This window comes from Dermacentor albipictus, chromosome 3 (genome assembly GCF_038994185.2).
Source record: "Dermacentor albipictus isolate Rhodes 1998 colony chromosome 3, USDA_Dalb.pri_finalv2, whole genome shotgun sequence".
NCBI classification, from domain to species: domain Eukaryota; kingdom Metazoa; phylum Arthropoda; class Arachnida; order Ixodida; family Ixodidae; genus Dermacentor; species Dermacentor albipictus.
The window spans coordinates 117,709,965-117,998,322 of record NC_091823.1 but is presented as its reverse complement, the minus strand read 5'-3'; the positions used below and the strand labels follow the sequence as shown (position 1 = coordinate 117,998,322).

At 45.4% G+C, this 288,358-nt stretch overlaps 2 protein-coding genes and 4 long non-coding RNA genes across 9 annotated transcripts in view; 3 read left to right on the top strand and 3 right to left on the bottom strand.

Moving 5' to 3' along the window:
* LOC135915611 (uncharacterized) overlaps positions 1-13,814 on the bottom strand; it is a 16,883-nt gene extending 3,069 nt beyond the window's left edge. Inside the window, exons 1-2 of the long non-coding RNA XR_010568685.2 lie at positions 13,685-13,814; positions 9,411-9,536 (exon numbers count right to left, since the gene is read on the bottom strand). This is a non-coding gene — a long non-coding RNA (uncharacterized lncRNA). The remainder of the gene's footprint in view (positions 1-9,410; positions 9,537-13,684) is intronic.
* A 22,915-nt stretch (positions 13,815-36,729) lies between these two features.
* LOC135915612 (uncharacterized) lies at positions 36,730-48,245 on the bottom strand. The gene is made up of 4 exons (XR_010568686.2): positions 48,118-48,245; positions 40,199-40,315; positions 39,865-39,984; positions 36,730-37,004 (listed from the first exon to the last, which is right to left on the bottom strand). It is a non-coding gene; the product is annotated as an uncharacterized lncRNA (long non-coding RNA).
* A 22,586-nt stretch (positions 48,246-70,831) lies between these two features.
* On the top strand, positions 70,832-84,699 carry LOC135897716 (uncharacterized). Its single transcript, XR_010563125.1, has 3 exons — positions 70,832-70,963; positions 75,665-75,784; positions 84,376-84,699. It is a non-coding gene; the product is annotated as an uncharacterized lncRNA (long non-coding RNA).
* A 49,945-nt stretch (positions 84,700-134,644) lies between these two features.
* Positions 134,645-267,083, top strand: LOC135915616 (uncharacterized). 3 transcript variants are annotated; one of them, XM_070536684.1, is made up of 5 exons: positions 134,645-134,799; positions 146,239-146,364; positions 259,141-259,229; positions 259,768-259,811; positions 266,800-267,083. In XM_070536684.1, the coding sequence occupies exons 3-5, from the start codon at positions 259,150-259,152 to the stop codon at positions 267,039-267,041; spliced, it is 366 nt and encodes a 121-aa protein (XP_070392785.1). In that variant the 5' UTR covers positions 134,645-134,799; positions 146,239-146,364; positions 259,141-259,149; the 3' UTR covers positions 267,042-267,083. The 3 variants fall into 3 exon arrangements, with proteins under 3 accessions (XP_070392785.1, XP_070392783.1, XP_070392784.1); XM_070536682.1 differs by lacking the exon at positions 134,645-134,799 and adding an exon at positions 137,753-137,874; XM_070536683.1 differs by lacking the exon at positions 134,645-134,799 and adding an exon at positions 141,315-141,786.
* LOC135914105 (uncharacterized) lies at positions 190,619-200,678 on the bottom strand. 2 transcript variants are annotated; one of them, XR_010568205.2, is made up of 5 exons: positions 200,249-200,678; positions 199,438-199,528; positions 196,502-196,687; positions 194,525-194,686; positions 190,619-190,724 (listed from the first exon to the last, which is right to left on the bottom strand). It is a non-coding gene; the product is annotated as an uncharacterized lncRNA (long non-coding RNA). The 2 variants fall into 2 exon arrangements; XR_010568206.2 differs by having other exon boundaries at positions 190,619-190,721.
* LOC135897713 (uncharacterized) lies at positions 245,776-255,030 on the top strand. The gene is made up of 5 exons (XM_065426426.2): positions 245,776-245,880; positions 248,182-248,231; positions 249,266-249,334; positions 250,393-250,473; positions 252,892-255,030. The coding sequence occupies exons 2-5, from the start codon at positions 248,228-248,230 to the stop codon at positions 253,245-253,247; spliced, it is 510 nt and encodes a 169-aa protein (XP_065282498.1). The 5' UTR covers positions 245,776-245,880; positions 248,182-248,227; the 3' UTR covers positions 253,248-255,030.
* Positions 267,084-288,358: the final 21,275 nt, after the last annotated feature.

The following is a 288,358-nucleotide window of genomic DNA, read 5'->3' as shown; positions in this document are numbered from 1 at the left end:
CAGAAAAAGTGCCGTTCACTGCCACGGTACGTCTCTTGCCTCTCCTCTCGCGACCAACTAGTGGAGATGCTGGATAGCCCGACATCCTAGGCAAACTGCTCCCGAAGCTGTAGAGGCCACTACCTTCCCAACCCCAAGTCGCCCGAGGAAGCCGTCACCTGCAAGGAGTGCCACCTGAGTTCAACCTGCTGGCAAGTCCATCGACAAGAATGTCCACCAGTGCCGCATGTCAGACACAGGAAACCCAAGCTGCTCCTGACCCTCGAATTGCTCACACGCCAGGAGCGCCACGATCTTTCCACGCGACGCATTAGAGGACGTTGAAGATTAGTTGGACGGCTTCGAACTAGTCACCCGCATCAATGACTAGGACTACACCAAGAAAAACCAGCATGTCTACTTTTCAACGAGGATTGAGCGCGCATATGGTTCGTGAACCACAAATCTTCGCTGACGAAATTAGAGGCCGAACGACAGCGTTGGCATGTTCGTCGAAGAAATGTCTCAGCTGTTTCGGAGTGCAGATGCGTCCATGTCCGAGCAGAAGGTGCGGCTGCCGGCCTTGTGCGTAATCCTCCTGCCCCTGTAGCAGAGTTCCTTCCTGAGGCAACAAGCACCAAGGTCATTCACGTCGTCTTCTGCATCCAACTAGTCCGAAAATGGGCTTCCGATATGATCGTAATAATTATGGTAGTACAGAACAGGGGCCCTATAACGTAAAACTATTCCAATGTGTTTCTATTCCAATCTCCTGACGTCAAATTTGCGTAAGCACCAACGCAAGCACCGGGCGGTCACCCACAGGGTTGTCTGAAGAGACCAATCAAACGCTCTCCTCGTTCATAGGAGGTCACTTTTGTTTGCTTGAAAAACGAATAACGTTGCCTACACTGAGCGGCTTGTCGTATCTAATTGGCTGACAAGAGGCGAGGAGAACGCTCAAGTGGAGAGGGATTCGATAGGACCAAGCCACTGCACTGAAAGTCGATGACCGGATGAAGAGGGTGGTGCCGGCGTCTACTATTGGTCGGCTTTCCCTTACTTAGCTTGCGGTGGCTGGTCGAAAATCGCGGCGGCATGCAACGGAAGCTCAAGAATGACGCTAAAACGGACCCTCAGCAAAGAAGAGTTGACAGAATGAGGGGGTAAACGTGTCGAAAGTGCTCGAAAACGTTACACGGCCACGCAAGAAGTTTTATTATACGCAAATACCCCCATGCTCTCCGGCAGGTGCGAGTAGCCAGCGTCTGAGCGATCGGCGGCAGCCATCTTCTATTCCTTTCGGAACGGGGCAGCCTGCGGCTATTCCGAAGAAAATTCAGTTTTGTTCGGCATATTAATGCAACTTTATCGCGTACACGTCAATTTGACGCGGTGAGTTCTTGCGGTTTTGTGACGTCACGTGACAGGCAAGTGAAGTGGGTGCAGCCCGAAAACTTTTTGCCAATAGCCGAGGGCTAATGGCGAAAAGGGGTCGAATCAGAAATAACTGTTTTTCTTTTTTCTGTCAAACCATGCATAATCAGTGTGTGCACATCATATCAGATGGGGACGTATCGCGGTTTTCGTGACGTTGCGTGACAGACAGGTGAAGTGGGGGTGGTCGAAAAAAGTTTTTGACCAATCGTGGAGGGCTGATAGCAGAATTGGAATAGAAAAGTTTGGAATAGTTTTACGTTATAGCGCCCCAGGTAAGACATCGTGGGTACTAAGGCTTCCTCCGAAATACTTGCACGATTTTTGGCACAGGCTTACGGCAGGAGCACCGTGAAGAATCTGCTGGGATCACTCTCTTGTTGACATCATTTAGGCTTTGCAAAACTACATATGGACTAAAATAGTGGCGTAAGAGTTCTTCGAAGTGACCTAGTTGACGTTTGGGGCTCCACAACGATACAAAATACGACTAAGCGCATTTAGTGAAGGATGGCACACCGCATTTACACGATCCTAGATCTTAAAAAAGTGGAAATTATTTTCACCATTGTCCAAAAATAAACTTCGAATTAGCTCGAGCCAGGCAAGTACTTGATCATCATCATTATCATCATCATCATCACCATCATCATCATTATCATCATTATCGTCATCCTGTTTTATGTCCACTGCAGGACAAGGCCTCTCTCTGTGCTTTGCAATAACCCCTGTCCTGCGCCAGCCGATTCCAAGTAGCGCCCACGAATTTCCTAATTTCATTACTCCACTTTGTCTTCTGCCGTCCTCGACTGCATTTCCCTTCTCTTGGTACCCATTCTGTAACACTAATGGTCCAACGGTTACCTAACCGGCGCATTACATGACCTGCCCAGCTCCAGTTTTTTCTCTTAATGTCAATTAGAATATCGGCTATACTTATTTGTTCTCTGATCAAAACCGCTCTCTTTCTGTCTAAGCACTGCGGATGCATCAAGTCGGTGCTTTCTGTCTGAGCCTATGTTCATATAATGTGCTTGTTTTGTAATGTCTACCGCGCATATTTTAACGTGGAAAACAGGTTGCGCCTCCACAAGCGTTTACAATAAAGCGTCCAACTACTGCCTAGCTCTGAACTCCCAGTTTAGGATTCACGTGCGACAATTTTAGAAGAAACTCGGGATAATTAAGTCCTTAAGGTTGCATTCTGCCAACAAAGAGATAACACCGCCAAGTAAAAGTCTAGTTATACAAAGCGTGCCATCCGGACCAGCGCTTGCTGGACAGAAGCCCATGCTCGGCCAAACTATTAGGGGTTACGGAGCTGAATACTTTTAGCCACGTGGCACCATAGATGTATGGCATGCCAATTGCATTCATCTTGCAGCAATGCATTTAGAAATCCCGGCTGGTAAATCTGCAGACGTTTGGCTAAATGGAAAGAATCAATTTTTGCGATCAAAATGAATTATGGGGAGCTTAACGTGCGTATACTAACAGGCTGGCTCAATGTTTGCTTTAGAAGATGTAGTCTGTCAGATTGAAATGCTTCCTACGTGTATTAAAATGGAACCCACAAAGCAAACGGTATCCCCCGTACGTTGCATAGCATGGACCACTAAAGCAGTGGAAATATTTCAACGCGACAGCGTTAAGGAGCTCGTGTCGCAAAAAGGCGGTGTCATAGGCGTTGGCCGTGAGCGAGAAATCCCGGTAAGCAATTAATAAATAAAAAAAAACAACTTGCAAGATGGGCTGGGTGGAAATCAAACCAGGGTCTCCGGAGTGTGAGACGGAGCCGCTACTACTCAGCCACGAGTTCGGTAGTTCAAAGCTGGACAAAGCGCCCCTAGTGAATGCGGTGTTGCCTTAGAAACGTGCCGTAGAAAGTTATACTGCGGTGTACATTGGTAATTTTGAGCATGTAAATTACAGGAGCCGCACTTACACGAGTAGCGAAGTACGTTTCCGCTACATTTCTTCTGCGCACTGCGCACGCGCACAACCCCCTCCTTGCAATGTACGGCGCTGCCCGACACGTGGCGCGCCACTCGCCCCATGTTCGCGTCCGCCTTCATGGCGTGTCGCCGCCCGGCTGTCCGCGCCGATCACGACGTTTGGCTCGCATAGGCCGTTTTGAGCGGGCGGTGCGAACGGGGTGCGACAACGCTATCGCGTTCCATTCTTGAAAGTGAAGCTTAAGGGTCCTCTAATTTTTTTATAATTTTAGGAGGTTCAATATTCAGCTGACAACTCACTATGTCACAGATACATTTCATTTGGTTTGTACAGCTGCAGCCATAGGTGAGTGTGCTGTTTGGTAATACCAGAGTTGGTCACGCAAACGATTACGTTAATAACTATAGATAAGGGCGGAGGGACGGGTATGGCAAGTCTCACTGGTGTGCCTATGCATTCAGTTTAAACTTAAAAGAATTGCTTGAACATGCTCTAGAATTGTCTCTGCAGATGGATTACTTGACCGGACTGACATATAAGAAGCCGATTAAGACACCAAGGAAAGCATAGGGGAAATTACTTATACTTATATCGGAATTAAAGAAATAGAAAATAATGGAAATGAAAGTGGATGAAAAATGGTCAGTGACCCTAGTCCTTTGCATAAGTGTCTCTGAGTGGCACTCCCACCTCGGTGTTCGTGTCGTTTAGGTTAAGCGAACGAACGACTTTACCCTGGCACGATATGCGGGCTAGGGCGAGGGATGGCAAAGAGGAAGCGCCGCGCACACCACCTGGCGGGGCGCATCCGCCTAACCAGTGGGTCAGGAAGCGCACCTTAGGCATTCTATCCGGTGCTGACGTCACAGCAAGCAAAGAGCGCGCGCGCGCAGCTGTTGCGAATGAGCGAGCGAGCAGGTGCTTGCCGAGAGAGAAGAGAGAGAGCAGGGAGTCACGCCACATCCGCTCTGCTACGCAGATGTTCAGCCTGTGCCAGGCAACTGTTTTCCATTAATTAGCTGGTGAATATCACGCCACTTTCTTGTGTGTGACACAAAAGCCATTAGTGACGTGATTACTTCAGCTTTCTACTTAGGGGTTTCCAGGAATTTAGACAAGGTCGTGCTCCCGTGGAGGGTCTCTAAAGTCTACAATTCTGTGCTTCGGTGTGTAGTAATCAGTGATTTCTGAATAATTATGATTCTTCCAGACTTTTCAGTATCTCAGAGAGAGATACAAAGGGAAGGAAAGACAGGGAGGTTAGCCAGTGTAAGTGCCGGCTGGCGACCCTGTGCTGTGGAAAGGGGTAATGGGAAAAAAGTAAAAGAAGACAAATAAGGTGAGAAAAATTCACACAATAATGCGATGTGGCGCACTACAGCACCAAAGAGCTTCGGTGGCACAATTCACAAGCACTTAGAAATTTGAGCAGAGCCCTTAAGGCTTTGAGTCACTCAATTTTTAACTAAACGTATGCTCTGGTATGATATCTATAATAAAATCTGTGAATTTTGTACGATGCTCTTTCTTGTCTATTGTTTTCTAATTTATTTTGGACTTCATCCCCAGTCATCTCAGGCTGTGAACCGGAAGTGCTGTACGAGAAAAAAGAGAGTCACTCGGTGCTCGCGCCACTAAAAACAACTAGCCTTGTGGGGGATACGAACCCACGTCTTCGCTGTAGGCGTGTGATGCCCTTACGAATTCAGCTACTACGGCGGCGTTTTAACATCGACGTTCTGACGTATTTATGTTTTACTACTAGAATTAACATTGGGAGTGTTATTTTTGCAGCAGGCGTCACGTGTACGTGATCTTTTTCGGTCGAGGCAACAGGTAAAAAAAAACACACATGCTCGCTGAAGGCATCACTGTTACCGGGTGCGAAGACGTGGGTTCGTATCCCACCTGCGGCCAGTTGTGTATAAATAACAAGAATTAGGTAAGAGTTTCACGATTTGTACAAACACAAGGATGCTAAAATGCGACTGTCTTCAAATTCAGCACCCGCACCCGAACTGCTCCGCCCGGCCATCACTGGTGGTATTGACGCTTTTCTTGACTATCCCGTAGGCCCTGCCATGTTTGATCACATGGTGACGAGTCCCTTACTCAACTACCTGCATTGCCTCCGTGTTTACAATGGGTGTGTATAACACCGGTGCGGCTTAGCAAACTTCTGTTTCAAGCAATATCGTAGACGATGACAGGGTGAAAGACGTAAAGCTTTGGCCACATTTTCAGAGAACATGCAATAGCACTTTGGAAGCTGTATAAGATACGCCCAAACGGCGCCAGCAGCTTATATGGTGCTTGCTTTAAAAGCAAGGCTAAATATGCATTCCTAGCTACCCAAAGTTTGCGCACAGTAATTGAATCAGGATTACTGTGCTTTGCTTTTCGTTCTTTATTTGACAAATATTTTGAAGCAGCGGCATGTTACGTTACTGACTAAGTAAATTTCCTTAGTGCGGTCACTATCTGATTATGTTGTGCCTATTCGCTCGCGCGTTTGATCAGTTTCAATTTATTTGTTCTTGCTGCGCGCGAAGCTTAAAACGTAGCTGTTTTGTAGATTGCAATACCTTGTAGCAAAGATGTATTATCGCTGGTGACTCGCTTACTCTCGTGAACCATGACAAAACATTCAGTTTTGACCTTCCATGCGTTATCAGTGGAGTCCATCGTTTATTGTGCCTATATGGTGCTCATATATTCAAATTTGTGCCCTTTCACATATTGACACTTTGGCGATTAAGTTGACGTAAGATTCCGTGCCAGTTGGCGTAGATCTGTGTTGATAATGTGCGCGAAATGTACTATCACAGGAAGCGGCCGCTAATCCTTTTGTCATTGTTTAACGAGTGGCGCTCACTTTTGCCCATTCTCCGGGGCAGAGGCACTTTCTTTGAATGTTCGCGACAAATCACTGGCGGATGAGCAAAATTCTGTATCCTTGAAGAAAAGCATAGATCTCGAAGCGCCGGTAACACGTACGGACAGTTGCAGCAACGGTACGCGATCATGGCTACAGAGATTCATTAATATGTCAGCCACTATTTTTTCAGCCAACTGCTGCACATGTCTTCAATCCACAAGGTTCAATCCGGCATGATTGGAGCATAGTGCGCTAGCGAAAACTCAGTTGCATTTCCGACAGCTGATCGCACAGAAGCAAGGTGGAAGCGGTGATGGTTTCCTATTCGTGCGTTGTCACTGAGGCGGCGTGCGGCGTGTCGTCGAAAGCGCCATCTCGTTTCTCTACAACAAACTGCTCCACGAAAAAGGTCAATATGAGCAGTGCGGAGATGTGCAAGTTTTATGGACTTCCGGAAGTACGCTGGGTGTTAGTGATTTGTAGAAAAGAATTCATGCAGGCTTCAGTCTGTGGATGGAGACGCGAACGCCCTTGCCTTTGTTGCGCATGTTGAAACATCCCTCGCCACGAAGGATAACACGTTTGGTTCCTGTGTAAGGGGATCGGAAAGAAGCACGGATCGGGTCATTGCGGAGAACGCCATGGGTTCATGTTGCGAGCTCTTTCCAACCTATGATTTTGGGTGGAATGATGCGCTGGTGGCAACGGATGGAGGTGTGGTGGAGCGCTGGAGCGCGGCCGCGAAATGATTGGGATTTGGAGCGGCGCGTCGATGCCGAGAGGAATTCCCCGGGAAGGCAATGGGGCTTCTGGTAGACGAGGTCTGCAGGCGTCACTCGAACGTTTGGCTTGTTAATGGTGCAGACACCTTGGGCGCCTACTTAGAAAGCCGCAAGGAAGGTTGAGTTGGGGTGGCACATGATTGCTGCTTTGAACTACCTTGTGCAAGCGTTCGATCATCCCGTTGACACAAGGGTGGCAACTGGTGTCTTCAGTCGCTAAAGAACCGGTGGATATCATAAGGATCCTGAAGAGTCGGGATTCTTACTGCCGTGCTTGACCGGTTCTAAGGCGACAAGGTTTGTCGAAACAGGGTATCCTACCGGCGAAAAAAGTCGGCGCGATGACCTCGGCGCCGATCCTCTTGTAGAGTCACAATTCAGACCGTCTAGTGAAGCATCAGGGATAAGACGCATCAGGTGGAAAGGTACCAATTATGCGTGGGCATGTAGGGAGCGCTCTGAAGGCTAGGCGAGTGCTCCTATTGGCGCACTGACGTGCGGGTAATTTCGGGACGTTGTCACTGAATGCGCGTTCACGTTTGACCTTCCCGCTGCATGAAAGGCAAACGTAGCGGTCAGCCACGAGGTGCATGCAGGCGTGGAAGCCAGGAAGGTGGAGGTTGCGCAAGTGATTAAAGAGGTTAAGGTGATGCGATGAGGGCACGAAAGGCGTGGGTTGTCTTGGGGATAATCACAGTAGATGCTGGTCTTTGACTAAGAGGCACGATGTCCTGTAGCTTGAACGAAGAGTTGCCCTTGGGGAGTCATTGGAGTCCGTCGCTGTATGTATAAGCTTCGGCTAGGAGATTATTAGTCACGTGCTGAGAATTGCTGTGGGAACGTGAGAATATGTCGGCAAGTACAATATTCTTTCGACTGAAATTCTCGATGTCCAACGTAAACAAGCTGTTAAACGACAGATGGTGCTGCTGGGACAGCGGAACTTTATTGATACATTGAGGTAAAGTGGCTGCAACGAAAAATGCTTCCTCTAGATATCTTATTTAGGTTACAATCACCCAAGTGTACTCATCCAGTGTTTCAAAGGCTGACTACAAAATTACGAACTCTTGTTGACTGCTAAGGCTGATGATTTCCATTTAGTCTTCTTACACCTAATTACAATTACATTGAGGTACACGTGATAGTTATGCGGAAACCCACAAGGTGGAGACAAGTAAACCTCTTGGCGTCAAACTCCTGCCTTACCCGCCGCGGTTGCTCAGTTGCTATGGTGTTAGGCTTCTGAGCACAAGGTCGCGGGATCGAATCCCCGCCACCGCGGCCGTATTTCGATGGGGGCGAAATGCGAAAACACCCGTGTACTTAGATTTAGGTGCACGTTAAAGAACCCCAGGTGGTCGAAACTTCCGGAGTACTCCACTACGTCGTGCCTCATAATCAGGAAGTGGTTTTGGCACCTAAAATCCCATAATATTATTATTATCAAACCCTTGCCTTTGTTTCGAGTTGTTGGCATATTCGACTTCGCCCAGTCAGCTGGTTAGGCACGTTAGCTCAGATGGTAGAGTGGCTGCTCCCGAAAGGTGGTGGTCCCGTGTTCGAGTTCCGGACTAAAACGAATTTTTCTTCAGCTGCGAGGCTTTTCTTTCGAGGAATCCGTGGAGGTTTTCTTTGTACCAATTGCTACAATTGGGTGGATGTCACATTTTCCTTTAATTATGTTTTGGTTGTTCGCGTACCTAATAATTTTTAACCTTAATTGAAGCTACCATATCGGGGCCTCACATGCAATATTACCGTCCCAGTAGAAAGTTACGATTCACGACGCACATTGTTTTAAGTTGGTGCTTATACTTTAATAAATAATGCGGTGCACTTTAACCTGTTGAATGCGTGCTCGACTTGGTACCATTCGAGCATATAGCTTCCTGGCTTAACCTCTAGTTAAAAGATTGACAATGCTGATTGTCAGTCTTTCAATCCGAATTTGGATACGGCGTGGCATCACGCCGTATCCAAATTCGGGACATGCACGACCTCTCACGTTAACGTGCGCCTAAATGTCATGATTAAAAACATCAAACAGTGCTCCCAACCACCGTACTTGTTTTATTAAAGTTATTCTGGCCTAGATAAATCTTGAACAATCTCAGCCAGCACTTGCGGTGCCTACATTTATCTACATTCTCGGCGCAAAGGTAGTACAAATAGCTGGCATTCTGTAAACTGAGTGTGCAACAGCCACTAGGAAAGGATTTTTACATTTTTGACTGCTTTATTACAGAGTAGTTGGCTATTACTCTATAGCCACAGCTTTCCAGTGGTACTGGCAAATCAGGTACTAATGCTGACTGCATATAAAAACTCAAAAATAAGCTTCATTTGATTGTGGCAAACATGAAGATGATACTTACGAACTTCACAGCAAATCTTTCTGGTTCCTCTGCAAGACTGCGTATTTTTTTGCCCTTCGGACGGACACTGTCTTTTAGCTACACATTTGAAACCTTCACTGCAGGATTTCTTCGAATCACTGCGAGCTGAATAAAGGGAAAAGACAATAGTTAGAGCTCTCCATAAAATAGCGCTCATGATGAAGGTACCGATGTGCCAAGACTTATCTTGAGCCCACTGCGTCCACGATTTTGGCAATCTGAATGCTCTCTCTAGCATTTCGCACAAACGGGCTGAACAAAGGTGCATAACAACAACAAACAAAGCGGATGAGTTTTTGTACATGCTCACGGGCCAGAGATTCCTCTTCAGGTTTATTTCTGGTTCGTGAAAACAAAAACTGCAATTCGAGAACTCGTTTAGCACGGCGCACTTGAACCGCGGCCTGCCACGTTATCCCACGACTCGGTGCGCACACGCTAGGAAAACCTATTCCGCGTAGACGTTTATAAATAAATATAACTCAAAGATGAAGTCAGTGGGTACACGTGGCAAATGGATCGTCCCTTTTAGTAACACATCATTGCAAGCATAAAAAATATGTTGTTCTATAGCTCGATAAAGCATGCACTAAAGCTAATAGACTTGTATGGCTCTTTCGCAAGTTTTCACGCTTAGTTGGTGGAGGTCTGATGTTGGTACTTTACTGCCCATAGAAAGGCGCCGGTGCGAAGGGTGCGTGTGCTCGCGCGACCGAGATGCACGGTGCGTTGCATGAAGAATGCCAGCTATTACAGCTGTTTGAGAAGCATGTGCGGTCCACCTATGCTACTGCGACATATGGGCTGGTTAACGGCTTCGTTCTCTACAGAATTGCGCAATAAAAACAACAACAAAAGGTACCGAACTATTTACACTGCAACGAATACACGGTCTCAATCGCTCTATATGTAAATAAAACGCATAACATTCTATAGGCGTTTGGCAATTAGTTTACATTGATGATCATTGTCGTTCTTTTCAGCGAAAAAATTTTTACCTCCGACTGTAGTTTGAAATGACTTGATTTATATGCTACAAATGGAACGTGCACAGTGCTCAGATATTGAAGCACAATACCATAGGAGCGTGTGGCTGCCTTGAACTGTTCGCGCCGATGGTGGGTGTCGGCAACGCCGAGCTGATATGGAAACACGATCGTCACATCTTCTATACTAGGACTAGGAGGAAAGTTTCTGTAACGCCCAAGATTTTCTAGGAATCCGCATTAGTTTTCTTGGCATCTGAGCGGTAATACCGCATGATTGACAATGTTTTTATCTTATTGACAAGTGCACGTTATCGAAATAATTTGTTTGGCAACTAAACGACGACTGAATAAGCGCATAAAGACAAGGTGCACGTATGACTTCTGCCAGGAGAAGAATAGTGATTATACGTGCATTCGCAAAGCGCGATACATACATATATATATATATATATATATATATATATATATATATATATATATATATATATATATATGTATATATGTATATATATATATATATATATTAGGGGAGGCACATATTTGAAGTTAAGAATGTGAATCGCACATGATACATTTGAGCGAAAATGAACTTGCACGTACCTAGGCAAACATTTCGCAATAACCGACTGATACCCTATTGCTACTGTGCTCCGTCTGCTAAACAAGTCACTGCTAATCATGGCAAGTGAAACAACGAGAAAGGATCTTTAAGCAATGCAGAAACAAAATGATTCGTGGCAGCAGTGTTTCCGGTTGTGCAAGATAGCAGACTGGAAAACAAGTGATTCGTCCATCTAGTTTGTAATTTAGTGTTCCTTGCAGTGACATCATAGTAGCTGTTTTTGGTTTTATTTTAGAACAAGTGTGTTTTTCCTGGAACGAGTCCTTTTACATGTGGCTACGCCAAGCAAGTTCTTCAGCAGTTTTCTTTTTGACAACTTTTCGCCTTTTTTACCAACGAATTATTTACTATATTGAGAAATCTTGTTGTACGACATGTATACATCGTTGGAAAGCTTGTTTGCAACAAAGCACTGAAGTTTCTACGAGGCAATTGGTGTACTTTTTTTATGGACAATTAGTGATCTTTTTCTTAAAACTGATGCTAATTGTGCGTCATAGTATGCGGCGTGTTTTCACTAGACAGTACAAGCGTGGGGCCCTATTAATGACAAAAAAAAACACTCCTGCTACAAATATGTGTGTCTGCGAATGACAACTAGATATTATAATATAATATAAGAATAATCTTTATTTCTTTCTTTCGTCAGAATACAGAATGAAAGTGGATGTAAGGGTAAAAGCCGCATGCAGCGGCTTGAAAAAACCCCATTACGCCCCACATGACAGTATGACGAGGAAACAGCTTAGTCATGACAAACGCAGAGAAGTACGGGCAACATTGGAATACATTGCGAAATTTGGAAATGTTCAGGGGCAAAAATACAGTAGGGATCAGTAAGAATATATGCGTACCAAATTGAGAACAGCCTGAGTGCATTTGTTAATATTGTGTGATGTAAGAAACAATAGCGCGACATCCAAAAAACAATGAAACACCATACATTAGTGCAGGAGCGGCAAAACGCTAATTAACTTGTTTTTTGATATTTCTTCCAGTAAGATGGTATTCCGTTCAAGTGTGTTAAGGTAACAGGGAAGTTTATAGGCGCTTGATTGAAATCGGTACACAGTCCGACAAAACGGTGTAGACCAAGCGGTGCAACGGCGTACATTGTGCATGGGCACATGGCTTGGAAGGTTGAATAGTGTCAACATATCTGCGTCGTTTGTTCTAATAGCATTCTTGTACATTTTCGTGTTCCTTGCATACTATTCGTATTCGGCTCGCAGTCAAAAAATGTAATATTCTGCCACCTCTAAAATATGCTTAGCATTTTAAACCTCTCGTGTCAAGCCAAAGTATCGTATGTCCATTTCATGACATTGGAAAGAGATAGCTACACACCTAGAAAGACTTGGTTATGGAGGGGTACTCTAGAGCGAAACTTAGCCGCGACCATAGGTTGGCATTCGCGGTGCCTGAAAAACCTATCTCAACTGTACAATGTGCCACGGCCAGCTAAACTACAGTGAATTTACTTCCCCACATCCCTCAACCCCCTCAAAAAGTTTTAATCAAAGGCCTTCAACGTTTTGATGGAGCTTGTTTGCATTACTCCCTCGAAGCTCGAAACACAGATTTTTTTGTTGCATCAGCAATCGAGAAGCATTTAGTTCTCTGCAATCCACAGTACCTTTTCTTCACCGGCTAAAATACTGCTTGCTGAGGCTTTCGAAATCTATACAGAGTAGCCGACAGTCGCGAAGCCTGCAGGGCTGAAAAAGAAACACTAATAGCTAACCTCAAAGTGCGCTATAGCACACATAATAAAGCATCTGGAACTGAACTGCACAGTGCCGTAGTAGAATGAGTTTTGTCTGCAGTGGCGACGGTAAGCCCACTTTTGTTCTTCGCTACAGCATGAGAATGAAGTTTTGGATATGTGGCCTGACGACAATGTGATAAAAATGAGGAATTGACCCTTATAGAAAAGAGCCCAAAAGAACCGCGGAAGCACACGGCAAACTAATTTTAGCCTTTTTGTGTCGATTGCTGCAATTTAGGTTGCGATGTGGTTTCGAATAAGTGTCCTTTTTCCTTACTCTATGTTGAATAGCAAAATAACTGGATAGCACAATAGCTTGTAACAAAGAAAATGAAAACAAACAGGTCGTTTAGGACATCTTCACACATCCCTAGTAATGTCCAAAGTTCGCCAGCAAGGCTTTGTAGAAGTCATAAATACAAAGTCCTCGACTGTTCATTTATCATTTCAGTCATCGATTTGTGCAATGTAGTAGAAACAGCTATCCGAGGGATACAATATTACTTGTGCATGAGTGCAGCTGACTTACTTCTGTAGAAGCATGTGGGGTTTTAAGCATAATCACACCACATAATCGTGTTCGCGCTATGATGCTTTTCCTATCCCTCAGTACCCGTGCTTCATGGGCCATGCCTACATGGCTCTTATTGTCTTCTACAACGTGGTAAATACGTCTGTAATATTGTAATAACCGTGTCAAAGAAAGGTATTTCGCAAAAAAAAGACAATGCATTGAAAAGCTCAGTAGCAGGACTGCTTGGGCATTTGAACTCATCGGCATGATCGCTATCATTTCTTCTCACCCCAGAAGCATATTGCTCCAAAAATAACCGTAGTATGACACGAAATGCAGAGTCGAGCAGCTACGACATACCGATTATAAGCAGTAAGCAGAAAGCGAGCAGAAGAGCATTAGTTCTCATGATGACGTAGACTGTTTCGTTTCGTTGCCTCTCTGTTTGAGCACACGTGCAGCAGGACCAACATGGTCTAGTGGATCGCCTGGCGAGTGCGTGGCTTTATTTCATGATAAAGACATTTAGGAGGGCAGAGGAGAATCTCAAATGGCAGCTACTCATATACTGTCGTTGTTGACATGGAAGTTTCTTCCGTGCATATTTGGGGGCCATGCGATGCTATTTTATTGAACTATTCCTTATCTCTGCTACAGTTATGCATCTGCCCTACTCAAAGCTCCTAGACAGATTTGTGGTATTATCTGTTGTAATGTTATTATATATATTCGTTTTTTTTCCGCATATGCTAAATATGTCAAAAACATCGTGCCGCACGTAAAAAAACGAAAGCAGGTGCAGAGACAAAAGGGCGACAGAAAAGGTAGAGCGCTGGTCTTCAACTACAGCAACCTTTAAAAAAGTAACAGCATGTCATGTGGTCACATGCGCTGGTCTTCAACTCCAGTAATCTTTAACAGAACAGCACGTCATGTGGTTACAGAAAATGCCACATCTTGGCGCATGTATACAAATGAGGGTTAGAAAGTTGGGACAACTTGATTCGTGCCACCGTCAATTCCACCGAGCATAAAACCACTTGTTGGGATAATCAAGTTCGTTTTTTTTACCAAAGCAATACAACGGTCGCTCAGGCACTTGCCTGTCTCAATTTATATACAAAGTGCTTTTAGTAATAATGTGCATTTCTTCCGCTTTCTATATTAAGAGAAAACGTGTAGTGTCAAATAAGGGCGTGCAAAGGCACATTCTGCGGTGGTTAGCAAGAAGGACTGATCAAGTCGAAGCTTTTACAAGGACGCATTTGTCCCTCAACCTGTCGTTAACAGGTCGAGGGAGCAGCGTGCGCAGGTAGAGTCTTTGGTGGGATCAGACCGTCCTAACCCCTGCAGAATATTACAGATAACCACTGCCGAAAACTATGGCCTATTGGCTACTGTGCGCGAAAACTGAATGCAGAATGCTTAAGTGACTTGGATTTAAATCCTAGTGGCGATTTCTTTCTATTTTTTCCCACTGTTGCAGTGGCAAAGCTAGGGCTGACATCATGGCCTCATGAAAACATACATGATGAAAGTAACGGAAGAGATGGACCCACAGGGCAAACCCAACATTGAGCGTTTAACTGCTGTAGCCGTAAAATGTGGTATTAAGTTTATGAACCAATGTAGGTTACGCCATAAGCTGCAGGCTGCTGCTGGGTGCCTAATAGCAACATTTGAAGTATTGACAAATAGGTTTGCAAGTACACGGCGCGGAAGATTGTAGTAACACGTAGTTGGCGGTCTGCATAGGTCGACACACTATCGCGGTCACAATGTATCTTGCGCGTTTGTGAGTTTCTATTGGAGTGTTAGATAAACACTTTGTTTGGTGTTGCAGCCTAGAACGCTCCGAAGAATGATTGGCCGTCAATGCAGCCTAATGATACAGACAGGGCTGTCGTACACGTCACTGAAGCGTTATGTTTAGCCGCAAGAACCTCCCGCATAAATGCTCCACAAATTTTAGCGAAACATTTATAAAACCGATTTGATGCGTGCGACGATAAATGCACGAGCGAGGGTAGCGCATATGCTGGCGTAAGCAGCGCGAAGTATAAGCAGCGCGAATGGTAAGCAATGGTTAGTGCGTTTCACTGAAAGAATAACGGTTTATCTGCGACAGAACGGCGCCGTGTTCTTTTCTTTCTTTTTTGACACCGCAGCTGTATAGGGTTAGCCGATTCGCCTGTCAGTCCGTCTGTTGTCTGTACGCCGAAAGCACTCCCGGTGCAACCCCATGCGTATGCGCGAAAAAGAAAGAGAGAAAGTGAAGCGTGCGATTGGCAGCGCCAGTAATGATATCGTCGCTCTCCGTCGCAGCTGAACGCGTGAGCAGCAGTTTCTCCCCGGCTCCAAATGGATTGGCCACACGTCATACGTATTCCTGAGGAGCAGGCAGTTTTCAATCAGTGATGCCGCGAGCAGAATCGGGAATGAGCTTGTCTACGCCGTGCCGATGCTGCAGCCGGGGCACAAGAACAGGCTTGTGCAGCCGAGTGCAAGCACCAACTGCGTAGCGAGGATTCGGCAGCCTACCAAGCTGTCGTTTAATGGGACGTTGGTTTTAACACAGTGATAAACACCAGTGTCGCATGTTTCAGCTTCACTGGCTAACCCTCTGTATGGAGTCCTTGGGCGGCGATTTTTTTTGTCGTAGATGTGAATGCTGATACTATCGCTGAGCTTCAGTGAGCTCGCGTCATTACATTAGCCTTCATCCCTCGTTATGAAGAGCCAAGCTCAAGACCGCCTGAATAACGCCCGAAATTTCCTGACAAACGATACAAAGTGAAGCCATAGTCTATAATACCATAAATTTAAAGTGAAGACTGCGAACGAATTAGAAACAGGTTGTCAATCTGCTTGAAGAAGGCCAAATGCCACAATCTCTCGAGATGAATGAATTTTCATTGCATCCAGAAGTCTGCTGCAAATGTCAATAAAAACCTCTTCGGCGGCACATTGGGCTCGTCATTCGTTCTTTTGTCGGAGACGTCAATAGTGGAGCTTTCATATGGTCACTCAATGATTCTCAGGAGTCTGTGATTTTTCCCGGGAAAATGCAGCTGAGAGTTTCCAAACAGAGAACACTTATTGCCGAAAATATTCTATGGTCACGCGACACCACCAAGCAGTTTATTAATTATTTATTTATTATTTATTTACTTCAGTATGATGTTAATTCCGTGGGTGGGATTATTACAGGAGTGGTGTACAATACAGACATTATACAGGTACGAACATTGTACTAGATATATAAATAGAAAATAGAGTCGGTTTAAAATTAACGGCACACAAAACTTTTGTCACATTGGAAAAAGCACACGCACTACACATTTCTCCATTTCCTCTACACCTTTTCTACTGTTGGCTGGCAGACATTAAATTGGTAAGACCCGTTCCATTCCATGATTACTTGAAGGGGAAAAAAACGAAACGCCTTGTTATTACACAAATATTACTTGTACATTGTGTCATGCTTCTGGCATACTTTCATTTTTTCTTTTACGTTAACGAAAGCTGCTGTGATGGTTATAAAGTGAGCATTCAGCAATTGACAAAAAAATTACAAACAATGTATCTTTGCTTTTTCGTGCAGTGTAGATGGACCCGCACGATGCAGAAGCTCAGTAGAAGAATCGGTTCGCTGTAGCGGTTAAAGATGAGTGTGGCCATCACCAGGAAAAGTGTCCGCTGGGCATGTCAATGATATGTTGTTAAACGGTGTTAATCAAAATTACTGTAGCCCTTCGGCAGCTCCTCAACAAGTTCGGATATATTACCACGACCGCGTTTTCATTACTGTGACAGACGATCATTCCCTGCGCTGGTTCCTTAACTGCAAGTCTCATCTGGATGATTAGTGTGATGGGACTAGAGCCTTCATGATTATGACTTCTCTGTAGCTTATCATAGGGGCAGTTGCCACATGGACACTTGATTGCTTAACTCGGCTTCTTTCTCTGACTATGAGCGCCGATGGTGATAATTTACAAGGCAATTAGCTTCAGCCTACTCACCTTTTCCTGGTTATGCCACCATCAAGTACGAATGGCCGCACGATTCTTCCCGAAGGTTGCCATTTTGCGCAGCCTGCAAATCAGCATTGGCGACAACACTTTTTAGTCGTGATGGTTGACTTTGCTATAAGTATTATTTAGGCCACGGTGTTCCACTGCTCCTCATTCAACCAAAGTGCATGCACCCTGCAGAACTTCTGATCCCGCGCGACAATTTCACATTTTGTCACCTCGGATGTGCTCAAACGCTTCGTCGTCTTCGCTAACACTCACAGTGGCAAAAAAAAAAAACACACGTTGCTTGCAGCGATGACTGCCAGCGCTGCAGTCAACCAACCATGGCTCCAGCGAGTTTTCTGCGAGTGATAATGCCGCAGGCTTGGTCTTTCAAAAATACAGGTAATGGCTTTCTTGGTCCTTTTCACAAGTCAACTGTGGCCACCACTCAATTATCGCATGCGCCGAATATCTCAAATCTTATACTGAAGCAACGGCGCTTGGTTCGATAACGGCAAGTGACCTCTAATTTTTACTAAATGCCATTATCTTCATCATAGCGTTCCTTGAGCATTCATAGGTGATCGTGGTCGGCAGTTCACCAGTGACTTCGTGGAAGGATTCCCGCGTCTCTGCGTATTCCATGCCCTATTAACATCAAACAAACGACTTGGCGTAATCGGCAAATTGCACATTCACCAACATGCTACCTGTACGATGCTTCAGACCAGAACAACTGGGATGCTGTATTACCTGTTATTAGGTTTGCCTACAACACTGCACAATATGATGTCATTGCATATCCACCTTTCTTCAAACAGTGCGCTCTCTACCCCGGCTTTTTCGAAAACTATCCTTAATTCACCATACGAAGATTTTTCTGTCATACTAATATTACGTCAAGCGTCAGCCCGTTGACCCTTCTGGCTGAGAACTCTCTTAACACATGCTCATTCTAAAGTAAACTACCATGCAAGCTGTTTGCGGGTAAACGTTGTCCCAGATTACCTCGTGCTGCTGCAGACACCAATGCTCAAAAAGGGACTTTACCTAAAATCTGACTCTTTTTTTCTTTGTTTTCCTCAATGAGCATAATTCATCGTTTCCATCCTCGTGATATGGTTGCGTGAACATTTTACACAATGAATCCGCTTGTTTTGGTCTTTGCATTTAGCCATAGTTGGTGAACGGTGTTCATGATCACACATTAGTGCATGAGATTACGCAAGGCATGAAGCTTTCCTTGGCATAGCTTCCAACATGCGCATTGGATCTTCAGTATTTCACTTAGATCTATTGGTTCAGGCTCATTTTCTAGAACTGCGCCTCACGTACCACGTGAACTAGCTTGTTACAGACTGGAGCTGTAGCTCAAGATTGTCAGAGAGCTCGAATGATGAACTTGCGCGTTCAGCTCTGCACACTACTAAGCGATTTTCCGAGTAAACTAGGATTTCGTCAAAAAGTTTGCCTAATGCTTTTTAGCGTTTTCTGTGGGGCAGAGTACGCAATTTGTGTCATCGCATATATTTATTTAGTTCGAAGGTCACTCACAGTGGCTCCTACGCATAGCAACAGTATACAGTGGTTGCGTACTTTAAGGATCGTCGCTGCTATCTTTGACTGATCAGTACTAAAGAGATCCATGTGACTGTTCGCACGGTCGCCCATTATACTCGCACGGTTCGTGCAAATAAAGCAGCAACATTACATTTCTCAGCTGTGATTTAAGCCGCAAACAAAAAGCTAATATTCTTTGAAAGATGAGGCAAACTGTGATTTTGCGCTAAAGCAGGCAGTGTAGAAATAATCTGTTTATTTATTTATTTAAAGATACCTTGCAGGCCCCTAGAGGCATTGTGTAAAGGGGAGGGTACACTAAAAATTGTACTATAGTAAGAACACATATGTGAATATATATACAAAATATGGAGTGTAAGGAATGCGCTAACATACAGCAATGTGTTTTAAAGTTGTACAAAGGAGAAAGCGCATGCTTTTGAAGGCAAGAGTTCAGTGAACAAGAAACTTTCAGGAAGCAAAATATAATCAATAGAATTACAGAGCGAGCGGGACACAGTTGGCTATAACAAAACAGTATTTAAGGGATAATAGCACTATTATAACGGGAAACTGAAGAAAAAATAACTCGTTAAGGTAAGTAGAGTTTGCAAAATGCGTTGTTATGGATGCAGGAAATTTTCCTCGTCATTCTCATAAGCGGTGGCGTTAGGAAGATTTCTCTCTAGGGAAATGGCTCTTGGAAGAGCGGAATAGTTAAATGAGTTAGTCTTTCCGTAGATGCGCATGGAATCGAACTGATTGTATAGCCGGCGCAACGTGTAACGAGGAGTTTCAAGAGGCAGAACTGGTGGAGCTGTATTATGGACATATTTATGAAATAACTACAACAGGGCTATATGACAACGATCATGCAAGGGGTGTAGTGAGAGGTCAAGCTTAATTTGTGTTACGCCTTTGTTACAGTCAAAACAGCCTGAAATACAACGGGCAGCCCTATTCTGAATAGAATCGAGTTTTTCGATCAAGTATTTTTGATGGGGAAACCAGACTGATGTGGCGCATTCAAGCTGAGTTCGAACGAATGTTAGATAAGCTAGTCTACCAACGTTTTTATTAGAATAATCCGACTCGCGTCTTATGTATACTAATGATACCGAAACTCTGCCGCTTATGTATGGAATGTGTGTTGACCTCGAAAGAGTCGTTAGGTGAACACCAAGATATTTATATTGAGTGTCATGCAAAACAGTGATGTTGCTTATGTGATAAGGAAACGTAGATTTAGTATGCTTGCGGCTAAAAGAGATAATTTTACAGTTAGAAACGTTAAGCTTCATTAGCCAAGTGTTACACCAAAGAGAAATACGTTCTAGATCTGTTTGGAAAATTCTATTGTCATCGGCACATTTGATGCAACGACAAAGAATGCAGTTGTCTGCAAAAATTCGCATGGTTAAGTCATTAATGCATATTAGAAATACTAATGGCCGAAGAAGCGCAAGAACGCTGCCCTGTGGTACACCAGAAGTAACATGCGAAAGAGGAGAGGAAAAATTAACTGCTGTGAACTACTGATGATTACAAAGGGAATTGCGAATCCATGTTAGTGTAAGAGAACTTAATTTAAGAGCAGATAATTTCAAAATCAAAGGGCAATGTGCAATGAGGTTAAACGCTTTTCAAAAGTCTAGCGAAGCACAATCAGTTTGTAGATCCTATTCCATATTAGTATGCAAATCAGTGGTTAATTCTAATATTTGCGTTACACAAGAGAATTTTCTCCGAATTCCGCATTGGTTAGAAAAGAAAAAATTGTTGGCTTCCGGGTGACTGTAAACACTTCATGCAATTACATGCTCTAGCATTTTGCAGCATATAAATGTATATGATATTGGACGTTAGTGTTCCGCTGCGTGTTTATTACCTGACTTAAATATGGGTATGAAAATTTTAGAATGAATGTCGTCAACGCCATAGGATGCAGTTAGCTTGAGGTTATTTATCAGACATGCGACATCTATAACTCTTATTTCAATTGGTGACTGTATGGGTAGTTTAGCTCCGATGCATCCGACAGATGAGGCTGAACTTCTGTGGCGAATATAGAAGAAAAATAAGTATTTAAAGTAAAAGCACAATGATTATCTGGAATGGGAGCGTTATCATTGTCGTGCAAAGAAATGTTAGTGTGGTCCTGATCTGGGCTTATAATGTGCCAGAACATTCTGGGATTGGATTTTAGAAGAGATGGTAAGTCATGAATGAAGCATATATCTTGAGCTGAAGACATCTCGAGCTTTCCTTGTGCGTGTCCCAAGCTGCTTGCGTGCGCAAGCGCTAAGCACGTTCGTATTGGCGCTTTTTCCTCTTTCTCTGTAAGAGTAGGGATGTGGGGAACCGTGGGTTAGATTTATCATTGGTTATCTTAATTAGAGGAACGCACTAGTTATCCAAGGCAGACATCTCATTTCTGAAGAATGCATAAATGAATGAATGAAAAACTTTATTTTCACAAAGGACGTATCCCGGCATAGATGGAGCCCCCAGTCCAGGGCCCCTGTGGCGTTTGCCATCTTACTAGCTCTGTCAATCAGCGTGAGCTGTTTTTCAGGCTTTGAGCAGGACAGCGCAGCCTCCCACTGCTCCGGTGCTGGTGTTTTGTGTACTGGCACGACCTTTGGTTTTTGGCAGGCCCATGTGCCCTGGTAAAGCGTTGCGTGTTCCCCGCAGAGCGGGCATTTATTGTCATATGTTGCCGGATAGATTTTGCTTAATTGACTGAGATTGGGGTGTTTATTAGTCTGCAGTGGTTTCCAGGCAACCAACTGCTCCCTATTAAGGTCTTTGTGGGGAGGGGGTAGATCCTCCTTAGGGCTCTTTGGTGTTCTAAAATTCCTGAATAGTATCGAATTCACCCCACCGACCGCCTGTGAAATCAAGGTAACATGTGGGAAAAGAATAATAATTCCGAATTCATAACGTTGTAAGTGGCTTTATTACAAGCGCGATTTTTTTAGTAGCGAAACCTGTAAAAAATGAGGGTACGTTGAGAGTTACTCGGAGTAAGGGAAGTGTCTCAGGTGCTGTTGTGAGGATTAAATCGAAGATATTATTGCCCCGTGTAGGCTGCGTAACAACTTGAAACAGGTTAACATCTAAGATTAAATTAATAAGTTATGTCGAAGTATTTACAGGATGAAGATAAGTTAACCCAGCCGATCAGAGGAAAATTGGAGTCTCCTAGCAGATAGATGGCATCAAACGGGTGAGGTTTCGTCACTGATTCTATATATATATGTTGCTGCGCAAGTCATTATTAATGAATAAGTAGAATAAGTAGAATATGTAAGTCGCAAACACACACCTATAAATACTCGCGAGGATGAGACATGCATGCAAACAAGATTATTTCTAGATTAGAGTATGAGTTAGTTACATACGACGGAAATGTTTTATTTATTGCTGGAAAGATGCAACAGCCTCTTTTATCTTTTCGGTCATATCTGTGAATGCTGTAGTTGTGAACAGATTCAAATATTTCTTTATAAGTGATACGTAGATACAACTCAGATTCATTTCATGCTAGCATGTCAGACTTCCTATCTTCAAGGAAGGAAGAAAGCTGGTCGCGTTTACGCACAAGGCTTCGAATGCTGGTGAACGATGATCATACCGAAGGAAAGGCATGATAGGAGTTAGACCGATTATGGCCTTTTGGACACACGCTACCCCTGAGCGATCTAGTGGATGGAATGACAGGGTTAGTAGTGATATGAAAGGTCTATGTCTTGTTGTCAATGGGCAGCCTGTCAACTGTTACTTAGAATTGTTTTTCTGTGTCATCGCGAATGCAGTTAGCTGTCTTCTCGCCTGCCGTACAGCTTGGGAGAAATCTTCATCGATAGCAAATGACGATCCTTTGACTTTGCGCGCTGATATCAGAATGTTTTCTTCGTCCTTAAAAAAGGTTAATTTTGCTATTATTGGCCTGCGTTTATTGTCATTGTACCCTCCTATTCTATGAACGCGTTAAAATTGGTTATTTGTTACAGTAACTTGGAGCTTCTCTGAGCAGAACTCTATTATTATTTCTTCGGATACAACTCAATCTTCGTTAGGGGCGTCATGAATTCCAAAGAAACAGAAGGTTAGAGCTTCGCATCCAATTTTCAGCTCTGACAATTAGAAGAAAAGTTACACAAATGGTCAGTAACACTGCGCAAGTTATTTGTAGTTGTGACAGCATCGGATGTTTGCTGTTTGGATATGTTGCATGTTTCCAAACTTGCAACTCATAGGAGCTTAATTTCATTCACGGCGGCTGCGCACCTCCCCTTGCTCAATATCAATTTGGCAAGTACATAAGCCTGCGCCGCCTCAAGTTTAGACAGTTTTGCTATGGCTGAGGCAAGGGCCTCTGTTTTGCTCATGGGACCTGAATTACTTCCCACATCGCCAGGAATCATAAGCAGTAGACTAGACACGAAAGAGCACAAGCTACTTAATACAGACAAACATCGGTTCAATGGATCAAATAATGGTGGTGCGCACGACACCGCGATTAAACAGTAATTACTAGACCTAATAGAAGGTGCTGCTTCCAGGTAAAAACCTGTAATAACAACGGTGGTAAGTGCGGCATCCTTGCTGCGGTGTCGAGCCCCAAGAGACGACTCGCGCTTTTGTACTGTTGGGACGGTTCTAGGCGAGGCAAAGCCGCGCTCAGGGTGCCGGCCCAAAAAGACGGTTTCTTCCAGAAACGACTCCAGGCAATCGGTAGTTGATTTAGCCCAAGAGGCGGTGATGGAAAACTGCTGGAATGAGCGAAACGGCTCCGCATGAGGCGGACCAGGCGAAGACATAAAGTTGTCGCAGGAATGGATCCGGGAGGAACTGTGCGTCAATGGGCACACCGAGGAAGACCATTCTGGAGAGGCGTCATCAGGAAACAATTGGCTAGAACTGAGCGGCCCGTAGCACATCGCCTAGGTAACCACTGCGCGTAACAACAATGGTGGCACGCACGGCATCCTTGCTGCGGTATCGAGCCCTGGTTCACTCCTGGTTGCACTCACTGGTGAACATTCTGAAGGGCAATTAAAGGTCTCATAAAAGAATGGCGGCCCTCAAACTAGAAAAGAGAAGAGACAGAGGCATCGTCTAAAATTTATAGTATGATATCTATATTTAATTTTTCATGTGAGAAAGAAGGACTTACAGAATGAGCTCTTCAATATTGATAAAGAAACATAAAGTGAACATCAAAAACAGACCACAATTCAATGGAGCGTATTGCTTGACTACTTGATGTGCGGTGTGTCTCAATTGCCTTAACGTCAACTCGCAGATCATACATATATACTAGTGGGTATATTCAAGGACACTGAAGAATACATGTTGTACGCTCATAAGTGATGCAACAATATTTCCTACTGAATAGCAAATACACCCTATCGGCATCATTATTTCATAAGTTGACTCGACTTTCTTGAATATTCTTTTTCTGTGAGCATAACTGAAGTTGTTTACACCAAAGTCAGGACTCACTGACATGTATCTCTTTCGTCATCTTTGAATTACCGCGTTATTTACATAACAAAGGTTGCTTTAATAACATATTGCTAACACAACGCGCGTTGTCGACAAGCTCAGCGAGGGTCATGCAATTTCACAGGCATTGACCCAATGTGTTTGACATTGCTTAAATATGAAGTGGCAAATTATGTTCTTTAGTCGTCGCCATTTGCTGCTTATGTCAGAAAAGTTCACAATGCGTGCGTGTAAAAAGGTTACGGTTTGCTGAAGACGCTATGTTGTTGACAACTTAGCGTAGAACAACTGACCCCTATGGAAAAATCCGTGCCCAAAAGTCACACAACGAAGTAACGCCTCGCATATCCTAAATGTGCGCAGATATTTTGCGGAGGTCGTTGAATGACCATATCTGCAGCCTCGTTGCTTTTATTTTCTAGAACATGCACTAGTCGAATGAGCTTCCTTAGACTATCGATATGCAACAATGCCATAAATGATTCATGCGGCTACCACGCTCTGCTGAAAATTATAAAGCAATGGACATAATGTATAATAACTACTTGCGAAAGCAGCTTAACTTTGATGGTAGCCCTGAAGGAAAGCTTCAGGTATAGGTAGTTCAACTCATCATCATTTATTGGACCCTTAAGGACCCTTTACAGGGTATTACATAAGGGGGGGGGAGTCATAGATATACATAAGTCAAAGATGTTACATCAAGAATGAATTGAAATAACGCAGGTTAAGTAATGCAGCAAAACAAAATGGGAGTACAGGCAACTTCAAATGCAACAACACTTGGCCCAGAAGTAAAAACCTTACCGCTTTTTATTCCCTTTATGACTAAATTTAGAATTTTCCACTTGTGTGTGTTTCAATTTTTTCCAACACTCTTACCTTTATCTAAGTTTGAAAATATTATTTAGCCGTAAGTGATGGGTGATGTCACTGCGGATAAGAAAAAAATCCAGATATTTCTTTCAGCCACGTCAGTTTGTGAACATGACACGATCCCGTTAAATTTCTATCGCCCAAAAAATATTCATACCGTGTGATTTATTGAAGTGCAAAGAGATTTTCAAAAATAATAATTTACTGATGCGATGAAGCTTTCCCCACAATTCTGCCTTCAGCGTTGCGAACATTATATTGACAACGAGCCCTCTCATCCTGGCAATTAGTTAAATTGGTAATGAACTTTTCAGGTAAAGGTTTTAGGGCCTTTTTCAATGGTCAAATTGCAGTGGAGTGCTGCACGAGGCAAGGTAAACTTAGGTGATTTTTTAAACACATCTTATTGTACAAACATTCGTCGTAAAAAATGGACGTTTTTTTTTCGCTCAGATCCAAAACAGGTGGAATGGCACAGCAAGACTAGCCACATTATTGCCGACACTGTCCTGAGGCAGAGAAGTTAATGGTGAAGGGCCGCTGAAGCTTTCATTACGTCACCGCAAGCTGGAACTGCAAATGAAGGTTGGTCGCCAAAAGATGAGCGAAGCAAGATAACGTGTTAAGACACGCGCAAGGGAAGCGACAGTTTTGACGTTAGCCTCTCTCTGAAGTTTACGTGAGCGCTGCTTTTGAAGTTCTTTGGGCATCCAGTTTCAGAATCGAAGGAAAAAAATTTAACTTTTCGGCGATGAGTACTCTGTCAACAGAGATCTTTCAAAATTATGCTGTGTCCTTCGCGAAATGCTCTCCTGCTATACTGCCTTGACAACATTGAGGTTAACACCAACAATCGAATACGTATGCAACTAAATTTAGTTTTGCACCGCAGCTATATAGGTATGGGTTCTGTGCATTTTTGTTCTACGTGAACAAAAGCTATCATCATCAATGACTCGTACGTCCGTAAGCATTGATGCTCCCGTAAGCAAGCAAAAAATGCAGTGGCTCCTAGCCCCGCAAGGCAGAGTCTACAAGTACTCAGCAAAGTGAAGCGGAGAGTGCTTATATTCTTCTAATCATGCATGCAACATAGAGAACAACATGTCAAAAACTATCATCATCAATGCCTCATAAACCTGGGAGCAAGCAAAATATGCAATGACTCATAGTCCCGTAAGGTTCGTGGCTACTCACTTTCCGCGAATTAGCTGTGATGACACTACCCTTATTGTCGTTGTCCGTGGTTACAATGTGGATGTGTTGGTACCGAAAAGTGAGTGGTTTATGCTTTCCGTGTTGCAAACATATCCCTTGCGATGCCACACCCATGCGGCCCAACCGACAACCCAGCGGCGTACATGCATTGATTTGATATTAGCGAAGAATGATTGCAGTTTCGAGTGAAATAATGACCACCGATCAAGACAATAAATGAGTGTACCTTTTGTCACAATGACCACACATCAAAACAATAAATTAGTTCGTACCTTTGTTCAAAGTTATGTGTCACCACCGTGTCGTGAGGCAAACAGCTTGGCTGGTCAACCCCCTTCACAGAGTGGAACGGCTGATGATTTTTTTTAATCGAACGAACTGCGATGGCTACTGAGCCAGCTAGTGTCAGTCACACTAAAATGACTAACAGGGACAGAAGCATCCTCGTACCTACTAAATCTTATTGACAACATCTGCTAGAATAAAATACATGGCCCTCTAGATTCATAGTTATTGTAGCTAGCGCTCTAATTTCGGTATTCATACTGATTGCAAGGCTTTCGCTTCGAAATATTGTGTTTGGTCAATCGGTGAATTTATTCACTGATGCGGACGAGGGATATAAACGAGTGCTACAGTTAAGCGCTCTCGCCAGAGTGCACAACTCCATATATGAGCGAAAAGAAACACGGCCAACACGTATGGCTGCTTTTTGCTTACCACTTACAAGTATCATTTACAGTTACCACAGAATACCCCGAATCTACAGACAATAACAGAACTTAGATCAAGTATTTGTTTAAATTATAGAGGCACTGTATCAGGCGAAATAAGGCTCGAGTCTCAGACGACGTATGCCGACTCGTAATTTCAATTCATTCGGACATCTTTGCGCAAAGCAATATTGGGTGTGGAATTTCTGTTATACATTTCTCAGGCACTTCAGTGTCACAGCATATGTGTTTCCTATGGTAAACTATCCAAATATAGGTACGCTGCACTCATAACATGCCAGACAAAGCGTACAGGATATATTTTCTAGTACTCCATTCAGGTTCGAGTCTGCGCGACACACCAGATGTGCTAAAGTGAATGCTTGAGCAGCTCTTTCTAGCTCGCAGACGTGACCTCTACGTTTCTTGTTTAGGATTTTTCCAGGGAGCTGCATCATTTTTTTGTCATTTAAGATATGCGTAGTAACGGCGGCCCAAACCAAGAAAAAAGAATGCGGTGTCGCGGGAAGGAGAAGGCAGGCGGAGGCTCTTTCACACTAGGCTCTATCCAGGTGAAGTTATAACTATATTAGAAGTTATCTAAGCTATACTTAATTCCAGTCCACCTAATGGCACCAAGCCTTGATCTTTCCAGCTGGCTACAAAGTTATCGCGACGAGGCCCTGCAAGCCTTAGTTCGGCCCCGTAATGGCTACTACTGTGCTGGGTCAAAACACTTGCCACATGAATGCATAGGCGGCCTCGAAAAGGAAGGCAAAATGAAAGTGTGCGATAGTAACCAACGTTTTGCAGTAACCTCGCTGTGGCGCATGACCACGACAGTGATTACGTGTCAAAGGAAGTCAACTGAAAGCCTAGGATTAAATCCCAAAAACAGTGAGGGATACAAAAATACTTTGCCAAGAAGAAGAAGAAGAAGAAGAAAATACTTTATTAAAGAATAGTCCGGCAGTTCTGCTGTGGTTTGCCAAGAAGGGGAGATTCTTTATGAGCTCCATTTCATTTCCATTATTTTTACACGTCAGAGTCATCAGAGAAAGGGCCACTTGCGAGAACGCATTTCTATGCGTACAGCAAAAATAAAGTTTGAACGGGAACATTAAGCGACACTGAGAGTATGCCCTCGCTGAAACACCACGCACTTTCCAGCCTAGGCCCGCGCCCAATGAAGTTCCGTAAAACGGTGTTTGTTAACCTTGCTCTACTGTTTCATGTTTTCAGCCACGCAATTGCTTGAATAATAGGCGTTTCTTTCGAAAATGAGGTAGTTAGAAGGCACACCTAAAGGAATGTTCATTCAGAAACCCTCGAAGATGATAGTCTAAGTGTGCGAATTTCATCTCGTTAGCTTTTTTATCTCGCTCGATTATTCGTGGATGACTGAAATGCAATGTATCTACTAGCAAGCGTCTGAAGAGATTATTAAAAATTTAATGATCTTTCTGTGATATATACGTGAAGCCGGTATATACTGCTTTGGACAAGAGAAAGCAAGAGCTTTTGTGGAGCAATTCTTGGTGTAAACTTATTCATACGTATACGTTTTGATAGCAGCTATCTAACTGGGATCACAGCCGATTTAGCACACTACACCGAAAGGGTCAATAATTAAATGCTTCTGGAAGATGTTAACGCTGAAGTGGAAGATGGTTCTTGACGTCCTGCTTCGTGCTGTTCCTCATCTTTCGTTCTTATCTCATGCTTTCTCATCCAGTAGTAGCTATTTTTGATCCATCTTGTCAATATAACGTTGCTGAGATTTTTCGGCAGCTAGAGCCCGAGTATACGTCACCGCGATGGTCGACGTGCTACCCCAAGCTGAGCACAAATATGTGCTCAATCGCAAATTGTAAAGAACAGAAATCGCAAATCCCGGTACACAGTGTCTCCTTCTGCCTGTACTTTGGCAAGTGAGTGTCATACCAATGTGAACCAATACTGGAGACCGTGTATGCCGCATATAGTGGCGCAAGCAACCGAAGTCTCGGAACGCGGAGTACAAATTTTATATATTCGTGACTCCTTCTATAGGGTGTGGCTACATTCCTTAAATGCTAATCGCATTGCCGTCGACATACATCCTCTAGTGATTTCTGCCTAAGCTCTTTATTGATTTTGATCAATACGACGTTATTGGAGGAATATAACTAAAAGAAATCTCCTCTTGTCTAGTTATTCAGGCCTTGTACGTCAGGCGGAGGCTTGAATAGTTCACTTGTAACTGACATAAGGAGGTAGTTAAGTGACAAGTAGTTGTTCTGCAAGATGATCATGCTATAACTGAATAGGGCTGACAGAAAAGGCTGAAGGGACCAAGTAGTAAAATATGCGTTAAAGAAACTGAATGACACGCACATGAGCAGTAACGACAACATGAAAAAGGTGGTTGTGTCGTATCTGAAAAAGCTATCACACGTACTAAAGAAACTTGGACGAAAAGGTGAAGTAGACGTAGTATTTTCTGCACCGTAGAAATCGCTCGGCTTATGCAATGCTACATATCCGGTCCACGATAAACGCGCACCTTGTAAAAAGAACCCTTGGCCCCCTATAGCGTCATGCGTAAAGAATGGTGTTTATTGCATTCCGCTATCGTGGCGGGAAGGTTCACATCGGGCAGCCTGGGAGATGCCTGAACAGAAAATAACCAAAAATTGAACGTATACCGGCGTGGTGATGTTTCTGTGTATTGCGGTGATTGTTGGTACAAACCCTTGTTCAAGAAGGGATCTACCCGCCGTGGTTGTTCTGTGGCTATGATATTGGGCTGCTGAGCACGAGGGCGCGGGATCGAACCCCGCCACGGCGGCCGCATTTCGATGGGGCCGAAATGCGATAACACCCGTGCACATAGACTTAGGTGCACGTTAAAGAACCCCAGGGGGTTGCAATTTCTGGAGTCCTCCACTACGGCATGCCTCATAGTGAGAAAGTGGTTTTGGCACGGAAAACATCATTATAATTAAATTTCAGATGACATCTGTTTTCTATAGAAATGTAGATAAAGCTACGCGAGAAGTTGTTGAAGTTGTTTTGATAGCGAGCACCGCCGAAAGCTCCATTAGTTCCCCTTAAGTTGGCCTGACTACGAGTGAAGTTGCTCTCCTGGAAGTGGCTGGTTTTCATGTGCGATGATTGGGGGCCGCTTCAGTGCGAAGGCCTACGAATACGGTGGTTCTCTGAAAATAAACACTCAGTTGAAAGTTAATGCTCGTGATGTTGCCTCGCTGTTGCCAATCTGTTCCAGCGCTATGAACCCTACTGCCGTATCTGACCGACGAACCAAAGAACCATACTTCTATTCTTTAAGCTTCTTACAGGTATTGGTGAGATTATGTATATTTGTCTTTCTGACAATAAACAATGGTTGCCATAGTCTGGACTCGTATCATGGTTCATTCTCTTGTACGCATGTTCAGGTGACCGATCTTCGTGAAACTAGCATGCTGATTGCAACTGCTGTACGGGAGAGACGCCTGGCCAATTTGACCGCCATTTCAGCAATGGCTTCACTGACGTCAAAAGTGACCCCGATGCTCGTCAACATTATCGACATAGGCGCATTTCTTACATGACCTTCTCTCCTATGGGCTGCGTCCTATCTCTGAACTGTCAGTACGCATCCTCCTGTGATTTCCGTTTTTTTCATTATTTAATTTTGACCGCTCGAAATGCTTTGCAAAACATTCACAAAGACATGTAAAGAAGATGTTAGTTTTTACAGGGAAAAACCGCAACCTCTTTATGAAGCACGCCATAAGCCCGCACTTCTTTTGAGCACCCGGGTTGTTGAACGTGCACCGAAATCCTATCACACAGATGCTGTGCATTTCATTCGCATCAAAATGTGGCCACGGTGGCCGTGATCTTAGCCGTGCGCTCGGGCTCGGCACTTGAATGTCATAGCGACTAAGCTACGAAGGTGCTTTGAAGATCCATAATTATTCACAAAGGTGTCTGCAGAGATTCAGTCAGCATGTGTTTTTTGTTTCTTTTGACTGGATTGCAGCGCATTTACTGATTGTTTCAGAAAGAAAATCATTCACATGTGCCCGCGAACACTATCTGCGTAAATTGGCAGCTCGTCCCACGCTTGTTTTTCGATAATAATAGTTTAAAAACATCCAGTTGTCGAAGTACGTAGAAGGGGTGACTAGCTATGCACAAAACGCAAATGAACAGCTCAAACAGCAAAACGTCAACGCAAGCTTGTCTCGTCAGGACGAGTGCATTAAAAGGACTATCGCCTTAGCAAGGAGTTGCGCATCTAGTCAAAATGCAATATTAGAAAGCAACGGTTCAATAGAGAATATGCTGAAAGTCAAGCGAGAAATAGCATAACCAGTTAGCACAAGCAGATAGCTGCTTCTGCGCTTGGTGCTTCGATCTGGGTGCTAAACTGTCGGCGCATCTAAACCTTGTGTTCGCTAAGCCTTGACTACTGTGTATTGCGCACTGGGGTAACGCTAACCAATAGAAAGTCAAGCAAGCACGGCGAAAGAATATTTGGCCCATGATAGACAAGGCGCAAATATGGGTAGCTACACTTAAACATTCGCGAGACTGCGTAGCCTCGGGAAGCCTTCAACTTCTCCGAATTTCCTATTGATCAGCTACTTTTACGTTTGGCTTTATGCATCATCCAGACACCGCAAGAGAATACGATCAACCTCTGCACAATGTTAAAAAAAAAGAACAGGTAGGTGCATTCTGTTCACATTAAAATATCTCGTAAGCACTAGTGCTAAAAACCATTGGCCCATTAACGACAGTTATGTCAGGACCCATCCTCAAACACTACTTCGCTTACTACCATGGCGTGATGGCCGGAACGATAATGATTAAACAAATTAGGCATTCGCCATTCGCGTTGAGTCATCAGTGATGTGTGGGCGGATATAGCGGCGCAGCCGTGGTGCCTTCCTACGTCGTTGGTTGGCTGTGCTAACAACAGTGAAGATTTATTGGGTGCTGAAAAAATACTCGTACAGGTTTTATGCTTTAATCCACATGCGAATATGCGTTTTCATAATAAGTAAACGAAATGTTCGTTTAAAGCTTTTGCTTATGTTTTAATGCAGTAGCAGGCGTCGCATAAGTACTCTGTTGTAGGGGGTGAATGACTTCTGAAAGACTTCCACAGGGATAAAATGTCCGCCCTCAAAAGCGGAAGTTGGCGCCGGTGAACTGTGTAATTGTGGCTGCCTAGCCGGGAGCATGGACCGTATTTTACGCGGACTGTCCGTGGTAGCTGGCATGACGGGCCTGAGCCTTTGGACTGCTCAAAACCCTTTGCAAAGCACCTGTTAATGTTGCCGCAACCCTTAGGTGATTCCGCAAGCTAGCCGTAAAGAATGTTACTTTTATTGGGAAAACCATTATACGGACACTGTCGGCGCATTTCTGCGTCGGCGTCCGCGTTGCCACGAGGGTCTGTGTAAAGTTCAAGGGCCATAAAACCATCGCCGTATGCTGTACGTGCGAGCGAACACGTGTGAAGGTGAGCCGGCGCTGGTGGCACAATCTCACGCACGCATGGGGGGGGGGGGGGGTTCTCAGTGGCTATGGTGTTAGGCTGCTGAGCACGAGGTCACGGGATCGAATCCCGGCCACGGCGGTCGCACTTAGATGGGGGCGAAATGCGAAAACACCCGTGTACTTAGATTTAGGTGCACGTTAAAGAACCCCAGGTGGTCGAAATTTCCGGAGTCCTCCACTACGGCGTGCCTCATAATCAGAAAGTGGTTTTGGCACGCAAAACCCCACAATTTTTAATTAAGGGGGGGGGGGAGGAAGCACGCCGGGTGAGGACGGAGAAGCGTGGGGTCGTTCTATTCCGGCGGCTGCTGCGTATGCGTGCCCGCGTGCGGTCGCGCGGGCCCCATCTTGACAGTGATCTTCGATTTGTATATACTATAAGTGCGCCGGAAAGTCATAGCTTCGTGTGCCGCTTAGTTAGCGGTAAAGCGAGAGGCAGCGCGAAGATGACTTCGATCGCGACTGCGTTTGCTCTGCGTCACGCCAGCGTTTCCACAGCGAGTGTCAGCGCTTACAGAGTGAGATGCCGTTATGTGTGCCTGTGCGCGCGGGACATGGTACTTGTTAATTTCGTTATTAAGCGAATGCTTACGAGGCTATACGGCTGATAAAGCTATTATCCTTATTTGGCATGGCATATCGTCCCTCGGAAGTACGCTACGGCCGAGGATGCTCGCCTATCTAGAAATGACGTGCGACGTGCAAAGCTGGGGCAGCAAGGCGTTCGGCTGCGTGTGATGCTTTCCCCAGCTGACAGAATGCAACGTAAAGCCCAAGAAAAACGTCGTTGGCACGTGTCTTACCCCGCTATACGAGCGCGCGAAGCCGCAGCTAAACATCGAAAACAAGCTGAAGAAGCCGAACGACCAAATCATAAACGCGAGGATCCGCGGTACCAAATTAGAGAGGAGGCGGAACTTGGGAGGCAACGGCTTTCCACAGGCTTACTTCACACTGCGGCTCGGTATGTCTCGCAAGAAGTCTGACTCCTCCAACACAATAACCTAATGCATGACCAAGCGTACAAGAGGCTTTCGCCTTCAGGTGTTAAAGCAGAGTAACATGCTGCCGAACTTTTACCGCGTAAACATTATCTGGAGAGCTCCCCAGCTCTGTCACGCGAAAAGTGCAGAAAGATGCGTGCACAGAGAGGAGTAATTTGCAAAGCTAAGACATTTACTCTTTATGATAGTGGAAATGTAGATGATTGGTAGCTTGGAAGCAATCGGGAACAATTTAAAGCAAAATTAAAATAAAAAAGAATACCCATAGAGATACACAGGGGTCCTGAGAAAATGCATGAGAAGGCTTATAGTAGCGGTGGGCCAAATGAAATTTGGGTGTGGGCAAACTTTAAATGTAGGGGGCGGCAGCTTAAATTATGGGGGTTGGGCCAACTTGAAATTTGTACATGGTCTTAATTATCATTGGGGTTGGGCCAACCTGAAATTTGAACGTGGGCCAACTGAAATTTGGATTTGGGCCAAGTTGAAATCTGGGGTGGGCAAACTGGAAATTGGGGTGGGCCAACTGAAACTTGGGTATGCGCGAAGGTGAAATCCGGCATTGGCCAAACCTAAATCTTGGGGCAGGTTAAATTGAAGATTGAGGGATTTTGAGACAGTTTAAAAAAAAAACAGCAAAAACGAATTTACAGCCGAGCCAAACAATGCTTACGTATTAGTAGACAATTCTCGAAATTTGTGTAGATTTTTGTTTAAAAACTACCATGCTCAAAAACTTACAAGACTTAAGAAAGTTATTAATGATAAAGTCACACATGCAAATAAACGAACGCTCATGGATGGCTATTGTGCAGAACATGTTGCTGAGAGGGCAAGCGAATCAATATCGACTGATGGGGTACAGACATAAAGTTACAGCATGAACTTTGGAGAATGTAGATAAAAAGTGGTGTTTAGAGATCTGATGTGAAGGTATACCTTGCTTCTCAAAAAAAGATTGCAAAATATATTGCGGCAGCATCGTTCTCTTTCTATCAGCAGAATACCTGCGTTTAATCGCAAAAAATAGGAACCGCGAAAACACACGCTCTATTTACCAATGGACACAGAAGGAAAATGTATATTTTGTCACATTAGCATGCTTGTGCAGGGAAATCTTACAGCATATAGCCTCGACCGCATTAGAACCATTCAAGCTCAGTCGCAGCGCTAACGGTATTCCAGCTCACTTATTATTTTTTATTCGATTAACTGCACAGGGGCCTCGTTTCCAAGTTGATACGCATTAAACAGATAGAGACATATCAACATCCTGCCAATTCAACTCGACACCATGGGAGTTGAGTTCTGACATAACTGTATGAAGCGGGCAGAGAAACGACAGTGCGTGTAAATTTCGTTCACGGTATACCCATGCGGCGCAAAAGTATGTTTCCTAGTCGCCAGAAGGCATAATACAAAGGCATAAAATTCTCCGAAATAGCATCCGCAGCACCACTTACAAGAGCAGATATACCGCGACGCGCTTTATTCAGCAGCTAGACCTTGCGTTTTCGACTAGTTCAAATCGGCAAACACGGCATAGAGGGAGCTGTTGACCGGCATTTCTGCAGTGGTGCTTGGGGGCTACTGTATGCAGGCGATAATGAATATGACTGCAGGGTGGCACTGTGACAATGTTGTCTTCATTCTGGTACAAGTTACTTACCACTAACTTTAACAAAATTGTACGCTGGAGGAATATCTGATGGTTAGTTTAGGTGACGATAAAGACAAGAAATATAGCTACCCAGCTTCTTCGTTTTCGAGAATTTACTACAGCTATGATAAAGTTGTGCGTCTTACAAATAGCCAACAGGAACACATTGCAAATTTTAAAGCGAATAATAGTAATGTAATACGCTTGCTATGTCTGTGGTATTCAGAGGGAGATACTAAGCAAGATATACGAAATGTCGAGAAGACATTTGCTGTAGAATGCGCCTGCTGTGAATAATATTAAATATACGTAACGTGAGCCAACAGTCTTACCTTTATGACACAACACAAAAGTATTGGCAGAGAGAAACGGCCCACCCAGGCACAAAAGATGGCGCAAAACGCCCATGTGAGCCCACACGCCTCCGCAGCCCATCTGCTGCTCTGCAAAGCTATTATCGGAATACTCTATATTTCTACTAGCAGGGACAGCGACTGCCCATTTTCGCGCGCCAACATTCCCTCGTCTACACGAACCAAAAGTGCTTCACGATTATTTCCTGGCATGTTGGTAGGCGTCCACAGGAAATAGAGTACCAGGCTTGAGTACATGCGTACAAGTGGCCGTAATTCCATCTCACCACGTATGTGCTGAATAGTTCAACATGCGAGGTTCTTTTCTTTATGTTTCTTAGTGCGCGGATGTTTTCTTCGTCAGCGCAAACGCTCAGACGCGACTATCTGTGCTTGTGTTATCTTTTCCTTTCGTTCACAATGACTGCGCAGTTTCGCAGCTAATTTTTAACGGCAGGAGCGGTATGACGCTTGAGGACACGAAAAGGGCACCGACGCAAGCAAGTTGGAAACTGATGGCAGTGCCCGCCACTGAAGTGCGCTTTGTATCCAGCATTCAATCCTCTCGTGTCTCTCCACTGTAAACATATCGGTACCACTTTATTGCTTTCTGACAGACTGCTACATTTACAAGCTTTATTAGTCGTCAACCAAAAGACAAAATTAACTCTTTGGTGCAAGATATATAGCAACATCGCAAGCGGAGCTGGTATCGAAAGTGAGTGTAAACCGCACGTGTTCATTATTAAAGAGGGAATGTCATTGCGGAGAGCCTTTTCAGCAATGCTGGTGACATGTTAGAGCGAGCAGCTCACCGCTCTAATAAAGTCAGTGTTGTACAGCAACAAGCAGTAAATTTCTACATACAAGCAATTCGTATGGTTCTGCACGCCAAAAAGTAATGGACAAAGAGAGGGTTCTTTATTTTATTTTTTTATTTTGCAAGCATCTGTTTTCGTCGATAAGAAATTATAGAAAACTGATATCGAGCAATATGTCGTGCCTGAATCGACATTCCATGGCTACATTCTTGTATTTTCAGCAGTAAGGACAGTACGATGATGAGCCTATTCGGCTAGTTGACCCGATATGCAGCACTTTTTATTTCTTCCACACTTTTTGCTCGTGTGTTTCAAGCTGTTGCAGGTGTAGTTCATGGAATGACACTTGCCTCCAAATGCCTCGCAGGAATTTTTCTTTTCTGAGTGTACGAAAAAAAGTATACAAGTGCATGAGAATTAGCGTCGTTGTGTTCCCCTTTTTTGTTAGTAATTTTTAGACAAGAATGTCGCACTGCACAATATATACCCTGGTGCCTGTCATAATTCCGTATTACCGGATGTTTCTTAGATGTTTCAGACATCGATGTTGTTACAATACAGAGGGTGCCTGCTGTCTAGGCACTGCGCCCACCTGTTCACCACTGTCGGAGAGAACACCCTAAAACTGTGGCAAGTAAAAGGCAGCACAGGTACAGCAAAAGTGCTGTACGGATAGTGTTTGGTGTTATGTGTCAAACTTGACAAAAGGTGCAAGGTAAAACGCCGGCTAACACGAAGCTGAGGCTTAGGAACTCCACCATTTTATTTGATATACGTACTTCTTAAAGTCTGGCCAAAAATTCATCCGTATAATTAAACCGCGTCTTTTCATGAGATGTACCACTTGTTTACCTGAGAAAGCATATTGCGGGCCCGGATGTCAAGGACGGGCCAGACGCGCAATTTGAAAAGCTTCAGTGTCCTAAATTCATTTCCTTAACTCATTCGAAAGGAAGCTGAATGTACCGACAATACACGTATGCAGTGTTTTAACATGTAATATGTCTGGCTGTACAAAAATTAGGTAACCTTTTTACACGAAAGTGACTGGCAATTCTACAGAACTTCTTAAAGACTAGACGCAATTTTCAATGAAACCCTTTATGTTTCCTTGAAATATTTTCAAATACACAGAGAATAAGCATATTCATCCAAAGAAGAACAAACATTTAGTGCGAAAGCTTTTGAGGAATATTTGGACAGCACCAGGAAAAATATTAGAGGCTAGCTACGTCCAAAGCTATCAATGGCACAGCTGCGAATCTCGCAAAGGCAGCTCTTGTGGGAGAGAAACACATGTGTACGTTGTATTCGCTCAACATTACCTGCGTGATACCACAGCATCCGGCATTTTGCATTACTATACTTCTTTTAATATCATTTCAAAAAATAAAAACAAGCAAAAAAATATGTAGAATATTTTTACTCGCCTTCTGGTAATTCTCTAATCTAGGTAATGACGCTTGATGCCAGCCATTAGGCGATGGTCACGGACAGTTACGACAAAAATCACCACGCTAAGCTCAAACTCAGGAAACGAAATTTTCACAGAGACACTTTAGTCCAGTTAGATGTGCCCATGAACGTTAATTGCGTGCTTTCATGGCTTTCTAAAAAAAAAAAGCTAGATCACTCATGATCTGATCTAAAGGGAGGGATTTATTGGAAATGCAAAAAATTATTGTGGCAATGAGAGCCAAATTTCGAAATTATTGTCCATGGACAATAGGGAACCAAATTGAGGATGTATGTTTCAACTGTAAAGTGAAATTTGCTAAATTATGGTTTTCGGCATCTTTAGAAGCACTAAACCAAACGCTTATAAAGTTAACCCGCTCGCCTTAGAGGATATAAAGCTACAAAGATTTCACTATTAAAGGTAGTGGGACCCTTATGAGGAAAACAGCTAATTTGAATGCGCACTATGAAAAATTAAACGTCATTCTGGCAATATTAATGACGCTGTAGTCGGGTCAGTTGTTTCACCATGTGTTCATGAAGCGTCCCTCACTGCACGGTCAAGAGTGTCAAGTGGCGCTTCCGAAATACCATTTTGCTAATCTAAGAGCCACACTCACGTGAGACACCGCGGCGCAACCCCCCCTCCCCTCCCCCCGCTTCTTCGCCTCCACTACCTGTTTCAAGTTCGAACATTTGTAAAAATATTCTCTCACTGTCAGGCATGTAGCAACGGGCTGGTTCATTTCCACAAGTCGCGGTTAGGTGCTACTAGCTATCGTGCCGACTATGACATTATCAAACCATGCCTGCACACACCTCCAACACTGCAACTTTGGTCGCCGCCTTATACGAAGCGAGGTGGCGTGCTCGTAGTATCTAGCCGACGAGTGCGGCCCGCGGCAAGCTATAGAAGGGACTTGGTCCGTATTGTCCATGTGAAATTAGTCTATATCCGCGATCGGGCGTGAATATCATGTGCCTGAAGTGCACGGGCGGCTAGATGCGCGAAGCCTAGTTCGCGTGAGCGGATGCTTGGCCGGCAACAACCGGCTGCCTTTAGTCCTTGTTTAGACGGAATGGCATAAGCTAACTTGCGGGTATCCAGTAAATAAAGCTCCAGGCTTGTTGCCCGTGTCGCCGAACAGCTACTGTCGCGGAGCTGGGGTTGCGGGTGCGATTTCAGGACTTTGCGGTGACCCGCGATGCACATCGGGCTGCGCGATGAGTTTACGCGACACGTTCCCGTGGCGTCGACCGTCAAAAAAAAATTAGAAACGTATTTACTGGAATAAAGCACTGAGCAAGTGTCTCTAAACAAACTTGCTGCTGTGCGGACTCTCTCAAAAACAACAAAGTTAATTTTACCTTCAGTGTTTGTTCATTCAGTCAACCCGACTATTGGGACATTTTGGGGACTGCCTATGTGTGGGATTTCAGTCGGCGAGGATACAGTTGTTCATAGTAGGCCGCCAATTACCGTGTTCTTTTTGGAGGCAGTCTGACCCTAACTGAGGTTTCAGAGAGTGGCTATAAAGATGCCGCTTACAAGCGCCGTGCCTAGTAAGAAATACAAGTTCAGGCCTTAAAGAAGTATATACGATATTTACTTAACTATAGCTCTCCTAATTTTTACCCCTTATGCAAGGCAACTCATGTCCTAAAGTGCAAAGCAAGCTTAAAAAGCTCGGAACAACTTTTGTATTTCTGGTTTGTAGCTATAGATACCGCTTGTAGCAAAACTATGAAGTGCCCTAGAAAGATGACAGAGATGACACTTACGTTTCTTGCAGCAAACACCTTTAAAACACCTGCCACGAATCTTCCCATTCAAAAGCTTGCATATTTTTCTTGCCATACACGTGGTGCCTTGAGTTGTGCATTGTTTCGCACTGACGTGAGCTGCATCAAAAGTAGTTGTAAAATGTCTTGAAAACTCTATCAGCTTGAGATTCAAGAAAATACGTACTGCACAACTATGATAATGACAGTTTCATGAACAAGCTATACATTATTCATTCAAGTTTCGGATCATGTAGACTCCTTTATGAAGGCAGAAATAGGATAATGATTGTTTTCAAATTGCCAAAAAAGAAGCGAGGACAGAGTCACCTACTTCTGTCGCAACAGACGCCTCGAAAGCAGGGGCCTCGATTTGTGCCACCAAGAAGGGCACACACATCCTTAGCAAGGCATGTGGTCCTTGGTCGACTGCATTCTTCTATACTGTTAGCTGTAGGCAAACATAAAGATAAGGTCACAACTTATCTTTTGAGCAGTCAACAATATGTGATATTACTCAAATGAAAAGAAAATAGTTGTGTTCTTACGTGCGAAACAAGTCTCTAGGCTTCGTTATTTGCATACACTTATATTAAAAGATATAGGAGTTAAGTACCTACTTCGCCAAAGAAAACAAAAAAAAGTACGGCATTTACTTGTTAATCTCTTTCAACATAACGAACCGAGTTTTTCTTTACCAATAATAACATCTACAAAGGCTGTCTTAACATTTTTGCATATATATATATAAAGTCGAGCAAATGTATGCTTTGAAAAAAAAAAGATCCTTTAATGTGATTGAAGTGCGTTAATTTATTGAACTAGATTAATTGACTTTGTGACAATTATTTTTTAACACAAAAACGCTAACAGCTTCATTTAAGCGAGTTAGTTCATCTTGAACTAGCAAATAACTACGACAGGAGAAGTGCTCGTCCTGTCGCGTTTCTTGTTTTTACTTGTTCAGGTGTTCCTCCCTTCGCGCTGATATATGTTGCACAAAAGCGTACGCATGCCTTAAAGGAGTTTTCCTGCAAAACATGTCTGTACGATGCGAGTATAGCGCTTCCATGTCGGGCGCTGAAGGCTGATAGGTGTTATGATTCTGTGCTGACAACTCATATTAAAGAGAGTTTTCTGTTAAGAAGGTAAGCACTGTCGAATTTCTACCACATATATAGGCGCACTGCCAACAAAAGACAAAAGCAAACATATATATAAATTTTTCAAGTTGATGAGCCGAGTGTCTATATTATATATGTCTATTTTTACTACTTGTTGTGAGTGCTGATTTTCACAAGAACAGGAGGAGGACTAAATGAAACTCGGCATTCTGTCGAGAGCCGTTCGCTGCCTTTGGAAGGTAATTCCGTCGCAATCTCTGTGAAATACATATATATGTTTTATTAGAACAATTATATGGCCATTTGATGTGCGCTGGCGCCATGGATCCTATCCAGTGACATCAGGAGGTAATTTTTAAACCTGTCAGCAAAATGAGTGGCCGTTTAGCGTTTCATGCGAGAGTAACATGTTCGAATTCTTTCGCACCCCTTCGAGGTCCCGACAGGCCGCCATTGGAATATGAACCTGACAACGTTTAACGCTTGAACGTTATCTATTAAGGCGAGTCTAGCAGTGCTATTGGAGGAATTAGAAGGCAGTAAATGGGATATAATTGGGCTCAGTGAAGTTAGGAGGCCAAAAGAAGCATATGCAGTGCTAAAAAGTGAGCACGTCTTGAGCTACCGAGGCTTAGCGGAGAGGCGAGAACTATGAGTCGGATTCCTGATTAAGAAGAATATAGCTGGTAACATACACGAATTCTATAGCATTAATGAGAGGGTGGCAGGTCTTGTTGTGAAACTTAATCAGAGGTACAAAGTGAAGGTTTTACAGGTCTACGCCCCTACATCAAGTCATGATGACCAGGAAGTCGAAAGCTTCTATGAAGACGTGGAATCGGCCATGGGTAGAGTGAAAACAAAATACACTATACTGATGGGCGACTTCAATGCCAAGGTAAGCAAGAAGCAGGCTGGAGACAACGCAGTGGGGGAATACAGCATAGGCACTAGGAATAGCAGGGGGAGTTATTAGTAGAGTTTGCGGAATAGAAAAATATGCGGTTGATGAATACCTTCTTCCGCAAGCGGGATAGGTGAAAGTGGACGTGGAGGAGCCCGAACGGCGAGACTAGAAATTAAATAGACTTCATACTCTGCGATAACCATGGCATCATACAACATTTGGACGTGCTCAGCAAGGTGCGCTGCAGTGACCATAGAATGGTAAGAACTCGAATTAACCTAGACCTGAGGAGGAAACGGAAGAAACTGGTACATAAGAAGCCGATCAATGAGTTAGCGGTTAGAGGGAAAATAGAGGAATTCCGGATCAAACTACAGAACAGCTATTCGGCTTTAACTCAGGAAGAGGACCATATTGTTGAAGCCATTAACGACAATCTTGTGGGCATCATTAAGGAGTGTGCAATAGAAGTCGGTGGTAACTCCGTTAGACAGGATACCAGTAAGCTATCGCAGGAGAAGAAAAATCTGATCAAGAAACGCCAATGTATGAAAGCCTATAACCCTACAGCAAGAATAGAACTGGCAGAACTTTCGAAGTTAATCAACAAACGCAAGACAGCTGACATAAGGAAGTATAATATGGATAGAATTGAACATGCTCCCGGGAACGGAGGAAGCCTAAAAGCGAAGAAGAAACTAGGAATTGGCAAGAATCAGATGTATTACTAATATGGATGAGATAGTTCAAGTGGTTGAGGAGTTCTATAGATATTTCTACAGTACCAGTGGCACCCACGACAATTATGGAAGAGAGAATAGTATGGAGAAACTCGAAATCCCACAGGTAACGCCGGAATAAGTAAAGAAAGCCTTGGGAGCTATGCAAAGGGGGAAGGCAGCTGAGGAGGATCAGGTAACAGCAGATTTGTTGAAGGATGGTGGGGAGATTGTTCTAGAGAAACTGGCCACCCTATATACGCAATGCCTCATGACCTCGAGCGTACTGGAATCTTGGAAGAATGCTAACATAATCCTAATCCATAAGAAAGGGGACGCCAAAGACTTGACAAATTACAGACCGATCAGCTTACTGTCAGTTGCCTACAAGCTACTTGCTAATGTAAACGAAAATAAAATCAGGAACACTTTAGAATTCTGTGAAGCAAAGGACCAGGCCGAATTCCGTAAAGGCTACTCAACAATAGACAATATTTACACTATCAACCAGGTGATAGAGAAATGTGCAGAATATAACCAACCTTTATGTATAGCTTTCATTAATTACGAGAAAGCGTTTGATTCTGTCGAAACCTCAGCAGTCATGGAGGCATTACGGAATCAGGGTGCAGACGAGCCGTACGTAAAAATACTGAAAGATATCTATATCCGCTCCACAGCCACCGTAGTCCTCCACATAGAAAGCAACAAAATCCCAATAAAGAAAGGCGTCAGGCAGGGAGATACGATCTCTCCAATGCTGTTCACAGCGTGTTTACAGGAGGTATTCAGAGACCTGGATTGGCGAGAATTGGGGATAAATGTTAACGGAGCATACTTTAGTAACTTGCGATTCGCTGATGATATTGGCTTGCTAAGTAACTCAGGGGACCAGTTGCAATGCATGCTCACAAACCTGGAGAGGCAAAGCAGAAGAGCGGGCCTAAAAATTATTCTACAGTAAACTAAAGTTTAACAGTCTCGGAAGAGAACAGCAATTCACAATAGGCAGCGAGGCGATGGAAGTGGTAAGGGAATACATCTACTTAGGGCAGGAAGTGACGGGGGATCCGGATCAGGAGGCGGAAATAATCAGAAGAATAAGAATTGGCTGGGGTGCGTTGGGGAGGCATTCTCAGATCGTGAACAGCAGGTTTTCATTATCCGTCAAGAAAAAAGTGTATCATAGCTGTGTCTTACTCGTACTCACCTACGGGGCAGAAGCCTGGAGGCTTACGAAAAGGGTTCTACTTCAATTGAGGAAGACGCAACAAGCTATGGAAAGAATGATGAGTGTAACGTTAAGGGATAAGAAAAGAGCAGATTGGGTGAGGGAACAAACAGGAGTTGATGACATCTTAGTTAAAATCAAGAAAAAGAAATGGGCATGGGCATGACATGTAATGAGGAGGGACGATAACCGATGGTCATTAAGGGTTACGGACTAGATTCCAAGGAAAGGGAAGCGTAGCAGGGGGCGGCAGAAAGTTAGGTGGGCGAATGAGAATAAGAAGTTTGGAGGGACGGCATGGCCACAATTAGTACATGACCGGGGTTATTGGAGAAGTATGGGAGAGGCCTGTGCCCTGCAGTGGGCGTCACCAGGCTGATGATGATGATGAGATCCCCAATTCATGATGCAAATCTTGCTGACAAGATTGTAAATTGTTGCTCCGGAGTGCATTCGACACACGTCGGGCCTCGTCGAGAAGCGATGTGCAACTATATACAACAAGTGCAACATATATATACATACATATATATATATATATATATATATATATATATATATATATATATATATATATATATATATATAGTTTTACACTATTCTCATTCAGTACGGATGCCTGCACTAATGGAGAGAGAGAGAGAGAAGGGAAGACGGAAAGGCAGGGAGGTTAACCAGACAGTCCAGTTTGCTACCCTACACGTGGGGAGGGGAATGGGGAGTGAAAGAGGAAGAGAGAGAACTTAAGTGTAGGATGTCTATAGTCGGGCACTCAAGTCTGTTGCCTTCAGGTAGCGAAAAAGCGTGGTGCTTGAAGAAGCCTCCTGTGCACTAATGGAAGTATTGCGCGTTCAAGGCGTGCAAGAATAGTTGAATATATTAGCCAGATTCATAACTGTATCCGAGCTACCCCATATTTGCAGAAGGAAAGTGGAAAAAATATTAGAAGAGAACACTCAGGTACGCAAGACTGGATCTCTGCAATGGTGTTCACTGCACTTACTTACATACTGGTCGGCAATGTGAACGAGGACACAAGCACAGTCGCATTTTGTATTAGGCAAAATGAACTAATTCCTATATGTTGAAGTTACAGTAATTCTTTACCGCATACCTAGACTTATTTAAGGTAATCGAAAGGAAAGTCCTATGTATGAGCATCAATTGGGAACATCTCAGCGAGCTGCGGTTTGCATGTGACGTTTGTTTAAAGAAACGCTGAAGGTGACTGTCAAGAAATTATTGAGAATCTTAGCCGACAAAGTGCGTTTTATAGGTTTGAATATTGTAATATTATCAGCGCTGAAAACACCAGGCAAGAACTCGAGATTTCTTATTTGGCACTGAGCTTTTTCAGATAGTGGAAGGGTTTCATCTCAGCGGATTGTTACTAGTGACACAGATCATAAGAAAGAAATGTAGACATGAATCAAAATGGATTCGAGGTAGTGCCAAATTATGACCAGCAACTTACCGGTATCGTTCAAAAGATCTCTGCACAATTACCGCTTCTACCGCTAATAACATATAGTTAGAAACTCTGAAGCTATTGGTTTGGGGAGAACTTGATAGGAAATCTCAAATCTCTTAGGACATGTGCTGCATGCCCAATTTAGTCTGCGAATGCGTACCCGGCAGCGCCTTCGGCGATAAAACTAACTGTCGCCAGTGTTTCCATAGTAAACTGCGTCTTCCTAGCACCAATGTTGAGCGCAAACCCAAGCTCATAACTGTCGATTCTTGTTAATCTCCCACAAGTTTACCACCGTCCGCCTGACACTTTTTAAATCCGGCGTCTTCTACTTTGCTGCTTGTGGCTACGTCAAACCTACCGCGTCGAATCACGTTGCTTTCTATAGATATTGCACATTGATCATATGTACTGGACTGTCATATGACAAAACACTCACTGATTATGAGACACGTCGTAGTGGGCAACTCTGGATCAATTGCGACCACCCCGGACTCTTTGCCGTGCACCCAATTCAAGGTGAATGACCTTTATTTGCATTTCGCCTTCATGGAAATGAGGCAGCCGTGGTTGGGATTTCATCCCGCCACGTGCGCATTCTTCTTCCAAGCCTTCACGGCTGCCTATGACGCAAACTGTATCAGCGTGGTGGGAGAAATTTTATTGATGAGAACTGATGGACGAGCACGTACAGCTGATTTCATGGCTGAGTAAAAATCTTTCAAATTAAGGTATAGGGCTTTACTTGCCAATATTACTATCTAATTATGAGGCACGCTGTAGCGGAGGGCTCTGGTAATTTGGACCCCTGGGGTTCCTTAACGTGCACCTAAATCTAAGTACACGGGCGTTTTCGTATTTCGCCCCCATCTAAGTACGGCCGCCGCGGTCGGGATTCAAACCCGCGACCTCGTGCTTAGCAGCCCAACACCATAGCCACTAAGCAACCACGGCGGGGAGTAAAAAAATTATGCGTGGCTTTGCTATCGCAAACACGAGAGACCAGCAGAGCTGGGGAAAGGCATGTAAAGTAGTGCTGAACCGAGCACAAAACACACGAACGCCGGCAACGCGTCCCTAGGGCGTCAGATGCGTCTACTACATTGTCCGCGATTTGTGGGGCCAACGCCGTAGTAGACGTGACAGTTTTCTCCATTCCGCACGGTGCGGTGCGCGCGGAGGATATTGAGGCACCATATTAGCCGCTGAAGAAGAACGCCCCCTCCTCCCTCGCCTGACTCCCCTGCCGTGCGCGCCACAGGAGAGGGCACGCAAATAGGCCGCGTTCTTTGCTCGCGTGCACGCGGCCCCTTCTCTCCCCCTAAGCTCCACCCACCCTCGCCGTGTTGCTATGCTGCGCGATGCTATCTTTATATTCTGCTTTCACTCTCTCAGCTCTCTCTCTCCCCCAGATCGGTGGAGCTGCGCACGTCAAGCGAAACCGAGCGAGGTTCTAACAGCTCCACCGTAAAAGCTCTGTACCACGAGAAGCAAAACCTCTTGACATCCAGCTAAGGAAATCCGCCTCAAGAAAATGGGCGGTTCGTTTTTGCATTCCGTCTGGGGAACGGATAAAACTAAATGTAGTTTTGAGAATTGCGTGCATGGCAAGCACACGAGTAGATGTGCGTCTGCTTCAGGCAATATGTTATCCATTGTTGAACACTTGGAATGGTGCGTTGGACGTAGTGCATTAAGAGCACTAAGGTATGTGCGCGTCAGACAAACTACGAAGCAAACGTGTGTGTATTTATTGATGAAAATCGGTGCACAGAATACCACTACCCTCCGCGGTTGCTCAGTGGCTATGGTGTTAGGCTGCTGAGCACGAGGTCGCGGGATCGAATCCCGGCCACGGCGGCCGCAGTTCGATGGGGGCGAAATGCGAAAACGCCCGTGTACTTAGATTTAGGTGCACGTCAAAGAACCCCAGGTGGTCGAAATTTCCGGAGTTCTCCACTACAGCGTGCCTCATAATCAGAAAGTGGTTTTGGCACGTAAAACCCCATAATTTTTTTTAACAGAATACCACTGTTGAACCGTGCGTGCTCAGTGCAAAAAAATGGAGCTTGTACTTAAACATGCCAAGCCAAATAGAAAGCGCAGGCGCACAACAGAATTTCTCATAATTTACGCGACAAACCCATTATCTTATTATGAGACATGCGTAATAGTGGACTAAGGATTATTTTTGACCATTTGGGGTTCTTTAAGGTAGATTGCGAGCACGCTGCATAGGCGTTTTTACATTTCGCCCTAACTAAAATTTGGCTTTGCGAATTTGATTACGCGACCATGTCGGTAGTAGCGCAACGTCGTAGCCACTAAGCCACCACAGCAGGCGGACATGAGAAAAACGTCCCTACTGGCATAGGATGAAATCTGCGAATTAATTCCTGTTTGTTTTAAGTGCGCCTATTTTTTGATAGGCACGCCTCTACAATGTAATAACAAATGGTAGGAGTTTAAATAAATTAACTCGTGTCAGCTTTACAACAAGTCGTCAAATTAAATACGTGAACGCAGTAAGCCTTACTTCGGCTATCTAAGTGCTGTTGAAGCACTGACATTGTGGATGCTCACTAAGTTATCGAAATACTACAATAAGAGCACGATGCATTAACTTACAGCGCGCTGTTATTACGTCCGAGCTTACTGATAGATATTTTGTCCTATCGCAATTGCACCGAAACCGTACTGATCATGCCTCAAAATTTATGAGAAACTTGTTGTTCAGGGATTGATACTAGACCAAGCTGCTCTCTTTCAAATCAAAGGCTCTGGTCAGCGTTACAACTTACCAATTACGACAAGACCATATAAGATCAATAGAGAGAGCATAGTGCGCATAGTGATGCAGATGGCTGCCTTCCGTAGTCACTTGCCGTAAGTGCAATCTGCTATCGGGATTTCTAAGTGGGGTGGCATGAGTGCAACCTATTTGTAATGTGTGCAAAGCGGTCATGTTCTTCTTATGATACTTGATCTATGTAAAAACCACTGCACTGCAGCTGCAACTTATCACTGATCAAGGAAAGCTCGAGCTGACATTATCGGCAGATTGTTGCTCTTCTCACAAGGGCGCTTCGTTTCTCGCTCCTAAATTCCGAATATGTCATTCAGATGTACCATTTGGCGAGACAACTTTAAAGTATCGTTGGTGGTCGAAGTCAAACGTATTTTGCCTAAATGTGATCCAGAACATCTGAAGTGCAGTAGTTTGCAGACCGTGCTAGATACTTTTCTATGCAGCGTCACTTACACCGTGACTGCGCCATCTCTAAAATATTACAGCCATTTAATATATCGAACAAAGTATCCCAATAAGTTCACCAGACGTTCAGAGCAGAATATACATGCAAGTTTAGAGCGAATAGCGCTCTTTTGCTTCTTTGCAGTTCTTAATGTTCGGTCATTGGTTGTAAGTGGCCGACATTTTACCGCCAAAAAAAAAAAATCGCACGTGCTTCACAAGAAACAATACAGTTCCGTGGCGCATTCGTCGCCAAAACTCATCACGTCCAAAAACTTCCGATGCCAACACAGACTTAGTGTTTCTTTGTTTTTTCCTTCAGTGACATGTAAATTAATGAAACTACATGGTTGCATTAAGAACAGGTAAACAATACCTGGCAAAGCAATTTTGCTGGTGGCATGCTTTCCTTATAAATAAGCCGCGCGCTTGACAGTGTCTCGCCCATGGGTAATCTGCGACCACTGAAGTTACGTGCAGCACCAGTGCTAGTGAGAAACTTCACCGCTGGCATTCAGCTGCATGCTTCAAGAGGTTAGTTGGGCGCGTTATCTTGAACTTACTGAAAACGCATGAGGAATTACTGTTTTATGCTGATTAAAGTATAAACCCCATATAAGCGATCTTGAGAGCGACAGCTACATGCGATGCGATGGAGACGGCAGTTGCGTTCGCTCGTCGCCTACAAATCGTACTCTTTGCGAGCGACGATATTCAGCAACCTCTCCCTGGTGTTGCCGGTATGAGGGCTGCAAATACTCGTCGAAACTAGCAGGACGTGTGCTTTAGTAGCTTAAGTTGACGTATTTTACTGTAAAAAGCAGCATAAAACATTTCGGGAGGTTTTGCAGTAGATCCCCATCTTTGCACGTATTAAAATTCAATCCTTTGCTCGTTCCGCGCGACAATCGGTAGTATTTGAGCGATGTACATCCAGTTCCGGCTTCGCGCTATTCTCTAGTGGCTGATTTCATATCTGGACGACGAGCTACAATATCTAGATTTCCGGAACAGAGCGATCTGTTAAAGCGGCGGCCCGTTTTGTTGCTCGAAGCCGTTGCTCATCGCCGTCACGCAATAAATCGCTCTCATGGGGTTTATCCCTAAGACCGAACTGTTTTTGCTCATGTATTGAAATAGTGTGATTATATGTCTGATTTTTTTGTCTCCTGTTGCGGTTTTCGAGCAAGGTGCGAATCTGAAAGGGTGCTTTTGTCCACGAACTCAGCGAATTGTGAGGCGACGAGTATAACGGCTGCTCTGTGGAAATACAATTACAGGGGCACTTTGCATATGCCTATTGTTTTGGAGATGCCTGTGCATTTGTTAATATGAGTTGGTGTTTCAGAGTTATGTCATATGAACAACTAAATCACCCTTCCTCGGGGGGCACAAGCGTTATGTGTGCATCTTGCTACCGCATGGCACATCAAAATGCGTTTATCGCTTTAATATTTTTAATGGAGAAATAAAATATCAAAATAAAACGTTGCTTTAATTCCGTGTTACCAGTCATCTGTCGTACACAAAACAAACAGTTGGTCTAACTCTAGTCTAACTGCAACTTCTACATGCCTTCAAGGATGTTGAATTCTAGATTTCGAACTGCAGCAGTAGTTGAGCATGACCTTGCTGCGGTAAAACTAGGGAAAGTATGGAGCATGTTCATAAGAATGTGATGACGTCTACCATATGGTCGATTTAGGCGCGACTGGCCTCCTTGAAGCCCTTGGGTTCAGCGAGAGCAGTGGAAAAGTAAACATGTCCACAATAGGCATTAGTAAGAGGCGATTGGAGGATTAGTGGAAGAAAACTAGGGAAACGACAAAAAACGGAGACGTACAAAAGCAAAGTTCGCAATAGGGGATCAGAAAATTTGGTTGTGGGAGTTCATAGTTTCTTTTTTTTGTCTTTTTTATGGTTAAACCTAGGTGGGACATTAGGCGCGATAATAGAAAGAGCTCCAAAGTTCCAAAGGGAACGCTCATAACATACTTCCATCCTTCGCTGATGAGCAGTGGAGCCGCCGATTCACTCGATGGAGCCTGTACCAGCATAATCGGCAGCGCTAAGAGAGGTTACCGAGCAAATCACGTCAAGCCTTACGTGGAGTGTGCCACCAAGTTGATTTATGAAATCCCCTGTCTTGTAGAAAGTTCTACTTCAAACTGGCCGATGCGTCTACAATCGAATGAGTGAACACGCGAGTAACTTGAGAAGGTCTTGAGTGCGCATCTTTCAGCGAACTATGAAGCGATATTGTCAATCAAAATTTTGTGACGTGAAGATACTTGGAAGAAGTAAAGTAAAAATGGCACATGAGCTATTGGCATTCCTTCACATGAAAGCAGAGAGTGGTGCCTGCATAAATCAGGTTAGACATGTGTTGTTTTGTACAACCATGAGCATACTTTCTTTAGGTGTTTTGAATGACATTTCTAGTTCGGATAATCTCTCTCTATCGGTAGTCTGCCCGAGTTGGCTCCTGCACCTGCGCATTGGGAATGGTGTATATACTGTATCCCGCTGTCTTTCGAATAAACTTCTTAGTATAACCTGGAATGTGTGCCTGTGTGTCTTTACTGCAAATGCGTTTTCGTACTGCAATATCTTGTTTAGCGAACACGAAATGACCCAACAACAAGTCATACTGTAGAATGTCGATCAAAGCGTTGTGGAATGCTCCATACAGTGGAGTGATTCAGAATGGAAGTAGAAAAACAGTAGCCACCAAACGATGTGCGCACACGGAGACCTTTGGCGAAACTTCGCGAAAGCTCGAACATCTGTCGAGCCGTGAAAAATACCTGACGTCTGCAAAATTTCCTTCAACATTTCATTGCTTGAGAAAGTACAAGTGTTCGCGCCATACACGCTTCTTAACATGCTTGGGCACTATGTAGGCGCGTAGCTTGACAATATTTTTTTTCAATAAGGAACAGTGGACTTAAGAAATGTGTTCATTCTTAGATGTTTGCATAGAACTCTCACTTGTTCGATGTGCTGCAACTGTTGTAGAACAGATTCCCTCAGTATGAGGGGTCCTTATCACACCTGCTGACGTACACTTCCTCGCACGTTCTTTCAGCGCGATTTTAATTCTGCCAAGCTCCGAATGCAATATAGCTGTTAAAATTTTTTCAACAATTTTTTGCGTACTTCAGGTGCTCCTACATTTACTGACCACGGAACAATCCTCAGTGCCTCGCACAATAATGGTACCAAGATGGCAATGTTTTCTTTTTTGACAATGAAAAAACTAACTCGTACAAGCTTGATCATTTATAGCAACTTGCAGACTATTGACGCTCATCCGCTTGATAAGCTGCCGGCGACGGGCGCAAGGAATCGATCCACTTTGCTTCATGCTAGCTTTTTCTTGAGACACCTTGGTAGAGCTCAAAGCTGTAAAGGCACTATTGTCTTTCTTGAGGGCGACTGGCCTATGTGAACGCCTTTGACTTGCTCAGGCCCTCCGCGTGCGTGTGAGACTTCAGCGCTGCTTTTCTCCACCATCCCTGTCTCTCTCTTTCTCATTTTTCCTATTCCCTCCTTCTCGTCCCCCAGAGTAGTCTCGCAACCCAGACGCATTTATGGTTAACATCCCGGCCTTCTCTCTTTATTTCCTCCTCCTCCTTGGTGGACCTAATATTGCAACAGGTTGACCACAGAGACCAAGGGTACCTTGAAGAAGATTGCTTCAGTCTTGTTCGCGTTGATCAGTCAATCAGCTTTGGATCGAAGAATGCATATCCTGGTGCTCAAATGTTAAAATCGTCTCTGTCATGCACTGTGGGCACCCCAGCGTTTTTATACAGCCCACTGCAAAATTATAACACGAAACATGCATTGCTAAATGATGCGCACAAACCACGCTTTTAAATTGCTTGCATCTGTCGCACATCAGCCCGGTTATGTATAGAGATGCTTTACTTGCAGCGAAAGGCCTTTCAGGTTATATCCATGCTTTCGTTTGATGGGCAACACTTCTTTGACTTTACAGCGTTGTAGTACATTCCATAAAGTCAACTACGTCTCGTCGAGCATCCTTTCGCAGAGCTTGGGAGTAACGGCACTGAGTGGAACGTGGTCGCCGAGCGCTGTGTTTTAGTGCACAGTCAATAAAAAAAAAAGCTTAGCCGTGAAGCTTTGCATAGGCATAGTTCAATATAAAAAGGAAAACAAAAGCTTAACGGTGAAGCTTTACAAAGCCATAGTTAAATGGTTGTCCAAAAGGGTGCGATAATTCAAATTCCCACTCCAAGCTTCCCACTATATACTTAAACGTAGCAATGACTGCAAGGTCCACTCACGGGCGGCGTCGTCAGACAGGCCAATTTACCAGCGATTGCAGTGGCGAAGAAACAGTTTGCGACGGGTTCGCTGACATGCAGCAGTATGATTCTTATCGGGGAAAGTGGGGATACATTAATGCATACGTTTTATTCAACAATTCGAGCAATACGCAGAGGTCCGCTTGCTGTTTTATATTTTATAACCAAATTATCATTATTGTTGTGAGCGAAAGAAAACGATGCCTTCGACGACGGAGTTCGCACAGGCTACTTCACCATTGGACTACGCGTGGGCGCGATCTCACGAGTTCCCGACGGCCCTGTGTTACTCCGAACATATTTCGTAGCACGATTTGGCTAACTGTGGCGAGCGCCTGTTGAAATGCTTCGTGGCAATACATGGGCCGAGACAGTGGAGTATAAAGAGAGCAGGCAGAAGTACTGGACACCAGTGATCAATCCTCCACGGAACGCGGCCGTCCGTGGAGCAGCAGGCCGACCGTTATGCGTTCACCAGTACGAGTATTGCGGCTCGGAGTGTGGCCAGGCCTTGTTGTGCAACTCCTTGCCGCCAGCATTGCTGATCGCGGACGTCTCTCCGGCCAGCTGTTTAGTGGAGTACCGATCGTGTCCTGTCTAATGACCGCTTATGCGCCGAGCTCTGCAGCTTGAGTGCACTCTATGCGCTGGGCAGGCTGACCATTCTTGCAAAGTACACTGGGGTTCGGATGCCGGCTGACTGCTCAGCGGTCGTCTCTGGTTTGTCAACAGCCATCATTTCCTCACCAACCAACATCGAGGCGTGTTCTACGTCGTGATTTCATTGCCCCTAACCCCAGCAAGCTCTCGTCTCCTTTCCACCTACGATGAACTGCTTAGAACTGTTTGTTTCTCGGACTCACGTCAACGTATTTTTCTTCCTGCCGATTATCTGCGTCATCTCATGTGCCTCAAAGTTCCGTGTGACTGTAGTTGGGTTTTCGTAGTTTTGATAAATGCAGTTGGATTTTCAACATGAGTTCGACTACTTTTCTTTTCCTCATCGCTAGGTGCGCCGGACTGTTGCGACGAAAGTAATATCTTTACAATTGTTGTTATTACAGACGTGTTGGTGCCTCTCCGTCCGTTTCTCTTTCAAATATGGCTTTCCTGAGAATTGGCGTTGCAACCGTCCTGAAAAAAGCACTATTGCGAACAATGAAAGGAAGGAGGAGGGAAAAGGAACAAAAGAAACAAGCCGCATAAGGAACACTGTTCTGCTTTGCCGGTTCTGACTCACGCAGTGTTTTCCACCTGCGTATATTCTGTTTCTTAGAATGTAAAAATGAAAATGCTTAAGCAGGTATATTCATAGAACTTTGGTGCTGTAAAATTCATTGTTTGGCAATAACATTCGACCCGGTCACACTCCTGTGTTCTAGCAGTGGACGTTCGCTAGCGTCCATAAAGCGTCGGTTAAGAAAGAGAAAGAATTACACGAGAAAGTTGGTTCTTTAGTTAGCATTGATAGCTTCCAGGCAGGAAATACAGAAAAAAAATGTTGGCTCTTCCATACTCGAGAGCAAATGTAAGAATTAAATGGCTACCGCCATAGAAAATTGGCTGGAGATGATCCTAGCCACAATATTGAAATAGGTGTAGTGCATGTTCGCAAAGGCACGCTACGCCATACCACACCGCGCTGCATTATACTGTGCATATATCCGTATGTGCGCAATTGTTTCGTGTCACAGACCATCACAGGAAGAAAATATGCCTGGCTCTTCTATCGCAAACGCCAGAGACCAGCAGAGCTGGATGAAGGTCAGCAAAGGATTCCCGAGCCACACGCAAGACATACGAGTGCCGGCAACATGCCGCTACGACGTCCGCCATTCACGTGGCCAACGCCGTAGTAGACGCCGCCGTTGTCTCTACTCGCCGCTATGTACGGAGCGGTGGACAAGGAAGACATCGAGGCATCCTAGAATTTTCTCAGTGGACTACTAACTTGCTTCAGGATGCTTCGTCTGCTACCTCCACCGTCCCCACCCCTCCTCACTCCTACACGGCTGATAGCCGCCTCCTGTATCTCTGGAAGGCGTATCCCTCCCTGCACCGCCGCTGGCTTTCCCAGAAACACAACTGCTCGCTGCGCCTCCGCCTTGCTCGCCTGGCAATGGACAGCAGTGGGGCCAGACCTGCGAGCGCATGGCCGGTAACCTCGGGCTGAGGGATACGTGGGTTCTCCTACGTGTCCTCCTTGACCCGTCGCATTCCAAGGCCACGCACCGCAAGGACCTGACACGCCTCCTTCACTCATCTCCAGTCTCTGATTCCGACTTTCTTCTTGCTCTTCGTGATCGCTATCTCTGCACCGACCCCCCTTCCTCTTTCCCTTCCCACACCGGTAACCCTAATTCTGGGCTCGACGCAGATATCACCCTGGACGAGGTCCGTGCCGCGCTGCATAAGGTCTGCACCACCTGCACACCGGGGGCTGACCAAATCTCTAACAAGGCCCTCCATAATCTGGACACCCCATCCCTCGAGGCCATCACTGACCTCTTTAACAAACATTGGCATGAAAACACTCAGCCTTCCAAGTGGACCCACGCTAAGGTAACTTTCATCCCTAAACCGGGGAAACTAATAGACATCCAAAATCTCCGCCCTATTTCCCTGACCTCTTGTCTCGGTAAGCTCTTGGAGCACGTTGTTCTCGACCGCTTGCAGAACTTTCTAGAAGACAACCACCACTTCCCCGATTTGATGTTTGGCTTTCGCCCTTCCCTTTCTACCCATGACGTCATGCTCCAGCTCTCCGAAGAAGTTCTTCACCCTCTTGATGCCATGCGCACTCGTGCGGTCTTGGCACTGGACATGACGAAAGGATTTGACAAAGCCCTCCATTCCACCCTTCTAGATGCTCTTTCCACCCTTAACATGGGTCCTCGTATCCACAGTTATATCACGGCTTTTCTTGCCCGTCGCACTGCTGAGATGTTATTCGGCCCTCTGACTTCTCCAAATGTCACTCTTGGAAATCAGGGCACCCCCCAGGGATCCATCCTCTCCCCATTTCTCTTCAACATCACTCTTTTCCCCATGGCAAGCGCTCTCGCTGCCATTCCCAACCTGTCCCATGCTTTCTACGCCGATGATATCACCCTCTGGGTAACCACGGGAATATTGGAGAGATGGAGGCCGTCCTCCAGGCGGGCGCGGACGTGGTTGCCGGTCATGCTCGCGCAGTCGGGCTGGCCTGCTCCCCGTCAAAGTCGGAGTTTCTACTCCTCTTGGCTGGAGGCACGCCCCCCACCTCTTCCCCACCCTTAGCATCATTATTGACACTCACCCCGTCCCTTCAGTCTCCTGCCTCCGCATTCTGGATCTCTTTCTCCAATCCAACGGCAAACACACAGCCATCCTTTCGCGCCTAACTACCACCGTCCACCAGACCATCAGACTTAATCGACGTGTCGCTAACCGGCACCACGGCATGCGTGAGCACGACCTCCGTCGTCTTGTCCAGGCCTTCGTTCTCAGCCGCTTTGTCTACTCCCTCTCCTATCTCTTTCTCTCTCGCGCTGAGGAAGACAAGGTGAACTGACGTTCCGCCAAGCCTACAAGCCGGCCCTTGCGCTCCCCACCTATACCCCCACTTCTCGTCTGCTGGCAGTGGGCACTCACAATACTCTTTCAGAGCTTGTGGAGGCCCATCGCACGGCACAACTCAACCGCCTTTCTCGCACCCCATCTGGTAGAGCCCTTCTCTCTTCCCTCCGCTTGACCCCTGCGTCACCTGCCTGTATAACCCACACCTGCCTGTATACCCTCCTCTGTATCTTCCATGCTCACTGTAAACGCTCTTCCCAAGAACATGCACCCTGAGCATTACGCCGCCCGCCGCTCTGCCCCTGCCTCTACCCTCTGGCGCCAGTACGGTACACAGTCTAACGCTGTGTATGTCGATGCGGCGCCATACAATTCCCACCCTGCCTACGCCCTTGCCGCCACTTCCCATACACTTTCTCCCCTAACCGCTGCCACTACACCAGCCCCCACCTCCACTGCCGCAGAGGAAGCAGCAATTGCGCTCGCGATTGCCACAACCCCGGCCCATTTCATATTCAGTGACTCCAAAGCTGCAGTCTACAACTTAGGGAAGGCTCGCATCTCCTCCACCGCGCTCAGCATCCTCGAGCGCTCCCCTCCCCCTTCTCGTCGTATCCAGCTTCACTGGGTTCCGGCTCACGTGGGGCACCCTGGCAACGAGCCGCCAAATTCCATCGCTCGCGAGGTGACTGACCGAGCTGGCCCTCTCCACTCCTGGATGGACACGCGTGACTCCCTCCTCACCTTTCATGACATCACCCCTCATTACGCAACTCTCGCCTATCCCTCCCTCCCCCTCACAAATCCCTGTCTAAGCTCCAACAGAGCACGTGGCACCATATTCAGGCCCACACTTTCCTCTCTCCTGCCCGACTTGCCCTTATTCACCCCGGTGCCTTCTCATCCGAATGCACGCTCTGTAGACACCCACGAGCAGACTATGCTCATATTCTGTATTCATGCCCTAAACACTCACCCCCTGCCTCTTGGCATGTATCTAGTCCGCAGCTGTGGGAGGCTGCTTTGCCAGCTCGGAGCCGAATGTCCAGTTACGGCTAAAGGCAGCGGAAGCGGAAGTCACCGCCAGGCAGAGGAAGTCGCTGCCAGGCATGATCTGGTGGCCACGACCGGCAGCCTGAAGGCCACCACGGAACTGCGCCATCTGAATTTACTTTTCTTTTTGGCCTTCACTAAATATTAGGGGTGTGCGAATATTCGAAATTTCGAATACGAATCGAATATTTTCCTTATTCGAAGCGTATTCGATTCGAGAAATGCATATTCGTAAATTCCCGAATATTCGAGGACGGCCGAATAATGGTCGAAACGGCGAAATTCGGACAGACTGTGAATAATTTAGCAATTAACGAATTATATGCTTGCTCCACATTCTCCTAAAAACATGTTTATTCACTGAGAGCTTCACATGATCCGCTCATTATCTGTATGCTCTGCATCAAGATGGCAAGTTGGGCCAGTTGGTTGGGATTCACAGTAAGGTTCGTTACAGCGCAACACAAAACAAGGACAAAAGAAGGTACCAAACAACGACACAGCGTTACAGCACTGTGATCTTAAGTGCTGTAACGAACCTTACTATGAATGTGTACGCTCTGTTCCAGTCTATCTGCATCAGGTCCGTGAGACATGATCAATTTTTCTTTTACCAAGCTGTATTCCAGGGCTCTTTCCTAACAATATGTGATGTACTTTCGGGCTTTGTAAGTATGCACAATAAAATATGCACCTAGAAAATGTTACCTGGATAAATGTTGTCACTGTGCATAGAGAGCCCTTACTTTGTGAACATGTTGAGCAGTTAATTTTCCTTCGCGATAATCTGTAACAAGCGTTATCTGACAGAGCATTACCTGACATTACCTGAGTGCATTACCTATAATGAGTGCCTCTTTAACCTGAAGCAGCCTCGTAAAATGCAATATTATTTTAAAAGCGTAATAAAGCTATTGTTACCTCGTCTTGCAATTTTTTTAATACTACACTTATATTCGATATTCGATTCGATATTCGAAGACAGTTTTTCGCCTTATTCGTATTCGATTCGTATTCGAAAATTTCAATATTCGCACACCCCTACTAAATATAGTTTCTACCACAATCAGCTAGCAGCCACCGGAGAAAAACGCCTCTCTTGCTCGTCTGACTCCCCTGACTCGCACGCTACAGGAGAGGGAACGCATCGGAGGGGTGTTGCTCTCTCGCGTGCTCCTTCTCCACCGCTAGGCTCCACCCACCCTCACTACATCGCTATGCTGCGCGATGTTATTTTAGAGCACAGCTCTTAAGCCCGTTCCCACATTTCTCGTCGCCGTCTGCCTCACCGTAACCAAAGTCAACATCCGCGTGCTGCTCTGGGGGCGCGGGCTCGTGTTGCCACCTCTGGTGCGCGGCCCAATCTTGCTCTCCCACTGTCCTCCAAAGCCGGATCACGTGTTCTTGACTGTCCTCTTGCTCCCTTCCTCCGCGGAGCGCGATTGCGGTGACCAGGGGTAGCCCACTCTCAAGTTCAAGAAATGGCTACAGAGGGCGAAAAAATCGACCGCGCTCTGCTGCTAATAAAACCAATATAGTAGAAAAACTTAACGATGCATGCCTTAGTTCCCATATCTCCCGCCAGAGGCGTCGTAATAATCGCAATTTTATCATACAAACTTTCTCCTGCAATTATCGAAGCATTCTTATTACATAAAATACCACAACTTGATCATTTCTAATTGGATATTGTACTCATTGTTGTTAAGTGTATTCTTTTGATCATTATGAATGTAAAGAGTGTTCAGCATCATTGACCTTCCACGTGTATCTGGCCTAGACTTAAAATGTTTACCGGTATTTTCGAGTGCACGGCGGCACGCATTCATTCATTCGTACACTTAGGCTGGTTGCCTCTCTGTTGCTAAAGGTATTTCAGTGTGTTTCGATGTCTCGCGTTATTTAACTTTAGGGGAAGTGACGTGTTTGCAAGCGGACATGTAAGCCTGAAAGCTAGGCTTCGGTCGAGAGCCATTCGGAACACGTCTGCATGGCAACGGGAGCTGGATTATGCTGCGGCTGACAACGGCAATAACGGTGAGTCATTTAACACCGCTGCCGAAATCGTTATATATTGTTCGTCTCATTACCTTCCACGCGGAGACAAGTTAACGAACTAGATCCTGCATCACATATGGTCAGTCTGGAACCTCCATTGCTTTTCCTAATAAACATTTAGTTGCGAGGCCGTCGTTACACATGCTCAATTAGGAAAGAAAGAGACAGCGATATCGGGACGCGCATCACATGTTACATCATACTTCAGCCGTGGCCATTGGTCACTGAGTAGCCTTATCAATATATATATATATATATATATATATATATATATATATATATATATATATATATATATATATATATATATATATATATATATATATATATATATTATTATTACGGAAGAAGGAAGAGGATAGAGAAAGAAGATCGGAGACGCTGGCTGCTGTGTGTTGTTGGTGGTCAGCCATCTTAACTTTTATGACATCCTGTATATATATTGAAAATATAGTTTTTCGAGACTGGCAACATCCCTGTAACATATTGGTGAGAGGTGCGGGGTACCACGGCTGGAAACGGAGCTCCGCAGTGGACGTGGCATTACCGTCTGCACCATGAATGACGGTGAGCATGCGGGATCAACGTCGTTGCCGCCCCCAACTTCACCGTCGCCAACTACCTCGCTGTCACCTTCGGTTGTCGTTGTGCAACCCAAGGATCCTGGAACTTTCTCCGGGACATGGCACCGATGTGGAAGAGTGGGTGGCCATGTACGAAAGCGCGAGTGGAATCAACAGATGGGACCCTACGCTTATGATAGCTAACTTGTTGTTGTGCTTAAGAGGCACGGCAAAGGTGTGGTACGAAAACCACGAAGAGGAGCTGACCAGCTGGGACCATTGCAAACACAAATTGACAGAGTTGTTTGGCAAACCAACCGGCCGTAAAATTGACGCAAAGCATGAATTGACCTCCCGGGTCCAATCGCCCACGGAGACCTGTCGCATATATCCAGGACGTGCTGGAACTGTGTCGTAAAGCCGATCACGACAGGACAGAAGCTGAAAATGTCGGGCACGTGCTTAAGGGAATTGCTGACGACGTGTTTAATCTGCTCATGTGCAAGAGCTGCTTTACAGTTGACGCAATCATTAAAGAGTGCCAACATTTCGAGAAGGCCTAAAGCTCACGCGTAGGTAGTGGCCGCGGATACGGATCATGAGACTGAAATAATCAGAAGAATAAAAATGGGCTGGGGTGCATTTGAGAGGGATTCTCGAATCATGAACAGCAGGTTGCCATTTTCCCTCAAGAGAAATGTGTATAAGAGCTGTAACCAGTACTCACGTACGGGGCAGAAACCTGGAGGCTTACGAAAAGGGTTGTACTTAAATTGAAGACGACGCAACGAGCTATGGAAAAAAAATGATGGGTGTAACGTTAAGGGATAAGAAAAGAGCAGATTGGGTGAGGGAACAAACGCGAGTTAATGACATCTTAGTTGAAATCAAGAAAAAAATATGGGCATGGGTAGGACATGCAATGGGGAGGGAAGATAACCGATGGTCGTTAAGGGTCACGGACTGGATTCCAAGGGAAGGGAAGCGCAGCAGGGGGCGGCAGAAAGTTAGGTGGGCGGATGAGATTAAGAAGTTTGCAGGGACAACACGGCGATGATTAGGACATGACTGGGTTAGTTGGAGAAGTATGCGAGAGGCATTTGCCCTGCAGTGGGCGTAACCAGGCTGATGATGATGATGATGATGACGATGATGATGATGATGAACCTGTGTTGAAATGAACCTTGTTGCAAGGCTCGTCTCTGCCGAACAACTATCCGCGAAGCGGTGGAGCGTGTCAGCCTGGTCACGCAGCGGGACGCCATCTCTTGAAGTGGCGCTCAACCAGCGCTGCTGAACTCAGGCCGCTGGTATTGAAATGAGCACAGGCATCCTCGTCTCAGCACCAAAAGATTAAGGTCACTTGCATGGTGCCCTACATTTGCTTTTTGAACTTCACTATTTCAAATGACAAACTAACTTCAGCGTACTAGAAGTTACACGTGAGTGATATTGTGAACAAATATTAAGAAGTTATAGGAAGCAATATTTTTATAACTTGTTTGAGCCGCAACAAGCCTATGAAATGCGGTCTTGTACCAAACGTTGGGTGCCAGATACTGTATTTTTAAATGTTCACACTGGTTGCCCTCATGATATCGTTTTGTCCTCAGAAGGATGCCCATATAATCTAGTTTCGTTCTCGGCCCGTTTTCCACTTGAGTGCCCGCATAACGGCTGTGAAATTTGGCCCGAAGTGCCTTGTAGGATGCTGACAACGGTAGATGAAAGCATTTTACGCTTAAAACGTAAAATGAAGAAAAATATGTTAGGTGTTGTGAAGAATATGTTTATTTAGGTCAATTACTCACAGGGGATCCTGATAATGAGAAGGAATAAACTTGGGTTGTAGTTCATAGGGTAGACATTGCATGATCCTTACTGGACGCTAACCACTATCACTGAAAAGCAATGTGTACAATAAATGGATTCCACCGGTGCTAGCATATAGGACAGGAACTTTGAGGTTGACGATGAAGATCGCGAACAAGTTAAGGATCACGCAAAGAGCGATGGAGCGAAGAATGCAAGCGGTCGCATTTATAGTCAGGAAGAGAGCGGAGTGGATTAGAGAGAAAACGGGGATAGCTAATATTCTAATTGGCGTAAACCGATAAAAAAGATGCTGTTCAAGCCATGTAATACGTAGGATTACATGGTGGACCACTTACAGAATGTGTGCGAATAAAAGGGAAGTACAGTAGCAGACGGCAGAAAACTAGGTGGAGTGATGAAATTAGGAAATTCGCAGACGCAAGTTGGAATCAGCTGGCACAGGACAGAGCTAACTGGCGATCGCTGGCTAAAATAGGCTGATGATGACGATAATGAAGAATATCAGCAGTCACATCGTAGAGCTCACTTATTAAGCTCTTCTGTATAATATAATATTACTCTATGTCACATGACACAGAGTAATGGCCATGGTGCGGGTGAGTAAAAGTTTGTGCGGTAGGTCAGCATGCGAAGGAGAAAGCAACAGAGGGTGGAAATGCACAACACAATGGAGCCTAGTCAAGGTTAAGCGCGGGCAGAACAGCAGTACGGAAATATATTCAGTTGCTCCTAAGAGCGTAGTCAGCGTGATGGAGTGTCGCTATTGCTTAAAAAGAACTGTAGTACAGGCTATCGGTCGAAGAGCACATGCGCTGCTTCCCGCAGGCTCGTTTTCAAATCCACATCTGCAGGCGTACAAGCTGCGCCCACTCAAACTGCTAAACAATGTTCAATAGGAATTTGTTTTCTTGCCGTGAAGTGTTTTTACGATATAGCACCTTATAGGCTTTCGCCAAGATGACGGCAGGAAATCTTGCAATACACGTTCAGTAATAATAGTAGGAATTTGTTCGCGTAAATGTTTTCTTGGTTCATTTGCCAGAAATGTGTGAGCGACTGACGTATTATTTTCGTGATCCTTCCATTTCTTCTAGCAACGCACAAGGCTCACAAAAAATAAAAACGAAATGGAGTTTCTGAGGCTAAATAAACTTACTACCTGTGTTGCCAGACGAGGGTCTGCGAGAATATGCTTAGGCCATGCAGGAACTCTTTCTGCCAGTGCCTCCGAGACCAGAATGGTCTTCCATGTTTTGCGATGGTACCACCCTCACTTCGGGGCATATCTGTTTAGACATTCATTTTACTTCGTTGAGGAACTTCCAGGCTTCCCCTACCAAATCACGCGGACACTCTTATATAGGAGCAACGCTACGCTCCGCCACCACCTGCCCACGTTGCCCTCGAGCCAGCCTGTGCCTCAATGAAGACAAATACTGGGAGAGTGCCGTTTTACTATCCCGCGCCGCCTACTTCTGTGGCGGGCGGTAAGGACACTGACATTCTGTTTGCCACATAGAATGCACCAGATATTCTAGCGCTTATTCTGTAGTATCTATTAAGGTACATGTTTTAGGTACGGAGGTATCCGCGCTTGTACACACTGGTGACATCATCTCTGTCATTGAAGATGACATTTCTTTCACTTGTGCCAAACGCGTAAAGTACAACGCACGTAATGTAATACGCACTTGAGAGCTGCTAACGGAACGTTAATAACAACACGAGCTGCGATGCGTCTCAACTCTCTCATGAGCAAGAGATGTCGACAGCGTTTTATTTATGCCAACTATCCATGCTACTGGAGCGGGACTTCATCGTCCGTGAAAACATAGTCTTGGATTTGCAAACGACGGTTTCCGAGTTACTAGCACTTTTGACTTGTGTCACCTTGCTCCGGCTTCTCTTTCTGTGTATAGCGCCCAACCCAGTCACGTGCCTCTTTAACTCTGCTTTGCCACCTAAGATACTGGAAACTGTCAAGAAGTGCACTTTTGAGGATGTGCATAAATAGCAGGTCGTACGCACGCTGGAGCCGTTCGCAGACATGTTCACGTAAAAGCCCGGCTGCCTTCCTTTTCTGCGTCGCCGCATCAATACAGGAAAGGCACAACATTGGAGCTGCAATACAAGGCCACTGAGTTTCCACAAGCGGGCGCTCCTGGACGCTGCCTGCAGTAGCAATTGACACCAGTATGGTGAGGCCGTCCCCAAAGCATTTGAGATTCTCCTCTTGTTAAAACGCCTAAAAAATATGGCACAGCTCACCTACACGTAGACTATTGAAGCCTAAACGATGCACTGTTCGGGATGCTTACCCCTTTTCCTCAACTGAGTCAATTCAAGTCTTGGAAGTGCAAGAGTGTTCACTACACTTGATCGCCCTTGGAAATTCCTGCAAATTGAAATGGAACTACCTTACATCCACAGAACAGCGTTAATTTACTGTAAAGGACTCATCGAACTAGCCCGCATGCCATTTGATTTGAAAAAGGGGCCTCGTTCTTTCCAACGCCTAATGGATATTGTTCTCGATGAAGTGCGGTACAGATTCGCAATGTCATACATGGATGATGTCATTTTTTCGCACAATATTGAGGAACACATAAAACACCTTGCCATCGTTCTTCAGAAAATGCAATAAGCGGGGCTTACCGTGAATCCCAGAAAAATCCAATTATTGTGCTAAAGAGCATATTCGCCCAGTTTTATTGTTAACCACAGTCAGCTTCGTCCTACAGACGCGAAGCGTCGCACCATTGCAGAATACTCTTGTCCACGCGACTTCGAGAGCTTGCAGCGCTTTCTGGGAATGATTGCGTTATTCCGTTCTTTCATATCACGCTGCGCAGAGCTCATGGTTCCACTTATTCAGCTAGCCTGCAAAGTCGTAAAATGGAGTTGGGGTGAATCTCAGCACTACGCGTTTAGAACACTGACCTGTGCAATAGCTGAGACCGCGGGTGTAAAACTCTCCTACTTAAACAAGTCGCTTGTGCTACAAACAGACCCTAGCGACTACGGTCTAGGCGTTGTTTTCCTACAGGAATTCGAGGGTTACTTGCGGCTAGTTGGGTTTGCAAGTCACAATGTAACATTCGTAAATAAAAAGTTGCGCTGTAACTGAGCTCGAATGTCTGCCATTGTCTTCGCGCTAAAAAATGTGTCGTGTACTTGGATGGTGCCTCTATTACTGTCCAAACAGAGCATATGACGCTTGCTTGGCTGCAGCGCATACAGAATCCAGCAGGTCGTTTTGCTCGCTGTATATTAACGTTGCAAAATGTTGTGATGGAGGCGAGATGTAGGCGAAAAATATATTTAAATGTACTTATAAACAAAGCTAGGGGAACGTAAGACATCTGATCCTGCCCACAAGCAAGCGACCTGTTCGTCGATTTCATCGCTCTGGCAAACTCCGCGTTCTTCCCTGTCTCCGTAAGATCACCCTCCGATGGCGAAAGCGCTGTGCTGGCGCTGGCTGAGAAGGTGAGGAGCTAGCAGGGCAATAGGCTGTCAGCCGGGAGATGTGAACAGCATCATTTGGTAGCGAGGTGGCGGAAGAGGGCCCAGGGGTATAATTTCGTAATGGACGTCGCCGAGTTGATGCAGCACCTTGTACGGCCCGGTGTAACGTGGCAGGAGCTTCTCTTATAGGCCAACGTCGGCCGCATGGCGACTGTAGGAGGACCACAGAGCCAGGCGTGAAGTGCATACTTTTGTGTCGGCTGTCATAACGAGACTTTTCGGAGTCTTGCGAAGCAAAGAGTCGGTCCTGGGCAAGTTGACGAGCTAATATTTTCTCCCTAGGAAACCCCTAAAACGGTTTAAAAACAGAAGTAATATTTACTCCAATTTGAACATTTGAAAACTGCTTCATTAAATGAAGAAATACTCATTCCATTTAGTACACTTAAAAACACTTTCGAAAAAGGAAGTAATATCCACTTCAGTTGGACCATAATGCCAAACTGCTGAGAGAGATGAACTAACATTTACTCATATTTGAACACCATCACAGCTCCTGTGAGAGATAGGGTTAAATAAATCACCATATGCATGGAGTATAATAAACTCTCATTCGGGAATACGCTAGGTGACCAGCTATTTACTACCATCTGGGATTATATATGTTTAATGTGCGCCATCGCACGTTTCCGGAATCATCTTTACGATCACGCTCATTAAGACGCATTTTCTCTCAATGGGGCATATGTTGTTTTCGCATTATTATACATTTTTCCTTTCTTTGGGGGGGGGGGGAGGTATGCTTAGAGTCGTAGTCAGCAAACAAACGTGTGGTAACGAAATGGAAAACGTAGTCTACGGTGACCACATTTTAGCATAGGTATCGTATTTCATTCACCAATTTTCTTAGCCCTGTACGCATCGCGCGCGTTGATGGACACGCCACTGGTAGATTGTTATGCGTAAATTGCTTCTTTACGAGCGCCTTGCTAAGTGCACTAGGCAGAGTCAGCCATCCATGAGCATTTCTGCGTCGCTTCTGGTGCGTCTGTTTTTGATTCATGTTTTGGGGGTCTAATAAGGAACAGCCGTCATATACTATAATGGCCGAAGTTTCAAGGCATACTAAAGAACACTTTTGTAGTGGCACCCACAAAAATTGACTAGCTACACGATTCTGCTCGTTCCACACGAAGACTCATGGGCGGGGGCGAAGGCAACAAGTCACAGTTTCTATTCGGAAGGAAACTTCCCGTTCTCGCGCTTTCTTTATGTTATCTCGGTGTTGCACTCGATGATGCTCACATGGGTAATCGACGAAGCTGACCACGACGAAACCATGCTTTGGCGTGCTTTGTCTGCCGTGCAGCGTGCGGGTTAAATGCATTGCGCATATGTTATAAATGCCACTAGCGCCACTTGCCGCTTTTTACCGTGTTCTAATTAGGGTGCACAGCTGCACTAGTGCACCGCAATATGTGCTAAAGCTACAGCGGTGACTGTATCTCCAAATATCTCGGTTTCAATTCCAGCAAGAAAGCATGCGGCAGATAAGTGGCCGCTTATCATTGCCGGTGCGCTAAGGTTAGGAGACCGAACTACATATGCGACAGACAATGAAAGCAGACCGCCCAGCTCCGCTGAACCAATGCGCTGCGCGGGTGCAGCAAGGGCCGAGCTCATTTTTCGCTTGCATATACGCACGTTGACATCCGAATGTTTGACATCCGAACTTTCACGAAGGGAAATAGTTCGCCTAGGGTAGGCCTTGGTGATTGGACTACAGTTTAGGAGCACCAGAATGATGGTTCCGAAAGGGTTCAAGATGAGGAACACCGCATGCACTGATTGGCCGAATTACAATAGGAAGGAGGCGCTGGCAAGCATTCGGCACAGACACTGATGGGAGGTGTATACAGTGTGATCCAGATCGACGAGTGCCTTATGAGGGTGAAATGCAAATCGCACCACGGTTACCTTCTTGCTGGCTATAACGTTCCTTTCAGGCCCTGTAAGGAACATACGGTGACCCATTGGACAGGGACCCTTAGATTTTCGTCATTATATGCTTGCTCAAGCTGCTCGATCTGTAAAGCAGACACCCGGATACACTCGGACCCCTTATCACCAAAGATGTCATGCATCAACTTTGTAGACCCTGTAACAAGGATCAACGTGCAGCTCATGGACCGCGAGTGGCAGAAGCCGAAGCACCGACTCGTTCGGAGCGTCAACAAAACATCGACGGCGCAGCTACACTCGCACTTTTCCTGGGATCTGGAGGATGTCCGTCAACGGCTAGCCTCGATCACAGACTACTTCTTTCATCTAATGGAGGCAATCGTTCGCCGATACCTCTTCTATGATGACGTGCACCTGCTTGACAGCACCTGATGTCGAACTTCTTCTTCATCGTCTTTTTTTCTTTCTTTTTCAAACTTGGCTGTCTTCAGAGCAATTCCAATCTTGTGTCGTCCGAGTTGCGAATCTTGTGTCGTCCGAAACGCGGTCCAAGAGCATTCGCTCTTTCAGAATTATGCAGCTGCGATGACTGAAACCTCCGACAGGGCTAAAATTTCAGCCCTTGGTGAGAGACTGAGAAAATGCTCCTAAGAAAAATTTTCTGTTTGGTGCCTTTCGCCTTGCGGCAATGGAAAAAAAGAAGTTTCGCGGAATGTACATGTTCACTTACTGGGGTTAAATTTCAGGCAAGTATAATGGAACTTATTATTTACAAAAGGAGCGTGTAGCAATGTGTAGCACTGAGCAGCCCTAACCAAGCGTGAGCTCTTGTCTCAAGGGGAGCCGGCTGCAATGCCAAAGCATGGGCCTTGCTCATTTATTAACCCGAGTGGAAAAAGCGACGTTCGGGCAATCTTCATTCCACATGGACAAAGAAAATACAGTGACATTTACCGAAACTCTGTATTACACTCCAATTTCATTATTATACAACGGCAGTGTCAAGGAACCAACAGCATCTGTACAGGCGTGACATATCTACGAATGTCGCTGATTGTGATTTTCGTTGTATGTGCAAAGCACTTGGCCTTTCTAGGAACTGATATGGCTGGGTGCAGCTTTCAGGTCAACATTTCAGGCGTGGGGATGAGTGTATACCAAGAAAAGGAGCGAAGAAAACATGTTTATCTGCCTATTGATGCAAGTATTCCGATTCATGTCTTAATTAGTTCAGACAGGCTCCACAGGTCTCTCAATATAGTTCTTTTCCCTAGGTCCCTACACAAAGAAATTCGACGACATTGTCCCGGCAAATCAGAGGGGACAAACTATTCACAGCACTCCGCCCATCGTGGCATCACCATGCAGGACTCCGCCTCCGACGTCGCAACTTCGGTCCCGCACATGGCGCTACCAGGAGGTGGTCGGGAAATGGGGGCCGACACTGTTTTGACGGAAGTCAGAAGTTGGCTCCTTACTGTAATTAGTGGGCTCTTCATGACGGTCAGCTATACCAACGTCGTTACCGCTTGCACAGTACGTAGCAGTTGCTGTCACCTCGAAGGAAGCTTCTTTGTTGAGCATGAATAGTCAGCGCCGGGCCTCGCCACCGTCTTGGCGGGCACTGCGGAAGTGGTAGGAAACGCACTAAGAATGCCTTTGCTGTTTTGAGACGCTACAGAACACAGTCACACAGGTACAAGTGGCGTATGTAACGCTGACAACTAATCTTTTGAAATGGAATCACTGTTGACTCGCCTATCTTATGGCCGGTGGTGTACCACATGTTTGATTGAGATTTCCAATAATACTCCCTTATGTCCCGCCGAAATGAAATGGGAAGTGCAGCTTGAACGACACAGTGCATCTACATTTCAATTGCCAAGGATGATGCAAGCACCGCAGTAGTTGTCGAAATAGGCTTTTTCTGGGGGGGGGGGGGGAGATATGTGTGCCACGTTTCTTTGGCAGGCACACCCATTCGTTCGGTGGTGACATACTGTCTAATATTGACCATCGCTGAAACAAATTCAGCAAACAAAATGAGAATGATAAAGCGGGTGGTTTGGAGTAGACTCACAAATTATTGAGCACAGGTACCGGAACTGTCAAGAAGTAAAACAGCTGGCAACAAACTATCCCCAAGAAGATTAGCTCGTACGAAAAAGCCACGGGCATTCTAAACGAACCGGGATGAAATTTTAGAAGTATGGAGGCCTTGATGCTCCTTCAGCATACTTGATTCGTACCGCCAGCGACATATTCAGCCAGAAGCAGCCACCGGTAGTAGGGATCTCAATTAGAGACTAATTTTGATTTGAGCTAATTGCCCTGCACATTGCAGAAACAGACAACGTTTGTTGAGGTGTACTTTTGGAATTTCTGCGAAACTCAATGCGTAGAAGCACTACTTCACGAGGAAAAAAGAGCAACATGCTACCATGGGAGCTACACTTGGAATGGAATTATGATGATCGTATTGACTGAGGGCTGCCCTGTAAAGAACGTATTAGGTATCTACATCGGTGGCCTTGGGAAAGTTTTTTTGTTAGTCAGAAAAACACTTTAACATGTAGGCCGTCTTCAGTGGTAATCAAAATGGTGCTTAAATTTATTTATTTTCAGTGAAGCATACGCAGAATATTAGCACATGTGCTAAATACAGCCAGAGAGCGTGTATGAACATGTGCACGAACTGATGTATTTGACCACGAGAAGTACAATGCACTTTTACACATTATCTTTTAGACATCATGTTGACTACTAAGGGTTTGTAGGCTTTACTTGCAGCTAACGCATGCGCCCTGTCGTGATATAGGGATCTTTATTATTGCGCTAATACTTTTTTGATCTTCAAGAACAATCCTTTACATTGTTTCGTTTTTCAACAGGTGATTACTGTAGTGAGTCATTTAGCGTTGCGGTGGCACACACTCGAAATGTCAGCTTCAAGGGAAGTTGTAAACAACACCTAAATATCACAGCAACAATCTTCGTTTGTTGCAGGTAATTCATTTATGTGGCTGGCTGCTGTACTGCTATACCTATGCTATATTTTATGATCCTCTAACAGAAAGGCAATGCTCATGTGCTGGTGTAACTATACTAATTTTCAAGTTCTGACTGAAACAGGCATGTACCACAGTATCATAGAGATGTTTATAATACATACGTATGTACTTTTTAGGTCATGCCCGAAAATCTTTTGATGTCGCAGCATATTAATGTAGTTACAACGCATCTATGAACAAGGGAACACGTCAGTGCCAGGAAAAAAACACGTTACCATCCTAAAACGGTGAATGCAGCCAGGTGCGTAGATACCGAAAGGCAATATTCAGCCCACCAGCTGGTTTGCGTGCATTGTTATGGCAATGTAATACGTTACAAGTGTGTGAAGTGTTTGCTGCGAAGAGGATAAAAACAGCTCGAACATTTTCGTTGCAAATTCAAAAATCGTCTGGCGTTATCCACGAGACTTTCGATATGAAGCAGGATCAGCCCAACCATTATTTTTACAGAGCAGTATTAGCAGCCTCTTGCATAGTTTCGGTCGTTATTGGTAAGTATGTTATTGGTATGTTTTAATAACTTCTAAATATTTGAGCGAATATTTCTTTTTTCGTTTGTTTGAGTAGACTGGTATCCATACAAATATATATTGCGTGTTTTCACAATAAGATTTCACGGTCATTTTCACGATGATTGAACACAACGAAAAGTAATTACGCGAGAGAATAGCATTTGCTTCGCTTCGGAAAACTCTGTTGACGCTATTAGCTAGACATAAGTCCGTGATGTAAGTGTGCTAAAATTATCTTCTTCTACAAGCCATGTTTTAGGCAATAAAAAATCCTGACTCGGAGATTACCACAGTCGTTGAAAAGAAAAGTGCACAAATATTGTATTACACCTGTGCAAACCTATGGGGTAGAAACTTGGAGGTTAATAAAGGAGCTCGAGTACAAGCTACTGACCGGCGCAAAAAATGACGGAACGAAAAATGGTAGGCGTACCTTTAAAAGACAAGAAGAGAGTGGTCTGGATCAGTGAGCTAACGGTTATAGCCGATATTCTAGTAGACATTAGGAGAAAAAAATTCAGTAGTACAGGCTACGTAATGCGCAGGGCAGACCATCCGTAGAGCAATAAATAATAGGTGCCAATGTAACTGCAGCACAGTCGACGATGGCAGAAAGTTAGGTATAATGAAGAAATGAGGATATTTGCAGGTGCAAGTTGTAATCACCAAGTGCAAGACAGTGGCACTCAAAAAAAGTTATTGCTGGGCAAGTTGGTTCATGCTTAACAACTGAATACTGGTATGCGCACTTCCAAAACGGGACAAAAGAAGGACACAGAAGCACTGGACAAGCGCTTGTCCTGTGCTTCTGTCTCTCCTCTGTCACGCCTTGGACCTCTGCGCTTACCAATATTCAGTTGTTAAACAAGGGTACTTGGAGAACCTTCTTCCTGCAGTAGACTTAGACAGCCTGTTAATAAGGATGATCATGATTGTTGGTCTGTCAGTTATGAACCCGTTTCTATTTGAGTTGTGTGAATATTATCTTTCTAATATACGTCGAATAGTAATTTTCAGTATTGAATATCGAATGGCATGTGGAATATTCAAACGCCGACGCATATATTCGCAGCTGGAATATTTAGTTCGCTATGATTAGGTACCACGCTTGTGCGCTCTAGCCAAGATAAGACAGCTAATTATAAATAATAATCAAGGACTCTCATAAACTGAAGATCACTAAAGGTCTGCATAAACAGGTTCTCAAAATATTTAGAGCTTGGATATGGTGTAACGAGCTTGGTGTAACGTGCCACTGGGAGACGACGCTTACAGCAGCATAGTCAGTGCAGGAAAGAACCAAGGTTTATTGAGAGCGTGGCTTATAAAGACATGAATGCAGCGCGCTGTACACACTGCGCATCACCGATGCGCATCCGCGCTGATATAATCAGCACACGTGTCCGGTACATCCTCCTTCGGGTAAGAAAAAAAGACTTAGATACATATACACATTTGGCAAATACACATTTATGACATATACACATTTATGAGACTTGCTGAAAATGTTCATCATAATGAAGCTTCTGGGGAGGCCGGACGACACGAGTCGACCTTCTAGTAGCATGCGTCGGTTGGATGCTAGGTGAAAGATAGTCATCACTTGCTGGCAGCATTGATCCTACGGCTGTTTCTAGAGATGACGCCTCGGAGGCTTGCACTGTTGGTTCAGCTGGTGCTGCAGGCGCCGGCGCACGGGAGTTTTCACATGGTGGATTCTCCTCGCAGTCGTCATCACTTTCTCCGCTATACTGTTCACTCGTCCTAAGTAGATATCGGTGGTTGCGCCGCAGAACACGGTGATCTTGCGTTCGCACTAAATAGGAACGTGGAGCAGTTTAACCAACGACCTACGCTTTTGGGGACCACACAGTCGCATCCTGAAGCCTCACCTTCGTGCCTCTGCGCAGTATTAGCAAAGGCTTCCCGGCCTTGGCTTGGTGGTGCTTCCTCACCCGGGTACGGGACACCCCACCGAAGTCAGGAAGGTTAGAACGAAGTCGCCTTCTTTGCACAAGCTCACTCGGAGGATGCCCATCTTCCAGCGGTGTTGAGCGATAGGCTAGTAAGCCCAGGCAGGAGTCCTCCCTCGCCTCTCGAGTCTTTTTCAGGCTGCGCTTTACGATTTGCACACCTTTCTCAGCCGAGCCGTCCGACTGCGGATAATGGGGGCTGGAGGTTACATGGTTGAAGTCGTATGTTTTGGCAAATCTGGCAAATTCGTGGCTTGAAAACTGGGGTCCGTTATCCGTGCAAACATTTACAGGTACGCCGTGCCTGGCGAACATAGCGCTAAGGTCTGCGATCGTAGTTGCTGCAGTTGTGTCGTCAAGTTTCTGAACCTCAGGGAAATTTGAAAAGGCGTCGTAAGCAACCACGTACGAATTTCCAACATAAGAAAAGATATCTACGCCGACCCTATACCAAGCACATTTTGGAACTGGCCGCATTAGACGTGGTTCATGCGGTTGCCTGTAGGCGCACTTTCGGCAGGTTGCGCAGCTTTTTACTAGCGCAGGGATGTCGCCATTCAGACCGGGCCAAAATGCAAGAGGTCGGGCCCTCTCTTTGCACTTTTGCAACCCGAGGTGGCGAGCATATATCTTTTCAGGATGCTTTGTCGCATACTCTTCGGTATTACATCTTTCGAGCCCTTCAGCACTATTCCATTAATGACTGACAGTTCTTTCGCAGATGACTTGAGTTTCCCGTTCACCGACTGCCTGCTTGTTAAGCTCTTCCTCACGGCCTGTAGGTATACGTCACGAGACGTTTCTTGCTGCAGTAACCGCTGCGTTTCGGAAGTGACCATGTAGCACAAGGACTGCACCGCATGGATCTCCACGTCGTCTGTGGTACCAGAGGTAGTGCCAAATTGATCTTTGTCCTGGTCAGCCGTTGAGTGTGGTAGCATGTCAGAAGAACCAGCGGCTTACCGGGAATGTACGGCAACACGAAGTTGTATTTTAGTAGCTGCAATAAGAATCTTTGCACTCGTGGTGGCATGACGGCGATTTTTATTTGCGCGATCGCTATAAGCGGCTTACGGTCTGTTTCCATAAGCCCTTTTCTTCCCTACACAAACTCGTGAAACCTTTCACAGCCAAAACAAATTCCTAGTGCCTACTTTTCAATTTGTGCATCGCTTTGCTCGGTTCGGGTTAAAACACGAGATGCATATGCTACCGGTCACCATTCACTATTGTAGCCTTGCAATAATGCTACACCGACACCTTCCTTTCATGCGTCGCACGTTATTTTAGTTTCTCGTTGCGGATGAAAGATTGCAAGCAGGGGGGGCGGTAGTCAAAACTTGCGTTAAGATTTGCGACTCTTGCGTGTGGTTTGCTGTGCATTGGAACTCTGCACGGGACTTGATAAGCTCTCGTAAAAGCGTCGTTCGCTCGGACAACCTTGGGATGATATTGCTGAAATAGTTAAGCACTCCCAGCATCCGCTAGACGTCAGTCTTGAACGTTGGTGTCGGCATTTTCGCCAAGCTTTCGATAAGCCTTCGGTCAGGCGATAATGCCCTTTGGGCTTATGACGTCACCAAGGAATTTGACTGATTGCACACCGAACTTGCATTTCTGCGTGTTGAAAATTAAATCATCCTTTGTCGGCAGCATTAAGCACTTCCGTGAACCGTTCATCGTGTTCTTTCTTACTGGAACCCCAAACTAAAATGTCGTCAATGTGTACTAGCACACCAGGAAGGTCCTGATACTTGACTCATGGTTTGTTGAAATACCTCCGGTGCGGATGAAATGCCGAAGGGCATTTTTATAACGTTAAAATGTCGCTGCATTTTATAACGTTGCAATGCATTTCATGTTGAAGTTTATTCATCAAAGAAAACGAAAAGCGTAAATATTGCCCTAGATTTGATATCTTCTAATGTTGCTTGTTATATTGTGCCCCTTTAGGCAGTACTGGAAGCTACGAGAGCAAAGATGTAAACTTTTCTCTAATAAATGTATGCAAAGTAGGGCTGTGTGGCCAATTCGGAGCCTTGTAATTCTTGCATGCATGTAATGATGACAATGATTTCAATTACGCTAGGCAGAAGTTTAAACTTGATAAGTGATTGATAAGTTCATGTCGAGCGCTGTAAAGTATAAATGAATACAAAGCAGGGGTACCCCAGCTTAGAGAAACATAATAAAAATTGGAATATAAAAAAAAGCTGTTATCCGGAATGCCTGTGAAGCAGCGTAAATAACCATTTGCCAGCGCTGTAGGTGTGTTGTATATTACTGTAGGTTGTAAAGCAGCTTAGAACAGTTTTCTTACAGTTGTTTTAATGCTTTCTGCGCGCATCTGTTGAAAAAAAAAGCGGTTTTTTACAGGAAGGACTTAGGAGTGTTTCTGTCAGTCATATAACATTAAACAGGTGTAAACAATAAACATGCAGAATTGATGGCAACGATCTGTGCTTTGTCATATTTAAATAAAATGTAGACGGGATCTTTAAGACCAATAGTGCTTACTCCTAAGCTGTGCATGAGCATCTCGCCGAATAATGTAGTGGCCTGAAGAGTAAATAATAAGAAAAAGAGTGCGGCTGCGAAATTTCTGTGTTGAATCCCTGTTCAGGCACTGCCCCATCCCCATTAAAAGTGCACGGTAAGCTTACATCATCCTTTGGAGTAATCCTTCCTGCAACTAAATTATTTGCAGCGCGGAAACCTTCAGTGTGTGACCAAAAAGGTTATGGGTGCGTGTATCACACAAACTGCCCGAAGACGCTTTACCTACCCTATCCTGGTTGCTCTGGTTTTAAATCCTGCTGCAAAATAGGTAAGAACCGTGAATAGTGCTCTATTTACTAGAATTACCACTAGATGCTGAATTACGTCTGGTTGGCTCTATCTGGTAAATGTTAACATGCCTTATTTATTATTTATTTGTCAAAAGTGAATTTGTAGTAAATATTGCAAACTCAATAATAATGACACGTCTGCTTTATCTTTCTCGGCAGACCGCCCTTAATCGGCTAACAAATGTTAAATGTCATCGCTCTGCGCAGGAAGCGCCTGCATGTATCGGAAGTTTCTGGATGTGTTATCGCTGTCTGTTGTCACGGCACCTGGTGCGATGTAATTTTATGCGCGACGCCAATTCAGTAGTACTTTCTGGAAGACAGATGGGCACCAGCGATTACTCTTGAACCTTCGCTGACTACTGTATAAAAGACGGCGCGCTTCACCCGCAGAATCAGATTTCGGTGATCGCCGACTGTGTTCGCCACTATCGTTGTGCTTTTAGTGCAGCCACTTTTCGTGGTCGCAAAAGCTGCGCCTACACCTTAGCTAGGGATTTTTTTAGGGAGGGATTCTGTGTGGACCGGGGCTGTCATTTGGAAATATTCACTATTGATTTCAAGGAAAACGATAATAATAATAATATTTGGGGTTTTACGTGCCAAAACCACTTTCTGATTATGAGGCACGCCGTAGTGGAGGACTCCGGAAATTTTGACCACCTGGGGTTCTTTAACGTGCACCTAAATCTAAGCACACGGGTGTTTTCGCATTTCGCCCCCATCGAAATGCGGCCGCCGTGGCCGGGATTCGATCCGGCGACCTCGTGCTCAGCAGCCCAACACCATAGCCACTGAGCAACCACGGCGGGTGAGGAAAACGAGGTCAGCGCTAAGACATAATTGTATAAGCCTATTATATATTTTTCAATACACAGGTAATAGCATACGCGTGAGTTGTGCGAAATGTGTTATCACTGGTGTGGTAATACTGGGGGGTGTCAGAATCCCCTTACCGTTTCCCTGGTTATGGCCTTGAATTGGGCATGTGGGCTGCTAGGAATGTAAGACCGCATTTACCAGACTCTGCTAAATTTTGCACGGCAGTTAAGAATATTTGAGATCAATGGTACCTTTTGTATAAAATTCTATGTGTACACAACGAGTGCACAAAAATTTAAGGGCGCTATGAAAAAAAGCAAGCATTCATGCAACGATCGAGGGACTGGAGAATGATGGGTGTTCAACATTGAAATATAGGCAAGACATTATGGATTGCAGAGAGAACCACTGTAAGCGATGATATGCGTAAATAAGCTTCATTAAAAACTACGGAATGAGTGCATAGTGCTATTGCTAAAACATGTCACAGGTGATCTAACATACCGTCATTATGTTACCAAACAAAGATAAACAAACCTGACGATGCCGGGAGGTACGTGTGTTCAAGAGATAAAAGACTGTGAACGCTGCCACCATACAATTCCGTCTGAAAACATAGGACCGGGTCAATTGGGGAGCTTAGCTTATAGGTTCAATTACGTAAGCTAATATTCAATATTGGTTGTAACCTTCCAAGATAAAAATGAAAACTGAAAAACTCAAGGATAGAGTACTGCTACAGACACGACGTTCGTTCTTGTCGCTTATTTTTTCGGCTACATGTTATTCATTTCTCTCACCCCCCCCCCCCCAAAAAAAAAAAAAACTTTGACTTATGCTTCTTCGCAGGGCAAAAGAGGTACTGATTCAGTCTTCCCTGTTCTTTAATTTTTTTGTTTAACAATCCTGGCGTTCGCATAAAATCAGTTACGATCGAAGCACTTTCAACACAACTTCTGCAGGCTTCGGTGACGCCTGTCACCGGCAAAATGATGCCGAGAGTGAGTGGGGCTATACTAATCCAGGTGCCACAAAATTAAGAAGGCTCACAAAACTTCAACAAGACACTCGCTCACCATATCAGGAATTGGGCTCCATGGTGCAGTATTCGGTCACCCCCTCCCAGATGGCTTACTCAATTACCCAATGGCCCTCAGTCCCCATCAGCTACGGAGCACCTGACCAAGGCGGTGGTCAGACCTATAACGCCGCAGAGGGTGCTAAGAATGCCGCCAATAGAAACTGACCCTTGCAACGTTTAACACCCGAACCCTATCTAGTGAGGCTAGATTAGCAGGACAATGAAGAATTATCAGACTTTGTTTGGGATCTCATCGGCCTCAGCGTGATTAGAAGAACTAGTGAGGCTTATGCATTGCTGAATAACGGACATGTCCTCTGCTATAGAGGTTTCCTAGATAAGAAATACGTGGTAGGATACTTAATCCATGAAGACATAGCGCGCAACATTGACGCATTCTACAGCAATAATAAGAGGTAGCTTGTCGTAATGAAACTTAATAAGAGGTACACATTAAAGGTAGTAAAAGGATACGCTCCAACATCCAGTCATGTTGATGGGGAAGTAGATCCGCTTAATGAAGATGTTGAATTAGCGATCAGAAAAGTGCAAACTCAGTATACTGTAGTATTTGGCGGCTTCTCTGCAAAAGGGGGAAAAAGCAGGCTGGTGAACAAGCAATTGGCAACTACGGCGTCGATTGTAAGACAGCTAGAGGAGAGATGCTGGTTGAATTTGCAAAAAAAGCATAAGGTTCAAATAATGAACACCATTTTTAGGAAGCATAGCAACAAAAAGTGGACCTGGGAAAGCCCTAATGGCGAAACAAGAAATGAAATTGACTTCATACTTTCTGCTGATCCCAGCATAGTGCAGGATCTAGAAGTGATAGGTATAGGGTAAAGGTGTAGTAGTAACAGGTTAGTGAGGGCTACAATTCACCTTAATTTGAAGAGAGAAAGAGCAAAATTGGTCAACAAGAAACAGATCAACCTAGTGGCAGTAAGGGTAAAAGCATACGAGTTCAGGCTGGTACTTGCAAACAAATATACAGCCTCGGAACAGAGAGATGCTGATGACATAGAGCTAATGGATGAAACTGTAACTAGGTTGGCTACAGAGGCAGCAATAGAAATTGGAGGCATGGCGCCGAGGCAACCAGTAGACAAGATCTCCCAAGTAACAAAGGACCCTATAAAGAAACCATAAAAAATGAAAGTGTTCAACACAAGAGATAGGATAAAATTCGCGGAACTGTCAAAACTGACCAACAAGGCGAATATAACGGATATTCGAAACTATAACGTAAGAAAGACTGAAGAAGCCGTAAAAAATTGACGCAGCATGAAATCCGCGAGACAGAAACCGAGCATAGGACAAACCAAGATGTATGCACTGAACTATAAGCAGGGTAATATCATAAGCAATCTCGAAGATATAGTAAAGAAGGGGAAGAATTCTATACTTACTTGTACAGCACCCAGAGGAGTCAGGATACCTCCATTAGACATCCCACGAGCCATGGCTTCAGAGGTAGCGCAGTTCTTCATCCGCCACATCGTGCTGCGTCATGGTGCTTTCTCCACTGTCATAACAAAGTGACAGCACTCCTTCATCCTCATCATCATCTGCCTAGTTACGCCCACTACAGGGCAAAGGCCTCTTCCATACTTCTCCAACAACCTCGGTCATGCACTAATTGTGGCCATGCCGTCCCTGCAAACTTCTTAATCTCATCCACCCACCTAACTTTCTGCCGCCCCCTGCTACGCTTCCCTTCCCTTGGGATCCAGTCCGTAACCCTTAATGACCATCGGTTATCTTCCCTCCTCATTACATGTCCTGCCCATGCCCATTTTTTTCTTGATTTCATCTAAGATGCCATTAACTCGCGTTTCTTCCCTCACCCAATCTTTTCTTATCCCTTAACGTTACACCCATCATTGTTCTTTCCATAGCTCGTTGCGTCGTCATCAATTTAAGCAGAACCCTTTTCGTATGCCTCCAGGTTTCTGCGCCGTAGGTGAGTACTGGTAAAACACAGCTATTATACACAGTGAGTGACAGCACTCACTGCCCAGCTTATGGATGAAGTTTTTGAATTAGGGAACACCAGGCATCCACCAATGACCACGTATCCCCCACAGACCAATAGACTTACGGAGTGACTCAATATGATGATGGCAGACATGATTTACATGTACATCGATGTCCAACAGAAAACATGCGATCGGATCTTGCCTTACGTGGCCTTCGCGTATAACACCGCCGTGCAAGAGACGACGCGACTCAAACCATTTCGCCTTCTCTGTCGTTGCGAAGTCTGGACGATACTGGATGGTATGCTGCCGTGTCAAAACAGGGACCACTTGACAACTGACGCCAATGAATTTTCTGAGCGTGCGAGGAGTCTCGGCAGCTCACGCGGCTGCACATCGATCAGCAGGAGCAGACTGATGCACAACGCTACAACATCCACCACAGGAGCGTGTCCTACAACCCCAGAGACCAACTTTGAGTGAGGGCCCCTATTCGCCGCCGTGGCCTCTGTGGAAAATTACTGAGCCGGCATTTTGGTCCGTATAAAGTACTACGATGCGTCAGTGACGTTAACTACGAAGTGGTCGCGGACACAAAATCACAGACACGGACCGGGACACAAAGACAACCGAGCTCGGATATAGTTCATGCTTTGCGCATGAAGCCGTACACTGCGTGTTCGTAATTTTCTTTCTTCCATTCACCCTTCTTTGTTTCTGTTTTTTCATCTATCTTCGTGAGCTTGCCTGTGTTCATTGACTGTGTCAGCGGCACGTTTATGTAGCGAGAGCTACATTGTCCGTATTCTCGCCGTTTCACTGTGGCCGGTGGCCACACCGCGAGCTGGGCCATTGCCTAGCAATCGTCGCAGCTGGCAGTGCCGGTCAGCGCGCCATCTGGGATGATGTCAGAGGAGGCGCCGCTGAAACCGTGTTCCAACAACAGAGGAGGAGTCGGCGTTGCATGCATTGGAATCTCCAACCATCACAATCCCTGGCTTTAGCATGGTGACTCATGCCACTCCTGTCGAAGGTAACAAGAATGCCGGAGTCTGCGTCTACGTTAAAGAAGGAATTGCCGCCACTCCGTTGCCTACCGTGGCAGTTGCCAACGGTGAAGCATGTACCGTCCGGCTGGTAGAAACCTGTCTGGCCTTTGAAGCGCTGTACTTATCACCAAGCAACTCCATCCAGGAAACCATTGAAGTAGTGGCCACCTGTATGGCCAAGCGTGGAATTGCCGCGGAACTGTTTGTCGGGGCAGGAGACTTTAACCGGACCCCAGACTCGCCTAACGTTCCACTTAAAAATAAGTTCAACCAGAATCTGGCCAGTGGCTCTGACTACACAATGAGGAACCACGATCTACCTGGTTTACCAGAGACAAACTTCGGCATCAAAGTACTATGTCGGAACCATTCAGGCGGCTGCTTGCTACTTCACCGCCCATTGGAGCAAGTCTTTGTTTCAATTATGAAACAAGATGAAGAATGTGAAAATAAATGCCTTACACTCTAAAAATATCTAGTCTTTAATGTAACCATAACTCAACGAGAGGTAACAACCAAACCTAAACACTCACACGTACGAAGCTGAACGATAAAGATGTAACCGTAGCGAGTACCAAGCTAAACAATAAGATTAACCGTACCTCTCGCTACGCACACAAAGGCATAACTGAGTTAAGCCAAGCAAATTTTTGTTTTCATATTTTCGCGCTGCCTGCATTCTGTTATTGTTTTCCTTTGTTTGTTTTGTTTTCATTGCTTACGTCTATTTTGCAGCATCCAGACGACGCTTTCGTTCGGAAGTGGTGATAATGCCGCATGTAGGTAGTGGGTCGAGGGCAAGAGTGGGTCGAGCCCAAAAGAACAAAGAAGATAGCGCACCTTGCCTGCACACGTGCCACAGGCTACAACAACAACAACGCTCGTTTACACTATCTTCTTTATACCTTTGTCATCTAGCCATTGTCATCACGCTGCCTTTTCACAGTGGTCATTACTTTAATGCTGGCATCCTATTTTCCTCACTCCGACATCGTCATACCATTTTAGTCATCGCGTCATTTCTTGCTGGTAATTCCATCGTAATCATGTTACTGTCATGAAATCGTGATAATGCTGCCGCTGTTATGTCGTGGCTGTCATCGCGTCCTCCTCAAATAAGCGATGTATTGTATCCTTTGTCATCCCGTCGTTGTCATACCATCTTGGTCATGCCTCCATCGTCATTGCCGCTCCATTCTGTTTTGTCATACCATCATGGTCGTGCCATCACCGTCACTCCAGCTTCAGCATCCAGTTCTCCTCCTGCCGTCATCGCCATGTCATTGTCAAAGAGGATGCATGATACAGTCATCATCACGCATTTCTAATCATACATCATGCCGCTGTCATACGACGGTCATCATGCATTTGTTGTCATGACACCATCGGGATGCCGTCGCCTTCCGTCGTCATCATTTTAGCCACGGAACTGGTCGCTCGAGGCACTTTGCGTCTATTCGCGGGCTTCCGTCACGCTTGAAAAAACGCTTTTATTAGCACGCACTGAGCAACGGAAAGCTCTATCGAAAATTTTAAGCATGAAATGCTTTTAGCTCCCATTGTCGGCGACCTTCAAGTGGCCTTGAGCCAAAAGCCGGAGCCGTTATCCAGGCATTCAGACGAGAACACCTGGACCAGTCGCCAGAAAAAAAAGCGAGATCATCTGTGCAATCACTGAGAACAGGGAGTCTCTGGCCCCGAACCCTTTGTACAGGACCGCATTGCATACGCCAGTCACGTGCTAAACAAATTACCAAAAAAAATATTGCTTCCAAATTCTTCCTAAAGTTTGTTCACAATATCACTCAAGCATTAATTTCTAGTACACTGATGTTTTATGTGTCATTTTCAATAGCGACGTTCGAAAGGCACATACAGGGCACCATAAACTTCACTCTCATAGTTTGGCGCTGAGACAGAGTTGCCGGTGCTTTTTGGAAGGCCAGCGGTCCGTAAGTTCCGCGACGTTGTTTATGCGTCGTCAGGAGAGACGGCGCCACGCTGCATGGCGCGTCCTTCAGGCTCATTTCTTTTTGCAGCTGGGCAAATCCCTCTGCTTACCTGGCGTCTTTCGCTGCGTGTCGCTGATTGTCGTGCTTTCAACCGGTTTTCTTTTTCTAGCTTGGAAGCGCGTACATTGACCAGTGCACACTATGGTGTTGTGCGGTGTGGTGGGGTGTGCGTTGAGAAAATGCACTACACCCATTTTAATATAGTGGCTAGTATAATATCTAATCAATTTGATTTGCGGGTTACCATTTCATGCTTACATCGACTCCCGATTACCGGAGAGCCAGCATGTTTTATGCGAAGCATATTACGAGGGCTCAACCCAGCTCCTCAGGCGCGGCGGTGACCATGAAATCACGTGACACCGTGACGTCACGACAGAGGAGAAGTGGCTTTGGCTCAACTCTTGCAAGACGGGCTGGGTGGGAATCGAACCAGGGTCTCCGGAGTGTGGGACGGAGACGCTACCACTGAGCCACGAGTACAACGCTTCAAAGCGGTACAAAAGCGCCTCTAGTGAATGCGGTGTTGCCTTAGAAACGCGCTGTTTCTAAGGCGTGCGTCTCTTGCTCAGGCGCACATTTCGTTGCCGCGCCGAACGCTGCTTTGCTCGACGCTCACCGCGTCCAATGCGGGGCGCGTAGTCGCTGCCCCGTAGCCCATTGTCTTACACCCCTTGGCGGGTCGACGGGAACGCTGTCGCGTTCCACTCTTGAAGGCGAAGAAGTAATGCATGAGTTGTTTCTTCGTCTAGCCGAACCAAATATAGCCAAGCAACAGCAGTTCACCAGGCTAAACAGTGGTTCAACAACTAAAATAAAGGCTAGTATGCTTCGCATCCTGGGCTTAACCTTACCTAAGCCACAGCCATTTTTTTATGGTGCTTTGCAATTTTCTCGTTGACAAATTTTTATGCTAAGTATATTATTTGAGAAGTTGATTATTTAATAAGACTAAATATGTGACTAGGTGGAATGTAGAAATAATCTGAGTATATACTAGCGAAGACAAACATTACCTTGGTCTTGTTCAGCTACGTGACACTTGCATATACTTAAATCTTAGTTGGGACACCTGAATGTTCAGACGAAGTTGTCCTGTAGATATACGATTCCGTCGAGCAACAAAGACATGTTAAAGGAGTTTTTGATCGGCTGAAATGTTTCTGCAAGAAATGTTGCCCTGTATCTCATAGCAGAGAGCAATTATTCACATTGTGCAAGAAGCAATCGGTAACAGTTAGTCCAGCAGATTATTTATTACTTCATGGATCATTCGTGACGATGTGGTACTGTTTATCAAAAAAAGTTATATGACTTCACAGAATGCGGCTGCCATTTTGCCGGTATCGCAAGATGGCGGAATTCCGTCTTATGCTCATGTGCATGTCCATCGTCACAGCCAGACCCCCCCCCCCCCCCCCCCGAGTTTACTGCTTCATTCCTTTATTAACAATCCTTATTATTTTTTTAATAATCCCCATCACTGCCATAACTGTGTCCATGAAACAAATATGTGTAGAAGATCAACTATATTGCTTTTATTTGGCCATGATGTCGTAGAAGTACTGCCTACCCAATGGTGTGGTGAGCTCCGGCCAATTGTTTCTTTATTTCTTCCCAACGCAGATAAGCTGAAAAAGTGCTACTACAAGGGAGGTTTCTGCAAGGCAAATTGTGATGGAGATGTGAACGAATACGGGCAGTGTTCCCGGGGGAAGAAGTGCTGCTTACCATGACAGCTCTACCGCGCCGACTTTTGATTCGCGGTTCTTGTGTTGCCTACATATTCAGTATAACTAAATGTGAACCTTGCCTTTCATATGAGCACTAACTTTCCTGCGCACCCTTGAGATCATACATATGACACCGTACTTAAAACCGATGTATATTTGAAAAAAAAAAAGATGTTCGCACACAATTTCTTTTGCTACTGTCATTAAACTACCTCGTTGTCTGTCTGTGTGCATCACTATGTGCTCTGCTTCCCGGTTTGGTTGTTCACGATTCAGTTCGGGTGCCTTTTACTATAGGTAATTACTAATAACTCGCCGTCTTTCGCTTCCCTTTATCCATAGAAACCTACAGCATGGTGTCGCTTGGTTTAAAAAGTGTGACTCGAGGTGTCACAACTGGGCAGCGTACAATGGGTTAACAGCAAGGTGCCGACTACGACTTTCACTTAACAGTGCTGTATTATATGCGGAGGTGATACTTTGTGTTCAAATTTTCCTAACGTGCAGGGTTTGCTTGCCTATGCGTGTTCGTACAGAAGGCAAAGTTGTTGGAGAAAGAGAATGTATTCTGTGCTGAGTAATAGTCCATCTTTCTTCCCTATTGCAATATCAATATTCGTGAATTTCAGTCAATGAGCTAAGTAAAATAAGAACTAAATGAAGAAAACTAAAACCTACCAAGCAGTAACAGTATCCATCGGTAGATAGATCCTTTCAGACTGTGCACCCGGTAGTTTAGCGTCGCGCACGCATACGCTGATGGGTATGGCGTAGCGTTCCAGACAGGAAAGTAGCGCGCGCAGCACGCTGAAGAAAGCTAGTGTACAAGAAGTCGATGGCGATTACCGATGACGAACATGAAACAGCGTAAACATTCCTTGAATTTCAAATTAAAATTGGAGTTCATTGTCAAACAACACAGGATAAATGTTTACAGAAATATTTGGACCACTGGCCTAGACGGCCAGTTATCAATCCAGTCTAATGAGCGAATTTATATAGATAGGCTTATAACCAAGGTGTAGCCTAGAGGTACGACATAGGTGTGAATAAACATAACAGCGTAGGTCTCTTTAAACAGAGAAAATAGAAACCACGATCAATACAATTCGAGATCTGTAAAAATACATGCCGTGATATATGCGTGGAAAAGAACAATAGAAATGACTAACAAGACAATGCAAACTATAAAGAGAAACTACAATGCGCCATACACATTCGAAACCACGAACCTTCCCAGTATGAAAGTATTACTGCGCTAGAAATAGGGTTTGAAGGACGTAGACTTAGCATTCCGAATGAAATTTCAGTTGGTACATGACTCAATTAAGATATGTGCTTCAGAAGAGAACTTGCAGATGCGAACAAGTTTAATTTCTACGTGAAGGGAGTTCCAAATTTTACTACCAATAGATTTAAATAATCTTTCGCTGTATCCTTTCCCACAGGTAGTCAGATTAACGTTGTCCTTGACTGCCGGCAGTCAAGGTGCAGCGTTGGCGTAGAGGTAGAACATCCGCCTCGCGTGTAAGAGGACCGTGGTTCGAATCCCAGTGCCACGCGATTTTCCGCCAGATTAAAAAAAAGTCCACGTGTTGATAAAATTGCATAAACTGGCCTGGAGTGTGGCCGGATCCCGGTGAGCAAAACCGGTAACGCACTCCCTTACCAGAGCAGGATTGGCCGCCCTGGTGCAGTACTTGGCCACAACCTCCTATATGAACACAACAATCAAACCCTGGCCCTCAGTCCCCAGCAGCTGCGAAACAACTGACCACGGTGGCGGTCAGACCTGCGACGCAGCAGAGGGTACTAAGAATCCCTGGTTCCGGACAGGCCGTCACTGGAAACTGCACCTGGCAACGTTTAACGCTAGAACGTCATCTAGTGAGGCGAGTCTGGCAGTGCTATTGGAGGAATTAGAGGGCAGTAAATGGGACATAATAGGGCTCAGTTAAGTTAGGAAGACGAAAGAAGCATATGCAGTGCTGAAAAGCGGGCATGTCCTGTGCTACCAGGGCTTAGTGGAGAGACGAGGACCAGGAGTGGGATTCCTGATTAATAAGGATATAGCTGGTAACATACAGGAATTCTATAGTGCCGGACGTACCCAAAGGAGCCCGGTGTTAGCCTTATTCACACGCAGCCGCAGGGCAAAAAGCTGCGTGAAGCTTGGCACGCGAAACTTAGAACCGGCCGACAGGCATCGGCTACAACTCGGGTATGGAGCAAACAGCGAGGAAGATTTCTGCTACGGCGCCGGGACGGCGATATTGTGTGAATAGCAGAAAACACTCACTGTGTCGCGCGCTCGTGCTCACTGCCCGGCTATATGAGTATGGTTTGGTCTATGAACTTCATGCTAGATACTGGCAAGTTCACTGGAATGGAAAGGGAACGGTAAGAAGCACTTAAAAAAGGCACGGCATAGGGTCTTGTTTGCGTTATGAATTAATGCACTGGATTACGAAAAAGAAGCAGCGGGGGAGCGCACGCTGAGATGACCGATACGCATACAGTTCGACACAACTTGAGAAATATAATAGAAACATCCAAGAATTTAGAAGAAAAAGATTGAATCGTCGCGATGGCACATCACAGTAGCCGTAGGCGTTGAAGTCTCTTTAATGACGTTACTTTTGAACAGTTCTGATGGGGTCGGCACAACAATGGTTGCTTGTGTACTGTCAAACACTCATATTCTGTGGCCTAAAGCTGACGGTCCGGTGCGAAAATGCGCACGTCGTGAAAGCGAAACACTGTGCTTCAATATGCATGCGGACGTGCAGTCGGTCACTGCGAACCCGTGCGATCCCTGCAATAAGGGTTCATTATATACTGCTTCATTTCGTTACACAGACAGCCCACTATAGCAACATATTTCACGTAGTTTGCTCTCAGCGTTTGCCTAGCTTTAACGCAAGAAGCCGGTTCGGGAGACTCCAGCGCGGCGTCCACGCGCAGTGGCGTTCACTGTGCGTATTCGGTAGAGAGATAGTGTCTGTAAAATATTCTGTGCTTTCAGTTTGCCCAAGGTCATTATTTAGACAGCCAGAAACTTCCCTCGTTTTGAGAGTACTGACAGAAATGTCCAGGAGGGCTGCTGCGCGGTGTTTTTATTGAGCGCCATAAGGCAAACCTACTAGGAGCGCACCACGTTGTCCCTCATACTACGCAAGGGAGGTGCTTCCGACAGCTGGCGACTCCTAAGTCCTCGCCCTCAATAAGCAAATCAATCCATTCTTTCCGGTAGCCTCGAGTAGCTAAAGTGATCGGTGGGTAGCGATCTTCTATGCCTGCCGGAACAGGGCAATCATCGACTGTTCTGGAAATAAGCTCTCTTTTGTTCGACACAATAATAGCACTTTTACTGCATACACGTTGATTCGGCGTGGTGAGCTTTAGCTGTTTTGCGGTGCCACATTACAGGCAGGAGAAGTCGGCGCAGCCTGAGAACATTCGACCAATGGCCGAAGCCGAATGGCGTGAAAAGCGTAGAATTAGAAATATGTATTTTCCTTTTCTTCCGTCCAGTCCTGCTTAGTAAGTCACAGCAGATGAGGATGCTCACGGCTTTTGCAAGGTCGCATGACAGTCTGGCAAGTGGGGGTGGCCGCAAAAATGTTTGAAGAATCGTGGGAGGCTGATAGCAGACATGAAAAAAAAAACTGTTTCGAATAGCTTTGAATTATAACGCCTCAAGACCACCGAGCCGTACTAAGTGCGGTGATCACTCGCCGTCATTCCAGACAGCAACGCTTTGAAAATGCTGTGCATAACTTGGCATTAGCCCAACTCCAGCGAGTTTGTCGAAGTACGCAATTTTACCCAATTTTATGAGATTGTGACGAGCAGCAGTGTCACCATTTAGTCAGTCTTTTAAACTGGTCGCTTCCTTTCGCTCTTTTCCGCACTTTAATGCTTGATATCAGTTTCTGACCGCGTACGTCATCTTGATGAAGACGTTCACATTTGCCTATGAGCGGAAAACAAGTTCCAGCTTGATGAGCGGCGTATGCACAGCGCGTCTTTAAAGAAAATCACAGGACTGCATGGCACACGCAGCGCACTCACAACGTAAGGTGGAGGAGCGGCTGAATAGGTACTCCAGTTTCCGCTGTTTTCATTAGAGGGTCGTCGCGATGAAACCTCTTTGTGGCGTTTTCAGGAGAACCCGGAAGCGACGGTCCGCCCGAAAGCGACGGTGAGCTGCGGCTCGCGCTGCGCAGCGGTTGCTGATCCCCACGTTGCCTGGTTTCAGCCGCACGCGTAGCTCTACGATTCACCATTTCAACAGCGTTGCGTCCCTTGGGAGGAGACGCCATAACGTGTACCCATGAGTAAACGCAGCTATCCAGACTACGCGGCGCACCTTCCCCTTGACCCGTGGCACGCTACGGTGCTGTTGTTATTGTTGATGATGAGCGATTGGCATTCGCTTTGAAACGGGGTGGGGACAAATAGTCACGTAGCCTGCTTGAGTTAACACAGGTGCAGCTACATGCAGCATGCAACTACTACATACAAGTGTTACGTGTTGGGACATTTGGTGGAATACAACGCAACTGTGATACAAATTTTAACGTATCGGCGATACGCAGCGTGGATGTCACATCGCGTGAAAAATGGCACAAAACGATATTGCTGTTGCTGACGATGATTCATTGGATTCCTTTGAAACGAAAAGGTGAAAAACATTTACCTAGCTCGTTTGGTTCCATCAAATATGCTATACATGAATTTTGTTCTAGCATTTTCATAAACACCTTCTTAATCTTCTTTTTCTTTCCGAAAACTTCCACCTTGTGCCACTTCCTACGCAACTGGTGCATGGCGTGCCACCTGGTGTAATAAAATGCAACTGCAATACAAAGTGCGCGCGTATTAACGCTACGCGGCGTGCGTCTCTTATCGCGAAGCAAGTGGCGATTACGATTCTAATGATGATGATAATTATTGGCATACCCTTTTAAATGAGGCGCTGACAAACTGTCCTACCATGCCTGATTTAATCAGGTGTGCGATACATGCTTTCCATTAAAGCAATTTTCATATATCTTCATAGTCTGCTTTTTGTTCCTCAAAACTTCGCTATCTACCTTTTACTGCTTTGTATGCAAGTGTAACACATCGGGACGCCTGGTAGAATAAAATGCAACTGCAATGTACGTAAATTTTGTACATATTGATGATACGCCGCGCAGATGTCACATCGAAAGACAAGTAGCAGGATACGATGCTAATGATGATGATTATTTATTGGTATCTTCATTCAAATGAGGTGCTGACATGCTCACCTAGCGGGATTGATCTAATCGGGCATAGATGCTTTTTTTCTAGCATTTTTGTACACATTTTCCTAATCCTTTCTTTGTTCCTCAACCATTCTCTTGCTAATTTCTACCGCTACACTGTAAAATATTTCCGGCACTATACGGAGGATTTCCGTAATTGTACAGAGGAATTGGAGGTAAAAATACGGAAAGTATGTCGCATTTCAAAAATACGGAAAAAGCTGTCATTAACATGTGGAAATGCTTCCCGTTCTAACTTTTACGGACATTTCCCTGTAATAATACAGTGGCTACACTCTTCTGCACGAAACAGTCAGAATTCCGTATTTTTGTTATGCGAACTGCCATATTTTTGCGAGAAAAACTGTGACCCCATCTGAATGAGTGCTTGTACTCGCAAAATTGTGTTGATTGTGTGCGATTGGTGCGGACCATAAAATAAGGAAAATGGTGAAAAGCCAGTGGTGTTCTGAATGGCAGTATTCTGGGTGTAGGTTGTGAAAGGACGAATGGCATCCCAATTTGTGTGGTCGGAGGTTACATACATTGCAAGCATGTCGCCAAGCCTACGGTTAAAGCATTCTGTGCGGCCATTGGTCTGCGGATAGTAACAAGTATTTGTGCGGTGCGCAACCCGGCACACTTTGGGGGTGGCTTCGACGACTTTCGACAGGAAGACACGTCCTCAATCGCTGAGCAACGCGTGTGGTGCACTATGACGCAGTGTGAATCAATGAAGCAGAAAGGAGGCAACATCGCACGCTGAAGCCGCAGGGAGAGCGGCAGTTTCGGTGTGTTGCGATGCGTATCGCGGTGTATCGCTGGCCACGATGGCCCAGCGGTTACCAGCAGATCTCAGGGAAAGTGGGAACTCCTGTTTGCGCTGGACAAGCACAGTGCCGCGGCCAACACCACCGGCACCAATGTGCACCTCGGTAAGGGATGTAGGGTCATAATGGTAAAAAATTGGCAAAGGACGGAGGTTTGTGAAGGCCTCGTCGCACTCGGAGGACCAGGAGGTGAGAGGCCCATTGCTTCTAAAAGCTCGTCAGGGACGATATCATGATGGCAAAATTCGGAATGAAGCATCGGAACTAGGCACAAAGACTGATGAAACTGCGCAATAATTTGACTGGCGTTTCCTTACGGAATTCAGCGACAGCCCAAAATTTGGCTGGATTAGAGAGAATTCCATCCTTTGATACGAGGTAACCTAGAATTGTGAACTGGTGAACAGCAAATCGGCACTTCTTGAGGTTTAGTTGTAGCCCTGCGTTTGTTAAATACTTTAAAACAGACTGGATCTATTGAAGGTGCGTCGTGAGTCAGGAGCAAAAACAACAATGTCGTAAAGATAGCTCAAGCCCGTATGCATCTTCAATCCACGCAGAACGTCGTCTTAGAGTGCATCAGCATATCTTTAAACTCTGAGTAATGTTCGATGAAGCTGCAGGTATAAGAAAGACTGAGCGTGAAAGAGAGAAAGTTGTTTTCCAAGACGTGCATCAACTTTTCACACCAAGCATTGCGGAACCATACATGCCTCTACCTTGAAGTCGTATACATACATATGTGTGTGTGTATGCGTGTGTGTGTGTGTGCTCGCAGGGTATTTTACGTAACTTAAAATGTCAATGGGAAAATTGTAAAGCGACATGAAAAACTCCCGATACAGCTTTCAGTTGCTCAATACGTGCCATATAAAAGTACGTTTCCGAGCGTGAAAGAAACCCGCGAATACACGCAGAGTGCCTCGAGTGGCCCGTCGCGCGACAATTTTGCGTGGATTTGCGGGCTACTTTCACGCTCGGAAAAACACTTTCATGTAGCACGCGTTGAGCAACAGAAATCTGTATCGGAAGTTTTTTCAGGTTGCTCAACAATTTTTCTCATTGGCACTTTTATCCTATATTATTTGAAAAGTCGGACAATTATTGAATAATAATTATCCCAATAGGCAGAATGAAAATAAATCATTGGACTATCACCAAGCGACGGCAAACAAGATTACCTTGGTTCTATCCAGCTACATTGCATTCCCATATTTTAAACTCTGGCTGAAGTTAGCTGGGACACCCGGCATAGCAAACGTGTGTGAATGAGAGTTGTTCAAGAAGCGCATCAGCTTTTCAAATAAAACCGTACGGTAGCCATAGTTGCCTCTATCATGAAGCCAAATATATATATATATATATATATATATATATATATATATATATATATATATATATATATATATATATATATATTGTGACGTAGCAGTCGTCACTACGTTTATTCCGACTCGAAGATACGGCGAAGCGATCACGCCCACAGCACGGATCACACTCGAGAGCCAGCCCCACATGATGATGATCATGTACAGATGACAAAGAATAGCTTATATCTTGCTACACTAATGTCCCCTCGCGCGAGAGCGGCCATCCTGGCCGCAATTCAAAGGGGCGGCGAACGCCTCGTGAAAGGCTTCATACGGGACACGTGGACAACCTCAGCAGCGCGGCAGCGGTGGTCACTTGGAACAATAACTGGTACCACGCGATAGTTAACCGGGGAAGTCTGCTCCAAGATTTTGTAGGGGCCGATGAACCGAAGTTGAAACTTGTCACACAAGCCAGGAGTACGAACTGGTGTCCGGAGTAGCACTTCGTCGCCAGGGTGGAAGCACACGACTCGATGAGAGGCGTCGTAATGCTGCTTGCGGTCCTGTTGCTGTGCTTCGGTGTTGATGCGGGCGAGCTGGCGACAACGCAGAATGCGGGACACATATTCTTCACAGGAGGATGGACATTGGTTAACAGTTGGCGCGAAGAAAGAGACGTCAAGACAGGAACTGGGCGAACGACCATAGACAAGGTAGAATGGCGAGTAACCGGTCGTGCGTTGAACGGCGGTATTATACGCAAAAGTCACGAATGGCAAAATTGCGTCCCAGTTTCTGTGATCCGGTTCGATTTACATGGCTAGTATGTCTGACAGCGTGCGATGAAATCGCTCTGTGAGGCCGTTAGTTTGCGGATGGTAACTGGAGGTAGTCTTGTGGGTGGTTCCGGAGGCTCTGAGTACTTCGTCTACTAGTTGCGAGAGGAATGCTTTGCCACGGTCGCTCAAGAGGACGCGAGGAGCACCGTGGCGCAGTATTAAGGATTGAAGTATGAATGCAGCAACTTCAGAGGCTGAGGCAGAGCTCACACAAGTTGTTTCGGCGTAGCGTGTCAAGTGATCAACGGCTGTCACAATCCATCGTTTACCGGTGGGAGTCACAGGAAGAGGACCATACAGGTCAATGCCAACGATTTCAAATGGTTGCGACGGACAAGGAACCGGTTGCAGTTGTCCGCTTGGAGCTGATGTAGGGAGCTTTCGACGCTGACATAGGGCGCAGGAAGCGACATACCTCGCTACACTGGCGGACAATCCAGGCCAGTAGAAGCGACCTTTGATGCGGTCATAGGTTTTCTGGAAACCAAGGTGACCAGCAGTCATGTCGTCGTGAGAAGCCTGCAGGACATGAGCACGTAGAGAGCGTGGCAGGACAGGAACCCAGCGCTGACCGTCAGGGTGAAAGACATGACGGTACAGGACGCGGTTGGCAATCTTAAATTGCGTCAGCTGTCGACGAAGGCGGGCGTTAGGTGGGCGCGAAGCTCCTTGAAGGTGGTCTATGATGCGCCGACAGTAAGAGTCCGCCAATTGATGAGATTGGAAGAATCCGTTGTCGTGTTTAGGCATCTCGTCTACAGTGGCCAACAAGAAAGCATGTGAAGAGGGGTCATGCGAAAGCTTGTCACAGATAGTAATTGGAGGGCTACTGCATGGTGTCGGAGGAAGCGGACAGCGAGAAAGCGCGTCTGCATCCTGGTGTTTTTTTCCGCACTTCTAGGTAATAGTAAAGTCGTATTCTTCTAGACGAAGGATCCACCGACCAAGCCGTCCAGACAAGTTTTTCAGCGTCGAAAGCCAGCACAATGCATGATGGTCTGTAACGATGGTGAAATGGCGGCAGTGAAGATAAGGTCGAAACTTCTGTACAGGCCAAACGATAGCTAGGCATTCCTGCTCCGTGATGGTGTAATTCCTTTCGGCGTTTGTCAGAACGCGACTTGCGTATGCGACGACCCTCTCCCCTAAAGTGTCGTCTCGCTGTAGGAGAATGCCACCAATGCCATGACCACTAGCATCCGTATGCAGGAGGGTAGGAGCAGCTTCATCAAAATGGCGTAGTACTGGTTCCGATATGAGAGCGCGTTTCAGATGGGCGAACGCAGATTCACATTCGGGAGACGACACAAAGGGAACATTAGAACCCAGTAATTTGTGCAGAGGTGACGCTATTGAGGCGAAGCCTCGTATGAATCGGCGAAAATAGGAGGCGAGGCCTAGGAAACTGCGCAAATCTTTGGTCTTTTCGGGACGAGGGAAGTGCCGTACTGCCGAAACCTTGTCAGGATCAGGACGAATGCCATCTTTGCTCACAATGTGACCTAGTACCTTGATCGTCTTGCTCGCTAAATGGCATTTCTTGGTGTTTAGCTGAAGTCCAGCATTGGCAAGGCATGTGAGAACTTCATCCAGACGTTGCAGGTGCTGAGAGAAAGTTGACGAGAAAACAACAATATCATCCAGATAGCACAGGCAAGTCTTCCACTTCAGGCCACGAAGAACGGTGTCAATCATGCGCTCGAACGTTGCGGGTGCATTGCAGAGGCCGAATGGCATGACATTAAACTCGTAGAGCCCATCTGGTGTTGAAAACGCTGTTTTCTCTTTATCGTCCTCATGCATAGGTATCTGCCAGTAGCCGGAACGTAGATCGATGCTGGAGCAGTACTCGGCACCTTGCAGGGAATCCAAGGCATCGTCTATTCGCGGCATAGGGTATACATCCTTGCGTGTGATCTTGTTAAGTGCGCGGTAGTCGACACAAAATCGAACAGAGCCGTCTTTCTTCCGAACCAAAACAACGGGGGAAGACCAAGGGCTAGCAGAAGGGCGTATTATATTCCGTTGGAGCATGTCGGTGACGTTCTCGTCAATGACTTTCCTCTCGGCTAGCGATACGCGATATGGTCTACGGCGCACGATGGATGTACCATCGGTCTCTATCCGATGCGTCGTAATCGAAGTCTTTCCCAAAGAAGCTGAATGCACGTCAAACGAAGTTTCGTGTTTCTGGAGCAAAGCAAGCAATTGTTGTGACTGCGAAGGTGTCAGGTCTGAACTGATGGCAGCTGCAAGAGCTGAAGGAGATGCGGTCCGTCCGGTACAAGGAACTTCAGAGGAAGCTGGTTTAAATGAAACAACAGATATAGACTCCGATTCGGTGGCGGAAGCCAATGTAGTGCCTTTAGGGATGAGAATTTTTTCGGATGTCGGGTTTGTAGCGTAGAGAAGTGCAAAGCCATGATAAAACCTAACCAGCCGTGATGCAAAGGTAATCCCTCTTGCGAGACAGCGTGCAGATGGTAATACGAGCACGTCGCCGCAGTCAATCACATGAGACGTGATAGTCACAATGCTTTGATGGCGAGGAGGTAGCGCGGTATCTTCTGCAGCAAGAAAGTGAAGTCGTGCGTCGTCTGCATGTAGTGAATATGTCGTGTCGGTCATGTGGAGAACGCGTTGCCCACAGCAGATGGAGGCGGAGGCCGTAGAAAGAAAATCCCATCCCAATATGAGCTGCTGGGCACACGAACTCAGCACGGCAAATTGTACGTAATGCAGAAGTCCATCGATAGAAATACGAGCTGTGCACATGGCGATAGGTCGAATGGCAGCCCCTTGAGCAGCGAGTAGCGTAGGTCCATCATAGGGGGTCGTAACTTTCCGAAGTCGCGAACACAATTCACAGTGAATGACTGAAACACTAGCACCAGTGTCTATTAAAGCTTCTACTTGTACACCTTCGATTACAACTAATATCACATTGCACGGACGCGATGGAGGAATTTCTGTCCTATCGTTCGATGCAGCTTTTCCTCCAAAAGCTGCATACTTTAGTTTTCCGGATGACGAGCGGCGAATTGAGAAGCAGGTCTCAGTGGGGACGTAGAGCGGCGAAGGGGGGACGGCGAGCGGCGTCTCGCAGGACGGTACGGCTGAGCCGCGTCGGATGCTACAGTAGGCGATGGAGAGCGTCCGCGCGGTGGACCATAAGGACGGCGTTGGTCATGGAAGCTCCCTAGACGTTGAAAAGTAGCTCCGGGCGAAAAGTCATCCCGTTCGTATACGTCATATCCGCGACGCTCGTCTTGCTGGCGCTTGCGGCAAAAACGTGCTATGTGGCCACGATAGCCGCAGTAGTAGCAGATGGGACGAGGAGGACGCCACTGCGGATAGCTGGATTGGGTAGGTGCGCTGGTAGTCATGGACGCGATGGGGGCCGGTGTTGGTTTTGGAAGCATCGGTGGAACGATGACTGGAGTAGCTGCGGCTACTTGTGCGTACGTGGATGGGGCCCTAGGGATTAGAGGGTCCGTGTATGCTGCACCAGCCATGGACGCCAGTTCCTCCTTGATAACGTCTCGCAGATTGGTATCGGAGGCATGACAAGGCATAGGCCCTGCGGCTAAGCCAAGATACTGGAGCTCTTCTCGAATTATTGCGGGTATCATTGCTCGTAAAGTAGGGTCGTTGGCAGTAGTGTTCGCAGTGGTGTCTGGCTGCAACCGTACTGATTCGAGTTCGTCAAGGCGCTGGCAAGTAGCGACGATATCAGCAACGGTAGCGGGGTTCTGGATGGCTAAAGCATTGAAAGCAATAGCTCCGATGCCTTTGAGGGTGTGGCGAACCCTGTCTGATTCGGTCATAGCCGGGTTCACACGTCGACAAAGAGCAAGCACATCCTCGATGTACGACGTATAAGATTCACCGGTTTGTTGCTTGCGAGTGTCGAGCGTCTTTTTTTGCGAGGGCGGAACGAACAGCCGGTGTGCCGAAGATTTGGCGGAGCTGCTGTTTAAAAGCGCCCCAGTTCGTGAAATCAACCTCATGGTTGAAAAACCAAGTCTTCGCTACTCCGGGCAGATAAAAGGCGACGTGACGTAGCTTGGACGCCTCGTCCCAACGGTTAGCCGAACTCACGCGGTCGTAGTCGTCCAGCCAATCCTCGACGTCTTCCCCGCGAAGTCCAGCAAACAGATGGGGATCACGCTGGTGTCCACTGACAACCCAACACGGGGAGGCTGGGGTAGCCGAGGCCGAGATGGTGGAAGTAGAAGTGCCTGTTTGCTCGTCCTGCGACATGGTGGCGGACAGCTGGCACAATCGGCGACCAGATCGAAGCTCCAGGAGGTTGAGCGGGGAGTCAGAGGACGGAGGACCGAAAAGCACACTCCACCACTTGTGACGTAGCAGTTGTCACTACGTTTATTCCGACTCGAAGATACGGCGAAGCGATCACGCCCACAGCACGGATCACACTCGAGAGCCAGCCCCACAAGTGATGATGAAGAAGAACCCCAGATGAGCCCCACATGATGATGATCATGTACAGATGACAAAGAATAGGTTATATCTCGCTACAGTATATATACCTGAAATACGTTCAAGGCGTTTCACGCAAAAACAAACCACATACGTCTCTACTGAGTGGACAGGGGGCGACAACCAGTAACGTGAATGGGGCACATCCCCTCACCCCCTTCAGAGAGTGGGCAAGGGGCCAAGTTACGTAATTTGCACTATAGGCGTATCTACATGGCAGGCAGGGGTCACTGTCCCCCAGCCCACTAGGTAGATACGTCTGTGGTTCAAAGAACGTGGAACGAAAGGAAGCAGTAAAGAATGGACGCAGCATGAGATGAACGAGAAGAGAACTTGACATAGCACAAGGCAAGATATATCCACTGAAAGATAAGCAGGGTACTGTCGTCAGCAATTTAGATGATATAGTAGAAGCAGCGGAAGAATTCTATGCTCACCTGTACAGTAAACAGAGCAGCAACGCTACCTTCATTCGAAGTAGTGATGAACAAGATACACAGGCTCCTTCTGTAGCTAACGATGAAGTTAGAAGGGCCTTGCAAGACACCGACTGGGGAAAAGAGGCAGGAGAAGATAGAATAACAGTCTATTTATTCAGATGGAAGAGATATCGTTCTTGAAAAACTTGCGGCCCTTTATACGCAATGCATCATGGCTTCAAGTATACCAGAGAACTGGAACAATACAAATATAATACTAATCCATAAGAATGGAGACGTTAAAGAAGTGAATAACTATATGCCTGTTAGCTTGATTTCAGTATTGTATAAACTATTCACCAAGATAATTTCTAACAGAATCAGGGCAGGAATTCACTCAACAAAGAGAACAGACTGTTTTCATGAAGCGATATTCCACAATGGACTACATTCAAGTCGATAATCAGATAACTGAGAAATACGTGGAGTACAATGAACCTCTCTATACGTCTTTCATAGATTAAGAAAAAAGATTTGATTCAGTCGAGATACCAGCAGTCACATAGGTATTGCGTAATCAAGGAGTGCAATCAAGGAGTTCTATATCTGTGGAAACATCTACAAAAATTCCTTTGCTACCTTGGTACTCCACAAGAAAAGTAGAAACTTACCTCTGAAAAAGGAGATCAGGCAAGGAAACACAATATCTCTACTGCTAGTCACTGCATTCTTAGAAGTATTTAAGCTATCAGAAGGGGAAGGTTTAGAAATGAGGACCAACGGCCAATATTTCAGCAACTTTCGGTTTGCAGATGGCATTGTCCTGTTGAGCAACACTAGTGTCGAATTACAAGTGATTGAGGACCTTAACCGAGAAAGTGTAAAACTGGGATTGAAGTCTAATATGTAGAATACAAAAATAATGTTCAATAGCCTGGCAAGGAAAGAAGAATTCCGAATCGCCAGTCAGCCTCTAGAGTTTGTACAGGAGTCTGTTTTTATTTGAATTACTCACAGGCAGCCATTATCATAAGAAGGAAATGTACAGAAAAATAAAGACAGGTTGGAATTTATACAGCAGCCATCACCAAATCCTGACTGGGAGCTTGCCACTGTCGATGAAAAGAAAAGTTTGCAATCATTGCATTCTACCGGTGCTAACATATGGGGCGGAGAGGGAGGTTAACAAAGAATCTTCAGAGCGAGTTAAGGACCGCGCAAAGAGCGATGGAACCAAAATGCTATGCGTAAAGTTAAGAGACAGAAAGAGAGTGGTGCGGATTAGAGAGCAAACATGGATAGACGATGTTCTCGTTGACATTAACAGGAAACGACGGAGGTGGGCAGGCCATGTAATGCGTAGAGTAGACAGGCGGTGGACCGTAATGGGCGCCACAGGGAAAGAAGCGCAGTCAAGAACAACAGAAAGCTAGGTAGGGTGATGAAATTAAGAAAGCTGCAGGCGCAAGTTGCAGTCAGGTAGCGCAAGACAGGGGTAACTGGAGATCGCAGGGAGATGCCTTCGTCCTGCAGTGGACATAAAAATAAGCTGATGATGATGACGATCGAATGATAAAGCCAGGTAAGGCAGACATGCCGTCTTCTCAAGGCGGCATCGCGATCGAAAGCAGTGCGATATGAAAAAAACAGTGCTGGACGTCGTAACTCCGGCAAGCAACTTGGGCCAAATTTCAAAATCAACGCGGCGACATTTGGAAAGAAAATGTATTCAAATTTATTCGGTGGGAAGATGTGGCTGCTATATCGCCTGATGGTGCGGTGCTGTCGGTAGTAAGTTCACGCCGGTTTTAAGATCAATAGATCAGACGGCACAACTCGAGGTTCTTTTTTTTGTGAATAATTTTGATGACATATTGTAAGAAGACCCTCTGACTGCTTGGAAATGAGGCAACCCGTGTTGTGCCTGAGAAGCGACTGAAAGGCAGAACAATGCCACTTCAAACCAGATAGCAAGAACACGCTCTATAACTCGCCACTAGTATAACTGCTGGTGCGCTTTGGGCCCGTGTCAGTAAAAGCATCGAACTCATGGCTCAGTGGTAGCGTCTCGGTCTCACACTCCGGAGACCCTGGTTCGATTCCCACCCTGCCCATCTTGCAAGTTGTTTTTTATTCATGAAGTGCCTGCTGGGATTTATCGCTCACGGCCAACGCCACCGACGCCGACGACACCGGCTTTTCTGCGACACTAGCTCCTTAACGCTGTCGCGTTAAAATGCAGTGTCGATGCCAAAGCGCCAAATGCCCATCGAGCGAGAAAGGCGGCGTCTGGCATCTGTAGTAGCCTGATACTCATTGGCTCCGACACCACGGCACGAGCGCGCCTCGACGAAGCAGATCGTTCGAAACTGAACACCAGCGCGTCTAAAAGTCGCGACTTTCTCCTCCGCTTTCGCCCCTCCTCGTTTCTCCTCTCTTCCACGCTCTTTCCTCAATCGTGGCGCCGGCTACTATGCTTTAGCATAGCAGATGACCTTTCTCGGAGTGAATGCACGCCTTGCCACAGCAAGGCGGTGCCATTTAATCGTCCGCGTTGGCTTTTTAGCTCCGAGTAACTTCATGTACAGCATAGAATTTCTATAAGGACGGCTATAGAAATTCAGTAACTGCAGCTTTTTTCATGTTTTGAGAACAATTTTAAAAAAGTATCTAAATGAGCGCTAACCCCGTCCCGTGACGACTCCGAATGTATCGCGTACGCACAGTTAGGTACGCAACATTCGTCAAGCACATGTCGCAAGATATTGTTGCTAATGGTTGAAAAACGACACGGTTTACGATCGTGCGTGCGACCTTGTATGAGCATTCATATCTCGACGTTTATAAATCTGTAGAACCAGCTTCCTGACAGAGTACTTGCTATACCTGATTATGCTTATTTGTGCAGTGCTCTTGAACAATACATATTGATGCATTGAATGCTTACAAACTCGAATTATCACGAAAGAAGGTTGTTTTACAATTTTGCTCTTTGCTTTCGATTGGTGTTAGATTTTGCATAAGCATGCCCCCCTATACAATAGTATTTGGAAGTTTAGGTTTCAATAAATGTTGATGAACTAAATCTAAGAGCAAGAGCTTTTTTTTTACCTATGACTCCCATCGAAATGTGACTTCCATGGCTGGCAAATCAACCCCTCGCCTTGTGTTAGCCGCAGAATGATATAGCGAGAGCGACAGGTGAAGCATATTTTTGTCTATAGATTTTTTTTCTTGCCTGTATGTAAGTGACATTTGGAATAAGCTTGTCATTGCAAAAAAGCTGTTTATTGTTCTTGATTGAATAAACCATATATTGTGCATAGTGGAATTGGAGAGATTTGTTCGAAAATCTCCGGGTGATATGTTCTTGGAAGTAGCATGGTATTTAATTACTTATGTGGTAATCACAGCGGATACGGTTATTTAAGTTTACACACTAATATATGTGATCACAAACTTATTAGAAACATCTAAGGCATGAATGTTTCTGCACACTTGATCAGCTGTCCACGTGCAAGAAGTGCTTGTATTTCAAAGATTTTAAGTTTCAAAGGAAGGGACGCACTGGCTTACTTCACTCCACATTTCTGATTTACTTTTCTTTAACGTCTCCTTTTCTACTGTTTTATCCCCACAAGAACAGGCTGTTTGCCTGTTTTTCGCATTGTTGCACGAGTTTTACATGACGCTGCAGGAGGGTACGTTGTCACTCTGCCACTTTAGCAAGCGAATAATTTACTTAATTTAATAGCTGTAGAGTTAATTACCTTTCAAAGCAATTGTTGATACAGGTGCAGTAAGGACGCAAAGTTCGCAACATATTCAATGTTTTTTTTTTTTAGTTTCTGTGCAAGAAAAACATTTCTCGAGAGTACAGATGCAACTTAACGCACTTGTAAAATTCGAATACAAATGAACTACACTGTTTATTCGAGCCACGGATGCAATGGTATCGTAGAAAATTCCTTACGATAGCCTACACTTTTGCTCTGTGAAATTTAATAACTTACGTACGATAACCTTTCAAGATGCATCGGGAAATTCACGCTTGAAAACCGACAAGAAAATGTAACTGAACGGTACAGCGTTCAGCACAACGTTGAAACTGCAGTTACTTTGCTGTCTTGTCATTTGCTCTCTTGTCATTGGGCTTGTGATGGCACAGAGAATTGGGAACAGGTGGCGCCACGTCATGGGTGTATAAAATGAGCGCGTTCATGACATTCGGAAGTCTTCAAACGGTATAATGCTTTCTCATTGCCACACGTAAGCCATCCTAAGTGTCTAAGTCGAATAGTTTCCCCACTGTGACATTCCTAATGCCAACGTGTTATAAAAGAAAAAAAGATTTTCTACCGCTGATGCACCGTTTTAATCTTTACTTCGCTCGAACACTCACTCCCTCCTGCCAAAAATCACTGGTACACTAAATCTACCCAACAATTGCCAATGATAACACTCAAAGCACAACACCTTAAAGCCCTCCGTCGCTTCTGGAGGGTCGTCTCCAATATGCTACAGTAAATACATCATGCCCGAAGTGACTTTAACGGGAGTGGCAACGGCACTTCTGTTGGGATGTGTCAAGCACGAGGTACAGACTCCGACTTCCTTGAAACGCCAAAAAGGCGTCCACCACACCAACCTTCACTCCTTTCCACCTCTGTGACATTGGCGGAGGGTTGGAAGGGCGCAGTCAATTTGGCGGAAGCGTCTCTCGAATGGGTAGAAGTAAGGGGTTAGGACAGAGCTTAGGTGACAGCCGAGGGAGGCATTGTGTGCATCTGAAGAAACATGGTGTGACGCAAAAGAAGGGTGCGGCCGCATGCACAGGTCGGCATGCCGACTGCCTCTCGAATCTTTCTGTAGGTGACGCCTCCACACCTGAGAACTAGAACAGCCGAGCCGGTACCACATCTCGGCAGACGTTTCGGTACAACTGGGAGCCAGGACTGGCCAAACCGGAAGAAAACACCGTCCCATACACATTCCTTGTATTATAAGATGCGAAGACGACACTGACCAGAGCCAGTCACGAACCTAGCATAGCGCTTTGCCACGCGCTTGCGTGTTGTAGCTCAAACTGAGCGCGATGGTACCTGTGGCCTGAAGAACACGCGCAATCTTTCAGTGCAATTTAGCAGCAGCGTCAAGAGATTTTACAAAATAAATATGTGCTGCTTTTCTGTAGTTATTCTTCGGTTAGGCGAATTAACTTGAATGAAGCATTATTTTATCTCTCTGTAGTTGAACTAGAACCGGGCAGTTCTTGGTGAATGGCAAGAGACACAGGAAGAATGAAAAAAAATGAGATGAGTCACCTTCGCTATACGTGTAACATTTTACAGCTGTTGCTCTGTTAGAAACATCCCGATATTTGCTTCTTGTACGTCATAGTTATAACCGTTTTGCGATTGTACCGTGCTCACCAGTGCTATGAGCAACCCCTCACGTATATGGACAGGTGCTGGGAGGCGAGGGGTGCTCTCCTTTGCCGATGGTTAAAGTAGTCCAGGTTGATCTCCACGTTTACTGCATGGTGCGCAACCGCTATTGTGGTTATGGTCAGTTAAGTACAAGCAATATCCGCAGCTGTAATGGCTGGAGCGAATATTATACTGCTCATGGTTTGAAGGTGTTTGCTTCGCGCACAGATTGAAATGCTTATTTGAGTGAATATTGAGTGCTTAACGAATTGGCATCAGGACTGGTTACCATCGTTGTGCTCACTACTACTTGCTTACCCTTAGCATATTAGGCATCGACAATGTCGAGAAGTAATATAATCTTGACCATTCTTGGTGCACGATTATATATATCTTCTGTAGGCAACATGTGGAGCCATACTTTGCCATTTATGTTTAAGTATCAACAACTTTGCTACTGCATTGACAGTTTACGGAGGCTCATTTAGGTAGAGGGAAGTTTCTAGATGCATATCTAATGGGAATAAAGTAGGTTTGCTTTTTTGATCGAGTAGGTCGTTATAAGCCATATTTCGGAATCTATGTGAAGCGATGCTTTTGCAAAGGAGCAATGAAGTGCTATAAATTTCACCATTTGATTTCTGCGTCTTTGACGTAATGAAAACTGGTGCGCCCTTATGCGCTCGCGTACCTGTGCTAGGCAATGAAGCATTTATTATACAGACTTGTGCAATTGTGTTTTTTTTTAATTTGTAATATTAGGTGTACTGGCAGATTCGTGGCCAGTTCCCGTTGTGGGTATGTGCCATAATGTGAAAATCTTAATGCACAAAGTATGCATGGCGTTGTTACGATATGTAACTCCCCCTTTTTCACCAATTCTCGGTTTTGGCCATGTGCCATTCTAGTGCACGCATCTTGGTTGATCAAAGATGTGGGTATGAGTCCTAGTGTGGGAAAACAATTATTCAACCCGCGGTCATTATCCCCAAATTAGTTGGCGTCGGCACGATATATACCACCCGCTTTTGCACCAACTGCCCTTGTGGGTATCTACCATGGTACGAAACTTATCATCAAATTCAACAAACGAGCATCCTTCTTTACTGATCCTCAATCGTGGGTACATGTCATCGTTGTAGGTATGGGGCATAGTATCGGAATCGTAAACATCAACACCGGCAATCGTCGAAGACTGCTACTTGGCTTTATCACGAGATAAGTGTGTATTTGCACGTGCGGTAGTGGCGTAATAGCCAACCTGGTAGTTTCATCCCATAATGCTGCACATCCTTGCTTGGGGGGTTTTATTTATAGGTTCTTTCGCTCTGCAACTCCTCTTGGATCAGTTTTCTACTGATCACCCCTATACAGTGTTGAGAATCAACTGTATAAAGATTTAGGGCCAAACAATGAAATTTTTCTTACCTCAGTAAGGAAGCGTTCATTGCGGTGAGGCCACCTTATGTCACTCTGAAAGCTTCCTTACTGAGGGACCCTCGGTGAAGGCTTCCTTGATGCTTCCTCAGCGTAAGGGAGCTCCGAAGCTACCTTCATGCGTCCTCACGCCGCTCCTGGTCCCGAACGAACGCTTCACCTCACTGCTTAGCTACGTGACGCTTACTTGCGCATGCGCGCTGTCGCCCACCTGTGGAGAAGCGCGAGCTCTGTACGTCGTGCCAAGCACCTTCGTTTAAGTTACGCGTGTGGCATGATAGCGCTGCTAGGCATTGCTAGGCGTTGCACTACACCGGCGTGCCAGCGTTGCTGGAGCACATCAAGTTTCGCACTGTTATGTGGTACTTTTTTGCGTTTAGTGAACAAAACTAGAAGAAAGCGTCCACGCATCTCTCTATATTAGCTCTTCAATTTAAAAATTGTGCGACGATACAACATTTCTTTATTGAATAATGGTGTTAGCGTAAAGCTTTTAAGCCATAATCTTGAACCCAGGCATGCGGCAACCGCTCCTTACGTGAGGACGGCCGAAGGGAGCTTTCAGAGTACGCTTGCTTCCTCCATCGGTCCTTCGCTGTAAGGAGGCCTCACGTAAGGTTAGGAAGCGCTCGAAGGAAAGGAACGTTTAATTCTTTGGGCCTTAATGGCTACGATACTCACACCTCCACTTAACCACTTTACGTTCTCTCCCCTGAAAGGTGCCATTATGAGCATGTACAAAAACATTTTAGAGCGTTAGAACTCTTCCGGTAGTTCATGTACTTTCCGCGTGTTATGTATATCTTTGTATGGACGTCTCTATGTTTTCCTGTCCATTTGGGTTCCTAGGTGGCCTGTGTTCACGTGGCTAACCTGGTGACGTAACAGGGTTTGAAACCAACGAGCGGACAAATTTGGATCACGGAGTATGTGCTAATGTGTAGATACATGCGGCTCTTCACGAGACCTTTTACTTCCGACATGGGTCGACAGAAAAGGTTGTGGTCATTTGTTGACATCTGCGTGATAAATTTAGCGATGTGAAGCCCCACAATGCAGCTTGAATTGATTAGGTACTCGCGAAGTTGGGCGTTTGGAGGCGACGAAAAAACGTTCGATGTCTTGGAGAATAGTTCGGCAGTATGGGTTGCTACGTTGGGGGGACACGAGGACAGATGGACTGTCGGTTCTGAACCAATCGAGGGTTGCGATGGGTAAAGCCCATGAAGAGGACTAGGGACGCACGCTATTGCACGGGTAGGCGATGAAGAATCATCATGATTCGGAAGAGGGTTGCAAGATAGAGCATTGGCGTCTTGATGCTTCTTTCCAGCCCTGTAGGTGACATCGAAATCGCACTCCTGTAGGCGAAGCACCCAGCGACCCAGGCGACTTGATAAATTCTTTAGCGATGAAAGCCAGCATGCGCGTATGTTCGGTAACGACTGTGATATGGAGGCTGTGAAGATATAGGCGAAATTTTTGAACTGCCCAAACAACCGCAAGACACTCCTGCTCAGTTATGGTGTAATTCTTCTCTTCAGTGGTTAGTCTACGACTAGCCTAACCAATTACTCGTTCCCGGAAGGTGTTGTCACGTTGCAGGTGAATGGCACCGAGACCATGTTTGCTGGTTTCAGTATGAAGGATGGTGGGCGCCCGCGGATCGAAGTGGCACAGTGCTGGGTCCGACGTCAGGGCACGATTCAGAGCCAAGAAAGCACGTTCACATTCGTCCGACCAAAGAATTACTACTGGCGAGGAGTTGATGGTTCGGGGACCCAAGCGAAGCGAAGTTGCGTATTAAGCGCTGGAATTAAGAAGCAAGTCCTAGTAAACTGTGCAGGTCTTTTTGACGCAGCGGAGGGCAAAATGCTAGGACGGCATCAAGCTTCTCACAGTCCGGTCGAATACCTTATTTGCTGACTTTGTGTACCAGAAATTCGGGGGTCTTGCTAATGAAACTGCATTTTTATGTGTTGAGCGGCGGGCCAGCGTTTTCAAGACATGCAAGGACTTCACGAAGACGTTGAAAATGTTCTGGGAACGTGCTTGAAAACACCACAGTGTCGTCGAGATGGCACAGACACGTTTCCTATTTGAAAACACGCAAGACATTATTCATCATGTGTTCGAAGGTGGCAGGCGCATTGCAATGTTCAAAAGACATCACATTAAACACGTAGAGCCGATCAGGGTAGCAAACGCCGTTTTTTCTATGTCAGATTCGGACATCGGTATTTTCCAGTAGCCTGATCTAAGGTAAAGGCTAGAAAAGTGTACGGCACCGTATAGAGAATCTGGTGCATCGTCGACCCGTGGCAGGGGGTAAACATCTTTGGGCGTGATTGTGTTGAGCGCACGCTTACCGACGCAAAAACGCACTGAGCTGCATATCTTCTGCACTAAAACTAGGGAGGTCGAGGGACTCGAGGAGGCACGTATGATGTATCCTCTAAGCATGTCTGATACATTTTCCTCGATGATCTTGAGCTCTGTAAGGGACACGCGTTATCGGCGCCGCTCAACAATGCGGGAGCCATCAGTCTGCATCCGGTGAGTAGCGACGGTAGTCATACCGAGGACGGGCGAATTTACTTCGAACAAGGAACGCTGTTTGTTCAGTAGTGCGAGGAGATCCTGACTCTGGGCAAGCGTTAGGTCAAAGCTCATGGTTACCATCAGTGGTGTTCAAAAGGCATTACTTGGCGGCGATCTTGATTCGCGTGGGACTGTCGAAAGGGTCACAATAGCAGCAGGATCAGTGTCGGCAACGCAAGTGACAGTTGGTCCACGAGGACAAAGTTGGGGGTTGGGAGTTTGGCTTAGGCTATAAGCAAGGCAGACCCATGAGAGAAGCGAATAAGAGCAGTGGTAATCAGAATCCCTCGAGATAGGGTATGGCCACAGGGCAGAATGAGTACGTCGCCATTCACAATGTTGCCAGGTGTTGACACTTATAAATCTCTTCTCTAGATGGCCAAAGAACGTAATCAGAGCAGGTGACGAGACGAATGTGTTCCTCCTGGTTAGGAAGAGTATTGCCGGTGGCGTCGAGTTGTATGAGGCGCTGACGACAAGAGACAGAAGCGGACGCGAAAGATAAGAAGTCCTACGCGAAGATGAGTTCATGGGTACACTGATGAAATACTGAAAAAACAATGTGGTGGGGAATTGAACAAGTTGGACTCTCGCTGCGGAGGAATTGTAGGCTGTCCAGTGGATGCAGTTTCCCCTCCTAAAACTGCATCGGGGAGTTTTTCGAGAGGGCGTTAGTGACATGAAAATCGCGTCACAGAGGCGCCAACGAACAACGACGTGGAGAAGGCGACGTGCAGCGAGATTCATGAGAATTCAGGGTAGTGTAGGAAGGAGAAGCTGACCAGTTATAAGGGGAGTGGGAAGACGTACGCTGATAGCCCAATGCTTGATGGACACATGTGCGTTCCTGGGGAGCATATATAGCCACGTTGCGCATCCTGTTTACGCCTTCGATAAAATAGGCAGATCTTCCCTCAATAACCACAGTAGTAGTACAACAGTAGTAACAACAGTAGTACCCGCACTGGCAGTGACAACGAAGACACTGGAGGGTGGCCTCCTGGGGAGGTATTCTGTAAGAGTCCACCTAGTAGACTGTCCATTCCGGCCTTTCGTCATTGGTTAGGGCCGCTCGTCTCCTCCTCGCTCTTACAGCTGCATCCAATCAGCAGCGGCCGAAATGTACAGCCCGCTAGGCGGACTCTGAGAGAATAGCCCCCCTCCTGGTGTAGGCGTAGGGGTGGTGATGGCTGGAAAGAGCGCTGCAGTGTCGGCGAAAGTTGGTACCTGTTGAGTGCAGGGGCCGTCGGAGCATGGCAGACGCGATTCGGACGTGATCACTTGCCGAATGATGTCGCGCAAGCTGGTCGGTGGAGACGGCAAAGTAAATATACCTGGTAGCGAAGTTGCCCAGGAGCTTTAAAGTGCTGTTGGCCTGACCTGTGAGACGATTTGGGGACGTAGCATTACAGCTCCTTGCGTCAATGAAAAGACCCAGAATTTTAATTGTGTCTACTCTCTGGGTATGACCCATCCCGTGTTGTCTGTGATTTTAATTGCCATAATTTCTAAAGGCACAAGGGTTCTCACACCTTGTCTCCCCTGTCTAAAGAGCAGCAGCTCATATTTATAAGGTGATAGCCTTTGTCCGGCGCCCTTAAGGAAGGATTCTGTGGTGTCTACGGAATCCTGTAGTGTCTTCTCTAGTCCTTCGACTGACCCCCTGAGGACCCACACTGTGATATCGTCAGCGTATATGACGTGCTCCAAGCTCGGGATTTTGGACAATTCCTCCGAGAGCCTGTGCATGGCAATGTTAAAGAGGACTAGGGTAAATACTGAACTTTGTGGTGTGCCGCTGCTGGCTAAATTGTATGGAACGCCCGTGACTATCCCGAGCTTCACCCGAGCTGTCCCATTAGCTAGAAAGGACCTCACATAATTGTAAAAATTGCTCCCCACGTTCAAAGTTGAGATTTCATGTAGGATATGTTTATGTGCCGCCGTATCAAATGCTTTGATAAGATCCAGACCCAGGAGGCCTTTTGCGTCCCTGCTAGGGTCGTCAATATTAGCATGTTTGATCATGAGCATGGCGTCCTGTGTGGATGATGCCTTCCGAAAGCCTATGAGATTGTGCCTGAAAAGCTTCTCGTTTACTATGTGTTGTATTATCCTGTTACGAATAGCATATTGTTCCGCTACCTTGCCAATACAGGATGTAAGTGATAAGGGCCTGAGGTTTTCCTTTCTTAGTGGTTTGCCGAGTTTCGGTATAAACGTTACCCTGGCCTACCTCCATTCTGGTGGGACGGTGCCGGATCTCCAGTGACTAATAATTTTATCGTTATTATGTCCATGACATTATCGTGCAGGTTTCGCAAAAGTTTATTTGTGTTTGCATCCGGACCCGGGGCAGATCTCGCATTTAAATTAAAGAGTACAGGGTCGTCCGCTGTTAGAATGGCGCTCCGGGCTGCCGGCGCTCCTCGGGGCGCCTCTGTCGGGCGCCGGAGAAACTATTGCGCAGGTGCTGTGAGAGCAGCAGGCGGGGCTTCGCGCGTCGTCTGCTGCAGTGCTCCCTGTATTGCGGTGAAGTGGACTTGATATTTGCACTGCCTCCGCAGAACGCCGATTGGAGAAACGTTTCTGAATAAATAAAAGACTTCTGAGAAGCCTATCAGCTGCTTTTATCCCGTTGCAGCAACCGTAGCAAAGTTTCCTGCGTGCGTGGTGAAGTTGAAACACACAAATAAGCATACCGGAGAGCAAATACGCGCCGCATAATATTCGAAGCTTTATACTACTGCTGCAGCATTACGATCCGTCAATATTTGAAATTTTTGGCGTGTTGCTGACTAGCTGGTAATAAGTGTTAGCAGACGACTGCTATTGTCTGCTGATATCTCGGCGCAATGAAAATTAATCGGAGCGGAGTAGCAATAGTGCAGGTGGAGATACATTTTCAGTCTCCTATTTTACCTTCCCGCAGATAGATGTGGACGGCCAGGTAGACTCATCAGCGTTCGAAAACAACCCCTAAGGTTTACCAGGACTTCAGTCTTCAGCTTTGCATGGCTTTAAGTAGTTACTGAGAGGATATTTATTAAGGCGATTGCGTTTAATTGTTCCTGCTAGCGTCCGTCCGTCACATTTTAGGTCACGTGGCCTTAATATCACGTGACATCACGCTGCAGCGCGTCGTGATGTCACAAGATCCCTCTGCCACGCTTTCGCCAGCTGCTCTTCTCATCTGTCCCGAAATGAATTCAAGCGCGGCAAATTCAACTCAGTGGAATGAGTCGCAAACGGCTTTCGCCTTCCCGCAGTTAATAAACATCTACGTGCCTCCCGCAGTTAATAAACATCTAAGTGCCTCCAACGAATTTTACAGTTCACAGGTGGCCGTAGGAAAATATACCATACTGTGTTCCCGCTAAGTTCCAAGTATGTGGCTGGCGTATTGAAAGCAGGACATCTTGATTTAGGTATGTGGGCAATTTAATCAGCCGCCTTTCAATCTGCCGCTAACATTTTGATCAGGGCTTTCGGATGAGCACTAAAAGCACAACCTTTCCTTCGGTTTATCGTGACACTGCAACTTCCCGGTTGCGAAATTTCTATGACGAAGTTTATCCAAACACGTAAACCTTCAAGTCACCCAACTTTCTGCCACCGAGTGCAACTGCTTTCGCGAGTCATTCGGCGATTAAGACTACAAGAACGTTGCCGTATCACCACTGCGGCCCGAAATGTGATTCCCGCCTGTCTAGACCGATAGCGCCGGCGCGTATTCTCGCTTCAATGTTTTCTGCTTGCGAGCCGCACTAAACCGAAATGTCGAGAGTGCCGGAGGAAGAAAGACTTGTAGATTTCTGTGTCAGAGAATTCTCACTCGATAAAGAATACTCAGAGATGTGTAGTACTGGATCTACACTCTTAAAACCGTTGCACCCTTTGGGGTGTATATTTGTCCCACAACAATAATCGTCATCTGCCTTGCTTGCGTTTCCTTTCTTGAAAACTCGGCGGTCGCTACTTTCCTCTCGAGAATGCTGTGTCACACTGATAACACGCATGCCGTTCGTGACTGGGAAGTACCGGGCTCGCTGCGTTAAAGAAAGGAAACGCGGGCAAGACAGATGACGATTATTGTTGTGGGACAAGATAAGCCCTAAAGGGTGTATATTTTTCTAAGAGTGTACGACTACTCTGCAACGAGTCTTCGACTCAGCTCAACAACGACCCTTCCGCAACATTTTAAAAATTCGATCCTATTGTATGGGCAGCTAATATTCACCATTGGTAAACGAGTGGTCTCATCTTGTGTGATCTCGGGGGACTGAATGTCGGCGCTGAATAGGCATGAAAAACTGCGGAGATATTGTCTGAGTCTAATATGAAAACTGTAGCAAGGTACTCGCGCAATTGCTAAATCAAAAAAGAGGCAAAGGTAAATACCAGTATGCTTTACTTCGCAGATATGCACAAAGAGCAACAACATAAGAAGCTTATTCAGAACATGAAAACGAAAGAAGTTCCCGAATACAGTTCTCTTGTTAGCTCAGAAGAAAAGGGAATGGCAAAAAGAGAACAACATAAATAAGGCAGTCTGGAACCGACGGTCAAGCGAGGCGCGCAACCTTGCAGCGCGTCTCGACGCAAGCGCGACGCTAAGTCGTACCCTCCATGGCCTAGCAGCGCGTAACATCACCGCCGGCATCTACGACAGCTCTCATCCGGCCAAGAAGGGAGTTGTAGAGCGACGTGCAGAGGTCAACGTTGGCCCTTAATGTTTCCCAATGCTCTTGGACTGCTCTCCACAATTGGTCTGCCGACAAACCATGCAGGTTTTGACACGACAACGCAACTTTAAGGTTCCCCCACAGCTTCTCGATGATGTTGAGGTCTGGTGATTGTGGAGGCCAATGCATGACGGCAATTCCCCGGTTCTGCAAATACGAGGCAACCCTCTTGGATGTGTGTATTGGGGAGCGGTCGTGTTGAAGAACGAAGTCCATGTCGGGGAACGGGCCGTCTAACAGAAATGGCAAGGCCACATCATCCAGTATAGAGCAGTAGCCCTCCGATGTGAATCGTCCGGGTATTCGGACTAGAGATCCAGGGCCATCCTTTGTCATGGCGCGCCATACAGTCACAAAACTCCTTCCGCTTGCGGCAACTCATTGTATGAATTCCGGCATACACCTGCAAGAAAGATGGAGTGCAGGTACTATAGTTTTGTTTGCTTTGTTGCCGTGAAGTAAACACTGTGTTCTAGTGTCGTAGAAGAAGTAATTGTCTTTTGTTACAGCGCACTTGTTTCATGTAATAGCATGCAAATTTGTTATATGCATACGTATGTTATGAGAATTATACACCAGCCATCCGAAACCAATTTTCAAGGAAGGGAGTTTCTGAAGGCATACTATGTATTAATTTTTTTGTGTCTGCAAACGGATCTTGCATTCCTACCAGCTAAGACAATTGCCACAAGCAACTGGAAAAAATTATGGCTTGGCTGCTTTTTTAGCGACAACGTCCTTGCGTCAATCGGCTGCGCTGCCAAGTGGCTGAGAAACAATGAAAAAGAAATTGAGAATTGACGTGCATTTAAACAGTTATTTTATTGAAAGTGTCATTAGGAAACTTGGCAAAGATGAATTCTGAATGCTGCCTACACGCTTTAACCTGCACATCTGCATTTTTGACCTGTAGTTTAGCGTGAGCACCTTGTTCAAGGAAAAGTATTGCCCTCTAAGCAGTGCACAATGCACAATACAAATTTTTTTACATTGCCCGCAATCAACGCTTCTTGATAAGAATTCAAAATCAGAACGGGTTTCGCGCAACCGTATTAAAGCTTTAATTATATATTCAAGCTTGTTTTTACTAGCTTTGTACACATACACCTAAGGCGGACACATCGATCAGTCTTTGCCCGATGCGGTTAGAAAAAATGAGCTGCGGCGCATTTGAAAACTATATTACGCGAAGTATACACATCCATCAGAACGCTAAACTGCAAGCATAATAATGCTCCTAATACGTTTTTGAAAGTTTCCACCCATTAATTTATAAGAAAGGTTTAGGAACAAAGCCACTTACCTCGTGTTGATGGGGCGCCAGACTCGAGCTCATTGGTCTCATGTAGTAGAAAAAGTAGACTCGTCTGTGACGACGACGTTCTTCCACTTCTCAACCGACCAGTCCGCATGGTGTTGGTCAAACTGCAGGCGTTTCGCCTTGTTTTGAGCACGCAGCAGCGGCTTCTGTGCAGCAGTTCTGCTCTTAAGGCCACCTTCGTAAAGGCGGCGCTTGATTGTAGTGACAGAAACATGTTTCAAGCCCAGCTCCACTTGCAGCTCCCGTGCAGACGTCTTTGGGTTATCCACCACAGCAGCTACTAGCTGTCTATCTTTTTGATATGTTGTCAATCTGTGACGAGGCTGCCAAGGGGCATCCTGAAGCCTGCCTTCATTCCGGTATGTATAATTTATTTTATTCATAGTGTGAGTTGCACTATTGCTTTCTGCTGCAATTCGTTTCTGCGAATAGCCCCTCACTTAACTCCACAATTAGCCGCCATTCATCCTCGGGCACTCTCGACATTTCGGTTTAGTGCGGCCCACAAGCAGAAAACATTGAAGCGACCAGATGCACCTGCGCTCTCGGTCTAGACAGGCGGGAATCACATTTTGGGCCGCAGTGGTGATACGGCAACGTTCTTGTAATCTTAATCGCCGAATGACTCGCGAAAGCAGTTGCACTCGGCGGCAGATAGTTGGGTGACTCGATGGTTTACGTCTATAGATAAACTTCGTCCTAGAAATTTCGCAAACGGGAAGTTGCAGTGTCACTGTAAACCGAAGAAAAGTTATGCTTTTAGCGCTCATCCGAAAGCCCTGATGGAATTGTTAGAGTCAGATTGAAAGGCGGCTGACTAAATTGTCCACATACCCGATTCAAGATTTCCTGCTTTCAATACGCAGCCACATACTTGGAACTTAGCGGGCACACAGTACGGCATATTTCCCTACGGCCACCTGTGAACTGTAAAATTCGTTGGAGGCACTTAGATGTTTATTAACTGCGGGAAGGCGAAAGCCGTTTGCGGCTAATTCCACTGAGTTGAATTTGCCACGCTTGAATTCATTTCGGGACAGATGAGAAGAGCAGATGGTGCAAGCGTGGCAGAGGTACCATGTGACATCACGACTCGCTGCACCGTGATGTCACGTGACCTTGTGATGTCAAGTGATATTGAGGCAACGTGACCTAAAATGTAATGGAAGGACGCTAGTAGGAACAATTAAACGCTATCGCCTTAAAAAATATCCTCTCAGCAAATGCTTGAAGCCATGCAAAGCTGAAGACTGAGGTCCTAGTAAACCTTAGGGATTGTTTTCATACGCTGATGAGTCTACCTGGCCGTCTACCTCCATCTGTTGGAAGGTAAAATAGGAGACTGAAAGTGTAGCTCCACCTCCACTATTACTATTCCGCTCCGATTAATTTTTGTTGCCCCGAGATTTCAGCAGACAACTGCAATCGTCTGCTAACACTTATTACCAGCTACTCAGCAAGATGCCAAAAATTTAAAATATTGACGGATCGCAGTGCTGCCGCAGTAGTATAAAGCTTCGAATATTATGCGGCGCGCATTTTCTCTCCGCTATGCTCATTTGTGTGTTTCAACTTCACCGCGCACGCAGGAAACTTTGCTACGGTTGCTGCAACGGGATAAAAGCAGCTGATAGGCTTCTCAGAAGTCTTTTATTTATTCAGAAACGTTTCTCCGATCGGCGTTCTGCGGAGGCAGTGCAAATTGGAAGCCCACTTCACCGCAATACAGGGAGCACTGCAGCAGACGACGCGCGAAGCCGCGCCTGCTTCTCTCACTGTACCTGCGCAATAGTTTCTCCGGCGCGCGACAGAGGCGCCCCGCGGAGCCCCGGCATGGTGAGCTTCTAATATGGTGGTGATGCTGGAATACGCTGGAATATGGTGAGATTCTAAGTGTAATAACGACAGAAATACGGAAAGAGAAACAACATGTTCGTTGGGAAGGAAAAAAGAAACCGAAAAGCTTGTGGAACAAAGATATTGAGAAGCGATCGCCGAACGACAGAAAGCATCTCGAGAGCACAGGCAGGCAAAGAAGGCGCAGTTGCCACAGGATGAAGTAACCAGTAAATGGGAAATATACCGGGAGAAAAAGTCTATTGTTCAAATACTGATGCAAGCAAAATTAAACGGTGAAAGTGAACGTTGGTTGTCAGAAATACGTGAGAAAAAGAAGGCCGCACATAGAATATTTTGGAACCACATAAGATTATTAGGCAGGAAGTCAACAACAATACAACAACATATCCTAGACGAAGATGAAAACAGACTGGAAGGAGAAGCGGCAATAAATCACATCCGAAAAGCAACAGCCGAATCTTTCCAAGGCAATGACGAGGTTGTACTTAATGAAAAAAAGAGCATGAAAGAGACCCATGTGGAAAAGGAGCTGGTGCTGACAAATTTAAACTGGAAGAAAGCGGAAGAGAAAAGTCCTAAGCGCACAGCCTCAGGGCTAGACGAGGTTCACGTTAGGCTGATAAATGAACTAGGACCAAAAAATAAGGAAGCTCTGGTGAAAGCAGTGGAAAAAACTTTAAAATATAGACGGATATCCAAAAGTTGGCGACAAAGTAGAATGAATTTAATTGATAAAACTAAGGGGGAGAAAGACAGAATTCACTCGTATAGACCGTTGACCATTACATCGGTAATATGCAGGCTAGCAATGCAGGTAATCCAATTAAAGCTTCAAGCATGGGCAGATAATAGTGGCATTTTGGGAGAGCTTCCGAATGGCTTCAGAATAGGTAGGCGTTTGGATGATAACTTGTTTGTACTTACTCAGTATATTGAAATATCAAAAGCAGAAAGCAGACCGTTGTATGTGGCCTTCTTAGACCTTACAGGAGCCTACGACACCGTAGACCGTAGCATTTTGTGGGATATTCTGGAAGGGGAAGGCTTAGGTAACGACTTGAGAGAGATTTACCTAAAAAATATCGTTTGCATTGAATGGGAAGGGATGAGGAGCGAGGAGAACGTTCATATCAACAAGGGACTGAGGCAGGGGTGCCCTTTATCCCCGCTGCTGTTTATGATGTACATAGTGAGGATGGAGAGGGCGCTAGAAGGAAGTAACAGCGGGTTTAATCTCTCATACAAACAGGCGGGTACAGTAATAGAGCAGCAACTCCCAAGTTTATTTTATGCGGACGACATTGTGTTGCTAACTAACAAGCAAAGTGATTTGCAGCGTCTGGCTAATATCTGTGGGCAGGAAGGCAACAATTTAGGTTTGAAATTTAGTGTTAGAAAATCGGGTGTTACGGTATTCAATCAAAACAGTGAACAGACAGTGGAGATACAAAGCCAAGAAATACCTTGGGTAACAGAATATAAATACTGTGGTATATGGATAAACGAAGGCAGTGGATACATGGAAACACAGGAAAAAACCATAACAGTAAAGGGGAAGAGAAATGCAGCCATAATGAAGCACAGAGCGCTATGGGGATACAATAGCCACGAGGTCCTCCGAGGTATGTGGATAGGTGTAATGGTTCCAGGACTTACTTTTGGAAATGCGGTTGTTTGCTATAAATCAGGGGTGCAATCAGGACTCGATGGGAACCAAAGGTCAGTGGGTCGCCTCGCCCTGGGCGTTCATGGGAAGACTACAAATGAAGCTGTGCAGGGTGATATGGGCTGGACTAGTTTTGAAGTGACGGAAGCTCGCAGTAAAATTGAGTATGAAGAACGGCGGAGGAATATGGAAGAAAGTAAATGGGCTGGGGAGAGTGTTCAGGTATCTGTACAGGAAAAACATTGATTCACAGTGGAGAAAAGAACTAGGAAGCTTACCAGCAAGTACGCGGCCTGTAGGGTTGACAACACAGCAACAAAGAAGGGCGAGCGGAAAGTCAGAGAGGCTGAATTAACCTCATGGGTGGCGGCAATGGAAAAGAAACCTGCCATGAGTAACTACTTAAGAGGAAAAAACGAAATCAGGAAAGAAACCATTCATGATAACTCGAACGGAAGCTCATTGCATTTCGAAGCGAGATCGGAATGCCTTAGAACACGCACCTATAAAGCGAGATATAAGAAGGAAGAAGGAGCATGTGCTTGATGCGGTAAAGCTAGGGAAACTACGGAGCATGCTTGCTCATTAGGTGCTCATTAATGCAGCGGCCAGTCTGGCCAACGACATGATGAGGAAATTTTATAATCTACTCCAACAGCACAGCCTGCAAACTTGGCATGTTACTTTTCGCAATGCTGTTTCTTAGTCCTTCCTGACACGCTTCTACAGAACTTCGACAGCTTGAGAGGTGAAGAGAAAACAAGTGCAACATGGTATCTGGTTGCCATGTACTTCCACTCATAAACTATCCAATAATGTTGCCGTTGCTCAGCACAGTCATGTCCTATTCTTTGTGTTTATTAGAACATACCATATAGGGTTATCAAGCGGTGGTTTGTTACCATGGCCATATACCAGCTGTAAAAGCCAAATTTTACAGGCGAGCTCTTTACGAAAAGTTACACAAAGGTTTTCGTATGGTGGTGGGCAGTCACATTGTCGATATCAGCTTGTAAGTGCAATACAACATGGTGTGGAACACTCAATTTGCTTTGAAATGCAATGATCAATTACTATAAAGAAAAGGTACCATGCGTATATCTCATTTAAAAAGAAAACAAATAATATCCTCATGTTTTTAACCAGTAATTCATAATTTATGTTCTTCGCATTGTGTTATTTTGGCTTTACGGTGGATGAGACCAAGAAGTTTGTAATAAAAAAGTAATAAGGTGTTAATGCAATGGAGACTACGTGGGAGCCATCACTAACAACAACGAGCCACAGCCTCTCTCTATCGCTACCTGAATTGAGACGTTCATTAACAAAAGCCAGCCAAGACTGCAGTCATAGGCGGCAGCAACTGCTCTTGCATTCAAGCATAGTTGTGGCTGGCTGTTCTTAATTATGGCTTGTACGCAGGCTGTGTTCGAGGGAGCCCGTGGCTGACCATTCTTAGTGAGTGCTCCCATTCAATATGGGCTGTGCTGCTGTTATGCAGGCTGCTTGGGAGCTATCACTAACAACAACGAGTCACAGCCTCTCTCTATCGCAACCTGAATTGAGACTGTCATTAACAAAAGCCAGCGGAGACTGCACTTATAGGCGGCAGAAACTGCTCTTGCATTCGAGCATAGTTGTGGCTGGCTGTTCTTAATGATGGCTTTCACGCAGGCTGTATCCGAGAGAGCCAATGGCTGACCGTTCTTAGTGACGCCTCCCATGAAAGAAGTGCTCCGTTGCTCTAATGCAGGCTGCATTGGAGCCATCACTAATATAACGAGACACAGCCTCTCTCTATCACAACCTGAATTGAGACTGTCATTAACAAAAACCAGCCAAGACTGATCTTAAGGCGGGAGCAACTGCTCTCGTATTCGAGGATTGTTGTGGCTGGCTGTCTTAATGGCTTTCACGCAGGCTGTGTTCTAGTGAGCCCATGGCTGACCGTTGTTAGCGACGGCTCCTGCAGGGTCTGTTCTGAAAGTAGTAGAACTCATCGTTTTTTAAAGATTTATTCATGAGAATAGGTCAAACGTTTAGAATTTCTCAGAGTAGCACCCTTCCGCATGTACCCACTGCTGCCAACGCGATTTTCAGTTTTCGTACGCCTCCAGGAACGCCTGGACCGGAATGCTGTTAAGCTCCCTCGTCACGGCCTGTTGAACCGCCTCTACTTATTCGTGATGCCTCCCCTTCGGCGTCGATATTATTTCCGGGAAAAGAAAAATGCCTGGTGGGGCCAAGTCGGGGATGTGCTCTTGCATTCGAGCATAGTTGTGACTGGCTGTTCTTAATGATGGCTTTCACGCAGGCTATGTTGGAGTGAGCCCATGGTTGACCGTTGTTAGTGACAGCTCCCACGTAAGATGTGTTGCTTGCAAAGCAGCTACTAATAACATGATACTGCAATGTTACTCTACAAAAAGACCTGCTTACAGTGACTGGTGATTACTTGCATATAGCTACACTATATACAGCTTCTGTGGGGAGAAGTTCATTCATGTTTCACATATTATACCGAAAAAACGTTCTGTACGCGTATTATTAGAATATGTAGAATGCAAATGTATTTCTGCCATTTTGGCACCAAATATTCTGGCGCTTATGATTTTGATGCGTGCACAATGAATAGCAGTCTTCAATTCAAACAGTTAGTAGTCATCATCATCATCAGCCTGGTTACGCCCACTGCAGGGCAAAGGCCTCTCCCATATTTCTCCAACAACCCCGGTCATGTACTAATTGTGGCCATGCCGTCCCTGCAAACTTGTTAATCTCATCCGCCCACCTAACTTTCTGCCGCCCCCTGCTGCGCTTCCCTTCCCTTGGAATCCAGTCCGTAACCCTTAATGACCATCGGTTATCTTCCCTCCTCATTACATGTCCTGCCCATGCCCATTTCTTCTTCTTGATTTCAACTAAGATGTCATTAACTCGCGTTTGTTCCCTCACCCAATCTGCTCTTTTCTTATCCCTTAACGTTACACCTATCATTCTTCTTTCCATAGCTCGTTGCGTCGTCCTCAATTTGAGTAGAACCCTTTTCGTAAGCCTCCAGGTTTCTGCCCCGTAGGTGAGCACTGGTAAGACACAGCTATTATACACTTTTCTCTTGAGGGATAATGACAACCTGCTGTTCATGATCTGAGAATGCCTGCCAAACGCACCCCAGCCCATTCTTATTCTTCTGATTATTTCTGTCTCATGATCCGGATCCGCAGTCACTACCTGCCCTAAGTAGATGTATTCCCTTACGACTTCCAGTGCCTCGCTGCCTATTGTAAATTGCTGCTTTCTTCCGAGACTGTTAAGCATTACTTTAGTTTTCTGCAGATTAATTTTTAGACCCACTCTTCTGCTTTGCCTTTCCAGGTCAGTGAGCATGCATTGCACTTGGTCCCCTGAGTTACTAAGCAAGGCAATATCATCAGCGAATCTCAAGTTACTAAGGTATTCTCCATTAACTTTTATCCCCAATTCTTCCCAATCCAGGTCTCTGAATACCTCCTGTAAACAGGCTGTGAATAGCATTGGAGAGATCGTATCTCCCTGCCTGACGCCTTTCTTTATTGGGATTTTGTTGCTTTCTTTATCGAGGACTACGGTGCCTGTGGAGCCGCTATAGATATCTTTCAGTATTTTTACATACGGCTCGTCTACACCCTGATTCCGCAATGCCTCCATGACTGCTGATGTTTCGAGGGAATCAAACGCTTTCTCGTAATGAATGAAAGCTATATATAAGGGTTGGTTATATTCCGCACATTTCTATATCACCTGATTGATAGTGTGAATATGGTCTATGGTTGAGTAGCCTTTACGGAATCCTGCCTGGTCCTTTGCTTGACAGAAGTCTAAGGTGTTCCAGATTCTATTTGCGATTACCATAGTAAATAGATTGTAGGCAACTGACAGTAAGCTGATCGGTCTATAATTTTTAAGTCTTTGGCGTCCCCTTTCTTATGGAACAGGATTATGTTAGCGTTCTTCCAAGATTCCGGTACGCTCGAGGTCATGAGGCATTGCGTATACAGGGTGGCCAGTTTCTCTAGAACAATCTGCCCACCATCCTTCAACAAATCTGCTGTTACCTGATCCTCCCCAGCTGCCTTACCCCTTTGCATATCTCCCAAGGCTTTCTTTACTTCTTCCGGCGTTACCTGTGGGATTTCGACTTCCTATAGACTATTTTCTCTTCCATTATTGTCGTCGGTGCCACTGGTACTGTATAAATCTCTATAGAACTCCTCAGCCACTTGAACTATTTCATCCATATTAGTAATGATATTGCCGGCTTTGTCTCTTAACGCATACATCTGATTCTTGCCAATTCCTAGTTTCTTCTTGACTGTTTTTAGGCTTCCTCCGTTCCTGATGGCATGTTAAATTCTATCCATATTATGCTTCCTTATGTCAGCTGTCTTACGCTTGTTGATTAACTTCGAAAGTTCTGCCAGTTCTATTCTAGCTGTAGAGTTAGAGGCTTTCATACATTGGCGTTTCTTGATCAGATCTTTCCTCTCCAGCGATAGTTTACTAGTGTCCTGCCTAACGGAGTTACCACCGACTTCCATTGCACACTCCTTAATGATGCCCACAAGATTTTCGTTCATTGCTTCAACACTAAGGTCTTCTTCCTGAGTTAAACCCGAATACCTGTTCTGTAGCTTGATCTGGAATTCCTCTATTTATCCTCTTACCGCTAACTCATTAATCGGCTTCTTATGTGCCAGTTTCTTCCGTTCCCTCCTCAGGTCTAGGCTAATTCGAGTTCTTACCATCCTGTGGTCACTGCAGCGCACCTTGCCGAGCACGTCCACATCTTGTATGATGCCAGGGTTAGCGCAGAGTATGAAGTCTATTTCATTTCTAGTCTCGCCGTTCGGGCTCTTCCACGTCCACTTTCGGCTATACCGCTCGCGGAAGAAGGTATTCATTATCCTCATATTATTCTGTTCCGCAAACTCTACTAATAACTCTCCCCTGCTATTCGTAATGTCTATTCCATATTCCCCCACTGCCTTGTCTCCAGCCTGCTTCTTGCCTACCTTGGCATTAAAGTCGCCCATTAGTATAGTGTATTTGGTTTTCACTCTACCCATCGCCGATTCCACGTCTTCATAAAAGCTTTCGACTTCATGGTCATCATGACTGCATGTAGGGGCATAGACTTGTACAATCTTCATTTTGTACCTCTTATTAGGTTCACAACAATACCTGCCACTCTCTCGTTTATGCTATAGAATTCCTGTATGTTACCAGCTATATTCTTATTAATCAGGAATCTCCGCCTAGTTCTCTTCTCTCCGCTAAACCCCGGTAGCACAGGACGTGCCCGCTTTTTAGCACTGTGTATGCTTCTTTTGGCCTCCTAACTTCACTGAGCCCTATTATATCCCATTTACTACCCTCTAATTCCTCCAATAGCACTGCTAGACTCGCCTCTCTAGATGAGGAAAAAAAAGGAAGCCAGTGATTCTTAGCACCCTCTGCTGCGTCGCAGGTCTGACCGCCGGCGTGGTCAGTTGCTTCACAGCTGCTGGGGACTGAGGGGCCGGGGTTTGATTGTGTTGTTCATAGTGGCCTCGAGCTCCACCACTGGAAAAGCTGGCGCCACCGTCGGCGTGACGTGCTAGGAGGGATCACGTGGACACAGCGGCCGCGTCGGCTGCTTCGGGCGCGCCGAAGCGAGCTGAAAACGAGTTTAAATTCCCTCGTACGCTGTGGTTTTCATTTAGTGGCGAAATTTTCCCGCTTCGAGTGTCTCCTTTACAACGCTTGAAAGCACTACAATAGGTAGTGGCTGCCTTTGAAGGCGCGCAACATGGTAGGCTACTGCTCGGTGCCGCAGGGCCGGACGCACGTGACGGAGTCCGGTGTCGGCCTTATTCACACGTAGCCGCAGGACAAGAAGCTGTGTGAAGCTTGGCTCGCGAAACATAAAACCGGCAGTCATCGGCTACAACTCGGGTATGCAGCAAGCACAGACGCGAGGAAGATTTCTGCTACGGCGCCCGGTCTGCGATGTTCTCAAAACGCGCACTGAGACGCTCGCCTGAGTCCGCTGCCCGACTAATGTCATGACGGTTTGGTCTATGAACTTGTCGATACTATAGAGACTGTAAAGTTCAGTGGAGTGGAAAGGCAGCGGTGAGAAGCACATTTAAAGAATGCATAGCATATAGTCATGTTTGTGTTATGAATTAATGCACTGGATTACAAAAAAGGAGCAGCGGGAAATTGCACGCTGAGAACGCCGATAAACATACAGTGCGACGCAACTCGAAAAATAGTATTGAAAGGTCAAAGAATTTAGAAGAAAAAAAAGATTGCATCGTCGCGACGGCACATCACAGTCCCCGTAGGCGCCGAAGTCTCTACAATGAAATTATTTTTGAACAGCTCTGATAGCGCCCACGCAACAATGGTTGCCTGTATACTGTCAAATGCTCATATTCTGCGGCCTAAAGCTCATGGCAGGGTGCGAAAACGCGCGCGCGGAGAAAGCGAAACAGTGCGCGGACAAGCATGCAGACGCGCAGTCGGTCGCTGCGAATCTGCGCGATCGCTGCATTGAGGCTTCATTCTATTACGCTCCATTTAGTTATACAAACACTATAAGAACATATTTCACATAGTTTGCTCTCGGCGTTTACCTACCTTTCACGCAAGAAGCCGGTTCGGGAGACTCCATCGCGGTGACCGCGCGCAGTGGCGTTCACTGTACGTATTCGGTAAAGAGATAGCGGCTGTAAACGATTGTGTGCTTTCAGCTTGCCCAAGATTATTATTTAGACAGTAAGAAACTTCTCTCGTTTCGAAAGTACTTACAGAAATGTCCGGGAGAGCTCGCGCGTGGTGTTTTCACTGAGCGCTGACAGGAAAACCTATGAGGAGCGCGTCACGTGATCCCTCATACTACGGCATCGAGGCGCTTCCGATAGAGGGCGACTCCGTAACTCCTCGCCGCCAATAGGAGGTTTTGGCCAAGTACTGCACCAGGGTGGCCAATCCTGCTCTGGTGAGGGAGTGCGTTACCGGTTCTGGTCACCGGGATCAGGCCACACTCCAGGCCTGTTTTATGCAATTTTATCAACACGCGGATTTTTTTTTAAATTCGGTGGAAAATTGCCGGCACCGGGATTCGAACCACGGACCTCTTGCACGCGAGGCGGATGTTCTACCTCTACGCCATCGCTGCATCCTCAGTACCTGTTTGTTATTTAGGCGAACGTTGAGTACTCTGAAATACGCGATCTCGCATGCAAGCTGTGTTGGCGCAACGGCGATCCCAGTTACCGTTGTTTTCGAATCCGGGACGACGTTCGCGTATTAGAAATACAAGTTTAGCGCACCGCCGTATTTTCGCCACGCCCACATTCAGAATGCAGTGAATAACGTGCCGTAAAGCAACGTGAAAAGCTATCGTCGCTCCGACAGTGACGGCAATATAGACACTGCAACTGTCACGGCAAACTTCATACCACTTGACCACGAACGCAGATGTTTGTGCGTTATTGCGCGAAGCAAGCTTCTCGATATATTTGTTGAGCAAGTCGCTGTTTTTATACGCTGTACATTCCTAATTCGGCAACACGTAGGTCAAGAAAGGGAAGAAAAAGAAAGCATATCGGCCATGCGAATATTGAGGCGATAGTCCAAAAGTTATTACTCACTTGCTCTCATCAAGTTGTTGAGCAGGCTCACGAAGGTAGCAATGGTAGTTACCTGCACATGAAACAATCCTTATATGCGAGTCACTGCCACGGCATCTGCCAGATGTGCTTCGTTCTACAAAAGACTGCACTACACGCCACCCATGGCCACGTGTTCTCGTCACAATATCCATGTCCACGTAGAAATTCACTTGCAGATACTCCAGGTGGCTTCACATTTGAAAATTTTATAGCGAGTGCCTTAATAAGCGTGTAATTCGACAATAATAATAACAAATGGACTAAGTCACTCAGTAAGCTGACCGCCATGTTGACAGTGCAGACTATGGTGCAGACGGCTGGGGATCATTCTCTCCGCTCATTGGCCCGCGCATTGGATCGCACGCTGGCACCTGACAGAAATTATCTGTCCGGGGTGGTCCGGACCACGAACCGTCTGGACAATGAAATTACGGATGACGACCGTCCGACGCGAAGCCTGACGCTGGTTCTTTACCGAGTATACAGTTGCCGCATACGTGCAACACCTGTGTGGAAGACCGCCGCAGAGGGTTGAATGGGCGTATTTTTAAGCTCCCATTATAATCTGCGTGCGCTCCGTTCCTTAGACACACCCGTTTCACTATTCCGATACTCCGATTCCTGGGGACCCGAAAAAATGAAGGTTTTAGCCCATTTTACCACTTTTCGTGGAGGCATGCATTTCGGGCTCGGGAGGTAAAAGGGGATGTCAGCTGCTAAAACGCCCATATATGGGCTAATTTCTGTTTACGGTGTAGTAGCCAGTTCTAACTGCATTCTGCTTTCCGCCAGGGAGGTATGTTAAGTGTAGAAAATGTTTCCAAAAACTAGACTTCACCTTCGAATAAAACAGAGTAACGCGAAAATTTTCAACTGCTATCATAAACACATCGGGGCCAGAAATTTCCATCTCGCTATATGTTTCATCTCTCGCGTTGATGCCGTTTTCAGACATATCGCCGATCCGTGATTCCGACATTCCGAGGGCGCTGCTGGTTCTTTATTCTGTGGCCGTTTCCTCTCATTGCAAAATATGGCGTTTTGGAAGGAGAAGTTTAGGAATCCCCCGTTGCACTTATTGATCACTACATGCATGCGTAGATGCGCGAATAGCAGGGTTGCTTTTGTTTGTTTTGTGATGCTTCATTGCTCCCCTCACCATGTGACATGATTCTATGCCTGAGAATAGGAAAAAGATTAAACAAAGCAACACAAAATCTCAAACGAAGGTGGATTTGTGCTTGAAAAAAATATTTATTCCTATTTATATAACGCGCTGACCTCGCCGAGAAAGAACAGTGGTGGCGGCTCAGCAAGGACAGTCGGTGGCGGCGCCAGGGGCACGCCGACGCCTCGGCGCGCTCCTCTAGCGCTCACCCGTGTTCTTTATTCTATGGTGTTGCTCCGTTGGTTTCGAACCGTGTGAACGACGTCGTGTGGGCAGGTTTCCATTAGTCTCCGCGCTTTGTTGCGCTGTGTTATCTGGACCGTGCTCTCCCGGATGTTGCTGCGGCCAGGTGGGACAAGAGGAACTAAAGCTCGTGAAATGAACGCGCATGGAACTCTCTACACAATGTACCAGCACGGAAATCGCAACGAACGAAGGTCTATCCATGGGAAATTTTTCTGTCTCCGGTGGAATCATGCTAACGTGCCATCGCAGGTCAAAACCAATGGGTTTCAGAAGCTGTACAATGAACGCCTTGCAGATCACTGATTATTGCTTTAGACAGCGCATGGTGCATTTGTGGCACGTAGAACGTACGTTATTCAAGAATGCATAATCGTGGTTTTAGAACTTCCTCTTCAGGCACAACTTATTTTTCTGCATATTAAAACACCTGTTGCTCAACTGTTGCTTGTTTGCCGCAGTACTCACGAGAGGACGTACTCATTTAACCAGCATTGCCATTTGTTGGACCTGTTGGTAAACTTAATTCGAAAACATATTTAGCGCCAGCCGACAAGGGCAGAAAGGAGACGACACCACAGTGCGATACACCACAATAGCGTATTGTGGTGTCGTCTCTTTTCTATATCCTTGTCAGCTGGCACTAAATTTGCTTTCGAAGTCTTTTAATGAGAGCGCCTTGGAGAGTCATATACACCTGGAGAGGTGCACCACATTACATGTGCTGATAGAGCCTTACGCGGAAGTCGTGTGTTTTTCTGCCCTTCACCTCGACACTTTCACAAGCTGCACGCCTGCTTACCCACGTGTAGTGTTTTACGACCTAGGTTAGCACATCGATGTCTACAGTAGCGCTGAAAGCGCGCATTCACGCAACAGCGCACCATACAGGGAAGCACACGTGTCAAACAATTGTGTGTGTGTGTGTTTGTGTGAAACTAAATAAAGCGAGTACTGTAAAGAGCACGACGATTTCTCAAGCAACAGCGAGAATATGTGTTTGTGCTCATGAACTCCAGATGAATTGCAAATAGGTCTGCGTGTCCAGTGATTCTTGCATAGCATTTATAATGCGTACGTGTTTTTCTTTTTTTTCTTATCGCGAGACGTCTAGCTCTCAAGCCCGTCTTAGAACTACAGGAAGACCAGGCAAGCAGAGAAAAGCAAGTAGAAAGGTGCGATAAAGCTGGCCTTTTTTAAAAAAGGCGTAAGAACTAGTCAGCGGCCTGTACCGGTGGTACATGAGAACGGTTAAGTTTCTTGGGCTGATAAAACATGCCTATATTTCTATAAAGGTGGTAAAAGCAGCGGATTCGATTTGGCACTATGAAACATCGTTCCAGCGTACAAAGGAACACCGACCACAAGAGAAGGACAACAGGACCGCCGGTTGAGCTTGTTTCTATTTGACGGCCCAATTTCCGAAGTTCATTATAACTTCTTTCAAAATGTCTTGAACAACGGTAATGCGATGAAAGACCGCGATTGCATCCTTTTGTTTAGCATTGCTGCGAGGTGTGCGCGTGCGAGCAGCCCGGTTGCGCGCAGCCCGGCTTGGCTTCGCGATAAATGTAAAGGGAGGAGTACCGACTTGACATGATTGCGGAGCAACACCAACTTCCGGCTTGAATTAGCTTCACAAAGAGTGTTCTCAGGGCCCCTCCTCAGTTTTTTTTTTTTTGCCTTCCTCCATGACCGCTTCACAAAAAGTAACGTCAGGGCTCCTTCTCAGATTTGCCTTCCTCCATGACGGAGAACGAGAGTTATCGCTTGGCGCCGTTGCCAGAAGTGACATCATGGCGTCCCGCAGGCGTGTAAGCCAATAGTGTGGCGCTGCGTTTGCTTCCGCTGTACCTTCCGGATACTCCAAATACGCTTCCCGGTCAATGTTACGGTTATCTAAGCTGCAGTTGTCGGGAAGCATGAAATGCAGTAAGGGTCTTCCAAAGGTATCGCGTTCCACTCATGCGCCCCCTTCGGTGCATGCTGCTTTCGTGACTTTATCTGGGCGCCCTTGCGCGCTCGTGCTTACTGGAGTTTCAGCTCCTAAATATTCTTCCTCGGTCCCATCTCACAACTGTCTTGCAGCTGTACAGAAGGTACGAGGCGTACACAGGCAAAGTCGTTGCGCAGCGGTGTATAGTTGCGGGCGTAAATGGCCGATTATTGGCTGCACTAGGGTTTCATTTTTGCTGGCTACATGATACGGTACGGCGATACATGACGTGTCATTGCCACTGCGTATATCCGTCATATACCGAGAATTACCGTAGCAGTTACCGCCGCCAACAGTAATAGTCACCTTAACCGTGATCAACCATAGCAACGTGGTAGCGCCCTTACAGCACCGACTACCCGCTTCGACCTCCGCCCTATCAGCAAAAAACAAGTGGTGAAATCCCTGTATTCAGAAATGCACCCTAACTGAAAGCGCAAGTTTGATTTGATCTAAAGGACGCCTGTCATGAGTGCGCCAAAGAAAACGCTATGACCGTCGTGGGCGCATTCACGTCAGGGGGATATAATGCGCGGGCTTCAAGTTATGATGCATTTCTGAACAAGGGGCTAAGTCTCACCTCAAGCTAAGGTCAAAGCATTAGGCATGTTTTGCCGTAATTATTGAGATTGGCTGCTTGTTTTCACGCTGCTATAGCTACAGAACGGCGCCGACCCGCAAAACTGGTTTGATTTCTAGTTAGCAGATGGCGCCACACCATTAACACTGATAATGCGTTGACGATGCGCAACGCTATAAAGGCCTAATTGTTCACTGCATCATTCATTTACTGCCCCGCTCTAGAGTGGTATGTACGTGATGACGGCAGCTATCAAACGCCAAGTAGACGCCGAGCAGACGCCTCGCCACTGGTGAACATTTATGAGGTCCTTCGTCCTTGCTACTTCCTAAGGAGGCTGCACATTAACTGCAGGTAAAGCATACAGCTGAAGCGAAGTTGCGCTGTCGCGTCCATATGAACGAAGCTTATGGTTATAGCGTCGAAAATGCTTTTCATCAGCCCACCAACCATGCACCACATACCGACAGGATGGCAAGCAGACGCCAAGCAGATGACGCGGCGCGAATGAACACATATCGAGGGGCATTCATCCTGCCTATTGGTTAGGAACTCGTACAGATTCCACAATACTGCAAGGAACTACTGAGATAGAGTATACAAAAATTGGGCATCCACGTCATCCCGGTTGTGGCCGCGCCTTCCTGTCAGAACTGCGCCGAGTACTGCAGCTTGTCGCACGCCGCTACCTTTTTGCGGTGTGAGCTATGTTGCTTTCTATAAATACTTAGTTTAATTAAGTAAATAGCTTGATAACATAGTTCTGTCACCATCTCCCAGGATGGACTGTATGTTAATATGTTAAGATATTAATCTTTCCGGACGATTTCCTCCGGCAACGAAAAAATATCACTACACTATTTTACTCTCTTTCCATCACTTCACATCATTTCACTCATTTTTTTCTGCTTCATGATGATGACAAAATGTGTTTATTGAGAGATGACTCGAAGGCCTGTAATGGGGAATAGGAGGAGGAGGGGGAGACGTATTCAGAGCAGTCCTAGGAGCTGCGCGTCCTTGGCGAAAGCCAAGAGGGAGTCCAGAATGACCCTGTCGGAATCCATGGAGCCAGTTGCCGGTCTAATCCACTCCCCGTAGGATGACATGCGCATCGCCCTCAGGTGGTGGTCCGGCTGCTGAGCGGTCGCTGGCGCTCTCAAAAGAGATGGGCTGCGGGTGGCCGCATGGCCATGTCAGAGTCAAGGCATCTGTGTGGCGCCTGGGGTGCTTGTTTCGCGGAGGCTGTGGGAGGGCCAGGTCCCTGCGATGGAAGGGAGTTCGGAGACGGAGATGTAGGGTGTCTTTCCTGGCGTGGCCGGTACTGCCGCCACCACTCCTGTACATCCGATGTGCGAACGAAGCCGGAATACAGCCTCTGCAGCAGCACCTGCCCCAACCTGGGAAGACCCGCGGGAAGTGGGTCTGGGCAACCCAACCTAGAAAAATATGTAAGGCCTCTGCACGCCGGTGTGGCGTCACGCTAGTCGGATGGGCCGGACAGTCGACGCCGTCGGCGTCTCCGCGCCTAGGTTCGTTGCGCTTGCAGGGTGTCGCTTTGCGAGTCGCGGATACTATGGCATGGGAAAATTAGTGCTGTCTTTAAAGTGACAGCAACCTATAAATGCATAGCCTTCGGTTCCAAAGCAAGACACGTATAGCTGACGCAAAAAAATGGGGAGCCGCCGGTTCACCGCAGGCAATACCACCATAGAAAGGAACATTCTTTCATACCCTCCTTAGATTACTTGACTGGCGACATTGTTTTTTGCGGGTATCGCATCCTGAACTGCCTTATTGTCCTTGTGATGTTTGGTCGGGGCTAAGACAAGCAAACTGCATGCCGCTTAGTCACTTCAGCCTTAGACGGAAAGAAAGAAAGGGGAAAAGTGTATATTGAAGACACATAATGTACTTTATTCACAAATGTTAAGAACTGCATTCAGAAACAAATTTTTTATATCTTACATATACAATTATCATATTTACTCCTGCATTGCGTAAAACAGACTTCGCTAGACGCACCAATATCGAAGTTCATTTTATTGTGAAAATTTTATCATTATAGAGTCACGCACAACTAATTGTCAAATAGAATAAGCTTCCGTCTTTGTTGTACCATTTCGTGTGTTTATTTCCACCCGCCTTGTTTGCAGGCCATTTTGGTCTTCATAAGATGCTGAGTTAATGGAGAAAAGTAAGTAAAAAACGAGAGGCCTACTCTCAGTCCTGAAGGAAAAAATGCAATTAATGGGGTGCCGTAGCATGGCGAGTTCCAATCATAAATAGGTAGCACAATACCATAAAACGCCAACACTTGAATTGGCCAAAATGCAGGGTTTAAATTTTAATAATGTAGGCAAACAAATCCTAGCTACGCCACAGGTTCCTTTTTACAAGGGTTCTGTCAACTCAAACATACGTGGATCATCAACAAAACACAGCTTCATGAATAAAAAATAAATAATGAGAAACATATATCAGGCCTTCAAGGTCTCCGATTGTAGATCGTTCTTGGCGTTGCATAATTTACCATTTTTTGTGCGGCACAAGTTGTTCAGCAGTGTATTCGCTGCAGCACTTACATGCTCCATTACCTCCTGTGCAGGATGACCGAAATCACACACATCTACACCCTCAAAGTCATGAAGGGTAGCGAACACAAGGCCGACAAGAGTATCTTTGTGCCTAGCAAGGCTGCAAAATTCTACGGAATATTCTGGTGTCCTGAGCTTATCCAATATAATTTCAGTAAAGAGTACAGCATTAACTACAACTGCTCGTGGAAACTTCATGCCCCCCTCGTCATCTTCGTGATTAATGCATTGTCAAGATTATCTAGATCGACGTCTTGCATCACAAGACTTTCGCTGCAAGATACGCATGTCAACTTTTTTTAGAGCTGCATGGGCACAATAGCCGGCAAGATAGGTTAGTGCCGGTAGCTTTAACGTTTTTTTCTCAATGTCAGAGTCGGTCACAGTGACGTGAAAATGGCCGTTTCCTAAATTTACACTTGTCTCCAACGTGCCCGCGCTCGGTGGTGGTATCATGTCCAAATCTGGCAGGTCCAGAACCTTCTGCAAACGCAATTTGTTTTCAGATTCATATATCTGCCTTATAGACACGTGGTAATTGGCACCAGACAATTGCCGGTACTTTCCGAACCGATCCTCCAAGCTATCAGTTTTAAATGTTCCCAACAGAACATACTCGAAATCAAGCTCTTCGAGACAGTATATGGTAAGTTCGTGCAAGGCGTGGGTAGTGTGGCTGAAAGCTGTGTGCGTTTCACGTGTCAGGCGGCCATTGTAATGTTTGAGGCTTCCCCAGTGATGAAGTCATTGAACTATTCTCTCTAAAAATTGTAGTTGAGGATATGACGATGAAACTATTGGACCTTGCAATTGATCTCGCAACCGCTGTCCTTTTCTTGACCTTATGACGTTAACAATGTTCCACCAAGTCAAAATGGTGTCGACATATTGAGATGTTTCCTTTGCATGCTAGAACGTGGCGATTCTGAGAGAAGCAACAGTAGATGAGTTAAAAAGGCCAGTTTAACGTTCTCCCGTTCCATGTTCGAGGAGTTCAGTGCCTTCAAAGTGAGCGTTGGCGCTAGCTTCAAGAGCTCATGCTTTTCAGCTTCGTGCAACTGGCATAATACCTTGAAAGATTCTGTAAGTATCTTTGGTACAGCCTCATCACTCTTCGGTTCAGGAAAGTACATTAATTTGCCAATGTTTCTTTGATTCAGCGAGTTATTTCTTGTACACTTTAGTATGCGAACTGGGTCCACCACGAAAAACAGGGTTCGTGATGGGTCAGCAGGATGCTGGTAAACAATGCTGACACTTGCGGTCTTAGCTAAGTGGGACATGACTTTTTTGTTTATGGAGTGATTGTCCGAGATCACTGCGATTATTCTAAAACCAGATGCCTCTAGATCAAGAACAATCTTCCGAAGGAAGTCATTCAGTGCCTTAGCATCGATTTCCGCCACAGGAAGAACGTGTGCAACATCCTTGTTTGAAGAAAGCAGGCTCTGTATTATAAATACGTGGGCAGTTTTTGCTGCAGTCGATGGATTTACCGCAGCACCAGTAACAAAGCCAGCCTTGTGATCAAAAAATGATTGAAGGTGAACCTCATCAATCATTAACGTTACAGTCTTTTCATGCTCTTTATATGTGCTTACAATACGCTTTGCATAGGAAAGAAAGCTACATTCTTGCTGCTCCGTTTCAGGGCTTACATGGTACGATGAACGCAGTCTTCTGATCGTACTAGGATGCGGCATCTTATGCTTCATCGAACTTCTCAAGAATCTGTATGCATGAGGTGAAATTGTGAACAAAAGGCTAGGAAAAAACAATAAATCGGGGGGGGGGATATCGGCCAGAATGATACAAAACAAGATCAACTTGACTCTTCAAGAATTTAAGCACTTCCATATATCATTCTTGCAACTCGCATGCGAAAAGTTTTCCACATACTTCATCTAGCAATGTCGAAATAAATGTCAGTAGATGACGGGCCTTTTCAGAACGCTCATTGCTGATATCGTTATGTGTCTGTTCGATCCCGTGTAACACACTTTTCAAATCTCTCAAGTCGCGCAGCTTTTCAGGAACTAACACATCACCACACTTCCTCACACCCGTTTCACCAAAAAATACTTCGACGCGCAGGTCTGTCGACACGATCACCTAAGTTCGGACTGCAGGAGCAGATTGAAGTGACAAGCCCAAAAACAAAACCTTGGAGCCGTTGTTCAGAACTGCCCAGAAGTCCGAACTCTGAAACTTGGCAAGGTCTTCAGCAAGTCCGCAAAGCTACCAACCACATTTTTCGCGTCCTCTTCTGCTTGGGTTTGCTGAGAAAGCATTATTGCTCTTTGCAAATATGCGGCTTCCAAGCACGCTTTTTCACACCCGGTGCTTCTCTAACGCATGCTTGCGGGCGCTATGAATAGGCAGGGTAATTGGGAAACAAGCTCGGAACTGCAGTTTTCTTCAGATGAGTGATTTTCATGGCAACTTCGACCCCTTTTCCTTTCTTGACATCCGTGTAAGATGTCGTCTTCAAGTAATCCGATGGCAAGAAATAATTTTCACAGAGCTGAAATAAAAAAAAAGCCGTTACAGGTATGAAGCTTGATGAACATGTTGAATTTACAAGCGCGTCGACAGGCGAAGAAACCCATCTATTGTGCACGCGTGCATGGATGCATTGCGCACTACGCTGACGAAACCTATTCGTCTGGAAACCCAGAAAAACAACAGAGAGAAGAACTGCTTACCGCTGTGTACTTTGTTGGCGAGAAGTCTGCTCACGTCCATGCTTCCCGAGTAGCTCGGTCAGATGGGAAGTGGTGCACTCGGACACGTGGTCATCCGTCATAATTGGACTTGCAGTTTGGTGCGCAACAACAGCCAGACATCGTTGCGCTTCCGTGTACGACGAACCATGCACAATCGAAGAAAAGCAATCGCATTTACGGTGCAGCATGCCCCCACCAAAATCACCAAGAAAAAGCTCCACGCGTTGCCGCTCTAGCGTTGCAGTCACGGAGAAAATTTGTTTTCAGAACGCGCGCCGCGTTGTGAAAACGCAGCGTTCCCTCATCCACCACTACCATACGACTCTCGTGACGTATTGACAAGGAGAGGAGGTGATGCGGTGGCCTTACATTTTTTCTAGCTGGCGTTGGTCTGGGTCTGAGGACACACATGCGTGGAATTCCCTCTTGCGTAGGTTGGCTTTCTACTTCATAAATATAGAAAACTGGAATGTTTACCTCTCCCTCCTCTCCCCACTGCTCCCACCAAAGCATTATAACTTGTCCTCGAATTTCGATTCAGTTTGCCATATATTTCAAATTTCCACTTATTTATTTTCTTCATTTCTTTACTGGACGTTCCTTTATTTTCCTTATTATTTTCCTTTAACTTCTGATTTTATCGCTCTCGTAATACTCACTGATAGCGACAATTAAAGGGAATCAGTGATAAATGCTTTAAATTTTAAGCTTGCTACCGATCAGACAGTTAGTTCGCCACTAACTTTATTGAAGTCCTAAGGAGTTTCAATCCGTTGGAGATCCCACGCGGGGAACCCCTCTGGCAGAAACCGTAGACGACGCCCAAGTCGGGACGGGAAAGTGGTGACGCTCCGCCAGTTCTTGGGCCCTCTGGACGGCCTTGAGTTGGATATGCGATAAGTAGCAATTTCGGCCGCGTTCATCATCATCATTAAAACGAGAAGATCACGAGCCTCGTGGGCATGTGCCCTCGTGTGCAGAAGATGAAAATTCAACGCTGAGAATGGCTGCCCCGTAGGCCCTTTGTCCCGGTCCCCTGGACACCTCAAAGTAAGTGCAATGCCACTCATTTGCCGCCATCTTGTTTGTAGTAAAGTTCCTAGATTTTCAGCTCTTGTTTAAGTAGCGACATCGCCTCTCACACGCAGCCAGCGTCGGCCGCCGTGTTGTTCCGAACTTCCTGAAGCGGCGTGCCCGCGTAGATCGCACCCGACCGTCAACGGCTGCTGATGCACCGCATGAGTCAAATATAATTTTCAGTCATGGTGCCAGACAGTCAAATATCAACCCAAAAGCGGCTTAGTACTGCACTGGTGAGGCCGAACGCGAAATTTCTCGCCACATTTGTGAGCCGTACTTACTGGGCCTCTTCAATTTTCGGAGTTCTTGCAGCCCGCTGGCAGCCAGATGACAGCCAGCTAGTTCCGGTCTTGATAGGAAGTCACACGGCCTGGAATTCCAAGACAACGCGACGCTGCCTGCAGTTGGCAAAATCGAGTGCCAGGACAGCTACCAAAATGCAAACATGTTACCAGCGTGGCCGCTCCCGGCGAGGCCTGCGCGCGCTCGGCGTAGTCAGCCCATTTATGCGTTGCCAGATTGAAAATATACAGTTGCATTTAGGGATACGATAACTTTCGCGAGATTTCGCGCCAGTCGGCACAATATGCGCACTGGGCCTACCTCCCCTTGCACAGTGCAACAGACGGCCTCCAACGCGTCCGATGCCAACACGCAAAATCGCGCGTAAGGGATTGTATCCCCGAAAGCGATCGCTCAAGTATCCCCGCTCGCAGCGATCACGTCGCCCACCAGCCGCATTGATGAGTTGGCGCTGTGTCATCACTTGACTAGACATGCAAAAGGAGAATATCGGGCTTCATACGCTTAAAATTTTGTGCCGACCTGCTTGGGCTTCGATTTGAGAACGTTTGTTTCGGCTGATGGTGCTTATCATTTTGGCCCTATGGAGCTGGAGATGAGCTGCCGCATGAACATGCACGTCGCCTCTGTGACCAGCAAAATGTTTCACACAAAAAACAATATTGGTCGCGATCATGAGAGCAATGAGCTAATGTACATGTGTCTAATTTACTACGTGTGCCTATTAATCAACCAGCGCATTCTTAACATCAACGGCTATCACATCTAAAACATCGATTTCGAGCTGCAGCCCAAGCATAGGGCTGAGAGAAGGAACGAACAAGGGCTATCTGCAACGTCTTCGCTAACTGCAGAAAAAAAAATGGCTGTGGCTTAGGTAAGGTTAAGCCTAGGATGCGAAGCATACTAGCCTTTATTTTAGTTGTTGAACCACTGTTTAGCTTGGTGAACTGCTGTTGCTTGGCTATATTATACGAAGAAACAACTCATGCGTTACTCTGCTTTGCCTTGGACGCCCCGCATTGGACGCGGTGAGCGTCGAGCAACGCAGCGTTCGGCGCGGCAACGAAATGTGCGCCTGAGCAAGCGACGCACGCCTGAGCCTTAGAAACGGCTCGTTTCTAAGGCAACACCGCATTCACTAGAGGCGCTTTTGTACCGCTTTGAAGCATCGTACTCGTGGCTCAGTGGTAGCGTCTCTGTCTCACACTTCGGAGACCCTGGTTCGATTCCAACCCAGCCCATCTTGCAAGAGTTGAGCCAAAGCCACTTCTCCTCTGTCGTGACGTCACGGTGTCACGTGGTATTCAAGGCGACACCGCCGCGCCTGAGGAGCTGGGTTGAGCTCTCGTAATATGCTTCGCATAAAATATCGCCGCATACATACGCGACATGTGTGAAAAGGAAAACCGCCAGAGAAATATGAACACAAACGGTACCGCAGTGTGAATGAGCGTCTAGAACTTGCGTGGAACGCGATGCAGATAACATGCGCGAATGAGAGCACGGAGTAGTTAACACCACCGCGAAGAAGCCTTCGTGGGACACACGTGCACTTATAGACACACAAAATCTTCAAACAGTTCACCACCACTCGTATCGCGATGCGGAACGTTGCGTTAGAACCTAAGAAGTTGACGCCTGAATGCTAGAAGGAAATTCGTCTCAGCACAGCTTACGGAGACGCCAGCCGCGTTGTATTGTGGCCTCGAGAAACGTCTGGCCGCGTTTCTACTGTCACGCCGTCACAGAGAATTCTTCGCAAAATGAAAAGACAAAAAGGTAAACGCGCACAGAAGCATGGCTCGCTGCGTGCAAGTTACTGTCCCCGCTCTACCTTGCACGACTGCGGGGAGAAACAGCATTATGAAGAACATGGCTGCCAGAAATAAACGCCGCCCAATGTGATTAATCGGCGGTGCTTCATAGCTTGTCATTACGTAAGGCGTGGTCACGGTAGGCACAGAAACTTCATGGGGTCAAATATAGCTGCAGTAAAGATGAAGGCTTACGTAGGCTTCGTTGTAGTCTGGCACATCGAATCACTATTAAAGAGCAGGGACTCTGAAGGAAAACATTTACTGCTTTTAATGTCATAGACTGCTGCCAAGTACCACTGAAGCGTCAGTTTTACGGAGAAGAACGCATTCGTCAAAGAATACGGCACGAAATCGGAACAGAATTGGTGCCGCGAGTGTGAAAGCACTGAACTGTGTCCGAACTAAAGAAGAACGGCAGATTGAGTGAATTGGTGGTTTTCCATATCATTTAAAAAACAGCGCTACCGACACACACACAAAAAAAGAAACGAGATGGCGACACATACGGGATGTGTTCCAATCTCTTTTCTGTGTCAGTAGCGCTCTTCTTTTATTAATATGGGTCCTAACGTTGTTCTAAGTTTAATTTATAATTGCTAAATTTAGCACGGCGTCACAGAAACGCGGCCGACGTGCGACCCATAACGACAGGCCTCATGACTGCAGGCATGAAGCGCCTAAGTGACGCCGAAAGACGTGTTTTTTGCCGCAAGGTAAAACACGCACAAGAGCAAGACACTGTTGTGTTTTCAGCACGTGCCAAATTCCGTGAGGTCAATCTCACCGCTTCCTAGCACTGTTGTGAAGTCGGGGGTCCGTGCGGCCAAGAAAGTTTCCATCGATGGTGCCATGCCAGGTGCCGGGAGAATAGGCTCCGAGCGACGTTCAAGAGAATGAAGAAAAAGAAATATATTCGAAAAAGGTACATGGCTGAAATTTACAAAACAGCTCCAACTATCGGAGCACACTATGGTAGCGTCTTATGCTATCTTCGGCTGGTCGCTTCCATCCCCCGAAGCAGAGTCGGGCAGATCCGGCGTTCCCCGAGCTCAGAGGTAGAGGACGAGCGCGCAAGCCAAACGTGCGAGTCGCTCTCGGAGGAGGCAATGGCAGATGCTAAACCACGTGACTACTACCAACGTCCGATGTTTCGCTTATCGAAAGCTCCCGGCGCTGCCGGGAAAACCGGCAGACGCGTCGGCGGGACGAGCGTTCGTCGCAGTGGCCTAGGTTGCCTAGGTTACGGTGGGCCGTCGCCAACAGCAGCGATGCGGCTCTGCGATGACGTTTCAATTTCGACGACTGCTCCGACGACAGGGCTCGGAGCACCTCAGAGCGCTCGAAGGTGGAGGAGAGCAATCGAGAAGAACCAGCCGAACGCAGGGCGGGCACCCTCTTTCAACGAGCCGAAGACAACGCCGCTCGCGAGAGCGCTCCAGAGCGCTCAGAATCGACCAGTCGAAGATGGCACTAGTATGTCCGACACTGTTTCCGAGCGTCATCCTCCTCTCCACAGCCGGCCGAATCCGCTTTTTATGCTCTGCGCCGTCATTGTTGATGGTTTCTACCAATCCGGCGTCAGGAGACCAATTCCAACGTCGGGGAACCGATGGTATCTAGGAACCGGTTGCGCTTTTCGTACGAAGGCAGCCCAGTAGGAAACGCGCGCACAACACTGGGCAGAAACAGGGGAAGGGGGGGGGGGGTACGCACGCTGACTCTGATCCCCGGCTTGTTCGGGACAATGTGTGCTGCTGATAGGTGTGAAGAAACGTAGCATGAGGCGTGACAATTGTACCTAAATGGGGCGGCTTCCCCCTCTCTGAAGGACCGCCGAGCACGACAGCACCCCCGCCACCAGATGGTGCATCGGCAGATCGAGGCACGCATTACTGGAGGACACTGGAAATTTTGACCACCTGCGGCTCTTTAACGGGCACCAAAATTTAAGTACACAGGTGTTTTCGTATTTCGCCCCCATCGAAACGCGGCCGCCGTGGCCGGTATTTAAGCCCGCGACCTCGTGCTCAGCAGCCCAACACCATAGCCATTGAGCACTCACGGCGGGTATGATTCTTATAAGAATATTAATCACGGAAAAACGTGGTTTGCACATGCAGGCCTTGCAGTGTGCTGGCAAATGTGCTACGGCATCTTTCATTAGATTTAGTTCGTGTTCGTTAGCTCGCTCGTTTATGCAGCGTCCAGGCGGCTTGCTTTTTCGTCCCTCAAAATGAGGCCGTAAACGCAGGATGAATTGCCAGCCTCCCTTTTCCCTCACTCTCGCCGGCACATTCTCTTCCTGTGATAGTCTGACTGTGTGTCTGCGTGTGTGTAATTTTGTGAGGAAAAGTGAAAAAATAAGTGCAGGGCCGTAATTGAACCTTGGGCGAGATCACCTCAACAGCACTGCACGAGGAAGGGGAATGGAGAGTAAAAGGAGGGAGACAGAGAGAGCCGAGCGGGGTTGGTGGAAGAAAATGGGAAGTAATACTTGTTGGAAGGGGAGTCGCTCAGCGTGTAGCAACAGAGGGACCAGACTCTGACACGTTTACACAACAACGCGAAAGAGGTTATAGCTAGGTGTGGCGTTACCACCCACGAAAAGAGAGGACTGCTGTATAGACACTACCGAGATCGTAGGGGCCGTATCCTCGTTCAGTTAATCGTTCCGGAGAGGTATCAGGTGTATCTCCTGAATTTGTGTCACGGAAGTGGCTGGTCGGGCCATTAGGAATCAACAAAACGAAGGCGAAGCTCTTGTTAGAATATAACTGGCCAGGAGGCTTTAAGTATGTGGAAAATTATGTAACGTCCTGTGACGCGTGTCATCAAGTTGGGAAGCCGGGAGATGCAAGGCAAGGCACCATTAAAGTTAGTTCCCTGAATCACGGAGCCATTCCGTCAGTTGCTGATCGACACAGTCTGTTCTTTGCCGCCGAGCCGATCAGGGTGCAAGCACCTTTTGATCTTGCTCTGTACCACGGCGAAGTTTTCTGAAGCGATTCCTTTGAAGGAACTGAGCTCCACCGAGAAAGTCGACCCTTTATTGTCGGCGTTTGCGTGAATCTGTTTTCCTGTAGACATTCTCGCTGACTAGGGGATGGTATTTACAAGTGGTTTTACCACGACGTTCCTAGAAAGGTGTGGTGCACGGTTGATACGCAGCTCCGTGTACCATCTAAAATAAAACAGCGTTGCGAAGACGCACTCGGTGCTTAAGAGAGTGCTACGTGCGCTGTACCATGACCACAAAGCAGACTGGGAAGACTGTTGACCCGCAACCCTGTTCGCGTTGAGAACTGTCTCACATAAGGCAACGGGGTTCACTCCTTCCTAGCTGGTGTACGGTCGGACGATCCGTTCCCCCATCAGAGTGTTAAGAGAAATGTGGGAAGGAACAGGTGAAAGCTAGATGGTGGTGGAGGCCCCTAGACGCAGGTGAAAGTACAGAGCTGCTTTCCCTTTCTGTTACTTCCACTGACTACCTTTCTCCGCTACGCGAGTTTTATACCAAGATCATTTGAATTGGCACCTCTGCTGTCATGCTATTTTCTTTTTCCTCCCCGATCCGAGGTTCTACTAGGGAAGGCGCTTCTTCGCGTTCCACCACCGCTGCGCTGGGGTGCTCGGTCAGTTGAGCGGCGATTTGGCATGCTTGCGAGCGGGTTAATAGTTGCACCCTTGCTTCCCCGAACTCCTTACTGCGATCCAGTAACAAACGCTTCGAATAGTTTGAAAAGAGATACGGGTAGTCCATTGGTAGCGCCTTCGAAACGCCTGCCTCTGTCTCTAATTCTCCGAAAGGACCGGAAATTGTCACTCGGTCTATTGGCAGACACACGCTGTGTTCTTATAGCACTGACTTGATCCAAATTACCTTCCCTGTATAGTCACTGGCGTTTACAAAAGAAGGGTGATCTAGGTCCATGAATGGTCCACTGTACCTTAATACGTTACACATTTTACCGCTAATCCGTAGCTGCTAGAGGTGTGGATGGAGAAGCTTCAAGCTTTCGTCGCTTCCGCCCACGTAGGAAAGTACTACCGGCATTTTTTTGCCATCCGAGGCGTAGTGACTGTGATGTGTGGTGCGCGACATGGTGCGGTGGTCGGGACGGACAGGAGCAGACGACAAGGAGTGCGCACGCCCAGGCGATTTCCGTGCTGGAAGGAGAAAAACAACAACGCCGAGGAGCGTCCGGCACGTGAACGCGCGGCGCAAGAAAAGCAACTGACAGAAGAAAAGCCAACCAATTAAGAAAATCCAAGGAGCGTCAACCAACCAATGAGAAAAAGACGAATCGGCCAGAGAGAAGAAGAAGCGCGGTGCGCTGGCAGAACGGGGAGACGCAGGGGGAGACGCCGGGAGAGTTCCAGGAAGCGACGCCAGGAGAAGGTCGGCCACCGGACCGGGAGTCGGGTTCCGGACCTGAGCCACCAGGACTTCACCCGACCGGGGCCTCCTGCTAGCCCGTTCCTGTGCGTCGCCCGCCTACCTGAGCGTGCCGCCAGCTGCTCAAGGCCGGTGAGCTTCTGCGCCCGTGGGCAGGACGAGACCAGTCGGGCTACGGACCCGAGTTCTACGCCAGCTGCCCGGCCAGAACGCCGCCCCCGTCTGTCGAGCCGCCTGCTGCCCGAGGCCGGCGTTCGAGCTTCTGTGCCCGTGAGCACGACGAAAGCAGTCGGGCTACGGGCTCGAGCTCTAAACCTAGCTGCCCGGCCAGAACGCCGCCGCCGTCTGCTCGTGCCGCCAAGCCACCTGCTTTACCTCTCCATGCCAGAGCTGGCGCGCTGCGGTCGCCCGGTCAACCAACTTGCACAACGACCTTTGGTGAGACCGGCGAAACTCCTTTCGTCAGCTTGTCGCCGCGTCGAGACTGTTATGTGTCTCTGCCGTCATGGCAAGCCCGGACTCACGCACTAGTTATCCACATACTAGCCCCAAATGTGTGTCTTACTGCCGTGATGCCTATTTGAGCGTTTATTTTATTCTGTCTATTTCTTTCTATCATTTCTTTTAGGCTTCTAGTTTGATTACAAGTCTTTGTATGTGGTTTTTTCAAACCAACGGCTTTGTCCTCAATTGGGTTCTCAGAGGCTCCACCTAACAGAACCGTTAAAGCCTTTGAGTACACGAACCTTGCATCACAGTGACCTAGGCCCTGGCACTGATAACATCGGGCCAGTCGCCTCTTCTCGAACTCTCGAGTATCAACGCTCTTTGTCCCCTCCTCGGCAGGGCTGGTAACTCCTTTATCGTTGCTCCCTTCCTTAGTTTTTTCATCGACCCGGCTACCTCGGTGGCTTTTACCTGTGTCCGTATGTTGTGGCAGGTATACCTTCTCAGATTATCCCTACCATTTGAACGCTCGTCGTCGATAATGAGTTTCCGTCGCATAGCTTACTCCTCAGCTAGCCGAGCAGCCTTATCTACCGTGTCTGTGCCATCTCTATCCTGCACCCAAAACTTCACTGATTGTGGAACGCTGCAGTAGAATTGTTCGAGACAAATACCCTCTATAATTTTGTGTCGACTTTCGTAGACTTCGGTACTCTTAAGGTATTCAACAAGGTTTGTTTTCAAACCGTATGCAAACTCTGAGTATCCTTCTTCGCTCTTTTTGCTCGCTTCTCTGAATCGTCGCCTGAATACTTCTGGGGAATTACGGTTCCTTCTCAACAGCGCTGCTTCTACTTTCCCGTAGTCTTCCGCGTCAGTCGCCGTTAATCTTGAGATTGCGTTGGCTGCCGCACAAAGCAACAAATTCAGCAATCGCTGTAACCAGGTGCCCTGAGCGAAATTACACCTTTCACAAGTTCTCTCGAAACGAACCTAGAATAAGGCAATGTGTTCTCCAATCTCGCACGGTTTTATCCACTGTCCATCCGACATGGCTCGACTTTGATTGATCTGCTACGGGTGTCCCCTTCGCTGCCCGCCACTGGACGCGATTTCTGAAGTTAAACCTGTGGCTCTGCCATCTCTTTCTCGTGCTTTTCCTGTTCTCGCTTGCTTAAGCTCACTCTCACGTTCTTGACGCTTAGGCTCCCGTGTTGCGTGTATCAGCTCCCAAGCAATCTTAACGCTCTCATCATCATTGCCACTACCTTGAATTGCCTTTTGGTAGCTGGCTTTTTCATCTTTTCGTCCGCCTCAAGTCCCAACTCGTCGCACAATAACAAGTCTGACCTCGTCAACCTTTTAAGATCTGTGGCAGCTGCTCCGACTGGTCGTTAGAACTGTTCCCCCTAAATAATTTGTGCAAACACTAATTATGCAACAAATTCTCGATTCTTAGAACCACCAAAATAAACACGCAAAATTTGAAGTCTGGCGAATAAAAAGAAAAAAGCACGCGCTCAATCACGTATGCAGCACCATGCAATTTGCTTCAGGACTCCCTGGGTCGAACGCTCTTTCATCTTCGCTGTTCCCAGTTCCTGAGGGCTTCTTTGGACGAAGGTTAATCCTTATCGCTGCCACCAGTTATTATATCTTGCCGTTGTGCAGGAGTTGGCCGACGTTCAGGAGAATTTTGAGAAATAAAGGTTTTTTACATTATTTACAATAACAACAAAAAAAAATGAACAGTCGTAAAGGCATCGACAGCCGGCAGCAAATAGGACGCTGCGGCCCGTGGCAAGAAGAACGAAAAAACACTCCTCCCGGTCTCTCGCTTTTAGCCTCTTTGGTCTCTCGGGGTCACGTCATTTTCGGCCAGTCGTCGAGCCAGCTCAGATGTCATAATTTTCCTCCATTGGTAGACGCCCGTGCAAGCGCCGTCACGTTCGGCCAGTTGGGTGCTCCAAGGGCTCCATTGTCCGATGGTTGACTTGCCTTCGGCGTCGCCTCCTCGCCTGGAAGCCCTCAGCTGGGGGAGACGGGTTGTTCTCGAACGACCTTCCAGAGCCGCAAAGCAGCTTTGCTCGGGACCAAGATCAACTTCCTGGAACCGCGCCAGCCTCCTGGTGCACTTTCGGGAAGAGTCAAGCGCGGAGGGGGGAGGGGGACAGACAGTAGCTCGTCGTGCGGCGCATGAGGTGGGAGTCACCAAACTGTCTGACCGGTCCGGTAACGTGGTAAACGCGTCCCGGCGTACCATAATTGGAATGCGACGGCGATTGGATGTTGTCGGGGAACATGAGTGATGCCAGGAAAAGCGTCCGTATCCAACACTGCGTATAAGGCCGTGACGGGCCTCACAAAGGTGGAGAAGATGGGCGTCCACCGCCGGCGCATCCTCTGATTGCTTTAAGGCTTAGGTATGAAGCTGAGTGCGATGATGAATTGTTTGCATCCAAGTGTCATAGTCGGTAGGAGGGGAAACGTTGGCTAAGTTGGCTGACTCAGTAAGTGAATGAAGGCGGACAGATCGTCTTCAGTTGGGAGCCAGGAGGGTAATCTTGATAAGCGTATGATCGCTACTGAACATGTCGTGCGTATTGGTGCACGTGGTCTTGGTCCGTGTGACCTTTGAGCAGGATGAGATCTGGTGTAGTGTCTCATTGCGCAGAGTTTCCGTCACGGGTGGGTGAGTCTGGGTCGCTAAAAAGGGCGAGTCGTTCTTGCTGGACATATCCAGCTTTTCTGTACACGTACCAACTAGCGCCCCAAGCGGGCCCGGCACAAAGCTAGTGCGTTTGCAATAGAACGAGTGGGTTTTTCGCAAATAACAAAAGCTGCAGATCGATTATTGAAAAAGGCAGATGACAGACGTGTTCTCGAAGACAATCCACACGGGCCAAATGCAGTGATCACGCTATGGCACGTACGAATATTGTTCACATAGCTGTTAAATATTTACCAGTGCAAGCCTATGGAAAAGACGAAAATTTGTAGTCGATTTTTGAGGCAAGAACGATGTCTGTAATAAAACTACGACGTCAATAGTAATACCCAGCGCAGCGTATGTAGTCCCGGAGACTCAGGTTTCGATTAACCCCTAACTCGACTTTCCACACGTGGCGCAACAGTGTTGCCAAAAGCGATTTTTGCAACACTGTCGTGAAAATTTACGTGGTATCTATAAAAACATGAGCGGACCATTCAACGAAGCCTTGGAAGCCGTGGCCGAGTTTCAGAATCACGCGCACCTATAGTCCCGCGTCACGGCGGCTGCGGTTCGATTCCCGGTTCACACATTTTTAAGGCCGCATAGGACCTAGTTCTGTAGTCTCTCACTAGATGGCAGAAACACAAAACCCAAGATTTGCTTTCGGTTCTGGTTTTCCAATGGTGCTCGTGAAACATTACCTTTTCTATTTTTCCGTCGTAAAACGTAGCAGTGTCGTGTTCATTTGTTAAGTCATCGCTTTTATGAAGATTTTATTCATTGGACATCATAACTAGAAGCTAGCGCATGGCTTTGTGTTATGCAAGAAAAGCTTTCGTGCTTTGTAGCGTGGAACCTGGGAGAACAAAATGGCTATTCTTATTGCGTTCTTCTAGAAGGTCAGTTTTCTTCGACTTTCGGCTGTCCTTAACGGCACACACACTGAGCGAATCAGGTTCACCTGGGCCACAATGCCACCCGGTGGCCAGTGCCATTCCTATGCAACATTCGTGCGGAACAAAGGGTCTGCTGGGCTGAGTCTCTGCCCGAGTGTTATTTCTGAAGATTCATCCGAATAAGAAATGCACCAACTAGGAGAAGATGTGCAGGGTCTGGATTAATAGCTACTGTTAATGTGTTCCCTACAGCCAAGTGGTATGAATCCGTAGGTGTGGCCGCACAAAAACCACTTGGATAAATGTCCCGTGCGGTGTCTGCGCCTGTCGCTCTACAGAGAAGCCTTGGCTAGCCATCAGCATTTAGGATCAACATATGATGTCCCTCGTTCGGTGCATTTGCTTTTAATGCGTAGCATTCCTTGGCGAGTACCCCAGTATTTTGGAAGCAAGATCGTGCAAAATCGTGTCTGTAATGCCAAAAAGCTTGACGCATTTCCCATATAAATACATAGGTCTTCATAAAAAGGGTTGGGGTGGCCAACTTGAAATTGGAAGTGGCATCAGCGTAAATTTGGGCGTGATACAGGGATGGGCCAAGCTGAATCGGGTAGTGATATGGGAGTGGCCCAACCTAAATTTGGGGTGAAGTAGTAGTGAGCCATGTTAATTTGAGGCTGATATGGGGGTGGCCCAAACTAAATTTGAGGTAATATAGGGGTGCTTAAGCCTACGTTTGGGGGAATATGGTGGGTGGGCCAGCCTGGATTAACTTCACAGCGGCGACGACTTACATGCTGAAACGCTGAGCGCTTGTCTGCCTTCTTGCTGCAGATTGCCTGCTGTACAAGGTGCATCTTCTGCGACGCCACGTAGTGCCGACGCCAGTCGGCGAAAAGCGTGCACCTAGGCTGGCGGGTGCTGCAAGCTCACCTTGGTACCTGTAGGCAGGACTATCAGGTGAGCCAATCAACTGCAGCATGGGAAACAGCGTCAAGCATCAAAACCTACAAAAACGAGTGCTCCGCGGCAATTCACTTCACTTGGCAGCGGCGATGACGTAGCTGCTGAAACGCTTAGCGCTCGTCTGCCTTTTTGCAACAGGTTTGTGTTTTCAGCCCATCACTGCTATTGCGCACAGTTCTACCGTCGCCGCTACCAGGCATTGTTTTCTTTGCATTGTTTATATACCTTTCTCTGTGTCGCGGATTGTTTCTGTTGATACAGCAGGACAAGAGAAGTGGCTAAACTGAAAGACGAAATAAAAGCTGAACTTGTTCAGCTTAACCAGGAGCTCAAAGATCAACTAAGGCAGTGTTGCGAGACAATGGAAAAAGACATGCGCAATGGGATCCGAAAAGTGCAGGTAGAACACAAAAATCGTTTTCAAAGCTAGGAGTTTGGTCACGCGCCAGTTGAAGAACCGAAAGCAAAATTAAGAGCTGAAGAATGCGCAAGACAAAAGCAAGAAAATGAAAATAAAGTACTTCAAGAAAAATGCCAGGTGCTCGAATACAGGACTCGAGAGCTTGAAAAGAGGTTTGTGTGCTCAGAACAGTACTTAAGAAATAAGAATCTTGAGATACAAGGTATTGTTACGTCTGACAATAAAATTGTGCCTAGCATTGTTCGAAAAATTGGGGAAGCCATCAAAGAAGAAATTATAGACACTGGCATTGAAGTATGCCATCGTATTCCTACTCGAGATACCGAAAAATTGAACATTATTGTGCAGTTTAAATCCCGCACCCAGCGTGACGGAGCGCTGTAGAATGCAAGGAAAGCGCGTCTTGTAAACAAAGACATTGGTATTGATAACTCCCAAGGTTTTCGCGAGACAGTCTGATGACACGCCAATGGCAAGGATAGAGCATGACGAAGATCTTTCTAAGATATGCTAAATGTCGCGTTACATGCCTGCACCTTCTGTTCAAATGGAATATCTTGATTCTGTATTACCACAAAATGTTCATCTACCACATAATACACATACCTCTGTTTTGAATACCAATTCCCGTTCCACTGTTCGCAAGGGCGAGGGCATTACTTGCTTCCTCAACGAATTTTCGTTTCAATTTGACGTCATAATGAAATCTGAAACTTGGTTTCAAAGCAGCTACAATGTTGTTCAACTGGAAGGCTATACCTCATTTTACATGAAGCTTCAGAATAGGCGAGGAAGCGGTGTCACCCTTTATGCTAAAAATAATTGTGATTATGAAATGCTGCCAGAATTTTCGTTCATAAGTCATGAATGCGAAATGCTAACTGTCAAAAACCCAAAGTCCCAGGGTTTATTCTGGAACATTCGACGACCGCTGTATAAAAGCGGACGCGCTTGACCCGATGATCAGATTTTCGACGATCGCCGACCATGTTCGCCGCTATCGTTGTACTATAAGTGTAGCCTGTTTTTGTGGACACAGGGTCGCCCAATAAAAGTTAGTTTTGTCTTTCACAGTATTTGTACTGTGTTCTTCAACGTCCCACCACGGGATAATATATCCAATTACGCACTGGATTTGTTTAGTCAGGCTGTAATTACGGACGGCTGAAATTTCGTGTTAAGAAAAAGAATGTAAGCGAAGCATTGAAGGAGTTTCTTCAAGCTTTTTTGCGCATTTGCACTGCGCATTTTCCTTTCAGACAGGTCAAACGTTCAAAAAAGATACGAAAACCGTGCATCACCAACGAGCACGTCAAGCTGATAAAAAGCTAAAACCACCTTTATCATACTTTCCTTCACTCGAGATCAGAACTTAAAGTTCAGAAATTTAAGAGGGAAAGAAATAGATAGAATAAAGTACTAAGGCAAGCGAAAATAGATGACTATCAACGTTTTTTCTGAAATTAACAATAAGCGTCCGGATGCGCTTTGGAAAGTAATAGATAGCGTCTTAGGTCATGAAACTAAAAGCAAAATACCCAAATTGATAACTGATAACAATCGTAACCTCAGCGGTAAAGCGCTTGCTGACCACTTTAATAGTCATTTTGTGAACCCAGCCGTAACGTACAGCCATGACCCCCCGAGTTTCTTATTCACTAATAATAGTATTCCTAATACTATACTTATGCAACCAACAAATAAACATGAGGTGTTTACAACAATAATGAATTTAAATAACAGCAAAGAATTAGATATCGATAATTTACAAATCAAGCCACTAAAATACGTTATGGAACACTTGCCCTACGCTCGTGCGTTGGTTCACATATTCAATTTATCAATACAGTTGGCTAGTTTCCCAGGTCTTATGAAACGAGCTAGAATATCGGTGTTATTCAAACACGGTGATGTAAATAAAGTCTCCAATTACCGGCCAATATCAATTCTACCAATTTCTTCCAATGCACGAGAAAAAATTATTTCTACACGCCTAACAAAATTTCTCCACAAGCACGACGTTATACCAAATTCGGAATTTGGCTTTAGGAAAGGAGGATCTATCGACACAACTCTTTTATCTTTGAAAGAAAATATTGTGTTAGCAATTGACGAAGGGAATTTCGCCCTCGGGATTGTCATCGACTTCAGCAAGGCGTTTGATAGCCTCAATCATTACGTTCTTATATCTAAACTTTCACTGTATTGAGTTCGCGGCGGTCCCCTCACCTTGATGAGGTCATACTTGGAAAATAGGGTTCAATGTGTACGTATCGATAATGTCTAATCTTCTTTCTTGTCAATTTAAAACGGGATGCCAGAAGGAAGTGTTTTGGGCCCACTGTTGTTTAACTTATATGTTAATGACTTAGTAAATATTGATGCTACAGTTGATTTCTTTATATATGCAGATGATAGTACTTTAGTCTCCACTGGAAAGAGTGCGAACGAACTAATTATTAGATGTAATGCGCTGCTACGTAATCTGTCTGAGTGGTCACAGTTAAATGGAATCAGAATTTATCGTGCTAAGACGAAAGCTGTTCTTTTAGAGGAAGAAATATAATTTTTGAACAGCAACATTCAATAACTTACTTAGATAACAATATTGAGCTAGTTAACTATCATAAAATACTTGGTATAACCTTTTCCTGTCATCTAAATTGAGATGCTCATTTTAGTCAACTTCGCAGGAAATTTTCCGCAGTAGCTGGGTGCTGGCTCGCTGTAGAGTTCTCTTGCCGGTAAAAACCAGGTTGCAAATTTGTCATGCATTGTTTACCTCCCAATTTAAATATTGTAATCTAGTATGGGGGACCACAACACTAACAAACATGAAAATAATTACATCACAAAAGGCACCCCTCCGGCACATTGCCAGTACCAATCCCCTATCGAGGAGAAAAACTTTGTCAGAGAAATACCGAGTTATATCGGTAGACCGTTATTACGAATATCGCGTTTTACATACGTTTTATTTTGAAAAGGAAGAATTGAGGAATTGGCTTACATCCATAGTGGCCTTGCAGCGCCAAAAATTACCAGTACATCTAAGAAACCTTGATCTTTGGTATGTACCACGTTTCCGCACTGAATACAAATTACAATCTATTAAGCACAATTTACCGAAAATCCTTAATAATTACACTGACACTTCTAATTTTTCTGGCAGTGAATTGAAGATGTGTTTTGTTCACATGTAAACATAAATATTTCATGTATAATGACTCTGATTAAGTGGTGCCCTTTGATGATTCTTTTCTTAAACTTATCAAATATCCTTGAATGTTTGTTCGTGTATCTCAAGATAATTATCCTGTCAATGGGCATATATTTAATTATGTTACAATTGTTTTTGTTTTATGTTTGATGTTATATGGTTCATGTTTTAAAGTACTCTTTGTTATCGCCCTGCCATGTACAACGCCTCTTGGGTCCAGTCAAGCTGCTTATGGCAACCTTTAGCCCAGGAGGACATTTCTAGTGGTTACTAGAGGAATTAACTAAGTTGAACTTGGGTTCTTCAGGATTTGGGGATGATATGAAGGAGGGAGAACCTAAATTTGGGGGTGATATGGGGGGTGGGCCACCCTAACCATAGGGGTGATATGGGGCTGAGCCAAGGTGAATCAGGGGTAAATTGGGGCTGGGCTAACCTAAATTTGGGAGTGATTTGCGGTGGGCGATCCTATATTTGAGGTGATAGAGGGGTGGGCCAGCGTTAGTTTGGGGCTGGTATGGGGGTGGGCCAACCTAGATTTGCAGGTGATATTGGAGTGGGCCAATCTAAACTTGGTGGTTTGTGGAGGCGGGCCACTCTGTATTTGGGGGTGATATGGGGTTGGTCCTACCTAAATATGGGGTCAATGTCGGGTTAGGCCAATATGAATTTCGGGGCGATATGTGGGTGGGCCAGCCAATATTGTGGCATGTGTCAAATCGAAATTTGGGGGCGATTTATTGAAATTCGTGGGTGGACCAACATCAAAATTAGGGGTGGCCCAAATGAAATTTGTGACTGGGCCAACTTGAAGTTTAAGGCTGGGCGAAATGAAAATCGGGCGTGGCCGTCTTTAAATTTGAGGCTGGGCTAATTTAAATTTGAGGGTGTCCCAACCTGAATTTTGAGGGTGGGCCTAATTAATGTTTGCGGGTGGGCTAATTAAAGTTTGGGGGCCTGTTTACGAATAGTTAGACAACACCAGTGGTGTTTCTGCATCCTTTTCATCATAGCAAAGTACGTCTATTATTGTTAGCCAATACCCCACGAGGTGAGCTACCACTCGAGCCTTTTTAGCCCTCTGGGCTAATAATGCCACAGGAGTGCTCTCATCGTGACGACTGCGACGTTCAATGTGGAAATCCACAAGAACGTATCGCAGACCGAACTGACCATTTTCACACCAATGTCATCGCTAACACTACTCGCTCGTGCTAGACGCAACACAAGCTTACAACGATCATATTTCAACTTTCAATCGCACACTAGTCGACACGCTTTCAGTGCACAATTTCGCAAATCATCTGTATAGGAACCTTGCTGGATGTTTTACTGTTATGTTGCGTCGTTTTTCAGGAAGGCCTTCTCCGCCAAAGAGAATACATTTTTGAGATTGAGGAGGCAAGCTAGTATATTACTCATACGAAGCAAATGTATGAACAGCTACAGTGATGTTTTTTTTAAAATATTTAAGTAAATAAGATTTCAGATGGTATTGTTTCGACCGGGCATGACAACGATTTCTTCCCGCCTGTCACAGTGCTTTGACCGAAAACCTAATCATTTTGCTCAAACGTGTTCCCCAATACTACATGGGCTGAATGTACAAAAAAGCGGTGCGTGGTCACAGCTTCAAAGCCAGTCTATTTTGCGTACTGTTGTTGATATTGTAGTAATGTGGAGTTTTCCTCTTCATATGAACACAAAAGAAAAAAAAATATTACAGATAGTAGCTAAGCGCAAAGTACCCTGGAAGATATGAAACCAGCAATTATTTTTAATTTGCGGGTTGGTCTTCTCCTCTGGTAGATCGCTGTCCAATCACTTCAACGAACTTTGTTTGGGTGCAACTACAGCAAACACAAACATGCTATCATTTCATTGCCAGGACCTTTATGCCCTCCACACACACAAGAAGGACACCAGATAACTGACACAATCAGTTTATAAACTGATATTGCTGAGCTAATTTCAGTGTAGCGAGGTGTCTGCGAACGGAGCATTTTCTTAGTATCAGTCCAGTGTTAACAATGAGAAGCAGTTCGGTCGACCTTACCGATGAGGGTCTACTAGCCATTGTAGCGCTTTAATGTGGGACAAATGAAATGCTAAAAACTTGGTGTGCTTTGCCCTTTCCGCAGGTCGTCTATCCATTTTGTTATGGTAACTTTTAACGTTGTGTCCATCAGGCCTCCTCCTCATCTTTAGCTTCACCATCGCGAGAGCGGAGAGAGAAAGGAAGGTTTCTTCACAATCAGCCCCAGCGGGATTTCACGACTCGTAACTGCTGCAATTTGTGTTCAGTGGCTGGGCATTTTAACCATATCCTCAGTTTCACAATCGCTAGAGCGCGCCAAAAAAGGAGAGCTTTGGTCGCTACCCCTACCACAGATTTATTTCAATGCAGATATAGGTACGGGCAGCGGCTGGGCATGCTAACTGCTGCGCTACCACCTGCCGCCGCCACCTTCGATTTTCCATGCATACCTGCTTGTTGTTTTCATCGCAAACGCATGCAGTACAAACGTGGATAAGAAAAAAAAAATCTCAGTGCCATTCCACTCTGTGAAGAAAGATAACCACCAAAGCTGTGTATGTGGGCCCCTTAATGGCGAACTGCACCTACGCCGCGGGTCGCCCCACCATTGCACTATCTTCGGTATCGGCCCACGTATGGGGAGTGCTTAACGCCTGCTTCACCGCCGCCGCGGGTCGGGTCGGTATTGCACTATCTTAGTGATCGGCTTACGCATAGAGAGTGCCTAACGCCTGCTTCGCCGCCACGGGTCGGGTCGGTATTGCACTATCTTCAGGATCGGCCCACGCATGGGAAGTGCTTAACGCCTGCTTCACCGCCGCTGCGGGTCGGGCTGGTATTGACTATCTTTGGGATTGGCCCACATATGGGGAGTTCTTAACACCTGCTACACCACCGGTGTGGGTCGGGTCAGTTTCGCACAATCTTCGGGATCGGCCCACGCATGTGGAGTGCTTAATGCCTGCTTCACCACCGCCGCTGGTCGGGTCGGTATTGCACTATCTTCTGGATCGGCCCACGCATGGGAAGTGCTTAACGCCTGCTTCGCCGCCGCTGCGGGTCGGGCTGGTATTGACTATCTTTGGGATTGGCCCACATATGGCGAGTTCTTAACACCTGCTTCACCACCGGTGCGGGTCAGGTCAGTTTCGCACAATCTTCGGGATCGGCCCACGCATGGGGAGTGCTTAATGCCTGCTTCACCGCCGCCGCTGGTCGGGTCGGTATTGCACTATCTTTGGAATTGGCCCACGTATGGGGAGTGCTTAACGCCTGATTCACCTCTACCGCGGGTCCTGTTGGTATTCCATTATCTTCGGTATTTTGTTCTACACCCGCACACGGCAGTGGAGAAAGTAGCCCTTAAGGAAAGGCTTTACCTCGGGTGATTTTATCTAAATATGTGTAAAAGGAGAATTCCTTTTTCTCGGCAACCACGGCACCAAATTCGACATCGTTTGTTGCACTTTAAAGAAAAACGTAAAATCTAGTGACAGTTGGTTTCGAATTTTTTATTTAGGTCATCATTTGTTTATTGAAAATTGGCAAAAATCGCAAATTTTCGGAAAACGAAACAAACAAGGCTACAACTCTGTCTTTCGGCAATGAAAAATGATATCACAATTATGTGCATTGTATCTTACAGCACATCTAAAGCGGACAAAATTAACATATTACACATGAATCTCAAAAGAAAATTAGTAATATGGAAATACAGCTTTTGCAGAACTCTTCCACACAACGTAACAAATTCACGTAAGATATAAATCGACATATCGAATTTGTCCGCTTTGAACGATCTAATAAATGCCGTTTACAGAACCGTGATATCTGTTCTTGATGCGGAGCTATCAATTTGTAAACTTCGCGCTTCTATCTTTTTCGCACTTTTGAATCTCTAAAATTATTCTAACATTCAGGCCCTAAATTGAAAGTCCGCTTCCAAAATTCACTAGAAGTTACCTTTCTCTCTAGAATCCCGCAAATTTCAGTAAAATCGATCCAGCGGTTATCTGAGAAAAGCGTTTCGGCGTTTTACATCTATTTGAATAGGCCACGCCGGAGTTGGGCCCGAGTTAGAACTTCCTCCTAACGGTTTCGCTATATAAAAATATATAAAGAAAATAAATGCCTCAGTCGTGAATACCGCCGCCCCAGATTTCGTCACAATGACACCGTCGCCATCAGCACGGCTCCGTCAGCAGCTACCAAGCTGTTCACTTTTGTTAGCTTCCTTTCTTCGGCGGCAATGCATTGTCTTGATGCCAGCGACGCGCTATCTGGACTATCATCGTGCCATGAATCGCTTCTACGACCAAGCAAGCTTTCGGCGGCACTCGTGCGCTGCTATACTGACAATAACTTAAACTGCTTGCCATCGAAACAGCATGAATAAAGATCGAAAGCGCACTGTCCGGCCACAAAGATTATGCTCAGGGGGCCATGCTATTAATGGCAGCATCACAAAAGTCTAGGTGCGGTCAGGTCGACTTTACAGGTTTGCAATAATGACTGCGGGGCTAGTTGCTTCATTATCACAGAAAGAACTTCGCTACAAGTTCTTAGCGCAGTTTGTGTGTGGTTCCTCCTTTGTGTTCCACCTTGAAGTGCTGTTCTGTGACTTTACATGTGTTGTTTTTCTTCGTCAGTTACGCCTTCCGATAGCGTTTACTTAGGAAATGTTTCTTCGCATGCCTCTTACGGAAGCATGTTTAATCGAAATTTCTTCGCGCTTGGCTGCATAATCTCGAGAACGGGCTCCAAGCCACTCATTTTTTTTAGGAATGTAAGATCAATTACTGAAGAGTTAGTTGACATAGCTTTGTTAATTATGCACCCAATTTCTCAACTTACTCCGCATCCAAAGGTTACAAATCTGAACACTCGCATGATAAAATGTCACCATTGCTTGTGTTGGTTTAATAGATTTGTTTGTTGCAGTTAGAAGCAGCCGGCATATTTGTGGCGCAGTAGGCTTCTTATAAAATAGTATGAAAGTATGAACAGGTTATCTTGGCGCAAATGAACTTCATGAGCTTAAGAGGAAGCTTTAGCTCGGGACCAGCTTCAACGCGGCCTATTCATATACATGTAAAACGCAAAAAAAATGTTTTTCTCAAATTACCCCTGGACCAATTCAAATGAAATTTGTTGCATTTGTGAGCGTAAGTTCATTTCTAGCGACGGTTGGAAGCGGAATTTTGATGTAGGGTCAGAATTTTGCGAAAAAAATTTTAAAAGATTGAACTTTGAAAATAATAGACGCACGAAGTTTATAAATTAATAGCTCTGCATGAAGAACAGATATCGCGGTTCTGTAAGCAGCATCCATTAGATCATTCAAAGCGGACAAGTTCTCTATGTGGATTCATATCTGACGCGAATTTTTACGTTGTGTATGAGGGTTCTGCAAGATCTGCATTTCCATATTACTGAACTTTTTTAGGTTCATGTATAACATATCAATTTTGTCCGCTTTAGATCTACTATTATATGAAATTCACAGAATTGTGATATCATGTTTCATTGCTGAGTTACGGAGTTGTAAATTGATAGCGTCGTTTTTTGAAAATTCTCGATCTTGCCAATTTTCATAATATTTTCGCGGCCTCAATTAAAAATTTGAAACCAGAAGTCATTAGATATTACGTCTTTCTTTTAAATGCAACACACCTCGTCAAATTTAGGGCACTGGTTGCCGAGAAAAACTTATTCTGCTTTTACATGTATTTAGATAGGAGCATCAGAGCTAAAGCTTCCTCTTAAGCACATGTGCCCAACCGTGCACTTCTGCCTTTACAATGGCCTATTTTCAGCGCTACGGTACATCCCACAGGGTGTGCGAGAACATTGTCCGCGCTCCTGTTTAGATTTCTGAGCGCTGGTGGCATCAGGCTCGGTTCCGTGCCATCATCGGGAATAAAAACAGCTGCCTGGGAGAAAGCATTGGAAACATTTTCAGTGCTTTGTAAGATATGGATCAGTGCGGACATGTACGTTAGAACGAAAAGTACTGAAGTATTAGGACGACGGGTTCGCTGCATGTATTTTGGCTGCCTAATGTTAAGATCTAAAGAAAGAAATGCTGGGATTTTGTGACAATCAATGCTGACATGAAATATGAGCTCCGACACAGTACCCGTGGTGGAACTGGCCGCTGGACTACAGGGCTACATTGAACCACGAAATGCTGCTTTGATAAATATCAGTAATTGGAAGTCTTTAGCTCTTGAATTTTCTGCATGTCGGCTCCACTGTGCAGCCCTTAGGGGCCCTTTTAACCACGAGCACTATGTTTCAGCTACTATTAAAAGCTACCACATACCACTTGAAACAAGTTAATCCTATAAATACCTTGGTATAACACTAACCCCTGATCTTTCCTGGCGCACCCATGTCACGAATATCATTTCATCGGCTAACCGATCATTAGGATTTCTAAAACGTCATCTGCGTCACTCACCCTACCACGTAAGACTTTTGGCTTACCAATCGCTAATTCGACCCAAACTTGAGTACGCATCACCAATCTGGAGCCCTCACCAAGTTTATTTGGTTAACGCTATCGAAGCAGTGCAAAATCGTGCTGCTCGCTTCATTCATTCTTCTTATTCATATGATATCAGCGTGTCATCCCTTAAGAATGACTCTGGTCTGCTCACTCTTTCGTCTCGCCGTAGGATCGCCACACTATCACTTTACCACAAGTTTTATCACAGTTCTTTCAGCCATCCACCTTACATCGCTCCCGCCGCTCGCACATCCCCCCGCACGGGCCATCCACTTCAAGTCACCCGACCCCGTTCCGGCACCACTACTTTTTCTGCATCATTTTTTTGCCGCGCAGCTTCAGAATGGAATGGCCTTCCCCACGACATTGTTTCAATCACCTGTCCATCACGTTTTATTCAAAGTGTATCCATATACCTGTCTCGTTAACAACCTGTGGCATTTGTAGCATCTCTGTACACCCCACCCCTTATGTAACACCCCCCTGTGGGGTCTTTAAGGAAATAAAGTGAAGTGAAATGTATTCTCTTCTTTTTTGTTTTTTGAGGGGGCGGGGAGCTTTTTCGAGCGTCTAATCACTGTTCCAAAGTTATAGGATAGCTCAAGACGCACCTGCATGTGTTTTTAATATCCAGTATGTTGTCGCGGATTCAATAGTGAAAGAGTGTTATCTTATCAGATTGCGCGCGTGCAGCGATACTGGCGCACATTCTCCATCACATTTCAGGACCCGAGATTGCGCTGCAATGTACGGGCATTCCAATCTGAATAACCGAGGTTTTGATCCGTAGATCAGATCCAAAGTAAGCACTACTGTTCGCGTAGCCATCGTTGTGCTTTGAGTGTTTTCCAGCGCAAGCTCACCTTCTATAATATATTATATTCGTGACTCGCTCCTTTGGAAGTGTTTTGTTCTTCACATCACTACAAGTGAGAGTATCGACGTTCTTCATCTTCATTGAGTGAATACTGTGAAAGGGCTAGGACTCTTCTTGGCGTCTGCGTTCACACATTTACCGCAACAATTTGTTATTCATACCTCACTTTTTAATTTAGCAGGCTGTAAAAGACAGCAACCTTATATTAACATGAGGTCTTCATAACACCGAAAATTTAAATGCTTATTAGTCGGCTTTCATCTCATGCTAAGGAATTTCTATGAAGATATCCTTATGATAATTAAAAACCTATCCGCTTGACAACGTTTCATCTGCGTTCCCCTTTGCAAGCTGATACCGACTTGCAGGTGGCTCATATCGGGGGCCCTCGACATACGTCCATACCGTCAAACAAAGAGTTATTCCCAATGTTTCATTTTTAGGAAGGCGTGTTACGCTCCTGCCTTTCATTCCTGTTCGAAAACAGGCGTAAGGCGAAAGTGCTGCATGAAGAGCGTCGTTAGTCCAAACCAACGAGCTACCGTAACTCACATCGCCTATGTCGCTGTCATTTAGGCTTAGCGAAGAAATATATATTTTAAATAGACGCATCACGAATTCGAAATCAGCTGCCCCCGACCAGCCCAGATAGGTTTCTTTCATTTCGCACTGCGTGCTAGCGGCTAATAGTAGCTCACTGAGCAGAGCCCTAAGCGTGGATGTGGCAGAGAAGGCGCTTTATATACTGTCTCGACACCCACCGAAAATTGCACGCTGTGCTGCTGGCCACTGCTAGAAAATTGTATATGTGACGCCTAGCCATTAGCAACACAGCAACATTGTTTTGCGATGGGAGAGTCCAGGTGAAAGACAAGGTAGTTATGGAGATGAAGACACGCTATATTAAGCAGCAACTTAAGAATGAATCAATGAATGCCTTCATTTATTGAGAAAAGGAGCAGCAAGCATCAGGGAAAGCACGTCTCGGCACAACGGGAAAGAAGCGAGGCACAAAGAGAGGAAAAGCTGGAGCTCGGGTGGCAGACGAAGTCTCAGTTTAGGGTAGAGAGAACATAAGCGAGAGTTGGTGAAACCAGTTGAATTCCAGTGTAGAAGTGTGATGTGGCGAGTAAATGATTGGAGTCGCCGTCCAGCGTCCGTCCTTTGCGGTAGTATAAGCACCCGCCGTACTTGGTAACAAACGTTTACTGAAAATAATTCTTGGCAATTACTTATTCATCATCCATTCCTCACCGCTCAGTCCTTACTGGCAGGGTCTGTTGATTACAACTACGCTGTCGCTTCAAGTTACGACTATAACTTGACGCTTGTGTTTACGCTTGCAATACTCTGGACTCTTGCAATTGCGGGAATACTATAAACATGGGTATGTTGCACAAGTTTGAGAAGAGACATGTTAGAACAGCGTTGCTCGCCTTACCTACGCGCAACACAAGCACAATTGCAGCATGTTACGGTGCGTGTCCCTTCAAGACAGAGACGGGAACGCAAATATAAGAACGCGTTAGAAAACAGAAAGTGAGCGAGGCAGGGGAAACCAAGAATATGTTAGCAATCATGTCGTTTCTATGCAAAGAGGTTATATATTTAAACTTCTGGAGGTACAGGCGAATTCGCCGCCTACAGGAGTGCGTGGAGCCGCCGGCGGCCATATCATTAGAGGAAAAGGAGGGTTCTAGAGTACGTGGCTGCAGTATACGGCGTGGCACTCCCTGTGCTTGCGGTTCTGCGAGGAAAAATAAAATTAAACCCCTCTAAGAAGTACATCAGTCCGCCGTTGTGTGTCGCTGTTGTCAAAAAAATGTCATGGTGGTAAGCACCTCGTGTGCTGTGGGTTATAAGATGCGTGAACTGAAGAATGGTCGTGTTTCCTGTTTTCATCATTTAGTAACCTGCCGCATGAATCGCGCAGTGTGATGCCTTCTCGTCGATACGTGGTGCTCGACCGTATTGGCAGTGACATTGCCTCGAAATATATAATCCTTATGCCATTTCTTAAACAAATCATTGTTCGTGCGAATGAGAGTTTCTGGTTGAAACTGAGAAAACAAGACAAAAGCTCAACGGTAGGTCTAATTATTGTCCGGTGTTTCAGTTTTATGCAAAAAGAGTCGGTGAAAGCAAATTTACAATAAAGCTAAAGCGACCCACGATCTGCACTTAGCCGCAAGCACATGTGCTCCAATGAGAGTAACCTGTCAAAGGTAAGGTATATGCCAGCCCTTCACATATGTCCAACCGTCAAACAAAGAGTTGTTCCGAAAGTTTCATTTCAGGAAGGCGTGTTAACCTCCTGCCTTTCATTCCCGTGCGAAAGCAGGCGTAAGGCGAACGCGCTGGATGAAGAGCGTCGTTAGTCCAAACCAACGAGCTACCGTAACTCACATCGCCTATATCGCTGTCATTTAGGCTTAGATAAGAAAAATGTACTTTAAATCGACGCATCAGGAATGCGAAATAAGCTGCCCCCGACCAGCCCAGATAGGTTTCTTTCATTTCATACTGCGCTAACCCTGGCATCATATAAGATGTGGATGTGCTCGCCACGGTGCGCTGCAGTGACCATACGATGGCAAGAACTCTAATTGGCCTAGACATGAGGAGGGAACGTAAGAAACTGGTACATAAAAAGCTAATCAATTAGTTAGAGGTAAGAGGGAAACTAGAGGAATTCCTCATCAAGCTACAGAACAGGTATTCGGCTTTAACTCAGGAAGAGGACCTTAGTGTTGAAGCAATGAACGGCAATTTTATGGACATCACTAAGGAGTGTGCAATAGAAGTCGGTTGTATCTCCGTTAGACAGGATACCAATAAGCTATTGCAGTAGACGAAAGATCTGATCGGGAAACGCCAATGTGTGAAAGCCTCTAACCCTATAGCTAGAATAGAACTGGCAGAACTTTCTAAGTTAATCAACAAGCGTAAGACAGCTGACATAAGGAAGTATAATATTAATATAATCGAACATGCTCTCAGGAATGGAGGATGTCTAAAGCAGTGAAGAAGAAACTAGGAATAGGCAAGAATCAGATGTATGCATTAAGAGATACAGGTGGCAATATCGTTACTAATATGGATGAGATAATTCAAGTGGCTGAGGAGTTCTATAGTGATTTACACAGTACCAGTAGCACCCACGACGATAATGTGAGAGAGAATAGTTTAGAGTAATTTGAAATTCCACAAGTGACGCCGGAAGAAGTAAAGAACTCCTTGGGATCTGTGCAAAGGGGGAAGGCAGCTGGGGAGGATCAGGTAACAGCAGATTTGTTGAACGATGGTGGGAACATTGTTCTCGAAAGACTGGCCACCCTATATACACAATGCCTCATGACTTCGAGCGTACCGGAATCTTGGAAGAACGCTAACATAGTCCTAATCCATAAGAAAGGGGACGCCAAAGACTTGAAAAATTATAGACCGATCAGCTTACTGTCCGTTGCCTACAAATATTTATTAAGGTAATCGCAAACAGAATCAGGAACACCTTAGACTTCTAACAAATAAAGGACCAGGCAGGATTCCGTAAAGGCTACTCAACAATAGACGATGTTCACACTATCAATCAGGTGATAGAGAAATGTGCGGAATATAACCAACCCTTATATATAGCTCTCATTGATTACGAGAAAGCGTTTGACTCAGTCGAAACCTCAGCAGTCATGGAGGCATTACGCAATCAGCGTGTAGATGAGCCATATTTAAAAATGCTGAAAGATATCTATAGCGGCTCCACAGCCACCGTAGTCCTCCATAAAGAAAGCAACGGAATCCCAAGAAAGAAAGGCGTCAGACAAGGACATACGATCTCTCCAATGCTATTCACAGCGTGTTTACAGGAGGTATTTAGAGACATGGAGTGGGAAGAATTGGGGATAAAAGTTGATGGAGAATAGATTAGCAACTTGAGATTCGCTGATGATATTGCCTGACGCTGATGATATTGATATTGCCACTGACCTGGAGAGGCAAAGCAGAAGGGTGGGTCTGAAAATTACAGAAAACTAAAGCAATGTTTAACAGTCTCAGAAGAGAGCAGCAGTTTACGATAGGTAGCGAGGCACTGGTTAGTCGTAAGGGAATACATCTACTTAGGGCAGGTAGTGACCACGGATCCGGATCATGAGACTGAAATAACCAGAAGAATAAGAATGGGCTGGAATGCGTTTGGCAGCCATTCTCAAACCATGAATAGCAGGTTGCCACTATCCCTCAAGAGAAAAGTGTATAACAACTGTGTCTTACCAGCACTCACGTATGGGGCGGAAACCTGAAGGCTTGCGAAGAGGGGTTCTGCTTAAAATGAGGACGACGGAACGAGCCATGGAAAGAAGAATGATGGGTGTAACGATAAGGGAAAATCAAGGAGAATATTAGGTGACGGAACAAAATCGCGTTAATGACATCTTAGATGAAATGAAGAAAAAGAAATGGGCATGTACAGGACATGTAATGAGGAGGGAAGATAACCTATGGTCATTAAGGGTTACGGAGTGGATTCCAAGGGAAGGGAAGCGTAGCAGGGGGCGGCAGAAAATTAGCTGCGCGGATGACGTTAAGAAGTTTGCAGGGGAACATGGCCACAATTAGTACATGACAAGGGTAGTTGGAGAAGTATGGGAGAGGCCTTTGCCCTACAGTGGGTGTAACCAGGCTGATGTTGATCATGAATTTAGCTGGCGGCTCAAGCAATCTTTATTTTTTTTCGTTTCTGCGTCTATTCTGCCTGCGTCTGCGATGAAAACGAGAAGTGGGAAGGCAGGTAAACTAAAAATTGGGGAGGGAGGTAGTAGCATAACGGTTAGCGCGCCCAGCTCCCAAATGGAGGATGCTGCAAATACATGGGCTCGAATCGCGGTGGTTTGTTTGTGAAAACAACGTTCTGTGCTCTCTGGTGAGGGCGGAACTCAGAATGAGGCGGCAGCCTGACGACACCGGTCGCCGTCAACGTAACATTACAAGTGGGCGTGCAATGTCACACCTAAAGCCGAAAGGCAGCATTTGCACGAAAAAAATTGCATAAAGCCCGCGCCACGCACACAGTCGATGATACAAGCATGCGTTTCATGCGGTGACCTGACGTTTAAGCAGGCGAGAACGCCACCAAGCGGAAGCATCGCCAAGCGGCTTTAGCGACTCCCATAAGCGCTGCTTGGCGGTATTCACACTTCAAGTATTTTACCAGGAGAAAAAGCCTATCGTTCGAATACTGGTGCAAGCAAAACTCAAAGGTGAAAGTGAACGTTGGTTGTCAGAAATACGTGCGAAAAACAAGGCCGCTCCTAGAATATTTTGGAATCACATAAAATTATTAGGCAGGAAGTCAACAACAATACAACAACATATCCTAGACGAAAATGAAAACAGACTGGAAGGAGAAGCAGCAATAAAGTACATCCAAAAAGTAACAGCCGAATCTTTCCAAGGCAACGACGAGGTTGCATTTGAAGAAAAAAAGAGCATGAGAGAGACCCAAGTGGAAAAGGAGCTGGTGTTGACAAATTTAAACTGGAAGAAAGCGGAAGAGGAAATTCCTAAGCGCACGGCCACAGGGCTAGACGAGGTTCCCATTAGGCTAATAAATGAACTAGGACCTAAAAGTAAGGAAGCTCTCGTGAAAGCAGTGGAAAAAACTTTAAAAGACAGACAAATACCAGACAGTAGGTGAAAAAGTAGAATTAATTTATTTATAAAGGTTCATTGAGGGGCACCGCCTCTGGAAATTAGGCATAGTACGTTAAGAATATGTGAATAGCCAGAGTGCGTTGCAGGAAGTGGTCCCACTGTTTCTATTATGAGCCTGCGAAATGGCTCCGTGATAATAGGAACAAGCTTCATTGGCGCTTTAGCCTTATCCCCGGGTTTGCCTATGCGTTGACATGTGTCGCAGCTTCTTACGAATGCTTTTATTTCTCGAAAGCAGCCGGGTCAGTAAAATTCCTGAAGTAAGCAGTCCTTTGTTTCCGAATGCCAAGGTGCCCGGTTCAAAAGCTCTCGTGAACCAGGTGCAGGAGCTGCTCACGATAGGGAAGCAGCACCACTAGTTGGTCGAGTTGCACTCCCTTTCGACTGGTGTACTTCCTAAGAGGACGCTTGTCATCTTGACGAACTTTACGTTCTCTTTGGCCACACCTTTTCTAGCGTCTGGCCTTAGGTTACGCAAGGGGGAATATTTTTCCTGTTCAGCCATAAACGTGGAAGGGCTTACATTCAATAACGTTTGTCTGCATTCTGCTTCGCGAGACACTTCAGGCTCCGCTGCTTTCCTGACCACTTCATTGGCTGGTGTACTTTACGCATTATCCCCTATAGGGTTATTCTGTTTGGTGCTGGTTGACGAATCCTCCGTCAAACCTGTTTCTTCCACCACTGGATACTCGTACACTGCCTTGGCCGCGAGCTCCCTAGCCTTGGAACTAGTCAGGGCTTGCACTATTCCTTCACTAAATCCGATTCCTCTGTGTCGCGGCATATTCCCGGATTTGTTAGAAAACAAATATGGATACTGTGGCGGGAGATGTGCCGAGACAGCGGCTTCAGTGTCCAGTGCTCCAAAAGGGCCTTCAATGAGAATTTTCACCACAGGGAGACAAACACTAGAGGCCTCTACCGCTTGCATCATCCAATCGCATTCTCCCGTAAACTGGTCCTCCTCCACGTACGACGGCTGCATCACGTCCGTTGTGGCTGCCGAGTCCCGAGGCACCCGACACGGTTTGCCGTTTATGACGAGGTCTCGAATGTACGATTCTAGCAATTTCAGATTTTCCTCGTTGCTAGTTAATGACCTCAACAGTTTGGGATTTTAGCACCGCGCGGAGATATGGCCCGTTTGCTGGCAGTTCTAGCAAACTACTGGCTCCTCCCCTTGAAAGCTTTTTGATTTTGCCTTTCTGCCCTGACTGCGGGTGACTTCTCCTTTCCCTTGTTGTTCTCGTTACTAATTTTCACTGAATCTGGCCGTTCCTTGGATTTATACTGACTCGACTGTGACCATCGCGTTGGCTTGCCCGGTCTGTATTTATTCATCGCCTTCTTAGGAGCTTCGTTGCCTTCGAACGCACGCCGAGTTACGTACTCCTGAGGGAGATCGGCCGCTCTCTTGATAGTGTCCACGCCTGGCCTATACTGAACCCAATACTTGAAGTTTTCGAGCAGCCGGCGGTAGAACTGATTCAAAACAACGCACTGCATTTTCTTTTCGGCGTCGCCGAGTGTAACCTTTTCTCTGAGCTATTTTTTCAGGTTTACCTTCAAGGTGTATGCGAAATCTGAGTATGACTCACTTTTGGTCTTCTCGACCTCCTTGAGTTTTCACCTGAATATTTCTGTTGATAATCTATACTATTCAGGCAGTCAGCGGCAAACCTTTGTCCTAGACTAAACGTTTGCTTCGTTTTTGGCAGGCTCCGCAAGCTGTGGGACAGTATCAGCTGGAAAACCGCCCGTATCTTCAATGGCTATCACCTTCGCAACTGTTCCTGGTGACTGATCTACGCATGCGGATCTCAGGGAAGCTGCAGTTTCGACGTAGCAAGCCATCCTTGACTTCATTGGCTCTGGACCTGCCAATAATGTCCCCCTGGCGTCGATCATCGACTATTTAAAGGCCGTCAACTTCGTGGATCGTTGCAGTCAGCGGCAAACCTTTGTCCTAGACTAAACGTTTGCTTCGTTTTTGGCAGGCTCCGCAAGCTGTGGGACAGTATCAGCTGGAAAACCGCCCGTATCTTCAATGGCTATCACCTTCGCAACTGTTCCTGGTGACTGATCTACGCATGCGGATCTCGGGGAAGCTGCAGTTTCGACGTAGCAAGCCATCCTTGACTTCATTGGCTCTGGACCTGCCAATAATGTCCCCCTGGCGTCGATCATCGACTATTTAAAGGCCGTCAACTTCGTGGATCGTTGCAGTCAGCGGCAAACCTTTGTCCTAGACTAAACGTTTGCTTCGTTTTTGGCAGGTGAGTGTTGATTACACCTGTTGTAATTCATCAGTTTTTTGGTTTTGCCGCTGACTGCACCATGTCTTCTTTATGTACTTCTTGCTCAAAATCCATACCGAGAGATGGAAGGTTTATGAGTTGTTCTACCTGTGAGGGCGAATTCCACCTGGGGAAAAACTGCTCGTCAGTTTCTGATAGCGCCTACAAGAAGATGAGTACAGTGACACGTGAAACGTGGAAGTGTCCTTCATGCAAGGTTGATTCGGTTAAGCAACCAGACGAGGCATCCAACCCAGGTGATAGTTCATTCTCACAGCAACTGTCTGCTCTGAATATGAAACTAGATTCTTTGACTACAACTGTTTCAACACCGATGGTGAAAATCGAGGAATTATTGTTGGTCAGGGAAGCTAGTGAAAAGGTTGCTTCGGCAGTCGAGGACATACGGTCCGCTATTGATTTCCTTTCATCGAAGTATGACTCGGTGCTTGCTACAGTGACCACTAATCAGAATGAGCTTGCAGACCTTCGCTCACAAGTTCAATCGCTCTCTTCAACAGTAGCTTCCCAGACACAGGTGATTGACCGGATGAGTGGGGAAATAAATGACCTCGAACAATATGGCAGAAGATGTAACTTCGAGATTCACGGCCTTCCTGTCAAATCTGACGAAAACTTACACTCTTTCTTAAGTACTTTGGCAGGCAAGCTAAACATAACCGATTTTCAACAAGCAGATATCTCGGCAGTGCATCGGCTGCCATCCGGAGGAGACTATATTCCACCAATTCTAGTGCAAACTCGCTCAATTACTGTTAAGCAGAAATGGCTCGGGGCCCGGAAGGGCCTTCGTGATTTGGTGCATGACGATCAGTCTCCTCGGCTGTTTTTCAACGATAACCTGTCTCGAGCTAATCGCGAGTTGTTCCGTCTAGCAAGGTCTCGTGGCAAAGAAAAGGGTTTTGAGTTCATCTGGACAAAAATGGGAAGATCCTTGCAAAACAGTCCGAAGGCGCGCCTCTCATTCGTGTCAACAAGCTTTCTGATCTTGAAAAACTAACATAACCATGTCTGACATTGGTTTCGTGAAGTGTTCTAATTTTTCTGAAGTCCAGAAGTTCTTTCAGCATCACACAGGCAATTCATTTCAGTTTACTCACATTAATATTCGCAGTATACGGAAGCATTGGGACCATTTTTGTGCGCTGATTCACCCTTTTCATTCAAATTTTGACGTTGTTGCTCTCACGGAAGTGAACGTTTCGTCAGATGTGTTACCAAATTTCTCGCTGCCAGGTTACCAATTACATTCTTATACTCGTCTACAACGAACAGGAGGAGGAATCGCAGTTTTTGTTAAAGATTCTTGGTCCGTTTCCGAAATTAGTATTCCATTTACTCAAGCAGAAGTAGTTGCGCTCCGCCTAAGTACACCTTGGTTGTCGTTGATTCTACTCGCAATTTACCGCCCCCCGTGCTGTAACGGTCGAATCTTTTTAGGTGAGCTTGATTCTGCAATATCTTCGTTTTCCAGTGAAGAACACGTGTGCATTATCGGGGATATGAATATCGATATTCTACGCCCAACTGTACCAACGGTCGCAGATTATCTGGACACTTTATCAAAGTGGGGACTAGAGACTAGAATCCACAGCCCTGCACGTGAGGAATACTTATCTGGGCAGCTAGTCTCGTCTTGCATCGTCCACATAAACGTGCGTTCTCAAAACCTGTTGGTGCGGTCTGCTGTTGTTGAACTCAAGCTTGCAGATCACTATTTCGTCTGCTGCTCGTTAACGGATGGTTCCAGCCACCCTGCACCTTTGCGCAGCCACCAAAGCGTATCAGTACTTGATTATAAGCGTTTCGATGAAAGAATAGCAAAGTACGATTGGGCTTCTTTTATTGACAATGTGTCCCCTGCAGACTTATATGACAGTTTCGTCGAGGTTTTTCGTTCACACAAAGCCGAATCTTCACGCATAGTGACCGTTAAGCAACGAAATTTAGACAATAAGTGGATGTCACCCGTAATACTGGAAGCCATCAAAGAGAAAGATCTGCTCTGGGCTCGATCAAGACGTGCTCCAAACTGTTCTGAACTACGACTGCAGTTTAAACATGAACGAAACCGAGTTAATGCCATGATCCGTGTGGCCAAGCGCAATCACTTTAGGTCTCAGTTTAACGACGCACGTTTTAACAGCAAGAAAACATGGTCATTGGTGAATAACCTGAAAGGAATGAGCGCTGCTATCTACAATGATACATATTTCATATCTCATTTCCATAAAGATGGACAGAGCATTGCGAATGACTTTAACAAACTATTTTCTCTGGTCTCTGGTGCATCTCGTACCCCTCCTAATGACTGTCCTATGCCTCCCAGTGTGATGGAATCTGCTTTCCTTCCTGACATTACCGAAAGTGATTTAAGGTGTATACTTTTCAGTCTTAAACGTAGCAAGTCTCCTGGTCATGACGGCCTCACTGTTTCTGAATTGTGCAGAAATTTTGAAGCAATCAAGGGTGTCCTACTAGTTATGCTTAATAGTATCATTTCCAGAGGTATAATACCGACTTCAATGAAAACTGCTAAAGTTATACATTTGTATAAAGGTGGCTCCAGAAACATGATGAGCAATTATCGACCTATCTCTATTCTACCATGCATTGGCCAAATTTTTGAAAAGCATCTATTACTTACCATGACTAATTTTTTGAATACGCACAATGTTCTATCACCTTGTCAGTATGGCTTCATACCAGGAAAAGGAACAACGGATCTTCTTGAAGAATTCTCTGACACACTAAATTCAGCTTTTGATAAGAATGAAGTTGTATGCTCTCTTTTTCTTGACGTAAGCAAGGCCTTTGATAGTATCTGCCACGTTCTTCTGCTTGATAAACTATCTACATTGGGATTTCGAGGTTCGTTTCTACACTTACTAAGTTTTTACAAGATAGGCGCCAGTATGTGTCAATTTCAAGATTCCATAGCGATTTCACGGCAATTACTTCCGGAGTCCCACAAGGTTCTATATTGAGTCCTTTGTTATTCAATCTATACGTTAATGATCTTGCTAACAATGTGCCTGTTTCATTGTTTCAGTATGCCGACGACACTGTCATTGTTGCGCGCGCAAAGAAATACACTGATGCTGTTACCGCATTACAGATGGCAGCTATTAAAGCCATGGACTGGTTTAAGTCTAACCTTATCAATGTTAATACTTCTAAAACGCAACTTATATGTTTTCATAACCCTTTAAAAAAATTGAGTTGAGTCATCCTGTTTATTTGCACACTTCCTCCTGTTCTCATTGTAACTGTGTACCAGTAAAATATGCGTATTCGGTCAAATATCTTGGCCTGATCTTCGACAGTGATCTGTCTTGGAACTCGCACCTTTCTATTGTTTGTCAAAGACTTCGCGCTGTATCTTGTGTCCTGTATAATATTAGATATTTTATGCCTTTTTCTGTCTGTAAATGTGTTACACACGCTCTGGCTTATAGTGTGCTTAGATACGGAATCACTATTTATGGTCACTGCACGGTTCGTTGGCAGCGCAGGGTGAATTCGCTTCTACGTTTACTTTTAAAGAATATTGCCTACGACCTGCCCATTGGTAATAACATTGATATTTTTAGAAGATTAAAGCTTCCAAATTTTAACGCTCTATTAACAGAAACTATTGTGCTTAAACATTTCTGGTACAGTCAGTTCACCATTCCATATGCTCCTGCACGTGATTTAAGACCTAAATACCGTTACTGCATTCCTCGCTCCTCAACCCGATACGGAAAGCGCACGCGTCAATACTACGTACCTGCCTGTTCAAATAGTATGCCACCTAGTGTATTTCGTATGAGAACAAAATACACCCTGAAAAAAATTTTGCGGTATGTCTCCGCCTTACTTCCTGCCCCATAATGATTTAATCGAGTGTTACTCTCTTAATTTCGCACTACTGTCATCCTCTTGCTGTTGTAATTATGTTTCTATATCTGTCTCTACGAGTTGTTAAATTTTTCCTTTATTGTTTTTGTTTGTTTGTCGAGTTCGTTGCAACTATCTCTATTTTCCTTTGTTTTGTTGATGTTCGCTGTCTGCCAGGCGCTGCGACTCAAGCCCTTGGTGAGGCTTTGGTAGGCCTGATTTTGGTGTACGAGAATTGACATGAATAAAAGTATTATCTATCTATCTATCTATCTATCTATCTATCTATCTATCTATCTATCTATCTATCTATCTATCTATCTATCTATCTATCTATCTATCTATCTATCTATCTATCTATCTATCTATCTATCTATCTATCTATCTATCTATCTATCTATCTATCTATCTATCTATCTATCTATCTATCTATCTATCTATCTATCTATCTATCTATCTATCTATCTATCTATCTATCTATCTATCTATCTATCTATCTATCTATCTATCTATCTATCTATCTATCTATCTATCTATCTATCTATCTATCTATCTATCTATCTATCTATCTATCTATCTATCTATCTATCTATCTATCTATCTATCTATCTATCTATCTATCTATCTATCTATCTATCTATTGAACAAGATTCGCTTTGACTATAACGAAGTCCTCTGCTTGTTCTTTCCCCATCCGGGCAATGATATCAGCTACCTCACGTGACAGCAACGTGAGCAAGCATTGCAGCCACGTGCTTCTCGCGAATTTTGCCTTCTCACACGTGCGCTCAAACTGCACCTAAAAAAGATCTATGTCCCCTCATACTGCGTAAGATGCAATCAAGCCTGTCATTCTACGCTCCCTTTCTCGTACCTTTGTGCTAGGTCTTTCAGTATTTTGAGCCTTCAGAAACTAAATACCTAGGTGCGTCATTTCGAGGTCACGCTCTTCTTGGGCCTCACGTGCTGCCCGCTCGCGGCAGGTGCATACGCTCTTACGTTTCTTCTAGGTGCCTACACTCTTCCTCCTTATCCGCGATTCTCTCTGGGCATTCCTTCAGTTCATACTCGTCTGCCCCGTTCGTTTCGATCGCCTCAATGATCACTGGCTTTCGCTTTTATTCGGCAATTTGGAGGTCCATTTCTCTGGCCAAGCTTGATAACTCCTGCTTTTTTAGTGCCGTCAAGTTCATGGCTGCCCTTAATGCTGCTAACGCATCACTCTATAACAACCTAGACGTATTCAAAAATTCTGTCAACGGTTAAATAAAAATCACTGCGCTGTACGTCCCCCAAAATACGTAAAGCAAGCGATATCTTAGTGAAGAGGAAGCCATGCACTCAGCATATGCAGTTATGAATCCTGACACCTTCCTTCCGAACGTTGCCACCAGGACGAAGAGGAGACGATCTCTTAGATGTCGTCCAAAGTTGGGGTCACCAGGGTAGTGTATCACTCCATTGGCCATCAGCGCTGCGTTGTTGCGACGCCTGTTTCTCAAACCTCGACCAGCGTTACTATTGGATAGCGTGGCGTTGTTGGAGGGCTCCAGGCGTCCGATAGACCATGGTGACCAGGCAAGGACGAGACGATTTCTAGTGCGAAACTTGCAGTGTTTATTCAATCGTTGGTGAAGGATGAGTAGGAAAGAATGAATTGAAAAAGTACAATACGGGGCCCCTTAAATAGGCCCACTATAATTGTAGGCGGGATCTTGCTCAAAAATAACGTACAGCGCAAAGGACAAGGACAGCGATAGACGATATACACAGCGCTGACTTCCAACAATATGATATTGCGTTGCCACATCGTGTGTATATATACAAGAAGAGGCATGCGCAGAAAATGTACCACAGTCACATGAGGTGTTCTAACAGCTAGTCATATAATGAAGAACATGGTCACCTGAAAAAATATAAAAATTAAGCATTACGATTTCTATCTGTTTAGAAACGCGACCTCACCAGGGGTCAGCGCGATTGAGGGCGCACTAACGCAAATACTGCCAAGTTTTCTGATGAAATCAGCTTCCACAATTTCCCGGGTGAGCTGTGAGCAGTGTCTCGCTGAAACTTGCGTATCTTAAAGGAATGGCACGCAGCCGCAGTCCCGGCAATGGATGCCCAATCGGCCTTGTACAGTGCTGCGGACGTGGTTACAATGCTCTCTTAGTCGATCGTTTAAGCAGCTGCCCGTCTGTCCTACATATTTACTGCCGCAAGACAGGGGAATTTGGTAGACTACATTAGTTGTGCACGTCACAAACCGTTTTCTGTGCCCGACAGAACAACACCTCTGACGCGATTTTGGCGCGTTTACACGCTTACAGAGCTTTGCCAATTTTTCCGGGGCTGAGAAAACGACTGCAATTCCTGCACGCTGCCCAATTTTCTTTAGGCTATGGGATACATCATGCACATATGGCAGCACTGCAAACCTGCGTCTTTCAGCCCGCTGGTTCCTTGATTGAGCAGGATCATCAAGTTTTGTGCGCCTCAGAAGCTGTTCAGCTATGGCTGAAATTAAGGCCAAAGGGTAACCAGCCCAAGAAAGGCGATAAACCTGCGCAGGAAGACTATGTTGCATCTGGTGTGGGCACGATTTATTGAGGCTGTTAACGAGACATAACTTTATAATACCTCGTTTAACGAGTTTTGAGTGTGCGGAGTTAAAGGGCAAGAGTGGCTTCTTACTTCTCGGTTCGAAGCACCAGCACACATGTTTGTCAGCAAGGCTCAGCCTGAGATCTAGAGAGCGTAAGGAATGATTGATGGGGACCTCATGCGTAAGTTCTAGAGGTTCCAGGTCTTTCTTAAAAATCTCCAAGACCTCAGAAACAGCCGGCTCAAAAGCGGGATTAGTCCAATCAATAAATATCAGGTAGTCGTCCACAAACCTGCACACCTTGACAACAGGCGACGCGGCTAGGTGACCATGAATATTGCTATCATGATGAGCTAGGTAAATATCACTTTGTACGGGCGCAAGACATGATGCCATACAAACACAATTTCTTTGTTTGTAATTTTGTTCATTCCATGAGATGTAAGTTGATTTCAAGTAGAAGGTGAGCAATTCAAGAAAGCCGCTAGCAGAAACACCTGCAGCATTCTGAAAGCCAACTGATCCAAAGTCATCAATGCATTCTTCAACAACCAGAAGCAACTTGTCATGCGGAAGTGAATAGTACAGATCTTTACCGTCGATCGAGGACACCTTGAGTCTCTTTTCATACTCTTTTAAAAACTAATAACTTCACGAGAATGTCTAACGAGAAAAGGATCGTCAATGATTAGACGATTTAGTTTCTCTTGCAAAAACAAGCCAACAGCTTTCTGCCAAGTCGCTGCTTCAGTTACGGTAACCCGCAGAGGGCAGACATTCTTATGCGTCTCAGCTGAGAAGAAAATGTCTAGGCTTAGTGTTTTAGTTTTTGCTATCACATTCTATCACGTTCTATCACTTTCTATCAACGTTACGTGACAGCCCTGAGTCTGCTCGGGGATAAACGGGGGATCCCTTCTCCTAGGTGAGTTTGCACGAACCAGCTGCAAGTGGGCATCATCCCGCAAAGCGGAACGCAGATGAAAAGTTGTCAAGCGGATAGGCTTCTAATTATCATAAGAATATCTTTATTGAAATTCCTACCATGAGGTGAAGGCCGACTAATAAGCATGTACTGTTATTAAGACCTCCTGGTAATATAATGCCGCAGTCTTTTACAGCCTCCTGGTGTGCCTGGTGTTGTGCCTCGTGTGCCTAGTGTGATCTAGTGCCGACATATATATATATATATATATATATATATATATATATATATATATATATATATATATATGAAGAGAGAGAGAGAGAAAGAGAATTAGAAGTCAGAGCACTTGTAGTACAGCCCTCTCGGCCGTTCTCTTTTTCGACAGTAGTCTTGTTAGGGTTATTATAATTACACGAAGGTATTTCACCCTCGTGAGCAGCAGTCCTTGAGGCAGTTATTCGGGCTAGCTTCCCAAGCTAAGAGTGCCCCGCTCGCGCCTGTTTAAGCTTTTCCTAGAGTAGAGCTATACTATGTTCACAAAGCCTTGAGCTATGGGAACGCACATTTTCTGCGCTTGGCCAGCAGAAAAGGGGGATTTGTTCCGGCCACAAAGCGCTCCTTGTCTCAGTAAGGTGCCTGGTGTGGTCTTGTGCGGACGCTGTCCACTCGGTCAGCGCATATTCCCCTCATTTTTTAAAGAATTCAATAATTCCAAGCATTTGTGTCGCAAACCATGCTTAGTTCAAGGAAATTTTCCATGTCTCAATAATTACTCGTCATATTCGAGTGCTGATTGCCCTGTTATCCGTTGTTCACGAAACTGTGTCGCAAGTCTGTAAATATTTTAAGGCAGTTTGTCGTGTGTGTATCATGACCACGGGCGCTTATATCTCCTCCCGTTTCTGTACCGCGGGTGCACTTTAAAACCACGGCGCGGCAATTATGCTTCGGAAACATCCCTTTCCTTTCTTCTTCTCCTCCCTTGAATTCGTTCTCCTACCAACTACACGCAGAGACAAGGCAACAGCGCTCGTGTTCGATTTCATAGGCTAGATGAATACATATACATATATAATTATCAGTCGTAGCACTCGCAGTGCAGCCCTCTGGGCCGTTCTCTTTTTCGAAAGTAGTCTGGTTACGGTTATTATAATTACACGGTATTTACAAGGTATTTCGCCCTCGTGAGCAGCAGTCCGTGAGATAGTCGGGCTAGCTTCCCACGCTAAGAGTACCGCGCTCAAACCTGTTTAAGCTTTTCCTACACTCTAGAGCTATGCGCTACACTGTAAACAAATAAACACCCAGATGGGCCTTTTTTGCTTGTCCGTTAGCGCATTCCCATTTGTACAACTTTTTGCTCCCATTGAAAGGGTGCACGATAAAACTCCCATTGACGTGGGCATTAATTGGCCACCCAACGGGGATACCGTAATACGCCCACTTTACCCCCATTTGACTGGGAGGTATAATGAGTTTGTGAAGGAATTAAAGGCATTTTAGTTTAGGTGCGGCAAGCACGTAGCGAAATGCATGGTGGCGCGGGTCACGCGCTTACGCAGCACCAGGCAGAACACCGCAGGCCGGAATATCAAACGCCGGCGATCAAGGCTCAAGGGAACTCGGCCGTCCGTGAGCTTCCACCCGAGCAGGCGTCGCACCTGCTCGGAGAGAACGCCGGCGTCCGACACTTCGGCCTGCGGTGCTCCATCTGCTGCTGCATAGGCGCGGCGTATCGCCACGAAGCATTTCACCGCGGGCTCGCCACACGTGGTCCAATCGACGGCACAGGGCCACCGCTGAATCGACCAAGTCACGCGCACACGTGTTCCAATGGCGAATGAACCGATCACCGCACGTCCTCATTTTTTTTTCCTTTCGCTGATCACAGAGCACCTCTTTGCAAAGCTTTTATACAGTCGTTCTAGCTTATCGGCAGTGCCTCCGAGGCCAGCAAACGCCTTCGAGAGCAGTTGCTACTTGCTGAAAGGAAAAATGCACAAGACACACACTGACAGTGAAAAACTTTTATACATCAAATGTATGAAGTATAATATGTTCACTTCCGTGCCCAAAAGAAAGCACATTTCTGCTCCAGTAAAACAACTGTCTGGATTTTAAAAAAGAACACTGTGCATTGTAAGCATGCCAGTTACAAGTATTCTACATGTCCTAACACAATGAAATTAGTAAGTGAAAGAAATGCTAAGAAATCTTATCTCGTTTCATACTGAACTGTAACTACAGAGCCATGTGTTTGAACTGTTACTTTGAAGTGACACTCTACATTTTTGCGCAGACTATATATTGAGCTCGTTTGACTAAGAGTAAAACTTCATTTGGCCTAGTTGGTACATAATTCTGAACTTACAGCGCAAACATCTAAGACGGACCACAAAAGGCAGATACGACACACGCTGGCGCAAACTGACAACTTCTTTATTTCTTCGTCGTCGATGCATACATATGGCCTAAGCCACACAACTGCACAGGCGCACACATTACATTACAGAGACCTCCCAAATTATCACATGCGAACGTAGGAAGTCAAATTCAGATGGGTGCAGGGACAAAGCTATGTCACTGATGCAATTATCACCTTGCCTTTTTATGTGGTAGGCCGCCAAGGCAAGCCGCGCAAGCTCATTCATGCTTTTGCTACGAATCGACGTCCCATCAAGTTGTGCCTCACAATTGTGGCAAGAGTTTATATGCGCACCAAGGAGCGCTCCTCTATCTACATTTTTGTTTACTTGTTGGGCATGTTCCCTGAGTCGCTCATTGACGCAATGCCCTATCTAGCCAAGTTATGTCTTACCACATGAGAGTGGAATGGTTTAAACCACACCGACAGCGCACAACACGTATGAAGCATCATGTCGAATTTAGCATCCTCTTCTGCCCTTTCCGCAGGTGCGGGAGCATAGCTTTAAAAGCTTGTTCGGTGCAGAAAATGCCAAAAGAACACTAAGCCTGCAAGCAACTTTCTTGAGTTCATAGATGACTCTATGTGTTTAAGGAACCACGCAGGGAACATGCACCAATGAGCATGCGCGGCTTGCCTTAGAGGCCTACCACGAAAAAGTCAGAGTGATAATTGCATCAGTAAGATATCTTTGTCCATGCATCCATCTGAATTTGACTTCCTACGTTGGCGTACGTGATAATTTGGCAGATCACTGTAATGTGAGTGCCTGCGTGGTTGTGTGGCCGCGGGTTTATATTGCATCGACGACGAAGAAATAAAGTTGTTAGCACCAGTGTGTGTCGTATCTTCCTTTTGTGGTTCGTCTTAGGTGTTTGTGCTGTAAGTTTAAGTTGCTTGACTAAGCAATTCCTAATTAACAGTGGCTTATATAATCAGGCTGATGAGTGGTATTTTGCATGGACTAGCACACATATATGATAAATGTCAAAGTAATAAATTAAGAAATTGGGACTCATCACACAAACAAGCTACATAATTTAGTGCTGTATTTCTAAGCAAGCTATTAAAAATTATCGTATTTTACGAACCAGAACCCACCTTCTGATTATGAGACATGCCGTAGCGAGTAACCCCGAATTAATCTGGACAACCTGGGGTTCTTTAACATTTCCCGTCTAAATACACGGGTGCTTTTGCATTTCGCTCCCACTGAAATGCGGTTTTGTTTACGACTAGATCTGCGAAAGTTCCAAACAGGATCCCCCCTATAATTTTAAAGTGGGTGCTCTTTAAATGGAGCCTCAAGGTGCCAGGGAAATTGGTTCCATTTACCAGGCGTTCTTTTACTGAGAGACATTGCAGAGCCAACCAACCATCAGGATGGTGTCCTATTTAAGCGGCAGTTTCGAAGCGATTTTCGTTTATCGAGATTCCACTGTAATCCATAATGGTGGATGAGTTGTGTTCCGCATGGACATTTCAGCATGGCTACCATGTTTAGTTGAATATTGTGCAAGCAGCAACATTTCACTGTACCCAGTGCAATATATAAAGCCAGCAATGTAACATGTTGCAAATGCAGCCACGAACAAGTACCTTCCCTGATCATATCCAATAGCAGCATCTTTAGACGAAATTAGTCATGCTTTCTTACGTTTAAGTGCCTTGTTTTCAGAAATCAAATTGTCCTTATCACATTGGCCTCCAATCGTGTCATCCCCCGAGCTGAGGTCATTTGAGATTGCATTTAATTGCCGTTCAAATAGCATACTGGTCTTATTTAAAAAGCACATGGCACAACAGTCACCACCTAGATATAAAATTCAAGCTGCAATGCAGTAGCACGCATTCTGAGGTAGAAGCCTAACTATTCTTTTGAAATGGGATGCACACTCAGAACATTGGTATGCAATTGCGGACAGGGCTGATAGTGTAGCAACCAGGACATATTTAACGGACATAAAGGAACGAAATTGTGTGAGCTTCGAATTATTATCCTCTCTGAGGACCCATGCTGTCCAATTATAATATTGGGATCAAAATAAAGTCAATAAAATACTGTTCATGCTACCTGCCAGGGTGCACACTACATTCATTTCTTTGAATGTGAATTTGCTACCTTTTCATAGGTTGCCAAATGTATTGTTGGTCGAGCGTGGTGGAATGGATATAGGTCTCAGGCTAGAGGGAATATTTCGAGGAGACTTGCCAGGTTGAACAACGAATGTCTCCGGCTGGAGCCAATTGGTTCCCTTTCAAAGATGTTGGCTCCAGCTGAGACTTACTTTGTTGGACAACTGTTGATGACTAATTTCGCCATCTTTTCATTTACCCTTGTCTTATTCAACCTATTGCTCCACGCAGGAGCTGCACTTTCTTTAAAAAATAAAGATATTAATGAGCTCAAAGGCTTTGTGCATGGCTGCATCCCCAAGTGCAAAAATTTGTTTTCAATGAATGACAGAGTTGGTACCCTTCTTGAGAATTCAATAGGAAGAACCAAAAATTAAGCTAACAGACTGGCTCTGACGACAAGTAAGCATGAATTGATGTGGACTGCCGTTTCTATTTTGCACTAGGCTTGGGGCCAGCCAGACTTCTTCCTAAAATTAAGAAAATTTTTCTAATGAAATACATATTAAGAGTATTCTCTTCATAATCTGAAAATTTCTAAAAATGGTTATTTGGCTATTCATATTTAGTTCGGAACAGTGAGAAGGACACTGACGAAGTAAGGGGTTATACAGTAATGCCACATAGTGCTGGCTGAGAACAGATTCAATTTTAGGACAGACAAACTGTTAAGTACATTGGAATGCTTCCTAAAAGCCATAAAAAACCAAAACAGGAAGCACTTGTACAAAATAATGTATTTGCATGAAAAATGCATCTGATCATCGGTTCGCAGACATGTACGACATTTACTTGTCAGTTAACAAAACATGTGTTACACTGAAACATTTCTCCTACAATTTGGCAATTCTGTGCGCTTTGATTATTCCTCGGGTCATTTGGTAGCTGTTGTTACTGCTACTAGTGTACGGTGAAGTGTAATGTAGATGGGCAAGTGCTACTGACAACTATGAACATTGGCGAATTTTGCTGCACCAGGATAATGCATGCATTGTCCTGCTGCAGCGAAACTTTACAGTAAACATTCACAGTTGTCTGTAGCACTTTCCCGCCTGTCTCGCCTCACACTGTTCCATCCATAGCGCTTCACCATACTGTAATATGCACCACCAACTGACACAAAATTTTACTCTTCTGAAGTTCTTATTGCTACTTCGCACTCGTCATATTCAAGCCGCCAGGCGTACTGAGCCCAATGTAGTATAACTGCATAGACTGGCAGCTCCTGTCATGGATTTATTCTGGTGTAATTGCACCACAGAAGCAAAAGAAGACAAAGACATGCAGGACACAAGCGCCTAACCTCAACTCTCGCTTTAATAAGTAAACAGACATCATATACAACACGTAGTGACAGGAAGTGACGTCATTATTTCAAAAACAAATTCTTCGTGCAATATAACTGAGAATGACTGATGCATTTGTCCTTTTCGTGCTAATCTCATCATCATCATCATCATCAGCCTGGTTACGCCCACTGCAGGGCAAAGGCCTCTCCCATATTTCTCCAACAACCCCGGTCATGTACTAATTGTGGCCATGCCGTCCCTGCAAACTTCTTAATCTCATCCGCCCACCTAACTTTCTGCCGCCCCCTGCTACGCTTCCCTTCCCTTGGGATCCAGTCCGTAACCCTTAATGACCATCGGTTGTCTTCCCTCCTCATTACATGTCCTGCCCATGCCCATTTCTTTTTCTTGATTTCAACTAAGATGTCATTAACTCGCGTTTGTTCCCTCACCCAATCTGCTCTTTTCTTATCCCTTAACGTTACACCTATCATTCTTCTTTCCATAGCTCGTTGTGTCGTCCTTAATTTGAGTAGTACCCTTTTCGTAAGCCTCCAGGTTTCTGCCCCGTAAGTGAGTACTGGTAAGACACAGCTATTATATACTTTTCTCTTGAGGGATAATGGCAACCTGCTGTTCATGATTTGGGAATGCCTGCCAAACGCACCCCAGCCCATTCTTATTCTTCTGATTATTTCCGTCTCATGATCCGGATCCGCCGTCAATACCTGCCCTAAGTAGATGTATTCCCTTACGACTTCCAGTGTCTCGCTGCCTATTGTAAATTGCTGTTCTCTCCCGAGACTGTTAAGCATTACTTTAGTTTTCTGCCGATTAATTTTTAGACCCACTCGTCTGCTTTGCCTCTCCAGGTCAGCGAGCATGCATTGCAATTGGTCCCCTGAGTTACTAAACAAGGCAATATCATCTGCGAATCGCAAGTTACTAAGGTATTCTCCATCAACATTTATCCCCAATTCTTCCCAATCCAGGTCTCTGAATACCTCCTGTAAACACGCTGTGAATAGCATTGGAGATATCGTATCTCCCTGCCTGACGCCTTTCTTTATTGGGATTTTGTTGCTTGCTTTATGGAGGGCTACGGTGGCTGTTGAGCCGCTATAGATATCTTCCAATATTTTTACATATAGCTCATCTACACCCTGATTCCGTAATGCCTCCATGACTGCTGAGGTTTCGACTGAATCAAACGCCTTCTCGTAATCAATGAAAGCTATATATAAGGGTTGGTTATATTCTGCACATTTCTCTATCACTTGATTGATAGTGTGAATATGGTCTATTGTTGAGTAGCCTTTACGGAATCCTGCCTGGTCCTTTGGTTGACAGAACTCTAAGGTGTTCCTGATTCTATTTGCAATTACCTTAGTAAATACTTTGTAGGCAACGGACAGTAAGCTGATCGGTCTATAATTTTCAAGTCTTTGGCGTCCCCTTTCTTATGGATTAGGATTATGTTGGCGTTCTTCCAAGATTCCGGTACGCTCGAGGTCTTGAGGCATTGCGTATACAGGGTGGCAAGCTTCTCTAGAACAATCTGTCCACCATCCTTCAACAAATCTGCTGTTAACTGATCCTCCCCAGCTGCCTTCCCCCTTTGCATATCTCCTAAGGCTTTCTTTACTTCTTCCGGCGTTACCTTCGGGATTTCGAATTCCTCTAGACTATTTTCTCTTCCATTATCGTCGTGGGTGCAACTGGTACTGTATAAATCTCTATAGAACTCCTCAGCCACTTCAACTATCTCATCCATATTAGTAATGATATTGCCGGCTTTCTCTCTTAACGCATACATCTGATTCTTGCCAATTCCTAGTTTCTTCTTCACTGTTTTTAGGCTTCCTCCGTTCCTGAGAGCATGTTCAATTCTATCCATATTATACTTCCTTATGTCAGCTGTCTTACGCTTGTTGATTAACTTCGAAAGTTCTGCCAGTTCTATTCTAGCTGTAGGGTTAGATGCTTTCATACATTGACGTTTCTTGATCAGATCTTTCGTCTCCTGCGATAGTTTGCACGTATCCTGCCTAACGGAGTTGCCACCGACTTCCATTGCACACCCCTTAATGATGTCCACAAGATTGTCGTTCATTTCTTCAACACTAAGGTCCTCTTCCTGAGTTTAAGCTGAATACCTGTTCTGTAGCTTGATCTGGAATTCCTCTATTTTCCCTCTTACTGCTAACTCATTGATCGGCTTCTTATGTACCAGTTTCTTCCGTTCCCTCCTCAGGTCTAGGGTAATTCGAGTTCTTACCATCCTGTGGTCGCTGCAGTGCACCTTGCCGAGCACGTCCACATCTTGTATGATGCCAGGGTTAGCGCAGAGTATGAAGTCTATTTCATTTCTAGTCTCGCCGTTCGGGCTCCTCCACGTCCACTTTCGGCTATCCCGCTTGGCTAATTTGGCTTGGCTTGGTTTTGGCTAATCTGCCAGAACTTAATTATCTTATGTACGTCTGCTCATAATTTCTGGCTGCGAGTTTTAAAGAACACAGAAACGAACCAATCTATTTCGCAATGCATCCCTATATGCGAATGAGAGTTATTCCACCAATTTCATTAGTCGCAATCTCAAATTAGTACAATGTGTGTATGCAATGGAAGCATGACTGGATGGGAACGGCCGACTGTACATAACCTCCGTTGCACAGTGTACCACCTGCAAATTGTGCTGCATACAACAAATTAGTTTTCCTGGCTTGTCTTTTTTTTCTCATCAGAGCAAATCACTCTTCACGTTTGATACAGAAAAACATTTTTGCCCGTAGAGACCAGCTGCCACAAATGCATACGAAACAACTGCAACCACTTTTTTACTTCATCTCATTCATTATATTCGATATTCATGCCTAATTTAGTTGCGCAAATCAATGTTTTCTCAGACTCTTGTTAGGAGAGTTTTGTGCTGTAATAAAAGGCAGAAGACAAAAAAGGAAAAGGTTGGTTGTGGCTTGAAACACAATTTGCATCTAGTGATCTAGGCTGCAAGCGTTGTGCAGTCTGCAGTCATCATAAGGCCGTGCCTACATTGGACAGATGGGATGCTCTATTAATGCGAAATCAGGGAAATTGAGGGAGTATGAGTCATCCGTGTGAAACAATCCTCCCTCACACAACGTTAAATACTGCAAAGAATGTGACTGCGGTCCTGTGTTCCACAATACTTGCGTTGTGGCCAGGTATTACGACCTGACAATATGCAAGGTAATTGTGCCTTGCAGCATTTAAAAAGAATGACGAATGTATCGGTCATCCATCAGTTGCACTGCATAAAGAATTTCTTGTAACAGATATTTTAAATATTGCCTGCTTCCTTATTTTGAAGCTTGAAGTGAGATCCGGTGCTTGTGTCATGTGCGTAAATATATTTCTTTGTTTACTTTTTGTGGTGTCATTACACCAGAATTTGTATTACCAAATGGCCACACACTGCTTTTGTCACGTTATAGTGGTGCTTGCAAAGCCTCCCAAACAGCAGCCTATTTGGTCAAAACGTGCTTTTGTACACATGCTTTTCCAAATAGAAAAGCTACCAAGAAGGTAACACGAATCAAGAGCATTAAGTTAAATCCACTGCAGTGCTTTACTTTTTTGCCTTCATTCCTTACACCTAAGTGGATAAGCTAGAGTGTGAATGCTAAAGAAATGCACCAAATGAGTTGCTGAAATTATGCAAAAATGTTAACGCAAGTAAGCATAGATTTATTTGGAATAATAGACACCAGTCTCAGTTTCTTTCCTTCTGACACAAACATAGCGTATCTTATTCCATTGCCATGAAGAAAAGCATATGTAGACCAGACAAGTTTATATTTGAATGAGAGCCTTCACGATTAAGCACCACTATAATGGGACCATAAAAGTACATAAACTGTAAACAATGTAGATGACAGCCCAAATTTCACAAGTGCAACATGTTAGCGAAAGCAGCAACCATTAACCCAGAAATTAATCAAATCCCACAAAATAACAACAACAACAAAAGATTAATGTGTCAGCGCAGCACCTGTTCTCTGAAGTTACAGGAAACTGGTGTGCTTGTTAACAAACCTGAAACCACGGCACATTTGTATGTGACCCCGCCCTGCCTCTTTATGAGATTTCGTGCCTTTGACAAGGCGTTACTGGATATTTATTTGCTTGTCTGTTGCAAAAACAGATCAATTATTAGTCAGTGCACAGTGCACCATGCCATTTATCTATGTGGACTCACTTTGTGTCCTTAGCACTGCTCTCACCTGTTCAGAATTAAGGAGATTGCAAAAAATCTTGTTCTACTTAAATCTACATGCCTTAATATGTGGGTTCTGCAGTTGAAATAGAGTAATTATAAGTAAAATGCATGACATGTTCTGATGAACTTTGTTTTCATAATTTAATTGTTTATTTGGGCACAGAACCAGTCAGATAATTCGTCCTAAAACAAAAAAAAAACAAATTCAACAAATTGGTTTAGACTGGTTGGTGCTCTATTGACTTTAGTGCACACATTGAACAATCAACAGGCAGTGAGAAATACCAACAACCACTAACTTCCACACTGCAATATTGGTCACATGTGCACATGATATAGTTACAAAAACCAAAACGAAAGTAGACAAAGAAAAAAGTACATTTTAACAGAAAAAGAACAAAACAAAAAAACTTCTTTTGGTAGCTAAGTCACAATCAAAGTGTAAATGACAGCTATAGTTTGGCAAGCACACATGTAGTTATTTTGCTCGGTCCCTCGATATCACAATTTCTTGTTTGACAGCAACACCAACGGGACATCTACACATATATTTATTGCACACGCCATTTTTTCTCGCTCCAAAATCCTTTTGTGGTTATTCATTTAGCACGTGCTTCGCCTGTACTGGCATTGCAGGGGGCGTATACATTCTGTGTAATGTAACTTACATTCCAATCTAGCACACAAAGCCCCCGCAGGGGCGTCTGCGCAAGCAGGCGTTTGGTGTGTTGCGACACCACGTACCCGAGCACACGAGGGTTGCACCCTCCCGCATGTAGCCGTGCGCGGCTTAGCCGTGTCTGGGGAAAGGGGGATCCTGGGGGTTGAGCTGATGCTGGGTGTTTGGACCTTTTAGGCCCCCCGGCGGAGGCAACATACCCCTTTGGCCTCTGCTTCACATAGACGGCACCCCCGGACTGACCCACCCGGGCGAAATCGGTAGTTGCCTTTTCCTGTCTCTCTCTCCCTACAACCTTCGTCTTTTCCTTACTTTCCACCTTTCCTGTCTCCTTCTCATTTCTTTATTACTTCCGACCTTCCTTGCAGCAAGGGTTAACCTTGTGTGAGTAGCCAACCTTGGTTATATCATATGTGGTTATAGCGGTAGCGTACAGCCGGCGCTTGTAGGCCCTGTTTTACAGGCCCTGCAGCGCCCCCTTGTTGGGCTCCATGGGGGGTGGCTGGCGCTACTGCCGAAAAATACACTCCCACTTATGGCTAGTTCTTTCACTCCACTATCTGATCGCTCCCTGAAAAGGCGGCGCACCGAAGATATCTTTGAATTTTTTGGACGCCAAAAAGAAACTTTCCCGCGATTCCATGTAATCCACTGTGAAAAACAAGGAAAACAAGCACGAACAATCTCACCTTTTGTTGTTTCAAAAACTCTAACTCAGGCATTTGGACCAGTATATAAAGCATCAAAGATGGCTAGCGGTGATCCCCTTTTGGAGCTCCGCGACAAAAAACAACACGAGAAACTGCCTAACCTCCTATCATTTGGAGATGTCCCAGTCACAGTTACCCCGCACCGCACGATGAACACCACCCGTGGTGTAGTTTCGGATGATGACCTGATGGAACATACGGACGCTGAACTATTAGAAGGCTGGAGTGATTAAAACGTAATCAATGTTAAGAGAATTCTGCTAAGGCGCGATGGAAAAGAAATCAAAACAAAACATATAATTCTCACCTTTGGTGCAAGTGTGCTCCCTGAGAGTATTGAGACAGGATATGGGAAGCTCCGGGTCAGACCATATGTCCCAAACCCTCTGAGATGTTTTAAATGCCAGCGATTTGGCCACAGCTCATCTAACTGCCGCGGCCGCCAAACTTGTGCAAAATGCAGTGCTCATGAGCACTCCGCTGAATCGTGTGAAAACACTCTCCACTGTGTAAACTGTCATGGGGAGCACGCCGCGTACTCGCGGTCGTGCCCATCTTGGAAAAAAGAGAAACAGATTGTAACGATCAAAGTAAAAGAAAATATAAGTTTCAAAGAAGCACGCAGGCGGGTATCCTCCCTGCCATAGCACACCTTTGCCGATGTGGCGCGTCAGGGGGCAGCGCCACAACGGTCTCCGGCGGCTGTCCGACCCACACCCAGTGAGGCGGCAGTGACGCCATCCGCCCCCCCCCCCGGCGGCTGCAGCTGACGCTGCTACGCCAACACAGCAGACGGGGCCATCGACCCCGAAGGTGGGCGCAGCCGGGCTGCCCCAACCTCCCAGGCCCCTTCCAGCGCTGGCAACAGCCGCCGCAGCCAAATCCCTCAGGGAGCCCCATCGACCTCCGGGCTGGTGGGCGCAGGGGTCTCGCATTCCGAGGTGAGGCTCTGTCAAAAACTTCTCGCTCTCAAGAGCGCGTGTCCGGCACCTCACATGAGGCAATGGACACAACACCTATCCCCACGGCGCTCCAAGCGCCTAAGGAGCGGCGAGGCTCCCTCGAACGCTCCAAAAAAGGCAGAACCCCGGTTACAGGGCCTCGCAAGAGCTCTGTAATCTAAGACATCACTTCCGTTTCCGTAAACACAGCACCAATTTACCTTAAACATGGATACACAAATCATTCAATGGAACATCAGAGGTCGCCTTAGAAACCTTGATGATTTGCAAGAACTCATCCACAAACATAATCCAAAAGTGCTGTGTTTACAGGAAACACACTTAAATTCTAAGCACACAAACTTTCTCCGTACGTATGTTACGTTTCGCTAAGATCGCGATGATGCCGTCGCATCATCGGGTGGTGTTGCGATTCTTACTCATAGATGTACTGCGTGTCAACCTTTACAGCTACGAACGCCCCTTGAAGCAGTGGCGGTTCGAGTTGTCTTACTAAACAAACTCATCACCATTTGCTCCCTTTACATACCCCCGCATTACCAACTGAACAAACATGAATTTCACTCCTTGATCGATCAATTGCCAGAACCTTATGCTCTTCTTGGCGATTTCAATGCGCACAGCTCCCTGTGGGGCGACTCTCGTATAGATGCGCGAGGTCGCCTTGTTGAACAGTTCCTTTTTTCTTCTGGAGCGTGCCTTCTCAATAAGAACGAACCCTCATATTACCCTCTTGCAAACAGATCCTTTTCGTCAGTAGATCTTAGTACAGTCTCCCCGTCTGTACTGCTTCAACTTGAATGGGAAGTTACCGACAACCCTTACGGTAGCGACCACTTCCCTATACTGCTAAGATCATATAAAGAAAACGACTATCCACCATACGCTCCTAGGTGGAACATTGAGACAGCTGATTGGGAGAAATTTCGATCTCTAACTAGTATCACATGGGCTGACCTGTCTTCGTTAGGGATTGACGCTGCAGTCCAGCTTTTTACAGCATTCATAACAGATGTCGCATTTAAATGCATATCAGAAGTAAAAGGCTTGGCCTGCAAACGGCGTGTTCCATGGTGGAACGACGATTGTAGGATCGCTCGTAAAAAACAGAACAGGGCGTTGGGGTTGCTACGCGCTTCTCCCACTGCAGAGAATCTAGTCAACTTTAAAAAAGCAAAATACGAAGGCAGGCGAACCCGCCGACAGGCCAGACGAGAAAGTTGGCAGAAGTTTCTATCCAGTATTAACTCGTTCAGAGATGAGGCGAAAGCCTGAAACAGGGTCAATAGGATAAGAAGGCGACAAGCACATGCACTCCCTTTGGTAAACACAGAAGGCGATACCCTACAAGATCAGGCAGACTCACTTGGGGAATATTTTGAGAGCGTGTCAAGTCCAACAAATTATACACAATCCTTTCTCAAATACAAACAAACAGAAGAACGTAAGCCATTAACAAGAAAAGGTCGAGAGAATGAGCCTTACAACCGTCCTTTTAGTATTGCTGAACTGAGAGCTGCCTTGAGCGCATGCAAGAGCTCCGCACCAGGATCGGATCGAATCATGTATGAAATGCTCAAACATTTACACACGGATACGCAAGTCACACTACTCACACTTTTCAGCACCATCTGGTATGCAGGGTACCTTCCAATCACGTGGATGGAAGCCATTGTGGTCGCTGTTTTGAAACAAGGCAAAGACCCTTCCTCAGTGGCAAGTTACCGCCCAATAGCCCTCACAAGTTGCATTTGTAAGGTGTTTGAAAAAATGATAAATCGGCGACTCATCTTTTTTCTTGAACAGAGCAAAATGCTTGATCCTTATCAGTGCGGCTTCCGAGAAGGGCGCTCCACAACTGACCATCTTGTACGTGTAGAAGCAAATATCCGGGACGCATTTGTACACAAGCAGTTTTTCTTATCCACATTCCTCGACATGGAGAAGGCCTATGACACAACGTGGCGCTACGGCATCTTAAGAGACTTGTTAGAAATGGGCATTCATGGCATTATGCTAAACACAATAAAAAACTACTTGTCCAATCGTACATTCCGGGTAAAAGTCGGCAATGTACTGTCACGTCCTTTCATGCAAGACACTGGTGTACACCAGGGAGGCGTGCTTAGCTGCACGCTCTTTATCGTGAAGATGAACACGCTTCGTGCTTCATTACCGCCGACCATTTTATATTCTGTCTATGTGGACGACATTTAAATAGCGTTTAAGTCCTGTAACCTCGCAATGTGCGAGAGACAGGTACAGCATGGCTTGAACAAAGTATCGAAATGGGCAGAGAAAAATGGATTTAAAATCAATCCTAACAAAAGTTCTGTTGTTCTTTTTACATGAAAAAGAGGCCTGATCCCGGATCCTTGCTTAGAACTGTGTGGACACCAAATACCTGTAAACAAGGAGCACAAATTCCTAGCTATTGTACTTGGGGATAGACTCACTTTCATACCACACATTCAATATCTGAAAGAAAAATGTCTAAAAACAATGAACCTAATGAAACTTCTATCTAAGACTACGTGGGGTAGTGACAGAAAGTGTCTAATGAATATCTACAAGAGCCTAATTCGGTCACGATTGGATTATGGTGCCGTAGTGTACAACTCTGCCGCCCCGAGCGCACTAAGGATGCTGGATACTGTCCACCATCTGGGCATCCGCTTAGCAACTGGCGCTTTCAGAACAAGCCCGATCGAAAGCTTATATGCCGAATCGAATGAGTGGCCGCTCCACTTGCAGAGATCATACATCAGCTTTACGTATTTTCTCAAAGTGCACTCTAATCCTGAACATCCATGTTTTAATACTGTCACTGATATAACGTTTGCTACAATTTTCTGAAACCGTCCGTCTATAATACAGCCTTTCACGCTGAGTATAAAGGAGCTTAGCGATGATATACATGTCCCACTCCTGGAGCACCGCTTAATGCGCCCAACCAAGCTATTACCTCCTTGGGACTGGCAGGTCACAGAATGTGACGTATCGTTTCTAAATGTTTCAAAGCATGCTCCAGAGGTAGAAATTCGAATGCATTTCCTAGAACTTCAGTACAAGCATTCATGCACAGAGTTCTACACAGACGCTTCCAAGTCCCATGCCGGAGTATCCTATGCAGCCGTCGATCCCTCTTTTTCGGAATCCGATGTACTACATCCAGAAACAAGTATCTTTACAGCAGAGGCCTACGCTGTATGGTCGGCTGTAAAGCATATAAAGAAATCAAAACTCCAAAAGGCCGTTATAGATACTGACTCCCTAAGTGTGGTGAAGGCCTTGATGTCACCCTACAAACATAAAAGTCCTGTGCTTACTGAGGTCTATTCCGACATGTGCAAAGCTTATCTATCTAACCAGCAAATCATCATATGCTGGGTACCCGGCCACAGGGGAATCGAAGGTAACGTTTTGGCAGACCAGATGGCTACGTCAATTGCACTGCCTGCTGTTAATAATACTGCTTTCGTGCCTCTCACAGATCTGAAACCTTACATACAAAAGAAACTGCGAAACCACTGGCTACGCATGTGGGACGCAGAAATAAATAATAAGCTGCACGTTATAAAACCACAGTTAGGTTCTTGGCCCTCCCCAACAAAATCTCGGCGAACAGATGTCCTATTCTGTCGCCTCAGAATAGGACATACATTTGGCACCCATAATTATCTACTAACCGGAAGTGAACCCCCAATCTGTGGTAGATGCGGCGAGAGGCTTACCGTCCTCCACGTGGTCCTGGAGTGTCGGGAAGCCGAAACGGAGAGAAAAAAACATTTTCCGCTTGCTTACCAACACTACATCCTCTACACCCGGCTATGTTTCTTGGTAAGGAACCGCTTTTTGACACCAAGGCAATCCTCAACTTTTTAAATGATGTTGTCCTACATGTATTAAGACCATTAAACTCGTAGCGCATCCCCTTTCCAGAGGATGCCGCTGTGATAAATTTTTTATGTAGCACATGCCTCTAGGCCCTTGTGTCTCAAGGGCTCTAACGAGGCAGTGGTGCTCTAGTGAATTTTAGAATCTTATATATTTTCTACTTTGCATGATTCTTTTACGGTGGATGTTGATGTACATAGTATCCGTCATTAGTCATCGCCATAAATTTATAGCACGCAGATTTTACGCACTTTACAGCGACTATTTTTAGGCCACTTTACAGCCAAGTCACATCGTCCATAACACATCGTTAACACTACCACTTGTCATGGCGCTCTTTGGCCAAACCTGGTCCTTGCGCCATAAAACACTACACATCATCATCATCATCATAGCACACAAAGCAGGAAGGGAATTATCTTTGAAAACTATGCAAACATTTGCAGGCTGAAAAAACTTGCAGTCCCTTTGGTCCAAGGAAAAAAACAATGTGAGGCATCACCTATAAGGAAAAGGAAATTAATAAACCTTTTTAGAGTGTTCTCTTTCGTGTGAGGTATGATGTTTGCCTGATATGAAATTCTCTATCTCTACATTTTTGGAACAGTACATGCTGTGAAATAATTTTAACTGAAGAAATTTCCTAGTTTTTTAATCCTGCCATTGCAGCTTACCCTTACTCTCAGTAATACACAGCCTTTTAGTATGACTTCCTAGTACAAACCTAACTGCCATATTTTGAACACATTCAAGCAGACCACACTGTAAAAAAAATTTGCCTTACTTTACAGAAAATTTGCTGGTAATTTGTGACCGAACACTCTTCCGTAAATTAAGAACGGTCATTTCCGTAGAACGGACAACTGTAAAAAAGGAGACCGTAATACAAGATACGAGTGCTTCTGTATCTAGAAAACGGAAGATTCTGTATTCTGAATCTGTACTATAACCGTTAAAGTACAGGTGCTTCCCGTATTTCATCTTGCAGAGCATATCCATTCGAAGAATGTGCCATCGGGCACAAAATTTCCCAGGACGTGCGAGAGTCGACCGAATTTCATTGGTGTGCTATTTGCTGGGATCAGCCGTGCCACCATCTGCGTTCAGCATGTGCATACGTGACCCACTGTTTTCAGCGGTCTTGAGCAGAAATGCAATTTGGTCAACGCTCGCACTTCCAGGGTACTTTTGTCCACGATAGTACATCTCCTTTAATGCAAATGTCATGAAGGCAGCTCATAGTCAAAGCAGCAGGTCACCATTGAGAAAATTGTCTTGCCAACACACTGACATGGCTGCAGAGATAAAACACTTTGCACTTTGTGATATGAATGCACTGCATAGCATATACACAAAAAGGTGCAACATTTCAGTCCTCAAGTTCTTAGATCACAGAAGCAACTTTATTTTCTTCAATCACTCGTCTTGCACTTCTTCCTGGTGAAAGTTGTTCTTGACTCCAAACACTTGCAAGGATAAACTTGCTGCTGTTAGGAGAAACAAATAGTCTTCGTGAATATCCATCCTAAAGAAAGCGGCAAAAAAGTTTAATCACAGAACACGAGAAAGCAGTAACTTCTGTGTTAGAAAAACATGTAAGTAGATCAACATTGCTGGCACAAGGGATGTTGCTGTAGCCAACATTTCGACATAGGTGCTTGTCATTAGGGTAGCAAATGTTTTCCTTGGCTGTGTTGTGGGATTGTGCATATCTCACTGGCCCCTAGCCTCATTGGGGGAGAAGTAACTGGTGCATATAATAGGTCAAGAGAAGCCAAAGTGTTAAAATAAAGGAAGAAAGGGTGTGCTTAGCAGTGGTGATCGTGATGGAGCGGGTATGAGCAATGCTGTCAGTACTTGCCAAGAGTAGGGGTGACCAAAACAGAAAACGATGTGCACATGTATGCAGTCATTAATCCAGTAGAACCAATCTTCCCAGAAGACAAAATAGGTATCAAGATAAACAGTTTGCACTTTTGAAAAAGGAAAACGAAGAATTAAGGAAAATAAATTTTGTATCAAGATGCATCTGGTTAAGATCACTGCAAATGGTAAATGAAGGCACATTATGAATATATATTTTGTTGCAAGCCGATGAAGAAAGTATATATTAACCAAATATTAAAACATAGGGACATTAAAATTAAACTGGATATGACCATAAAACAGTAAAGAACAGCCTGTGGAAAAAAATGGGATGGATAATATAACCAGGTGCAAGATTGCAAAACGTCGAGTGCTGTTTATATTCATGCTGCTGTTGACGGCTTCAAGTTTCTGTCTTCCTGTGGAACCTTTGTCTTACTTGAACAAGGAAATGGGTCATTTTTTAAACAAGCCAGTTCAAATGCAGTTCAAAGCTTCAGCGGTGTTATAATGAAAGAAAATATTATGGTCAGTTCTCCTGCTCATCTTGAAACTTATTGTGCGCAACAAACAGGGACGAAGAATAGAAGAAACACAATGTTAAGCGCTCGTCCTTGTGTTTCTTCTATTCTTCGTCCCTGTTTGTTGCGCACAATAAGTTTCAAGATGAATTTGTTCCAACTAGGCCGACTCGCAGTCTTGCTTCAGTTCTCCTGGGTGTGCTTTCATTCACCAGTTATTTCCACCGGTGTAAGTTCAAAATTTAATGGTCTAAATGGACCTTAGCTCCTGGCAAACCATTAGCTGGTCTTTTTTTCAACACAGATGCCTGCACATTATATGTGTTGGCAGGAGTGCTAGCGAACTACATTATACTTGTTGCCACAACCAAAGTGAAACTAGGTAACAGTGATTGAAAAAAAAACCAGCATTCCACAATACTGATTCAAGTCGTCTGGAAAAGTTGCTTAAGTTAACGTACACCCCCTACTCCACCAGACAATTATTCACCACACTGACTCTCATGGTGTCAACCATGCTATTACAACACTAGGCATCAAGTGAGGAGAATTAGGGGATAAGAGGGCACAATGCTTTTTGTTAGAACATCAAATGTGCTTTACATAAATGCTACATTCCAACTAACAAAGGAGCAACCGGTTTGTGAGATAGTGACCAATGCATACAAAAGCTAATGACATTCTGTGCAGCAGAATGTTGACGATGAGGTGTTATGCGCACAAGTGTACTCTTTCACACAAAATGACATCCTGCACTCAAACCTTGTGCCAATATTAGAGTTTGAAAAACACCGTAGTGGAAAGCAAAGAGTGCTAAATTTGTTGAAAATTACTAAAAATTATTCGATTATTCATTATCGTTACTGTTCGTTAAAGATTCACAGATTGTTCCCTATGGGTGCTGTAAACAGGCACCCTGCTTTTACAGTGGTAGCAACAATGATCTGTGGCACAGACGAGAATAAATGCTCATTAAGTTTATGCAAGAGTATATCCTACAAATTACACCCCATTTCACATTCCAATATGGTAGAAGAGGAAGACGAAAAAAACTACTTTCTGGTGGAGGATGCATACCCCAGAATAGAAGAAACAAGTGTACTCTAACCATTGCTGCTGCCTATGCCTGTGCACTAGCAGTTACATATAATATGGCAGTTACAATTGTTTTTCCACAAGCACTGCAAGCTGCGGCCAGTTTACCAGTACACAGCTGTAATAAATTTAGGGCAAGCTAAAGCTCTCTAATGGATTTATCTCATATGACACAATTGGAATGCAATATTCTGCAAATAAGTGAAGCGCGATGTGCCATCCCATACAATGAAACACCTTTGAAGAATCTGAATCACCACCTGCACTCTTAGGCAAAGTTACACCCTTTGGAGTGCCGCTTCTGCCACACAACAATAATCGTTATTTGCCTCGATGCGTTTCCTTTCTTGAAGACGCCACGCCCGCTACTTTGTTGTCGGGAATGCTATCATGCTGATAACGCGCATGCCGTTCGTTACTGGAAAGCACAGGGCTCGCAGCGTTAAAGAAAGAAAATGCATAAAGGCAGATGACAATTATCGTTGTGTGGAAGAAGGGGCACTTCAAAGGGTGTAACTCTGCCTAAGAGTGTGAGCCGTGACGAGGGAAAAGAGTGTGTTCTGTGTAAAGTAGTGCACCTGTATAACCTAAAGCTTTGGAGAATGCATTTAGTATGAGCTGGGAAGGTTCCTAATTTTATATGCACACAGTGAAAACCTCCATGCAGTTTTGCAAAATGCAAACCCCCAACCTTTTTGTTGTTCAAACGTAATGACACGTAGGGCCATAACATGTACATTATGGGTTTCGTTCCCAAACAATCAAAGTGAATAGCACCACCCTAAGTGTTATGTGCCTTCTTGTTAGTGTCGAATGCTGCGATCGGCAGAGAAACGGATTTCTGGAGCAATATAAAGTATTAGGTACTGTGATATCAGTTCTTTCACTGCTGTTTTAGCATTATCGGGTCCTAAAGTAAAGAAACGAGAAATAAATACATGCATATTTTACGCTACAACCCTCATAAGTATTTAGTAGTCTGGATTATAAAGGATTCCAGATTTACAATGCAGGACAGATTTTATTCCACTGAAAGAATGGCATCATGCCAATGATTCTGCATTTGGTGCTATATTTATTTGCATTTAGTTCAGTTGGAATGTGTGTGTGTATCGCCAGCGATATCGCTTGACATTTTTTATATTGGCTGTTTTCTAAATTTAGGCAAATTCGTATTCGCAAATAACCTTGTATGACACCAAGAACTTGCTTAGCAGGAGTATTTCTAACATTTGCACGATATGAGGCCCTTGAAAGCGGCCTGGGGTACACGCCGCCCCCTAATCTCATCAGCAAGTTTCTGGAACTCATCTACGAGGTTTCTTATGATCAATGTAAAGTTGCTTGAATGGGGGAAATAGGGAATTTATAACAGGTGAATTATGCAGCATAAGAATGATGTCAGCAAGAAGCAAGCATCAAGAACTATAAAATGAAGACTATAAAATGCAAGAATTATTTGGGATGATTTAAAATTCTGGCATTGGAACGAAATGTCTTTCAATCTGTATATAAACTCTGATTATTCACTCTACTACCACTGCCTTCATTAGAAACATTCATAATCATTATCCTATCTATGCCACATCATCCTAGCTAATATTCAAGCCTTCATAAGCTGCTTTTTTTACTGCTAATTCTCTGTGGGAAAGAGGTGTCCATATGAAGACCATATCATATACTTATTACCCGTTTTTTTGATAAATGATAAGGGAAAAACTTCACACCAAAAATGCATTGAGCTTCAGCAAGTTCTGCGTTTGATGCTGTTGATTCTTTTTTTCCCTTTGCCATCATTGACCCACCTGGTTAGCTAAGTAGACAGAAAAGCTGCAGGAGAAAGGTGGGGGTGCCAAACCAGACTTGTGCCCCAGGGGACCTTTTCACGGTCACTGGAGGAACTGCCTGTGGCCTCGGCATCTTCCTTGAGGGCCACGGCCATGTCTAAGAAACCTTGTCTCCACAGGCTGCACAAAGAAAGATAATTTGCTGAGCTAAGTCTTTTTCTTAAAAGAACCCATTTAAGTTGTATTCGTGGCTTTGCACCACAAAACTGACACATGACTGGCCACTCAAGACACTTTATGTGTATTCGCAGGCTTATTCCTTGGAAAAACACTTTTATGTAGCACACAATGAGTAACAGTAACAAAAAAGTGTATCAGGAGGCTTTCATATTGCTCTACAACTTTTCATTGACACATTTCATTTAATTATTTGAGATATTTAATAAATAATTAGGAATTATGTAATTAGGCAGAATGCACAATATAATCAGAGTATCTCCAGGCGATGGCAAACATTACCTTCATTTTGTCTAGTTACATCGCATTTACATATTTCTGAATCTTGGTGCACGATAGTTAAGACACCCTGTAGATCAAAAAACAATATTAAAATTTTCATAATCATCTCTTGCGTGTTATTGGTGGCTATGGCTGCTTCAAGTTATTCTTTCAGTGTGGTACAAGCAGTTTTGAAGTGAAATTGTTTTGCATCGAGGGCGTGTAATCTAGGCAATCAAGCAAAAGGTCAAGTTGTGTTCACTATTCAGATGTTTAACTAAGAAGCTGCAGGAAAAGGAAACAAGACACAACACCTAATAAACAATGCAAAATTCGAAAATTTAAACTGAACAAGAAACCAGTTTTTGAAAACACAGAAAAAAAGCCAGCAGCTTACATTGAATACACCCTTGCTATGTACTCCAAGTGAAGTTGTTACCGCGATGCTTGGGCACCATATGAACGTAACAATCAACAACTTCGAGCAGAATATTAACACCACTAAATGAACTGGCCTTTGAAGATTCTTGATCTGAAATCCTCAACGACTTGTTCTGGCGTTTAATCTGTCAAGCTCAATCTGTATTCTCAAAAGCTGGCTCTCGGCCATAATTTCTCTAAACGCAACATCAGCTTAAATCTCAAGATAGGGTTGACCTGTAAATAAACTTGATAATGCATGGCAAACATCATGAACTCTCTTACATGTTAACCAGAGGGTTCACTCATGCAGCCATGAAATTGTGATGCAGACACGATATATTGAAGCTGGTTTTGTGAAGTGTTTCATGCTTCCAAGGCTTCTTCAGTTGTGAAAGCTGTCTCCGTTAGCTAAATAAGCGATGAGAATAAAAAAAGAACTTCAACATGCTCAGAATACGTTGGCCATTTGCAAGTAAACAGTAGCCTTTTTGGGAACCCAGGTTGCCTGGTGCAAATCTACTATGCCACAGTACTTGCGTTACCCAGTACCAGCCACTTTAAAATGCAATGTGTTCAGAACCCTTTCCTTCTGTTTGTCTGCTTTGGAAACAGTTTAACATGTGTTCAGTAGGCGTCGAGAAAGGGGACAAAAAACACTGTGCACCACTGATTTCTAACATGTTTCGCTGGGTGCAGCACACCGCACCGGATGCAGGTGAAGCCAGTGGAAATGCGATGTCATGCAGTCGCTTGTCCTGGAAGCAGGGCATATGGTGGACTAACTAGTGCGTGCGATCAGATAATATTGCTGCCGAAAAACTTTTCTTTGTGGTTTTTCACATTTTAGGAGGTCTCTACATGTCTGGTAAGCACTTTTATGACAATCTGAACCCGTATACGATAGTGTTCTTTTACATCAAGTTTTTTTCTGATTTACCAGTGTTTCCATTGCACGCCACTTATGTTAGCGACACTGTAGACACTACAATGGAAAAATTCTGGACACCTCGAAACACTGCTTGGGTAGTTTATGGCACATCAGGCAGGCATGTTAGGGGAAGAAATGCTACACACCCGTGCAACAAAGTGCTGCCGCAAAGTTGTCAAGCACCAACTTCCGGGACAAGGCCGGCTTCAGTCGAGGGCGCTCGATGTGCTGTTCATCCCCTGTAGTAGAGATCAGTGGCGTGGACCCTTTTATACTGGCTGTCTTTTCTGGTCGGAACCTTGGCAACAGCTTCCACCATACTTTTTTTGAACCTGCAACATGTGCAGAGAAAGTCACATCACTGTGCGTTGATTGTATGGCTTTATTGTGCTACACATTCTATCAAATCATTAAAAAATACAGTTCACACATTTTTACTTCTGTATATAGACAGTCTAGTTGCTATACACGCGAAACATTATCATTCCTCTGACAGAATACAACAATAGAAGCGTACACTGTAAAGCTACACTAAAATTTAAATTGATGTGACACCATATGAGCATACAGTATGCTTACTGTATGCTTTAGCCCTGTGTCAAGTAAAAGTTAATTGTCAATCATTTATGGTGTATTCCTACTTATTCTGGGTCATCAAACTGTACAATCAATGTTCCAAGTTTACACAATGTTGGCTTTTGATTGCCTATGTGATCCGTTTCCTACTTACGCATGCAGTAATCCCACTGTATTAAGGAAAAAGAGAATAGGAAATGCCGTGATAATCTTCTACATTTGATGAGGGCAGGAGCAATGACCAATAGCATGTGGTTGAAGCTACATATATACTCAGTTTTCACACAGCCTAATTATTCAGCAAGTAATAAAGAGTTATCCTGTGTACCTCTGCATGACCAATAAAATCTGACTACTTGACACTGCACTAAGGCTGCCGCTTGGTACTGTTCGGCAGTTCAGCTTTGGTTTTCTGATATACAGATCTGTTTAGGTACCAGTAGTTTACTTGCGATAAAATGGAGCTCGGAGCACTGGTCATTTGCACATAAATAATGCGACAGCAAATACAACACAAGGATAGGAATATGGGTCTCTTGGAAAAAGTACATACACATTATGATTATAGTGTGATGTCATGCCACAATGAAACAGAAAGCAACGCATAGAAGTGGACGGCGCTTCTATGCCACCAAGGTTATTGGACAGACAGTACTTCAGAAGTGCCCGCAACACAATGTGTTGGCGGGCTAGTTGGTGTGAATCCATAAATACTTTGTTAAGTGCAAAACAATGGACACAAGAAAGGTGACCAGCACAAGGCGCTACACTCAACTGACATCACTTTATTGCGTCGCTCCTTTATAAATAGTAGAATCTAGAAGAACATCCGCAGTTAGCACCATGTGCAGAGACCACCAACAACCAATCACAAGAGCGTACTCATGCGACGGGATCCAAAAAACCATATTGAGCACTGCACAAGGTTAAAGAAGGCACACTAATGCAGTGTGACCCCAATGACTGTATGAAGAAAGCTTCCGATAACTCTCAGGCGGTGGTATCACAGCACTTTTTCAAAATCGTAGTATCACGAAACATGGCTTTGCACTTCCATATTTTACAATGTTGAGCCAAATGGGAACCTGTGCCTGTTGGTATGGATCGCTTAGGTTCGCAATGTTTCGTGATGCTACGATTTTGAAAAAAGGGCCGTGATACCACCGCCAGAGAGTTATCAGAAGTTTTCTTCATACAGTCACTGGGGTCACAGTGCATTAGTGTGCTTTCTTTAACCTTGTAAAGTGCTCAATATGTTTCTTTTTTGGATTCTGTCGCATGAGTGTGCTTTTTTGATCAGATGTTGGTGGTTCCTGCACTTGGTGTTCACAGCAAATGTTCTTCTAGATTCTGCTGTCTACAAAGGAGGGACGCAATATAGTGATGTCAGTTGAGAGTAGCGCCTTGTTCTGTCGTCTTTGTTGTGTCCGTTATTTTGTGCTAAAAAGCAATGATGTATTCCTTGTGTGTGTTTGAAGACAGCTCCACACGCAGTAGCGTATCCAGTATTGCTGCCCAGTGGTTTAGCTCGCCGCAGTTTGAAGTGCCACAAAACATAAGGAGAGAAACCTGCATTTATAGTCTTGTTGCAAACAAGAATATAACGTGAAGTGCATTCTGAGGCCAGAAACTATAAAAAAAAATTTCACGATGCACCGCTGTGCAAGGTTTTATAGCAAAGTCAAATACATTTAGTGTAAATATGACACTATGATGGTGCACAATGGTGGTAATCTGTAATAATATAAAAGGTGCCTTAATGTTACAACAAAAGCTGACATTACTTATTAATAGCCCTGTAAAATTTAGCATGCAGGGGCACCGCTTGGTTAAACAATAGTGATGTATTGTCTATGTACACAAGTATTACCCACGCATTTCTGCCATTGTCTAAATGGCATAAATGAATGGGTAATACTTGTATACATAGATATTACATCTCTATTGTTTAACCAAATGGGTAAACTATGTCTGCCTGACACAAGACTAGAATTAAACCATAAATTATATATAGTCACCCTAACAGTAACACCTCACTTGAACTTCACAGTAAGTAGACGCCTGTTGATGCCAGCCTCCCCCAATGCTAAACTGTGCTGCATGCTCTACAGAGAAATTATAGTGGTATCACTCAACTCTGAAGCCATTCAGGACTGCAGCACTGTAGAAGACATCTACAAATGTCCCACTTCATGTATAACAGCCTGAATTGCTTGCACATCTTACCAAGTGCAAATTAAAATTTCTTTTTGTTTAGCATTTTTGCCTGCTAGACCACAATCCAATGTCATCAATATATTAACATATTACCTCAAAGAACCTAATTTGGCTTGTAGATTAACACCTTTGCATACTGCCACAGCTGCACTCTGTCATATGCGTTGCAATCATAAAGGAGTGCTGGTCCACCAGCACTCCAATGTCACTAACAGTGATCACCTACACAGCTAAGTAAACGGTCCTGATTCAGGTGGCAAATAGCTATGAGAAAAAAAAATCCACTCACCTTGAGAGCTATAATACTGCAATAACTTGAGAGAGATGGACCCATTGCAGGCAGCAGACCTCTTCTCAGCTCCAGCACAACAGCAACTTGCCTTTCAATAAAAGAAAAGGATTGATTAGTAATGATAAGTTACCTTGTTTTTGCTTAGTATCAATACAATCTGACTTTCATGCATATCCACTCTCCGCTTTAGTAATACAACTGAATTATTCGTCAAATAAAAGAGTCTATGGTGATACCATTCGCTTCTCTTGTATGTCCAAATGTTTTCGCACTGATACCCCGTTTACTGCTTGCTTAGTGGCACGAATGCCTTGACTGCCCAGACATCATTCGAAGGAACACGTCTTGCTGCACCGCAAACGGTGCAGCAAGACGTTTTTTTCCGGTCACAATTAAAACGTGCACCCAAGCAAGAAAGTAACGATCACAGGTAGTGAGCGACTGCTATTGCCTCGAACGTTTATTTCCGTATTTTAACAGAAGTTCTTGTATCGGATACAGTATGCTCTCAAGCCAATACAAGCGTCAATACAAGAGCTCAACTGAACGCAGTTTTATTCTACGCTTCTAACGCGAGTGAACAAAAGGTTAGAAGTACCTCACGGAAATTGCGATCGAGCCAATCGCGCTACGACTGGAATCGATCTGAAGAGATAGGTTTTATCCTTTCCCCATGCATGCGTGATTTTTGCCCTAAGACGTTGCATAGTGGTCTTTTGAAACAATATTTCTGTTCGCGACACCGGCTTACCACACATCATTTTAACACCTACGTTATGCAAAACAAATAAGATTAAAATGGGCTTACCTCATGAGCAAGTTACCAGCGCGCGTAGACTGTTGAACACCCGTTGAGAGCAAGCAGGCTATCCGTGTCCAAGCGCATACGTGCACCCAAACACAGGACAACTTCTTCGATGCCGCAGCGAGCAGAGTTTTGTACACGAAGTGAAAGACATCCAGCGCAAATATCTCCGAGCGATGACGGCAAATAACGAGCGCACAAGCGGACACAACACAGCAACAAATTCGGAACTTTGCCAATTTGAACGTGCCGAGACCCAAGCAGCGTAACCATCCATCGTTTCTGTTCTTCGCTCCCGATGAGTCAATCTCTCTTCCTTGGGGTCTTGCTCCACCCTTGAGTACAAATCAAGAGATATTTACGGCGAATTAACAACATTTACAACACGACTCGAAAAATGCCGGCTGACTAGACATGTGCATCTCCGTCTGCCACTCCAACGGACGCGTAGGGTGCCTCGATGCCAGCGCCGCCGTTCAGGGTGGTGCCATCCTTTGACCACCCTCACGCCGCCTCTTTCTCGCTGCGACGCCATATTGAATCACGGCGGGCGGTCAGAGTGGCCGCAGTTGATCGGTGCTAACAGCTGAGCTTGCGTTGTTCGAGGCACTCGCTGGTGGTTCAACTTGTTTGACAGTGTTCGACTGTATGACTAACAAGCTTTTCAAGTCCACTGAGCCATCATGACGGCCTGTTGTGTGCCAATGTGCTCCGGGTCAACACAAGGCCTGCGTCGTTTTCGCTTCCTCCGGGACTCGGAGCGAAGAAAGAAATGGGAAGCTCAAGTAAAGCGGGATCGGTGGAACGCAACTGACAGCTCATATATCTGCGAGTTGAGTTGCAAAACAGTTAAGTCTTGTCGATCCGTATTTTGCAATTAAAGCAAACTCGTGTACGCTGCTGCTGCATAGGCAGCGTATAGGTACGCGCATACGTCGCGCATACGCGCATTCGACTTTAGACGCGAGTAATAATTGTAGTGGGGCGTACTATTTCCGCGATTTGCAGTTATTTCAATAAGCATTGAGACATGTGTTCTTTTATTTTTATTATTAATTCAGCTCAACCTAAGCGAAGGAAACTCCCTATGAGACGGATTGCCGATGTTGGCCTGCTGGCGAGGAAGGCACCAACTCCTCCTCAACACTTGCTACAGACGCTGACCAAGAAGACTCCGCAGAACTGAGTCGAGAGAGTATCTCTTCTTTCGAATAAATTGCAGTCGAGCATGAGAGCAATGAAGATATTTCCTCGCTCTCTGTATATGAGCTACGAAAAGCTCTGCAAGATGCGAAAAAGAGAAACACTAATTTGCATGAAGACTTGTCGACAACAAAAAAGAAGTTGAAGACTGCTGCCAGGAAAACAAAGCGGTTAGAAAAAGACCTCTCAACACTGACCAAAAATCTGGATTTCTTGAACGAGGACCAGAAGGCTGCCTTGAAGAGAAAGAGCCGGAAAGGTAGTGCATGGAGTGCAGAAACCATAAAGAAAGCGCTGCAACTCAAATTTGCTTGTGGCTCTGCAGGCTACGACGAAAGATATATGCAGAAATGCGCTTTACAAACGGAGGAATCGTAGCAGAACAACCGGTGTGCATGTCCAGAGCGTAAGCGAAGCCTGCATATGAGCGCATGCAAGAACGCTCGGTGGTTGTGCGCCTGTCAGAAAAATGAAACGAGTGGAAAACTTGCAGTAGTGCTTTATCCTACCGCCAATGAGGTGCAATCAGTTTTCATGGGCCTCGTGAAAGAAAACGCAAGCGCAGTGGCAACGTTGGTATACGCGGCATCGTTTGTATGTACCAGCGCCAGCCTGTAAACAGATGTGATAGCACCCCTGCGGGCAATAAACAGGCGAGAAACTCGCAGTTACACTTTAAAAGATTAAAAAGCAGACAGGTTGTATTTGCGAGCAAAACAAACGGAAACAGCTCGCGCGACAGAAGCGAAACCAACCGCCGCGCGCGAGCGGATGATGACGCGCGGCTGTTATCGAAGCGCAGGAATTAAAAAACCAAAAACCATGTAAAAAAAATTCTTCCACTCGCACGGAGCGGTAGCACCTGCTGGGCAACGGAGCTTTAAAATGATAGCTTGTTTAAAATGATAGCCAACTGACGGCCCACTAATGGTTCAACCTCGACCACTCGAGGCTCTAAAATTAATTCGTACAATTACGTCTTCGACCCTCGGATGTTAAAATGGCCATTATGAGTAAAAAGATGCGCAGTGCAATATTGATAAAAAGATTGTTAAAATCAAAGCACTCGAAGCGCGCCGAGAGCATGAACGGCGCCTTACGAACGCTAGCGCAGCCGACCCCGTGTGCTTCAATATGGCGGCGCCATTGAGGTTGTCTCCACCCTGAACGGAGGCGCTGGCATCGAGGCACCCTACGGACGCGCAGCGCGCCCTGCCCCCTGGTGCCGCACTCTGAGCGCGGAGAACCGAAGAGAATCGGTTTCGTTTTCGCATTTGTGCTCTAGTTACTGGAACTGCAATATAATTGCTTGACAATTAATTGAATTCTAAAAGAGGAGAATGCTTTCTCTCCCACAAGTTAGTGCGTTTTATACAAAGGGAGAGAGAATTCAAAAGGAAGAAAGGCAGGGAGGTCAACCAAAGCATTCGCTACTGGCGATAGCAAACCCCTGTGCTACAATGAAGTGCAAAGCAGTGCACTGCGATGCGTCCATAAGCTCGAGTACAGTGATAATTTGGGCGGGTTGCTGCATGTAATGAACGGTTAAATAATGAGTTGTGTCATAACATTACCCATGCATAAAGCACGTGGAACTAGTGGTGTTGCATTCTATAGGTCAAAAAGAAATAAAGCTTGAATCGTTACATCTCGACACTGGGCATTCTTTCTTTCCGAAATATTTTTTTCTTCTTTTTGACAGTATACACAGTACTAGCACGGTAATAGGTCCTTCATCTTCAGTCACCTTCCAGTAGTTTACATACATGTCGGTGCATGTTCGCGTTCTTGATTGTACCGTACAAGAACGAGCGCGCTTACCGGTCTTGTTTCAAGATGAAGCACCAAATGTTTGCGATTACATCTTACCGCAAGAATTAACACATGAACAGTGAAGATTATGCGTAATCGATTTGTCTCAATGAATGGGCAGTTATTGTCAGAGACGAGATATTTTGTAAATATCATGGGAATTAGTTCAACCAACTACATTGCAGTTCAGCAGTGCTCTTTGACACTTGGGTTAATTGCTTGCCGCATTCGAAAATTTCCTCCGACCGTTGTACTTGGATCTATAGGCCGCCAGTCCCCTTCGAGACCATTTATTGCCAAATGTAAACGCAGTTACGGTCATTATACCACTCCCTGCGTTTCGGTACTGATTTAGAGTGCGCACAATTTTTGGCGTATAGAGCACCAATGTCATTCCCAGTGTACCAGCACCTGAGTGCCGCAAGCTTGTTTACGTATGCACGTATGTCCCCGGCTCTTCATTCACTTAAACATATATGCTGCGTTATTAACTACAAAGCGCTTAATTTGAGAACATTGCGAGAACACGCATATATTTGCGCATATGATCAGCGTTACTAAGCCCATATGCATATGCTATGCCCGAAAGAAAAATACAGGTGTACAGAAAAGACGACGAGCAACAAGCCGAAAAACGAGTTGTGGCCGCGCTATTGATGATCGTGAACGACCACGGATGTTCCATTGATGAAAAGAGTGAGATCGCGCCTTCAATGTTGTACCATCGCTTTGAATCGAGACGTTGAAATAAATAATTTTGGCCGCCCGATCCACAAAGACGCTCGCCTGGTGTTGATGAACACACACACACACACACACACACACACACACACACACACACACACACACACACACACACAAATATATATATATATATATATATATATATATATATATATATATATATATATGTGCACATACAGCGCCGATGTCATTGTCAGCGCACCATGCAGCAGCTGAGCGGTGCAAGTTTGTTTTCATTGGAGATTGGAACGTGTATCCACCACACTTCGTCCACTTACACATATATGTTGTATTATAATCTGCACAGCGTTTACACCGAATAATATATATATATATATGGAGAGAGAGAGAGTGCGCGTCAATGTATATCTATACGATCTGTTATTGAAGCTTTCGGTAGAAGGCTGAGTCTGCACGTGTCTTCATAATGTGTACAGTTCGCCTGTTCAATAAATTGTTCTTGGATGGAACTCTGCGAGTACAAGTGCATGCTCATTTAGACAGCATGCGGGTATAGTTTTCGTCGCGAAAATACGGATGTTCGCATAATAATAATACGGAATTCCGTCTGTTTCGTGCAAAACAGGGCAGTTACCGTAATAATACGTGCAAAATGTCCGTTAAGCTGAAAACGGAGAGCACTTTCCGTATTTTAACGGCAGTTTTTGCAGTTTTTTGTGACAATGACCGATTTTCCGTTTTTTTACTTGCAGTCCTCCGTATAATGACGGAAATCCCCCGTATAATTACGGAAATTTTTTACAGTGCAGCTAACTCAATATTATGGGGATTCTAGCAAACACGTACTTTTTTGATTAGTGAATGCGCATAAGCAAAATACAGCTGTTCCTTGAGGTTTTCGGGAAGCTGACAAAATGTGTATGGGTGAACACACGACAGCTACTACACTGATAACCATTGTGGTCAACCAAAATTAAGTTTATTCCTACATGAAAGGGCGCGGCGGAGTGTGAGGAGACAATGGTCGGCTTTTTCTGGAGGCATGTACAAAGGAACCTCAACATAACGAATCCACTAAAATCAGCAATTTGGTTTGTTGTTCTCACATTCGACCGTTTAGTCAAATAAGGACATTTGCAAATGGATTGTTTTTCCATGGAAAGGGCCGCAGTCAGAATGACACCTTCACATAGGTAGCTTGAAGCAAACCCAGCCTTGCTTTTGCATCCACCCTGTCCTCTTTGATACTGCCACACGCAGTGGAACGACACTACCATGAAAAGTGCTGGCAGTGGAGGCGAATGCTTTGTCTGTCTCAAACTTCAATGCATCTCTGAAACTACAGATTATGCAACACCGTGTACTAAACACGTGGGAAGACTGTGCACATAATACCACGCCATATCAGCACGCCTAGTCTTTCCACACGCAGCAGATCACCTCTAGAACACGGTGTGCAGGCTGCAGATGTGCTCAGCTGTGCTCACAGCCATGGCGCTAGAAAAGAAGACCCACAGAACACGGCCTTCTGAGGGTCCCCTTAAAAACTCAGTTTTTGATTTTTTGTTTCCGTAATAGGCGAGTGCAAAAAGTGAATTTGCTTCATGCCTATTGAGAAATTTTGTACACATGGTAGAAAAATTATGAAAGTAGAACATTTTATTACTTTTCACCCCTCTAAGCTGGAATATCGTACAAATGCATAAGCAGCCATTTTTGCCTTGTTTCATCTAAGATGTTTTTTTCATGCTGAAAGAAAGGCATGTGTTTAATAAATGAGCTTGGTTCCAACATGTAAAGGAATTGTGTAATGTCACAAGGGTTCCTGAAATCAAAATATATTTGTGATTTCCTTGCGACTGGAACACTCAAAAGGAAAACGACCTTTTAAACAGACTAAAACAAAGCCACAGCACGTGCACCCATACTAAGCCAGGGACTGTATCAAGCTCATATCAGAAGACTTTCAAGAAAGAATCTTTCCCGGTTTGGTAAAATTCTTAAAGCAATCGTTAACACCTGGCCCCACGCCTTAAATCTAAAGGAATAAAGTTCTTAAGCTACTCTGTGTTCTTTCTTGAGCCCAACAAATGTGCCTAGAAAAATGGGTTAAGTCTACATCTTGCCGCATCTGTGGCAAGGTGTGAACGAAAAACTCGCTTTTGCTGGCTGCAGTGCTCCCTGCAATGAATATTCAGGCAGAAAATTGTTACCCCAGTGTGACTGTGCACCCAAGAAAACCAAATGTGGTAGACTACATCAATGCACACGGAAAAATCTTTAGTCCATGCTTGCTGGCACCCTGTGTCTGTATTGGCCTCTAGGAGAATTGTGGCCCCCACGTGCTGGAATATTTCCGTGGCATAGAAAACATTGTGTGATACCAGCTATCAAGTGTTAATCAGTTTAATCAGCAGTTTAATCATAGCAGCAGTTTAATCACAGTTACTTCCAAGTGTTTACATGTTTTAAGCATTGCTTGTGAGTATCTTGTCTACAAAACAACCTAGTCCTTACATCCCAGTCTGGTGTGTAGCGTAACAAGGCTTTTATTGGAGCAACTTGACGCTTTTGTATTGGTTATTCAGTTGGCATGGTCTTTCACAAAAGACCTATAGGCAATTTTGTTGCAATAACAGTACTGTTTTTATAGCATTCGTTGTGGGGAGTGCAGCTTGCCCCTTTGGCAAGAGTTCTTGCTTAACGACAATTTTTATCGGTCTGTTATATGTGGAACTTGAACAGCTTAAATTTTTGTCTCCTCAATCCACACTTCTGCTGCACTTTTGCCAGCATCTCTACAGAGGGTGTTTTGACTGAGGTCATACCAAGTGAGCACGCTACAAGCCTTGTGTGCATCGTTTTCATGACTTTTTCGATGACCACATTTCATTTTCAGTTACATTATCAACTAAGTATCTAGCGGCAGCTTGAACATGTGTACTCATGAGAACTCGCACCAAGCTTGGTCAAATACGTCCAGCACTGCAGCACTGAGTAGTGAACCATGCTGTAAGAGTTAGCAACTAAATTGCTGCCTTGTGATTCAAACTTTTCAACCTTACAATCAAGGCTCCAATTGCCCAGCCAGCGAGCTGCAGCAAAGGTGTGAACTATAGTCATCTGATGTCACATTCTCTGTCATAGCGTTAGCAGGTGATCCCTCCAGTGGTGTCCCTCAAGGCCAACAGGCATCCCTTTCTGTGCACGTGCTTGTGTAGGACTGGAGAGATGGTGCCAGTTTGTTCTTCAGCATTAACACTGTTCATGCTGTATCAGGAACACATTTTCTTGCTTAGTGCAATAGCCCTTGAACCTAGATAAATGCCAACAAGAGTCCTTTGTCCAACAACCTTTCCTTTGCCATATCATTTGCTTCTGCCTTGATGTCATAGCAACTTCAGCTATATGAAGCAATGATGGTGTTTGAGTACCCACACAGCCTTGCAGTTTTCCAACCTGAACATTGCTTCATTAAAAGCTGACATGATTTGGCATCAGCTTACAGATCAGGTAAAAAAGAGCCTCAAATTTTTTCATGGTCATTCTAAGCTTGTCAATAATCCCGTGCCTTTTGGTGTGTTATTCAGCATTGTCCAAAGCAAGTTGGCTCTTAAAAATCAAAATAACAACTTTGCGAGGCCACCTACTAGGCTACCACTGTCTCTTCAGCCAGCCTGAAGTGTCTTGCAGCATCATAGCTGGAGTGCAAAAAAAAAACGACAAAGAAAAGTATGGCAGACAAAATGCTCATGGAAATCCATGTGTTTATGGACTGTTACACTTACTGAAAAAGATGGTGGCTTCCCAATACAGTCTTGATGTACGTAGCTGTTTCAGTCACGAACAAACAGCCAGTTCTGCAGTCCTGCAGAAGCGCAGTGTACAGATAGATGCCCATGGATTAAAAATTGGAGGACGCTTAAGCTTCGCCTTCAAGAGTGGGACGCGACAGCGTTCTCGTCGATCCGCCAAGGGGTATAAGACAATGCGCTACGGCACAGCAATCACTTACGATGCGCCCCGCATCGGGCTTAGCGCCCACCTATCACGCGGTGAGCGTCGAGCAACGCAGCGTTCGGCGCGGCAACGAAACGTGCGCCTGAGCGAACGAAACGAACCAAAGAACTCGGTGTCTCGGAGGGGAAACGATCTACGCCAGCCAAACGTCGTGATCGGCACGGGCAGAGAGATAGATAGTAATCTAAACCGGGAGCACGGCGAAGCGTCGTCAGGGGAGAGGGAGTCCCGCGACACGCCTGGCAGCGGTCCCAATGCGCGCGCGGCGCGCCTCCTGTCGGGGCAGCGCCGTACATTGAGAGGAGGGGGTCTTCTGTGTTTGCCGCAAGACGGCTCTGCGTGTGCGGAATGCGCAGAAGAAATGCAGCGGAAACGCACTTCGCAACTCGTGTAATTGTGACTTCTGTACGTTACATGTTTATAATTACCGATATACACCGCAGTATAACTTTCCACGGCTCGTTTCGAAGGCAACACCGCATTCACTAGAGGCGCGTTTGCACCGCTTGGAAGCATCGAACTCGTGGCTGAGTGGTAGCGTCTCCGTCTCACACTCCGGAGACCCGGGTTCGATTCCCACCGGGCCAATCTTGGAAGTTGCTTTTTTATTTATGAAGCGCCTGCCGTGATTTATCGCTCACGGTCAACGCCGCCGACGCCGACGACACCGGTTTTTCTGCGACACGAGCTCTTTAACACTATCGCGTTAAAATTTGTTGTGTGTACGTGTGGTGCAGTGTACCACACTTCATTTTCATGAGGCTGCAGCACACTGGGAATACTGGTTGCAACTTCAATAGTAGGCCCTTAGAGTATTGCAGCCCTTTGTTCATATTTTGCTGCAGATTGTATCACATGCAAATTCAAACTGTTTTGCAGGACACGTCAGTTCAGTTCAAGCAATTAGACAGAGTAACCCAAGAAATAGTTTAAGCTTCCAAAACATCTTAATACAGTCCCTAGTTTAGTACAGGTTTTCGCCTGATATTTTGGATTCTTCTACGGTATAATGCTGTTGCTTGCTAGGTACTGGTGGTGTGATGTGCACACTCTCTTGTGTTGCTATAATGACAACTTTAAAAAAGATTTTCCTTCCTAACAAACATTTGGATACAGTGCGTGTGATCTCATCTTTTAACCTGTTTTTCATTTGATCTATGCAGTTACATCGAACGTAAGCTACAAATTATTAGTACTGAGAATCACAAAAGAACACACCTGTGTAACGATTCTGCCGAGATCGTTGGAGTGGTTCTGCCACAGGATGCAACGCAGATAGAAAGGCCTCCTGAGTTAAAGGAAAATAACAATCGTTGTAAGATGCGAATAAAAAATGTTATTCTGTGAGGCTTTCGCCATGTATACTAATTACCACATTTGTATGTAAAATAGTTTTGCAGAATAGCTGAGCCAGGTTAACGTCTCTCCTTTTGACTGTCAGCCAGTGCTACTCATGGCAATGGTGGCGAATATGGCACATCCTTTCAAATGGAACTTTTGTGGGTTACGTGAATTCAAAAGAACTTAGCTTTACATAATACATAACACTTGTGGTTAGAAGGATGTCTTGCATGCGGCACGAATGCCACGAGTGGCACTGCCTAACACTTCCAACGCCAGACTTAGTACATAAATAATACAAATGTGCAAGAAAGTGAACAGGTGGATAGCTGCTACTATAACTCAAAGATTGCATGCATCATGTAGATGTGAATGCAGCTCCCATCAGGAGCGAGTTGCCCTTTAGTGCATTTTACTTCCTCTTTTGTCTTCATTGCATGTTGGTGCCAGATGATAATAATGAACAAAAATTAAACACTTCAGTTCCCATTCTTGTTTCACACATGCTGTAAAGTCATTTAAGTGCGCTTAATACTCTTAAGGATGTAGTTTAGCCATTTTGTCTTAACAATATTTTTCGCATGGCGTCACTACACCTTAATGTAGTGAAAATTCTAGACAATGCTAACAAAAAAACCTACTCCACACAATAACACCTGCAATTAGGATTACAGTCTATAGCTTCGAGATGTGTACATACATACTTTATACATGGTTACAATGAAAATATAAGTGACTGTTCTAATACGCACACTTAGCATACTGCATAACAGTCACCTGGTTCCAAAATGATTTTTTTGTTATCGCACATAGGACGGCCACAACTATAAATTTAATTCTGGCAGTAACTTAAGCCACGGCCAAAACCTTCATAGTGCAATCAATGAAAATTTTCGAATTTAGAGCAGTTAGACATAAACAGGGCAAATAGTTTTGAAGTGTTAAATAATGAACGGTTATGGATTATCGCGGTAGAAGGCCATGCGCCTGAAACATAGGTACTGTTTATTATATAAGCACATTCTTATATTTTTGCTTACTTTCCTAGGGATGGCATCAAACAGTTTGCTTATGTGTCAATTTTTCTACATGGCTGTATCGTACTAGCCCCTATCTTTTCCCATTTGGCTTACTGCAGCTTTATGCACATGCATAAAGCTACTACTGCTACTGTTTGCTACACTACTACCTACACTACTCCCTTCAGCTGAAGGCCAAACACTATGCTGTCGAACATACATGCATTTAACAACACCGAACAGTAGATAGAGAATGAGCAACTCTTTTAAAAAAGTGCAGTTCTTTGGAGACACATTGATATATATCTGGAAAACAGATTTTTGCTAAAATGATAACTTAATATAATTGGTACTGAGCATAATGCATCATGCAAGAAACTTGCATTTAACGGACACCACTATAAACACTGCGACCTCGGCAGCTTCTCCACAATCTGGCACAATGTGCTCAAGCTGCCTGTAAACACTGGAAGGCGTCTATGATAGTTTAAGAAGCTCAGCAAACATGAGAAGGACCTAGAATGAACGTCAGAGAAGCAAAGCAAATTTTTAACCATTCCTCTCTGTGTTTCTATGAATGTGAAGGTGCCAGCAAATGATGTATTCGAACTGTGTTTTTAATCGTGCAATACCAGAGAGCACATTTTGGCAATAATATAGTGATAGAGTAGAATAACAGAAACCAACCTGATGAATATTTTTCTAAACTTGCACAAGGTTTTCGTCATTATGCTGATGCACACACCTGCATACCTCTACTGTGAAGTCTTGTTTCAGTATCTTATTTTATTGTCACGTAGTAATTTACACCATACACTTGTCCTGAAATACATTACGTTGGGCTCCTTCAGTATTTTTTTTCTTATTGGAACACACATGCCTATACAGGGCAAGCACTCAAATACATGCAAGACGGCCACGGGACTGGCCACTCGAGGTCGACATGTTTGTACAGCGTAAAAGACGAGGACTGAAGGAAGAACGCAAAACAGGCGCTGTAACGCACAAACACTCTCAAGGCACTTTGCGAGATCTTCAGGCTTCTTTCATGCTCTAAAAACACATTATGTAGCACATATTGAGCCACAGATTGCTGTACTGGGAAATTTTCACGTTGCTCTACAATTTTGTAATTGAGACTTTTATCGAATTAGATTGGAAAAGTTGATTAATTCATTAAGACTAATTAGGTAATTAGACAATATGCAGGAAATCCAAGTATTTCCAAGAGACAGGAAACATTACCTAGGCTCTGTGCAGCTAGGTGGTATATTCATATTTTTTTAAGTTTGCTAAAGTTACATGGAATAACGTGCATACCTCCTATAGAACAGGTGTCACACCAATCACTCTAAGTGATGCCGCTAAACTAGCCATTGCGCTGAAAAAATACAGGGTAAAAAAGCAAACTCTAGGTAAGAGCATAACAAGGCCTCTATTGCTGAAAAGGGGAACTGGTGGGAGGCGTCCGATCTCCGGCCATGAAGCTGCTTCATCCTCACAGTTGGCAACGAAACGACCGCAGCCGCAGTCCTGAAATAAAAATGAAAAATTTGACACAATGATCACACAGAACACGAAAAAGCTGGTCACAAGCTTATCTTGCGAGAACATCTGCTGCTACATTAGGTTTTGTATATTCGTCAGCTTATTGTTAAACTAAGCTTGCCAATATTTTATATCTTAATGGCTTTGCTCGTTACAAACCAAAACCTTTTCCCAACTCATGCACTTATGCGCTACTTAACCTATGAGATGTTTACTGATCCCTTACAATGAATGGCTTCTAAGACAAATTATTTCACACAAAATCATGCATAACTTATGAGTGTTACTGACATGGAATACCAAGGTAGTACCTCTTTATAATAGACGATGGCGGACTTCAAGAATATTTTTCTCACAGATACAGGTTGATCGGTCTGCCTTTTTTTTTCACCAGCAACAGAAATTTTGTTATTAATACTCGTGCAATATAGGATGACGCTGTGATGTGTGATATGATCCCGGGTTGAAAAGCGCAACTTTTTGTGTGAATTTGGCACCTAGAATTCAAAACTAAATATCTCTACCCAATACGCAATTAACAAGTCCAGGTATCCAGTGCACAGCGCCTGCTGTTGAATAACGACATTGCACAAGCATCGGCTATATAGATATATGTGCACCGCAGGCGTAGTGGTGGCCTCAGCAAAGAACACAGGCATGGAGCACCGCGCCCGTATGACCTATCGCCGGCAATGCTATCGCGTAAATTGATATATCTCGTCACGCCACGGGCACCGTATTCTGCCCGCCGAGGTGCCGGCGCCACTGGTACTCACCTGCTCCGGCCGCTGAGGTTCAAGCCGGACACCTGTTACCGCCAAGCAATACACTAACTATAAAGAGTTTCTTAATTCTGACCGGCACCTCATGCGGCGTTGACCCGTAGTGCCGTTGGAAGCTCGCCACACGCTTTTAATGCCACAAACGCGCCGCCGACATTTCACGCCCGTAGATCAAAGTCGACGGGCGCAGGCTCTACATGCTACGTGCCGCTGTCGCGCACTGCCTGAACAATCAGCGACGTGGGCGCGAAGAGACACAGACGATAGGAAGCATTGTAATGGCAAATCTGCACAATGCGCGCTAAGTGGGCGGCCTACTGCACACAATCGCACAAGGTAGGGGATTGGCGCCATGTACGCGCCAGCTAGCAGATACCGCGCACAAAGAAGCGCCGCCGGTTCTCGCTCAAATGATCGCTGTACAAACACTCACACACGCGCACCGCAGTAAACCCTGAACGAACCGCCACATTTTCAGGCCGCGGTTAGGCGGCGAAGCTCAGCTCACCTCGCACTGCACGTAGCTATTATGGTAGTGGGGTGCGCTTCGGGGAACATGTAGAAGGCTCACATCCACCCAATTAAAGACACGGCAAAGTCCCTCATTATGTAAAATCCTAATCTTTAAGTACACTCGCTTGACTCTGAGCACTCAAGTCGCCTCGATTACGACAAAGCTCGAAGAAACACAGTGATCGTGCAAAATGGTTCTGGACGGCCAACTGTCGCGCCATGTTGTACACTGAGACTTTCAGTGAGTCATACCAGCGCGTCTCCTCACTTAGAACACATGCACACTCATAGAACGTGTAATAATAGTTCAATGTCATTTACCGTGGAGTCTTGGGGGTTAACGCAGTGAGAAGCATCAACCACGGTAGAAAAATGTGCCGTCGCTGGCAAATGGCTGCTCGATCGCAGCTTTCAACGCGCGCACGCGCGCTCCGAAGGCTTGTGTTCCTCCGCGCGTAGTTCCGACTTCGGCGTCCTCTGCAGCAACAAGGCTGAGGCTACTCCGAACAGAAAAACCACGCCGACACACATTGTACGGGATATTTCAAATCTGACTGCAGAAATAATCCTACTGAAATTGTCGCTGCGGCTGACTGCCTTGCTGGCCATGGCTGAGTTATTCCTTTCTCTGTTTCGCTCGTCTCAGATATGGGTGTATTTCAACACTCCCAATTTCCCGTGCGCCACCGTTATTCCTTGAAAGGGGTTTTTAAAGGAAGAATTGCGGTTGTAAAATGGGGGTATTTTACAAACGCAATGCCCGTTCAAATTGGGTCGGGGGTACAATAATGGTTCTAGCTTATTTAACTTCTTGTCGTGACAGTACTCATTTGAAACTAGGGGGGGGAAATGGCATGTCAACTGTTAAAACGCCCATATGGGCTCATTTGTGTTTACAGTGTATATAGCTATATATATATATATATATACAGATGTATATATTGTAGTGCGTAATACGCCTGTGGCACTGTGCGGTCTGCCACCGCTACGGCGCGAGACACGAGCTCGGGCTGTTGATGCGAAGCACGAGGACTCGTGATCTAGAGCTACCTGCGCTCCCTCGAACGAGCTGCAATAAACCCCATTTCATTTGGTGGACCTGCTGGGTAACCTTGAAAACTGGAACTCCGAAGACGGACGCTACCGACTGCTGCGACCATGCCTGACGAAACCACCCAGGAAGGTGCACCACAGCCTCCGACAGTCATCGTTTCTGGTGCATTGCGCCAGCGTGATCCTGCAATCTTTAGTGGCACCAATGATCATGACGTGGAGGATTGGCTGTCATCTTACGAAAGGGTGAGCCAGCATAACAAGTGGGACGATGTCACCAAGTTGCACAACGTGCTGTTTTACTTAACCGGCGAACCAGGAACAAGATTTCACAACGTGGAGCAGATTTAAGACAAGTTTCACAGAAGTGTTCGGGCGCCCCGCTGTGCGCAAGCTTCGCGCAGAACAATGCTTATGGGGGCGCGCTCAACATCACGGTGAAACATTCACAAATTACATCGAAGATGTCATTGACCTGTGTAAGCGCGTGAATCCGTCAATGGCGGAACAGGATAAGATAAAACACATTATGAAAGGCATTGATGAGGACGCATTTCAAATGTTGTTAGCGAAGGATCCGCGTACCGTGGCCGAAGTTATCAATTTGTGCGAAAGTTTTGACGAGCTACGGAAACAACGCATCTTAGCTCGGCGCCCACCTACGGAAGATTCGTTAGCAGCATTGCTTATTGGCGACAACCACACAACTTTGCCTACGCAAGTAAAAGAATTTGTGTGCGAGGAAGTGGCGCGACAGCTCTCGATTTTGCCGACCAAGGAGAAGCCTTCTCAATATTTGGCTCCAGCGATCCGACAGGTAATTCAAGAGGAAGTGACCGAAGCTCTTCCACCTACGTGTCAGCCGGCTTCCGTGGCCGCGCCTCTGACGTGTGCTGAAGCCGCTGCATGGGCGCTTCGTCTGCCGAAATTCTCTCCTCCGCCTTCAGCGCCTCTCCAGCCGGTGTTCTCTCATCCGAGCAAGTGGCTCCCTTTTTCAGCGCACAGCAGCATGGCACAAATCCTTGGTGCACTCCTGACAATCGCCCAATATGCTATGCCTGCGATACACCGGGGCATGTAGCGCGCTTCTGCCGCCGGCGCTTGCCGGCCTTCGTGGGCACTGCGCGACCACCCAGCTCCGGCTTCCGACCATTCCGTATGCCTCAGCGACCACCACCGGAAGTCTACGCTGCTGATGACATACCAGCACCGCAGTCACAGCTCTACAATACTCGGCGCTCATCTTCCCCTCGTCGGCGCTCACTCTCACCCATGCGTCGTAGGCCCAGTGCCAGTACTACTCAGGCGGAAAACTGATTTCCGCAGTTCCTGAGGCAGGAACTACGTCATCGTCAAAACATCAAGGTCCTCGTTTTCCCCCGCTAACGTTATTGAAGTGTCTGTTGATGGCATCAAATGTCTTGCGCTCGTCGATACAGGTGCTGCTGTATCCGTGATTAGTGAGAAACTTTGCCGTGAATTACGGAAAGTGACGATGACGCCTTCGGTACTATTGCTTAGAACAGCCAGTGCACAACAAGTTCAGCCAGTCGCTATGTGCACTGCCAGGGTGCTGATTCGAGACATTTTGTATTCGCTTGATTTCTTTGTGCTAACTTGTTGCTCCCACGACGTGATTTTCGGTTGGGATTTTCTGTCGTGCCATCACGCCATCATTCACTGTGCACGTGCTGAGGTTCAGTTCTCCGTTCTGTGCGATTTGCCATCTGACGACTTTCAAGTTCATGGTGTTACCAGGATCTGTGTAGCTTCAGATACTGACCTTCGCCCTCACAGCGCGGTATTTGTCCCTCTTTCATGCGCATCGCTTGCCGAAGTGACGGCCATGTTTTCACCCGCTGCCGTCTACATTCGCCGCCAGCCTATATTGTTGCCTTTCGCCCTCCTCACGGTTCACCATGGGGCTGCAGAAATACTGATTTTTAACCCAAATTCGTACACTTTGGCTCTGCATTGTGGCGAGACTATTGGTACCATCCAGACTGTGGACGCTGACGTTATTGTGCATTTCCCTGTTCCCGACGACGTGGATACTGCCAACGTAACAGCACTGGCACTCCATGTGCTATCTAACCGAGTACCACCGGTTGTTTTTTGTCGCTCTATTGCCGATGACCTCGAGCCAACACAACGTGAGTGGCATATTACTCTTTTAAATGATTTTCACGCCTCTTTTGACTGCAACCAAGCATCATTAGGCCGCACAAGTGCCGTCTCTCACCACAGTGATACGGGCCATAACGCACCACTACGCCAGCCTCCGTACCGCGTGTCATCCACCGAGCGTCCTGTCATCGCCGAGCAAGTTGAAGACATGCTTGAACGTGGTGTTATCAAGCCTTCCTGCAGCCCTTGGTCGTCGCCCGTAGTGCTCATTAGGAAAAAAAATGGCTCGACTCGTTTCTGTGTGGACTATCGTCACCTCAACAAGATTACACGAAAAGATGTCTATCCTCTACCGCACATAGATGACGCTCTGAATTGTCTTCATGGTGCCGAATTCTTTTCTTCTTTGTACTTGCGATCGGGCTATTGGCAAGTGCCAGTGGATGAATCCGACCGCTTGAAGACAGCTTTCATTACGCCTGATGGCCCGGGTGAGTTTACAGTAATGCCATTCGGCCTCTGAAATGCACCCTCGACATTCGAAAGGATGATGGACAATATTCTACGAGGCCTCAAATGGAAGACGTGCTTGTGTTATTTAGACGACGTGGTAGTTTTCTCCCCTGATTTCACCACTCACCTCTCTCGTCTACGCGAAGTCCTTACTTGCCTTACCACCACCGGCCTTCAACTTAATTTGAAGAAGTGCCGCTTCGGAGCCTGCCAGCTGACCATACTTGGCCATGTCGTGTCCAAAGACGGCGTCCTTCCCGACCCTGACAAACTTCGTGCTGTCGCAGAATTTCCGCGGCAGACTACAGTGAAAGAGCTCCGAAGTTTTGTCGGTCTTTCCTCTAATTTTCGACGCTTAGTGCGCAATTTTGCCTGCATCATCGCTCCCCTGACGAAGCTCCTGGCTGGACCTGCTGACCTTCGCAACTGGACTCCTGCATGTGACCAAGCCTTCACCACTTTGCGCCGTCGGCTTACCTCACCGCCTGTTCCATGCCGCTACGACCCGAGTGCACCGACTGAAGTTCATACCGACGCCAGCGGCATTGGTCTTGGAGACGTCCTTCCACAACGGAAGCCTGGCTTTCCAGAATATGTGGTTGCATATGCGAGTCGGGCTCTCACGAAGGCAGAATCGAATTATTCTGTCACGGAAAAAGAATGTTTGGCTATAGTTTGGGCCTTAAACAAATTTCGCCCTTACTTGTATGGCCGTCCGTTCGACGTTGTGACTGACCACCACGCGCTCTACTCGCTTTCGTCGCTGAAAGACGCGTTGAGGTGTATTGGGCGTTGGGTTCTTCGGCTCCAAAAATTTGACATTCGCCTCATTTATCGATCTGGGTGCCAACATACTGATGCAGATGCGGTCTCCCGTTCGCCCATGTGATCTGACGAAACGCCACCTTCATCCATAGAGTGCCCGGTTGCTACACTTGCTGTTACTGACATGCCGTCTGAACAGAGAAAAGATCCGTGGATTGTGTCTATCATTGACATTCTTAGCAGTTCTTCAACGTCTACATGCCCTCGAGCCCTTCGTCGACAAACCACCCACTTCATGCTACGGGACGCCATCTTGTACCGCCGAAACTATCAGTCAGACAGTCGCAAATGGCTGCTAGTCATCCCTCGCCATTTGCGTTCCGACGTAGGCACGTATTTCCATGCAGACCCACTACAAGCTCATGCTGGCGTCCCGCAAACCTACAAGCGGCTCCGCCAGCGGTACTACTGGCGCAGCATGTATTCTTATGCCCGCAAATACATTCGGTCATGTGCAGCCTGTCAGCGACGCAAGACATCTTTACATACGACAGGCCCTCTGCAACCTTTACCGTGTCCTGCACGTCCTTTTGATCGGTTTGGCATCGACCTTTATGGGCCTCTTCCATGCAGTGCTAACGGAAATCGTTGGATAATTGTCGCAGTAGACCACCTGACAAGATATGCTGAAACTGCTGCACTTGCTTCGGCTGCTGCTCGCGACGTCGCCGCATTCATCTTACGGCATTTCGTCTTACAGCACGGCGCACCGCGAGAACTGCTCAGTGACCGAGGCTGTGTCTTCTTGTCCGAAGTTATTAATGAGCTACTCGCCGCGTGCCGCAATATTCGCCGCACCACTACGGCGTATCACCCACAAACTGACGGTCTAACGGAACGATTCACCCGCACTCTTGGGGACAAGCTCACCATGTATGTTGCGTCTGATCATTCCAATTGGGACGATGTCCTCCTTTTTGTCCCGTACGCATACAATACCGCTGTTCAGGCTACTACAGGCTTGTCACCATTTTTCCCCCTTTATGGACGTGAGCCATCCACTACCCTCGACACCGTACTACCATATCACCCAGATGCCTCTGAGTTCACCGCTCTTTCCGAAGCTGCTCGCCATGCTGAAGAGTGCCACCAACTGGCTCGCTCGTTCACGTCGGATACCCAAGAAACCTACAAAAATCGCCACGACAACGATCAGCTTACACAGTCCTTCGTTGTGGACTCTGACGTCTGGCTTCGACTGCCCTACGAAGCTCCAGGCCTTAACCGAAAGCTTGCTCCGTAATATCAGGGTCCGTACCGGATCGTTGCGTGTACTTTGCCTGTGAATAATGTAGTCGAACCGGTAATGCCATCTTCGGACAAACACCGCCGTGGCCGCGAGACCATTCACGTCCGCCGCCTGAAGCCGTACCACGACCCCCTTATCGTATCATCACCTTAGGTCGCCAGGATGGCTCCTCTTCGCCGCGGGGGAAGTTGTAGTGGGTAATATGCACGTGGCACTGTGTGGACTGCCACCACTGCGGCGCGAGAGACGAGTTCCGGCTGTTGATGCGAAGTGCTAGGACTCGTGATCTAAAGCTGCCTGTGATCCATCGAACGAGCTGCAATAAACCCCATTTCAATGGGGTTTATTGCAGCAGTCCTTGAGATAGTTACTCGGCCTAACTTCCCACGCTAAGAGTGCCGCCCTTGCACCTGTGTAAGCTTTTCCTACACTCTAGAGCTATACTATGTCTGCGAAGCCTTCAGCGATCGGAACGCACGTTTTCTTCGCTTGGCCGGAAGACCAGGGGGCTTTGTTCCGGCCACAAAGCGCTCCATGTCTCAGTAAGGTGCCTGGTGTAATCTTGTGCGGACGCTGTCCTCCCTGTGAGCGCATATTCCCCTCACCTATCAAAAAGTTCAATAATTCCAAGCATTTGTCTCGCAAACCATACTTAGTTCAAGGGAATTTTCCACGTTTCAATAATTTCGCTCGTCGTATTCAAGTGCTGATTGCCCTGTTATCGGTTGTCCACAAAACTTTCAAGCCTACATATTTTAAGGCAGTTTGTCGTGTGCGTATCATGACCACGCGCGCTTATATAGTTTCTCTACCGCAGGTGCGCTTTAAAACCACGGTGCTGCAATTAGGCTTCAAAAACTTTCCTTTCCTTTATTCTTCTCCTCTCTTAAATTCGTTCTGCTAACTACTACACGCAGAGACAAAGCAACAGCGCTCGCATTGGATCCCATAGATAAGATGACTCTATTGTCACAAGCTGTCATGAACCACGCCTGCCGCACAGACAACCAGATGAAAGAAAGAACGACGTTAGCCAAGCTGCCCCTAGACGGCTCTTCAACAACCGCGCCTATCAACCAGATTGATCTGGTTCTGCATTGATACACCTCGTGTGTAACATTTGGTGGAGCTGTGCGGAGTAACTCCCAAGGCCAATAACGGAGCCCCTGCACAAGAGCTACGCCGAAGCCGTCGCCTCGCCGGACTTTCGCCGTCGCGCTCAATCATGGCCACAGAGGAACATACCCTTACCAGCAGTGCCTTGGCAAGCCTAGTCCTTATCCAGCACTACCGAGAGCCACGCACGTTCTTGGCGAAGGCAGAGGAAGATGTGGATGAGTGGCTAACCCATTACGAAAGGGTAAGCCAGTACAATAACTGGAACGCTGCCAGTCAGCTTAGGAACGTTGTTTTCTTCTTGGCCCGCACGGCGTTGGTATGTTATGACAACCACGCGGACATGCTAACTGCATGGACACGCTTCGTTGAGGAGATAAAAAAGTGTTTCGATGATTCGGACGCAAAGAGGAAACGTGCGGAACTCACATTAGCCCAGAGAGCTCAGGTACCCAGCAATACTTGCACTACCTATATCGAAGAAATTTTGAAGCTGTGCCGAACCGTCTACCCTCAAATGACAGATGAAGATAAAGTGGGGCACGTGGTGAAAGGAATAGCGGAAGACGTGTACAACTTCCTCATTGGTAAAGAGAACTTGCACACTGTATCAGAACTGATACGGCACTGCCGTACGTTCGAGGCGCTGAAGACTCGCCGAATTACACCAAAGTTTGGACGGCTGGCCAATGTAACGACTGTAGCAAGTGTTGACACGAGTCCTCCACTCCCAGACCTTTCTTCCGTCATCCGCCAGATAGTGCGCGAGGAGATCCAGCGACATGACGAACAGGCACGTTATGCGACGCCACGTTGCAGCTTCTCCGTTTTCTTAGACACTCTTTGGGAACCCCCTTCGGCTACTTGGAACTACTCGGTGAACGTCGCGGATCTTAACGGCTCCAGAGACGAACCGCATTACATTTCGACCGAACCATCACGCAATGATTCGCCCCCTCAACGTTTTGATCCACATGCACGCAACTTTCGTCCACGAAGACTCGTCGCTACCTACGACTTTCAAGTGGAAGAGCCTCGTTACTCTCAGCCGATGTCTTCGGCAGAATGCTTCAATCCGCATTCTGAAGTTCGCCCTTCGTGAGTGTGTTACTGGTGCGGCATGCCTGGCCATATAGCTAGGTACTTTAGCCGACGCCGAGCATCAAACTACGGATCGTCAGCGCCAACTATGCGGTCTAGTGGTCATACACTGTGCACTCGGTGGCCAGGAGACTCCACTTCAGGAAGCCACTTTCGAGAGGACCGATGCACCGCCCAGGATACCTACTTCGGTGAAGAAAGAACCCGGAACCGCTACCGCTCCCCTGCCTCCGACCGTACTCTGACACCACTACCAGCCTTCCGAGCCTCCCGATCACCATCCCCTCGGCCGCGATTCACGTCACCATCGCCTCGGTACCGTTTCGTGTCACCCCCGCCGGGAAACTAGCTAGCGTGGCCGATGGAGGTGAGGTCGCTGGAAAATGCGTGCTGCTGACTCAACTGCCTCCAACTATTTTGAGACGCGCGACGGAACGGCTCCGTTGAAATCACCTGAAACACCAGAAATATCAACAGCATTGGTGCCATTTTCGGCAGAAAGCAACGCGCAGTGGACCGGCACCTCAGGACGCAATTTCGAGTGAGTTGAATGGTTTTTTGAAGCTCTACGGCTGCTCCTCCGAAGGCTACGTGTAAAGGAGTCGCTAACCCTAACCGCCGGAGCCTCGCCGGCGGCTGGGCACGTCGACGCCTGAAGCGTTATGGACGAAGAGGCAGCCATTGAACCACACGATCAAAACGGTGAGGAAGAATTCATTACTATTCCAACCATGATACGCCATGCCAAGCCCAAGATCGTCATTCTGCGGCTGGGGACTAAAATCAACTTAAGAGAAGCCATGCCCTACCATGTGAGCGCTGCCATCACGGCAGCAGCTGGACTTACCACAACCGAATCTCGGGACGTCACTATCCAAGTTAGACAGCTGCAGAACCTTGTAGTTGCGGAAAGCCGGCGGGAATCTGCGACGCAGAAGCTCGCCGCACTCAAGACGTTGCAGTTCGGAGGGGAACAACACGAAATAACAGCATACGTGGCGCATGAGCCGGACAATGCAAGGGGTGTAGTTAAAGGGCTCCCGCTTGACGTCCCGGACGACGAAATGACAAAAGTCATAACTCTTGAAGATCGGGAACTTCTAGCAGCGAGAAGACTGGGCCGATCAACAGCTATACTCATCACTGTAAAGGGACCAGAGCTACCCAAGAGAGCCCTTCTTGCAAGATCAGTCACCAAAATACAACCATTCCGTCCCAAGGCGGTCCAGTTTACAACATGCATTCACCATTGGGCATCGAGCCGACGTCTGCCCCAACGCGCGGAATTTTGTGCGGTGTGAACAATGCGGGCTTCAATTCCCACCGGACCAAAGACCGGACAGAACACTGCACGAGTGCGAAATGAAGTGCGTGAACTGTGGCGGGCCTCATGGGGCAAGAGATCCCGATTGTCCAAAGAAACAACAAGCAGACCGCATGGCCAGATTGGCGGCCGAAAAACGCAAGCAACACACATCAAGGAAAGAAAACACGAGCAATCGACACCCGAAAGGATACCGCAATAAGCCACCACCTAAAAACGACACCAACTACCCACCGCTGAAGACACAGAATCGCTTCGACTGCCTAAGAGAACCATCACCTGAGTACGTCCTGAGGCGCTCCGAAAACTGCGGCAGCCTACCTGACCTCAATAGGCGACAACCACACAAGGGCACTACACCACCAAGGAACAACGCCAAGAACAAGGCAAACAAGAAACCTCAACAACGCAGTGCAGAAGTCAAAGGAGCATGGAGGTCACGGGCAGAGCTAAGTCCGCCAGCTCCCACTCCTCAGAGCCGTACTGACGACAAAAACAAAACTAATCCTCCCCACAACCCCACTCAGTCACATGCAAGACAAGAATCATGGTCAGGAAAGCTGCCTACAGGAACACAGCGAAACGCAACCCACGAAACAACCAATGACAGCACGCTTGCCTACATTCTCAATGAGATAGCAGAAATTCGAAAAGAACAAGTAGATTTCAAAAATGAAGATGCAGAACGCGACAGAATAGTAGCGGAAATGCAAAAACAACTCGTTGCTATAACACAACAACTTGCCGCGCTAACGCAAAGCGTGGAAACTTTACAACGAACCATTAGAAAACGACTTCCCGCCAGGGAGGAAGCGCACCCCTATAAACAAGGTCATTCTAGCAATTATGGCAATTAATGACAGCAAACGTAACTCACTACACGAAATGGCTGTTACTGTATGGCAATGGAATTGTAGAGGAATACGCCGTAAAAAGAACTCTCTAAAACAATACCTCATACACACTGCGCATAAGCCGGACGTAATAACCCTTTAGGAGACCAATGCACCGATCTCCCTACCGGGTTACACGGCCTACCATAATCCACGTATTACACACCGGTCCCGAAGGCGAACCAATGATGATCGGATTAGTTATCCTACAATGACTATGACACTGGTGGCGAATCAACATACGGCCTTACACGAGGACCTCAGTCATAAGAACAACGGGGAAGAGGAAAGCGTATTGGTAAAATGCCGCTTCTTCAAACGATACGACTTAACCATTATTAACACCTATCGTACTCCTAAAGGAGGGGCTTATCGCAAAGCATGGACGAGCTTGCTCAAAGAGCATGGCAAGAAGGACTTGCTATGGGTAGGCGACTTTAACAGCCACCATGAGGCGTGGGGCTACAATCATAGTACGCCAAATGGAAGGCAGCTCCTACGAAATGCAAGTGATGTGCACCTATCGCTTCTGAATGACATAGAAACTCCCACTCGTATGGGAAATTCAGTGGAAAGAGACACAAACCCAGACCTGACCTGGGGCCGGACAGCTAAGGAAGTGGAGTGGAAAAAACACCCGTGGAAGCCGCGACCATGCCAAATCCACAGGAACGAAATCTGCTCATTCGAACAGATAGCCAGGCTGCATGCAGGGCACTCGCCACCAGAAACGTTTCCGCGGCACTACACTCAGCATTAACAACGCACCTCAACGCACACCCTAACATTAGAGTGCGGATTCAGTGGATTCCGAGTCACACAGGGATCAGAGGGAACGCAGTGGCACATGCCACATCCCGCGCAAATCTCCCGGGCCCTCCTCTGTGGTGGCCGGATCCACTGAGTCTGAATGAGCAATATGCCTTCGCGCGGGCGTAAAGGCGCGAAAAACTTGACGATTTACTAAACAACTCCATGAAGTATCCACAAGCGGATACACACATGAATCGAAGAGAGGCGGTACTATGGAGGCGTGCACAGACGCACTCTCTCTTGTCCCCACGCTTCCAACACTACATACAAGGTTTGCCTGGTAAACCTGCTTGCATGGCATGTGGCGGCTTCCCGGATAATGCTCACATTCTGTGGGATTGTCCGGGGAGCCGTCTCGCTATTCAGGCTAGCCTTGCCAAACTCTCACCCATCCGTAGACCTACGACGCTTGAGGAGTGGCTAGCGGACTCCTCCCCCGACTACGTACGTGCCATGATCGAGCTCATCACGACGCTCGGCTTGGCAGACAGCTAGAACAAAGCGGGCGAACCCGGACCGGGATTCTTGAATAAAGTTTGTTCTCTCTCTCTCTCTCCAACTATTTTCATGCTAAAGAATAAGATTCATGTACTGATTGATGGGGTCTCCACAATGGCTTTAGTCGACACGGAGCAACTGTCTCGGTCAGGAGTGTGGAGTATAAAGGCCTTCTGGGACGCAAGGTTATGTTTTGTTGGGACCAGTGCACACGTTTCCGTGGAGTCAGTGGTGAATCATAATACCCGGTTGGTGTGTGTAACGTGGATGTGTCTTTGGGTGGGAAAGCTTTTAATGCAGAGTTTACTGTTCATCCTCGCTCCTCGCATGACGTGATTCGGGGGATTGACTTTTTGCAATTGTGTGGTGTGAATGATGACTGCCGGACGGGAGAACTCAGTGTCGACACCAGTGTTTCACCTGTGCTCCTTGAAGGTGAAGCTTGTGCGGAGAGTGTGTTGTGCGTGTCTGAGGATACAGTTGTGCCCGCCTTATCCGCGATGCGTGTTGCCATCGCCTGTTCATCTGCGACTCCTATCTCGTTCGATGCTGCAGGGGAAGCTGTACATCGGAACTGCCTCAAGAAAAACGTGTTAGTTCCGCACTGCGTGGTCTCAGTGACCGATGGATGGGCGGGGCTGTGGGCGCTAAACAGTTCCACTGAAGCGGCAGTGCTACCTCAAGGCCTAAAGATTGGCACGTTTCAGGAAGACTCACCCGTATCGGTGGCAGTAATTACAGAGCTACCCGATGGAGGAGCAACCAGTGTCTCGAGCCCCGGGAGCTCCAAGATACTTTCCATGATCGATGAACCACTCAGTGATCACGAGCGCCCAGTGTTGATGGCCCTGCTTACGAAATACACCTCGGTATTCGGCTCTGCGCAGCATGATGGCCCGCCATCGATTCCTGCATCCAGAACGCGTCCCCGCATCAACGCAGAAGCCGCCCAGCCAATACGACAAAAACTCTATAGTGTATCCCCGTCAGAACGCAAGATAATCAGCGAAAAGGTCCAAGAAACGCTATGCAAAGGCGTCATTCGAGAATCATCCAGTCCTTGGGCAGCCCACATGATATTGGTGAAGAAGAAAGACGGTACGTCGCGGTTCTGTGTTGATTACCGTCGCCTAAACGCCATTACTAAAGAAGATGTATATCCGCTCCCACGAACTAACGACGCCATCGACTGTCTCTTTGCGGCATCTTGCTTTTCCTCAATCGATTTACAGTCAGGTTACTGGCAATTTCCTATACACAAGGACGACAGAGAAAAGACAGCATTTGTCACACCCGACGGACTATTCGAGTTTAACGTGATGTCTTTCGGGTTGTGTAACCCGCCCGCAACGTTCGAAAGGTTCATGGACAAGATATTACGCGGCTTAAGATGGGAAGTTTGCATGTGCTTTTGGATTTGGATTTGGTCTTGAACTGCTTGGAGAAAGTGGGTCTTGTGCTCAATTAAAAAACATGCCGTTTTGGGGAACGACAAACTCTTGTGCTAGGCCATCTGCTCGCCAAAGAAGGCATCCGACCAGATCCACAAAAGACTGCGGCCGTAGAAGCATTTAGAGTACCCAAATCTGTCAAACAGTTAACAAGTTTCTTGGGCTTGTGCTCCTATTTTCACCGATTCATTCCCCGGTTTGCTGACATGGCTCATCCCCTTACACGCCTTCTCCAAGAAGGCATTCCCTTTGAGTGAAATGCAGATTGCGACTCATCGTTTCACCAGCTCAAATTCCTGTTGACATCCCAACCAATTCTTCGCCAGTTTGATCCTTCATCACCAACTGAGATTCACACCGATCCCAGCGGCGTAGGCATCGGTGCTGTGCTAGTTCAGCGTGTTGGCGACAGTGAGCACGTGATCTCTTACGCTAGCCGGTCCTTGAGCTGCTCCGAGCGCAACTACACAGTCACCGAACAAGAGTGTCTGGCGGTCATCTTCGCCGTGCAACGGTTTCGTTCGTATGTCTATGGGCACCCCTTCACTGTGATAACAGATCATCATTCGCTATGCTGGCTTGTGAATCTGCGGGATTACTCAGGACGAATAGCACACTGGGCCCTCCATCTACAGGAATACGACTTCGTTATTTGCTACAAAAGTGGCCGGCGCCATGCTGACGCTGATTCTCTCTCTCGGATGCCACTTCAAACAACTGAATGTGATGCGGACAATTTTGATTACTACATCGCTTTTGTGTCCTCGGAATTTCCGGATATGGGTACCGTCATATCCGAGCAGCACAAGGACGAGAGCTTACAACCGCTCTTCGCGGCAGCACAGGCGTCACCTGCAGGCAGTCGCTTTCGCCTACGTGATGGTGGCGCGTTGTATAATAAGAGATACCGGTGCACGCTACCTTTTAGTTGTCCCCAAGAACCTTCTCCACCAAGTATTACGCGCCATGCACGATGACCCAACTTCCGGTCATCCTGGTTTCACACGTACACTCTACCGGGCTCAAGAACTCAAGAACGTTTTTACTGGCCTAAGATGTGGAAAGATATCGAACGGTACGTCGCCAGCTGCTGTCAATGCCAGCGCTACAAGCGTCCGCCACAAGCGCCACATGGCCTGCTTCAACCAGTTCCCCTTTCTTACGTCCCCTTTGAGCAAGTTGGTATAGATCTTCTGGGCGCTTTCCCGCAATCCTCCAAGGTTAATCGTTGGGTTATCGTTTGCGTAGATCACCTTACCCGCTATGGTGAGACCGCCGTATTGCCATCGGCCACAGCTTCAGAACTTTATATCTTCTTGCTAGCTAAGTTATACTCCGACATGGATCTCCTCGCACAATTATCAGCGATCGTGGGCGACAGTTTACCGCGGACGTGGTTGAAGAAACCCTTCGTCTCTGTTCATGTAGCTTCCGTCATTCTACGCCCTACCATCCACAAACTAATGGTCTGGTCGAGCACACAAACAGAACGCTTGCCAACATGCTGTCCATGTACGTCGATGCAGCACACAAGAATTGGGACGGTATCTTGCCTTTCATTACCTATGCCTTCAATACCGCGAGACACGAGACCACTGGTTACACACCATTTTTCATTCTGTATGCTCGTCCGCCGTCACCCTCGACACCATATTTCCGTACTTCACTCATGACACCGAATCCATTGATGAGATCCTATGCCGAGCAGAAGCGCGACGCCTCGCTAGGCTACGCACCCTAGCATCGCAGGACAAGTCCAAGATAGGCTATGACAGGTGTCATCGCCACGTTTACTTCAATCCTGGTGACCTTGTGTGGCTCTGGACGCCGTTGCGGAAGCGTAGCTTGTGCCAGAAGTTTCTCACCCACCTACGTCGGCCCTTACGTTATTCTGGAGCGCCTCAGCGAAGTAAACTACCGCATTGCGCGTCTCACGAGCAGTGGACGACGCTCGGCCAAGGCTGAAGTGACACACGTCGCGCTTCTGAGGCGTTACAACCCACGAGACGACTGATTCGCCCGGCGGGCTTCGTTTGCCAGCGGGGAAATGTCACAAGCTGTCATGAACCACGCCTGCCGCGCAGGCAATCAGATGAAAGAAAGAAGAGAACGACGTTAGCCAAGCTGCCGCGAGACCGCTTTGCAACAACCGCGCCTATCAATCAGATTCATCTGGTTCTGCATTAAAACACCTCGTGTGTAACATTATATATATAGAAAATTATCAATCATAGCACTCGTAGTACAGACCGCTGGGCCGTTCTCTTTTTCGAAAGTAGTCTTATTAGGGTTATTGTAATTACACGAAGCTATTTCGCTCTCGTCAGCAGCAGTCCTTAAGATAGTTACTCGGACTAGCTTTCCACGCTAAAGGTGCCCCGCTCGCACCTGTTTAAGCTTTTCCTAGACTAGAGCTATACTACGTCCACGAATCCTTGAGCGATCGGAGCGCACGTTTTCTGCGCTTGGCCGGCAGGGAAGGGGGATTTGTTCCGGCCACAAAGCGCTCCATATCTCATTAAGGTGCCCGGTGTGGGCTCGTGCGGACGCTGTCCTCTCGGTGAGCGCATATTCCCCTCATCTTTTAAAAAGTACAATAATTCCAAGCATTTGTCTCGCTAACCATACTTAGTACAAGGGAATTTTCGACGTTTCAATAATTTCTCTCGTCGTTTTCGAGTAATGATTACCCTGTTATCGGTTCACGAAACTTTCTCTCGTCTAAATATTTTAAGGCAGTGTGTCGTGTGCGTATCATGACCACGCGCGCTTATATCTCCTCCCGTTTCTGTACTGTGTGTGCCCTTTGAAACCACGGCGGGGCAATTATGCTTCAGAAACTTTCCTTCCCTTTCTACTTCTCCTCCCTTAAATTTGTTCTCCTTACTACCACACGCAGAGACAAAGTAACAGCGCTCGCATTTGATCTCATAGACAAGATGAATATATATATATATATATATATATATATATATATATATATATATATATATATATATATATATATATATATATATATATATATATTAGTCATATAATGAGAAGCCAACGAACACTGACACCAAGTACAACATAGGGGAAATTGCATGTGCTTAATAAATGAAATCAAGTAAGGATAAATTAACGGAAATTAAAGTGGATGAAAAAACAAACTGCCGCAGGTGGGAACCGAACCCACAACCTTCGGATGTCGCGTGCGATGCTCTACCAATTGATAGATAAATATATATATATATAAATATATATATATATATATATATATATATATATATATATATATATATATATATATATATATATATATATATATATATATATATTTATATATATATATATATTTATATATATATATGTATATACATATATATATATATATATATATATATATATATATATATATATATATATATTTATATATATATATGTATATATATATATATATATATATATATATATATATATATATATATATATATATATATATATATATATATGTAGAGATGATTATTAGTCATAGCACTCGTAGTACAGCCCCTTAGGCCGTTCTCTTTTTCGAAGGTAGTCGTATTAGGGTTATTATAATTACACGAAGGCATCTCGCTCTCGTGAGCAGCAGTCCTTGAGATAGTTACTCGGCCAAGCTTCCCACGCTAAGAGTGCCGCACTCGCACCTGTTTAAGCTTCTCCTTGACTGTAGAGCTGGAGTATGTCCGTGAAGCCTTCAGCGATTGGAACGGGTGTTTTCTGCGCTTGGCCGGCGGAGAAGGGGCCTTTGTTCCGGGCCCAAATCTCTCCATGTGTCACTAAGGTGCCTGGTGTGGTCTAGTGCCGACGCTGCCCTCTCTGTGAGCGCATATTCCCCTCATCTTTTAAAAAGTTCAATAATTCCAAGCATTTGTCTCGCAAACCGTACTTAGTTCAAGGGAATTTTCCACGTCTCAATAATTTCTCTCGTGGTATTCGAGTGCTGATGGCCCTGTTATAGGTTCTTATCGACAATCTTATGGGCATCATTAGGGAGTGCTCAGTAGAAGTCGGTGGTGAATCCGTTAGACAGGAGAACAGTAAGCTATCGCAGAAGACAAAAGATCTGATCAACAAACGCCAATGTATGAAAGCCTCTAACCCTAGAGCTAGAATCGAACTGGCAGAACTTTCTAAGTTAATCAACAAGCGTAAGACAGCTGACATAATGAACTATAATATGGATAGAGTTGAACATGCTCTCAGGAACGGAGGATGCCTAAAAGCAGTGAAGAAGAAACTAGCAATAGGCAAGAATCAGAAGTATGCGTTAAGAGACAAAGCCGGCAATATCGTTACTAATATGGATGAGATCGTTCAAGTGGCTGAGGATACCCGCCGTGGTTGCTCAGTGGCTATAGTGTTAGGCTGCTGAGCACGAGGTCGCGGGATCGAATCCCGGTCACGGCGGCCGCATCGCGATGGGCACAAAATGCGAAAACACCCATGTACTTAGATTTAGGTGCACGTTAAAGAGCCCCAGGTGGTCGAAATTTCCGGAGTCCTCTACTACGGCGTGCCTCATAATCAGAAAGTGGTTTTGGCACGTAAAACCGCATATTGATGAAGTGGCTGAGGAGTTCTATAGAGATTTATACAGTACCAGTAACACCCACGAGGATAAGGTGAGAGAGAATAGTCTAGAGGAACTTGAAATCCCACAAGTAACGCCGCAAGAAGAAAAGAACGCCTTGGGAGCTATGCAAAGGGGGAAGGCAGCTGGGGAGGATCATGCAACATCAGATTTGTTGAAGGATGGCGGGAACATTTTCCTAGAAAGACTGGCCACACTACATACACAATGCCTCATGACCTATTATAGACCGATAAGCTAACTGTCCGTTGGCTACAAAGTATTTACTAAGGTAATCGCAAATAGAATCAGGAAAACCTTACACTCCTGTCAACCAAAGGGCCAGGCAGAATTCCGTAAAGGCTACTCAACAATAGACCATATTCACACTATCAATCAGGTGTTAGAGAAATGTGCAGAATATAACCAACCCTTATATATAGCCTTCATTGATTACGAAAAAGCGTTTGATTTAGTCGAAACCTCAGCAGTCAAGGGGGCATTACGGAATCGGGGTGTAAATGAGCCATAGGTAAAAACACTGGAAGATATATATAGCGGCTCCACACCCACCGTAGTCCTCCATAAGGAAAGGAACAGAATACCAATAAAGGAAGGCGTCAGACAGGGAGATACGATCTCTCCAATGCTATTCACAGCATGTTTACAGGAGGTATTCAGAGACTTGGAGTGGGAAGAATTGGGGATAAAAGTTGATGGAGAATACCTTAGCAACTTGAGATTCCCTGATGATGTTGCCTTGCTTAGTAACTCGGGAGACGAATTGCAATGCATGCTCACTGACCTGGAGAGGCAAAGCAAAAGGGTGGGTCTGAAAATAATTTGCAGAAAAACTAAAGTAATGTTTAACAGTCTCGGTAGAGAACAGCAGTTTACAATAGGTAGCGAGGCACTGGAAGTGGTAAGGAAATACATCTGTTTAGGGCAGGTAGTGACCACGGATCCGGATCTTGAGACTGAAATAACAAGAAGTATGGGCTGAGGGCGTTTGGCAGGCATTCTCATATCATGAGCAGCTGGTTGCCACTATCCCTCAAGAGAAAAGTGTATAACAGCTGTGTCTTACCAGTACTCACGTACGGGGCAGAATCCTGGAGGCTTACGAAAAGGGTTACACTTAAATTGAGCATGACGCAACGAGCTATGGAAAGAAGAATGTTCGGTTAAGGAATAAAAAAGAGCAGGTTAAGTGAGGGAACAAACCCGAGGTAATGACATCTCAGTTGAAATCAAGAAAAAGAAATGGGCATGGGCAGGACATGCAATCAGGAGGGATGATAACCGATGGCCATTAAAGCTTACGGACTGGATTCCAAGGGAAGGAAAGCGTAGCAGGGGGTGGCAGAATGTTAGGTGGGCGGATGAGATTAAGAAGTTTGCAGGGGCAACATGGCCAACATTAGTACATGACCGGGGTAGTTGGAGAAGTATGGGAGAGGCCTTTGCCCTGCAGTGGGCGTAACCAGGCTGATGCTGATGAAATTAGAACGTAAGTTATGAAAAATAAATTGTTGCGATAAATGGGTAAACGCAGACGCAAGAAAAGGCCTAGTCTGTTTCCCAGTATTCACCCCATGTAGATTGAGCATGTCTATATTCTCACATTGTTGTAATGTGAAGAACAAGGCGGTTCCAAAAGTGAGTCACGAATATAACTCATTATGAGGTGAGCTTGTGCTGAGGAAGGACATAACACACAAAGCACCACGGTGGCTGCACGCATAGTTGTGCTTCCTCTGAATCTGATCTACGGATCCAGGCATCGGTTCATCAGACTGCAATGCTCGTGCTCGTTTATGAGCAGAACAACCAACAACAAAGCGTGTCGTGTCACCCGCGACATTACAAGCACATTGCACTTTCAAGAGCATGCACGACCTAACAGCGGAATCACACAAATTTGCTTGGCAGGCGCTGTCCGTAGCCGGTAAAGAAGGCAAGCCGAGACGCTAGAAAGTCCACATATGGGCCTCGAAAAGGGAAACATCGCTGAGAAATTTACGTTCTATCATACTATTCGAACACGAAGGAAACAGATTTTTGTTCCACGTGCACCGGTTACGGTTGCCATACTCGTGACCCTCTACTATTTAGGGACTACTATAAACATGAGCTTACTGCAAAAGTTCGAGAACAGACATTTTAGAATAGCATTTTTCGCCTTACACACGCTCAACGACAGCACCATTGCAGCATGTTACGGTGCCCGTCTCTTCAAGGCTGAGGCGTGAACGCAAACATAAGAACGTGTTAGAAGACAGGGTGCCGTCTTGAGCCTCGTGCCAAACATACGAGGAGGTTATATACATAAACTTAAACTTCTTGATTACCAGCCCCAACCGCCGCCTACGGTAGCGCGTGAAGCCGGCGGCGGTCATATTGCTAGATGAAAAGGAGCAGGGCTAAAACAGTAAGAGGTTGCGGCTCTGCCATGAAACCTAAATTAATTCCCTTTAAGAAGTAGATCATTTCACCATTGTTTGTCGGTGTTATCAAACAAATAAGTGTCGTAGTGACGGGTGCCTTGTGTTTTGTGTATATGTTTCGAGAACTGAACAGTCGTATATCCTGTTTTCATCATTCGGTAACCTGCCACGTGCATTGGCAGTGTGAAGTCCTTTCGTTGATACGTGGTGTCTTCTATTGGCAGCGAATTGACCTCGAAATATTGCGTCCTTATACTCAGGATGACGTCAGCGTTGCATTCAGCGCTTGTTTCTGAGAAAATTAGTTGAAGTTACGTTTATTTGCATCAAAAAGGTGGGCTTAATCAGGCACAAATTGAAAGCACTTCATTAGAGCGTGCCTTAGGGCCAGACAATGAAATCTTCCTTACCTCAGTAAGGAAGCCTTCATTGCAGTGAGGCTACCTTATGTCACTCTGAAAGGTTCCTTACTGAGGCGCCCTCGGTGAAGGCTTCCTTGGTGCTTCCTTGGTACTTCCTCAGCATAAGAAGCCAAACAATGAAATCTTCCTTACCTCACTAAGGAAGCCTTCATTGGGGTGAGGCTACCTTATGTCACTCTGAAAGCTTCCTTACTGAGGGGCCCTCGGTGAAAGCTTCCTTGGTGCTTCCTCAGCATAAGGTAGCTCCAAAGCTACCTTCATGCGTCCTTACGCCGCTCCTGGCCCTGAACGAGCGCTTCATCTTACTGCTTAACCACATGGCATTCGCTTGCGCATGCGCACTGTCGCCCACCTGCGGAGAAGAGCGAGCACGGTACGTCTTGCCAGGCATGTTCGTTTCAGTCACGCGTGCGACATGCAAGCATTGCTAGGCGTTGCTAGGCGTTGCAAGACGCCGGCGTGCCAGCGTTGCTGGAGCACATCAAGTTTTGCACTGTAATGCGCAACTTTTTTTAAACTTTAGTAAACGAAACTAGAAGAAAGCGTCCACGCTTCTCTATATTAGCTATTCAATTTAAAGATTGTGCGACGATACAACATTTTTTAATAGAATAATGGTGTTCGCGGAAAGATTTGAAGAGATAATCTCGAACCCAGGCACGCGGCAACCGCTCCTTAGGTGAGGACGGGTGAAGGGAGCTTTCAGAGTACGCTTGCTTCCTCCATCGGTCCTTCGCTGTAAGGAGGCCTCACGTAAGGTTAGGAAGCGCTCGACGGAAAGGAACTAGGGGTGTGCGAATATTCGGAATTTCGGATACGAATCGAATATTTTCCATATTCGAAGCGTATTCGATTCGAGAAATGCATGTTCGGAAATTCACGAATATCCGAGGACGGCCGAATAACGGTGGAAACGGCGAATATTCGGATAGACTGCGAATAATTGAGCAATTAACCAATTGTATGCTTGCTCCGCATTCTCCTAAGAACATGTTTATTAACTGAGAACTTCGCATGATCCGCTCATTATCTGTATGCTCTGTTTCAGTCTATCTGCTTCAGGCATTTGAGACATGATCAGTTTCGGTCTCTTTTTAACCAAGCTTTATAAATCCAATTAGTTTGGAATGCCCCATTGCCTCGAAGGTTGCAAAGGCAACTCAGGGTTGCCTTTGCAACCCTGAGTTGCCATTATCTGTATGCTCTGTTTCAGTCTATCTGCTTCAGGCATTTAGACATGATCAGTTTCGGTTTCTTTTTCACCAAGCTTTATAATTCCAATTATTTTTGGAATGCCCCATTGCCTTGAAGGTTGCAAACGCAACTCAGGGTTTGCTAACATTGATTCAAGATGTATCAAGGCTCTTTGTGCGGAGTGGAAATTTGATGAAGTGGCCAGCCTAGGCATGTTTCTTGATCCGCGCTTTATGGCCACCGTTCATCAGGCATCTGGTCAGATGATCTGGCTGAAAAACCTTGTGACAAGGGAGCTCCAGGAAGCCATCGTGGAACACCATGGGGACACCGCCGCGCCAGCGTTGACTTCATGTCCACTGGTGGCATCGAGTGTATGGAATGCTTTTGACGATCTAGTGATGAACAAAGAGAAGACACATTTGGCATCTGCCCCTGAGAGGGAAGTTACAGACTACGCGCAAAAGCCTCTTCTGGAAAGGGGCATGAATCCTTGTGAGTGGTGGCAGTCCATTGGCCGCTTCAGGTACCCGCTTTTAAGTGCTCTCGCCCGGAAGTACTTGGCGATCCCTGCCACTTCAGTTCCTAGTGAAAGAGTCTTTTCTACCGGTAGAAATGTGACAGTGCATAGAGAGCGTTTACTTTCTGGCCATATTGAGCAGTTAATTTTCCTTCACGACAATCTGTAACAAGCGTTTTACCTGACTGAGGGCATTACCTGAGTCCGTTATCTATAACTGAGTACCTCTTTAATTTGAAGCAACCTTGTAAAATGCAATGTTATTTTTAAAAGGGTAATAAAGCTATTGTTACCTCTCTTGCAATTATTTAATACTACACATGTATTCGATATTCGATTCGATATTCGAAGAGAGTTCTTCGTCTTATTCGTATTCGATTCGTAATCGAAAATTTCAATATTCGCACACCCCTAAAAGGAACGTTTTATTGTTTGGGCCAAGCTACCTTCATGCGTCCTTACGCCGCTCCTGGCCCTGAACGAGCACTTCGCCTCACTGCTTAACCACGTGACGTTTGCTTGCGCGTGCGTGCTGTCGCCCACCTTCGGAGAAGCGCGAGCACGGTATGTTTTGCCAGGCAGTGTTCGTTTCAGTCACGCGTGCGGCATGGAAGCGTTGCTAGGCGTTGCACGACGCCGGCGTGCCAGCGTTGCTGGAGCACATCAAGTTTCGCACTGTAATGCACTGCTTCTTTAGATTTAGTAAACAAAACTAAAAAATAGCGTCCACGCATCTCTATATTAGCTCATCAACTTAGAGATTGTGCGACGATACAACCTTTTTTATTGAATAGGGGTGTTCTGGTGTTCGCCTAAAGCTTTTAAGAGATAATCTCGAACCCAGGCATGGCGGCAACCGCTCCTTACGTGAGGACGGGTGAAGGGAGCTTTCAGAGTATGCTTGCTTCCTCCATCGGTCCTAAGCTGTAAGGAGGCCTCACGTAAGGTTAGGAAGCGCTCGAAGGAAAGGAACGTTTCATTGTTTGGGCCTTAGTTCTCTGTGGTTATTGCGTACGACAATGATAGCATGAATACATTATTAGAGAATATAATTCGAAAGCAAGTTCACTTATGAATGCAGAGTAGTAGAAAAGAACTTCATCTCATTATAGCTGTGGATGGCGCAAATAATGAACAGACTAAAGAACAGGCTTGTATGTCTGCAGTAAACTGGATACAGTCTTCGCGCCTTGGCAACAGGATAAGGTTGTTCCTGAAGCCCGAAAGTCTAATGGGCGAATAAGTAGGCCTGTTGGCTCTCCCTGCTTAAAAAATGGCTGTGGCTTAGGTAAGGTTAAGCCCAGGATGCGAAGCATACTAGCCTTTATTTTAGTTGTTGAACCACTGTTTAGCCTGGTGAACTGCTGTTGCTTGGCTATATTTGGTTCGGCTAGACGAAGAAACAACTCATGCGTTACTCTGCTTCGCCTTGGACGCCCCGCATTGGACGCGGTGAGCGTCGAGCAACGCAGCGTTCGGCGCGGCAACGAAATGTGCGCCTGAGCAAGTGACGCACGCCTGAGCCTTAGAAACAGCTCGTTTCTAAGGCAACACCGCATTCACTAGAGGCGCTTTTGTACCGCTTTGAAGCATCGTACTCGTGGCTCAGTGGTAGCGTCTCCGTCTCACACTCCGGAGACCCTGGTTCGATTCCCACCCAGCCCATCTTGCAAGAGTTGAGCGAAAGCCACTTCTCCTCTGTCGTGACGTCACGGTGTCACGTGGTTTCAAGGCGACACCGCCGCACCTGAGGAGCTGGGTTGAGCTCTCGTAATATGCTTCGCATAAAATCCCGCAAAGGACGCGATGACGCCACGATGACACGCTACTCTACGCCAAGAAATGAAGACAACTTTTTAAAAATGAAGCTTTCTCTGCTCATCCTTCGACTTTTCCACTGGTGCTGTTGCTGTCTCGCACGCCGTGTCGAAGGGAGGTTCACAGCATGTATATGCATGGAAGGAACATGGAAAAAAGGAAAGGCGGGGCAAGACACATCCTTGGACCTTTCCATCGCATCACATGCGCACAGCGCCCTCTGGAACTCCATGGGCAACGTGACATTAACCTGTTGACAGCTGTAATTATCCGTGACCGCCCGCAGAAAGCACTGCAGAAACTACAGCGCTTACACTTATAACATAACACTTATGCAGACGCAATGCCACAATGAATTACCGAAGGGTAATTAATTGCGGCTTTGCGCTGCTGAAGCGGTCGCACGTGAAATCAACACTTAGTGCCCGCTGCGGTAGCTTGACTGCTGTGGCATTGCTCGAGGTAGCGGGTTGGATCCCAACGGCGGCAGCCGGATAGCGGCGGGAGCGAAATGCAAAAACGGTCGTGCACTCTGACATCGGAGCACGTTAAAGAACACCAGGGTATCAAAGTCAATCCGGAGTACGCCACTACGGCGCGCCTCATATTCCGATAGTGTATGGACACGTGGAGCATAATAATTCTGCCAACACGTCCGCCTCGTTGCGATGTGCCATGTGAAACAATGACAATTGTCAACCCTTTCACAAGTTACTAGTAATAGCGCTCAAGAATATTAAGGAAAAAACCAGTCAAGAAAACACAAAACACAAGAGGAGAGGTTCACACCACGACGACTGGCGTGAACCTCTCAGTCGTTGTGGTGTGAACTTCTCCTCTTGTCTTCTGTGTTTTTTTACTGATTTTTTTCCTTAAAATATGTACCAACTGGCCCGAATTTCAACCCTTCCGCTCAACAACGCCTCAAGCAAACACGGCTCGCTGTATGTTGTGTACTACGCAGACAAAGAGCAGTAGTGCACACAAGGTAACGTTTGTCATCAACTCACTGCTTTGGCAGCATACATTGAGCATTACCACTAATTAACGTCAGCGAAAACAAACAACAGAGAAAGCTTCGCTTACATTGATTCGCGCAGTGCGTGGGATCAGCATAATTTTTAGACTATGAATTTATATGCGTAATAATGGCGCTCATTAATGCAATATTGCATTTGCAGTGAGCAAAAGCGGTTGTCGTGTCCACAGTAGAATTGGTTTAAACGGCTTCAAGCACATGGTCGCTATACCGTCGCCAACTTAGGCGGGATTGTAGTAGTCAAAATAGCATACGAGTTACAGAGAAATCAGGAGGTTGATGAACGACAATAAGGGAAAAGCTTGCACAAGATCTCAGGGGAAAAAATTGACTTCTTGAGCAGCGTGATCAGGGGGTCGTGCTATGGTTTAAACGTATTGTTACGTCCAAGCGCGTCAAAGGGACGCGGGGATCAAGAAGAGAAGGGAAGAGGAGAACGAAGACTGTGCAGCGGCCATTCCTGCTGTTCGTTGCCTGCCGTTCCTGCTCTCGCACGCCTGAATAAACCCCTTTTCCCCGTGCTTGTAACAAATTGGTGGAGGTGCGGGGTACACCTCGTAACCACGGAACCTACGCTGCTACAACTTCGCCGAAGCCGTCGACTTGCAGGACTTCCGCCACCATCACCTGACATGACTGAATACGCTTGTCAGATTCCCGAAGGTTCTGAGGCGGCTTCAAGGCCAGCACCTGGCGTTCCGTGGCAATACTACCGGGTGCCACTCACTTTCGGAGGAAAAGCCGGAGAAGATGTCGACGAGTGGCTCACAAACTACCGAAGGGTGAGCCGATCTAATGGTTGGAACACGACCGCACAGTTGTCAAATGTTGTGTTTTCCCTTACCGACACAGCACTCGTCTGGTATGAGAATCACGAAGACACGCTCACTTCATGGGAGCTTTTCGTAGAGGAGCTCAGAGCGTGTTTTGGAGACTCTAGCGCAAAAAAGAAACGCGCCGAACAGACGCTTTCGCAAAGAGCTCAGATTCCCGGCGAGACCTGTACGACTTATATCGAAGAAGTGCTGAAACTGTGCAAAATAGTGAACTCTCAAATGTCTGAAGAGGACAAAGTTGGACATTTGTTGAAAGGGATAGCCGAAGATGTCTACAATTTTTTGATCGGCAAAGAAAGCTTGGATTCCGTGTCTGACGTCATTCGCCACTGCAGGACCTTTGAGACGCTGACCATGCGACGGATAATACCGAAGTTTGGTCGCCTGGCTCATGTCACAACGGTGGCAAGTGTAGACCCGAGTTCGTGTGTTGACCTTCCATCAACAATACGGCAGATTGTTCGCGAAGAGTTGGTCCATCGGGAAGAGATGTACTGTTGCACACCCGCCATCGCTGGTGCGTACTTACCACACGAGATGCGAAACACGGCCGTTTCGACCGCATGGCAACCCACGGTTCACTCAGCGGCCGTCGAGTATAGGTCTACCCTACAAACGAGAGGGACCCTGAGCTATCAAGATCATGACTACGACCAACGCCCTCGCCGCACGCACGCCTCCGGGCGGCCGATGCCTAGCCATGATGAATGGGACCCACCTGCTGGCTATGCAGTCGACAGCAATATGCGTGACTACGTGCAAGAACATCGAAATGTGCGGCATCTGCCGGTGTGTTTCCAATGCGGTGTCGCGGGCCACATAGCGAGATTTTGCAATCGTCGCCCAACAACGTGGAATCGTCGATCGGGGTCTTCAACAAGGACCACACCTCCTACGAAGACAACTCAACAGCCATGCACCACCTCTTGGTCAGCTGGCGTCCCTCCTGGCAACGATTATTGGCAGAGAAGCTTCCGGAGCCGCTCGCCGGCATCTGACAAGAGTTTGACGCCACCGCCAACTTCTCGTGCACCGCGCTTACGTCAATCTCCATCGCCAGTGCGCCGCTCAGCCTCGCCTTCACAACCGGAAAACTAGCTAGCGCGGCCGATGGGAGTGAGGTCGCTCGACACGTGCTATCGACAGAAATGCCCCCTGCAGTTGCTATGATTAAGAACAAAGTGCATGTACTTGTGGATGGTGTTCCTACAATGGCTTTAGTGGATACCGGGGCAACTGTATCCGTAATGATCTCGGTTTTAAAGGTCGGTTGGGGCGCAAAGTTGTATTTCCGTGGGACCAGGCTGCAACGTTTTGTGGAGTGAGCGGCGAGTCGTTGCGCCCTGTTTGTGCGTGCACTGCTGAAGTGTCCCTGGCTGGTGGAGTTTTCGCGACGGAGTTTGTAGTTATTCCCCGATCGACGCATGAAGTGATTCTGGGCATCGACTTTTTGCGGCAGTGTGGTGCGACTGTTGATTGTCGCACGGGGGAAGTTTGCGTCGATGGCCATGTTTCGTCCGGGCTCTTAGAGGAGACTTGCAGTCAAGGTGAACTTTGTGTGTCTGCAGATACTGTTGTGCCTGCATCCACCTCGGTGTGCGTGCCGGTTGTATGTCGTGGTGCAGTTCTAGACAGTTTCGATGCCTCCGTAGAGCCAATGCATCTAAATTGTGTGAAGAAGAACGTTTTTGCCCCTCATTGTGTGGTATCCATCGGCAACGGGCGAGCTGGCTTGTGGACGGCCAACTGCTCGGCAGAACCCGTCCTGCTTCCAGACGGCTTGAAACTCGCCTACTTTAAGAATACATGTCTTCGTCCGTAGCCGTACTAACAGACTCGCCGTGTGAACCTGCTGACCTTCGCCAAGTCTCAGACAAAAAGCTTCTGTCTATGATAAACAAGTCGCTCAACACAAGGGAGCGTCATACCTTGGTGGATACGCTTTCTAAGCATCTGTCAGTGTTTGACTTTGCGCAGCCGGACAAAGCGTTCTCGATTCCCGAGTCACGAACGCGCCATACTATCGATACGGGATCTGCACGCCCGATCAGGCAAAAGCCTTATCGCGTGTCGCCTAACGAGCGCAAGATAATTGGGGAACAAGTGAGCGACATGATGAGAAATGGGATAATACAAGAGTCCTCGAGTCCTTGGGCAGCTCCGGTCATACTCGTCAGAAAGAAAGACGGTAACTGGAGATTTTGCGTCGATTATCGAAGATTAAACGCCGTGACTAAGAAGGATGTTTACCCGCTGCCCCGGATTGATGATGCAATCGATTGCCTTCATTCGGCCTCTTATTTTTCTTCAGTGGACCTGCGCTCAGGATATTGGTAAATCCCGATACACCCGACAGATAGAGAGAAAACAGCCTTCATAACCCCGGATGGATTATTCGAATTCAATGTGATGCCATTTGGGTTGTGCAACGCTACAGAAACCTTTGAAAGGTTCATGGACACCATTCTGCGTGGGTTAAAATGGAACATCTGTATGTGCTATCTTGACGACGTTGTTATATTCGGGCGCACATTCAATGAGCACAATACGCGCCTGGGTATTGTCCTCAACTGCATCAAAAACGCCGGCCTGGTTCTGAACTCCAAGAAATGTAAATTTGGTGACCGTGAAACCCTTGTGCTGGGTCATCTTGTTGACAAAGACGGTATCCGGCCTGATCCCCTCAAGACGGCAGCTGTCGAGGCATTCAGTGCACCGCAGTCAGTGAAGCAACTTCGTAGTTTTCTGGGTCTTTGCTCTTACTTTCGCCGATTTATTCCTGGTTTTGCTGACGTCGCTTATCCTCTGACAAATCTGCTACATAAAGACGCACGGTTTGAGTGGACACCCGAGTGCGATTCTGCATTTCGTCAGCTAAAGTTCCTGTTAACCTCTCGACCTATCCTTCGCCACTTCAATCCTACTGCGCCGACAGAAATCCACACAGACGCTAGTGGCGTTGGTCTGGGTGCCGTATTGGTCCAACGCTATGACGACCGCCAGCACGTGATTGCTTATGCAAGCCGCTCATTAAGCAAACCTGAACGGAATTACACGGTGACAGAGCTAGAATGCCTCGCTGTAATCTTTGCGGTTCAGCGATTTCGCTCGTACTTGTACGGACGCCCATTCCAAGTCGTCACAGACCACCATTCCCTGTGCTGGCTCGTGAACCTTCGCGACCCTTGTGGTCGCCTTGCGCGCTGGGCTTTGAGGTTGCAGGAATATAACTTCACTGTTTCCTACAAGAGTGGCCGAAAACACGCTGACGCAGACTGCCTTTCCCGTATGCCGCTTGCTACGACAGACTGCGACGCAGACGATTTTGATCATCTCGTCGCTTCTGTGACACCCGCTTTTCCAGATATCGATGCGTTCAAAACAGAACAACGGACAGACACTAAATTGGAGCCACTCTTTACTGCTGCCCATTCAAGTGCAACAAGCAGCTACTGTGTACGTGACGGGCTCCTGTACAAAAGGAACTACTCAAGCACGGGTGCACGCTTCCTTCTAGTGGTGCCGGAGCGTCTCCGGCCAGCAATCCTTCAGGCTATGCACGATGACCCTACCTCCGGGCACTTAGGCACTGTGCGCGCACTTTATCGCATTCAAGAACGCTTTTACTGGCCCCGGATGCGACATTCGGTTGAGTTTTATGTCACCAGCTGCATACAGTGCCAACGTCGGAAACGCCCAACCACTGCCCCATCCGGTCTCCTTCAACCTGTGCTACCTTCCAGCTCACCCTTTCGGCAAGTTGGAATTGATCTGTTAGGCCCTTTTCCGAAGTCATCTAAGGGGAACCGCTAGATAATTGTCTGCGCCGACTATTTCACACGCTATTGCGAGACGGCGGCTATACCACCAGCAACTGCCACCGAAGTGTCGCTTTTCTTACTTCACGCTATTGTTCTACGACATGGACCACCTGGTGTTATCATAAGCGACCGGGGACGTCAATTCACGGCGGATATAGTGGAAGAGCTTGCGCGTTTGTGTCACTCGCACCTCAGACACTCGACGCCATATCATCCGCAAACAAACGGCCTCACTGAGCGCACTAATCGAACGATCACAAATATGCTGTCCATGTATGTTGCGTCCGATCACAAGAATTGGGATGAAGTTCTACCGTTTATTACTTACGCATATAACACCGCCAAGCACGAGACAACCGGCTACAGCCCCTTCTTCCTTCTATATGCTCGGCCGCCCCGGTATACGCTCGACACTGTCCTCCCTTTTTACCACCACGACAATCCTACGGTCGCCGATACGCTGTGCCTCGTTGAAGAGGCTCGGAGACTTGCGCGTCTTCGGACTTTGGCATCACAAGAAAACTCCAAAGCCCGCTACGACGCACGACATCGGCCAGTTACATATAACCCTGGTGATCTCGTTTGGCTTTGGACGCCCACAAGGAAGCGCGGTTTGTGTCAAAAGCTGCTGGCAAACTACGATAGACCGTATGTTGTCATCGAAAAAGTCAGCGAAGTGAACTATACTCTCGCGCGCCTCACGAACACTGGTAGACGTTCTGCTAGGACACACGTCGCGCATGTCGCACGGTTGAAATTATGAACGCCACGACAAGCTAGTTGACTCGCCCAGGGGGCTTTGTCTGCGAGGGGAGGTATGTTACGTCCAAGCGCGTCAAAGGGACGCGGGGATCAAGAAGAGAGGGGAAGAGGAGAACGAAGACTGTGCAGCGGCCATTCCTGCTGTTCGTTGCCTGCCGTTCCTGCTCTCGCACGGCTGAATAAACCCCTTTTCCCCGTGCTTGTAACAGTATATTGAAAATGAACAGAGGTCGACAAAATGCAGGAATTTTAGGAAAGATGAAACCGATGGAAATCTCACGACACCATTAGCATAAATATAAAAGAGGACCTAAAAATGAGAAGCCATAATGTTGATGCTGTGGCCAAATTTCGGAACAAATAAATTGGTTGTTGAAGCCGTTCAGCTGAAACGGATGGTGCGAAATAGGGCGATAATTTCGGCAAGTGTTCAAGAGAGGTCAAGTACGTAGGTCCCGTGGCCGACGCCAGCGCCCGGCAGCTGCCAGGCGACGGCACGTATAGGCGAGGTGCCTGGTCTTCAGTCGTTACATTGTGATTCGGGTCTGAAATATTGGACGCCGACTCCATCAGTTTAAGTACAGTGCATGCTATGGTGTCATTCTTCGACGGTTGGTACCGATTCTCACGCAATGAGGATGAGAACAAAGTCTCTCTCGCGCCGGCTGTCACCTTCCTCGAACAGCCAACATTCCTTCCCCTCCGTACTTGCTTAGTTTCTATTGGGTTCGGCTGCTAATCACGAGGTCTCGGGATCGAATCCTAGCCACGGCAGCCGTATTTGGATGGGTGTGAAATGCGAGAACCCCAAAGTACTCAGGGTTAGGCGCACGTTAAAGAACCCCAAGTGTTCTAAATTATTCCCAAATTCCCTACTATGGTGTAACTCATACTGAGATCGTGCTCTGGTGATCCTGAAGGTGTGTTACGAAACATTCGTTAAGGATGTCCGCGGCAGTCGTACAACTCTTGAATACAAGTATTTGCCAGGAGTTGGGCGCGAGGTCTTTGAGTATAGGCTTTATGGCATTTGATACGTGTTAGTCTACATCGCAGCTATATTATAAAGGCGGAACGGCAACATGACAGACAAGACGGAGAACAGACAAATCCCGCATAGATTACTGCACGCTAATTTTATATAGCGGTCTTCCTTCATGCACGTACATAACTATGACAGGAGACTAGTTTGAGAACTAACTTCAAGTACTGCATATGTGACGCCCAAATGTATAGCTGGCCGGGCGGCCAGTAAATGTGATGTAATGATACGAGTAGCTTCGGTCATAGCACGCTAACAGACGACGACACAGAGACTCTTTGCACAATTCTTGTCTTGACTTTTGCATTCTTGTCTTGACTTTTGACTGTTACATGCTAATGGCGATGGCAGCGCCTCATCCCGTGCTCCACTGAGAAGCGACCCCTGCAACGGTTCCTGCGGCGCTCCTACACTCTAAAAACTAGGAAGGGTATCGCAGGAGTGAAACGGCCGGTTCACTCTTTAAAGCGTCGTTTTACTCTCGCAAAATGTCGAGGAGAGTGAAATGCATTGTTCACTCTCTCACCAAGGAGAGAGTAAAATGTGCTTTTCACTCTCCCCTTCAGAGAGAGAGTAGAATGCCCGTTCTACTCTTGCGGCAATAGAGATCAATATATTCCGCTAGAATAGCAGCTTGGGCTTGTTGGTTTTCCATCCTGCTAGTAACAGCGCAAAATGTAGACAAGGGACGAGACAAGAAGACACCACAAGCGCTGGAAATGTATTTCGCTAGAATAGCAGCTTGGGCTTGTTGGTTTTCCATCCTGCTAATAACAGCGCAAAATGTAGACAAGGGACGAGACAAGAAGACACCACAAGCGCTTGTGGTGTCTTCTTGTCTCGTCCCTTGTCTACATTTTGCGCTGTTACTAGCAGAATAGAGAACAAAACGTAGCGTAATCTTCTGCTTCAACTGTAGGTGGCTGGTCCCGAACATGGCAATGTTTCATTCATGCACGCTGAGCAAAGAACACATCGTTTTGCTTCTAAGAGAACAGGCCGCCGCAGTTCAAATGGAACGCGTAGCGAGCGCTCTACTTTTTCACTCGGATTTGCTCCACCGCGCGCGCGCGCGCTCAAGAGCGCGGAACAACACCGCGCCGGAGAAACGTGATCCGCAGCGCCGCAGCACAGGAGCTGCCAAGGGAGATCGTGTGGCCGCCATCTCGCGTCGCCACGAATACACGACAGTCGTTCGTCATGCCTTGGATATAACAGCAAATCCTCCACGGTAAGTGAATTCTAACTTAGGTGCACATTCTCCGTATATGTCATGCTATCGCCAGGAAGTCGTCGCTGCGCTTAGCCGACGCGATTGACAAAGGGCTAGGCATACGCGGTGCGTCTCTCGATGTCAATCGCAAAAGCTAGTCGTCGCGATAACTGCATGTGATTTTATCACTTTGCCGTTGTCCGGAAGAGCTTTAAAAATCGCAAACGCTCCCAGAACTATGGTATGTTCAATAAGACACCAGGCGAGAGGACGCTTAAAATTGTTCGTTCACCAGCCCGTGATTCCGAGCCTATGCGCAGCGTGATTAGCGTGCGTTTTGTGTGTTTGAATTTATTCAATTTGGCAGTCTACTGTGTACGGAACGTTGTTGAACTAAGGAAACACATAACAGAAGGCGTCATTTTGCTGGCAGCATGCTTTTTTATAAGTAAACCGCGCGCTTGACAGTGTCTCGCGCAGGGGGAATCTGCGACCACTGAAGTTACGTGCAGCACCAGTGCTAGTTAGAAACTTTGCCGCAGGCATTCAGCTGCATGCTGCAAGAGGTCAGTTGGGCGCGTTATCTTGAACTTACTGAAAACGCATGAGGAATCCATTTTTTATGCTGAAGAAAGTATAAACCCCATATAAGCGATCTTGCGCGCGGCAGCTACAAGCGACGCGATGAAGATGGCTGTCGCGTTCGCTCGTCGCCTACAAGTCGTACTCCGTGCGAGCGACGATATTGAGCGACGCCTCCCCGGTGTTGCCGGCATGAGGGCTGCAATCATGCGTGACGCGTGCTTTAGTAATTTACGTTGATGTATTTTACGATAAAAAGTAGCATAAAATATTTCCGGAGGTATTGCCGTAGGTTCTCATCCTTGCACGTATAAAAATTGAATCATTTGCTCGTTCCGCGCGACAATCGGTAGTATTTGAGCGATGTATGTACGTATACATCCAGTTCCGGCTTCGCGCTATTGGCTAGTCGCTCATAGCACTTTCGGGCGACGAGCGATGATTTATAGATTTCCAGAACCGAGCCATCTGTTCAAGCGACGGCCCGTTTTGTCGCTCGAAGCCGTCGCTCGTCGCCGTCGCGCACTAAATCGCTCTCACAGTGTTTATCCCTAAGACAACTGTTTTTGCTCATGTATCCCTAAGACAACTGTTTTTGCTCGTGTATTGAAATGGTGTGATTATAGGTGGGTCTGGTTTTGTCTCCTGTTGCGGTTTTCGTGCACGGTGCGAAACTGAAAGGATGCTTATGTCTACGAACTCGGTGAATCGTCGAGCAGCTAGTTATGCATCGGCATCGAATATAACAGCTGCTCTGTGGAATTACAATTGCAAGGGCGCTTTGCATACGCTTATTGTTTTGGACATGCCTGTGCATTTGCTAATATGAGTTGGCGTGTCAGAGTTATGTCATTTGAATAGCTAAATCAGCCTTACTCTGGCGGTGACAAGCGTAATGTGTGCATTTTGCTATTGCATGGCAGATCAAAATGTGTTTATCGCTTGAAAATTTTTAGTATAGAAATAAAATATCAAAATAAAATGTTGCTTTAATTCCGTGTTACCAGTCTGTCGTGCACAGAACAATAGGTTGGTGTAATAAACTAATAACTGCGGTTTAACTGCAACTTTTACATGCCTTCAAGAATCTAAAATGCTAGATTTCAAACTGCAGCAGTAGTCGGCTCTGTCAAAAATTAACTCCATTGCGCACCTCGTACATGAAAATAAGTTCACGCCTTTTAGTAAGCTTAGATGCAGGCCGCAGTGAACTTTCTTGTTAGTATTGAAATGTGGGTAAGCTTGCCATAACAAGCCTTGTTGCCCTTTTTTTATAGGCACATCCATATATCCATTAAACCGAAAAACAATGTTTTCATCCCTACTGAGTATCATGTTTGCAGCTATAATCCTCAAATTATGGCTTCAGCAGTGGCACAACCAGGGATTGTGCGGGGGGCACACTGGGCACGTGCTTAGGATGTGTCACAAGTGGTGTTTGTGATACACCAGACTCATGACAGACCTATGATGTCTGAAAATGACCAATATTCTATTCATTAGCAGGAGTACTCTAACATTCGTGCTGAACGAGGATGAACTGTCCGTTATTTCTTTTTTGTGTAAATCTAAAATTGAAGTTAATTTAGCAGTTGACTGTTGCAGTCATTTGGATGTTTTGCATGCATTTCACTAAGACTGAGAGCTAAGACTTTCTTTTATTGCCATGGCCTTGACTGTCTTGATGTTGTTTTGCACCATACCCTTGTGTTGACTTTTGCATACGATATTTTTCAGGCACCCGCTTTATAGAACACAAGAAGCCAGCTGCAAGGACACGAGGATGTGTAAGAGCCAGTGCAGCGTGACTACACGTAGTGCAGAGGAGCCTATGTCGAAAAATCTAAATACATTGGCATGCAATTTGTACAAGAAAACTAGTATGTGGGTATATTGGGTGTACTACTTGACCAAATGTAAACAAAATCAAGATACAGTATGTTACACCAAGATGAAAATTCTCACGTGCTCCAGGCAGTTATCTTAACGTGGTATACTTATGTAATGTCTCCGATTGGAAAGTCAAATCAAGTATGCTCTCTGTAGCCAAACACATAGCAGCGTCATTGAAAAGCTAGAGATGTTTTAAAAAAGCTGATTAGTTCTGAGAAGTGACTGCTTTTTGTCTTGCCTCTCAACAGATAGATCCATGTGATAAAAAAATAGTTGTACAATGAAATTGCATATTTGCTTAGTGACATGATACATACTTGCAATGAGCACGGTGCCTGTGTTTACTATAAAAAGCAACAGCCCATGCTTGGTTAGGTTAGGCCCACTACAACATACAGGCATGGGTGATTGGCGCTTTTTTGATTTCTGTGTCGTGAGGTTTATTGACGTGCGTATAGGTGCAATGGCACGCAGTATGGGTAGTACAAAAAGGGGGGGGGGGGGGGCAGATATATGTAGCTCACTGTACACGACACAGGGCAAAGGAAATCCGTGTTCAGCAACTATGTAAATTTTACAACGCTACTCATTCGAAGGGTGCACAGGTGCATATTGAAGAAAAGTTTTCCAGGGTACATGATTTAGTGCGTAATTTACACTAATTTTGCTCTAACCACAGGACATAATAATTTGAATATACTGCACAGAAAAACCTAGAGCGAATGAAATTGTGTGTCAGTTTCGTGTGTATACATATAGTCTTTCCTATGCATTAGGTTTTTCGCGTAATGCATTACTAGTTGACAGCCTATCTTATCATGTGTACTCTGTTTACAGTTGTTTATTAGTTTACTCATAGTTTTGCAACTTATGAAATGCCGGTGTATATATATTTTCAACATTTGACATAACCCTGTATGTTTTGTAGGGACAACCCAGGACGTGCATTTCTCAGCACCCCGTCAACTGCCAGAAGTGACTCGAACACAGGCCACCAGTAAGTGCACATCAGTTGCAATTTCACATTATGCAGTTGGCTGCTGCCTTGTACTGAGGCTTTTTTTTAATGAAATGGTGGTGTCGTTCTAATGTACATTTTGACCACAAAGGTGCGATCATGTCTCACAGAGGCATATATGGTTGCTGTTCTCTGCGAGGGACGTGTTCTCAAGTTCGTGAAATATTTATGTTTGGCAGTATTGTCGCCCAATGAGTCAGATATAAACACTGTAACTCGCCACTGCCGGCTAGTTGCGAGAAACACAATATGTTATGACGCTGTAAAGTTATTTCATTAATTCGAAGGAAAATTTTGCAGCAGGAAGAAAGTTTGCTATTCCAGGTAAACATGTCTTTTTCTCACAAGTTATTTAACCAAACTGTGGATGCGTGAAATTCGTGACTTATGAATAGATTTTAATTCATCCTTTAGTAATGCTTCTAAAAGAGACTAGAAATAGCATGTGACTACCTCTCCAATCAGCAGATCATACACTTACAGTCATAAGTGGTAGTTCCATGCAGTCTCGCACTCTATAACCTTTCCTTTCAGCAGCATTGGAACTGGCGGCTGCGTTTTCAGAAGGAGGAGTGCACTTGGCACTGTATGTGTATGTGTGAATTCGGTTTTCTTTGTATGTGTCGGCTCACTGACACAAACAGTGCAAAAATCAGTTGTACCTTGAGGCTGACGACGCCTTCTGGTGCTAGCAATGCGGCACTTCATATTTCATAGTACTGCATGACATTTAAATCAAAGCTAGCACATAAAATGATCAAGAAAACTAACCGCTGTAATGGCTGTTTTCCTCAAAGAAAGCTTGTCCCATATGGGCTGTGTTAATCTGAGCTCTCCACCGATGTTTCAGTAGTATTATCCCTTAGTGAGTGAGAGATTGGGGGCAATTAATCGTGTTAGTGTTTAAATCGTGTCCTAATTATGTGTATTTATTCCAACAAAGTTGTCTATATTACTTTATTGTGTAGTGTAAAGCTTATGAAAACCATCAGCAACTACTGAGTTGCTAACATGCACATGCATTTGTCACTATACAGGTGGCACTCGGCTGTACCACTGCAGTGCTGCGGAAATTACCAGCACCAGCGGCCTTGCAACAGCTGTTTCACAGCATGTCGGTATGTGCTAATTTATAGCTATTTTGGGATGGGCTGGCATTATGTACCACTGCTACTCTGTGTTGTGACAGATCCATATGATAAGTGATGTAATGGGCACAGCGAAAACCTGTGAATGTTTTACTATGGTACATAAGAAGGCTCTCCTTTTCGTCACTTGAGCAGGTGAGAAGAGCATGCAGGCACTCCTGAATGTACATATATTTCAAAACATGAGACGTATATATATATACACACACACACACACACACACACACACACACACACACACACACACACACACACACACACACACACACACACACACACACACACACACACACACACACACACACACACAAACACATACAATTAAACTAAAGGCAGAGACATTCCATCTTTCATTTTGAATTGACTTTACAGCGCAAAAATACAAAACACCACAGAGAAGCCCGCATGTTAACAGGTTTGATACACGCAATAATTCAACAGATTTGATACTTCAGGTGTGCTATTTTACGCAAGGGGGAAGGGAAAGGGGAGAAAACCAGAAAAAAGAGTGGAGTGGAAAAGAACGGAATCTTGCCAAAAAGCATGAGAAACATCGTGCAGCCAGGATCGCCAGCAGGACATTTAAAAAGCACTCTGATAAAATTACATACAGGGAAACCTTACGTATTGTTTGTTTCAATCAACTCAGATCACATGCAGCCATTACTGCAATCAAGTTGTTTCCTTATGTCATGAGGGAATGATGTGGGCCCAAAAAACTGTTTAGAGCTGAAGGATTATGTTCCATGCTAGCCTCATTACCTGCTTTTTATCATATTGTTATCAGCTGCTTACGTTAGGGACAAAAAGTAAGAGTACGAGCTTTTTCCTGATTCGCCATTCCACACAACGTCTTTGTGACTAATGTACATGCAGATGATCCATAGATGAAAAATATTCAGCACAGTAGAATCTCATTACTAGATACACTTGGTTGTAAGAGACATCTGAAAATGGTTTGGTTGGTTTTCCAATGCTTGCCACTTTAACAACACTGTACACAAGAGACACCTTTGTTACACACGGCTTTTTAAGTATTCACTACTTCGAAGGGACACAACCCAGACACATTCGCTTCATGCACCTTGTGCGCCCTGAAGGGCGTAAAGATCACGCAATCCTCACACAAGTCAATTGCGCATGTCTCTTAAGCATGAACTAGAAAAGGAGGGCAACAAGGACAGTGCAGGGCAGAAAGTGTCGACAGTTGAAGCTGACGAGCGTCTAAGAGCACCTCAAAGGCACTGCGAGCAACAAGGCTTGCAAAGTGAAGTGTTTAACTTCCAGAAGTTAGGAAGGAAGCTAACACAATCTACAGTCACTAAAAAGCTGTGAATGTTTTCTTTGAAGGGCCCCTAAACCACCCAGGTTGAAATTTAGTTGCGGTGTTGCAGTTGTACATGTTAAGGCAACGAACACGTAGCCACGAGAATTTTTCCTAAACGGTGCAGTAATAGTGGAGCTACGTGTTTGATTATCGAAAAGTAGTCCCCGCTCATTTTACTCTTTCATCTGGTACACGCCATCTGGACAGTATCGTCTTTTCCTCGCCTAGTACACCTCCAAATGTTACGGGACAGGCCATCACCAACGAGCTCTGTTGCTGCCACGCAGGCCCGTTGTCCTGCGAGGGGTGGCGCTAATGACCTCGCCAATACAATGGAACTGTATGGTGACTCTAGTTGAAGAGCCTCATAGGGAGACCCTTCTGTTGGCGTTTCTATTCTTTGCCCCCATTGGCTGCCCACAATGGCATCGCGAGCAGCGCGACGAGGAAGAAGGAGTGTGTATTTGCTTGCAGGCCTTGCCGGCAGTCGCACTTTCGTTCGACCACTCGACAGCACCGGAAACTGGTGACATCATCAGAGACAGCCCGGTGATGTCAGGACAAACTGGGGGGTGCAGGATAGGTCCAGAGAGGCGCACGGGGTCGTTTTCTTCATATTGTGGTGCTCCCACAGGTGCTACACACTGTGGCATTTGGCATCGTCAATTGTGACGGCATTCTGATTTTGATGCGCACGTTTACTTGAAATGTTCAAAAAATGTCGAGAAGTGGTTTAGGGGCCCTTTAAGCCACCCTGAGCAATTATTCCTTCAGATATATCTAAACCTACTTTAGTGATGATGCATAATAAAGTGATCTAGTCGGGCTCCTCAGTGTTTTAAAATTTTTGGTTTCAAGAGACATGTTTCCCGTGCCTCTTGAGTATCTCTTCTAATGAGGCTTAACTGTAATGTACACACACAATTGTGTAACTCCTCCTGCAAGTATTATTCATTAAGCCTGGTCACTGATGTGCAAAGCTTGTGGTTAAGTTTTGATGTCCATACTGTTTAGAGCTATGTTTATTAATTCAGGCTGTTCTTATTGATTCTTCGATGCAGGAGACAATGCCTACGAAATTATTGGCCCTGATGACGAGAGCCCTCAAGGGGCAAACGACATCTCTGTTGCAGAAGTGAGCCCGATACCACCTGAAGTTACCATGACAGGTGGCACGGCAGCAATAGATACAGAGACGGCCATGTCTACTGCAGCTGCAACAGTGTACGAGGCAAGCAGCAGTGTGTCAGCATCAGCAGCAGTGTCAGAAGGAACCGCACCAGGCCTGGTAGAGCAACATGTGTGTTATCACTGTGACTTTTTTGTAGTGCATACAACTCATTTGCTCAACATACAAAAGCTTTTCACCACGACTGTGAGCCAGTGTTCTTGTGCAGCAAGTGCAAGACTAAGTTAAGTGTTGTAACACAGTACAAGCATCACTTTAAGATATGCAAACATATTACAGTTGTTGCCTCCCGAGCCAGCCCACATAGCGACAACAATGTGGAACACATGGTGGGGCACACCTCTTCCCCATTAGAAGATAGTAGAGACTGTCAGTGTTGTTGCTAGATTAACTGGTCTTTGTAGGCAACTAGAAGGACAACACAGGTGTCATAAGATTGTTGTTTATGTTGTTGTTGAAGAGGTAAAATAGAAGTTTGATGCAGCTGAAGTGCCAACTGATATTGAGCAAATCAAAAACAACCACCTGAGAAAGCAACACTATTGAAATTTGGGTATCTATGTGCCGCCAACTCTGGTAAGGATGGCATAGGACAGAAGTGTGATGAAAATCACACAGACACTGCTGTTCCAGCACTGGTCACAGTGAGCAGTGACTTGTAGGGCAAGAGAGTCAACTGAAACGAACATTATGGCATAGTGTCATGCTCCCATGTGACCACTATCCATGTTATATTGCATGATACAGCTCAACCTTCAGAAACGAGACCAACTTGTCTGTAAAAAGCTTTCACAAAAAATTATAACACTATTAACACAGCAGTATCTTCTTTTTTTTTGTGGGTTTGAGGTTCCCGGGTGTCCATTAATGCAAAAATTGTGGAAAAAAAGAACATGTGTCGTACTTACACCTTTTTAACAAGTGCGAGGGGGACAACTTTTCTAGTCATGCATCTTCATCATACTATCAAGTTTTTAAATGCCTTTTATAATTATTATTACCAGTTATACCTGAGTGCATTGTATTTAGCAGGTGTAAAATCAGGTCAGTTGGATCAGATGCCTTATCTGCAAGGGAGCCCTATATTCAAGAAATGTGAATTAAAATAGGTACGTTAGAGACGCAGTCTTTCAGCACTTTATTGCGTGTGGTTTAAGCATTGCTCAATACTTTTGTGGATGGCAGTTTCAACCGGCCCAGCACTGCGATTTGTCACGGTTATGTGTCTTCCAAGTGGTGTTTACCATTTGTGTTGATCTGTTTGTGTGTTCATAGAGCAAGTTTTTAATTTATTTTTTTCCGCATTCTTATGCTTGCACTAAGCTTGTATAAGGCAGTTACAAAATGGGCGTCACTGTAACGAACTGTGCTGTTGAGCTTACACTTGCAAATAATAGTGTTCATATGGCCGCACTTCTGTGTAGGTGCACCGATAGCTTTGTGTATGTTCTCATGTTTGTATAAAGCTTATATAAGCTAGTTACAAAATGTATGTCACTAAGCATTGTGATATTCTTTAAAGAACTGCTTGGTTGGTTTTACACTTGCAAATTAGTATTGAGGAGGTGATATTTCCATGTAGGCCCACTGCTAGCTTTCTGTGTGCTCACGTGTTTGTATTAAGCTTTTACAAGGGAGTTACAGCTTGTACGTCACTAAGTGCTGTGATATTTTTAAAGAACTGCTTTGTTGGTTTTATACCTGTGAGTAATAGTACTCGGGTGGCACTAGTCATGTGTAGGTACACAGGGACCATTTGTATACATTATGCTCATGTAAAGCAGTTACAAAGTGTATGTCACTAATCACTGTGATATTTGTTGAAGAATTGCTGTGATGGTTTTACACATGTGAATAATAGTGGTCAGGACACAGTACTTGCGATGTATAGTTGAATTTATACAGTGCCAAGACATGGGCTGTATACGTACCAAAAGAAATGTATGTCATTATATTGTTGTGGTCATTACTGTTTGGATTTTATTAAACTCTGATAAAATTTTTTCTTGTATCTATTGAGGTATGGCAATTTGTCATGCAACAAAACTGAGGACCTCAACTTGTGCATACAAATAAACAGCTAATTTAAGAGTATACTGCTCATATTCTGCGAAACCAGTTTAACAAATCTTGTACTACAATGCTGGAAAAATGACAGAGCTGACAGGGATGTACAGAAAGAGTTCTGCACTGGCTGAAGGACTGCCCCACACTGGAGTTGGTAATGTTGCGTTTATTGGAGTAGAACAGTAAGTGCACTTCTATTAAAAATGTGACAGTCAATGCAGAAACATAAGGCAGACGAGCAGATGTGGCACATTTTTTTCAGGGCCCTCCATGCCTACTACTGCATTTCTAGTCTTGCTGTGCTCTTCGTATAAGCCCCTGTTCAGCAAAGGTTTTTACTCCATGACAGTTGCTCTACTGGGTTCGTAGGAATATTGAAGAAAAAAATGCAATGGTTTTCAAGAACTTTCGACGCCCTGACACAGTAACTTCAAGGACCTCGTGCAATTTTTTTAGTAGTTTGGATAGGCAATAACTTGTTCAACAAAATCGTTAACTTTAATGCAAACAAAAGAATACAAAACAAATCGCATTTCACTGATTTCAAACATTTGAAAGGCTGCTAATTTGCCTTTCACCACCCATCACTTAACGCACACAAGGAAGCATTTCAAGAAATTGCTCAAAGTTTTTCTGCAATAGCACAATTAACTACTTGGACCTGGAACATTTGCAGTTTTTGAATACTGTTTGGTTTGACAGTGTATGGGATGTCATCTGTTGCCTCAGCTTTTCACCACCAAATAAGCAATAGTCATTTGTAATTTCCTTTTATTGTGTCTGTAGCTCTCAATTTACTTATCACGGCTTTTCTTTGAATGCCTCAACTGTTGAGCTTCCTGCTTCTGCTCCTCCAGGTACATTTGTCGCCGGTTCCATGTGCCTAAAACTGGTATCTGCAGCTCCTTTGTAATTTCAACTTTAAGGATGTCGCTTTCCTTCTATTACCTCCACAGACAATCCTCTGTGACATGCGAAGAGTGTCACAGAAGGGAAAAACAAACGCTTGGCAATGTCTGCTATGTCTAGCCAAGTGTGCAAATTTAAGGACTTTCCAGTACTTCTAAAAATTCCAGGGTTTTCCATGCCTTGAAAATGGCATTTTAGAACTAAAGGGTTTTCAAGGATCGCTACAAACCCTGGGTTCTAGCACCTAAATAATTTTACAAGCATATTTTGGCATGGAGTTCGGAAATTCATGCTTTTAGCTAACGCTGCACTATCTCTGTACATTGAAGCCACGAGAGCGCAACCATTTTGGAGTAAAGAAAAATACTGAAAGCTTTTAATACCACTCTTTTTCTATGGAGCTTCGTATTGCCTAGTTAGGTTTAAGAATGTGCCTGGTTTTGGTGGGCGTTTCCTCGACATTTTCTGTGAGAAGTAGATGACTAACCCCCGTATTCAGAAATGTACACTAATCCAAAGCTCATGCTTGACTTTATATAAACGACGCCTGGTGCGAACGTCCCCCAGACGCTCACTGCCTTTCTTTTGGTGCGTTCACGAGTTGCGTCATTTAGATAAAGTCAAGCATGGGCTTCAAGTTATGATGCATTTGTGAATATGGAGGTAAGCGCGCGCAATTCCGAGCAACGCATTGGGCCATTGACACCGAGAGGAAACGGGGAAAACAAAGTTAACGCCTATACTCCTAAACTTTCGCGTACCTGTGGTGTGCGTGTATCGTGGAAGAAAAAACAGCGCAAACACCAGGACGAAAAAAAGCATCAACCACACCAGCGCTTCGTGGTGTTGTCCATGTTTTTGCGTCGTCCTTGTGTTGCGCTGTTTTTTTCTAAAATGCTCAACCAACTAGCCGGCAAGTCTATCCTGTGCATATATATTGAACACACGTATGATATAGAACGTCATCGAAGCTTTTAGAACGAGCACTGCCACAGGATACGAGCAGTGCACGCGTAACAAGTGGACACATTAGTCATTTAAACATGCGTGCCAATGCATGTGACGCGGCTATCGGCATAAGCAGTCTCCAAATGCTGGAATGCATGCTCTTCAAAACGCTAACGATCCGCTGCTAATGCAGGACGATAGCTCACAGCGGACTGAACCAAACTCTAAACTAATGCACTTGAAAGGAACGCCTACACGGCAGCGTGAGGCACGTCGAAATGCCTGGTACTGGCGTCGCAGTTGACCACATACGAATGGAACTGGCGGAAAAAATAAACAGAAATGCTCAGCAGTATACGCGCGACTTATACGTGGATGGTTGGCACGATACTTTGTATCCGCGTATTTTCGGAGAACATATAATGCATGGACTTTTGGAAAAGCACTCGATCGTGAGCTGAATGGCACATTTGTTATTTTCCTGGGGTGACGACAAGCCGTGAATAGTTCTCACGTCGTCGTCTGCGTTGTATTCCTCCGTTAGTCGTAGCAAGGAATGGAAATGATGCAAACGCAAACGTATTCCAGTACACAACAGCACAGCACACTGCAGAGAAACTCCACCCACCGCAGCCGACCGATTCCTCAAATACATTTGTTATGTATATAACCTCTAAAAGAACACGACTGAACGTGGTGGCTCTGTGGTGTAATGGTTAGGATGTGTGTGTTGAATTATATAGATGCGAGTGTACGCGGGTTCGAATCCACGTGATGTATAGAGCAATGTATTAGTTCTCCATAAGTATGTGATTTTCTCGACTATTGTGTTCTAATTAGATTATGTGTCTCCTGATTGTGAAATGTGCGAAGATAATTGCGGATTCAATGGTAATTCGCTTTTTTTTCTCTCCACATGCAGTGGCGTTCGGGACGCATACGCATTCCGAGCAGTCACGCCTCATGGTAGGCAGCAAATAGCCAGGAAAAAATGACTTTAAAATCCTGCATAACATTGCTCACGCCTATTCTGAAGTCCGCTTGGAATTGGGCCACTGAGTCTGAGGAGCCGCCTAGGGAACGGTGTATCAGCGACCCTAATTTGATCTGATTTCCTGCCTGCATGCGTGGCCAGGACATCGCTAAGAGGGTATTGGGAAGAGTACTAGCACTCTGTTTGGGGGAGTAGCAGTACTCGGTCTGGTGGAGTGCCATTACTCCTACGGTGAGAGTATTACCACTCTGCGGAAGAGTACTAGCACTCCCTGTGGGAAGAGTATTATCACTCTGCAGAAGAGTACTAGCAATCCCTTGCGGTGGAGTAACAAAACTTTGTCAACAGGAGTTGACCTACTCTCTCTCAAAGAGGGTCGATCTACTCTCGAAAAGAGAGTGAAATATGGGACAAGCCGCTACTCCCTCAAAGGGAGTGCCCGGCACTCTCTTAGTTTTTAGAGTGTACCTTTGAGTGTTGTGAAGGTGCCTGGTTGCTGCCAGGGTGCGGTGACTTCTGCCCAGGAAGAGTTGGCTTGCCGTCGTTGGAATCCTGTGAGCAAAAAATTGCCGTCTGTATTCTATGCGGCACCAGTTTTTCTTCTAACACTGAAGTTGCTCATACCTTGTGTTACATCCTTTACAAAGGTTTCCCTCGGAATTTTCAGAATGATAGCCAACAAACAAATATCATGAACCAGAACACCAACAACGCATTCCTAATATGTTAAATCTTCTCAGATTTAAATATTAAATTGCGAAACAATAAGGTGGATTGTTCCCACAAGAGGCCGTGTTTCTACCAGAAAGCTCACCTTCGTGCATACCGGTCGCCGCCAGCGTTTCATGACAAACAATGCGGTTACATAAGCTGCAGTTGCAGGGAATCGTGAGAACCGGTCGGGCAGGTTTGAATGCTATCGGATTACACTCTTGAAGGCGAAGCTTAAGCGTCCCCCAAATTTATTATGTGTGGCGTCAGGCTCACAAAATATCTGCATGCGAGGGCGTAGAGCATTTGTACGCAGAGTGCCGCTGCAGTTCCGGTCACAGAACAGTTGTATAACTTGTGATTCAGTTTCCCAACTAATGAGTCAATCTTCGTATGCTCTGAAGTAGACTTCAGGTGTGGCGCTTTTAGTTGAACATAGCATTTAGAAACAGGATGAATCCACGTGTTGGTGATACTGATCCATTTTTGCAGGTCTCCACCATGTGGTCCCTGGGCGAGGTCAAAATCTTCTTTTTGAGCTTTGACAATTCCAGCAAACACGAGTGCAACGAGGTGCAGAGGTAGGGTCCTCTGAGTAGCTCCATGATAAGCACAACCAATGGTACTTCCGCCAAGAAGTTACGTGCAAACATGCAGACGAGAGGCAGTATACATAAAATAGATAAAAGAATATCAATAACCTATTAAAAAGCGACATCTCGTGTCAGCTCAATAACTTCCAGCGTCTATCACAGAACCGCTTCGCCTCTTTCTCACCAATAGTGCTGGTCCGTGGCAATATTAGCAGCTGTACGTAACGTGAGAAATCTATCAATTTTCTCCGGAGGCAGAGCTATCCATCGTTATACTGCTAGTTGTTTGACAATGATAAAAAACGTAACATTAAAATAAAAAGAATTATTTTTAGCAGGTATTTTAAAGCACCGTTTTCTTCTTGTCAGGCAGTCAGGGTCAGGCGGAGATCTTAGGATAGTGACAGTCGGCACCGCACCTTTTATTTATTTACACCTAATAAGTGCGTGCAATCCACCAGACCTTTAAAAGCAGGAAAATGTTTTGCTTTTCTATCATGACACAAACTTTTCTCTTTTTTTTCAGCTCCCGTAAAGGGCAGCTCCTCCCAGTGCTGGCGCTTTGTTTTCGTAAGATATACTTTGTTACATGCGTTACCTTGTCTAGTTGACTGATCTCAGGGCTACAAAACAATCTGAAAATAAATTTTTAAGCCTAATATTATCAATGTTCTATGCATAGCTGTGACCATGCGAGGCTCTGGTGTTTCAGACGTACCGGGTTTGACGGGATGTGTCTCATGGATATATGAAAAGACACGGACACACTCTTAAGATGAAGCTGTATCTCGACACTTCCTGTATGTTTACGTGATAGCGGAGTATTAAATTTTCTTAGCATCTATGGGACTGACTCTTAAGAGCTCTGTTGCATTAAAATATATAATATTCTTTATCAGCAAGCTGATTTTATTTCAGTCATTTTTTTTTGTATTTAAACTGTAAAAATGGACGGCAACTCGCCCATTTTTAAAACTCTGCAAAACCTCGGTTTCTTCCCAGATCTTTGCATCATTTGCCTCTTCAAGGTTGTCTGGAAGCATAATGGCTAATCGCGACATTGCATCCGCGTCCTTCATAGAAGCTCCCGGGCGATGAGCTACTTCAAAATCAAATTGCTCAGTTCACCGACCCCAACAAGCTATCTTTCCTTTCAGTTCGGCCATCTTCAATATGTATGTTAGCGCTTCATGATCTGTGTATTGATGGAGCTTTGCAGCTTCCTGGTATGAACGGAAGTAGCGGACGGCTTTTAAAACGGCGAGAGCTTCTTTTTCTGTTGTGATGCAGGGCAATTCAGTTTTGTCAAATATGTAGCTGTAGTATTCAACTACACGCAGCTGTTGGTTTGCTGGCCGTGACGAGTCTCTCTGATATACGACTGCTCCCGTTCCATAGTGAGAAGCGTCGGTATTCAATTCGAAGGGCAGCGCAAAGTCTGGTAAGCACAACACAGGATCAGAAGAAATTATTCTGACCAATTCTCTGTAGGCGTCATCACATTCTTCTGTCCAACAAAAGGGAACATCCTTCTGAGTCAGTCTAGTCATACAGCGACTTTAGCGAGCATAATTTTGAATGAATGCTCAGAAATGGCCCGCCAAGCCTAAAAACACGGGAAGTCAGTGTACATCATATGGCTTGACTTGTTTTGCTATGCGAGCCACTGATTCTTCTTTCGTATCCTTCGCTCTTCCGTCCAAAACTCTGCCAAGAAATGTCTCCTTAGTTTTGCAGAACTCACCCTTCTTGAAATTAACTGTTAGCTTAGCGTCAGATAACGCTCCCATAATACGACGCAGGTGTTCCTCATGCAACTTTTTACTTTATAGTATATGATAATGTCGTCCACGTAAACATTGCAGAAGCGTCCAATGTAGGGATTCAAAACAGTGTTCATCATCTTTTGAAACCAACTAGGTGAGTTTTTCCATCCAAAAGAAAGGCGATAATATTCTTATATGCCAAATGAAGTCGTAAGCGCGGTGTATTGCTTAGTGTCTTCTTGCAGTGGCACCTGCCAGAAGCCCTTGCACAAGTCTATGCGTGAAAACAGGTACAGCCTCCTGTTTCATTGATGATGGTGTCAATCATTGGCATTGGAAAACGAATCAACAGGGTTTAATTATTTACTGGTCTGTAATCTGCATGGACCGGGGTTGTTGGAGAAGCATGGGAGAGGCCTTTGCCCTGCAGTGGGCGTAACCAGGCTGATGATGATGATGATGATGATGATGATGATGATGAATCCGTACATAGCCGCCAGATGCCGTTTTGCTTTGGAGCAATCGTGATAGGTGATGCGAAGGGAAGCACCGACGGGCGAATTACATTAGCGTCTAACAACTTTTGTAGCTCTTCTTTTAGTCCTGCCTTTTTTTCTCTCGTCAAGTTGTACGGATTTTTTCTCACAACTGTTTTGTCAGACAGGTGAAATGGAACTTCGAACTTTGTAGCTGTCAGTAGATACGCTTCCAAGCATACCAGTTCGAGGCAGACTTGAGAAAATACACATCTTTCTTCAGCATCCGCAGGCGGTCCTCTTTTTGTCCGTACTCTGTTTGGCCAGCCTCTTGGTGAACAGACACCATATCGTCCTAATAAATATTCATTCTCAACAACTTCACGTCCGGGCTAGATAGGAGAAAATCGTATTTCAAAGTGTTTAAAACTACTGCAACAACTTCTGCTTCTTTAGATTGGTACATTACTTTTCAGGTGCGCCACCTCACAACAGTATTTCTTACTTTCATCATACCTACGCGCAAGAACAGATCCCCTTTGTAATACAATTTGCGGGTTTGCGTTCCTTTGCTTAAGAATGGATGCTGAAGCTCCGCTGTTTATAAGTGCTCTTGGAAGTGGTCCATCAGCCTCAATTTCTATATGCAACAAACTCGTAGAAATCAAAGAAGCAGTCTCATTATTTGTCATCGAGTCAGACTGAGTACCCTTATTTATTAGTTTTTTTTTCAATATGGGCAAACTGCATTCCTCAGGCGATGACTCTCTTTCCGCGGCATGCAACGACTTATGGTGACTTCCCTCATGGAAACCTTCCTTTGATAACCATTCATAAAACTTCATGAGCTTGTTGCTTTCCTCGAATTCTACCAACATCTCTGCTTTAGTGTTCCTAGAATTGATGACATAGATAGCGATTCCTTGTTCACGAGGCTCCCTTTCCCCACTTTTCCATTGAAGTGGCCCAAGGCTACGGCTTCTATTTTTGTCAGCGCTAATTCAACATCATAAAACTTTCTTTTTCTTCCTTATCGTGACTAGAAGTTTGAACGAAGACTTGTACTACAGTCACTCTATACCTCCTATTTAGCTTTATTACCATTACTGCTATCCTCCCAATATTGCAGTACAAGCCATGTCCTTATGGATTGGGAATATTCTAGCCCGTAGTGTTTTGTATCGGGGATTCATCTTTAGCAAAGGGCGTGGATATATATATATATATATATATATATATATATATATATATGGGATACTATGTTTGAATAGTGATGTGTGATCCGTATGCATATCCAGACTGTGAAAAATTAACGCTTTTGATTTTTATAAACTTTTCGTTTATAAAAATATAAACTTCGTTTTAAACTATAAACTTTCGTTTCGTTTATAGTCTATAGTGAGAGATTTTTCAGTTCGACTTCAAGCAAGCGGCTAAAATATTTAGTGCCTCAGAAAGAAGCAAAAGCGCGTGACAATAATCCTTACTTGGTGGTTGCGGCTCATAACCTGAGCTTGCTATCAGTAAGATCGCTATACCAACATGAGCACAAAGTTGCAGTACGGGTAACGCTCCACAAGAAAAAAACTAAATGCATCATTTCTATAAACTCGTCGCATGGTACGGTGAAGGCTAACTGCCAAATTGACATGGCGTGTCCATAAACCACAGCACCCACGTGGTCGTTATATTTACCAACTGAGCTATCAAACAATTGTTCCAGCAGCATATTTTAGCAACTTTACAAGAAGCAGATGTTTTCAGGAACGTCAAAAGCAGTCATTTCCTTCAATAGTTGTTGAACAATACAAGCCCTTTTAGTCAGAAACTTGAGCGATCCGGGAAAAAAATGTAACGATTTCTTACCTGCAACACAAAGTAAAAATAAAAATCGTGGCATGGGCTTCGCATTCATAAATGGACAACTGAATCATGTTTTGTGACAACGTATATGATCCTGGAATTGCTTAAAACATGGCATTCTATATGTCGTTAATGCCAGCCCACTCACACCAAAAGCGGGGCTCACTTATGTGTAGTAAGTTGTATTTCATGCACCAGATTCCAATTAGAATTGACTAAAAAGAAATGGATTACATCTACGTAATGTTTCGTCCCAATGTTATTAACACTGTAGAAACGCAATAAATAGAACAAGAAGACCTGCATTTTCATTCCATGTTCCGCAGCCTTCCGCGTGTTACATAGCTTAATGGTAACTGCGTTTCAAAATTTCCGTTGGTCGACTATCTTCATTTTCTTCTGATGACATCTGCACCAACACTACAACTCGACGGATGTGCATGCTGAAGCACGGTGTTGTTACCCGGGAACCCTTTGCCCACAAAGGTGTGCTGGGTTAATGCACTGCTGCTGGTGTAGCAACCACACAGCGACACTCGCGCACATAACACACGGATGCGCCGACCGTCCGGGCGACGCAATGTCGCCACGAGTCGCAACACGCACAGCCACTACGTGGTCTTGGGAGGCGAGACTCTCCGAACTGGACCTGGGAAGCCAACTGGCGACCCTCGACCAGGCCCGGTGAGCCGCGATCGCCAGTGGAGGCCTGTCAGAGGGAACCACCCAGGAAAAAACGGCGCAACGGTTTCTGCAGCAATAAAGTTCGTCCTCCTCCTCCTCGCAACTGAGCCTACTACGGAGCGCAGCGATTTATTGTGGCTGGTGTTTGAACAAGGCGCTGCTTGTTGGACAAATGAAACTATAAAAAATTGTTCGTAGACGAGTTCCTGGCATCAGCGTCCGAATAAATAATCACTATGGAGTCCTAAAAGCGCCGATTTGATTTGGAAGCTCAGATGTGCGGGGGTTGAGAGATTAAGATACATACTATTGGTGATATGCAGCTGGGAATGCGTGTATTGCGTAGGGTATGCAACCTGTGGACCACTCCAGCTGGCGAATGGGTGTCAAGAGAAGGGAAATGCAGTCGAGGATGGCGGAAAATCAGGCGGGGTGCTGAAATTAGAAAATTTCCAGGTGCAAGTTGTAATCAGGTCGCGCGATAAATTGGTAATTCGAAGTTACACGGAGAGGCCTTCTTCCTGCAGTGGACATCAAAATAAACTGATGACGATGGAGTGTCCGAGTTCACCTGTGTGAACATACGCATCCTTGAGGCAGCTGCGTTGGGCGACCGTAGGCGTTCTATTCTAGATCTTTCCAAATGCTAGTGGTCAAAGCTGCTGCAGCACTTATAGTTTGCCTAGTGAATAAAGTAACTGCTTAGGAGGAATCTTTAGCTCGGGCAATCCTATCTAAATACATGTAAAAGGAGAATTCGTTTTTCTGGGCAGCCACTTAATCAAATTTGGCGGAGTGCGTTGCATTTTAAAGAAAGCTTAAAATCTAGTGACTATTCGTTTCGAATTATAGATTAAGATTTTCAATCTTTTATCAAAAGTTGGCAAAAATAGCAAATTTTCAGAAAAATAACTATCAAGTTTTAAACTCTAAGTCACCAATAAAAAATGATATCCGAATTCTGTGAATTGTATCTGATAGTACATGTAAAGTAGGCAAAATTTATATGTTACACATGAATCTGAAAAAATTTAGTAATATGGAAATACAGCTTTTACGTAACCCTTGTACACAACGTAACAAATTCACGTAAGATATAAATTGACAAATAGTATTTGTCCGCTTTGAATGATCTCAAGGTTGCCGTTTCCAGAACCCCGATATCTGTTTATGATGGAGAGCTACTAACTTGTAAACTTTGTGCTTCTACTTTTATTCGCACTTTCGAGTTTTTGAAAATCTTTGAACAAATTCAGGCCCTAAATCAAAATTTCGCTTGAGACTGTAAATAGAAATTAACTTTCTCTCTCAAATGAAGCAGATATCATTAGAATGGGTCCAGGGCTTATCTCATAAAAGCATTTCTCCGTTTTACATCTATTTGAATACGCTCCTTTCAAGCCCTAAATCATAATTTTGCTACGAAAAGTAACGAGAATTTAACTTTCTCTCTCGAATGCAACAAATTTCATTAACACGGTTCAAGGTTTATCTCAGAAAAACCTTTCTCCATTTTACATGTATTTGAATAGGCCTCGTTGGAGTTGGGCCGGAGCCAAAGCTTCCTCTTACATATAATTCGTTAGCGAAAAAAGTATTTTAAGTACAGTGAGCAATGTTGAGTAAAAAAAATCTTCATTACAACACTGCCAAAAATGTAAGCACCTGCAAGTCATTACTTGCTGTTATTTTTTACTAACAATTTTGGTAAGTTGGGTCATTTTAAAAATTATTGAAACATATTGTTATCCACTCTAAAAATGTGCTCACGCATCTAGTGTCTCCTGACTCCGTTTATGCAACATTATTTTTCTTTACACTTGTTTGGAAGTTTTGGTTTTGTAAGCTGCTGAATGAATTTCTGTTGCTGCACCAAAGGGGTGTCGAAAATCAGTGTTTTAGAAATCAGATCGTAGTTGACTGGATCCGTGGCATGCATGTATTATGTCCTAACATTGTGATAAATGCATTGCTTCTGCTTGAATTATACTATATACGTATGTATATATATATATATATATATATATATATATATATATATATATATATATATATATATATCCAAAACAACATTTCTACACTGTTTATCTGATTACAAACAAGGCGCCAAATAAAAGAACGGACAAGGGAAGACGACACGGGACAACCACGTAGGCGCAACGACGTTGTGCCTACGTGGTTGTCCCGTGTCGTCTTCCCTTGTCCGTTCTTTTATTTGGCGCCTTCGTTGTAATCATGCATAACCAACTCGCCCACCAGCATGTGCTCAGAAATTGTTTATGAATGGTTAATCAGGTGCACTGTAGTTTTATTATGGGAATCAATCTATGAAGATAAAAAAACACTTTTATTCTTACTCCACTATCGACGATATCGCTAAAAATCTCATTTGCCTACACGCTTGTTTGAAGGTACCTTATTATTTGCAGAAGCATCCCCCTGTCCCAAACTGGCTGTCTGACTCAAGCGCGTATAGTGAAAGGCAAATGTCGAGCTGCGAGATAACCAATGCAGCCTATGATATTTGATTAGGCGATGGACGAACGACTTGAGAAATTATTGTGAGCGCCTTTTATTCCCAATTTTGTCTCCAATTAAACAATTTATTTGCATACGACATACCTTGCGACGTTTCTAGAAGGGTCATCTAGCACTCGAGATTGATTGGATGTATTGTGAGGGGCCCCTCGTAATTGCTACCTTTACACAGATTCAATTTGAGAATGCTGGCCATGCTGACGCTATGCCTTTTTTTCTCATTATATGCAGTGGCGACAGTGCTTTTCTGCTTCTTCAGCAGACTGCTGCTGAGGCGGCTCGGATTCGGCCCCCATGGAATAGTACCCGGGACGTTTGCGGCACTCCTGAGGGATGCTATGCTCCATGTGGACCATGGAATGCTCCACGTCATCGGAGCTGTAGAAGCATATGCAATCCAAGGATTCAGTGTGCGTCAGAAAGCGTTCATCGTGACGCTTCTCTACTCAGTGGTGGTGTCCATTCTTTTCTAGTTCTTTTTTTTCGTTTGAATAATTTTTTTTTCTGAAATTATAGACCCCATGGCTTATCACAGAGAGACAATGCGTGAAAAGAGGGGACAAACATTGTCGCCCTCTGTCACCTCCAGGCGGGCAAATACAATCAACGTATTTAAATACTTTCGTTAGTTACCCCCTCCCCATTAACATGCTGGATAATTGTGAGTGAACGCAGTAGGTGGCAGAGTGATTAGCCCGTTTTTAATGAAGCTCGTTAATTCACTTGTTGATGACAACTCTCTGTTTGAGAATTCTTCATCTGTCATGCAATTTCTGCAGACGAATCCTTTAATAAGGCACATGTCTTTCGTCGACATTGAGGATTTGTTTTATTCTGTCCCACACAACAAATAGCTTCATTGTGTTTTAATGGGGTGGAGGTAATGAAGGTATTTAGATATGCTGATTTTCAAATTCTTTTAAAACCACATTCCGTTCCCTCATATCAGCCCACTCTATGCAAACCTTTAGCGCATTTCTGCTGTCTCGGCAAGGGAATGGTGTTTATTTACGAGTAACCTTCCCACAATTCTTTGAAATTTTCTATTGCACACATCACCATGCAGAAGGGCCAAAGCTAAACTAGTCCAAAGCTAAACTCTGCCTCGAGTTCGCTCTTGTACTGTCATGTCCTCACGCAATGCAGTCAAGCTTTCAAAATCAATTTGATCGTCTGTGTTATCCCATGCCCTCGTTTCTGTCGCTGCGGATTCGCTTCTCCGGAAATTCAAGAGCGAAGTACGCAAGAGAAGAGCTTAGCAAGCACAGAAAATGGTGAGGCCGGGTATTTTACGCTGTATGCATCGGGTTACGCCAACGAAAAGAATGTTGCAAACAATGGGTGCCATTTGTATTATCTGCGCCACGCAAGCTCGCCCAGCTGTGCCCACACATATTTGCTGATGGCAGTAAGAAATATGGTTTGCAGTGAAAAGCACGCCAAGCCGTACATAAAATGTGTCACCGGAATCGTATATGTGATCCCACTGTCTTGTAGCAAGACATATGTAGGCCAGACTGGGCGATGCACAAATGAGCGTGTGCGGGTACGTGAGCTATTTTTAAAAGGCAAAGATGGAGCACATCTGTCTACACTGCAATTCATATCAATGTGAGCCAGTATTGGACAATATACGGATTCTTGGAAAAAAGAAGGGGCACCACGGCACATGACTTATTTAGAGGATTTTCAGATTACATAACGAGGTTCGTCATGTATTAGCGATACATCAGTTTTACTCTTGCGTGCAGAAAGAACGTTTTCTTATACCCGGCTTTTTGATACGTGGCGCAAACATCGGCTTTCCATTCTGAGAGAGATCCAACGCTAGCCAGGAATACAGAATCCGTAAACAATGTTAGCATTGCCATTCAACAAGGCAGGAATTATTGCACCGAAATTCCTATGGACTTGCAAACAGACGTTACTAAGTTACCAGGAAGCACGTAGCTAGCAGACGTCTACTATCCAGCTTGATGTAGCTAAGGCCACAACTAGTAGCCACTTTTGGTAGCTGTACTCTAGACATTTACAAGCGAGCTGATAGCTCAGCTAATGCTCCTTCCATTTACGGCTACTAGCCGTCTTGGGAAGTACTGATGTCGCTGCAGTGTAGACATTTATGTCGAGGCTTGCTTCAGCTTCGCAGCTGCTATACTTAGCTCCAATTAGCAACCTGGATGGTTGAATTCTTATTTTACATGTCACTACAAAAGCGCACGAAAGTAAACTGCAACAGGGAAAGTTTTACTTTCACTGCACTCAGTGTCTTTCTTGTGCCATGTTAATTCCGAACCAGATTAATTGTTGTCGCGCCTTGATTTTATGCCACTGTAATATTGCACATATACCAAATTGATAAATGTTAAAAGAAGTAATAAATACAGAGAAAGAACATACTTTTCGTATTTTAATGTCTACCAAAGTTGGTAATGAAAATTATTGGAGGTTTTCACACAAAATATGACATCTGGCGCTACGTATGTGCAGCAGGAAAGGGACTTTTCATTATTCCCTTTTATATATAGGAATTTATGATACAGCTCATACAATTGCAGCAGTTCAGCCTAAGCTAACCCTGAGTGCACATGATGCATTGCAGGAGGAGGAGGAGGAATAAACTTTATTTGTGCACAGCAGATTTCAGGCCTAGGCCTCTCTACATAGATGGCGGCCTCGAGCCCTTGGGCCCTGGCGGCATCTTCGGCCTGCTGGATTGCCTTGAGCTGGTCTTCCGGTGCACAGCTGAGCAACGCGGCTTCCCACTGCTCTCTGGTCTTGTTTATATTATTCTGTGTGAGTGTCCGAGGACAATCTCAAAGCATGTGTTGTAAGTCCGCCATTTCTTGGCAGAATCTGCATTTATCCGTGTAAAGGTCCGGGTAGTAGCGCTGGCAGGCCACCGGGTTCGGATATGTATCTGTTCGTAAGAGGCGCCATGCCGTCACTTGCCGTCTACTAAGTAAGGAATGTGCCGGGGGAAATGGGCCTTTCCCAATTTTGTTTGGTGATGTCGCTAAAGCTGGTCATCTGGTTTCTCTCCGTTCCCAGTATTTGTTGCGTCTCACCTGCTCGGCCTGTCAGTTCTCGAGCTAGGTTGTGCGCTATTTGGTTCCCGGGGAGGGTGGAGTGTGCGGGTGCCGATATAATGTGAATGTCGCGATCTTCACGAAAGTTGTTTAAAAGTTCTCAGCACTTCCGGTGAGATTCTTCCTTTTGCATAATTCTTTACGGCTGTCTTGCAGTCGCTTACTACAATGTTTGCTTCCGTGGAGGCTATCGCCAGTGATAAGGCAGCCTCCCCTGCCACCTCCGCCTTCCCTGTTTTTACCGTCCCCCTAACTTCACAGTCACTCTCTAGACTCGTAGCAACTATCTACATACTCTGTCTATATGCATACTCCGCCGCGTCCACGTAGACCACGTCCCTGGCACTACGGAATCTTTTCTGGAGAGCTCTCGCTCTTGCGTTTCTTCGATCTTGGTGAAACTCCGGGTGCATGTTTCTGGGGATTGTGGGTATTGCTAGTTGTTCCCTTATTTTACTTGGGATGTCTCTCGGCACTCCGTGCTGTGCTAAGTAGGTCATTCCGATGTCACCTAAGATGTGTCTCCCGATGAAACTCTGTGTAAGCCTTTCATACTGCGCTTCACTCTGGGCCTAAATAAGTTCGTCTAGTGTGTTGTGCACGCCGAGCGCCAAGAATTTCTCGTTTGACGTATTTGCCAGAAGTCCCAAGGCTGGGTTATACGCCCTTCTAATAATGCATTCTATCTTTGCTTTCTCCGCAGCGTAGAGCTTGTGTTAAGGGACCACATATACAAAACGTCTGATTACTAATGTTTCAATTTATCGGATGAGATGGTGCTCTTTCGTACAATAAATAGTGCTGCTTGTTGGATAACTGCTTTAATAGTCGGATTGTTTGTTGAACACTATTGTGAGTTTTCATATGGTTTCTCCGTTATGGCCATTTTCGGATATGCGGAGTTCAGTATTCTCAGACTCCCCAATATCGGTATCGTGCTGCCTTCTACTGTGACCACAATGCCCGGCCTTTCCCTAATGCATTTTCGACCCCGGCATGTGGGTCTATAGAGCAGAAGTTCTCATTTTTGCGAGAAACATCCCAGTCCCTTGTCTCTGATGTAGTCTTCGACCATGTTTACTGCTCTTTGAAGGATCTCTTCCACGTGCCCATCACTTCCACCTGCCACCCAAAGTGTTATATGGTCTGCGTATAGGCTTTGTCGGAGTCTTTTTTCCGGTCACATGCAGGAAGACCAATCATTGCCACATTGAATAGAAAGGGAGATAGGACTGAACCCTGGTGGGTACCCCTATTACCTAGTTTCGGCGCCTCTGATTTGGATTCTCCACTTGGAATCTTTGTGGTATGATCCAACAACAATCTTTGATGCACGCGTATGTTTTACGTTCAACATCCAGCTTTTAGAGATTTTGCAGTATTGCGTTGTGCGTGACCCTGTCAAAGGCCTAAATTAGATCAAGACCTAGTTTTGCTTTGGTGCCTAGAGTGTTCTCACCCGCATCTATGATCTGATGTTATAGTTTGAGCATAATATCCTTCGTCGATAACTTGAATAGAAATCAAACGATTGTATGTGGGTGAAATGCTCCATCATCTATGTACCTAGCTAGGCGTGCGAGAACCACATGTTCCATGAGTTCACCAACGCAGGACGTCAATGATGTGGGCCTTAACTTCGTCAGTTGTGGTGTCTTTGGGAACGCCATTCGGAACGATTATGAACAGGATACATAAACTCCTCCTATAGCTAGAGATGAGGTCTGAAGGGCCTTGCAAGATATAAAAGGTGGAAAAGTGGCGGGAGAAGATAGAATAATAGTCGATTTATTCAAAGATGGAGAAGACATAATGCTTGAAAAACTGGCGGCTTTCTATTCATACTAAATGTCTGTCAGCTGCAAGGGTCCCAGAAAACTGGAAGAATACAAACATTATGCTAATCCACAAGAAGGGAGGCATTAAAGAACTAATGAATTATAGGCCTATTATCTTACTCCCAGTAATAAATAAGATATTTACCAAAATTATCTCCAATAAGGGAAAAGGCACGCTTGGACTTTAGTCAGCCAAGGGAACAGGCGGGCTTCAGGAATGGATTATCAGTAATGGATCAGATCCACGTCATTAATTAGGCTATCGATTAATCCACAGAGTACAATAAGCCTCTCTAAATGGCTTTCATTGATTACGAAAAAGCATTTGATTCAGTAGAGATACCAGCAATCCTAGAGGCATTGTGTAATCAAGGAGTAGAGACCGCTTACGTAAATACCTTGGAAAAGATGTACAGAGATTCCACAGCCACCTTAATTCTACCCAAGAAAAGTAGGAAGATACTTATAAAGAAAGGAGTCAGACAAGGAGACACAATCTCTCCAATGCTATTCACTGTGTGCTTGGAAGAAATATTTAGGCTGTTAACCTGGAAGGTTTGGAAGTAGGGATCGACGGCGAATACCTCACCAACCTTCGGTTTGCCGATGACATTCTTCTATTCAGCAACACTGCAGACGAGTTACAACAAATGAGTGAAGACCTTACCAGAGAGAGTGTATGAGTGGGGCTGAAGATTAATATGCAGAAGACAAAGCTCATGATGAATAACCGGGCAAGCGAACAAGGATTCAGGATCGCCAGTCAGCCTCTAGTCTGTTGAGGAGTACGCTTACCTAGGTCAACTAATCACAGGGAACCATGACAATGAGAAGGAAATTCACAGAAGTATAAAAAAGGTTGGATCGCATACGGCAGACATCCTGCGCTCCTGACTCGATGCTTACCACTATCACTGAATAGGAAGCTATACGATCAGTGCATTTTACCGGTGCTGACATATGGGGCAGAGACTTGGAGACTGACAAAGAAACTTGAGAACATATTAAGGACTGCGCAAAGAGCGATGGAACGAAGAATGCTAGGCATAACTTTAAGAGACAGAAAGAGAGCTGTTTGGATCAGAGTGCAAAAGGGTATAGACGATATTCTAATAGACATTAACAGAAAAAATGGCGCTGAGCAGGTCATGTAAAGCGCAGATTAGATAACCGTTGGTCCATTAGGGTGACAGAATGGGTACCAAGAGAAGGGAAGCGCAGTAGAGGACGACAGAAGACTAGGTGGTGCGATGAAATCAGGAAATTTGTGAGTGCTACTTGGAATCGGCTGGCGCAGGACAGGTGTGACGGGAGATCGCGGGGAGAGGCCTTTGTCCTGCGGTGTACTTAAATAATCCGATGAAGTTGTTTAAAATTTATTTCTAGTGAACGAGATATAAATGTAGCGCAAACGTGTGGAACCTAACAATATTAAAGACGGCCTCTGAAATACCGTACACATAACGTCCCACCTTAAGGAGGGTAGCGAGTTCAATGCATGTGTTCACCGAGGAAGTGTATTTCTTTGGTGGTTATTGCTAATGAGCGTCGGCTATGCATTTTTCGTATTTTTTCCAAATGTGGCATGTCTCCGCTTCCAGGCAGGCTTTCTCGTCTTTCTTCCTCCGAAGAACGCACGTAGAAAAAATAGAATAGCAGGCTGCGCGAACCGTTTACTGGAAACCGTAGCTGAAAGAGCTGGTCGCGCGAACCAAACAGGTAACTGGAAACATTAGCGCAAAGCAGAGCTAGCCGCCCGAACCAAAGAGCTATACTTGAAAGGTAAGTACTACGTGATTTTCCATATCGAGAGGCAAAGCGAGTTGCTAATTAAACAATTTACTGTAATCAGCACCGCAAAGCACAGCTGGCCACCCGAACCCAAGAGCTTACTTGAAAAGTAGGTACTACGTCATCTTCAATAGAGCGAAGCAAAGCGAGCCGCCAACCGTACAGTTTACTGTAAACAGTACCGCAAAGCAGAGCTGGCCGCGTGAACCGAAGAGCTTAAAAGGTAGGTGCTACGTGAGTTTCGATAGCAGGAAGCAAAGCGGGCAGTGAGAAGGGAACATCAAACAATAGCGCAATGCAGAACGAGCAGCGAGAACCGAACAGCTGACCCGAAATCACTTGTACTAACTCCATCGTTGTCAAAAGCTCCAAGCAGAACGAGGTGCGCGAACCGGACAGGTAGAGTTTAGCGGTCACGCAAGCACCGTCGCTTGAAAGCATTGTGTCCAGCAAACTGCGCGTAAGTTATTTTATTTATTCATTTGATACCTGCTTCGTCTTTGCCGGCATTACGGCACAGGGATGCATAAAAATTAGCATCATATTTGAGACCAATACCAAAGAAACTAATTACACAAAGCGCGGTAAAAGTCATCATTGGAGGCAACAAATACCTATCATGGGCAGAAGATCAATCCACTGTCGTGCAGATCTAACAAATAATGAATAGCGCAAGACGTCACCTTGAAATTAAAATTCATTGAAGAAACTGAGTCGCACAAGCGGCAGTTCGAAGGCGGGAAGCCTTTGCGGCCAGTTCTGTGTGCCCCTTCAGAACGTCAGTCCCTGTCGCCTTTCCCGCACGGAATGCAGAGAAATGCCTTTTCGGACTCCGTTTTGTTGCTGAACGCAAAGGCGCCGCAACCAGGCGTAATGTTACGGCAACTTTTGTCGCCTGTCACGGTTCGCCTGAAACAAAGTGCACGCTCCCGTCCACGTTGCATCCGCTTCGTGTTCGACGTGCCTAATGAACGAGCTTGGAGGGGATATCTTAGCGCAATGTCATAGAGAAAGACATTCCGCAAGAGCCGACACCCCCATAGAGCCTAGTGGCCCAATTGACTGTAGCGCACGAAGCGGATGAGATTGATTTCTTCCGATTTCGGTTTTGGACGCGCGCGCTTTGAATGCTAGATCGCAGTCGCTGCGCAGGCTGCGCTACTCGGCGCCCCCTCCCTTTTTTTTTTTGCTTTTATTGCCCATTCGCGCGCGGTCTTAGTGCGGAATGGTTTATTTAATTGAAATGATTGCGAACTACATTTACAAGCACCTATCGAATCTGTGCAAGTGCAAATTCATAATGTTGACGCAAGACGCCTTGGAAATATTTATTTCGCTCTATGTAAATGCTCGTTCCGGGCTTCTTGTGCGTTCATCCAGCGTTGTGGAACCAGGTAAGCAGGAGCACTCGTTAGAAGCTCGACCGTGCAGTATCAGCTGAACAAAGTAAAATGCAAGCTTGTGACATTTTGGTATTTATGCCTTATAGGAAAACAACATGTAGAGGGGAAACGTGTGAAAGTGGTGAAAGGGCGACATTACAAACAAAAGCATTTCGCCTTTACACAAGTGCCGTCAAAATACCCGACTCGTTCCAAGCCGTACTCTAAATTTTGACATTCTGATTTCCAAGCATTCCACCTTTCCAGAGCATTGTTTCTGCACTTATAGAGCACAAGTGCACGGCGACTTCGCGTTTCCAAAACAATTTCACCTCAGCCGACGCGATAGTAAGCTATATACACCAGCTCGCCACTACACAGGCTCTCAGCCAGACCATGCTAGACGCTGGCAGAATTACTTCTACTCGCACTTGAGAGAAATGCGTGCGTGCCAAGCCTGTTTTCAGTCGTTCAGAAGACAGAATTTCCAAGTTCTTATATTTTCAGTTCCTCGGCGATATCTATCGCGCGTTCTTTCGGCGCAATCAAAACACTCACGTGTTATCACTCTTCAAGATCACTCGTCGCGTCTTCGGCAAGCGTGACTACGGAAAGAAGGCATGCGTATGTGGTGGGGCCATAGAAAGCATCAAAAACTTGCCTGACTAACCTCCGTATTCACAAACCACCTCGACTGGACCCTCCACTCGAAAGACGCCTTGAGTGAAGGAAAGCTCGAGCGTTTTACTCGAGAAGGTCGAGGTAGCCTCGCAGCTACCTTGAATCGCTCCTCGAGTGCATTTCGAGCGCAAACATGACGGCCTTGTTATCTCTCGCTCGCCCCGTCAGCTTTTTCGGATGGACTCCAGTTGCCTGCGTAGCTTTTCATTAGTTAACGTTGCTCCGCATTTTCAAAGGTTTCATTTTTGGGACCGAGGCAATCCTATGGAGGGCTTCGGGAACGGAATTATTCCACTGCGGCGCCGAGACAGATCAGTCGTCCTGTCAAGAAGTGCAGTGAGTGTCTTATTATTCCTGGCATGAGCCAGTTGTTGACCTGCGTACAGGTATTCTTGGTGCAAGTGCTCCAAAACTACTATTGGTGCCAGAGCATTTGCGTGTTTCCCGTGGCTGATCGTACAAAGCCGCATCAGTTCAAGCACGGCGCGAAATATAACTGCGGCGGACTTCAAACCCATGAACAGAAAATGACGACGAAAATTGCCGCGATTCCTGCGATCAGTGCGTGTATTGCTAGCATGCGTGTATTGCTTGCGCAAGCGCCGGTAGTCACCCGCGTTCGCGTGGTTTGCACTCGCCTAGATCGTCACTGACTACTCTAATCCAAGGACGGTGAAGCATACTGCATCAAGGCGATCATCTCTTTGAACGAGCAGGTGCGTTCACTTTAATTTTTTTTTTCAATTTTCTTTATTTCCATACAGCTGGTTGCCTGGGGAAAACAACATAATATACTGCAATTTTGTGTGGACCATGTGTGCTTGGTGGAATTTAAAGTCGTAACTAATAATTGCGTAAGCTTTGCTTCAAGTTATTCTGTTTAATTAGCTTATCAGGCCTATGAACATCCGAGCCCAAAGAGCAAGTGGCCAGTTATGAAGCGGCATTCAGATTTATACCTGCATGTATACACAGGTGAGTGGAATGTCTCATTTGAATAAAAAACGCAATAACAATACAACAGAGTATACATTTGCACATCACAGTATTTTTATTGTTATAAAAAAAGCTGTAGCAGTGCTGTGACAGGTCGAAGTACAGACATTGCTAGCACGTGGTGGCAGATATATCGCATATCTTTGTTGCAAACATTCTCGCTCTCCAGAGGGTTCATTATGTAACTGTTAGATAGCCGTATATCGGTCTCGCTGCGCAAGCGCCAAACCAGCTGAAAAATGGCCCTTCGCAAATATAATTAAGAAGAGTATGAGCTTACTATAGTAAAAAATCGTGCTCTAGAACATAAAAGTGAAACGAATTTCATTAGTACGAAAGTAAACTAACGAAAATGAATACAGTACCTAAGCTTCTTTTCATGCGCCTTAACATAATTGCATATTTATCAAGAACACCTTGTCTTATGCGGGAACAAGGCTGCCAACACAATCACGCAGAAAAACTCTCTTTCCAAGTGTGATGTGTGTGATGCGCTTGCATTAGTGTGCAAGTGAAGAGCTTCAGGTAATGTGTCCTGCTGCACTACAATAATTGTCGCAACATTCTGGCTGTCTGTCCTACCGCATCTGACATCCTATCAGCTCCAACATCACCACTAAAAGCAGTTTGACTGCATGTTTTTGCCCGCATAGACACGTTGTAGCTGAAGTGATTGTATATTTACGCAGGTTTTCTTTCCTTCAGCAGAATTTATTAAAATGTTATGTATTAATAACTTCTGGTCAATCCAAGTGCCATTATTTTTTCAAAAACTATTTAACATTATGCTCGTCTTATTGTACCTTTATAGTATGAAAATACATCGTGAACTCTGATATTGCAAACAGAAGCAGTAGTATTGCTTACAAATATATTCTAGAATAAAACTCCATCTGTATTTCAGACATTAGCCTGTCGGGTGTAGGTACCCGACGGCGTGTAATGGTAAACCCTTGCAGATTATATGCTGTTCCTGCTCTGGTTCTAGCTTCAGCTGAAGATGACTTATGAGGGTCACAACAACGAATTTACTCCATTTGATAGGGATGACAGCTGGCTTCACCAATTGAGCGAGAGACGAAACGTAGGGTACCAGCATGTCTTGTAGGATCCCCAATTAGACCAAATGATGATGCAGACTGTCACAATGACGATCCTGAAAAATAAAGTGTAGAGTACATCACCACCATTATTTCATACAAGCTGCCATTAAGCATAACATATTGGAATATTTATTAATGTACACTAGCTTGTGCTAAAGTAGCTTCAGCATACTAAAGAGCTGGCTACAAATGCTACGAAACTGCTGCATACCTAATTGTGGGCAGTAAAAAGCTCACATCGCAACGTATCATGGGCAACTGATGACTTCGCACATCATAATCATGAATACAGTCAAACCTCGGTATAACGAACATGCATATAACGAAATATTGAATATATCGAACTCTTCCGAGATATTTTTGTCAAACACATGTATTTTTAACTTCCTACAGCGAACGAGGTTTGGCATAAAACGGATATAACCAACTTCGCGACGCCAAGCCCTACCTCACTTTAATAGCAGGCGGCAGGCTTCGTTGCACTACAAGTTTGTTGCGCGGCGCCGCAAACGTTCAGGACTACCTCGCACGCGCTGACAGCGCCACAGATGCCACGTCGTCATCGAGAGTTGACAGCGAAAGAAATCGTCCGCATCTCAATCGTCCGCAGTGGGTTTGCCCTTGTTGAGTGTTTGCAAACTGTGGAACAGGGCGTGATACGGAATGCGATCAACACCAAGAAGCAGACCGCGATAACGCAGTTCTTTGTGCGTAAATAAATGAACGTGACCCAAGTAAGCATCGTTCGAGTTGCTGTGCCTACTCTGATTGAATTTTGCTCCTCTTGCGTGTATTTCTTACGAATTTTTATATTACGAATTATTGATATAGCGAACTAATTTACGACTTTTTAACTGTTCGTTGTAACGAGGTTTCACTGTATATGGTCTCCAAAACCAGTGTATATGACAGCTGAACAGGAATAAAATATGCATTTCATTTCATTATGGCATAACGGTTTCATGTTGATGGCTTAAAATAACACAGTGTAGATTTCGCCACTTTGTCAGTGTAATATTATTACAAAGTTGATGAAAATAAACACAGACTAATTACCGGGTAGCTTAGTAAGTACTTCGTGAGCACCTAGGTTCTTTAAAGGAACCGGACTGGTGAAATTCCAACAGGGCAGGCACCATATCTAGCAATGTTTTCAGGTCCGTCACAAGCCTTGCTGTGCTGCACAGACATTGAATTTTTCATCAACTGGTCCTCCCAAAGCCCGCAACCTGCACCAGAATTCCAAAACGTTTATGCTGGGAGTTCGCGCGCTAAGTAAAATCAGTGTACCTAAGCAACAGAAATCAAAATACATAGCACAACTTAAAGAAAATGTACCACTGCGTGAACTTAAACCACAGTTTATGGAACATGCATCAGATGCTACCACATAGCACATAGAAAAAGGTTAAGAGAAAAAAAAACAGTACTGCTGGTGATGAACTACAGACAACTGAATTTTCACAAGATTAAAACATTGCGTCGCGTGTATGAAGTGAGGAAGCACTGGAAATGCAAGCACCAGTAGTGGTTCTTCGACTATGTGTGTTACAATTTGAGCAAACAGACTAACCATCACGGTTTCTAAAACAAAGTACAGGACTCAAAAACGTTTTTCTTCAACCTACCTGTGCTACACACCCAACCATATGCATTCTCAGAAAGGTGTACTATAGCGGCTTCTCTTCAATACTGAAAGACTTCAATACTGAAAGATTTCATACGCGATACTGGAGTGGTCGTTAGACTTAGGCGCCGAAAGGTACATTTTGCAGTTTTCTTTAACAAAGCGGAGTCAATAGCAGACTGTCGTGCCGAATATCCTACAAGTTCCGATAAGTAAAAAAAAAATTGCGCAAGCGTATGCTGCCTCAAATATGCTTCAGGTGCTAATACCCGTAACATCAACAACAGTCATGCTTGAGTACATTGGGAACGTTTCAGCGATAGCGCCAGAGCAGCCCGCGAAAACCGCATCGACATGATGTGAGTCGCCTTTTTCCTGTTCTAGTAACCGTGGCCATACGCCACTGAGTAGCATTGTCAGTACATATATATTGTCACGTGCTCGTGACGTCAAAGAACACAGTAGCAATACTGTGAAAGGCAAAAATAGCTTTTATTGGGCGAACCTGTGCCCACAAAACAGGCTACACTTAAAGCACGAGAGCGGCGAACACAGTCGGCGATCGTCGAAAATCTGATCAGCGGGTCAAGCGCGTCGGCTTTTATACAGAGTCGTCGAATGTTCCAGACTAATCGTTGGGACCCGCGCGCCTTCCATAAAGTTCTACATCATTCGCGTCAGGCGAATAAATCACATAACACAAGGTTCGGCGACAACAGACTGCGGATAGAAGCATCGATAACTTTCCAGAAACTTCGGATACATGCAAGTGCGTCCCGCACTGTGCGATAAGATTTGTTAGGCGGCGAAACGTGGTCGCCCGATAAATATAAGTACACGTGTCAATATATATATATATATATATATATATATATATATATATATATATATATATATATATATATATATATATATATATATATATATCTTGTTTTCGTGTCCGTCGGCAACTTCTTTCGATCGTTCACCAAACCAAGTAGCCCTTCGGTAAAATGAAGTAAAACTACAGAATTTAATGTATTCAAGAGTTGCAAGCCCGATAATTCACCCATATTTCTTACTTCTTGGTTGCAAATGTTCTTGCTGTTTAGTTTGGTTTACCATAGGGCATTTATTTTTGCAGTAGTGAAGCGCTGCATGACGTTCGTGTAGAAAAAGCATACATCAGTTCGAATAGCTTCATAACGTCCATGCATTTTCTTGTGGAACTAGCAGTGTGATCTCTTTTAGTGTATAAATGAACGCAGAAATGTTCTCAATTGTGATCTTACTAATACATAAGCTGTTGACAGGCATTGTAGTCTGGCAGACATCAATTTATGGACAGTAGCAATATTTTCTTTAACATGCTGCTTAATCACACTAGAACAAACAGTGCACATTTGCATTTGTTCTGTAGTCACAAACTATTAAAATATATATGTCACAGCTTTTTGCATTTCATATAACAGAATGTTGCTTTTTCAATTTCTTATGCAGTCAAAATTTCTGTTCTAGACATGGATTAATGAGAATGGCACCAGTATAAAGCAACACACTCAACACAATAAAAACAAGCTGCTGCCTGCTACAACAAGGCCAATGTGCAAACTTTGGCTGCTATTAATAGGTAAGAAAAACCTTGTTCAGAAATAAATATGCTTGATTATGCTGTATCGGCTTGCTAGTCTTGAGAGGCATGTCACTTGTTTGTAGTAAACGATATGAATGTTAGTTCATATTACGGTACAGCATATATGTTTCAAACGTAAAAGAATACACGACATGGGTTTGGCTATTCTGTGCTGTATCTCATGTGTTACTTTTCTGCCCCAGCAGTCTTTGCCAACCACATCTTCGTAATCGCAGGAGCCCTCATCTACACCAACAGGAAGAGGCTGGAGCCGAATTTGGAAGGCTTTTGCACCACGAAAAAAGAAGCGCATGCTGAAGTATTTGGATGAGATATCACGTCCATTCAGGCCTGTGTCAAGACTGAAAAGAGCTTCAGCCAATATTCCACCAGCATGGACATTGGCTGAGTCATCCAGGTACTTCAAAAATAACTTTCTCGAAATTCGTCTTGTTCAGATGCACCTGCACCGTCTTGTGAAGCACGGACGACGCTGGACAAAAGAGTTCTATCAGTTTGCCCTTAATCAGCTTCCTGGCCATCTCAAATTCCAGCCAATTACAATTCTTTTTCTAATAATCAAGCTTTTTCATTGCCCATTATTGTTAGAGATCAGTCTTCTTCATTCAAACATAAAGTGCTCTGATTCTTGGCTCATGCTTAATACCAGTGGCTGTCTGGTAGCATAACATATTCGGAGAATTATTTTCCAGTGTGTGTTTTCATGTGCAATTTCTCTCCAGAAATAGCTGGTGAAGCATCGGCATGTGTCTTGCATTAACTTATGCACAGTGTGATATGCAGCATTTTACCTTTCTTGATGTTTTACCCTTCAATGCTTGCAGAGCAGAGTTGTTTCTTTCTTGAATGCAAGCTTTCTCATTCCGATATTCCCAGTCTCGTTGATCATTGCTCTTCTTCATCAATAGCCTGAGTCTTTGCGCATGCCACACTGAAGTTATTGATTGCAGAATCTGGTTTCGCTGCCCTACATGGTCGTGGTCGCCGCGTTATGTTTCTCGGATGCGGGTGCCTGGTTAGTTGCATTGTGAAGCATTCTCTCGAGGTAAGCATTTGCTCCGGCAGACCGCACAGCGGCATAGGCTTCCCGTATACACGCACCATAACTGCTGCTCCCCGTTCGTTCTTTCCTGATGCAGCCATGAGCAAATTTTTCTTGTGGCTTCCCTCGGCCATGATTTGGTGAAAATGGAGATACGTGCTTACTTGGTTTGACATATATGAAGCTCATAGCCACATGTGTGGAAAGGCCAGCAAAACTGGCTAGTGAAGGTGATGCACCCGAAAGCAATTTGTCCATATAGAGATAAAGTGGGGCGCCAAGTGGGAGCCACACATTAGTGATCCCCAAAAGAAAAGTAACCTGGAGGTTGGAAACGAGCTAACGATAAAATGTCGGGTAGTGCATGTCGCGGTGTTGGCTGCGGCAGCAGATGTCTGCGTCACCAGATTGCTTCGCAATGCAAGTTGCTGATTTGTAACGGTGACTGTCGCTATAAACAGGTGGGACACTCTGTCCAATCTGTTTGCAGTGCTGGTTGTTGCTCGTTACCAGACATCGGCATGTGACAAAGGCAAGCACTATGGCTGTAGGTAGGTGGCTGAAGGTACCGTAAAAGACCCGTGTACGTGAATGCTCACTGTTGTTATATGGTTCATAGCCAATATATAACGTATCGCCTGAACTTTATGCGGGGATTGATTACCGTTTCATTTCGCTGTTATCTCACTTGGTTACGGTCGCCGTGTTATGTTTCTTGGATGTGGCCGCATGGTAAGTTGCATTGGGAAGCAGTCTCTCGAAGTAAGCATTTGCTCTGCCCACTATTTCAAAAGCATCGAATCTTGACTATCACCAACATTCGATGTCAAAAATTAGCGTTAGTTATATGTAGTGAAATGAAACAGAATTCATCATTGCTCTTAGAAAAATACGTCTGTAAAGAACAACCGTACAACCCTCGGCATGCCACTTATAACAAGGAATACATTCGCACTAACTACGGCCCACAAAAATTGTCACACCAGGTTCCTGACTTCTTGAATAGACACAAAACAGTTATGACCGATCTTATAGACAGCGTCTCAGAGCAAGCATTTAAAAAGAGCATAATCAGTTACCTTCTTGGCAAACAATATTGAAATGTATCTTTTTTTTGCTCTCGGTGGGATAAGTCAGCACTAAATGTTTGATTTCAGTGGTTGAGGTTTGTTTTTATTGTTTCCTGTTTCATTGCTTTGGTCTATTTTTCATGTACTTCATGTCACAAATGTCATCCGTTCTTAGTTGCGCATTTCTCGCGATACCGAACACTCTTGTTTCTTATGTTTTCATTTGGTGCATTGTTGCCAGAGCTTTGCACTGATTCATAATTGAAAGTTTTGTCAGCAGGCAATGTTTCAATGATTACACTGATGTTGGGTGAGATGTTTGAGGATTGGAGGGAAGGGGGTTGATACTCTGTCAGGCATAAATTGCCTTTATGTCTGCCTCCTAGGCAACCCTTTTCTGATGTATAAATAAAATACTTTAACTTTGACCTGCACAGCAACATAACTTCAAGTTTACACGCAACGTGATTCATGCTCCCCGTTTGTAATTTCCTGCTGCAGCCATGGGCATATGTGGCTGTGGCCTTTCTCCGCGGCGATTAGACATGAATTGTGACCAGCATACGTGCTTACATGGCCCAATGCGGATGAAGTTTATATTTATTTAATTAGGTACCCTAAAAGCCCTGAAGGGCAATGCATGGGTTGGGGGTGCGATACAAAATGATTGTGTAAAATATATAAATTGCTGAACAAAAAGGAAGAAAAAGAAAGATATGTGTTGGGTAAAACTATAACACTGAGGTATAAAAGAAGTTCAACGACACTTCCAGGATGCTATTCATATTTAAATCAGAAGCAACATGATAATTTTTACACCATTTTGAATGCCCATAAATAAGAGGAGCACTAAAATGAATATCGGAATTGATAAGCACTGTAGTATAATATGAAGGTTGAGATGATACATTGAAATGTGCACGAGTAAACAAAAAAATTATGTAATTCTAAGTGACACATACATGCAAAGACAGCCGTTCATGCAGAAGCTTTAGAAGTTCCTTTTGAAAACTATCTGCGTCAGTGCAAGTGACAATGCTTACTCTTAAGGTGTTCAAATCGTTTATGGATTGCACTAGAGGTGGACATTTGTACGAGCAAATACGGGTTGCATATGGTGTTCGTGATCCCGCCTGGATGAAATGTCATGTGCCGGTTTAATGCGGTTGGTGGCAAATGTCGACTCGCGTAATATAATGAATGAAAGAAGGTTAAACGCGTATATTGGCGCCGGGTGTTCCGGAAATCTTTATGCTGCTTTTTAAGAAGGATACGCTCGTGTAGAGGAAATACGATGAAAATATCCATCTTACCACCTCATTCAGTACTGACTCGTTACGGTTCTGTAATGTTATAGTACCTGGGCGCCATATTACCAATGCGTAGTCTAACAAGGAACGGACAAAATATGTGTAAGCGCGAAGCTTCGTTCCTGAGTTGGCGTGACACGAACGGTGTTTTATTAATCTTAAGTTTTGAAATGCCTTCCTGGTTATATATTCTATGTGTGTGCCAAGTTAGATCTGTTGTTATATAGACGCCCAGGTACTTGAAACTTAGCATTCTCTTTATACCTGTATTGTTTGTGTAAACAATTTTAGGAGTATTAGTAAGCCTAGAAAATGTAATAAGCTTTGTCTTTTCTACGTTTATCTCCATGTGTCAAGCCTTGCACCACTGACTGAGTTGCAGTAGGTCCTTTCGTAAGCCAGTGACATCCTCGGGAGTTAATATTTGCTTGTGAATGACGCAGCAGTCAGCGAAAAGCATAATTTGAGAACCTATGCTATCAGTGTATCATTAATATATATGAGAAAAGGCCAAGGTCCCCAGAGCTGACCCTTGTGGCAATTCTGAGATGACATGCGTGGTTCCACTTGTATACTCCTTAAGATCAACTCGTTGATTTCATTTTCATTTATTGAAGCCTTAAAGGCCCGGAGGTATTACATAAGGCGGGGGCAAACAAAGTATGAGGAACTCTTCATCAAGCTAAAGAGGGAAAAGAGGAAGAAAAGATAGACGAACAATAGAAAAGGAAACAACGCTCAGGAGGGAACTGAGCAAGCAGTAGTATCATCAAAATCACTGTAAAGAAACCATAATATACAACAAAATATATAGTACATAAATACTATTAAAAACATTATGCGTGAGAACGAATCACTATCAATTAATTACATAAAAGGGGTTAATAAGCAAATGCATTTGAGATGAACCATTCTAGGTGTAGTTGATTGTTAGTTTCTCACGGAAAGTCGTGTGGTCGGCGGAAGAAACAATACTGTCAGGCAGAGTGTTCCACAGCGCTATTGCATTCGGAAAAAAAGAATCCCTCATCGAAGACGTACGGCACTGAATGTGCGCGATTGGACAGCTGTGGTTGAGGCGGGGAGAGATTCTAGGCGGGGGTTGTAGTCGAGGGTGTCTGGCTATTGGGTGATAGTAGTAAGAGTGAAGCATGCAGAGACGCGAGATGATACGACGTGATTGGAGACTGGGAAGATCGAGTGTGCGTTTTAGTTCAGTTATGCTGGTTTTACTTGAGTAGTTTGACATGATAAAGCGTGCAGCACGATTCTGAATGGCTTCTAATTCGTAGGTGAGATATGCTTGCGAGGGGTGCCAGATAGATGATGCATACTCCAGTTTCGGCCGAACGTATGTCTGATATGCAAGTTTTTTTATAACGGGCGATGCAGATTTCAGATTGCGACGCAAGAAACCAAGTGTGCGCGAGGCGTTTGCGCATATTGTTTCAATGCTGGGAACCCATGATAATGATGATGTCAAGTGAACACCTAGATACTTATAGCAGTCTGTTCGTGGTATTGTAGTTGAGCTTATGTGGTACGCGTAATTTGTAGCGCTGCGCTTACGTGAAAAGGATATATATTGGCACTTATTAAGGTTAAGAGGCATGAGCCATTTTTCGCACCATGAAACGATAGTGTCTATGTCTTCTTGTAAGTCAATGGAATTACCAGAGTTATGGATGGCGTTGCAGATGACGCAGTCATTAGCAAAAAGACGCACTCTATTTTTTGTGTTACATGGCAGGTCATTGACATAGATTAAAAATAACAGCGGGGATAAGCGTGCTCCCTGGGGGACACCGGATGTAACATCAGAAAGGTGTGAGTCATGAGAGTTAGCGGATGTGTATTGTACGCGTCCTTTTAAGAAATGTTCGATCCAAGTAATCAGTGATGGGGGGATTCTAAGAGTAGATAATTTGGCAAGTAGGTGATTGTGAGGGACGCGGTCGAAGGCCTTCGAAAAGTCTAAGAAGATGGCGTAAATTTGTAGGTGATTGTCCATGTGTTGTAAGATTTCATCGGTGAATTCAGAGAGCTGAGTTTCGCAGGATAATAGTTTTCTAAAACCATGCTGATATGAATAGAAGAAGGTAATTGATTCAAGGTAGTGCATTAGATTGGTTGCTATGATATGTTCCAGCAGTTTAGAGGGGATACTGGTTAGAGAAATTGGACGATAGTTACATGCTTTTGTTTGATTACCAGATTTATGGACGAGAATGATTTGAGCCTTTTTCCAATCGTGGCGAACTTCACCAGTACTGATTGATTGTTGGAAAAGTAAGCTAAGTATTTTGCTTGACAGGGAACTGGTGTTCTTAAGTAATTTGCTGCTGATTTGATCGCAACCAGCCGAGGAGGATAATTTTAGAGCCTGTATTAGCCCAGCTATTCCATCAGCGTTAATCTGGATATCGGGCATTGTGGACAGCGAGTGGCATGGTAATTCGTCAGAACTGAAGTTTATAGCAGGAGAAAATACTGATGTGAAGAAATTGTTAAGGGCTGTAGCACATTTTTCAGTGTCAATTAGTACATTGTCGTCTTCTGATAGTTGTAGCTGAGTTTGGCGCTTAGGCGCGGAGATAATCTGAAAGAATTTACGAGGGTTGGACTGAAGGATTGATAAGAGGTCAGTTGAAAAAAATTTGTTTTTAGAAGCTTTCAATTCCTTGATGTATTTTTTGACGCTTAGTTCGTACCTATCCCAAGCTCCGTCATTATTAGTTAACTTTGCTTTCCGATAATGGCGTTTTTTCTTATTAAGTAGACGTTTTAAATGTTGCGTAAACCACTGGTTATTTTTGTCGGTATTTATAAGGATAGTAGGGATATATATGGTTTTTAAGTTTAGCATAGTGTTTTTATATAATTCCCAATTGGCGTTGACCGAGCGAGCAGAGTATGACTGTCGAAAATCTTCGTAGAAGAGTGCAAGTTCGCGGTTAAACGCGTCGAAGTTAGCTTTCTTGTAATCAGTGATTAATTTTTGCGTTGGGGCTTTCTTTTTTAATGGCAATGAAATGCCGATATGAAGTACGTTGTGGTCGCTAATGCCAGGGAGCGAAGTCAATTTTTTTATGTTTTCCGGGCTAGATGTTAATAAGAGATCCAGGGTGTGGTCGCCCCTAGTTGGGCATGTTATTGCTTGGTGGAGGTTAAAGTCTAGTGTTAATTCAAGAAACTGTTTGGGTTCACTACAGCGTGTTCTGTTGGGTACTGAAAGTAGTGGCCAATTGATGCTGGGATGATTAAAGTCTCCAAAAAGGAAGATAGGTGTAGCGGGCATATCTTTTTTTATTTGCTCTAAAGAGAGGCGTAAGAAATTGGAAAATGAGGGGTTACTATCTGGTGGACGGTAACAGATTCCAAACACTATTTTGCCAATTGTACTGTGCAGGCTTATCCATGTTAGTTCGATCTTGTCGTCGCGATTTATCAAGGATGACGGTAAGCTGTCTTTAACGGCGATTAGTACACCTCCCCCTCGCCTATCATGCCGATCGCGTCGGTAAACTGTTAAGTTAGGGTAGGATGGAAAAACTTCGTGGTCGCCGACGTCCTTATTTAACCACGTTTCCGTTAGTAAAATCATATCGACTGTGGTGTCGTCTATGAAGCTTTCGAGTTCGTCACGTTTTGGAATTATACTGCGGATGTTAGTGAAAACCACGCTTATGTTAAAAAATGAATCAGGGCGGTTTTTGTATGAAGCAGGCACGGGATTTCTTGTTTGTCACTGCGGCTGGTCAGATAAGGTATCAGTTGGAGCTGGCATTTGATTGCTGTTAGGTGTTGTGGTATGTTCAATGACTCTATCGGATGTAGTACTATAAAAATAGCATCTGCTGCCTACATGCAGCTTGTCCAGGCTGAGCTTAAACGCGCATTTTTGGGGCTTGATAAATATTAAGAATTTTGAGCGTGCAAGGCGCGTACTTGGGGCAAAATCTTCTCTGACGCCAAAACATGTACCTTTTAGCTTACGCCCACATGCCAATATGTTTTCTTTCGTCTTGAAGTGGGCCAGTTTTACTACTATAGGGCGTTTTTTTGTTTCGGAGAATCTTCCAAGTCGGTGTGCACGCTCAATATCGCTGGCGTTTAATGTTAAACCAAGATTATTTTTGCATAGGTCTAGAATTTTGTTCTCTGAATCACTCCAAGGTTCTTTATCGGAATCGTCAATGCCAAAGAAGAGCAGGTTGGCTCGCCGCAT

Bases quoted from the DNA above. Each gene is read 5' to 3' on its own strand.
- LOC135897713 (XM_065426426.2), top strand. The intron at 249,335-250,392 runs GTAAGTGCACAT...GTCACTATACAG, and splicing joins GACTCGAACACAGGCCACCA to GTGGCACTCGGCTGTACCAC. The intron at 250,474-252,891 runs GTATGTGCTAAT...TCTTCGATGCAG, and splicing joins AGCTGTTTCACAGCATGTCG to GAGACAATGCCTACGAAATT.
- LOC135915616 (XM_070536684.1), top strand. From the start codon at position 259,150: ATGTGGTCCCTGGGCGAGGTCAAAATCTTCTTTTTGAGCTTTGACAAT. The intron at 259,230-259,767 runs GTAGGGTCCTCT...CTTTTTTTTCAG, and splicing joins GAGTGCAACGAGGTGCAGAG to CTCCCGTAAAGGGCAGCTCC. The intron at 259,812-266,799 runs GTAAGATATACT...CATTATATGCAG, and splicing joins AGTGCTGGCGCTTTGTTTTC to TGGCGACAGTGCTTTTCTGC.